At 39.3% G+C, this 288,358-nt stretch overlaps 13 protein-coding genes and 4 long non-coding RNA genes across 34 annotated transcripts in view, besides 9 other annotated features; 8 read left to right on the top strand and 9 right to left on the bottom strand.

Annotated features, from left to right (window-relative positions):
* The first annotated feature begins 11,137 nt into the window (after positions 1–11,137).
* Positions 11,138–15,505: a mobile genetic element.
* A 2,547-nt stretch (positions 15,506–18,052) lies between these two features.
* On the top strand, positions 18,053–112,349 carry fz (frizzled). Of its 2 annotated transcripts, none has more exons than NM_080073.3 (5): positions 18,053–19,436; positions 48,607–48,726; positions 55,571–55,765; positions 60,822–61,047; positions 110,458–112,349. In NM_080073.3, exons 1-5 carry the CDS (start codon positions 18,765–18,767, stop codon positions 110,988–110,990), a joined length of 1,746 nt encoding a protein of 581 aa, NP_524812.1. In that variant the 5' UTR covers positions 18,053–18,764; the 3' UTR covers positions 110,991–112,349. Both variants share the same exon structure in this region, with proteins under 2 accessions (NP_524812.1, NP_001261836.1).
* Positions 39,748–40,175: a mobile genetic element.
* Positions 55,808–60,536: a mobile genetic element.
* On the bottom strand, positions 66,262–69,961 carry lncRNA:CR45025 (long non-coding RNA:CR45025). The gene is made up of 2 exons (NR_124938.1): positions 69,786–69,961; positions 66,262–66,632 (listed from the first exon to the last, which is right to left on the bottom strand). It is a non-coding gene; the product is annotated as a long non-coding RNA:CR45025 (long non-coding RNA).
* Positions 73,056–73,595, top strand: CG13482 (uncharacterized protein). The gene has a single exon (NM_140443.2). The coding sequence runs from the start codon at positions 73,147–73,149 to the stop codon at positions 73,453–73,455; it is 309 nt and encodes a 102-aa protein (NP_648700.1). The 5' UTR covers positions 73,056–73,146; the 3' UTR covers positions 73,456–73,595.
* A 285-nt stretch (positions 112,350–112,634) lies between the features above and the next one.
* CG13481 (uncharacterized protein) lies at positions 112,635–113,417 on the bottom strand. 2 transcript variants are annotated; one of them, NM_001274908.1, is made up of 1 exon: positions 112,635–113,417. In NM_001274908.1, exon 1 carries the CDS (start codon positions 113,351–113,353, stop codon positions 112,823–112,825), a length of 531 nt encoding a protein of 176 aa, NP_001261837.1. In that variant the 5' UTR covers positions 113,354–113,417; the 3' UTR covers positions 112,635–112,822. The 2 variants fall into 2 exon arrangements, with proteins under 2 accessions (NP_001261837.1, NP_001097605.1); NM_001104135.2 differs by having other exon boundaries at positions 112,704–113,417.
* Positions 113,418–125,622: 12,205 nt separating this feature from the next.
* CG43120 (uncharacterized protein) lies at positions 125,623–127,009 on the top strand. The gene is made up of 3 exons (NM_001259825.2): positions 125,623–125,691; positions 125,760–126,177; positions 126,227–127,009. The coding sequence occupies exons 1-3, from the start codon at positions 125,675–125,677 to the stop codon at positions 126,650–126,652; spliced, it is 861 nt and encodes a 286-aa protein (NP_001246754.1). The 5' UTR covers positions 125,623–125,674; the 3' UTR covers positions 126,653–127,009.
* A 17,469-nt stretch (positions 127,010–144,478) lies between these two features.
* Positions 144,479–146,435, bottom strand: CG3868 (uncharacterized protein). The gene is made up of 3 exons (NM_140445.3): positions 146,279–146,435; positions 144,971–145,798; positions 144,479–144,674 (listed from the first exon to the last, which is right to left on the bottom strand). Exons 1-3 carry the CDS (start codon positions 146,406–146,408, stop codon positions 144,583–144,585), a joined length of 1,050 nt encoding a protein of 349 aa, NP_648702.1. The 5' UTR covers positions 146,409–146,435; the 3' UTR covers positions 144,479–144,582.
* Positions 145,869–145,932: a mobile genetic element.
* Positions 146,436–146,639: 204 nt separating the features above from the next.
* On the bottom strand, positions 146,640–153,649 carry stwl (stonewall). Of its 3 annotated transcripts, none has more exons than NM_001274910.1 (2): positions 153,325–153,649; positions 146,640–150,547 (listed from the first exon to the last, which is right to left on the bottom strand). In NM_001274910.1, the coding sequence occupies exons 1-2, from the start codon at positions 153,470–153,472 to the stop codon at positions 147,582–147,584; spliced, it is 3,114 nt and encodes a 1,037-aa protein (NP_001261839.1). In that variant the 5' UTR covers positions 153,473–153,649; the 3' UTR covers positions 146,640–147,581. The 3 variants fall into 3 exon arrangements, with proteins under 3 accessions (NP_001261839.1, NP_524068.2, NP_001261838.1); NM_079344.3 differs by having other exon boundaries at positions 147,220–150,547; NM_001274909.1 differs by lacking the exon at positions 153,325–153,649 and adding an exon at positions 152,456–152,556 and having other exon boundaries at positions 147,220–150,547.
* Positions 147,127–147,174: a mobile genetic element.
* Positions 151,908–151,965: a mobile genetic element.
* A 177-nt stretch (positions 153,650–153,826) lies between the features above and the next one.
* On the bottom strand, positions 153,827–154,408 carry lncRNA:CR45233 (long non-coding RNA:CR45233). The gene has a single exon (NR_124939.1). It is a non-coding gene; the product is annotated as a long non-coding RNA:CR45233 (long non-coding RNA).
* CG3919 (uncharacterized protein) lies at positions 154,336–156,442 on the top strand. Of its 2 annotated transcripts, none has more exons than NM_001274911.1 (5): positions 154,336–154,611; positions 154,791–154,982; positions 155,210–155,520; positions 155,745–155,894; positions 155,966–156,442. In NM_001274911.1, exons 2-5 carry the CDS (start codon positions 154,805–154,807, stop codon positions 156,281–156,283), a joined length of 957 nt encoding a protein of 318 aa, NP_001261840.1. In that variant the 5' UTR covers positions 154,336–154,611; positions 154,791–154,804; the 3' UTR covers positions 156,284–156,442. The 2 variants fall into 2 exon arrangements, with proteins under 2 accessions (NP_001261840.1, NP_648703.4); NM_140446.3 differs by having other exon boundaries at positions 155,745–155,846.
* Positions 156,443–156,537: 95 nt separating this feature from the next.
* bbg (big bang) lies at positions 156,538–279,986 on the bottom strand. 8 transcript variants are annotated; one of them, NM_140448.3, is made up of 9 exons: positions 279,765–279,986; positions 277,271–277,432; positions 254,614–256,980; positions 251,324–253,629; positions 158,477–160,905; positions 158,280–158,408; positions 157,790–158,204; positions 157,285–157,425; positions 156,701–157,220 (listed from the first exon to the last, which is right to left on the bottom strand). In NM_140448.3, the coding sequence occupies exons 3-9, from the start codon at positions 256,956–256,958 to the stop codon at positions 157,072–157,074; spliced, it is 7,914 nt and encodes a 2,637-aa protein (NP_648705.2). In that variant the 5' UTR covers positions 256,959–256,980; positions 277,271–277,432; positions 279,765–279,986; the 3' UTR covers positions 156,701–157,071. The 8 variants fall into 8 exon arrangements, with proteins under 8 accessions (NP_648704.2, NP_001137950.1, NP_001137951.1 ...); NM_001259826.1 differs by having other exon boundaries at positions 279,749–279,986; NM_140447.4 differs by lacking the exons at positions 251,324–253,629; positions 254,614–256,980; positions 277,271–277,432; positions 279,765–279,986 and adding exons at positions 182,136–182,178; positions 191,965–192,283 and having other exon boundaries at positions 156,538–157,220.
* lncRNA:CR46032 (long non-coding RNA:CR46032) lies at positions 164,312–165,004 on the bottom strand. Its single transcript, NR_133238.1, has one exon. It is a non-coding gene; the product is annotated as a long non-coding RNA:CR46032 (long non-coding RNA).
* On the top strand, positions 168,211–169,636 carry lncRNA:CR46031 (long non-coding RNA:CR46031). The gene is made up of 2 exons (NR_133239.1): positions 168,211–168,474; positions 168,596–169,636. It is a non-coding gene; the product is annotated as a long non-coding RNA:CR46031 (long non-coding RNA).
* Positions 212,210–217,357: a mobile genetic element.
* Positions 247,886–248,187: a mobile genetic element.
* On the top strand, positions 261,535–262,185 carry CG9592 (uncharacterized protein). Its single transcript, NM_140449.4, has one exon. It carries the CDS (start codon positions 261,702–261,704, stop codon positions 262,158–262,160), a length of 459 nt encoding a protein of 152 aa, NP_648706.2. The 5' UTR covers positions 261,535–261,701; the 3' UTR covers positions 262,161–262,185.
* Positions 263,470–265,400, bottom strand: CG4613 (uncharacterized protein). 2 transcript variants are annotated; one of them, NM_001274912.1, is made up of 3 exons: positions 264,996–265,400; positions 263,808–264,376; positions 263,470–263,736 (listed from the first exon to the last, which is right to left on the bottom strand). In NM_001274912.1, the coding sequence occupies exons 1-3, from the start codon at positions 265,375–265,377 to the stop codon at positions 263,563–263,565; spliced, it is 1,125 nt and encodes a 374-aa protein (NP_001261841.1). In that variant the 5' UTR covers positions 265,378–265,400; the 3' UTR covers positions 263,470–263,562. The 2 variants fall into 2 exon arrangements, with proteins under 2 accessions (NP_001261841.1, NP_648707.2); NM_140450.2 differs by having other exon boundaries at positions 263,511–263,736.
* Positions 268,090–272,786: a mobile genetic element.
* Positions 279,987–280,343: 357 nt separating the features above from the next.
* CG43246 (uncharacterized protein) lies at positions 280,344–280,982 on the top strand (the record flags this gene model as incomplete). Its single annotated transcript, NM_001259827.1, has 2 exons — positions 280,344–280,602; positions 280,654–280,982. 2 exons carry the CDS (start codon positions 280,344–280,346, stop codon positions 280,899–280,901), a joined length of 507 nt encoding a protein of 168 aa, NP_001246756.1. The 3' UTR covers positions 280,902–280,982.
* A 378-nt stretch (positions 280,983–281,360) lies between these two features.
* On the top strand, positions 281,361–284,151 carry Mpcp2 (Mitochondrial phosphate carrier protein 2). 3 transcript variants are annotated; one of them, NM_079345.4, is made up of 4 exons: positions 281,361–281,412; positions 281,714–282,131; positions 282,439–282,779; positions 283,263–284,151. In NM_079345.4, the coding sequence occupies exons 2-4, from the start codon at positions 281,742–281,744 to the stop codon at positions 283,600–283,602; spliced, it is 1,071 nt and encodes a 356-aa protein (NP_524069.2). In that variant the 5' UTR covers positions 281,361–281,412; positions 281,714–281,741; the 3' UTR covers positions 283,603–284,151. The 3 variants fall into 3 exon arrangements, with proteins under 3 accessions (NP_524069.2, NP_001246757.1, NP_729978.1); NM_001259828.1 differs by lacking the exon at positions 281,361–281,412 and adding an exon at positions 281,436–281,558; NM_168588.2 differs by lacking the exon at positions 281,361–281,412 and adding an exon at positions 281,436–281,544.
* A 495-nt stretch (positions 284,152–284,646) lies between these two features.
* The window catches only part of Gbs-70E (Glycogen binding subunit 70E), a 10,039-nt gene continuing 6,327 nt past the window's right edge, over positions 284,647–288,358 (bottom strand). Inside the window, exons 4-6 of one of the 3 annotated variants that reach the window (NM_001274913.1) lie at positions 286,443–286,649; positions 286,065–286,377; positions 284,647–286,005 (exon numbers count right to left, since the gene is read on the bottom strand). In NM_001274913.1, the coding sequence (NP_001261842.1) occupies positions 285,829–286,005; positions 286,065–286,377; positions 286,443–286,649 (697 nt within the window). In that variant the 3' untranslated portion in view covers positions 284,647–285,828. The remainder of the gene's footprint in view (positions 286,006–286,064; positions 286,378–286,442; positions 286,650–288,358) is intronic. The other 2 variants (NM_140451.3, NM_168589.2) reach the window with 2 other exon arrangements.

The following is a 288,358-nucleotide window of genomic DNA, read 5'->3' on the forward strand; positions in this document are numbered from 1 at the left end:
AATCAGTAAAAAGAAGAAATATAATACAAATGATATGCTAAGTTAGATAGGAAACGATTGAATACTCTTTAAATGTCTTTTTTTTTTAATTCACAACAAATCATTTAAGCCAGTACCTCTGTAATTGCTATTTAATATTTTAAAGCTGAATGTTTTAAGGTGTTCAAAAAAAGGCAGTTACGAAGTGGATTTAGTTAAGTGCGCTTATTAATTTCAAGGAATTGTAGGATAGTTAGAATAGTAGGAATTATAGTTTTCTTTTTAAAAATTCCTTTTCTCCCTTCTTTATTTATGCCATCAAAAAAGTAAAGGCATAAAAGCACTACTCTCACATTTTCAACTGCTAGTCTACAAATATACACAAAGAATTTTAAATTAGTTTCACTACCCTGTTTTTTGGGCAGCACGAGCAATTACCTTTTCGCAGCAATCCCATGATCAGCATGCACATGCAGGACTTAAAGGACCCCCTACGTTGGCATAACAAACCGATCCGTAATACCCTAAGCCAGAGGACTCTGGGCAAAAAAAAAAAGGAAAAGCGCAGCTCGGGACTTCATAGTACCGCAGAGCGGCAAATAAGTGTGTGCGATTTTGGGTTGATTTATATGGTCTGCCCCGAATGCCCCACGAAAACCCAAAGGATATATGCACATATAGTATATCTCTGTGCATCTGTAGCTTGCACTCGCTTGGTGCCCAGATTTCGGTCCCTGTCCTGCGGTGGCTTTCCACATTTTCCTCCCTCGCGGAAAACTTTTATTATTACAACGCGCTGCGAAAGTGCGTCCAGCGTTTTCGTGATCTCCCTCTTCGCTTCCCTTCGGAGCTTCTGCTTCTGTTTTTTCCTTTTTTTAATAAAACATGCAGCAATAAAATTCCAGCTGTGTTTACGTGATTGGAAAACGATTTTCCATAGCGGCGAGCATGAAAAATTGTTCCCGAAAAAAAAACCTACAAGAAAATTGTCGAAATTTGTTTTTTAAGTTCTGCACAAAATGGTGTGAAAATTGCAGCGGAAAATATATATATATATAAATATTTTCATTTTTTCATACACTTTTATTGCTCAGATTAAGAAGATATTGCGGGGGTAGGGTAGAGGCTATATAAAAACCAACCCAACCTCCCCCAGCCATACATTCTTAATGACCTTGTAAGTTTTATGAGCACGCTGAGAGCGAGCAGTCAATAAATTTTCATTACCTTAATTCATGTTTTATGCACGCAGAAGTTGAAGTAGCAGTCGAAGTTGCTTTGAGCTGCCCTCAATCTGCAGTTTTTCATATTTTTTATATATACGAATTTATATGCGAATATGTATATATATATATATGTACGTTTGCTGGTCGGTGGTCAACTCTCTAGTTTGCCGCCTCACATGTTAAATCCCAAAATTTATGATGCTGTGGTCAATTTGGAACATATGGCTGCCACTGTTCCTTGTGCATCGGACTCCTTTTCTTCTAGCTTGTTGGCAGCTTTTAGCCATAAATTGGTGTGCTTGGGGTCCGAAAAAAAGACGTAGAAAAAGGGTTAAAAGTGGCTCCTGTTCGGGTCCTAGATTTTGGTGTTGTATTTGAGGCATTTTATGGATAAAGTTCTCGTTGATTGGGTTTGCCAAAGAGAGAACAACAGCTGCCGAGCAAATTATGGAAATCAAATCCAATTTGCAGGACTAATAAGATTTTCCAAAGTCAGCTAAACTCAAAGCCACAGAAAAGCGATGAACTTAAAGAAAAATACAATCCGTTTTTGTATTTACAAAAAAATATATATAAATTTAATGTAAATAACTAAGATGTATAAAAGTTAATTAGCCGAAAGGAGCAGTTTTTTAATAGCACTCAAGGATGACCACTTATCTTTTAGGGTACTTATACCAAATTCTGAAGTACCCAAAAGCCAGGTAGATTCTGTCCAAAACTCTTAGATATTATATGTATCATATGTCAGACACCGAACAAAATTTATGATGCCCAAGGACACTGAACGAAGTGGAGTTTGGGTGGACAAAAGAGGGAGGAGGTTGGATCCCGTACCTGTGTGGATGTCATTTATCATGTTTAATGCTTTTGAGTGATTATGGCAGAAGCTACCTGAATGTGTCCGACTAATATTTTAGCATCGGTCTCAAGCTGTGCCTATAACTCAGGCTAGATGAATTATTCACGCTCAGCCGGGAATTTTCCTGGGCCTGTGGAAAAGCCAATGAAAGGATGGAAATGAATTGCCAACTAAAAATGTTTACCGAAAAAAACACACAAGAACTCGGAAAAATCCAAATGTGCCGTAAGCTGTCTGACATATGTAACTATAGTATCCTTCACATCGCTTTTCCCAAATTTCGCAAGAAATTTTGGGGCTTATTCAATTATCCGATTTGCGCATCAAACTGTCTGTCTAATGCGAAAATAGATTGAAAGCAAAAAAGTACCAATTGCAACTTGCAGTACAAATGCAAATGCAATCAAATGATTTAACTAGGAACTCACCTGACATAGACAAAAGTTTATGGGCCAACTTTGGCAGTGCCTCTCAAATCAATCGATAAATGAAATGTAATCCCCATGCGGATGCAACTGCAGATGCATTCGTGTTTTGTATGAATTTTAATGCACCTCCCCTCCTCCGAAAAAAAAAAAACACATTCTCCGTGCAGCAAATGCATGCCCCATTGCTGAAAACTTTTAGCCATCCATTCAGTGGGTAGAAATTGTGCTACACGCCAAAACTTTTCCTTACATGGATATAAAAACACGAGAGATATAGGGCAATTTAGCTTTTTCGGCGGATGGAAAAGGAAAATTCTTTAATTTAAGCACAGCATCATTTCTACAACATTTCAAATATGTTTAATGCAATTAATTACTAATAAATATTGTATCAATTTACAAAAGATTTAATAAAGTTTACAAGAATATATTCTTGGTCAGAATTACTCGACAAGTCGATCTAAATATGCCCATTTTTTTGACATTATATACTATATTTAGGCTAAATCCGTTGGATCGGCAGCAAAGTCACGATGCCATTCCCTATACCACTGCCATATATAAGAAAACAGCAGGAGCGGAACGGAAAATACAAATCGAGTCGTGCAAAAATTGTTAGGTAGCAAATGCGGCACGTGACAACTGCAACTGCGAAAGTTTTTACCGCCCTCTGCCGCCGCCACTTCACCCGCATCGCGTATACGACGTGTGGCACAGTGGGAAATCCCTCGACGCTCAGCCATGCCTTCCGATCTCCTCCGTCTCGAAAGTCACTTTTGGCCTTCGGCTGGCTGTTGTCTATTGAGCAATATGTTTTATTTTTATCGCAAATTGGTTGAGTTGCAGGCTGAAAGGGAATTTCGGGTGAAAGCCGGCGAGAAAGTCCTGGTTTTTTATGTGCATTTAGTGTGTATTTTGGTAAGCGGGTGGGTTCGGTGACAAAGTAGTCAGGCCTAAAAAGCGTCAAATGCTTAACTTGAGGCAACGTCTTTTATTTAGCCAGAGGCCATTGGCACGCACGGTGTAAAAAGAATTTGTCACTTGGGGGTTGATAATTGGGGGGTTGTCTTTTACACTTAAAGTAGATTACCAAGGGAGTGTGTTGTATATCTAGGTAGAATTTGTTGGCTCTCAGTTAGTTCCTGCTAGTCGAGTTACTTTGCGTTTCAGCCATGTGTAAGATGATAGGGAAAATTCAAGGGGTGGAGAGGTGTCGAACTCTTCGAACTCGATAAATGTACAAAACAAAACTTAAACGATTTTCCAAATACATAATGATATTGTGAGCTCAGCTAGGTTGACTAGCATCTACATTATCCAATACGCATCACCTTGGTCTGGTTTTTATTATGCTCATCAACAATTGTGCCCTAGGCATTCCCATCTAACCTGACTAGCACGCACAGAGTTTTATTCGCCAATATAGACGGAGATAAGGCCTCAATATCCTCGATTCAAACTGCCAGGCATTTGGCTATCCATTTTCAATATGCTCAGTCCTACAATATTAGATCGTTGCGAGGGGAAGAGATGACAGTGCTAGTTATAGCCAAGAATCGCAGTCGCAATCGAAGTTGTCGTATTCTCAGCCTGTTTATATATATATATATATATTACATACATATGTGGGGGAATTTTTCCAATTTTGCTGATGGCATTTTAGGCGACACGGAGGGAAGGGATCCTCGGAGCATTGTAAGGAGCAGCCATCTCCTGGGCTGTCTCTTTTTTTTTTTTACAGCCAGTCCGGGGTCCATGATGTGATAGGCATCAGACAGTGGGCAAGGGAAGTCGGCTGAGAGGGTAAAAATTGATGGCACATTAAATTGGGCCACCAGAACATGACAACGTTGGAGTCTATCAATGCAACATGGCAACTGACACACGGCCATGCCAATGGCTCAATATGGAATGGGCTTTTTATTGTCCCTCAAGCAGACGAAAGGGGGCGAGTGTCAAGTAGTTATTTTGTATCAAGGGAAAAACTCAATTTTCTGGCTCATAAATATTTGTTTAAACTCGAGCTTTGATTCACTTTTTTGCCCTCCGTCAAAATTTGTTTACAATTTTTATCGCAGGCACTCCTTTTTGCTTATTGGCGAATATCCTGCACAATTTTATGGAGCCCGCCATTGAGTTTTTATGCTACCGTTTATTGATTTATAATGTTTGCAAAATATAAAAATACCTTCCACATAAAAATACTTTACATATTTTTTCGCTCACAGATATTTGCACTCTTTTCGTTTCCCTTTGAGTTGGAATTGGATTGGTTTGATTGATGGCCTGCGTATTAACATATGTATTTCGTTATTTTATTTGTCATGTTTGCTTCTTTTTGCAGCTATGTTTATTATTTAATATTGTTTATTCACGGTATTTGCAAATGCCTCTTCCTGATATTGTTTTTATTTCGACAAGTCAATTGGGGGCCAATGGGGAATATTTATGTATGCAATTAAATGCAATTCATTTTCAATGACTGAATTATGGTTAGTTAATAGTTGAGCTCACCTACTTATTACGGTGGAGAAATATCAATCGTGAAATGGCAATCAATTCAGATTATGGATTTGGATAATGACGAAACATGTTGGTGATGCAAGAAGAAATTAATTTAAATTAACTACATGGAATGAAAGTTGTTATTAAATATTTAAAGATATATTTTATTCGATCTTAGGGCCTGCCTTTTGTAGTAGGCAATAAACACTTTACGTCTAAAACGCTTTGGGACTTAGGCCTTCATTTAAGAAAAGTGTAAAAAACCTTTAAAGTTTATTACAAATTTCGGATCTTTTATCATCTCAATAATAAACTTTGTTATCCGTTTTTTTTTCGCCTGCTTCTGCAAAGTTTATCGTGGCCAATTAGTGTTCACTTTTGGCCAAATTCGCCAATAATTTTGTAGCTATTTCCTTACGCTTTCTCCCTCCAGCAAATAACTAATTTGGTTGAGGGAAAATTGCATTGTTTACGTTGAATGTGGTTTTGCAAGTGGGCGGATAGACTGGGAATACATTTCCCCAGCCGGCTTAACATTTCCTTAGAATTTTGTATTTTTCAGCTTTATTTTGGTTTTGTTTCTCGTTGACTGTTTGCTGTTGGCGAAAACTGAAAATCCCCAAACAAGCCAAAATCATTAGCAACAAAATGGCAGACCCCTTGTCTCCATCCCTCCTGACTTAACATTTTAATTTAATTTCGCACAACAAAAAATTGTACAATTTTTTTCATCTGAGTCTCTGTTGACATTTGTTTGTTGTTTTTCCACCAGAGATTGGTGGGCGGTTTTCGTTGGGTCCGTATTGTGGGATGGGGTATCTCTCGTTTGCATATTCCTTTGTTTTCACTCCTCTCGTTGGCATTTCTCCGGCTTTTTTGGATTGCATGTCTCGTCCTGTGGCAAATCCTTTTTTGCCCCGTTGTCACAATCAGGAAAAGGTACAACAAATACAATGGGTGAAAAAGAAAGAAAAAAGGTGGGAAAATCGGCGACGTGGGGAAAATTCCTTTTCCCGCGCTGCTCTTAATGCGCATTTGACATGCAAATTTATTTAATTTTCTGCTCCAAATGTTATGGCTACCTATCCTGTATATATATATATATACATATGTATGTATGTGTATATGTACATCACCCGCGGCTGACGCCACAATCTCCCTGTTGCGCTTTTAATTACGCAACAAATTCCTAGATAGCCTGGCCACGACCCCGCCTCTCGCAACCGCCCCCTTTCTGGGTTTCCGATGTAAAGCTTACGCAACGAAAACTTAAACAGAAATCAATATTTTTTTAAGACATTAAATGCTGTTTTGAGTCTTTTTTATGAAAACTTTAAAGTTATGTATTACAGTTTTAAGAATTCGTGAGTATATTTAAGTCAAGGATCGGACTTATATTAAAATTCTAAAAATGAAAGGTATTAGTTTAATTTCTAAAGATAACCAAGAACTTAATGGAAAGTCAGGAAAAAATATCTAGGCCCATGCTTAAATTCAAGTAATTTTGAAAGTCCAAGCTATAATTTCCTCTGTAGGTGGAAAATGCCGGAACATCACATCCTCCCCTGTCTCATTTACACTTTCCTCCTCCTCTCGCACGGTATTTCACCCCTCGATTATGTTTAGGTATTTCGCCGCATACACATAAGGAAACTTTCCGGCGGAAGCGGAAGTGTGTTTATGCTTGTGTGCGTGTGTCTGCGGCTGCTTTGCATCGCCTCCTTAACTCACCTCAATACTTTTTGCACCCCTAACCCGGCTGCAGCCCCTTTGACGAAAGTTGCCAGACGCCAAAGCCAGACGGGAAAAGCGAAACGAACCCAAAGCGCGTCTCGTGTTGCAGGGCAACCCCAAAAGTATTTGAGCTTGTTATGATTATGCCCTAACCAGTGCTGGGACCTTCAGAGTCCTTCGGGAATATCCAAAGGACTTGTCCTGCCTAGACGAAAAAAAGGTAAACTTCTTTAGCATAGGAATTTTTTCCATGATTTAGGGGTGACTTTGGTATGCCTACAATTTATGGTTATTATTTTATAATTAATGGGGGCTGCAGAACGGAAATACGAACATATACGAAAATATTTTGATTTATTAATTTCAATAAGGTTTTAATATTTGTATTGCTAATTTTGGCAGATGAAATTGGTGAGTTTAATGGGTGAAAGATAATAAATTTAGAACTGAACTCAATAAAAACAATTTAATAAGCCTAAATTTATTTTTTTAGTTTTTCCTAAAAACATAATTAATTATTAATTATTAAACTATCAATATTTAGTTGGAGTTTTTAGCATTTTCAATGAAGAGTATTGATATGTCTGAAATTTCATTTAACCTCAACTGTTTTCGCTCTTCATGAGGATGACTGCTTCCGCTTAGGAGCAGCCTGTGCCTCGAATTTTCGGAAAGTGCCCCACCGCATATCTCGAGTAGCTGTTTTGATGTTTTCCTGGGCCACGTGGCGTATGCGCAACGCAACCCTTGGCCAAGGTCCGACCCCTTTGTTTGACTCTTTCCACACGTTTCGGCCATCAGGTGGCGTTAATTTCGCAGTCAGCACACGTTCTGACCCTTTGGCAAAAGTTCCTGGCTTTTTTGCCTGCCTCTGTTGCTAGTTTGTGTTTTGGTCTGCCATTTTTCCAGACGATATGTTGCCGCCGCCATATTTAATTTGTTGCAACTTGCTGGAGGCTCAAGTGGGGCTACACTTTCATATGAAGGGTAGGAGCATGGCTTCCGTTTTACAATGTTACCTTTTATTTTTCATCTTTTTTTTTTTTTTGCTGCCATCAGATGTGGCTTTTCCCCTTTTTTCGAGGTGGCAAATGCATCACAACAACGAAATCTCTTTCGGCCATAAATTAGTCGTGTGGCAAATTCTCAACAGAGGGCCATAAAAAATCTGAAGGGAAAACTAAGGGCAGTCTCTGTTTACGAGGCAAATGAATTTAATCTAATTGAAGTGGCTCAGCTCAGGTTCAAGTTAGGCATTTGGGTTTTTCGGGTCCGGTTAAAGAATCAACTTGGGTCAGTTGTGTTAATTGGTCAAGGGAATGCTAATCAAATTTGCTCAGAGTGTATCTAAATAGGGAAAGTATTTTACTGTCCCTGAGGAGCGCTAACACTTTGCTAGATAAGGAAATGGATTTTTTTTAAAGAATATTTGTGGATGAACAGATTTTTTGTCAGTTTGAGAACATGTTTTAAAAGAACTTTTGAATTTACTAAGTTATGCAATGTAAGAAACATTAGTTAACCAATTTTTAAAGCAGAATAACGACTTACATACCATTCGAAGCCTTTTGAAGCGCGGAAGCCATTGTAAATCTAAGCAGACCGAACCTCAGAGCCCAACCAGCCAAAAAGTCTGTAACGCCCAATTAACCAGCTTGTCGACAACTTTGCCCAGCTTCCAACTCCGCCTGAACTCCACTCCATTTTGCCTGTCATATAGCCCCTTTGGTACCTCTGTTTCCATGCAGTTGCCACCCTCTCCAAATCATCGAGGATGGGCTTGAATTGCATGTAAATCAAATGCAGTTCAAAGTTGAAAATGCGCCGACGAACAACAAGCGAAAAATCTTTGACTCCCACAGCAAAAGTTGATCAAATCTTGGCCGCAACTAGCCCGTTCGCCTCTCTACGTTCTTCCCCACGAAATGTCGGCAAAAGTCGTAAGCCAAATCGCATAAATAACGCCCTAGGCCAGAACCAAGCCCCCTCTTTCCACAACTCTCCACACCGCCCCTGTCTGTCGGTTCTTCGGAGTTGGTGGAGAAGAGCACGCGTAGGTGGCGACGGCACACACATTTCCGCAGCTCTTTCGCTCTACACTTAAATAAATACTATTATTAGTTATTTAGTTACCGAAGAGGTTGTATTAACTAATGAAAAGTAAATAAAAATGTAAATAAATACTATTACTATACTATTATTAAGTTACCGAAGAGGTAGTATTAACTAATGAAAAGCAAACTAAGCGGACCCAAATCTCTTAGGCGCTTAAATTCTTCAGATAATATATGAAAATATTCACATATATAACAGGACATATGCCTTAAGCCCCAAATTCAAATTACTCTGCAAACACTTCATGGTGTACTATTACCGAGAATCAGTACCTTGAATCCTTTGAGTGCATCAATCGCTCCGCCTACACCGGGGCACATTTATCACGCATACGCAGCGTATGCTGGTTTGCCAGATTTTCCCCCTGGGGGGAGAACGGGAAAACGGGCGATATTGCATTGCCTGCGCCCAGCGAATAGCAAATTTCCGCAGCCCAAAACCTCAAACCCCGACCCCAAGCCAACGAGGCAGTCAAGGGGCAGCCTTAACCAAATAGAACCACAGCCAACTCCGGTATTCGTGACCTTTAGCCCCGGGGGGCGACGGCGGTAAGTGGGCGTCGGTCGGTGGGCGGGGTGTGCAATTAATTATGCGCGCGGTCGGAGAGGTCATAAAGTTGGTTGAGCTATGAAATCTACTTCTGGGCCATCTGAGGCTTGAAGGTGGGCAACTGTCCATAAGAATTGCGCTATAATTCATGCCAGGCAAATCAAATGTGGCAGGAAGTGTTTATTGGTAGTTTGGGGTGGCATTTAAAGTGATTTTCTTGGGAATTTCTCAGGAGATATTTAATTTCATGCATTTCCTGGGAATTTCACGCAATATTAAAGGAAGGTGTGCGAATATATTCCATTAAGGGTATTTCTGGCTGGGCTTTCCAATTTTTAAAATAATTTAATATGATTCTTTAACTCTTTGCCAGACCTGCAGAGCGCCCAGAAATCCAGCCATGTCATTCAACAGTTGGTGGGGCATTGAACGCGACCGGCGAACTTAATGAGATTCCGTTTCTCATTTTGATTGATTGCTGCAAACGATGCTTGACCAACGTCCAGTTGGAAAATGGCACCGCCACCATGGCCCTTTTTCCAGGACTGGATACGGACTGGCAATTTTTCAAAAAATTTAATTGAGCTTTCCGCCGTCGGCTGTTTTTAAGTAAATAAATGTTTTATTTATGAGAACAGCCGGGATGGTAATTTTTCAAAAAATTTAATTGAGCTTTCCGCCGTCGGCTGTTTTTAAGTAAATAAATGTTTTATTTATGAGAACAGCCGGGATGGTCATTGGAAAAAAAGTGGAGAAATCGGGGAGTTGCCGAATTTCACTGCAGGCGTTGTGATTGCCCAAATGGCAACAAATGATCTGTGAAAATCCGAGTCCAAAAACCAAACCAAATACTTGTAAACTTTTAATCAAGAGATACCCTTGAGGGGCTTTTTCACATCTAATTAGAGGGGAAGTGAGCTCCCAAAAGGGATGAAAAAGTAGGTGGTTGAGGTTGTTGGAGGTCAGTGATGGGTACTATCTAACGAAAGCAGTACAAGGTACACACAGAACTTGCAAACCAAGATATTAAAGTGGAGGAAAAATATTTCTAACTAATCTTAAGCAAACCGGATATATTTATCATTTTTATTGAAAGGACAATTGCTTGATTATGACTTGCATACTTATGGGCGCATCTAAAATGCCTGCTATGGCTTTTGTAATAGGTACTATTGCTAATGGAAAATTGTACCTAGATACTTTCCAGCACAATTTGGGGGTTCTATGCTAGAAGTTGAAATTTTCCTTGGGTTTCTGTGTGTGACTCTTGGCCAAAGTTTTTGACTGCCACGTGACCTTTGCGGGGTTTCCACTAATGTGACTCGAGACGCCCACTCGACTCGAAGGGGCTGCGGTTCTAAGAGGGTCAAACGAAAAGTAAATACTTGTATTTTTCTATGTAAGTAACTGAAAACCCTTTTTATGGCTTACGGCCAAGTCCCTTTTGCATTAGCCCACATGTGCGCCCGTGGGGTTGTTTATTTTTTGGCTTTCCATGCGAAACATGACTGAACTTGTGCAGATTGATTTGTTTATCCCTTGTATTTTGTTGGCTACAAATGAGTTGGGTTACCCTTTTTCTTTTTGGCTCTGAGGTCTCCATAATCACAGGCTTGAGAGGTTACGCAAGAAGGGGTAACAAGAGCCACTCTAATCAGTCTAATTGGAGAGGGAAATCAGCGAGGAAAACGCTATCGTAATGCCAAATTAGCCACAACAAAACGTTAAATATCTGCACTCCTTCTCTACCAACAAATCAAGAAAGAGCGCGCTCCTGCTCTCCCGCTCTATTGGCTCCGACAGAAGCCCCGCTACCTCCAACAACAACAGCTGGAGAGGGACCGGCAGCCCGCTCTGCCTCGTCATCGGCTGCACCCGCTCACGGTCTGACTAAGTCAGCGAAAGCAAAACCGCTAGCAATAAACGGTACTGCTGCACTGCCAGCAAAACAAAACGAAAACGTAAACAAAAAAGCTGGGTCGACCTGGCAGACTGGAATGGACCGCTACATTACAATAAAGCGAAAGCTCAGCCCGGAAAATTCAGATTTGGGAAACAAGCCGAAAAATACACGCGATAACTCTACCTTGATCAAAAATGTAGCCCCTGCAAATACCAACAGATTTGCCTTGCTGGTAGATACCGCTGAGGACGTGCCGCTGGGATCCGTTGATATCGAACCGAAGAAAACAAAGCCTCCGCCAATATACATCCGCGAGAAGAGCACAAGCCGTCTTGTAAATACTTTGATTGGCCTTATTGGGAAAGATAGCTTTCATATAACTCCCCTCGTAAGAGGTACTATCAACGAAATCAAACTTCAGACGAAAACGGAGGACGACTACAGAAAAGTCACAAACTATTTTACCGCACAAAAAATAGGCTTCTACACCTACCAGCTTAAAAGCAGCAAGGGCCTGCAAGTAGTCCTGAAGGGCATTGAGTCTGATGTTACGCCCGAAGAGATAACTGAGGCGCTAAAGGAAAAGGGATTTTACGCCAAAAACGTGTTCAATATCAAAAACAGAAACAGGCAGCCCCAACCACTCTTCAAGATTGAGCTTGAACCAGAAAACAAGCCTCCTAGAAAAAACGAGGTTCACCCAATTTACAAACTCCAGCTCCTTTTGCACCGTAGGATCACGGTAGAAGAGCCGCACAAACGCAACGCTCCTGTACAATGTACAAACTGCCAAGAGTATGGCCACACGAGGTCATATTGTACACTTCGCCCGGTGTGCGTAGTCTGTGGAGATCTCCACGACTCCAAACAGTGTCAAATTAACAAAGAAAATGCATGCGAGAAAAAATGTAATAACTGCGGGGGCAATCACACAGCAAACTACAGAGGCTGTCCAATCTACAAAGAGCTGAAAATCCGTCTTCACAAAAGAATGAACACGGCGCGGGCACACCAAGGATCAGCTACCCTGATACCATCAGAGACAAATCCTGAAGTAATTTTCTCGAAAGCAGCTAGTTTCGCTCCCTGGCCTACATTCAACACTAACAAGACAACATTTGCTAACGTTTTAAAATCAGGTATGACGCCTCCAACCCAAAACTCCCGAACTCCACATGAAGTGCACACAAAATTAGACACACAACAAAACTATCACCCAGCTGCGCAGCAGGAAACAAAAACTGAAGCTATGATGCAAGCCTTACAACAGAGCATGATGGAATTTATGACATTTATGAAGACCACCATTCAAGACATGATGCGTAATCAAAACCTTTTGATACAAATGCTTGTAGCCCAACAATCAAATAAATAATGGCTACCTTACGCATAGCTACGTGGAACGCCAATGGCGTCTCACAGCGCAAACTTGAGCTAGCTCAATTCCTACATGAGAAGCATATCGACGTAATGCTTCTTTCGGAAACTCATCTCACAAGCAAATACAATTTTCAAATAAGAGACTACCATTTCTACGGTACAAATCATCCCGACGGAAAAGCACACGGTGGCACCGCCATACTCATAAGGAACCGTATGAAGCACCACTTTTACAAAGAATTTGCGGAAAATCATCTTCAGGCCACATCTATCAACATTCAGCTGGATGACAACACTCTCCTTACACTAGCGGCCGTATACTGCCCCCCCCGTTTCACAGTATTAGAAGCTCAATTCCTGGATTTCTTCCAAGCACTAGGGCCACACTTCATTGCAGCAGGCGACTACAACGCTAAACATACTCACTGGGGATCGCGACTTGTGAACCCAAAAGGAAAACAGCTTTATAAGACGATAATAAAAGCCACTAATAAACTTGACCATGTTTCCCCCGGGAGTCCTACATACTGGCCATCAGACCTCAATAAGCTGCCAGACCTGATCGACTTCGCAGTTACGAAAAATATTTCCCGCAGTTTGGTTAAAGCTGAATGTCTGCCGGATCTCTCATCTGATCACTCGCCTGTACTAATTCACCTCCGCCGATACGCAGAAAACGTGAAACCACCAACCAGATTGACCTCTAGCAAAACAAACTGGCTCAGGTATAAAAAATATATAAGTTCACATATTGAGCTAAGCCCAAAACTCAATACTGAATCTGATATAGAGAGCTGCACGTGTGCATTGCAATCCATCCTTACTGCAGCAGCTCTTACTGCAACACCCAAAATAACAAATAATACAATTAATTCAAAAAAGACCAACGTACAAATCGAGCAACTCGTCCACGTAAAACGTCGCTTACGCAGAGAATGGCAATCTTCCAGATCCCCAACTGCAAAACAAAAGCTAAAAGTAGCCACACGGAAACTGGCCAACGCTCTGAAACAAGAAGAGGACGACGATCAGCGCCGATACATAGAGCAACTCACACCAACAGGCACAAAACAAAAGTCACTGTGGCGAGCCCACTCAACTCTTCGCCCACCGACTGAAACCGTTTTGCCGATAAGGAATTCATCAGGTGGCTGGGCCCGTAGTGATGAAGACAGAGCCAACACATTTGCCGCTCACCTACAAAATGTGTTCACGCCAAACCAGGCTACTAGCACATTCGCGCTACCGTCCTATCCCGTAAACCGCCATCAGCAACACACCCCAATTGTGTTTCGTCCTAAAGAAATAACTAAAATAATCAAAGACAATCTCAGCCCGAAAAAATCCCCCGGCTGCGACCTTATAACACCGGAAATGATCATCCAGCTGCCACATTCTGCAGTTCGCTACATAACCAAGCTCTTTAATGCCATCACCAAACTTGGTTACTTTCCACAACGATGGAAGATGATGAAGATCATAATGATTCCAAAGCCTGGTAAGAACCACACAGTCGCTTCATCTTACAGACCAATAAGTCTACTCTCATGCATTTCGAAACTATTCGAAAAATGCCTGCTGATCCGACTTAATCAACATCTGATATACCACAATATAATCCCAGCCCACCAATTTGGATTTCGCGAAAGCCACTGGAACCATTGAACAGGTGAATCGTATTACAACGGAAATAAGAACTGCATTTGAATATCGCGAATACTGTACAGCAGTATTTTTAGACGTATCCCAAGCATTCGACAAAGTCTGGCTCGACGGCCTAATGTTTAAAATTAAAATATCCCTACCCGAAAGCACACACAAACTTCTAAAGTCTTACCTCTATGACAGAAAGTTTGCAGTGCGGTGCAACACTGCCACTTCCACTGTTCATACAATTGAGGCTGGAGTCCCCCAAGGCAGCGTTCTTGGGCCAACCTTATACCTCATCTATACAGCCGACATCCCTACAAATAGTCGCTTAACGGTATCCACATTTGCCGACGATACAGCTATCCTTAGCCGTTCAAGGTCCCCTATCCAAGCTACAGCACAGTTGGCACTGTACCTCATCGACATTGAGAAGTGGCTCTCTGACTGGCGAATAAAAGTAAACGAGCAAAAATGCAAGCACGTGACGTTTACGCTAAACAGACAAGACTGTCCTCCGCTCTTGTTGAACAGCATACCACTCCCGAAAGCAGACGAGGTAACGTACCTAGGAGTACACCTAGACAGAAGACTCACATGGCGCAGGCACATTGAAGCCAAAAAAACCCAACTTAAACTCAAAGCCAACAACTTACACTGGCTCATCAACTCTGGTTCTCCGCTCAGCCTAGATCACAAGGTCTTGCTCTACAATTCTATATTGAAACCAATCTGGACCTATGGCTCACAGTTATGGGGCAATGCCAGCAACAGCAATATTGACATCATTCAGCGAGCACAATCAAAGATTCTGAGAACCATCACTGGGGCACCGTGGTACGTTCGGAGTGAAAACATCCAAAGAGACTTAAATATCCCATCAGTTACCAACGCAATCACGGAACTTAAGGAAAAATACCATAGCAAGCTTCACACGCACCCCAACCACCTAGCGCGAGGTCTAATCCAGCTCAGCAGCCGTTCCCGTCTCCGGCGAAAGGACCTACCAACCCAGCGAATAAATTATTAGGGCCGTTTAAACATAGAACAGTTGGAAAAATAATACAACTGTTCAAAAAATACTTGTTATAGTTAAGATTTTTAAACTTATTGTTAGTTCTTATACAAGAAGATTCAATAAATAAAAGCAAAGTTAAAAAAAAAAAAAAAAAAAAAAAAAAAAAAATATCTGCACTCAGAAAAAAGTTTTTTAAACGTTTCATTTTTGTTAATAACTTATTTGCATTTTAATCGTTTGGATTTAAAGCATAAGATTTACATATATAAGAATTTTTGTTAAAACGATTTTGCACTACCAAGTTTATAGTAGTAGTAATAAAAAGGAAATAAAGAATTTATTAAAGGCTTGTTCTAAGTTCTAATTTCCATAAATAGCATGCTTCCTAAAACCCTTATTAACTGCCATTAAAACCAATTATTCCCTAAACAGCATGAATGAAAATAGGTGAGAAAGAAGTCGCTGCTAATTCAATTTTCCTTTCGCTTATCTAATGAAGTTCATCTGCATTCGGGGTGTTATTTTTACCCTTTATACCATTTTAATTACATTAAATTACATATTCCAAAAACAGACACGGCAGAATGACAACAACAACGGAATCACTTTCCAACAAAGGAGTGGGAGCGGAAGAGGAGCACAGACAGACAGAGAAAGAGAGGCACAGAGCAAAACGTCAAAGTTCGTTCACTTGTAAACATAAAATGAGCGGCAACTGCAAAACAGCAGCAATACCAACAACAAGCGGCAAACGGAAACCGACTGAACAACAACAATGGAGACCCAGAAGCCAAGACATACATGCACTGGAAAAAAATTTATATCAATATTTAATTTAAATTTGTGATATGTAACCACACATCGTAGTAAAAATCTACTCATAAATATTATCATATATGTAAATAATGAATTGATGGGAAATTTTATCTTAAAGCGAAGAAATTCGAAAGATATGTGCTTAGACAGCTTAAAATCGTTAGTAGTAGTAGCCTTTAACATATTCCAAGCTCCTCTACGGAAATTATAAATTATATGTTTGTTTATTATTATAGTATATAAGTGATTTTAAAAGTGCACTGCTTATTTATCTGAAAATTGTACTTTAATTTTTTGTTAAGTGTATCTAGCGATTGCAAGGGGGAGACCGAGAAAAAGAGCCTTTTTATGCGGCGCAACTTTGGCGCTTTTTATTAAACAAGCCGACGAAGTGTAGAAGCGAAGAATAGGATGAGGAGGTGGCGGTGGGGGAGAACTGGGGTTGATGGAGCCAAGAAGAGAGCGGATAAAAAGAGCAAAGCATAAAATGAACTTTGCCGGCTAAACCGGTAACACTTGTTTAACGCAAAAGAGAGTGCGGGAGAGCCAGTTATGTGCTGAAAGAGATATGTTAAGTAGAGAGCGACAGAGACAGAGAAAGCCTGATCGGAGAAAAGGGTTCTACAGGTGACAAAGACAAAAGACTGCCAAGACTCCTTTAATGTCATCATTATTGTCAATATAACAAGTTTATTGACTGGCAGCAGATGCCTAACCCCCCACACCTCCCTTGGCGATCCACCACGGGGTCATTAGACAAATTCCCGCGATAAGTTCTCTTCACTCATGCTAAAGCTCAGATTAAACGCAAGTTAATGACTTAATTAACTGCCGGAAAAAAGCGAGCAAGTAAACAAACAACAGCAAAAACTAAAGATAAAGATAAATGGTAAATGCAAGTGCGCAGAGAAATGGTCGACGATAAAAATTGTCGCAGAAATCAAGGAAATTAACGCGTGCAAATATGTATTTCTATAGAGGAAGAAAGCTGGAGAAAAGCAATTATTATAGGTATATTCCAGTAGAGGGCAAATGTCTTCTAACGGCACTTGCAACAGCTGAAGATTACCAAAGAACAGTGGGAAGTGTAACGGGCATCGATGGATTGATATAAAAAGATAAGAAGGTGCGGTGACCTAAGCAATATGACATTTTAGAAACTGAAAAATATTTAGCTGACATGCACTGTAACTTTTTGACATTCGGACATAAATGTTGTATACTCATTTCGTTTTCGGATATGTATCCCATTTCAGCAAGGATTTTTTGCTGGCAAAATGATTCTAGTCTTTTTATATTGGAGCCATTTTAAATGCAGCACTTATTTCTTTTATTCATTTTATAAGCATAAGATTGGTTATAATTTATTATATCGAAAAAATGGTTAATTAATTAATATTTAAATTGGAATCTATAAATATTTAAGTATTTACAAAGTGAATATCGATGTTCAAATTTCCATTGAGCGGGCCCAACACCTAGATTTGGGCACAGCTTCCGCCCCTAATTTCCTATTAGCCCTGTCGATTGCATAATCATCTTGAATTCTAATTAATTAAATGGTCTCTTATTTAGTTGTTTGTTGATGCTTTCTTTTTCCTGTCTGCTAATCAACAGGAGGCCAAGAAGTTGAGAGGAGACAGAGTGCGAGCGAGACAGCATCCAAACAAAAGGCATAACAGCCCTGTCTTTCACTTCGCTCTCTTTGGCTCTCTGGCTCTCCCGCCGAGAGTGTCAAATTCAAGGTCGCCCCCAGTGCTATACTACAAAGCGTATAGCTGAATAAAACCTCCTCTCACACCATTCGAGCGAAAGAGCGCATATTCAGCGTGTGAGCAGGAGAACGATACGGTGAGAGAGCGGCTTGGAAAGAGCCCCATGTTTTCAGTTCCTCAGTTTGTCAGCGTATGCCCTACCATGCGGATGTGCTCGCGGATTGATTTCGACTCGAACTCCGGCTCCGTTTTCGTCTTTTAACGTAAGTCCCGTGCGAAAAAGTTGAATTCGACTCCGTGTTTGTTCAGTTATTTTTTTGCGCGGTTTTCGAAAAAGTGAAAGAAATAAGGAAATTCAAAAAGCGGGGGAGGCATAAATGATATACAGCTAACGGTACTTATGTATGTGCATACAGCAAGATAAAAATGTGGCTGCTAGAAAAGTAAAGCCCGGTACTGTGCCAGATAAAAGCCAACGCTACTAAGTCCTAAAGACCCCCAAAAATTAAATTTTGACACAATAATATTTTGCCAACAACAAATAGCAAAGTCGAATTCAAACGGTTAAACCAAATTGAAGTCGGAAAATAACAAAAAAAGTCTAAACAAAATAAAGAGCAAAAGCAAACGCAAATAAGAGAATAGAGAGAAATATTTATTATTTGCTTATAAGGCCAAACTAAATATTTGCCGCCGGCAAATATTTAAAAGGTGTTAAGTGTTTCGTGGGAGTGAAGTTTTTAAACAGGGAAAATAAATCAAATAAGTATTCAATGGTGTATAAGTGAGTGCAAGTAGATGAGCAACATGTGTGTGTTTTAAAGTGTTTAAAGAGATCGAGAAAAAGCCCCAAAAGTTATTTGACAGCGATATCGAAAAATTCCAAAATGTGGCGTCAAATCCTGTTTATTTTACCCACCCTGATACAGGGGGTCCAGCGCTACGATCAGAGCCCCCTCGATGCGAGTCCGTATTATCGCAGCGGCGGGGGATTAATGGCCAGTTCTGGGACCGAACTAGATGGACTGCCACATCACAATCGCTGTGAACCCATCACCATATCGATCTGCAAGAATATACCATATAACATGACCATTATGCCAAATCTTATTGGCCATACCAAGCAGGAGGAGGCGGGTCTGGAGGTCCATCAGTTTGCTCCGCTCGTGAAGATCGGCTGCAGTGATGACCTCCAGTTGTTCCTCTGTTCCCTGTACGTTCCGGTCTGCACAATTTTGGAGCGACCCATTCCGCCTTGTCGATCTCTGTGCGAATCGGCGCGGGTATGTGAAAAGTTAATGAAAACCTACAACTTTAACTGGCCGGAAAATCTGGAGTGCTCCAAATTTCCCGTCCATGGAGGCGAGGATTTGTGCGTGGCGGAGAATACCACATCATCGGCCTCCACGGCGGCCACGCCCACAAGGAGTGTGGCTAAGGTCACTACCCGTAAACACCAGACGGGCGTAGAAAGTCCGCACCGAAACATTGGATTCGTGTGCCCCGTGCAACTGAAAACGCCTCTGGGAATGGGCTACGAACTAAAAGTTGGCGGAAAGGTAAGTTCTTTAATGAAAATAAATTCACTAAAAAGCGCCGAAAAATAAGCATCATATAAAAATAGGGGGTTATAGGCGCATACTGTATACCTTTTAAAACATTAGTTTTCTATTATTTATGCATTTAATTTTATGATTAAACATGTTATGATTATGACAAAAGTTAAAAACAAGTTCTATAATCATCCGTCGGGTGAGCACAAACTTTTAACCATGTCCAAACTAAAAACGAAGTTGCACAAATAAATTTTGGGTACTAACATCTGTTTAGCGAATGTATTTAGCGCTTTCTTGACTAAATGTATGCTTTAAGTACCCCAAGCCTTTTAGTGAGTATTTCGTTTATTTCTGGAACTTAATATGCCACATTTGGGTTGGTCCCATGTAGGTCAATGATTTTTTTATGTCTTCATTTGAACTCCAGACTCAATTTGTAGAGCAGCGTAGAAGTAGGGAAAAATGCAAATCCTGTTGCGCCGAGAAAACAATTTCCAACCACCAGGGAAAACAGCAGGAGGTCCTTGGCAGGCCAGGAATAACGAGAAGAAGGAGAGAAGGGCGACGAGCCCGCATTCTACCTGCCCGCAGCTCACAAAAGATGGTTAACAGCGGCAGGTAGATCGTTTTTTCTTTGGCTTCGGTTGAGGAAAGGTAAACCAGTTCTTTTTGGAGTTGTGTAATTTGTAATGCCTGCTTAAAAGTATTCCCAAAAAAAGTAAAAAAAAAATGTAACATGAACCATAGAATGTTTAATAACTTGAACTGAGGGTCAGCCTGTTGCATTTTCACGTTCTTTAATTAATTTTCCACCCTTTTCCTTTAGCAGCTTTTTTTCGGGTTCTTAAGCCCCTCAGCAGACTGATTTTTCCACGATTTATTTTCTGTTGGTTTTGGATGAGTGATGATCATCGTCTATGTGTTTCCAATGTGTTTATCTTTTGCTATTTTTAGCCGTCACTCTGTTGTTGCCGGCTGCCATAAGTAAAGCGCATTAAATACTTTGAGGCAGGATAATTCACACTTCCCTCAGTGTCTGGATATCTGGCGGATACATGTGTATCTCTTAGCTACTTTACCATTGCGATTTCTCGGTGTTTTTTCTTCTTTCGTCTCACTCGCTTTTTCTTGATTGGTCTCGTTTTTCCTTGGCTGTGTGTCATCAGTTCCTCTTGGCCTTGCTGCCTTCTTTCCATCCCCATATCATCATGGCTGTCAGCATCTTTGGTTTAGCCGGAGTCCCCAGACCCCGTGCTTAAATGCCTTTTGAGAGCTGCGTGCGAAATTTAGCAGCTTGTTTGCCTGGATTGCATTTGGCCCACATCACGATTCTGTCTGTAAGAGTATCTGCAAATGAATCCGTATCTGTATCTCTGTGTGTTTTGGCCCTGTTTGCCGTGCTTTATGAGCTAGATAGGTCTCTTTGTCTGCTAATGATAATGGCGCAGTGTGAGAGCGTGAATTAATGCTTATTGGATAGATAATGATCCGACAATATAAACATATAATTGCCATGTTAGAAACTAGTGGTATTAACAAGCGTTTTATAAGGGCTCCACAGGTACAGATAAGAAATTGGTCGAAATCAAAATTATAAACTTTATGATTAATAGACAAAGAACTATATTTTAACCCAGAGAAATATTGATTGATATTAGAAAAGACTATTACTAAAAGTTATTCTATTCAAACCGAGCTGTGAAAACACAATTGTCGATTGGCTATTTCATCTCGAATTCCTAAAATAACATTATTGCCCGACACCTTTGAACGATTTAACCCAAAGCCAACTTTTAACATGTTTCCTAAATTCAGCAGAGTATATTAAATATTAATTCCATTCATCTGGGCTAATTTTTCAATTTTCCTCTTTGAAATTTTCCGATTTGCTTGTCAGTCAGACCTTTTTGACTAAATTAACCAGTCACTCTCGTTGAAATTCGTGCCAACAAAAATCTGGCATACAAAATATGTAATTTCGCAAATCAATTACCCAAACCAAAGGGCAAAACACGGCCGGATGAATTAGAGTGCGAAATGCCGAATGGAATTAGTTGAAAATTCCCTCAGTCTGTGCTGAAATAATCATAGGCGAAAACCCGTAGGGCATGACACAACTCAACCCTTTTGCCGCATTTCACAGTCCTTTTTCTTGGCCTTTTCTTGCCCCGAATCCATTATGCAAAGGCTGCGGTGCGGGGTAGGAAAATCTGTTTTCCATCTGAAAGGAAACTGAGTGGAAAGCCAGCAGTCATAAGAGGGCACAATCAATTACGGATTCGTTCACAATTAAAAGTCCTGGTTGGGGGCGAGTCTCCGCTCCGGATGAATCAATTTAGGGCCTACAAATAATCCCCAAATCGGACTGATTCTCTTTCACTTCACCCCCTCTAAATGCGTCGAAAGCGTTCTAAATGAGGCTTTTAATGGATTTACGATTTCCTAAACAACCAAACTGAAATCCTTCCCGCCTTTCCGCAAACTAAACTGTTGTCCTTTCGCGCTCTTTGATTAATTTATTTTCGGCCGCCATGGGTTAGGCGGTGTTTGCAATCGGGGCACGGGCATTCTGGATAAAAGTGGGCGGTGGGCGGTGGGTGGCGTTCGTCTGGTTGCCCAGTTGTCTACACATGTAGCCATCAATCGGACATTGCCCCGCAGTAATCTGTTTGCTCTGAAAAGGTTTTGACGTCATCTAATGGTATACGTTTCGGTGGAATTCGACACGGAAAAGGGATAATGATGGCCGGAAGTAAATGGGAAGCTCAGTAGGATATTGAAGACATAAACACAAATACCAACGATTTTTCGTTGGGAAAATATAGACACTCAAACAGTTGAGCTGAACAGTAATTTCAAAACAATTGGCAGAATGAACAAAAATCTAAAGGATCACTACAGACTTCATCTCATATATGTATGTCACATAAGAATATTTGTTATAATACAATTCTATAGAATACGATTTCTGAAGGGATCAATCGATAACTTTTTTGTTGATCATAGTATATTTGCTTGCAGTCTTATCTCAGTTTTACATAAAAATAAATACAAAACAAACGTGTATAAAAAACAGCATTTACGGAATATACCAATAATCCCTAAACTACTCGACTTGTTTTTATTGCCCAGCCACTTTTATACTCCCGGCAGTTATCGACATCATTACCAGCAGCTCATCAGCAACATTTCACCGTTAAGCCGTGGGATAATCTCTCATTGGGTTTTCCACCCAACCTTCTTGTATTTCCTTCTGCTATCTGTGTAATTTATCCCTTAATTTGGGCCTTAATATATGTACCAACTATGGAAGAGGCTTTTGTTGTTTTTGCCATGTCGTGTTTTCTCCATTAAAACTATAATCCACTTTATATTTCACGCTTGAGCTGTTCAATTTATAACCAATAAATGTTAAGCCGATGACGATTATTTATTTATTTTAACACGTATCTCGTTTCCCCCCAAACGATGCGTGGAGAAATTGCAACAAAAGCGTTTTCAACTCAATTAATTTGACGGGGAAAGGGAAAATCTACTTCCGGCTACTAAGCACAGACAAACAATGATACAGGAAGTGGGCTGCAGGAAAGCTATCGTGTCCCTGTAAATCCATAAAAATGACCAGAGAATCGGCAAGCAATTTATACCCACACGCTCTTCTGCCCGCCACATCTTTTGTTAGCTGGCCTGGTCCAAAGCGATAAGGACAACAAAATCGTTTTGTCTAACGCAAGCCAATGTCCTGCAGGACATTGTAACTGTATGCGATGACAAGGCGAAAGCCAGTTAGCCCTGTGACAACCAAGAACGAAAGTAAAAGCTCAAAAATAAAATATTTACCAAGAAACTACAAATATTTTCATTCATTCGTACTCTCGAGACTGCAGACCCACACAGAAAACGCTTTCGAGCTGAAGTTACAAATCGTAGATTGACAACAGTCCCCGTGCTCTGATTTTTATGACACAAGCTTTAAGCCGCCCACAGAAGTTGATTTTGTTTTGATATATGTATTTTCAAGCTCCATCCATTGAATTTGAGTTGGAACTGCTAACAATATGCTAATGCTTCGCTTTGACTTTCGGTTGACAGCGGACCAGTAAATATGTTTAAATATTTAATTACTGCTAGCCGTTTAATGACAGTCCATTTGGCGGCCGGTACAATCCATTTACGATTTGCCTTAATAACTCTGGCTAACCGCACCCCAAAAATGTAATTCACAATTCAGTTGTCACCTCTAACGGCTCCCAAAATGCACTTTTTTGTTTCTATTTTGCGCTTACTAAATCTAAACGTTGTGCAGTTGGCTATTTTGTGTTCGCTGCAATTTAAATGCGGCACAAAAAGTATCTTGGATATCTGGCAACGAAATGTTCAATGTTTTTTATTTCTGGCTTATTTTAAAGAGAAGCAAGAAACGAAAATAATATGAGTTAGTTAAAATTCCTTTGGTTTATTCGTTGTAATATCTCTTCATAACGTCATTCCAAAGAAAATCCTAGTTAGATGCACTATCTATATGTAAATGTGTATACAATGTTTCATACGAAAAAAACTTGTATTTGCTTTTTAATTTTCGCAAAACTTTTCTGTCTCCCTTAGAGCGTTTTTCGCTTTTGTCGGATGAACTAGAGCATGAAACTGAAACACATATTCGCCCATATTGTTTGTCCCTTTTAATCAGAGAACTAACGCCCCGTGTGCTGAACTAAGCCCCCACAAAAGCCCCTCAATGCGAACCTACATCGGTGCCATTCACATCTTTTTGTTAGGCTCTTGCCACAGGATTCTTTCAATGAAGTGGCTTTCATTTGCACCTATGTGCACCGCAGTGCTCCACTTTGCGAAAAGTCCACCCTCTTCAGGCCATACAAAATTTGACACAATTAAAAACAAAAGGAGAACGAACACAAATGTCAACCTCAGACGGAGTTTTTTTTTTTCGTCTTCTGTTGTTTGCTGTCTGTTTTGCTGTTTTGCATTGTTCTGTGAAGCGCTGCGCCATTTTGCGATGGCAAAAGGCATCTTACAGATACTTCAGATACCCCCAGATTTAGATCCAGATACATTATGCAGGACTGGGGCCCGCCGTATGTAAGCCAGTCTGTCTGATGAATTTATAATGCCCATTGTCTGTTTGGGCCCAGACAATGGACAAACAAAAGTAAAACCGAAGGAGCCGAGCCATAACTTCTTTGCAAATAAACTGAAATATTTGGGTCCCGCCAAAGATGGCTGACTGACATACTAAGTGGACCCTATTCCAGAGGCCAATAAACCTCAATATTTTTAGATTGAAAATGGAACTCCTTGGAGCTACAAATTGGCTTCGTCTGTTGGAAGTCAGTTAACACCTCGCATACCCGACACAAGACTTAATTAAAAACTCAACTGAAATGGGCAAAAAAAAAAAAGGAAGCCACGCAGGCTCTCAAAGTCCACAGATGGAAAGGCTGAAAACGAGTTTGTTGGGGACAAAAAATAAAACGGGCAAACTGAAAAGGCAAATCATAAATTTTATGCTCCAACTGAGTGAGGAAAGGAGGAGCCCGTCCTGTTTGCATGTAGGTTGAATCGTACCTACATATATGTAAGGCATATATAGTATATAGTATATATGGCAATGAGAAAAAAACAAAGTTGTTAAACATTTACGGTCCATCGGATGATCAAAGAGGGATTCATTAGAAAGGATTGCCGTGCTCCAAGATATAAAGATAATGTTCTTGTAATTTTTTGAGCAATGGCCAAAACACACTCATAAAAGGAGCCAATAAAATGGGAATGGCTTTGGAACAGGAAGTATAAATTAAAAAACCGCAGTAAACAATTAAGATCTGTGTTAGTTGGATCGTCTAACGAAATCAAGTGCATTAAAGCAGATTAATTGATTTAATCAGGTTTCGGACTTAAGTTTCGATGGTAGTCTTTTACTTTTATTGTATATAATTTCTTTTATAAACATATAATGGATATGATTTGAAATGATGTAAGAACAGCGTCTATAGATCAATATCAATTAGGAAATAAATATCCCAGTCTACGTGGCTTACTTATCAAAACCCCCACTTCAACACGCGATTAACGATAATCATCTGAAATTGTCCACTTTTTCTAAGTTGGGTAACACTCCTCTGTGAAAAACTTGCCACATCCAAATAGAGAAAGTTCTGTGCAACATACTGCAGGCATGTACGAAGAAAAAAGTAAAACGATTCTGGAATTTCAAGCGAGCAAAAATCATTCAATTAACGTTAAACCCGCTCCCGCCCCCAAAAACTCACATGGCAGTATGTTGGAAAACTACGCAAACAGCCATTAGTTAGATATAATTTAGCTCTGTAGTTATGGCCATAATGCAGCTACTTAAATGCAACTCAAATCTGTGGGCCAGTGCGGGGGCTCTTGGCGGATGCTTTACTCAAAAATGCTGACAGTGGCTATTAATTAAAGTGCAGACACACCACGGAACTGTGTGTGGAGATCCAGATGAGCAGCTGAAGACCGGGGACAACTACAAATGGATAACGATCGGGGGTTTCTGCGGGGGAAAAGGGGTCTTCAGCAGCCATAACAAGGCATTTGTAATCATCTTCAATCATAACACAGACATTCAGGCACGCACACAGCCATTTGAAGTTATGTATCTGTGTGTGCCACTAATGAACCAACTTAAAATTGTCATAACTGTAAATCATCTCGGACTTGTGGAGCGTGCATATGTGGAGCAATCAGTTAAGACCCACGAGAAGACAATGCCATGTGGTCGGTAGTAGGCGTGGGTTGGTATATAATCAAAACTAAGACAAAAATGCGGTATTTTATGTAATCTAGGTTTTATTGTAGCAACTGTAAAGAAAGATCATCTTCGTGATGATGGGCACCATCACGCTGCTAAAGATAGTTAAAAAAGAAAAGATAAAAGATTAAAAGATAAAACTGCGTGATGTCCAACTGAAAGCCACGAGTCAAGTTGGCCCAACGAAAACGGCCAAATGGTGGCCAGCTTTGCTTTGGGCCATTGGACATCTGATGTCTGACTGATGTTCGGATCAATCATGCGACATTTGGCGACTCAAATTGGATTGTCGCGTTAATTACAATGAGGGAATCGGAATGGGAACAGGCGAAGGATGATGAGAATTCATCCTGATTTCCCCTTATGACGAATCGCATGGCCAGCAATGATTTGTAATACGCATGGATATACGTTTACGGCAGAGCCAAATTGCGTTTGGTAGATAATTTGCAGCTTTCCTTACACACTCTCCCTCGGCTTCCTGACATTACGTCAAATGAAATTTTGCTTTTTTTGACAAGTGGAAATTGTTTTCTTTTTTTGACTCCATTTTCATGGGTATGTGCGTTGCTATCGAGATTTGCGTGACGCGTCACAAAACTTCGATTGTTCCGAATGGCATGGGAAGGTCTCTTTTGATTTATGTCGGAGCCATAAAAACTAGTTCCCATTTTGCCGGAGAACGAAGGTTTCGGGATACGGAGCTGTGGAGCTGGGGCGTTGTTCACATTACAGTGAGAAATTCGGTGTAATTTGGCGCATGTTTTTAGCTAAACGCTTCTTATCAGGCAAATTGGTTGATTGGCTGTGTGGCAGGAGAAAATAGAGCTTTGCATGTTGATGAATTTTTGGCGTGTGCGTCGTCTAAATCGTGACCAAATTGTGTTGGGTTTACGAGCCCGGTCTACGGATCCACATTTGTGCATGTTTTTGTCGGATAAAATGCCCCAAGACACGAAAGTTTCGCTTTTTTTTTTTGGAGTGGGTGAATAAGTCAAATGTTTTGTGAGCCCCATGAAATGTGGAAAAGGTTATTTATGTGCCGAAATGAAAGTTGAGAATAAATGGTTATATGGGTCAGGACTAAGGGGAAAATTAGGTGGATAAGACAGGGAATATGCGGAAGTTCTTGGTGTGGATTTTGAATGACTCTATTATGAAAATGAAGGGGACATATTTTATGGGAAATATACAAATCGTTGTTTTAACTTCATTTTAAGGTGTTTGATACGAAACAGATTTTTCTCACTGTTTGTTTGCCTTGGCAAGGCAAACCAATTGATAAATTCACATCCACACGGACCTCAAAAACTCAATCTCTGGCAATCAATTAGATGCCTCTTCCTCTGGCAAAGAACGAGAATAGCAAAAAAAAAAAAAAAATCATTTTTCATGCAATTAAAAGCGAAGCAGAGTCCCAGCTTTAATTGAATAACACAAGCAAGTACAGAATAGCAGCAGCACACAAAAAAAATTGTCGTAAAAATCGTACGGCCCAGCCCATCGAGAGATGTCGATAGCACGAGATGCCGGCCAGTCCGTCTGACACGTGTCTCAAAGTAAAGTTTAATTTAATTAAAATCTCTGTATTCACTTCGAGGGAGATTGGCACAGGGACCGAGTTCCCCTGCAGATCATCTGCAGCACGCATACCGGACAAGCAAACACAATCAGAGCACCTGCAGATACTGGTTGAAGTTGCAGCCTCAGCATCCATCTGACTCTGTATCTGGATCTGGGAAATCGGGCTGAGTGTCCCATCTCGGTCTTAAAAATACTTAAAGTGCGGTGTGATAAAAAAAAAAGAAACTAGCCCGCATGACAGCTTTTAAGGGTCTTTTGACTGGTTCTTCAGGTTGTGAGGTGGGAATGTTCGATTTGATTGAAGGCAGTTACATATCACATAGGACAGATGTCTTGTGAGATATGCACACCACTAAAAAGAAATCTAGTTTTTAAATAACGAAATAAAATTGTGTTCAAGTGGATTTAGGGATTTTTGCAAGTACAAAATTATTCATATTTATACATTTTTTTTTGTATAAATAATATATATATATTATATATTTCATTTAATTTTACCCATACATTTGGGTAATTTAATTATTTTTTGACATATATTAGGGTATTTAAAACTGGCCATCTGTTTGCAATAAAAGCCTTTCTTATTCAAAACCCTCGATATTCTAGAACCCTAGCTCAGTCAATCTAGCACACATTTACTCACTTCCCTTTCGCTTGCATAGCAGGTGAGCAAACAATCAAGCAGAATGCTGATTTTTTTTCCAACATCCGTTGCAGACTGGACATATTTTTGTGGTCAGCTTTGGCAATATGTGTGTGTGTGTGTGTTGTGTACCCCACCTGCTCTCACCTGGATACCCCCACCTGGCTAAATGCAACGGCAGCTCCTTGGGCTTATGCATAACCAGCGTTGCATGTTGGCCACCTGTCAATGCATCGAGTGAAAATTGCTGGCCATGTCAGGGAGCCGAGGACCTTATTTGGCTGGCCGGCATAACGCCTATGGCCATCGAACTATTACCAGAGCATTATTATAATGCCGGGCCAAAAGCAAGCCAAACCGAATCGAGCCATTAATAGCTGTGGTCTATATGGTGTGCCACTTTTTGTGCGAAAAGATTTACAATTAAAGTTGGCGATTAAATTGTTGCGATAGCCTTGCCTCGATTACCAATATGCCTTGCTTCGATTATATTATTTGCAGAGTGAAAGCCCCCGACTCGAATTCAAACTCAATCGATGGCTATCTGAGCCGATAGATCGATCTGAGCACATTTATCTTGGGCATTGGCTCGTAAGTGTAACTTTTAGTGCGTAATTTATGGCCATTGCTCTGTCTGTGAGTTTATCTTGAAAGGAAATTTGCTCGGCGATAAAACGATAAACGATAAACGCGCTTACTGCCGCCTTTGGTGTGTCCGAAGTGGGCGGTTAGGGGGCGGCATGGCCACCAAATCAATTTGCCACGGCTAATATGGGTTAAATGCCATGATTTCTATTTTTTTGCGATATCGAATTACAACACTAGCAGTTATTTAGCACATTTATGTGCCGTTATAATGGCATGGCTCAAAATATGGGTATCCGCTTTGAAGGTGAAATGAATGCAAATTGCCGCTTTAATAGCTCCTGATGGTTGAAAATCGCTTTTTAGGTTCGGCTGGCACTTAAATTTAGGTGTTTAGGCGCTTTTATTTTGGTCCCGTACTATTTTATTGTTAAGAAATAATGGCTTATGGTTGTAATCAGGCCATTTCAGAAGTTGGTTACCTTTTATTGATTTGTCGATTCGGGTACCGCTGAGAGTTGAATTAAGAAACTGTTTTGAAACGTTTTTTGTTTTTATTTTTAATTACCATTTTTAAAAAATAATGCGATTTTCTGCAACAACTGTAGTTAAAGTTATTTTAATAAATTATATGCTAGCAGCAGAATGTTTCTGGTTTATACTTCCGCGGTACAGTTCTCCTTTCCTTGACATCCAGATTAGGTACACTTAAGTACTCACTTGAAGGCTTGGCTAGCAGTCACTAGTCCACTTTTCAGATAGCCACTTCCTATGAGCCGTTGGCCCCACGTAAAGCCAGCTCCATCATTTATAACTGTCAACAGTTTTTGTGGCCCAAACGGGCCAAGTAAATGCAGAAAAAAAGCAAACTGCACATATCTAATATTTAAGCCATCAGCGTAGTCGGCAATTGCCACTCGACTTCAGCGAAGACCACCACTTCACCTCATCCTGGCCACGTTAGCTAGACAAACAAATTATGGCTACTGTCAATAGACGAGAGTTTCTAAGCCCAGACGGTGGAAAAACAACAACCAAACGAGTCCAACAGGAAAGGGGCAGAATGGAGGTGAGAGATGCACCCACAGTTGCTGCAGTTGGACATTTGACTGATGTCTGGAGAGGAAAAGAGGCGATTTTGGCTGCAGTTTTTCTTCTTTTTTACCATTCTCCACAGCCCCTTGACAAACTGTGAAAATTGCCAACGGGCAGTTTGGGGCGGCAGCCAAAAAAGCAACAGGCAACTGGCAACTTGCAACAGCAAATCAGCGACTGTGCAACATGTTGAACTTCTCGCCAAATTGCAAATTCTAAGCCAACTCAATAATTGCCATACCAAAACAAGAGAGAGAAAAAAAAAAAACAAATCGACTGCGTTTTTCTTTTCCATTTACCCGAAATGTTTTTTATTTTATCAATTTTTTTTATTGTTCAGTTTATTGCCTCAGGACAATTTACAAAGAGATATTCAGGCCAAGCCAACAAGTTTGTCTGGATTTTATTTTTAGTTTTCATATCCTGCAGCATTTTTTCTATTCTCGCTAAATTATTTTACTGTATTTTTTTGTCTATCTATTTTTCCTGTTTGTTGCTAAATATTTGTCTATTCTTTATTGTTTTGCAGACAAAGCTTATGGCCAGCAAAATGGCAGTGTTTTATGTTAAAGTGGCTTAAAATTTTAGATAGATTGGACAGGCTTTTCAGAAATGTTATATTTCATAGAAATATGAAAAAGCTTTAGGTATTCTTTACTTAGCTAAAGGCTATAAGGAGCTTAATAGATTGTTTGCTAAATAAAAACTTAATTCAAATGTTCTTTAAAGTGTTTAAAACGCATGGAAAGTACGTACTATGACGAACGAGTGATAACTTACTTTAAAAACATTTTCGTATTTCTCATCTTATCTGAATTTTTTAAAACTAATTGAATATATATTTTCAATGCATTGAATGCATTGGTTTTAGCTTTAGTAGGCTAAATTTTAACTCTTATGAATTATTTCGGAACCATTTACCAGATCTAGTATTCCTTGGTGTCCAAATTTACATACAATTTCTGTTGTTTTCCTGTAGACAAAACTACAATTTGCATTTGACGAATGGCCAGACAATGAAAAAGCTGACTGGAGTTAAGTGGAAATCGCAGTCTGCCGCTTGAAGTGTATCACCGAAAATTAAGGGCGACGGCCCTCAGGCCACGCCCACAGCTCCACTCGCCCTCCGTTGACTCCTCGAATAGTGCGCTGTATTCCATTCGCTGGCATAATTAAAAACGTGCTAAGCGTTTTAACGATTCTCGGACACTGATGGCCGATCCACTGTCCCTTTTCCTTCACCTATTTTTGTCCCCTTCCTTTCAACTTTCCCGTCTCTTTCTGTAGCTCCGACTTTTGTCTATAGCCAACGATGATATGCTGGTTTCAAGTGCTTCATACACACGATGAGAGCCAGCAGGGCATAGAATAAATGTTCAATTCAGTGCTGCCCTCTTTGTCTGTTTTGTTGTTCCATCTCTTTCGCGCTGTTCCATCTTTCTTACATTTTTGTTTATTTATTATCCATTCTATTTATTTCTTTTTCGTTTTTTAATGGTTTTAAAACTGAATTTCCAGCTTCAGATTTGTAAAATTTTTACACTGAAAGAAGCGAGTGAAAATCTAGTAAAATAAATGTTGGGCACAGTTTTCTTTACATATTTTTAATCATAAGAGACATTATTTTCCGCATCTATTTAAGAAACGAATTTAGTGTTACGGTTTCAAGTTTTAAGTATTTTCGCGATATACAGAATTTTGTTGGTCTCTAGTGTTTATGCCACCGTTAAATGGGCGGAAAGGGCCATGATGAGGCAGCCTGCAGCCACTACGGGAAGTGCTCTAATGAGATGAGACTCGGACTCTGGCGCTGCGAATGCCCCCAAGGCAGCTGTATTGCATGGCTTTTATTTTTTTTAATTACGAAAATTGGATTTTTATGTTGACGGTAGGATGGGGGAATACGAAATACATGAGGGGCTGCGGTTAAAAACACTTGACATGCTTGGTGACGATGAGTGGCCACCAGGTTCACAACCACATGCAGCATTCAATTCTCCGCTCCCATTTCACATTTCTCATTCAACTGCAAATGAGAGTGTTGAGGTCTGCAGCCAGCATAGTGGACCATTTGATTTTTTATCTCCGGCTTAATTGAGTTGGTGGTGACTGGGGAGCCAGCACCATCCCCTCCGGCAACCCTCTAATGAAATTAGGTTAAAGCGGTTGTAAATAGGTGAGCATAAGAAAAACAGATGCCGGGGAAACGAACTCACGTTTTATTTTTTCCCCACCGCCTGAATAAGTGATTTGGTTCAGCGATATCAGCATGTGTACAAAATTACAGTCAACTCCGTTGGAGTGTCCACATCATGCCCCCTAGCACCAGCAGTGGGTTAAGACCTGGGTGAAAGCATCGAGAATGCTTCACCACAATTGCCGGTCATCTGGATTGGGGGGCGGTCTGGCTGAACGAGCTGGTTAAAATGCTAATGATAGGATAGGTTTCTCGATCCGCAAAGGAAAGTCGGTTGGTTAACAGATCGTAACTTTGAGAGCTCGAGATTTCGTGCTGAAATTTTGTACGCCTTTGGTTAGCTTAAACATAAAATTGCCATATAAAAACGGTGTACATTCTTTTGTGAATATTTAAATGTTCTCCTGATGAAACCAACAAATTTGAAGTATTCAGGAAGTGCATATTTTTATATATTAACAAATTATAAAAAAAGTTTAAAAATATACAGCGGTCTTTATTGGCATTATTGCTAACCCCATTTTATCACCCTTTTCGTCACCTTTTCAGAGTACACACAAACACAAATCGAACCGCTTAATTATGTGGAAACTTAAAACTTGTCGTGCTGGGCTGCTTCCTGTTTCGAAATCAAAAGGGATTACCGGCCAATTGTTGCTACTTCAAGCTCGCACTTTCCCACTCCTTAACCTACAAAAAACAAAATTAAAACAAGAACAATGTGAGCTTGGTGTCTGGCTGTTTATTTACCACATATCATATCATGTTTCGCAACCGGCAAGCGCGACCACAATGTGTGTGCCATGATGATACGCGGCTCTCCACTTCTCAGATTCTCTCCCTTCGGTTAGTTGTCACCCTGGCAATGACAACCACATACAGCTCCTGGTGGTGCAGCTCATCATCTTAGCCCTGTTAGTGAATGGCGCCCAACGTGGGACCCGTTTCATTTCAGCAGCAGATTCGCCACCACTACTTCTACTTTGCAGATCCATCTTCATAATGAAACGTGTCAATTTACATGAAAATGATTTTTCTCATCTCCATAGCAAAGTGGCAACGTGTTCTTAAGCAACCCATTAGGTGCTTTCCTACCGCTGCACTTCCCTACCGCCCCTGATTCAGCTCCTTTAAGTGTTTTTTACGGCAAGCTCAAACTTTTTATGGCTGCCTGCATCCTGTGATGAGTCTCACGGACGGCGAGGAGAATTCTTCTCTTGTTTATTATTTAAAGCAAATTATCAAAATGCTTTTGCATATCGTAAAAAAGGATTTTTATGTTGTACATCATTAAGCATAATAATCTTGCCACTGATGTATGTAGGACCTTCCGCCGAGCGAGGAGTGAGTTCTTTTTATGGCTACTAATTTTTAAGCTGATTAAAAGCTATCAAACTGAAATCAGGTATCTTTTTGAGTGATTGTATCCCTTTCTCAAGGTGCACGGAATTCTGATGAGTCAAGAGCTTCGCTTGATTGTGTAATCGTAAAATGTTTAAGGCTTTTTCAAGGGGAGATCAATGGCGTCGGATAGTGCATTTGGTATTCCACCAACTGTGTAAAAAACTTGAAGTGCAACCCTAAGGAATTATTTGTTTGTTTATTAGTTTCAAAGTGTTTTTCGGCAATGAAATGGATTTAATTTAATTTATGGGTGTCTTAATCAACTAAGATGTGAAAATATTGATTATTTTTAAAGTATATATAATTTAAGCCTTTGTGAATAACTTACTAAATTACAATTTTACTCTGTTTCTTTTAGGTAAGTCTACAATTCCTGAATTTCGGATTTTAAACCCAAATTGCAAGCTCGGATGCCTTAGCTTTCATCAAGTGTGAGTAACGAAATTATTTTCAAATCCATGTGAGGCACACTAACTCAACCCTAATTCTGAGCACCAAATCCTGGGCATCAGAGCTGCCAAAAACTTTCGCCCAAAGCCAATTGCCGAAAAGTTTTCTCCAGAGGGTTTGGACCTAAGTTGAGTGGAGATCGGAGCCCGAAAAAGGGTCAGCCATAAATACGCAAATAATTCGACGAGCCAAGTGTCGCACTCAGTTAGTTGGAATCCTAATAAAAAGTTTTATGGAGTCTTACCTGTAAGACCCTTAACTTAACCCCTGTCAGGTGATTTTGAGAGTGAACCCTGTGGCAAAAGTTTTTGGTTTCCATTATCTGCAATGAGCCAGACGCACAATTGGTATTTTTATTTTTTGGCTAGCAATTACTAAAAACCAAAATTCTCTTCGAGTTGTCCAAAGTTTCGTTTCCCCTATATATGCATGTTGTCAGATAGCAAAGGTTTTTCATCTGTTCGGGATTGTCTTCGGTTGAACAAATTTGAAACAAACATTTTCTTGATTCTTTGCCAGAACTTCCGCAGCCCTATTTTATATCTTTTTTTTGTATTTCGACTATCCATTGTGGCAGGTGATGCGCGGTTCTAGTTTCGGGAATTTTGGTGGAATTGCAAAAATAACCATTTTTGTCTCTTCTAATTTTCCTATTTTTTTTTTTTTTTTTTTTTTTTTTTTGTTGGAATGGCTTAATTTACTTTTCATGGAACGGAATATCCACAAAACAAACAAAACACAGTCTCCTTTTTTTTATTTTCCTGTGCTTTGTTATGCGAACCATTGACTTTTATATCCAGAGATGTGGAGAACCCGAACCTCATCGAAAAAGAGCCGAATTGAAGTTTTTCTACTGCCATTTTGTGTTTCGTACTTTTGGCTGGCACTGTTCACGCTCAAGTGAAGCGATGTTGTTTTTAGCTATTGCCTATAAATTTTCCTGTGGTCGTCGGTCTACGGGGAATGAATGGGATTTCGGGTTGAGTTAGTGTTTGCAGGGGATGGCGTGTTTGGGGTTTCGGTATCGGTATTTTTGGTGCCATTTTTGGAGCAGCCATCCGTTCATCCATTCTTCTCCTGCTTTTTTCCACCCCTGCTTTCTCAGTTCACTCTTTCATGTATAGGTGCGTTGGGCAACGCATTTTTGCATGCTCCATCCGCCACGCCCCAAAAACACCTACCACGCCCCCATCCATCCCACGATCCTATGTGTTGACAAATGGCTTAAAGTTTTCGGTCATGGGTCGCGTCGAGGGTGAGCTGCCTTTAATTTGAGGCAATTTGGGGGTCCAGAAAAGATAGCATAGAAAAGAGAACCGAGGAAAGCTAATGTCTTCAGTAGCAAAGTGAAAAACAAGTGCGTCTGAGTTTTCATGTTTTTTTGTATGTACTGAATGCGTGTCTTAACTAGAGTAACTTTCTTATACAGTGAAAAATTTGGATAAACAAATTACAGTCGTTTAATAGAATATAAATAATAAATTAATAATTTTGAAGAACTATTTTAAAACCTACCTACGTATAAGGATTCTACCCTCATCTCCCATTATAAATAAATAATTTATGTGATAGAGAGATGAGGCAATTAATCAAACCTCAAAGACGATAGCTTCAGATTTATTTAAACACTCGCCTGTCCAAGTGGAAGTCCTTTAGCCAGTCCCAACATTATTTTCAGGCCAATTTATTCATCGTCTATCAGTACTCTATCTTATTGAAAAGCAGAACCTTTAAGCCCCGCCAGCGATGACTGATAAATGTGGCCTGCGAGCGGCATTCACAATGGATTCAATGCCAAATGCTGAATCACTTCCCCAGGAACTCCATTCCGAGTCCCGTTCCCCGTGGCCCAACAGCATTTCCCGGATCAGGAGCAGGGCTTGAAAAGCGTTTCCTGTCCGAGCGGCAGGTTGGGCCTTCATTAGCAGATAGTTTTCCACGGACGCAAAGCATTTTCCAGCAATTGAATATCCAGAGAGCCACACAAAGCATTTGAATGTTGGTCGGCATATCGACGTTTTTTATTTTCCCTCTTTATTCGCTGCTGTTGCTGTTCAAGCGAAAATTAATGAGACTGACAGGCTTTTGACGCAATTTGACGCAGTTTCTGTATTTTATTTTGTGTTCCCTTTTTATATTGAATAATATTGAAATCATTTATCAGCCGGGACAAAAGAAATTGAGGAATGAGGCATGGTTCACTGAGGAATACGCGAAATCAATGGGAGATTTTGTTGTGTTTTGTTTTACTCAATTTTGTCTGTTTTTCTACCAGCTCCATGTTATCACAGTGCAAAAAACATACTCTTATAATAAATTAAAATAAATGCTGCATAAAAAGTCGGCGGCTTTATATTAGTTTGGTGCTCCCGCCACGGGAGCCGCAGTCATTGTCCAGCACAGCGGCAAAAAAAATAAAATGGAGAACTTTTGTACAAACAACTTTTCCATGGTAGTCGTATTACCAATGCGATTATATGAAGTCCGAAAATTAATCAAAGCATTTCGGTTTAACTCCGGATTGCATTCACTAAATTGAATCGGCTTAAACTGTTCAAGGTACTCAAAGAGAAGCTGAACGGATATGTCTGAAAAACAGTTGGTAGTTAAATGGCAAAATTGTGTATAGAGCGCAAATATCCTCCGACGAAATTAAAGGTGTCGGGAAAAAATCTAAAGATAAAAAAATTATGTCAATAGATTTAATGATTAAGCGGAACAGAGCATTAAATTGGCTAAAAGATTTATGAATATTTAAGTTATTATGTTAGTCGCGTTTTGAATAGCTTGTATTGTATTGCAAGTTTATAAAGTTTAAAAGATTTTGTAATTGATTCATATTGCTGAATATTAATTAATAATTATATCTCATTTCACATAATTGCAATTGGGAATTTGTCTGCATAAAAACTAATGTTATATAAGCTTAACCAAATTAGTAAGCAACAGCAATTGATCTGATTGTCCAGAAACACAAGGAGAGTCCAATGAAAGCCTAATGAAATTCAGTTTCAGAAATTCGACTAGTGAGCCCTAACATATCGTACATCAATGCTTTGCCCTTAAGCTCATCAATTACGGACTTTTGTACCATGGATACTCATGTTCAAATGGTGGAACCGAGCAAGCCCGCATAGATAATTAGGCTAACCTCACCAGAAATTTGCAAAAGTGAGCCGTGGGTAGGGGGAAAATTGGCAGGGAGTTAGAGCGGCATAGCCTCTTGATCCAGAGAATTCTGCTGGGCTGTCATCGATCCGAACACGGTTGAAATAAATACGAAATCATTTGTATATTTCCCGGAGTTTCGTAGTTTGTGTTTGCCATGCTGAAACATTTATCGCTGTCGCTGGGTTAGACAGTCTGGGGAAAAGGGCCAGGGACCTGGACAATGCGGATGCGGACATGGCAAATGGTCCGGCAGGAGAGATGAGTCCGATGATTCCGATGAGCCTGCCGCTGAGCAGCTAAAAACTTCCCCACGGGCCAGTCGGTTTTGTTTAGACTGCAAACTGTGAGATAAATTGTGGCGTATATCTGTATCTGTATCCAAGCGAGGCATCTGCAGTAAAATGCAGAACCGTGCACTGAAAAAAACCGTCTTTATTCCGTTATTTTTTTTTTTACAAAATTATTCATTTCATAAAAACAAACTAGTTTATTTTCATAGTTTGCGTTAAATAAAATGTAATGTAATGTAAGTAAAAAATTCCATTAAATTGAGACAGAAAAAATGCTACAACGTTTTAAATGATGGGCTATTCACTTAAAAGAATCCAACATTTTTTTGGTTGCAGCCATCGTAGTATTTCGAATAATTTTTTAGTGTGCAAAGTCAAAACCCCTCACTCCATGGCTGATTACAAAGCGTTGGGCAGCGTACTGAGAAATGGAAATGCACTGTTGCATCCACGAATCCACTATATAGCCCATCGGTATAACCCATCTAGCCCATCCTCATTCCTCAATCCCCTTTCCCATCTAAACGTCATCGTTTAAAGTGTTAAAATAAAAGCAAAAAAAGCACTGGACCCTGTTCATCTGGCTGGGGTTTTGTGTGAAAAATTATGGCAGCTGACTGTGAAAAATTGTTGCAAATAGTTTTCCGTAAATGTTTTTTATTTCGCTCCTCCTCTGTCGATAGTGGCGGCTTTTAGTTAATGCGCACTCGGCTTAGAGCATCCAACGTCAAGTGGTTTTGGTTTATCGGGTCTGGAATGAGGAATATGGGGATTTAAGTTGGAAAGCAGAGATTATGCAGCTAGCATCGATGGGATCGATGTCAGTCGATGAGAAGTGCACAAGTGCCTGGCATTCGCGTTTCGAGTGCGAAGGTTTTGTATCTGACAGTTTGCAGTGTGCGTTGGGAAGCATTCAGTATTCTCAATTTGTACGTGATATGATAACTGAAAGTTATCTATATTGTAAAACGGTGGCTGCAGGGAGCCACCTAGCCATGTTGATTGATTGTTTTAACCAATCACAGAACACGAAGTTCGAGTTAAGCTTATTGAAATTGAATAAAGTCGAAACGAAATTGACAAAGGAAAGGAACGCTGTATTGCAGACTTTGCCAAACGAGAAAGGGTGAATATGATAAACAAAAACATAAGAGGGGAAGTTCTATACGTATAGCTACGTTGGTTGAAACAAACAGCTTACGTACGAAATGCACAGAGTAACGTCTCCGTTTAAACAAATAACTTCAATTAAATTAAAAATATACAAGTCTACTCTCTAGTTTTTAAAGTTAGTCTGCTTAAATTAAGACCAAAAGTGCCGCTTTGCCTCCACTCCATTACCAGCCTCTAGCACTCCATTTGAACATCGCTTCAGCAATAAAAGCTTTCATAAAACTCTTAATAATTAAGGAACTAATTCATGCACTAAATATATGGCTGAGAAAATACCCCACTTTAATTCGCTTTAAGCAATGACATCTGTTCTCTCCCTTTTCGCGGAAATCGCACACAATGGGATGTGATTTGGCCAACCCACCTGAAGAAACACCAATCACAGTTTGATCTTTCATTTCCTAGACGTTTTGTCTCGGCACGAGTATTTCGTTGATGTAATTTGATGCGTTATTATTAAAATGATATATAATTTCCAGCATTAAATCCCCGGCTGACAGGCCGGGTCGGTCTTTGTTCACATTTCGCTGGTTTGGTTTTGGTTTGGATCCCTGGCACCTGCCATAACTTGTTGTTCTTGTAATTATAATGGTACAGCCCGGTGTCCAGGAGCGAGGAAACCGGCTCTGCAAACGCCTTCGTGTAACTGTACAACTGTACGTGTAGCCTGGCATCCCGACCCGATCCGATCCCATCCTATACCCACTATATACAACACCCCACCATCCTCTGCCCCATGCCATCTCCATTCCATCTTTGATGTACGTGCATGTACTTCAAGAGCGTCCAGCGCACACTTTTCGCCGTTAGCCGCGTGGCTTGTGGCGTATCTGTATCTTGAATGTTGCATGCCACAGACGCCATCGCCATCCCATCACTGTTGGAATCGCCGTCGTCTCGAAATCGTAACAGTAACAGGCTGTAAAATCCCAAATGAGAAGACTTTACTCTTTGAGTTTTTGTAAGAAACTAATTTTATTTGGAAATATCTTCGGTTTAAATAGGTGACATGAGAATCGCATCTTAAAGTAAATGGCCTACGCAGAGGCCTAAGTAAATAGTCCCCGCCTTATCGAGGTCCCACGCTCGGGCACATCTGCCTATCTTGAGCGGCGAGGACCTTATCTGTGGTCTCCCACTAAGGGACTATTTTAGGAGGCGGGGAACGATCTCAAGTGACTGACTCATGTAGTGTGTACTTAAATTACATGTTTTTGAGCAATGCACCCATGTCGCCTTAGATAACAAAATCCTAAATATAATTTATCGCTCTCGATTCATTTACATAAGATATGAACGGAGCCCAAAATTGTAAGTCTTTAAATATATTCGTGTTCATGTGTGAACACAGGCTTTATGCAAATTGTTGTAATATTTTGTGTGTTCTATGTTGATTTCTCCTACACTGCGCCAAACAATAAATGGAAATATGATAGCGTACAAATATAAGTCATAATCTTATACGACCCATACATATAAAGCAAATAGTTTTATTTACTGGATGTATTGGTTATATTCCTGAAGACTTCATGTCCATAATCATAATCATATATTAGCTTATGCTTTTTACTACGCAATTAGACAATATTTTCTGTCCGTGTACACTTAATACCCATGATTTTGTTCCTATTGCGTGTAACCAAAGATATAAGCGGGGGGGTAGGTGTGGTGCGTGGTGTGGCGTGGGGACGAGACTTCAAATGGACCGTTGGATGTTATGGGCTTATAGGCGACACTCCATGAAACCAAATTACCGTTTTGGTAGTTTGAATCTGACAAAGCTCATTGGGCATCTCACTTTATTGCTGCGACTTTCTGCGCTGTGCGGAGGACTATTTAAAGTCTACTTTGATATATGGTTAATGATCGGAGTTAAGCTTGGGATTAGTCACAGATGGAAATCTATATGTGATAGAAGCTCTTACAAATATAAAAAATACGTCCTATGATCGTCTAGAAAGGCGCAGCTTATTAGTAACGTGCATCAATAGTATATTAAACCTGAATCAGTGTTCATAAAAATTAAGTTCCTTTCTTCCAAGCTAATTTATAAATTTTGGACTTTAGATCAAAGTCGAAAAGTTTGAATAAATTATATGAAAAATGTGATAAATGTTTTACAATTTCACGGACAAATTCTTTGATATATTCCAAAGTCTTGTCGTAAGTAACATCATGATATTGCACCCAACTCTCCCCTCCATCGGCACCAGTCACGCCCACTTTAACAGAGGGTCCCCGCTATATGCCACCCCTCAGAATCGCCCTGGGATATCACAGGCATATAAATTTCAAGAGCATGGCCACCACAAATTTGTGGCCAGCAAACACGTTCCTCTCTATTAAATTTCATAAATTTATTAAATTATGCCCCAACCGTCGGGGCTCAACGCCAGGAAAACGAAGACAAAACAGAATACCCGATGAAGTCGCTTAAATATAGAATAATGTTTACACTTACAAAAAGTAATATAACTTACGTTATGCCAGTTTTGTATGGTAGAACAAATTTCTTAGCATTTCTCTCATTTCTTTCTAATATGCTCAAGTTAATTCCCGCTACTGGAAAACAAAATTTTATATATATTCCATGACTTAAAATTCAAACTTACAAACTATTTTGTTGTGTGTATATTAAAACACAGCGAAAAATGCCACCAACTGAGACGGTGCAATCGGTTAGAGAACAAAAAGTCAACTCAACAGGGGGGAAATTTTAAAATAGGAGGTTACAGTAATGCTACGAAAAGTGGGAGTTGGGAAAAGTCGATGGGTTTTCTTTTCAGCCTGGTCTGCTCATTAGTTGTTGTCATTCAGAGGCTTGACAACCAACTAAAAATTAATATGTCAAATTATGCAGCAGTCGGGAATGGAAATTGGCGGTGGAACATGGGCTGGGAAACCGAACTGAAGCGTGTCGAGACAGCATGCAAAGATGGGCCTAACCTCTCTCTTTCTCTTCGGTGTTTTTCCTGAGCTTTCCCGCACTTTTGCCCCTTGTGCAATTAGAAAGAAGCGGCTGAAACGGCTGCCAAAATGTCAAACCAAAAATTTGCTGCGTTTGCTGCTGTCTGCATGTCAATGTCAAGAAAGAGATAGCGCTTGGAGAAGAGATAGAGACGGGCATACTTGGCCAGGTACAGGTTTCGGTAGAAAGTGGGAATGTTCTCCCTCTCGCCCTCTCTTTCTTCTCACTTATGTCTATCTCTCTCATGCTGCACCTGCTAGTCCCACTTGAATTTAAGCAGCAAGAGCTCCTAACAAAAACAGTTAGCCACCAATTTGCCCAATATTTATTGAGAAGTTTTTTTTAGCAATTAGAAATTTTTAACATCTGTGCCTATTTGTGTCAATTGAGAAATTAAATAAATCTATATTTTTAAATAAAAGATTTATATATATTTTATTTATTAAAAATATATTGTGTCACTGTTCTTCCCAAGTTGATTGTATGAAATTCATTCTTGTCTGCAAGCTTTTCCGCATTTTCCGAGCTGGGCTAACATTTCAGGCAGCAACTGCTTTCACAACAAATGCTTCAATTTGCATTTGACTTAATGCCCCGTGATGCTGAATGATGTGTCTGCGGATCAGCCACGCCCCATCCGCCCACATTCCCCACATTATACGTGTACGAGTATATATCGGTTAGCATGGTTAACGTGTATTCGAGGCCGTCAGCTGGTCAATGAGTGTCAGTGTCACGTTGTCATCCCCTCTCCATTTTCCGCCAGCAATCCGCTTTCCCATACTCTACACTCCACTCGGAACTACGTGATGTGCATGGCCGATAAATATTTGTTATATACTCAAATCGGGGGTGTTGAATATCTGTGTATATGCGTAAAAGTTTTGTGTGGGAAAAGCTTTAACTTGGGCTTAAGTTGGTTTTAAGTTGTAAGCATTTAGTTGACATTAACTGGGATTTGTATTCTCGAGGGGGAGAGAAACTTGACTGGGATTGTATATCGCAGATAATAAGGGGGGGCTAAAATATGTCTTTGCCTGCAGCGAAATGGGATTAATATGATAGATGGAATGTTTGTTAAATTGCTTAGGTACGTAAACCAATAATACAACCAAATATAGATAGATGTACATACATATGTATATATTTTACCAAATTTAGTTTGATCGAAGATAAGATTAAATTGCGTTGGCTTAGAGTTACAGTGCGAAATAAAGTTGTGAATATTATTAAAGAAGCTAAGAACATACATATATAGAAATGATAATGATAATATACTACACTTTTGCGAGCAATGACAACCTTTAATACATTTAATTTAATGATGAATATTTTAAGTAATTAGTAAAAATACATGGCGGACAGCCACTCACCTCAACAGCCCTAATTCATATGCAGAACCCTTTTTCTTTTTTTTGAAAAGCTAATTACGTAGGTTCTAAAGTAAGGTGAGGCGAATTGCGGAAGGGCTTCCCACCTGTGGTCCTTTATAAATATTATATTCATATGAGCGACGCAACGTAAAAAATTCCCCCAGCTTAAAACCTTGCATGTTTTGTCGTTTTTTTTCCCGCACGTACCTTAACCCAACTCCGGTTCCTAAAAATGACCCGACAACAATTCACATATCCCCGGGCCTTGGACCTTGTGCTGTGTCACCTTTTCAGGCGGTGAAAATGGAAGAGGAACGAAAATAAGTAAAAATTCAAAACAGATGCTCATTATAAATATCCATTAAAATTACATGGGCTGTAATCAAGGGGTGGACGCAGTCAGCCACAGGCTTTAAGGAGATGCCGATGCCATTTAACCCACCTCGTTCGTCCTTCAGCCCAACGACCACACCCCCTTCTACTGGGGTTTCTCTTTTGTGCTTTCGCTTTGGGCATAATTTGCATTTAGTCAAGTGTAGACCTTAACAGCAATTTCTGTTTGTCTCCTTGTGCCCTTATTTTGGCCCTGAAAGGGTTCAATGCAGCACCGACAACAACGAGAGGAAGGCGTTAACCCAAATGGGTAAAAAGGAGGAAATCGCGCCAAAAGTTGTTGGGCCTCCGGTTCCTAAAACGCCCGGTTCTTCCTCGTTCCATAAACGCAACCAACATATGGACGGGTCGACATTTTATAGCCTCCGGATCGGTTTCATTTTTTTGGCAGACCGCAAGCCCGAAAAAATGGTGAGCTGAAAATCCTCCAATATCGAATCAAAGTCCTTAAACCCTTTTTTTCTTCTGCCTTTTAATAAAGTGTCGACATGTGTAATTTGTGAGGGGGTATGCGGGACTTTCATGGGGGGCAACTTGGCTGACCCCCAACCAATAATATTAATAAATTATGAGCAGGCATTTTTTCGGCGGCTTCTTTTGTGTTGCGGTCAGCAAAGTAAAATGTGTGACTCGCTTTTTATTTTTTTTTTTTGTGATGTTTCGTATCAGACTCTTTGACTCCTTTTTAATATAATTCTGGGTATTTCTGACCATTTGAACTCTTGACCCGAGTGGAAATTTGCTTGGCTTCTTCTTTTTGCCGTCTCCTTATTGAATTCAAATTGTTGTTCCTGTTCGTCTGTATGGGTTTTTCAGCCTGTTTGGCTTGCAAGGACAAAAACAACAAGGCGAAGGACCAAGAGTTCTGCCTATATCTTCCTGTTCGAATCCACCCCCAGGACATCGAAACCCTCTGTCTCATTTTGTTGTCTGTTTGCTCTCTTTCCTGCTGTCTGTTGCTCTGTCTATTTTGACTTTAACAACGTCAGCAACACCCCCAAAATGTGCACACAGGCTAACATATCCCGTCTATATGGCCAGAGTCATCATTAACGCTGTCCGAGGGTTGACCGAAAAGTCCTAGAGGGGGAATTGATGTTTGGAGAAGAAAGGAGCTAGGGGCAGTCTGGAAACAAAACTCTGATCTGAAGTACCTTTTAAAAAAAGTTTTCCAACTCTAGCCGCACAGTGGAGTTGGAATAGATTTTAAGTGGACATCGGTGGTAAACAATGAGAGGGTATGAGGGTGAAAAGTTTGGAAAAGTAGTAAATAACTTTAAGGACATTAAAGCAGTTCTATATTCATTAAATAATATATAATTCGTATAGACAATATGGATTAACATTTTAGTTCCTTTAGACAATATGGAATCAAATTTGTTTTGTACTTTATTTGATAATTGATATTGCAAGAATGCCCGAACATTTTTTACCCACTGTTCCCTGTACGATGACTTTGCCTGTCCGTCTGTTGCCTCATCTCTTGGAATCGTAATAATTTGCAGCTTCCACCATCATCATCAACACGCCCCCAACTAAAACACGAAGTTAGGGCCAGCTGGAAGATTCCCTTGGCTCTGCCCAAAACTCGTTCCCTCCGACCCTTTGGCACCACATAACTCGCGACGGCATAAAATTTATCTATAATAAATTAAAAACTCCTTAAATGTTGGCAAAACTTGGTTTATGGTTCTGGCCCTCCTGCACTCGGAAACCCTTGCCCATTCTTAATTCCTTACCCACCTCTTATTTCTTGTGTTTTATTTGTTGCCTTTGGCGCAAAAAAAAGAAAAAAAAACAACTACAACGAAATTTGCTATATTGTTTCGGTCTCGATGTTGCCACTTTTAGACTACACAATGAACATAGTATCTTAAGCTGCTAAGCACGATATAGGTTAGGAGAAAACTAGAAGGTACGGAAAAGATAAAGATATTAAAAAATTTTATCAGAAATCTAACATGTATCTAGATATTGTAAGATGATTTTCCAAATCTTAATCAGCGTCTAAAACTTTAAATCTTTTATACCCCATTAAGTGAATCAAATGTATAAGAGTATTTTATGGTAATTTACCTACTTTTTACGTCATTTGTTTTCCGTGTACATGGCAAAATGTGGAATTCAAGGAGGAGGTAGGCGGATAAGTCGGACTATAGCCACTATAGTGACTCTTGCAGGGCAGTTTAGTCGCTGTCCGGTTCGTGTTTTACTGTTTCCACAGCTTTTAGCCGCTGCTGACGGTCGGATGCTCACGCGGCCGGCATGAAAACTTATGTCGGCGGCCTTTGGGCGCAATTATTTATACATGCCTCATAAAAATCGCAAGACAATGGGACCCCGGCCTGGGACCCTGACCAAATATATATATAAATATATATATATATATATATATACATATACATAGAAGGGACTAACAATGCAAGTCTCTCGACTCCTTTTGTTGTGGTCAATGTTGCAACCAGTTGTTGTTGCTGGTTGCTCAAGGGGCACTTTATTCGTTAAGGTACAAGAAAAGTGGAGAGGGCTGCAATTACCCGTAGAAGAGGCAGTCTGTTTGATTTTGGTTCGGTAATAAAGATAGATCGATGGATCGGCGAATAGATCTATCGACCAGAGAGACAGGGAGCGATTGCCGATCGAGCCTTGATATAAAATGTTAAGTGGAACGAGCCTTATGATATAGAGAAATTCCAAGATTCGATTAACAATTTAATTATATTTTTGTGATGAGAATAATTTGCCTATTACGAAAATTAGGTTTGAAGTACATATATAAATTAATATTTTTTGTATTACAAAAATAGAAAGTATTTTTCATTGAATCACATAAAAAGTATACATATTTTTTTATAAAAACGCTTTTAAACATATTTTACTTCCGGAAGGTCGCTTAAATTTTTAATCTAGCTCCGTTTGCCATTTCCGCTTTTTTCCGCCCTCAAAATAAGTCTTATTTTCTTCAGCTGGCCAATTCGAATCCCTCAAAATTAGTTCATTAAAATTTAAATTTTCATCGCTTTCGTGGCTTAAAGTGGCTTAAAAGCTCGAGGAATAATTTCAGATAAATATGGCTGGACAGCCAAACTGAGGGCAATTTAGAGGAGTCCCTCCATTTCCCTGGAGAAGCCACGGACCTGGTGCTTTATGTTATTGTTGCGGATCCGTATCCTTATGCGCCCCAAATATGCGTAAATATTGCCCCAGTCAACAGTTCTCTGCTTTCCATCTCTCTCTGTCTGCACTTGCTTATCGCCATCATCGATTCCCCCCAAAAATCTCTCCCATTTTGATGCTCCCCAAAAGCAGCAGAAAAACGCAATTTGCGCCGCTAACCTAACGATGATTGCCAAAAACGTTGAAAAGCCAGGGGCTGCTGCGTTCGGGGGAGGATTTTAAATTTTTAATGGGAATTTGAAATAAAGCACAGACAGAGGCAGAGACACTCAACACTTTCGGGGGAATTTGCTCTTTGACAGAGAAGCTGACGACTGCAGCAAAGCCTTAGATCCGCATCTCGCTGTTTTTCTAGTTTCAAAAGGTTTTTGCACTGAAAAAATATTTGTTTCAATATAGCGTTGCGATAATTTTGGTAACCACTGTGCGTGGGATATGCTCTTAGAAACTTAAAAACTTTACCTGCTTTTGAACTGAACTGTACAACCAAAATTTTGTATATCTCCTTATCTATATCTAATTATCTTAAAGTTTACTCATTTATAAGTATATATTGAGTACAATTTTCTTAGTTCAGACATATGTATTAAATAATATCGGACCCGATGTGAAACACCTTTTTCCAGTGTGATGTACATATGTTTTATGGTGCGAGAATGGGGGACAAAAAGTCTCGCTGCAGTCCCCGAAGCTCTCCTTCATCTCCAAGCCGATTTTTGAGCTCACTTTGAGAGACTCTTTGCGGCGAAGCCATGCAACAATATTTTTTCGTGCCACTCCAGCCCCTCCTTTACTTTCTGCCGCCCTCGGGGTTTTTGTTTTGAGTGTGTTATGTGCGTCCGTGTTATGCTATCTAAAATTCAAATCTCTTGTGGTTTACAATGCGCCAGAACTCCGAACTTCATTCCAGCTGTCCCGCGCTGGGGAATTGCCTTGGACTGTCTGATGTCGGGTACAGTGAATAATGCCTATCACAAACGGAAACCAAATGATATCTTAAGTTATTTGTGAACATTATTTTCGGTTTCATTGAAACATTGAAATTGATACAAATAATGTGCATTGCAAATGCTGACTGCGTAAAATTCATCCTAAAGAGGTTCTACTGTTCATGCCCTTAAGTGTTCTTGTGTGTGCGAGTGCGTTTGCATTGTTGCCACACTTCGTAATGCAATTGTTTCAGTGGGGGTTGATTTCGCCTCTGCCTTTTGGAGTTCAAGGTTGAGTTGGGGTACAGATTGAGTTCGGATCTCTGTACCGGGAAATCTCATTAAACTGCAGTTATTGTTTGAGTCCGGAGTTTGGACGTGGATGTGCAAAGTTGTCAACCCGATGAGATTTTTGAAAATGGGGTTGTTCGTTGTAAAGGACTACCATGTCATTTGTGTGATTCGGTCACCCTGAAGGCACAATTTTGACATTGTGTTCTCAAACCTATGCTAATCTGACCTCTTCCAGATATTATAAAATTTCAAGTTGCAGTTTGTAATTAAAAAAGTAAATGTAAGTAAGAGAAAATATCTTAAATTATGACAAAATTATACAAATTGTATATTTGTGTATATGAAATTGTTGATTATTAATTAGCCACTTATAATAAGATTAAGGTATTTTATTCATCAACCCTTCTGTTACTTAAGCTTACAATGCATGTCTGCTTACATGAATTTGTGTGCTTTCTCTATAAGCCTCCTCCGGTAATCCACTTTAATTACAACTCTCAATCCAATTTGAGCAACATTTAATTTAAGCCATATTAATTAATCTCTGCCTGCAAATGAATTTCCTCCTTTGACGGCTTGCCCCCACTCTTTCCTGCATCACTTCACAAATTTACTCACTGGCCTCTGTTCGTTGTTCCTTTGCAGGATCTGCATGACTGTGGAGCCCCATGTCATGCCATGTTCTTCCCGGAGAGAGAAAGGACTGTGCTTCGATACTGGGTTGGATCCTGGGCAGCGGTCTGTGTAGCCAGCTGCTTGTTTACGGTAAGTGTTTATTACATTAATTGTACTCAGAATTATAAGTGGAAAAGATTAACAACTTTAAATAGTTGTCTTAAACCCAAAAAAAAAAAATGGGTTTAAATTTAATAAATACGAAAAAAATAGTTTCGTTTAATGTTCTCTCCAAGTGTGCTCAAGTATATTGTTCGTTATTGGTTCCCGCTACCATTTTTGCTTACCCTTGAGTGTCTGAGTGCTGCCATATTTTCTTTAGAGCTGAAAGTAAACATCTTTTATGGAGACCAAACGAGTGAACTCCGCTCCTTCAGCAGATCTATTATTCTGTGGGAAGGGGGTAACTACATACAAGGCAGGATGCCAGGACGAAGGCGTTGGCACTTTAGCAAATCCCACGCATTGACATATTACCTGTCAGCGCATATTTTTCAATAAACTTGGCAAAACATATGCAGAAGCCATCCCATCAAGGACGCTCTCCAACCCACACCTACCCGCCAAAAGCCCCAAGGCCTTCTTGGCAAGCAGGATACCATTGATGGGGTAGGGATATTGTTGGCATGTTGGATATACCCATATAGGGGAATAAAGGGACAAGAAAGCTCCACTGCGCGCCTTGGCATGTGGCATGTGTGAATGCGGCTGTGGGAGGACAAATGGCAGAACAAAAGTAAATTTCAAATATTATTAGAATTGCCCTTTGATATTTCGGAATGTCCTGGGCATACCATGTCCTCTGCTCCTTTTGATTCGACTATATTCGAATGCCTTCGGGATGGATCAGCTCTGAACTAATATTGGAAATAGTTTTCGCATTGTACACCTTGCCATTCTGGGTGCAAGGAGGTGGAGCTTGAGAATGAATTTAAAGAGTTAAAGGTCAACGTGGGGGGGTGGTTTCAAAATAAATATGACAGAAATGTGGGAGGGAAAATTGCCTTCACATTAGTTATGCCGTTTGCAGAAAAGGTTAGAGAGAATAAAGCATGACTAATCAAATCAGTTGGATGATGAAATGGATAAGGATTATTGCTATAATAATTTCAAGTCTGGCATGTGTCAAGATTAATTTATAAACATAATAGTTCACATAAATTCTTTTAAAGTGTATAAGGTTTGTCGTACTTTTCCATTTTATTTCCATTTATCCCGCTTCTCTTGAATATGTCCAATGACAATAAATCAATCAATTTACTTGTCTAATTATCTCATCTCCCTGGAACTATTCATCATGTGAAAGGACTTGTAAGGGATGCTCTCTGCCAATTTCTCACTCCGCTTCCTCCGTCACTTTCACATATGGAAATCAACTTGTTAGTCAGGCATTTTTCTTCCATCGGAAAATGTGTTCGCTTTTTATACGCTCTGTTTGCTCTTGCTCATATCCATCAAGTGAAAAAACTGACAAAATTTGAATAAAAAATCAATTTAGATGCTTTGGACCGAGCACATGACAGGCACTAATCAACAGGAAAAACAAAAAATGAATATGATAACCGTGCTTATAATTCCCAAGCAATCAAGCGGGGAAAACAAAAAGAAGGTACATACATACATATATATGAAGGATAGGCGACCCGAAAAAGCACATCTATCAAAACTGGAGAGGTTCTGACTGACTGGCACACACATGCCCATCATAAAGTTGCGCTACATCCATCAGGCCCAGAGAAAAAAGGACCTTCATTTGGGTGGATGGCGGTCCTGTTGTCTGGGGGGTGGAATTCACCCCTTGAGAACATTGTCACTCATATGGGGACATGTTTTGCATGGCGTCTCCTCCGATTCTGTTCCCTCCGTGTGTTTGATAAATTTTTGCCATTGCATATAATTTGTCGCCCATTGTCAGTGCCAGATATTGCCTCCCATAGTGGGCGTGGCATATCAGTGCAGCTCATAATAGCAAAGCAACAACAAATTATATGCAAATTCCGAAATTGTTTTTCCAGGGCCAACGAAGAAGACTTTCATTTGGGAGCTCATTCTACTTACTTTTTACGATTATTATTATGTTCTCTGAGTGTTTTCCATCTCATTTTCATTTTCATTCGTTGGATTTTTGCATTTTCCACGCATTCATCAGGTTCAGTTCATGCAAATTTCGCCCCTATGTTTTGTTATTTAGTCAAGTGCAACATTTTCCCGATGATGATGATGGGAATGGGAACATTCCATTACATCAGTTTATTTTATGGAATTTTCTGATTGATTTCAATGCACGAAGATCATTTAATTGGAATTGATTGGATTTTCTGCTTACGTATTTGTAGTGCACTAAAAGGTGGGAAAATTTATATTTTTGCTCTAATACTATACTGCTCGTATGCAATTTATGAATGAACTTTATTAATGCTTTACAAGCTTCGAAAGAAAAGCAGTCTTTTTTGTGTACTTTGGGACATCAATACACTTGGCTTTCATATTTAAGCTGTTGGGTGTGAGTAGTGTTTTCCCCACTTTCGGTTGGCTTTAAAAAGTTAACCCAAATAAGCCTTCATAAACCCTGGAAAATGTTCTTCCTCTAGCGAACACACATTAAATATTTGAATGGCTTTTTATTTGGCTTCCTCTTCCGTTTGCTATTTTCCCCTGTTTATGTGTGGATGCGAATAGTGCTCAATACATCTCAATAAATTCCCCATTAAATGTGGGTTATGTTTGTTTGTTTTTTTTTTGTTGCTTTTAATAAACTTTCTCTTTCCCTCCACATATGTGTGTGTAGGGGGATAAAAAATTGCATATAGAAATATGTCAATGAAAATGGAAACAGCAAAAAAATATATACGAGAGTATTAGAAAATTGCAGTTTATCCTTTGGTCTAGATGAGCATGGAAAAAAAACATATCAACAAATATTTGTGTATGTTTGGCTTTGAGCTTGAAATGCTTCTAATTTTTATGGATTTTGCTGTGACATTTAGGCGAGTCTCGGTATTAAATAAATAAAGTGCCGAGTTACTTGATTGAAATGAAAACATATGTGTCAAGGAAAATATTGAAATAGTGGTTGATAGAAAAAGTAATGAAAATACTTAAATATTTAAAGAGCAATGTTTGTAGAATGACGTAAATGTAACCTGAATTATATACACAAGTAATCAAATGGTCCGCAAGACATTTTTCAGATAAGGTAAAATTATTTCAATATCTGGAAGCATAAGAACGTAAACTTCAAGCCAAGTTAAAGTTACTGAAGGAAAGTAATCTTAACTTTTTCCCCAACCAATTTCCTACGACAGTCCAACTTTTACTAACCTGGGAAAACCTTTGGGGCTTTTCATTTCAAGTATCAAGCGAAATTATAAACAAGCACATTTTATTTCAATTTTCGCGAACTAAAGCAAATATTTTTGCACCCACAAAAAGTTTTCCTTGTGCGACAGGTGAAATTGTTAGAGGAATTTTCACAGAAGTAAACTTATGTGCGGAAAATGAGAAATGTGAAATGGGGGATTCTCTGTGTCACGTCAACTGTCAACAATCAACACCTTTTTCATTAAGCGCATTAGATGAGATGAGACAATGAGTGAGCTTTTCCCCTGCCTCAGTCTCCATTGCTTGACATGTGTTTTCCAATGAAAAGCGAAAAGAGGAAATGACATTGTGTGTTTGCCGAAAGAGCAAATAATCGTCTAGTCGTTGACTTTGATGACATTTTCTTAATTACAAGACCTGATGCGAAAAACCCAAAAAGGGGGAAATCGAAAACCAGAAACTGAAAGTTCAGTGAGGCGCATATTTCGATAGTTGCGACTGAAGAAGATACGAGCAAATATGACAGCTCATGGTGACTGCATTCAAAAAACCACCGAAAATGAACTTTTTACTGCATTTTCTCTTTCTGACTAACTTTTTTGCCTTGACGTTTTTTGACAGCTGAGTTTTTTTTCGGATATGGGATATCTACATTGTTATTAATAGTTGTTAAATATGCACCAAATATTTAATCATTGATATGCATAAAAAACACATGTCATAAACATCAAATGTCAAAAACAGCAAGTATAAAACTTCGCCGCAAACATTTGCCGCCAAATTTATGCCGCAATCTCTGTCCAACCTGACTAAAATGTTTATGTTAATAGTTAGTTATTCTAATGGACGATCCAGCCTCAAAAAAAAACCATTGTTGTTGCTTCCCTATGCAAATTTATACCATTTTTGAACGAGTTTTTTTTTAGTTTGTTAGTTGTGAGTTAAATCTAATTTATGCAAAATTCAAAACTGCCAACCGCTGGCGGAGCTCTCAAAGCTTTTCTGCGGCTTTTAGTTTTCAACACTTCAGCGAAGAAGAGGGGGCGGTGCGGTTTCCGGGAGGTTAGGTGGGTGTAACCACTTTAGTTTTTGGGCTGATTTTAATGACCCGACTCCACGAAATTTATGAGCGCTAAAAATTGAAATTACTTTTTTAACTGACCATGAAAGGCGCGGCGGCTCGAGTTAAATAATTTATTTGGTTTTTGTTGACGGAATGTTTGCAAGAAGTTTAATTGAAGAAATGGCCATTTTGAAAAATGGAACATCCATTGGTAATGAAGTCTTTGGATTGTAACAAGCAGCAAGCATTAAGAATCAATTTATAGTTGGCAATCTATTGATTAAAACAGGGAACTGTTTACAAATTTTTAAGAAAACTTCAAATGAACTAGAATTAGCCTGTCACAGTTTTCATTTGTACTCCTCTTAACACATAATTAAGACTTTCTTAAAGAATTTGCTCATAAATATCTAAACAATTTTCCTGCTATATTTCCATTTACTAGTGCCACTCAAACTAAGCTCTTCTCCGAACCGAATTTCCTCACAATTTCGTGTGGGCGTTGCCCAAAAAACGCTGCATGTTATTTGCCAAGTTGGAAAACTTCCGCCCCCGATGACGCATAATTTGTGGGCGTGTCAACTTCGGCGAATGTGGCAGGGAGGGACAGAAGATTTTGGAGGAGTCTGTGCTGTGTGCCAAATGTTTCAACATTTGCAGCTTATTTCGTTTCATTTGTACCTAGTCACACCTACTCGAATCCCCCCCCTTTTTGCGCCCATCATGCGTGGCATAACAAATTGCTACGGGAAGTTGAGGGAGATGGGGTGGAAACACCCTTTTTCTTGTTGTTTTTGGCATAAATAAACAATTCTATTCAATTTCTCAGCTTGTTTCTTCTGCAGTGGAGCGTAGTCAACAAAAGGAGTTACAAACTGACTCACTTCCTATCCTCTTCTCCTCCCTGCCCCGATTGCACGAATATATTTTGCATTTAAATGAGGATGGAAGGCTAAGTTGGAGCAGAAAGACAATGCGTAGGTGGAAATTAGATGAAAGCTTGGCTAAGAGAACTATGATTTCAAGGAAAACGGGTCGAACGAAAATCTATTTGTAACTTGATCATAAATTTGATTAAATCGTATAGAAATCGATATAAAATGGGATAACATATTTAAATATTTAATTTCAGAAATAATTCAAAATATCAGTAAGATAATTAAGGAGAAGCGGGACGAATGAAAATTGTTTGTCAAATAAAAATAATAAATAATCAAGTCTAAAAGGGAATGTTAGATTTCATTGCTGAATTAAAATTAATAAAATATCAAGTAAGCACCCAAAAAGGAATTTTTTTCCAGTGCAGTCGTGTGGTTTTCTGAGGGGGACTGATGTTAGCCACGACTCAGAGCCAAGAAGTGCGTTCTGCATCTATGAATAATTCAGAGGTTTCGTCGTGGCAACAATAATACTCGGCACATTAATGCAATGCGAACAACTCAAACACAAACACAGCCCACACACAGATACTCTCATGGACACACACATGCGAGCACACCACCCACACAAACCTAACTGCCAGCTAACTGTTTCTCTCTGATAGTTTTGTAATGATCAAATTAAATGACTTTGCTTGGGTTTGGGTTTGGTCGGGTTTTCTGGTTCGGGGTTTCTGGCTTAGACAAAAGACTCCTTGGCCTGGCTTAGTGGGAATGATAATGAATTTATTTAAATGGCGCGTAATCAGACAGGCAACAGAGAAATTTAGAGTAGTATGGTGAAGTTTAATGTGTGAGTTTGCGGCTGGGGATAAGCAGGGAATACAGTATCTGTGTGTGGATTGTAATTGCTTTTAGAGCTTTGAGGAATTGTCAACCATTAAGCTGGCCTTATCTAGGGTTTTATATTTGCCCATATATATGTAGACATCCTATTGTGCCCTCTGGCAAACCGGAAGTTGTGTCCGTCTAAGGAGAGCCCTTTATTGTTGGTTAGCCACAGTGGCAATTGCTGGTTAAATGAGTTAATATACACGGCGTCTCAATTAAGTCACGATAGATATCTTTCGATTTCTATCAATTTCTGCAAACGGCAACACTGCGTATGGGTAATAAACTTAAAGCGAAAAGTATATTAAAGTAATATTAAGTTTGACCTACAATAATAATATTTATAAGTTAGCATGAGGAAAATAGTTTTTTTTTTAATTTAGGAAATAAGTACATATTAAAGTGATTAAGGTTTCGCCGCCTTTTCTTGCATTTGTCTTAGCTCTCTTACTATAAGCCATTCCAGTTAAGGACATTTCAGCCATATTCATTAAGGCCAACTGGCCGAGGGAAAAGAAGAAACCTTGCGAATTAAATGAGCCTCGGCCTTTGGAGTAAATGGCACAACAATCACAATCAGCTAATGTGTAGAGCCTAATGACCAAAAGGCTCAGAGATGGGGGATCTCCTAATAGGTTCTCCTTTAATGTCCCCGCACTGATATAAACACTAATGCATTTTTAAGGGAACATCAAAGCATATTTGGGGTTAATTAAGGCGAACGTAATTAAATTCAAATTTATATTTAATATCCATTCTCCCCTCTTGTGACTCGTTGCAGGTGCTCACCTTCTTGATTGACTCGTCGCGTTTTCGCTACCCGGAGAGGGCCATTGTCTTCTTGGCCGTTTGCTACTTGGTAGTTGGATGTGCCTACGTGGCGGGACTGGGAGCGGGCGACTCTGTGTCGTGCCGCGAACCATTTCCGCCGCCCGTCAAACTCGGCCGCCTGCAGATGATGTCCACCATCACCCAGGTGAGATGAGCCAAGAGAAGCATCTCTTTTTTTTTTTTTTTTTTTTTTTTTATTAATTTATTTATTAAGGCATACGGGGAAGTCTTGAATCCCCTTTGTGTCCTTCTTATCTATTAATTCAGCCCATTTGGGCTCGCCGGCTAACTATAGTTAGCTTTTTCAAATTTACAGTAATTTAACTACAATTACATAACAATCACATATAACAAATAGGATTTAAGATAAGCGTCAGCTTCTGCGGACCCTTGTCAAAGGAGATCGGGTAATGAGATCCCTCGGTTGCCTTCTATTGAGCCTCCTTGGTGGGCGAGATCTGTTTAAAGCGCTGGCCAGCCGATTTCTGTGGCGCTCCAGCCTGTCATGGTATCTGCTCGAGTGCTTGTTTATTTCGTCAAATACCGTTGCGAGTTTCAGGTCTCTGTGCAGGGTGGTGTTTCGAACAAACCACTCGCAGCCGGTGATGAGTCTTGCTACCTTATTTTGAATAGCCTGGATCCTTTTGATGTGGCTGTCGCAGGCTAAGCCCCAGATTTGGCACCCATACTTCCAGTTTGGTGCTAGGATCTGTTTGTAAATTGTCAGCTTGTTGGATAGCGACAATTTACTGCGCGAAGAAAGTAGCCAGTAGTGCTTCGCCACCTTAGCACGTAGGCGCGTTCTGATGTCGGTCACATGCTTGGAAAATGTGAGTCTGCGATCCAGAAGCACTCCAAGGTACTTTGCTGCGTTCGGCTGTGGTACGGGGACTTCCTCGATGTAGACGGGCGGTGGCGTTCTCCGCTTTAAAGTGAAGCAGACGTTGTTGGATTTACTGCTATTGATGCCAATATTCCATCGTCTTGCCCATTCCGAGAACCGGTATGCAAAGTCCTGGATACCATCGGCTGCGTCGTGCTCGCATCGGGACCTGTAGGTGACGCACACGTCATCGGCAAATGTGGCCAACATAGATTTCCCGTAAAGGCTTACATCTGGCTGCGGCATGTCGTGGCTATACAGGCAGTAGAGCAGGGGGCCGAGGACACTACCTTGTGGAACACCAGCTGCCACGTTGTGCTCGGTGGAAATTGCTGAATGAAAGCGCACAGCGAACCTCCTTCCTTCCAGGTACGATTTCAGCAACCCAAAATATGGAGCAGGCAGCGTCTGCTTGATTTTCAGTTGGAGTCCAATGTGCCACACTCGATCAAACGCTTCTCGAATGTCCAAGAAGAGGCTGTTACAATATTCCTTACTGTCGTAGGCAGTCAGAATTTGCTCGACGACTCGATGGAGCTGCTCGACAGTACAGTGGCCAGCACGGAAACCGAACTGGTGCTCAGGGGTAATCCCCTGGGCTTCCATAATCCTTACAATCCGGACAGCAATCAGTCTCTCAAACACCTTCGAAATTGAAGGGAGGAGACTGATCGGCCGGTAGGAGGCGGGCTCCCTTTCCGGCTTGCCAGGTTTGTGGATCATGGAGATTATCCCGAGCTTCCACTGATAAGGGAAGTATTGCAACCTCACAATAGCGTTGAAAACCAACGTTATGTAGAGGATCGCTTGTCTGGGCAGGGCCTTCAATGTGGCGTTGCAGATAACGTCATGTCCAGGTGCTTTGTTGTTACTCTGGCGCACAATGACTTCGGCTACCTCGCAGGGTTCAAACGGCGTGATTGGCATATCCATTTGAAGCGCTTGGTTCAGCTGGTCCTGAGTTTCTTCAACCTGTTGCAGGCTGGCAAGCTTGAATGGTTGAAATCGCTCGGCGAGGTGCGCAGCGAATACCTCCGCTTGTCCCAAGTCGGTCCGACACCATGTCCCGTTGCTATCGACTAGAGGCGCCTTCCTCGTGCAACGCCTTTTGATTGCGCGCGTGGCCTTCCACAGCGAATGCGTCGCTTCGCTTTCGACTCCGGTATTGGCAAGCCTTTCGTCGAACCATGCGGCTTTGTGCAGCACCAACGCGCATCGGAGCCTACTCAGAGCTCGGTTCCATTCCGTTTTGTCCGACGGGTGCCGAGACCTCATCCACCTAGTGCGTAAGCGCCTCTTCTCAGCTATAAGCAGCAGGATCTCCCTGGGTATTGGGATTCGATCTGCCGCGGGCTGCCGAGATATGCTGCGAGTTGCCAATCTAGCTGCTGACTTGATATTGTTGGTGAGCAGTTCGATAGCATCATCAACGTCCTGTCCAGAGTTTATGGCAGTGTTGAGGGGCAGTGTGGACTCCAGTTGCGATTGGAATACCTCCAGGTTAGTACGCCTAGTGATAAGCCGCTCCATCTTAGGGTAGGATATTGCCCCCGCATCCAGCGTAATTACCAGAGGCAGGTGGTCGGAGCTAAGCTCAACAACCGCACTTATGTTAGCGTGGATGCCCAGCACACCCTTTGTCAGTGCAAAATCGATGTACCCTGGTGAGCCTCTACAGCCGTACGGGTATCTTGTTGGTCCTCCTGTTGCTAGCGAGTCCACCTCCGAATTTAGGACGAGATTCGCTAATGCAATGCCTCTTTGGTTGCTCCTTCCCGCACCCCAGAGCCAGTGGGACGCGTTCCAATCGCCTGCAACAATGAACTTCGTCTGGAACTCTTCCAAAATGTCCTTAAACTCGTCCGTAGTCCATGCAAATCTCGGTGGGCAGTAGACCGCTCCAAAGCTTATAGGACCAAGTGCCGTTTCAATAACCGCCGGCGCAAGTTGCACCTTGGCAGTGGCTATTGGTGTTAGCGGAAAGTGGGCAAGGCTATTTTTGATTAAGATAGCTGCTCCGCCTTTGGCGTTGCCACCACTCGGATCATTGGCAGTGTAGGCTACAAATCCGAATAGCTTAGGCGTCTCTGCCCCCTTGCAGTGTGTCTCGCTGAGCAGTAATACATCGATTTCGTGACGTCGCACGAAGCACTCTACTTCAGGCAACTTCGTGGATACGCCGTCGGCGTTCCACACTAGGATGCGCAGCGGCATCATTATGGCGCTTGACGCGCTTGGAGAGCAGTGAGCAGATTGATAATCTGCCCCTGCTGATGTGACTGTTGTTGCTGTTGCTTCATCATCATCATCATTAATTCCATTTGCTTCTCTTGAATCGAGCGCAAAGAATTAATGTTCTCATTAAGCGTCTGCAGGATGGCTTCAATGCTGCTGCTAGCATCCGTCGAGCGCTGGAGTGTACCCCTAGACGCCCTTGTCCGGCTGCGGCTCCTTTGACGACTGGGGCTTCCATCATAGGGCTGTTGCTGTTGCTTCTGTTGCTGGTGCGTCAGGCTCATTGGTTGCTTGTGGTGAATGGACCCTCTAGCCACATCTGCATAAGATATTCCGCCTCGAGAAGAGGGGATCTCCTTACCTCCAGCTAAGCCCCGTGGAGTTGGTCGCTCGCTTACTTCTGTTCTTCCAGCCACTCCACTTCTGGGTCTGGATCGCTGCAGGAACGCTTGTAGCTTGCTGCAACCTTTATAGTTTGCAGGATGCTGGCCGCCACAGTTGTAGCAAGTGCACAGCTCGATGCGTGGCCTGGTACAGTCCTTGGCTGGGTGTTCGCCGGCACATTTCACACAAATGTGGGCCTTACGGCAGTATTTGGCTGTGTGGCCAAACTGCTGACAACGATGGCACTGGACAATAGCGTTACGCTTGCGGAGAGGCTCAATAACTACTCTCATATGGCATAGTGCCTTTACCGCCAGGATCTCCTTATTGTTTGCCGCAGCAGCAATATTTAGGAAGAACATATTGACTGGCGACGCTTTTGAGGTACCCGGTTCGTTTCGCCTAAGCGGTGTGTGAATATCGAGAACCTTGTGCCCGATCTTTTCCAGCTCATCCTTGATTTGGTGATGTAGCGTACTGTGGTGCAGGCCTTTCACGCATACCCTGTAAGGCCTGTCCTCTTTAAGCTGGTAGCAGTGGAACTCATACTCTTCGATCTCGAGCCAGTTCACTATGGTGCGAAATGTATTAGCGTCAGCCGCGTAAAGCCTTAGGACACCGCTCATTGACGCCCTAGCCTCAATCTTTTCTAGGTCCACTATATTTTCGATGCTCTGCATCATCAGGTATACGTCGTCCACTCCCTCCATTACTATAGGAGGTGGTTTGGACTGCGCCTTTTTGGCTGAGCTAGTGGTACCAGCGGAGGCTGCATCCCGCTTAGCGGCAGCAATTGCAGCTTGATGACTGGTACTGGGCTGGTCATACAGATCGCTAATTTCATTGCCTACTTGTTTGTCAGCTGTGAGATGCGCAAGTAAACCAAATCGGTTTGAATTGCCGCCATATCTAGGTTCTGTAGCCGAAGGGTTTTCCCCTTGTTTGCCGATGGTTGATTTGGGTTTTTTCCTTTCAGTCTCCGGAGAAGCACGAGACTTTCGCTTTATTTTTTGAAAGCGCTGCGGGGCAGCACATTGGGGGCTCGAGAGAAACGCAGTATCCAACGATTCATCAGCCGCAGCGGTTTCATTTAAAGTGTTCATATTGAAGTGTGCACCAAATCACCAGGGTTCTAGCCAAAACTTGAACCCTGGGATAGAAAGCTTTAAGCTCGCAAACAGCTGTTTGTGCGATCGCGTGGCAGCTGGGCAGCGGAGCCCCAGTTCGAGAAACTTAACTTTGTATTTTTGAATGAAAATGTTTTCGTTTCACTATTATTTCACTGTTAGTGACTTGGGGGGTCACTATTTGCTATGTGTGCCAGTATTCTGGTCTTGTCCATAAGTTTATTACCGCGAAAACTAATTTCACTTAATCCACTTTGTCAGGTGCGTATTGTTAGACACGAACCTTTTTGTATGAAGCATCTCTGTAGCGACTGGGAAACCGGTCGTCAATTATTTTTAATGCCACCGAAAGTGCAAATTTTATTTGCTGAAGTTAAACCGAAATTCAGAACTACAGATATAGAGAATAATAAAAATAAAAATATAAAAATGTTAATAAAAATATTTATCCTCTTAGGATTATATAAATTTAATATATATTCTCAGCATGAGTACCTTAAAACTGTGGCAGGTCAAAGCTTTAACTTAATTGTTATTTTATTGACCGAGTTTCTTTTTCTTTTCTCCTACAGGGCCACCGACAAACCACGTCCTGCACGGTTTTATTCATGGCACTCTACTTCTGCTGCATGGCGGCCTTCGCGTGGTGGTCGTGTCTGGCATTCGCCTGGTTTTTGGCCGCTGGCCTCAAATGGGGCCACGAGGCGATTGAGAACAAGTCGCACTTATTCCACCTGGTTGCCTGGGCGGTGCCCGCCCTTCAGACCATCTCCGTTCTGGCCCTGGCTAAAGTTGAAGGTAAGTTCTGTGGAAATCCCGGCTGGATTATTATCGATTATCAACCACCAATGCGACCTTGATCCGGTGGCTCATTAATCTCCTCGAATCCACATCAATTTCTATCACGCACTCCGCCCAAAACTTTACTCAGCCATCGTTGCGGTTTGGGCAATTTCAACGCGTTAGACGAAACCGTCATTAGACATCATTTGCGGCATTAACTGTATCTATTTCTCGTGGCTGTGGCCCGGTTGCTACCAGCCAGAAAGAGTTACAAAAAACTTGGGAAAACCAACAAAAAATTAAAAAAGGAATAAGAAAGACAGTGGGGCTGAAGTCTGGTAGAAACATGAGTATATGGCCATAATTAAGGATAAATCAAAAAATAAAATCCCTATATTTACTGTTTTTACAAAATGTCTACTATTTCCCTTTCTTAATATAAACGTACAAATATTTTCCCTAATTATTTAATTAGTATTTACTGGTATCAGCGATACAGAACTTTTTTAGCCACTTTTAACTAGTCTTCACCACTGTACATATTCTTGTGCCACCCGTTTGTCAGTCATTTTGTGGTTCATTTGAGAATGGGATCTTGGGCTGGGCTGGGGCATTTGGGTCTGGATACTGAGATACTTTTGGACGCTTCTAATTCGGTTGTCCGCGATTTCTAAACAATTTAATGACCTACGTGGTCGCGGACAGACACGAAATAAATCTTGACGACCAACCAAAAATGTAAAATGCGGAGGGGAAAAAGAATGTAGCCTAAAAACGGTCACGTTAAAGTGCCGTAAAAATTTGTGGACTTCAGATGAGTTGCCTGCTTTTTTTTTGGGGTTCCAAGTCAAAGAACAAGACCAAAACTAATTCGCTTAACGCGCAGCCACTAAGCCAACTTAGAGGCCTTCTCGTTGTTGCCCATTCCTGGGCTCATTTCACATTTTTGGGCTTAATTAGATTGCGGCTTAATGACTCAATTGTGTTTGCCGGCCAGGCTCCTGTATGCCGTCTCTCTCGTCCAATATCTATGCCTCTCTTTCTAGAGCCCGAACAATTTCCAATACGACCAGACGCTAGTAATTAAATACAGCAGCACATGATTATGGCTTGTTAGGCAAATCGAATGAAAGTCATAGACAATTTGGAGGGGTTACCGAGTGGGAGGTGGAGCATACCCGTTGATGGGCACTTATAGACCCGGCATTAACTGGCTCTACTTGATGCCCCGGTTACGTAATTTCAGGGAGTGAGCGAGGTTAGGTGCCAGCTTAACACTGGATTACTGCTGCATTGTGGTAAACGGGGCTGGAAATTAGACGACTTGCCAGAATATCCTGGCAAGTGTCAGGACATGAGTTTTAGGATTTGGTAATCAAAGCAATACTAGAGGCTTTATTCCATCAGCTTTATGATACATTGAGATAGCATTTGCTATACTTTCTCAGGTTGAGATTGTACAAATATGTTTAAAATATTTAAATGCAAATTCTTTAGTACTGAATTGGCATTTTTATCACAAATATACAATTCGATGTCATACTTCCATTTCCAGCAATCAACAAATTTTCAATTGCTTAATAAATATAATCAACATTTTTTCACTCTAGCCTAAGCAAACACAAACGTTTGAGAGTCACTCGCTAATGCATGCAAAATGCCAAAAGCCATAAAAAACATATTTTCCCCTCATCGTGTCTTATATAAATACATTAAAATCTCAGGCTAGGGAAAAACGATTTATGGGAAAAGTCTCCGAAAAGAAATTAAAATAAAATGATGACTTAATGCACTGCAAGCGACTGGCAAAAATCGCTGTTGTTGTAAGGGGCACTCCTTGAGATGCTTCGCCAAGAAAATAACAGTAAATGGAAAGGAACAGGCGCAGCCGGTTTAAGCACTGCGATAAAATCAAGTTAGGAATAGCAGTAAAAACCTAATAAAAATGTAAGGCTATTAACAGGGACTTACTATACAAAACAATTTTCGGGGAAAATCCATTCTCAACTAGAAATTTGATGATAAAACCTTTCAATTTCTCGCTGTGCTGCAGCCCATTAAGAAACCATTCAGTGGCAATTAATGTTAAATTTAAAAATACATTATTTTAATGTGTCGTCAGTTTGAGTGCGCCGGCGAAAGAGGGATAGGACAGTTGTTGCTTGGGCGTTGATGATGACGGTAGACTTCTACAACAACTACGCGCCGAGCCAACAACAATATACCAACAACATCGACTGCTTTTGGGTAAACAAAGTCTGAATCGCTCGAGGCGGGAAGCTTGGAAGCTTTGGCCGCCGGCTACGTGCATTGAATCCGTAATTTGCGCACGTTCGTTGCAAACATTGAATAATGCTCACAGATATACCCGCAGAAAATCCATCCCCCCTTCGACCAACCAACCACTGACACTCCCCTTTAAACACTTCTGGCCAAGTAAATGGCAGGGAGGATCCACTGTAGAGAGAGCCAAAAGGGGAAGCGAACAATTTGTATTGACTCCACAACGCGTTGGCAGCTCATTTGATGGATTTCCCCTTATTCCGCAGACAGGAATTCAGAGTGGAATATGGGAGAAGGCGACCTATGAATCACCTGAACCTGTCCACCTGCTAAAGTCCAGTTCCGAGGGATTCCATTTGCTTTGTGCTCCGAATATTAAACGGGCCAAGTGGGTCTGCATTTTGATTTTTGGTCCAGACAAACATGAACTGCTAGTCTCTTAAAAATTGAAAAAAAATTTAAAGTATTAGAAGCAGCAGGTGAATTTAATAGACGTCTTTTTAATTTACTTATTACAATATTAGATTAAAAGGGAAAATTATGTGTTACTATCTTTGAAAGTCTTTTAATAGTACAGTAGACCATGCTTTTTAGATTATAATGCTCATTTTTGTTCAACTCACGAAAATCTTAAGTATACCCCTAAATAGAAGACCAACCCAAAGGCAACAATTTGCTTTACTTGTCTAGAATTTATTACCATTTTGTAGACACGCTCAACAATTATTTTTCATTTATAAGAACGTAGAAAAAAAAGAACGAACCAACGAAGAAAATATGCAAATTAACATAAACCGAAAGAGACGCAGAGCAAAGGAAAATTAACAATTTGTTGCGCTTTTGCGAAATTATATGCCTGGCAGTCGTAAGTCCGTTGAAGAGACTTCTCTGCCCGCCTTTTTTCTTTTCTTCATTTGTCAAGTTATTAAAGAGCAAAGTGGAGTGGAGCAGGCGGGCTGGAACTAAATTAACATAATTTATCCAAGGCGGACTTATTTTTGCTTACAAGAGATAGAGCTTCAAATGGTGAAAAATCTTTGTACAGTGGCTATTGGGGAAAAGAATTGATGTGTTTAAAAATGGAAAATGTATATGGGATATTTTAAGAAATCTGGAATTTTTAACGCCGATTCAGAAGCCTTAGGTTTTTCGATGCTAGAACCATCATTTCAGGATCACAAACTAATCCTTAAAAGGCTGTTTGCTGTCTGGAACCACTGTACTCCATTTGAAGGGATGTTTTTAAAGAAAAGTAAGCAATCGGGAGCCACTTATCGAATGGCATAAAAATACTGGCGTATGAATGATTTATGAAACAGAGTGGTTTTGAAGGAAAAGCGGAAAACGTGGGGCTTTCAGTGGGTGAAATGCACTTTGAAATGCATTTGTCAGTCAGGTGGAAGTCAGCTGGAAATGTTATGCAAGTGCAGGCGGACTTTCTCTCAAGGATCCTACTAAAAGAGTTGGCTAGCTCTTTGACCTAACGTACCGTCTCTTTCCTTTGCTTTCCACCCATCTCTTTGAGAGAGTGGCCCCGCATAATCAAATAATGCGCTTTGGCATTTGCAGTTTCCATGGCAATCGTGCCAAACATAACCCACACAGAAAGCAAATGAAATGAACGGCGCAGAATTAGAGTGAGTAGCAGCAAATGAAATGCTAAAGTCGATTCACGGAATGGAGACCTTTTCTCGCATGCAAGTCACATATTCAGACGAAGACAATCGACGGACGTAGCCTCTGAGAAATAGAAAGAGACGAAGCATGCGCTAGTGACAGAGATGGAAGGAATGCAGCTCTGGGGACAAAAACGCAGTCTTTAAAGAATTCACAAACAGTGGGAATCGATAAATTCAATACATGTCTGGAACAAAGCGATACTCTATAAATAAGTAGTGATCTTGGCTTGGCATAAATATTGTTAGTACTTAACTGAAATGGTATCACTATCAAATTACATATTTCATTTTTTATGCGTAAAAAATCAATTGAATCTGTTGCAACCATTTCGAGTTTTTATGACATATTTTTAAAGATATTAGCTGCCATAATCCCACGGTCCATAAAATCCTTATTTAATAATGGGAAAATAACTCTTAAATTTGATTCGTGTTAGCTGTCTTAAGCCAATAGCTCCCAAGTTTATATACCCCTTGAAATGATTGAAAGTCAATCCATATGAAGAAGCTCCATAGCTGTTGACCGCAGCAGCAGCAAAAGCAGCAACAGCCGCAACAACTGCAGCAACAGCAACATGCAGCATAGCAACACGAACAATGTGCGTTGAATGGCATGTGGCAAAAGTTATGGAGACTTTGGCGCGTAAAACCGGTAGCTAAAATGGCCGAAACAACGCAAGGGGAATGGGGTTTTGGGGGGCCAACGGCAAGAAATGGTCTTCACAGACGCGATGAAGACAACAGCAAAAAGCGTGAAACGTGTGCGTGAGTCGCAGCAGCAACAACAACAACAGCAGTAGTAACAGCAGCAGCAACAGCAACAGCAACATTGGCGACAGCAGCAGCAACTGATACGCAGTTTGAGATACCGCGGCGTTGTTGCTACATTGGCAACACGACTACAAGTTGCTATTACCCTGGGCATATCCAAACGGCATCGGGCCTCAACTTCACTTGGTATTGCTGTTCGTTGTCATGGCTACTGAAATGGCATCGCAATAGCTCTCAGAAATAAGAGGAAAGGTGGGACAGGTGGGGTGAGAGCCTTTTTCTGTCATCCGTTTGATTACATTTACAATCTGAGCAGTCTGCGATACCCTAACAAAGATTATAAAAAAGATAGGTATTGACCTCATGGGTTCTATTGCTGGCATTTGAGTTTAAAGGGTAAAACGTCATTATAACAATACATCATGCAAATAGGTATTACTTATTTTTTTCATCAGATATTTTCCAGAGATATTTATCAGATATTTTGGCCTGCTCTAAATACAATTAATGAAACGATTACAGGGTATGATAGGTGCGACATTTATTCGAAACAATAGAGCTTGCCAAGGTTTCACTTTTTTCGCTTCGCGCATCATTTGTGCGGCTTCTGTTTCTTTTACCCTGACTCGGAGATTATTTGTTTGATTTCATTTTTATATTTTGTTTATATGAAAGCTTTTGGCATCATTTATCTTAGCGGAATCCAGTACGTGCTCCATTTGGCTAATGTCATTTTTATGAGTTTTTATTCCGTTTTGTGCCATAATTTGATTGTCATGTCTGGCCCTTCGTTTTGTGGATTTTCCTATTAGATGATTGGGGGCATCAAAGTGTTTGCCAAAACTCAAATTTAGCTGGCGACCATAGCTGGAAATGAATTATCGTATAATTATATAGAACTCGTAACGGCTCAGATCATTATAAAGTCATAAAGCTTTTGTCGGCTCCGGTGGTCCAGCATGCCCACTAATTTGCGGCAATTAAAATCATTAATTCAAATTAATATGATTCGAAAAGCATTAAAGCCGAGTTAGGCATCTTGTTGCCTGAGGGCGGAAAAAAACGAGCGAACTGTTAAAAGGAGAAGAAGCGGCACAAGGGCCAATGACCAGAAGGGAACAATGGAAACCGTACAAAATGACTGGGCTAAGTGTGAAGACAGCCAAGTTAATGAATCTCCAACAGCCGAAAAGAGACTAATGAATGAAGAGAGGGTAGAGGTTGACTTATCATCTGTATGCCAAAATTAAAGCTAGTCAAAAATATTCATTGAATTAAAGGAGAAAAACCCGCTTTGATTTACAATAATACAATAAGTATACTGAAAAACATTTGTTTTTAAAGGTATTTAAATAGGGTAACTCTCTTGTACGTTTGGCTTAAATGGTTAAATACAAATGAAAGTCCGATATCTTTGGGGGCTCTTTGACATCTTTCCCCTGATTTTCAATTTTATAAAATAAAATTAAAGATAATGTCTCCCATAAGCACCCCAAAATGTTGATGACTTTCCATCGATCCATTTTGCAGCTAAGAATTTCTGAAACTGTTTCACCTCCGGCGAATCGATTCGATGCCTACATACATAAATACCAGCCACATACCCTGTATAAACTCACTAAAGTACCGCCCTTACGGGTGGCATCCTGCTGTTCTGTTTATTTCTAATATCCTGTCAGTTGCTTTTTTTTTTGGGTGGGTAAATGCGAGGGAAAAGCGACAATAAACACGCCCACACGAAATTTTCGGACGAAATTGTCTTTTGCGGCTGCCATAAAGCGCAGCCGATGTCATTAAAATCTCTTTTCGGCACGAAAATTCGCACGCCGCCATATCGATGGGATATCCCTCAGCCAGGGGGCAATTCAAATGCTTCCTGCGGTGCTTGCCAACACCTTTGACCTGCTGGGTTAACACCACGCTTTTCGCCCAAATTTCTCCCCTTTGTCTAATTTGATAAGCGAAAGGAAGAAATCTTTCGGCGTGTAAATTGCTTTTGCTCTGAGTTTTTTCGTTGGGATAATCGTTTTTTTTTATTTTTTTTGCTTGGATGGTGTGGGTTAAAGTGCTTAAATCGCTGGTGGGCAAAAGATTTCCATAGCCAGCCCCTTTGATTTTACTCGATTTCAATTGCGCGGGGCAGCAAAAGTTTTCTTAATTACGTTCAGTCATAATTTTTTTTGGGTATTTTCGAAACTTTCTTTTTGTTTTCTTGTCAAGTGCAGAGAAGTGTCGCTTAACCCCACAGTGGTACCGCACAATTTATTGGCACAACTTCAAAAAAGTTTTCCACATTTTTGGGTTTTCTTTCCGTTTTCCACTTAGTATTTCTGCTTTGCCTTTGTTCTGGGCCAACACCTTTAGCATGTTTTTGGCAGCGCCAGAAAATAATAAAAAAAACCCAAAACTTTCTCACTCTATCATTGCCACTCTCCCTCTCTCGCTCTCTAGCCATCTCTCTTGCTCCCAACTTCCATGACGTGTTGAATAGTTTTCGCAGTTTTTTGTTTGTTCATGCGCCAGGTGCTCGGTAATGGGTTAATTAGCCCTCAGTTTGGACCACCAAGGGTTAATTAAGTGGCATGAAATTTGGAAGAAAAAATCCCTGACCAAATTGATTAAAACAAGAAATATTTAGTGTCATCCACATTTTAGGGTTTGTATATTTATATATCGTGTTTTGCTTTTAGCAAATATATGTTTGGTTAAATAAAAATAGTTTATTAATGTTTATCAAATGATTATTTTATCATTTATATAAATTAGAAGGGTACATGATAGGGTACAAATAGTGAGCTTAAGAATCACTTTTCTTCTTTATTTTCTCAATATAACATTTATCTGGGGGTGACTTTCGATCGGTCAATTTATACATCAAATAGATTTCCTCCCCTTAAGTTTCAATTACTTAAAGTACAATAACTCAATCCAAGATGCAGAAACCCAGAAGATGACTCAATATCCCACACTTGTTAAGATTCGAATGAAATTTCGAAGAAGCCTATAAAACCATCCCTTACAAATCTGAAGCTCCCTTTCAAATATTTACTTTATGAAGCTGACAAGTTCGTGAAAAAAATTTTGGGGGAGCCGCAGAATGCATTAGAATTGGTTGAAAGGAAGGAAAAATATAAAACCGAAACACAAAGGAACTAACAAGCGATTCCACCTACTCCGCCCCATCAGCAAACTCTTCTAAGTGATTTCAACCCGGAAATGCCCATAAATCGATTGGATCTTGGGCCGTATAAGGGGTAAGACGAGTTTTCAGTGTGCTCCTACACCGTGCGAAAAATGATAGTAAATATACTAATGCTATTTAGTAAGCATTAAATATTTTATTTTTGTAAAGATATATTTCAATTTTAAATTAAATAATAGTTCATTTGGTAAAAATTCTTTCCAATGTTACAAAAGGAGTCTGGCTGTTTCGAGAACACTTTACTTTTCCAGAGCAAGAAATCTGTTTCTAATTTGTTGGGTGTATTAAGATATAAGAAGAGGCAAATGCATTTCTCGCTGTGTATGGGTTCCTTTGGCTGCGGATGCATCTGGCTTTATGGGCTAAATGAATGAATTGAAATGGGTGCGGACGAGTGTGTGTGGTTTGTATCGACTTGTGGCCCACTTGTCTGGATTTTCCACCCCCATCCCTTCCACTCCCCTTTTGGGTAACACCCCCTCATGTGGGGTACAATGCAAATAAAAGTTCATTACAAGCTCAGGCCAAGGCGCTTAAAAAAACTGTTGTAACCGAGGCTTTTGTTATATTCTCCGGTCTGTCCCACTTTGTGTTGTGTATTCTGCCTCTTTTATGGTCAACGGCCCCTTTCTGGCGCTTTAGATCGTGGGTGGGAAACGGAGGAAGTTGCCTTGCCGGAAACGCCACATCCGTGTACGAGTCCATAAAGTCAATAAGGGAAAATGGTAGAAAAAGCGGCGAAAGCGAAGGAAATTTTGAAAAGCCAAAGGGAAATGAATTAAGAATAAGCAATGATTTACCAACTTTGCCTTACTCACATTTATGATATTGGTGTCCGGTTGGGCATCCCTCAGCTTATCCTATTCGATCGTAAAATCTCTTTAAATTATAAGACTTTTATGAGCGATAACTACTGACGGAATAAAATACGACATTCGTTTACGACATGGCACGCATTATTAAATCTAAAACCAGCATTAGCCATTAAATATATGAGATTTTTATCTATGACAACTGTTGAAAGACCTCCTCTTCGAATTAATTGAAAATGTCAAAGATCCGAGGCAATTATCGTAAATTATGAACACGCGCCCGAATCCAAATATTATTATTATTTTTATTACGTGCGTAGGCAAAACAAAAATCAAGAATTTCGAGCCACCATCTAAAATGTAATGTCGTCTTCAGGGTGAGTTCTTCATAATGAAATGTCAACAAATACAAATACATGTGTGTGTATGTACCAAAAAGGGGGAAGTTGGCAAAAGTATAAAATAGGGCCAGAACATGTTCTTTGTTTCAGCGGTGGTTGCTCGACTTCTCTCGAGTCTTTGAAGTTGACTTGCGGAAATTGAAAACTTAATTGGCAGAGCTGTCTTACCCTGCTGTTCTGCGTTGAAGGGAAAAATAGCAAAAATATGGGGATTTCTAGAAGATATTTTGATAATTGTGAATTTAAAATACAACGTAAAATAATTTGTATACATGCAATTTTTCTAAAATGAATTTAAGTAAAATAATTTGTATACATACCATTTTTCTAAAAGGATTTATTTACATGCATATAGGAAAAATAATGCTTGTTTACTTTATAAATTGATAATACTTTTGCTGGACCACGTCCTGAAAATCTGTATCTCGTGCAAAAATCTCCATCGGTGACTCACGAGCAGACATAACAAATAAATTCACCAGAAAATCAGAGCCAGCCAAATCCCGTAAATCGCAAATTTTCTATGCATTTTACCCGTTTGCAAAATCAGATGTGGAAAAAGGAACCAAAGCAACCCCAGACAGTAGAATATATATATATATATATATATATATATATATAGAACGAAACCATAAAAAATGCAACAGACCATAATAATTTCAACGTTTATTTTTTTGAACATTTTCTGCTTTTGTCGCAATCTTCCACAGGATCCCTCCACACCAGACCCCCCTTTGGTCCATCGAATTCAGGGTCTGACTATGCAAAAATGCAGCAGCCAAAAAGCACATAAAATTATTATGTGACGAGGAACGTGGGATGCGAATATATGGTGGTAGTGGGGGGAAAAGCGGAGGACAATGCTTAAAGGCATTTCGGACTCGGCCAAAAATCAGACTCAGCATGTGCGCATAAAGCTCAAATAAACTCAAGTTGTTGACAAAGGGGTTAAAGGCCATAATTGTGGCCGTCGGCAGAAGGGGTTAATATGAATGGGGTGGCCTAACGCTTCCCCATGGGGAACCTTCCAAACGTGCCAGACTGAAAGTGGAATTTTCATTGGATGTGTAAACAAAACCAGCGGGGGAAAATGAGCCAGATGATCAAGTCTGAAAAGCTTTCGGTACGGTAGCACTAAAGTGAGTTTTTAAGGGGATATTCTCTGCTTTATGGCCGTGCTAATGTATTTTTTTTTTACAGAATAAAATTAGATTTTATGAATTTGTATGAAGGACATGTTATTTTATTATGATTTGCTTATGATTTATTGCAAATCTCTGAGACTTCCTGAGGTTTCTTGTAAATTACTATTTATTATGAGTTTATAATAAGTTGCCAATAAATTCAATTTATTGTTCCAATTTCATTAATAAACTTCGAAGTTTTTTTCTAAAACTTTCTCAAATATCCTTTTCTTCTTATTTTCCTCCAAGGTTGCCTTATCTACCACCAAAAGATTTCTTTACAAAGCTAATAAAATGTATTACCAAACTTTTGCAGAAGTTCTTTGAAAAGCAACTCCATAAAATCAAATTTATGTATTACCTGCATTGCCCCCTTCTATTTGCTTTCCCCCTACTTTCCAGCTTCTTTTTTACTCATTTCCTATATCGTTTTAGCTCCCTGAACTGCAGGAGGACAAAACCTCTGGTCGCACTTTAAATAAGCATTAAATTGATACAGCATAAAGTTGTTTCCTTCTCTTAGCCCGCTCTGTCTACCCCACTCTTTTGCTCCCAAGACGCACTCCAGACACACTCTAATCGCTTTATAACTTCTAACGCAGTTTATCAGAGTCGTCCGCAGCCCGTGGCCCCTCATCCCTTAATTCCAACACCCCCAAAAGTCATCCTTCCCATGCCATTAAGGCGGCTCAAAGGCAAAAGTTATTGTCACGCACTGAAGTCGCCTTCATGTGGAGTTGTGTGGTGCACTGAGAAAATCATTGGTTTTTAATAACTCGGCTCAAAATTATATTACATCAGTACGCAGGCTCTAGTCTTACAGTAAATATCAAATATTCTATTAATAAGATCAGTTAAAAAAGCTACTTTATTTTAGCAACATTATGAAAAGTTAACATTAGTTTACAGGGAATCCCTAAAATCATGTACCTATTTTGAGAGATATCCTCTTCATGGTAAATAACTCATACTCAATACACTGATAAGATTGTCAAGCTAAAGACGAAAATATTATGCAAGTGTTGATAAGAAGAAATTATATCAAGAGATTGTTTCTTTCTGTGCAATTTTTTTTATTGAAATGGTCGAAAGGGGGTATATAAACACCTCCACCCATGCCAATCTTCATGCAAAAGCTTTCTGGTTATTGCCTTCCTGCTCGCACTTTCTCTGTGCTTGTGTTGGGTGTCTTTAGTGCCTTTTTGGTTTTCCTCGCTTTTCTTCTTTCGTACTGTATTTTCTTATTTTTTGTTTAGGACTACGTCTGGCAAACAAGGCGGAAATTATTGTTGGCGGGGTCTTAAAGTTTTATTTTACCTTTTACATATCTATTTGTCAGCATCCTTTTTTTTGCAATATCAAATTGATGTTTTGTCTGCGAAATACTTTTTGTTTTTTCTTACATCTGCTATTACTATTACTGTCATTACATTCGTTAAGAATGAAAAGAATAAAAGCGCTTAAATGTTATGAATTAGTCCGGTGAGTAATTCCCGATCCATGATTGCACAAAAACATTGCTATCTTTATAGCCCACTTTGAGTATTAGCAATAGAATCGAAGTGAATCCCCAGTGAGTCAGTCGAATACACACCCCCTTCGATAAGATAAAGCAGCACAACAATAATACTATCTGAATTGTCAAGCTGTTCAAGTGGGATGTGTATATAAACTGGTCATATCAGCGGATGGAAAGGCAGTTAGCATTCAACAAGCAACGAGAGCAGTTTTCGAAAGGAATATATCAGTTTGATAAGGATTAAAAAAAGTAAAACATTCAAAATGTCGCCGCCACATCACGAAAATCGCCTGTTTGGAATCCACCTTGGCCTGAATTTGGGTGGAGGTGGACATCATCACCACCACCATCATCCACCGCCTCCGGTGCACCACTATCACCCACCGCCTCCGGTGCACCACCATCACCACCACGGACCTCCAATGCACCACCACGGACCCCCGCCGCACCACCACCACCACTACGGACCTCCGCCACCGCCGCCCCACTACGATCATCATCATCATCACCACGGCAGCCACTTTGACCATCATCATGGTCCTCACCATGGACATCATCATCATCACTGCTAGTACAATGGAATGGAAGGAAGGTCTTAAAAACCACAGCCATCAGGTGGCGAAATAATGAAAGTGTTTATAAGCGAATTTAATTTATTACATAAAGTGTACAAAAAACAAAACCAAAAAAATCATTAAAACCACTTAGACTTATACAAAGACATTTTTGAATGCTAGTTTCCTTGGGGAAAGTAAAAATAAATAAATTAAGAAGTACGATGATAATTCATGTAGAATTTTTTATATATGTATGTACTCGTAATGGATTTCTGCATTCCAAAAATACGTGTACTGCGCACTTAGTTAACAAATGTCCATACGATAAAGTATAAAATAACAACTAATCTTATCTTGATTGACATGACGCAAAGATTTCACCAAAACGTAATTGAACGATTCTCTATACATATAAAGCTGATTTTAAAGCCAAAGGAATCAAGAATAATTTTAAAACTTAATAATTCAAGAAATTCTAATCCAATAAGAAGATTATTGGCAACCACAAACACAAAACAAGACCACCCACGAAAACAAGTTTGTAAGCCGATAAATACAAATGAAATTAAATATAATTTTAGTACGGCTTAGATTCGCTTCGGGTGGGTCAAACAAAATGTTTGCCAATTACAAACCCATTTCGAAACGCTTTTATTTTTCTGCGGTTGTCACAAAACGCTAATTAGACAGCAGCTACCATATAGAGTGGGTCTCTCAATACCCGTATATATTTGTCTGTGGGTTATGTGGCCTGTCATAAAATATAAAATGCTGCCCCCGGCGTAGGTCGTATGGGTATCGACACCTGGAAAATATTGGTAATTAAAATTTGCCAGTTGTCGACCAGAAATCCGAAAAAACCGCTTCCATTTTGGCCTGTCTAATAATGTTGTAAAACATGTTGCCATTAAGTCAAGCGACAGACGCCGAAACGCCCCAAAGGTAAAAACTAAAAAAACAGGAAAAATAAGGAAAATGATTTGGTGGTAGGAAAATACCCTACACATAATTTAGAAGCTGAAGAATAAACTTATAAAAATTAAGATTTAAGTGATCTAATGATTAAAATGATAGTGTGATTTAAATAACTTAGTTAAAACTGAAGAGCTGGAAAAATAAGGAAAATGATTAAGTGGTAGGAAAATACCATAGCTGAAGAATAAACTTAAAAAAATTAAGATTTAAGTTATTTAGTAATTTTAAAATGTTTCAAAAGCTTTTTTCTCAACAACTTTAAACAAATTCCTTCAATGTTAAATATTAAATAGAATATGGAGTGTTTAGCTAATGTACATACCCCAAATTGTTTTTAGGATACCTTGTCGTATACTATAGCTCTCTCATTGACATGTCGCGCTAATGGAATTGGTAGCAGTAAGTGACACTCGAGCACTCTCTTCAGGTTTTTGGTCCAAGACTGTCAATTAAATATGAACATTTTTCGGGGTCTGGCTATCAACGATTTTTTGACAATTTCATGGGACAGCTCGAAAATTGACAGGCATGAGGGTAAAGTGCCCCTCCTCCTTAAATTGACTAGATGACAATTAACGTCTCAATTCATAATTTTTGCGTTTGAAAAAAACCATTCCTCAATGCGCGTGGCTTGCTTTTAATTAAAAAACTTAAATTATGCCACAGGCCTAGCCTGATCCATACTTTAGCCCCAAATGGAGCCGCCTGCCAACTTCGTATATCTTAATTGTTATTTGTATTTAATTATATGGCAAGTCGACTCTAGTTTGCCGCGAAAGTTGAAAATGTTGGAAAAACAACAGCAAGTGGGTGAGGAAAAGAAGTCAAGTCAAAGTTGCTTCGCTTTTTTCGTAATTAAAATGTTTACTTTACATAGTTGGCCAAGTGTTGGCTCTACCGGGGAAAAAGTGAGTTGAAAGATGAGAGAAAACAATAGAAATACGAGTTGCTTGAGCATCCGTCAGATACTTTCAGTGATTATGCAAGAGGAAAAACCTTGCACACCACGAGAAAAATGAAAAATGAGTGAAAGATTGAGTCATAATGACAGTTACTTGTTTTTTATTGAAAAATATTGTAGGATTTGTTATTGTCGATGAGTGGAAGTATTCTTATTTTAAGGGATTATAATTGATTCTTAATTTAATCTCAGTTCAAAACTCTCAAACCATTGCTCACGTCGTGTCTTACACAAAATAAACCGCCAATTATTAATGCACACACACCAACAGACAGCGTACTAATTTCCCAATTTCCTCTTCTTTCAGGTATGTACTTATGGCAGTTCCACACCATAAACTAGAATTATGCAGAGTGTAAGTAATGAAATGTTCATACACTGATCACCAATTCGACCTGATGGTCCATTAATGAGTTTACCCAACTAAAGTACAAGCCAATAACATGTAGCCACAAAGAACGCCTGGCATAGAGCGCAATCAAATCGGGAGAATAAACCCATTACCGTACTCACAGCCCATCGTGTACCAACCAGCGAGGACTAATCATAAGCCCATTCACATAACAATCAAAGGAAATTTCTGGAATTCAGTTCGCAGGATTACTTCTAATAATTTAATAAACCCATGAAAAGTCAAAAATACGATAAGAACGGTGGGACAACGGGGTTATGGCTCACCCCCACACGGTGCTATAAAAATTCCCAACCCAAAACTTCTCATTAAATAAACATACCCGAACCGAAGACAAAGGCCATTCCATATCGAGTACGCATTCCGAAAAACTAGTCCCAAACTAAGGCCGCGTAATGTCGCTTGTTAGTACTAATGATGGGCTGGATCCCAGTTCCTCTGCCATATCCTCTTGAATACCCAGCCCCTGGGAAAGCGCAAAAATAAATTTGTACATCTGCGATAGAAGCCGCGATATGGAAGCCGTGGCCAAGACCTCGGAAGGCCAAGAATGAAAGAGCGTTGCCCATTTCGCCTGCTTGTCATAAATTGCCATGGAGCGCCAACAACAAGTTTCCTTCGACTTGAAGCCTTTTAGGCCTCTTTCAATTTCTAGGGATGGTAGCGTGATCTTTAGTATAATAAAATTTCTTAAATGCTTATCAAAAAGTGATACGGATAAGTATTCTCTATCTGTATCAGTTATTTTTAATTATTTCAGAAATTGTCCTACTTCTGAAAATATTTAAGTAGTATATAAAAATAATCTATATACTTTGCAATTTTTTTTATTTAAAAACTCTAAATAATTTACTTTGCCGTACCCCAACCCTTTTACAAGCCATCTCTAACATTTTGTCAAGACGACCCCCAGGTCCGACCGAAACAAAACCGACTCGGCCACAGTCCATTGGATGCCGACCGTCGCGTCCAGGCTGTAAAAATTAATAGCCAACATAATAAGCGGCATTTTATGACAAGCGTGCACCTCAGCACACTTACACACAGACACGCTCTCACGGACATGCGACCACGCCCCCTAGACAGCGCATCTACTGATTTTTTTTCGGCACTTGGGCTTTTGGGCAAACATTTCTCATAGGCTCACACGGCAAAAGTCATTAGGTGAGGGATCAGTTGGCCACGCTTCTTCGTCGCAGTCACTTTGAAAATTACGCAAATTGAAAGTTACATCGTTATGTGGCCGGCAAATGGGGAAAATCAGGAGGAAAACGCCGCAACTCCCCCTCAACTAGACTCCAAGCTAACCGACAAGTTATGGGCATCGTATTGGCGCTGCAAGATTCCGCTTTATGATAATTACACGCAGCGTTGAGATTTGTTTTTATACGATTTTGTCCAGGAAAATTGAAAAACTTTTCGAAGGCTTCGGTGTTTGTGTGCCAGGAAAATAGATGGTCGATTATGTAAGAGGTGATATGGAAAGTTTATTTATATAAACAAGCTAATGGATTTTGTGGCTTTTAATTGGATGAGAGCTATTCGCGGGATGATGAAGTGCCCCATAATGCTGGTTAAGCTAAAGTACTTAACGGGAAAACATATATCTAATGGGTCTCTTATTTAATAGTAATAGTAATAGATTCACATTTTCTTTGATCAATGCCTCTCTAAATACCTTGTGTCGTAAACAGAACCTGTCATATAAAATGGTTAGTTTGAAGCTAAAAAAAAAAAAAACGTACCTACTCTACTCAAAGACTAATGCATAAAACTATAAAGATCTCTGCGGGCAATCATTAAGAGTCAAAGCCCGACTATTAATGGTCCACTTTTGACCAAACGAAACCAAGCAAATGCAGATACGAACACATAAAAACTAAGCACAAAGTAACCAAGTTGAATTTTAAATCGAATTTAGACTTAACTTTTTATTGTCTTTATACGGTTTGAGTCACAATAAAATTGATTGAGTGATAACTTCAAATGGTAATGACAAGAAACCAAATTTATGATGCTAATTAGCTTTGAATAAAGACGAGACTAAAGAAAAAAATATTTTACCCCACGTCAGCCGTTTTGCTAATAAATCTTTCAACAAAACCAATCCGAAGACGAATTACATAAAATGAGATTTGTCAAAATCTTTCGAAAGCCCAACGAACTCTTCTGGCATATAAAATGCAAATTAGCTTCAAAATGGGTTATCTCTTAGCCTCCAAAACCCTCCATCCATTATTCAGTTTTTCCCCCATCCAGCGCATTATATTTTCTTATCTCCCTCGAAATGCATTTTCTTGCTTGTTTTTTTTTTTTATTATTATTTATTTTTCCATATTTTTTCGGCTTGTGGCTTGCATTTTTATTACTTGTCAAAATACAATAAAATTTATGGCAAGTTGGCAATATTTTTAACGCCAAATGCACAGCATTGGGTGCCGAGGGGATCAAAGGGTAGGGAAACTGCAGACAGAGGGCGAAAAAAATTCAAAGAAATCCCCCCATAAATCATGCAAGTGAAGTCTGGCCAAAAACAAAAGAAAATCTGCAAGGAAAAGAGGGAAATCAGTAAAACCCAAGAGCGGAGCGCATTAAAGTCATAAAAATAAAATTAGCCAAAGTGGGAGAAACTCTGGCAACAGGACGAGGCAAGTCCCGCAAAAATAAGAAAAAACCCAAATGTCGATATTAATGGGCATAAAAATTGCATTCATACATTATGAAGAAGCAGCAAGTAAAATGACAGTCAACGCATTTTTGTATGAGAATTAACATAGTTTTATGAAATATTTTATACCTTAGAAGTATTATTTATTTAGGAATTTGTTTGGAAAATAATTCATTGGCATACAATAACCAGATTCATTAATTCGCATCGGTTGCATTTCCCTGAGAGCTCCAAGTCCAAGTGTAATTAATGCCCAAACACTTTTCTTTGCCCTTACCTGCGGCTCATGATTTTCGCATATTTCTCAAGAGGTTGGAATACCCGCACGATTTTCCCTTCTCAACGCCCTGCTAATAATGTGAAAAATACGAAAATGAAAGGTATTTTTGTCTAATGAATTTCCACGTGCCATCACCATTTCTCCTTACTTGTTCAGCCGAAAAGCCTGCCTTCATTTTTGTATGCGGTACGTGCCTGTGTGAAAAGCGTATTTAAATGCGGTTGTGGCAAATTAGTTAATAAATCACATGTGGAAAATTGATGAGTTGCCATTTTCCTCCATTGGCTGGGAGTTGGTGGGATGAGCATTTCATTTGATTGTTTGCCATTTGTTTGGAAAATTATTTTCCCTTTTCGTTTCGGTTAGGAGGAAGAGGAACTCCCCATAGACTCTGTCTCTAATTAAGGAGACTTGAGTTACTCAATTGAATACCAAATACTGATTATGATTTTGAGCACGAATCCAAAAGGGCAATAAACCAGCAGACAATTGCTGAACATTAGCGATTGATGGAAGCCAAGAAGACCAAGAACAAAGCTTACTGAAAAGTTCATGAATTCAAGACTTACCTTAAAATTTAGACAAAAGCAAAAAAGCCCAAATGAACTCATTGCCATTGTGCGAGCAGTGTTCCCAATATCTCATTGTCATGTAGCTCAAATCGCTCCAACAGTCAACAAACTACAACAACCGGCAATCAGCAAGTACAACAACCAACAACGACAACTTGAACCAATAGGAAACAGCACAAACAACACTTTGCATGTGTAGCCGAGGTTCCCCAAACCTAGAACACTGCCACACAAACAACCAGAGTAGCAACAAACAAACAAACAACCCAAAAAAAAAAAAAAAAAATATAGGGAGGCGAGGAAGACAAGAGCAGTCAAAACAAGTAGAACTTGTCTAGGCCTAAGTCCAGAGGCGGAGATTCTAAAAGGGGATTCTACACCTTTGCACATCTAATAATATTATGATGAAAAATATTACTTATTTTACAGTTTCCAAATCCAACCAATTAACTTAAGTAGCATTTTGTATTTATATACTTATGCTTTAAAGGACTTTTTCCCAAAGTTGTAACCCTGTTTTAACCCTGTTTTCACCTCCACCTCTGATCATTTCTTGCACGACCAACAAATGTTTCTCTGGGGATTTCATTGTATTGGTTTCTAGAAATAAGGAGACTCCAGCTTTGGCTTTATCCCTCCAGGCCATTTAAATGACTTTTCTTTGGCTTTATTTGCCGGTTCAGTTTCGCTTAGCCTTATTTTATTTTTTTAATTTTGTTTTTCTTATGCACTGTGCTCTTTACTGGCCCAACTCTGATGTCTAAAGTCAAGATCACAAACGTGATTTGTTGTTGCCGTGGCTTAAGCTTTTTGGTCATTTTGGCAAATGTTCGAGCGACTGTGGAAGATCGTGATCTTTAAACTAAGCAACTCCGTGGCTCTAAGGCTTTGTCTTTGCATTGTTTTCTCTGCTATTTTTTTTTTTTTTCTATTTTTTAGTGCTGTTGCTGACTCGATCAGTCGTCACTTTGGTACAGAAAGAAATAGTAGAGGAGATTTCCTTTAAACAAAACTTTGAAGTTTCTTGTGGTTTCTTGTGGTGTTACCCGATTTATGTTTGTCCATTTATTTTGACAAAGCCTTTGGCTCTTTTTCGACCCAAACAACATTGTGTGGGTGTTCCAATGGCTGTCTCCTTTTAACCAGCCTATATCCGTCTCTTTTTAACTGTTTGTGCGGCGCCGCCTTAGAAAAAAAGATTTGTGTATTTATGTAGAAGGAAAACCCCTATCCCCCCTTTTTAAACAGTTCCAGTACACACTGATTGATGTGGGCCACATTAATCAAGCCATTGAAGCGGCCGTCTGTTTGATGTTGGTCCGATTTTTGATCAAGCGATCTTGTGCCACTCATAACATTCCCCCCTTCCCATTCTCCATCTCTTTATATACGTATATAGTATGACCAAGTCTGTAATCGAAGCGATCGCCAAGTGATTTTGGTTTCGTTTACCGATCGCACGCTCGTTTCTCACTTGACTATCGTTTTACCTTTCGTTTGTTTTTTGGCCAAGTTAATGGGCAATTTGTTTTCAATTAATTGGCTTGTTGTGTTAACTGCCTACTGATTACTCAAGTGCTCGGGGCTTCCGTTGAATAGGAATTTTCGATCTCACCACCGATCTCCTCGGCTCGTTTTCGTTTTCACTTGCACTTTTCCTGATCATAAATTTCGTTTGAATGAGATGCAAACGTTGCTGTCCATTAAGTAAGATCAAAGCAATCGTGATGGACAGTGGGATCTATAAAGGAAATGAAAGAATGAACTTTACGATCTAAATACAAGAAAAGGCACTTTTTAGGAACTGAGACGGAATGTCAGTGTGGGAAGAATTGAAAAAGAGCTTTTTGTATTAATTTTTGTTTAAGGGTTTATCCATCTTTTGTTAATTTTCGAACAGATAGTGGATACTTATATTAGTAAAAAAAATCTTTTATATAATTGCATTAAACTTTTCAATTAAAAATAATTATTGAACTTAAAAAAGTCATTATTATAAGTTGTTATAAGTTGTGTTATGTACATTTGTACATCTTTCCTTATTAAAGAGTTCACACTGAAAACATGTTAAACTAATGATTTTGGCTAAGGACGCCCACTGTTTTCTAATGAATCCCAGACAAGCGATGACACAACCGCCGTTCATTCATCTTTCTATCCATCTATCCAACTATTTGCTATCCCCAGCAGACCATGCAAAAAACATTTTATGCCACATTAACAAATGAGAGCAAAAATTTGGTGTGGTGGGGTGATGAGGGGAGCCAGGTTAGTCTGGTCCGCCCTTTTGATATGCCGCCATCGTCTCGGCTTTTCTTAGAAATTGTTTAGGGGCAAATGAGGAAATACTGAACGTAGAGCTCATGCATGGAACTCAGAACATTCGAAATGTAAATGATCGCGGACAGCTCTGGAAACTAAGAGATGAAGATGAATGGCAGATGGTCTGTGATGTGTCTTTGAAGTTGAAGTGCTTTTTGTTCATTAGCTCATTGCCACTAATTTGGTTGCGGGCCACAATTTGCATACACATACTGTAACAGCTCTGAGAAGTCTTAATTGTTCGTTTGAAGTTTCGTGATGTAGATTGGAAAAGATCAGTTCTGGCTAGTCAAGAAAATTGTTTGGATATGGTTGATGAACTCGGCTGATGTCTTAAACATTTAATTTAGTCTCAAATTATTACGAAGACAATACCAAAATAGATACTTTCTCGGAAGAAAACATAAAAGTAAAATTTATATAGAAAAAACGTGTCTATCGCTTAGTAGTTCAGTTTTAAAGAATTTGTTATACTTTTAAATAAATACGAAACTTTAGATTTGGTTCTCGTTCAGTTTCCATCCTATTAGCCCACTTTTCCAATCGCAGCTTAACCTTATGACCACATTTTCCGAGTCTCGGGACTGACCCAAAGATAATATCATATTTCCAAGTCGAAGCCCCAAAACTCACACACACACCTTTGTTGTATGTTGGCATCTTAGAAATTTAGTTACACCCAAGTATAACCAACCTAAAAAAGTGTCTAAGTAACTCATACAGTTAACCACTTAAAGGTGTTCGCTTCCACCTTTTTGTTGTTTTTGCGTTGTGTTGGCTTTTTCGTTCTTTTGCTCTTTTCCAACATACCCCTCACACCTTTTCCCACCACCCCTGTAAAATGCCTTGGGGCCGGGAAAGTGTGAAAAGACATAAGAAATGCCGCGCGCTTAAGCAAAATCTATACATAAAAGCCAACTTTCTGCACTATAAAAAAACCTCTTTTACATGACATGACACAATTTGTTGGTAGTGTCGCCTTGTTATTGTTGTTGCTTAGGTTGCTGTTGTTGTCGGTCGGCCACTTCGACATGTTTGTCTGAGGTTCACTTCAGGTAAACCAAGATCCGCTGCTTTAACTGCACTGAAAGAAAACTACCAATTTAAAACTTGAGTTCTTAATGCTATCACACCATCCAATCCACACGTATACCACACCATTCCTAAATACCTAACGCACAAAAAATATCGAAATGAACTGAATCAATTATTGTTGCAAGTCGCCATCTTGCGTATTTTTTCCCAGTGTACTGCCCTGCCTGATACTCTCCTTATTTTCTGCTGCTGCTCTAGTGATATTTTGCCCGGTTTACCTCAGCTCTGTTTGCTCTGCTACCCCGGCGTCCTCTTCACCGTCAACGCTTTGTTTATCGCGTGTGAAAATATTTTTTGCACTTTTAGTTTTACCGAAAAGTTTTCGGCACACATAAAAATGTTTAAGTTTTTGGCAACAAGAAGAAGAGGATTTGCTGAGAAAACTGCATACGAAATTGTTCATACGAAGCGTGGCCTTTTCTTGTGTGATATATACATACCTAAGATGCTTTGCAAGATGGGGAATAAAATAGTTTATTTTATCTGTCGGGTGAAATGTTTTAATTAAAAGTGAGGAAAGAAGTGGCTGCATTTTGGCGTGTTTTTAGCTGCAATTGAATGAAAACCTGAAAAAATCAAGACGAGGAAACTATTCACTCAAGATTCTGTGACATTTTTAAATTATTAATTATAAATGTGCCTTTTTGTTGATTCAAGGCTTAAATATATTTTTTAAATACGTAATAAATGATTGCTTTGACTTTGGAATTAAATAAATATGATTTCGTTCTACAAAAATATTTGATTAAGTAAACTCACAGAGCAAAAAATTAAATCGTAATCAAAATTATACAGAAAAATGCAATCCGTGCAAATATGTGAATAATGTCGAAGAGTGTATTGTGATTTAATCAAAGTTTATTAATAAATCATGAACGAAAATTGAGCAAAAGCAGTTGAATGCATTCGATTGCTTGTTAATTAACATATCGGCAAAGTTCAATTAATTGGCAATCAATCATTTTTAATGAAACAACAACGGCAACAAGTCGGAGACTTGTTAGCGAAGAAACCACGAAGAATCGGGCGACATTATCGGCCCACAGCGATCTTGAACTCTGTGCGGAAAAGGCTTGGAAAACAGAGAGAAGAAAAATGATAAAAAATAGAAAACGTGCCTGGACAGGGGAGATGCAGAAATAATGCTGCAATTCTATCGAGCACCCAGCCAGCAACGGCGAAACGTGCCACACGATTGACAAGCGGTTTTGGCCTGGCCCGGGGACTTTAGGCCCCTCTTCGACACCCCACCCCTGTTTTAGCCAACTCTTTCAGCCTTTGGCAGAGTGGCCTGCAGCTGCAGCAACTACGACTCCAATGGCAAAAGCTGCCAGCCAACCTGGCCAACAAGCGGCTCAGTTGCGGGTGCCACTGCATTTGGCATTAACACCCCCACGCCCCTGGCCAAAAGCATCCCATCATGGCCAAGATCCAGGGATCCAGCGATGCCTCGGGTAACTGCGACTTTTCCAAAGCAAAGTGTTTTCCCGGGCTAGGGGGATGGTGGAATTTGTGGGAATAGTTTAAAAAGTCAGCGGAAAAACGTTGTGGGAAAGGCAGTTAGTTAGTTGCAGGACTACCGAAAGGTGGCAGGGAAAAGGTACAGGTATGGGGTAAACTTTAATCAAAGTTTATCACAACTAATTATTTTATGGCACACAAATATTTTTCTGTCAGCGGGGTAAAATTTTATATATGTAAATAATTAAGGGCTATGAGTAAATAGCCTTAACAACGTACCTACAAGTATATTACATTTACTTCAAATATTTTGATTAAGTTAAATACGAAGTTAACTCTGTACGCTACTTTAAATATTAAAATTTATCACCATATAAATAAAAATCCTTAAATGTCCGAAATATGCTCGCTTATAGTGCTTCCGTCCCTCGATTTCTCGATAACTGTAATCTTAGCAACTTACTGAACACCGAGAACAAGCTGCAAGCTATTAAACTGCTCATTTGGCTAAGAGAACAGCTCACGGGCGTCTCGCTTGAAACTCCTCTAACATATTTCAAACAAATTTATTTGCGCCTGCAATTTACGAGGCTCTTCTATCTTGAAAGAAAGAGACGGTAAGGAGGCGGCAGAAAGAGGTAGAACAACTCGAGACGGAGTGCAACAGAATCTACAGCAACAACTAACGGCCGGGCATAATTAAAATGTTACAACAGCATCAGGCAAATGAGGAAGCCAACTGGGAAATCTAGGGGTCTTGAGGCAGGGAGATGGGGCATGTAAGGCCCTCCCTTTCGCGGCGTATCATGCGACTACAACACTCAACATTCAGATTTTGCAGACAAGTTGCGCATGCGCCCAATGCAAATTAATTTCCAGCATTTTCCTATGCGCCTCAACTTCTTACATGCAGCAAAAAAAGAAAAAAAAATAGAACCATATGACAACAAACATAATTAAAAATAGTTGCTTAAATTTTAAAAATTATTACTATTACTTATATAGTAATTAAACAGTACTTTTATTGAACCCTATAAAAGTTTAGTAGTTGGATGGCAAAATGAGTGTGCAACTGAATGAAACAATTGATCTAAACTGAATTTTTTCTCTGCAACAGCCAAAGGCCCCTTTCAAGCTAATTTCCTGCCATATTTTTTTCCCGCTCCCGTTGACTTTTGACGAATTGTAAATTTGTTGGCCATGCTGGGTGCATTTGGAGTAGGCCACAAAGTTGCTAAGCAATATCCTCCGCCTCTGAATTTGCCAATCAACTTGTTAAACTTTTGCTCTCTCGAAATTGCTCATGTGTGAAATGAAATGCACGAACATGAGAACAGCGTAGAGGGAAAGGCCACGCACGCGCTTTTTCACTTAGTTTTCATGGAAGTGTGTGGGAAATTTGTTGATTAAACTTGTGCAGAACTTTTTAATTGCCTGGATGTAGTTGCAGACGACGGTGAATATTTGAGTTGGCCCGAGGTGAACGAAATATGCAAAAAAAAAAAAAAAAGAGACAGCGACGTCGGTGAAGAAAGAGAGGGTCGATTTATGAATAGTGGGAGGGGACAGTTTGCTGACAAGCTTACACGATTTTTGTGGGTCCTATGATGTTAATATACATATATGAATATGAGTGCGCAGGCATAATTCCGCTCTGTTGGGGCGTGCATATTAGAAAAGTTTATTGAGCCTGGTTAAAGTGGGTTTTCAAAGGAGTCCCCTAATGATAATTAAACAGTTACATTTTGCCTAAACCTAATTCCAAATGGATTTTAATACATTTCATTGGCTTAAATACCCAAAATGGCAATAATTATCTGCCAAAAAAAAATGTTGTTGTTCCCACAAATGTCAAGCATCTAAAACCCTGCCATTCCTAAAGTTTTCATCTTATTAAAACACGTGTCAGTTTTAAATTGCCTTTGAAAGTCAAGCATGAAACCACTTCTGGCCAATCGTTGTCATATTTGACCTTTTGTCAAAGGACGGTTCAAATAAAGTTTAATATTTAATAATCCGCTTCAGTGCACAGACGGAATTATCCAGCCCAGTTCCCCCCGCACCATGGGGCTTACCAAGGTCCAGGCCTTCCTTCTATACGATTTGGTTTCAGTCGTGTAATGATCTATGGCGCCTTAAGTCAGGATTTATCCCCTCAGCCTCAACGATTGGTAGGTATACTCTATACGTACATGGAAAGAGCCAGCGGATTTGGGAGGGGTATACAAAAATAAAGAAGCAGCAACAACCGAGAAGCCATAAAGCCAAAGAGGCGAAAAGTTTTATGCAGAAGTCGAGCGCCTTTTTATACAATAAAATAAATAAAACAGACAGAACGCGAGAGTGGAGGAGGCATAAAATTGTATAAATTTATGAGGAGACCCAGTTTGGTAGTCCTAACTGCCATCGATGTTTGCTTCTTGTTTTTGGCTCTTTTTTTAGAATTTAATTGGACATTATATCGCATACTCTTATATAGGCAAAATCAATGCCTTACCATATATCAAAAAGCGAAAAGCACCAGGGAAGTGGGAAAAAAACAAGAGACATCCAACGGTAATGGCCAAAAAAGCTTTGCCATTGTCTGGGTTAGTTTCAGCTGCTGCTTCAGCTTCGATTGTTGCTCTTGGCATTATTTATGGTGGTTACTTAGCCGACTGCCGAGTACAACCAGAAAGCCCCTCCCATTTCGCCTCCGAACTCGGCGATGTGTGAACAAAAAGTTATATCTTCCACCCTGGGAACGGGACCATCTGGGAATGGAAAATCACACCAAAGCGCGGCCAACTTCCTTCTCTGCCTAATCACTTGACTTTTCCATCCAACGGACTTACAAAAGAAAAACAGATTTCACATTGATGTGAAAACATTCATTCAAATGTAATAATCGGATAAAATTACTTCAACATATTTTGGCCCGTTTTTGGATAAAGCACTTAAAGGAAAACATATTCATTTCGTAAAACTCATCCTATCATTTAAACATGTTAATTACACTACAAGTACTTTTGCAGAAGGCTACCACCGCTTCAAAGTGAAGTAAATATTTTAAAATTAATTTTAAAGATTAATAAATCAATACATTTAATATGTATAAATATAACGTTGAATTCAACGTGAATTTAATTAGTATTTTTTCTCTATGTGTAGACATATGTATTCATCTGTCCAGTTGGGTAAAAAGCTGTCGCATCTAAAGCGCCTTATCTTTTTTTCCCTATTGTGTTTGTGAGCCGTGATGCAAGCCAATGCCACGCCCACTCTGTGTCGTCTGAAAGCCCACGGTCGACTTAACTGGCGCCACTTTTTAAATCGGCTTAAATTATGAATGGCTATGGAAGAATGGGATGGAAACTGATGTGGAATGAGCAGAAATTGTCTTTTCATTATTATTATTAAGCTGTTTACTTTTGGGACTAAAGAAGAACTGGGCTTTAATTTGGCTAAGGCAAAGTGTGTACTTAACATATAACTCGCAAGGCTAAATAATCAAGTCAATTAAAAACGCAAAAGTGAATTTAACGTTAAGTTTAATATTGTTCCTATACTATTTCCGAAAGGCTTAACCTTCTGCAGAGTTACCATAAGCAATAAACGGCAAGAAATTTAAAAAAGGCATACTTAACAGATAATTAGCTAAAAAAAATGCTTGTCAAAACAAATCCCTCGACTTAGTTGGTTGGTATAGCAAAACCCTTTGTCTCCTCCCATTTACAAAAAAAATATTGTGAACGCTAAATATTTTAATTGCGCTGTCCCCAAAACCGACCTGGTTTGGGAGTCATATGTTTATCTGGACCCTGGACAATATTGCCCGGCATTAGATGCGAATAATACCGGACCCTAATTAATGTTGACATGGGATATGTATCTGCACTCCTCCATTATTATTCCATAAGCTTTTATGTCCACTGCCACCAGCTGAAAGTATGACAGCAAAGGCGAAAAGAGAAATAAAATAAAAATCTGCTAGATTAGTGCGTTAACAAGGGGTCATCAGTTGGAGCGGTCAGAACGTGGGCCAAAGAAATGTCTACCCTCGTCTTTATTTGCAGATTATCAGTCGGTTTAATGGAGAAATTTAATTTCGTACCATTTTCCTTATTGCCCGGAAAATTTGCCAAACTTTAACCTCAGAAACAGGTTTTTTTTTTGCCTCGTTTTTTCGGTTATAATTAATTTCGAATGTCAAATTACAGCACGACGCCTCTGACAGGATGACAAGTGGAACTTTATACACATAATTAAATAATTTTCTTTTCACGTTCTTTTTTCTGTCACTTTTTTGCCACTTCTGGGTGGAAATAAAAGTTAAGCTGCAAAGTCTGAGGGCTTCACCTGGATGGCAACTTTACTTGCATAATTTACAATTCTTTGCTGTCGCTGTTGCTCTTTTGGCTCTCATAAATTAAGATGAATCATGAAATAATAAAAAGTGAAAATGCGTCAACTAATTAAAATGCCTTGGCCATGTTAAAAAAAAAATAGATGTGAAATAAAAGGTGAGAGTTAAAGGCCAGAGGCAAGATGACATCGAATTGAAAGTGTTTAATGTGAGGAAAAATTGATAATGAGCGTCATCATGATTTTTATAAAATACTTCTTATAGAGAAAATTTATGCAACATTTAAAATGTTTAAGCATTTGTTGAAATGATTAAAGAAGGGCTTATTGTTACAAGAATCTAGGACGATATCGAAGCTCATTAATTTCCCATTCCCACCAGTCTGCAGAATTCTGACAAAAGGCCCATTAATGATATTTCTTTGTAAGCGCATTTTCCACGAATTAATTGAAATATTGCCTGGGCGATGGTGAGCCGATTGAAAGGGAAAATTTGTTGCGGCTACGCGAGAGCATTGTAATCGCCAGAACAAAGGACACATAAATCTGCTGCCCGCCAAGGAATGCGCCGTATTCTTTTCAGTTTTGGTTCTGGTTTTGGTCATTTAAATTGCCCCCTGGCTTTGGGGACTTGGCGACTTTGGCCACCGGCTTTAACTATGCCGCCTTCTTGTTGCGCCTTGTTAACTCGACCAAGAAGAGCCACAGAAAATGCCAACAGACCAACGATGCCAAAAAAAAAAAGAAAAAAATGTACAACAATTCAACCGAACACTGTTTGGTTGAAAAGATGGGGAAAAACGGAGTCCAGAGCACTTTGCATACAAATCTCGTTTGGCTGCTGTTTCACGTTCCTTCTGCACTCCACTTAAAAAATCGTTAAGCATAAAAACAATAAAAATAAATACCTATAAACACTTAAAATGGCACAGCTCCTCACCGGTGAGTCGAATGAGTACATCAGGCAGTAAATACCCAATGCGAGTTGGGCAACTTGGCCAGTTGTAAATGTCAAGCAAATTTGGCTCGCTGCATTTTTCGTTGTTCTCCCCAACTTTAACCCCCACTGTCCAACTTACACGTCTTAACCCCTCACCGGGATGAGGGGTTTTCAGTGACCATGAAGAATCGGCATTTAGAAAAAAGATTGTGGTAAATTAGTTGAATAGCGAATGAACATTTAATGAACACACTCGTAATCAAACATTAATGTTTACCCAATAATATTTAAAAACTTAAAAGCCATTTGTTTGTGCAATCTCTAACTCCATGTTCTCTAAATTCTTTTCATTTCAGGTATGTAAATTTTATGAGTTATCCGTTGATTGACCCCTATGTCCCCAAACGAGTGAGTAGAGCTTCTCCTCCCAGGAGACCCGCATTGATTTATGGCACTACTCTGGCTAATTTGCCATAATTAGACACGATAAACACACAAACTCTGGCAGCAGAGGGCACTAAATATTTATATATATTTACTGGCTAGATTACCAACATCGATTTGCACTCGAGTTCCTCTCAGCCGGCACTCACTTGACATCGCACATGGCACATGGGACCACAAATGGTGGCAATTAGGCCTGCTCTTGAGGTCTCGACTCCGGTCGGATTTATGAATTAGTTTAAAGTGCAATTGGGGACGCAGAAGCTCACTTTGTTTCCCCTACAATTATGCCATAAAGTTAATTTTACTTTGATTTTGCTGGACAGCCGCAGGCCCTGCTACTATAACTATATAAATTTAATCATAGCTATTTAGGAGCCCGAGAGGATCTTCTTGTAAAGAAGACACACCGGTTAGGTGTGTACTTCACTGTAAGAAATACAATACAATGTGTTTAGCACTTGGGATTGAAAAACAGGAACAATTTTAAAAGTTTGGTAGTTATTTGATAGCATTGGGCTGAGAAGGCTAAGGGTTCTTAACTCCAATAAGAAGGAAGCAATCATAAAACATATATTTATATACAAGAATACATTGGGACGCCTAATCATTTATTTGATATTCCTCTCTCTTTTTTACCATTATTTTTGTTTGAGTGTTTGTATCATCCTCGGTTTCTGGGCAATATCAATCTCGGTCTCGGTTTGAGTCTCAGTTCCATTTGCGGACTGACGGCATCTGAAGTACGGCGCTTGCCAATGGGAATATCTCCCGATGGCTTAGCACAAGACCAGAGCTCCTCCTGATCCCTGGTCATATCCCTCCTGCGGCATTCCCCCCGATTCTCGCCACTCCTCCACTGCCCACTTGAGCTGGTATTCTAACGCACTCGAGACTGGTTTCTCAAAAAGCCACTCGAGCTGCCCGTCAAGTGTCTCTGTGTGGCTGGGCTGTCAATAGACATCTTGCCATGACTTGTGTAAAATATATATCCACAAAAAATATATGCAACACTATATTGACGCGTATATACGGTCTGCATGTTTAGTTGCTTGTGCACACTTGAAGAAATCATAATTATTGCCAGTCAACTTTTTTGAGTGGCCCCAGACTGGTTCATAAATTTACATAAAAGATAAGCACTGGCACCACTGAAATGATTGTGTATATGAAATAAAAGGCCACTCTGTGTGTGAGCTGAATTTAGTGATCCGAAGAGATCTAAAATGATCTTGGCTACATTAGTCATTTTGAATTGGCTTCGGACACACATAAATTGCCTGATGGGATCGCTTACTGGTTCAGAACTTTATTTATGTTGCCCTGTCAAGTGGATAGTATTTGCTTGTGTTAAATTTTTATATTTATGTAGAATAGAATGTAGACCATATTTTAAGCCATTTATTAGAAGGAATGGCATTTTTAGAATCAATCATTGTAATTTATCATATGTGATTGAACGCAATAAATGTCGAATTGAACTATAAAAAATCATGATTAGGAAGTGGAACAGAAAAACATTAACATTAGATGGCGTTGTTCAGCCAAATTATGGAAAATAATTCACACAACTTTATCAATAGGCCATTTATTGCCGATACAAAGCCGTCCATTAAGACGCCTATTCAAATAAATCATAAATATTTTGTTGCATTTGTTTTTGTGGTTTCGAAAGTGCGTTTCGCATTACCGGGCCAAAACTGAAATCGAAACTCCACAGCATACATGGCGCAACATGTGGCTAGGTGGCGACCAATTAAGCGACTACCCACCTAGACTGTGGACTCTAGACTCTAGACTCCGTAGACCCAGGACTAACCCAACCCATTACGAATCTGAATCCAATCCCAACTTCAACCCAACCCAAACTGCAGCTGTAAATCAACTTTGCAGCTCTCGAGAGCTCAAAAGACATGCGTGGCAAGAAAGCCAAGTGAAACATACATAAATTAACATCAATAAAGCAGCAGCACAAACTAAACTCGGCTTATGAATACGGGATATATATGCATACGATTCATTTTTTGCGCTGCCGCATATAAATCATTTTTAATGGCCAGATGCATGCGAGTTGAGGGCCCTTGATTGTCTCCCTTTCACACTGATACTGTGCATGTTAAACATGTGTAGGGTTATGATATGGCAGGACCATCCTAAGGATCTCGTTTTAAGATCCGGTTCAGTGTACAGCCGGGAAGTCATCTGTCGGATTTTTTGAAACACTGTTGATTTGCAAATTTAGATAAGTTTTCGACTGCAGTTAAAAATATGTGCATGACATCGTTTTGCCTTTTTGGCAAAGTGTTTTTCTGCACCAATATGTTTTGGCAGCACTTGCAAAAACTGCTAAAACAACTTGTACTCGGTGCGTGGCTGCGTCTGAGTATGTCTGAGTACCGTTAACTGCAACGCTTAGATACAAATGCCGAGATAACAAATCGTTGTACAACGCTGCGCGTACAAAGTTTCGCCGCTTTCCTTATTTTCCCGATTTCGTGTTTTCTTCATTTTTTTTTTTTTTTTTGGTGTGTGAAAAATTGCCCAATCCCAGGCTTGGCTTACTCCATTTGTTTGCTGCGTTCCGATCTACTAAACCATTTTTCCCTAGCAAACTGCACTGAAATCAAAGATACCCATCCGGGGATAAGTCAGAAAGTGAACACCATTTTTGTACAGTAATCAAAATCAAATTTCGAATATAATCCGTCTTTATTACGCCATTTTATGAATGTAATATGGACCAGATCAGTATGTATACCCAGATTTCCCTCAGTGATAGAACATAGTATCTTTATCTGCAGGGCTGCCATCTTTCCATCTGCATCTGCAGTTGTCTATCACTTGTCCTTCTCACTCGTTCGCCGGGATGCAGTTATCCCGCTATAGCCATCTCCCTCCTGTTTTTGTGAGCGACATTTTGACGCGGCCATTTCAAGTGCAATTCGGCGCTGGCTTTTGAGTTTGGCTTTTGACGTGGCCAAGATGGCGAAGTGGTCAGGGAGCCGTAACTGTTATACGCTCACTTTGACCCACCTGTCAACCTGTCAAAAGGTAAACCGGCCCACCTGACAACGGGAAAAGCTTGCTGATTAACTGCATTTTGCAATTGTCACTTAAATGGAGGTTGTTAAAGTGTTATATAAAGATAAACGAGGTTTTTATTTTCATTGAAATACGCTTTTAACTTTGAAAAGTAGTGGGTGTTTATTCTTTTACAAATATTTTAAAACGATCTCAGAAATACAATACAGAAGTATTCTTTGTTGTAAGTTAACTTGATGTTAAAATTTTATAAATTTTCCGCAATGTTTGCTTGACATTCTTCTAAATACTCTGAATATTCTTGGCCGTAAGAAGCAGCAATCTTTTAATCAAATTTTAAAGTTATGCATAATTAAGCCAACCTTTCTTGTCCACAACATTAGGGTCCAAATAATTTTCAATTATCCCCACCCTCCCAGAGGACCTTTGTTGATTTACCAAAGGACTCCGAGGAATAGCTCTGGAAAATCTTCCCCTGGATGGCATCAATCGCCCCTCGCTTATCTTGCTCAACTTGCTACCAACTTTCGCAGCGCTTCATTAATTTTGCAAGCACATTAACAGTTTCATTATTGCTTTTGTCTGAATTTAAAGGAGAGCCAAGTCCCCTAACCATTGCCTTAACAATTTTCCCAACGGAGGAAGTTCTGGCCAAAACTAATCATTTTTAATAACCAATAATTTATTTTTAATCAAATTTTAATGAAAACTCTCCCGCCCCAAAAGAAGGCGGTCTGCAAAGAGCAACGCATGAAAAATTCAACAAAACCTGGAGAGCAGGATGACCAAGGATATGGAGGGGCTGAGGTGGGCCCAACATTTTGGTCAAAAGTCTTTTGTGGGCCTTGTCATGCATAAAAATTAGAGTAAAACAGAAGCCACTTCATGGCATGGCCCTCAATTCCAAAGTATAAGGCGTGGACCAAGATTGAGCTGAAGATTTATTAGGCCCGAGATTGAAAGAGTCTGAGATGTGAGGCTCGCGATAGCCGATAGCACGAAGGTCGTGCAGAAATCAAACAACCCACCCGACAACGCCATCAACTTGGACTTCCAGTTTTGAGTACAGGCGAAAAAAAGAGCATTTTTACAAAAATATAAGAAACTAGATAGTACTGATAAAAAAAACTGATTGAATATTGATACCAAAAAAAGATACATTTTAGATCTCTAACACGTTTAAATGTTTACAAAGATATACTTTAGGATTTGAGAAATTTAAATTAAATCACGTTTAACAATGTGACCTTATTTTTTTTTCGGTGTCAGCATGGACAACGTTGAGTGCGACGCCTCAATCGCTCGGCCCCTTGCCTTAATTAATTTTCCTTTTGCCGCCTCTTAGCTGGACCAAAAGGGTTACACTGCTCATTATTTTTGCCCGGTCCACCTCCCCGAAATCCATCTTGAGCTGATTCAGCTTCTCCCGTTGTCATCTCATCGCTTCAGTTGCTTTATTCTGCTTCTCTGCCAGCGACACTTGCAATTGGGATCTGAATCGGTTGAGTTGGGGCTCTGCAATTGCTTTGATTGCCCACAACACACCGCCGAGGGACTGGACAACTAGAAAACTGTGGGCGCAGTCCAGTGGGGAGCTAAGACAAGGGCGTAGTTAAAGCATTACTGCTGCAAAAGGGAATCCAAATCCAGTAATGAATCAAGTTATCGTAACTAAGCTCACTGATAGTCAAGGGTTCACCTATCAAGGTATTAGGCCTTAGGTATTTAACAATCTCCTATGCAACACTGATATACAAATAGTATTACAAACTGTTACTGAAGCTGTTCTACAACTATTGTCAATCGCATTCCACTTAACGCGAACACAGAGCCCCCGAATCCCGATGCCTCCGCCTCTGGCCGGCACTTTTACCCATGTTTGGTCATTCTTTTTGCGCCTCTCCTGGTTTTACTTAGCCCACTGCAAGTCCCAGCGATTTGCCATTTAGTTGCTTGTTCTTGGAGGCTTTTGCCTTCGTTGCGGCATCTCAAAAATGTCGCTGGTTAACTTGCTTTCAGTTTACTTTGCTTTTCTTTCCTGCGGTTCTGTCATGGACTTTGATTGTCGTCTTGCAGTTGGATCTGTAACGTGGACTGGGTATGTGGAAGAGAGCCGCCCACTTGCCACTGACCAGAAGATGAAGATGATGATGATGACAATTATTGCCACTGCAGAGGCTTCCTGGCCAGCGCAGTCTCCTGCCATTGTTATGGGATATCTCAGCCTTCGTCTTCCCTTTTTTTTCACTTCCCCTTTTCCAAGAGAAGTGTCGTCTGGCTGGGGCACTTTTTATGGGTTTTCATTCGAGACTCTGTCGCTGGAGAAAAAATCGGTGGAAAGGAGGGCGGTGGAACCGCAGACTAACCGCCACTTATAACTATTATTTTAAGCAACGTGCAGCGATGAGGCAACAATTAATTTTCAACCGCCTTTCGCTGACGCAGACATAAAAAAAAGCGTTAAAAAATCACTCTTAAGTTCTTTTACTTTAGTGATGACCAATAAAAGTTGTAAATAACTTAGGAATTATAATGACCAGGCATCTTCTGGTGCTTAAATTTCACATTTTCTTTATTTACTGGTGAAACCACACAAAAGTACCGAACACGGAGGATCCTTTTTTTCCTTAAGCAACGGAAATTTAATTTCCTTTTAAAATAAACTATAGTTTATTATCAATTTTTTCCCCTGTAGTTTCTTTTTCCACTTAATTTCGCGCTCTATTTACCATTTAGTTGGACTATCGTGGCAAACAATTAATTAAAAAATTAAAGACCGCCGAGGTTAGCTAAGCAATCTATCGGTTAATTTCCGTTCCATCAGGCGAACAAACCGACGTGGATGTCATTCGCAGACCGCAAATATCTTCCTTTCTCCGCTTTTGTGTGGTCAAGTTGATAATTTGCCAATGAGGCACATGGGAAATGACCAAAACATGGCCAAGTCGAGTATGTTTGGGCACTTATTAGGTTGGCCATTAGGCCATAGCCATATAGAGCACCAATCAGCCAGAAAGAGTGAGAGAGATGGGGGCTAGAAAGAGAGGTACTCGGTGACAGCTGTTTGAAGATGACGAACGACATTCGCAGTGGACAGTGTTTTGCGATGTCGTCGTTGTCGTCTGTAACTAATTTTGTGGAAAGATAAAACAAACAAGCCAGCTGCTGTTGCTATTTTTGCTCATACTTGATGTACTTCATGGTAGTGGAAAGAGATGGCACTAGAGTCATGGAAAAAGAAGGAAACTACTTGCTGAGTAGTAGCTTATTACAGACAACTAAGTGAGCCAGGCATATGCTAAATTGTTTCATGATGAGTTGCCATCAGAGGGAGGGGCAAAGGAAGAGGTAAAACGTGGAGGAAGATTTTTGGGGGTGAGAAAGAGAGATGTCCACATAAGCTTCAAACAAGAGCCAACAAAATTTCCAATGAAACGAGACAAAACTGGCAAAAAGCAAACATATGGTGGGCTAAAGGGGACTAGGAAGGCGGTTGGGGGAACCCAGGGCTAGTAGCAAACAGCCATAATGGATGCAAGCAACAACAGCAAACAACTTCTGCAGCAACAATCGTACGAACGTTGACAACATGGCTCAAATGTCAGGCAATGGTCAACGGCTGTTCACTGAGTTATACCCCGTTAAGCCCCCCGAAATCGTCCGATATATGTAGCTCCTCCACGCGTTCCCTCCTGCCTCTCAGCCAGCTCTTGTATCTATTGTCTGTGCTTTTTTCCCCATACCGTTTTGGCCATATGTGTCTGACTCTGCCTGCGACTCTGGGTCTGATGTGAATGTTTACTCAGGGCTGGCCATTTTACATGTGTGCACTCCGTTCCTGTTTGTCCCCATCTGTGAACACCACCTCCTGGACCCCCCGTAAGACCAGCAAAACTGTCAGCTTCCGCCTGCCAAAACGTAACATTTTTCGGAGAGTTCGGGGCATTGATGAGGGGGCGTCTCACGAATGCAAAGATGTTCCTCAACAAACAGGCTAACAGCAGCGGCCAAAAAAATATAAGCTCACAAGAAAGTCCAATGATATTTAAAAAAAAATATATTGTAACCTTGCGACATGAAATTTAATATTATTAGAGTAACATATAAAACAGGCGATTATAATTAATTATGTGGGTCTAAAAAAAATATGTGAAACATATGTAAAAATTGTAAACTGTAAAAAGATATGGATAATGCTAGTGTCTTGACCAGAGGTATGCAGTCATAAATGTATGTTTGCCAGTAGTCAGGTAGGGGTCATAACTTCTCCATAGAAGGGCATTAAGGCTTGATTGGGGAAGAGGGCTTGAAGGCAGGGTCGTGGAAACAGCAGCAGTCCGAGAAATTTGCATGCAAGGACAACGTCATCAACTAGTAAGATGGGAGGAGAGATCTGAGACTCGGAGGTGGGAAACTCAAGTAGCATCTGCACTGGACGCTGATGGGAGATGTATAACAGTGTGTATAACAGCAGGCAATGAGAAAATTTGTTGGCTTTGGGCATAGTTGGGTGGTTTCCTGATCTGGACGAACACCGACTTTCTACAGGTGAAAAGCTGTCTATGACAGTTAAATGCAACATTATGGAACATCGGTGTGAATAATAATGGGAAGAAAATGTTGGCAGTTTCTATCCTTGGAAATATTCAAAAATATGTGGCTTATGCCAATAATAGCTTAGTTTTTCTAAATAAAAATCAGAAGCCATTAATAAAACCTAATTAAATATGTACAAATATATATTTCGTAATAGCATTTGCTTTTGCAGCTTATTGAGATAGTTGTGCATGTTTTTTAATAAGTCTGTAAAATGCTTTAAATTCGAAAGCATAAAATCACAAGCTATCGTTTGGCACAAACGCCAACACAAAATAACACCCCCGAGTTCCCCATATCAAAACTCTGTTCCGACAGACATTAAGTCCTCATATTTATGCGCTTAATGCTCAGTTCCCTTGTCACCCTCGGTCTTAACCTGGTTACATGTTAGTTGGCTTTATGTCTTGGAATTTTTATGTCTAATGCATGCAGAGGGCTGACTTTTTCCCCTCCATTTTTTTATCCCCTCATACAGGGGCCTGTTTATTAGCAGTTGCCCACCCACTGCAAGCCCAAAGACACGTAAAAAAATAATCACATTTTTAAGTTGCTATTATGCAATTGCCAGATCACCAAAGCGAAATATAAAAAGAAATTTCTTTCTTACCCCTGTATAAGTGATATGTACTTTAGTTTCTACACTCCCATTTCAGTATTATATATCTTGAAAAAACCGATTGAAGAGAAAATGTTGCTGTGCACTCAGAAATATAAATACGAGGCCTTTCAACTGTGGCTTGCTATTTTTCTTAGGCATTTTTATTATTTTTTCCTTCCTTCGCTTCGCTTTGGAATTGTCATAATTTTTGTTTATTTTCTTTGCCACCCGCCGTCACTCGTCGTTTGTTTGTTGAGAAAACAAAGCTAATAGAGGGGGTTTTTGGGGACGGAGCTTATGTGGGATATATCTCCAGACCCTGCACAGCTGTTATACTCTTCCTTATGTCGAATGCCTTTGTGCGATTTGCTCATCTCGCCAAACTAACAATGCCCGACAATTCCCATTGTTTGCTGGGTAAACTTTTCAAAACTGTTTGTTTGGTCAACATTTTATATAAATTTTCTATGTATTTATCCTGCTTTTCAGCCGCTCTGTCTGCCACTTAAGTTAATTTTGTACCCGCATGAAGATTTCAGCTGGAAAAGTCGAAACACACAAATTGATTAAACTGTCAACTGACTTTCTAACTGACAGACAAACGGAGGGACAGCGTTGGCATTTCGATTATTAATCATTTGCCAATCGGGAAACCAACATAAGAGGATGTGAGGGGCGTAGAAGGCGTGGCAGGTCGGTGACATAGCGACTATCTCTCTCATCAATGCGGGCTAAAGTCGTCTTTTGACAGCGAGACAAATTGCATAATCAACTTAGGCTCACTGGGAGAAAGCCTAAAAATAATTTATAATGTAATTACAACATTAATATAATGTGAATAGAATATTATTCCTTTTTTTTTTTGTATTTTTAGTTCAACTCAAAAATACTTAATATAAAATGAATTAATTGTTATTTCTAAAATGTAAGCATGAGGCCACTTCGTATAATTAAGTGTATAGCTCACGAGAGACTTTCAGTTCCGACTTTTCCCTTTTCTTCCTTTTAATAACTTTTACGCAAATGAGCCAAAAACTTTTGTGTCAAACTATCGACAAAACGGAAGAGGAACAGCACCTGTTGGTAATAGTTAAATAGAAAAGTAGGGTGAAAGTTGAAAATGTGTCAGGGAATGGGCACTAAGTCCCTCAGTTAGTTTTACAGCTTTGAACTTTTGAGTCTGCCAATTGTGTTAAGTGCATTTTGATAGTCCGCAGAATAGGTTGAAAAAGACTAAATGCAGTTGGCCCGAGAAGGGCGTGCAATGTGAGGGGAATTATAAATGTTGGAGAGAGTCAAACAAATATTTAAATTTTGATTTTATTCTTGAAATGTGGACTGAGCATTTGAATAAACCATAGTTTAAAGGAAAACAGAACTTCATGTAAAATTATTAAATTTAGTCAATGCAAGTTTAAATTGTTGATTGGGCCTCAGCCTTAAAACTTTAATTTCAAAACTAATGCTTCTAAGCTAAAGTGGCGAACTGCAAACATGGAGCCACTCGAAAGCCTGTCAAAGGAAAAGCGTCTCCCCCGGTACTTAAAACTCCTTCAAATGGCAACAATTTCCTCTTTGTGCCTTCCCCTTTCCGCCAGCCCAGTTTTCACCATTCAGACAAAGGAGAACAACAAACACTTCAGATGTTAATTACACGTTACAGGAACAACTCACAAAAGCGTGAAGGCGAAAAGGAAATCCTCAAAACATTTGAGGAGCTCCGGGTGCGACAGAGACGGAAGCACAGTGCGAGAGAGAGGGAGCTAGCTCCGCTTGAGCCCGGCTTCACTTGAACTTAATGAGCTCAGCTGCCCGACTAGAGCGATTTCCCCCACAATTTTCCTTTCTTTTTCCGGGATTTTCCGCTTTTGTGCTGTCCAGTTTGGGAATGCTACCCTATAATGATGCCGCAATGGAAAACAAGAAACGGAAAACCCAAAAATACTATAAAATCACATAAAAAGAAAAGAGCACAACCTAAACTAGCACGGAGATTTTTGGAAGGCTGTGGGCGGTCAAGAAGAGAAACTTTTTGCCCTGCGGAGCGGTTTATAGTTACGACAAAAGCTGCTTAGAATTTGGGAGGATTCCCTGCCATCCATTGTAGGAACTTTGTTTACCTTTGTCTTAGTCTTGTGTGTGTGTGTGTACCAGCTACCGCGTTAGTTGCACATTTTGCATTTTCTTGCCTTTTTTGGCCCGACTTTTGGATTCCTTTCACCCGTTTTTGCCCCACAACCGCCTTGGCATTGTCTTGGCGCCCCCTGGCGGGCGTTTCACCCATCAATATTGCTTATTTGCAACATGGGTTTTTTCTCGGTTATTGTTGTTTGGCAGTTATTGTACTTGCTGATGCTGCCGCCTTTAACTATTACACTGAAAGGCATAGGGAAACGACAATTCGTTGTTTTTTTTTTTTGTTTCTCTGCAATATGAAAGTATTCCATTTCTTAAATGGTTTCAAATAACTTATAAAATAATATATGCTGAATTTAAAAAACAAACTATGCTGCTTAATTTTTTTTGTGCGGTGTAGTGCCTCCTTTTCCTCCCTTTGCCATCCATTCAGGGAAAGTTCCGCAGTACAAATTGCATTCACTTGTTGCGGTGCTTCTTCTTTCTCTTATCCTGCACTGCTTGGCCGCACTGCTTCGCCCTCAGTGCATCTTCTTCATGTGTCGCTTGTGTTGCTTCCCCACTTTTTGTTATTGTTCCTTTGTGCGTTGATTTATGGTCTATACGGCATGCATTGCATGTGTGTGGGTGGTGACTGAGTACAGTTGGTGGTTCATGAGCTGCAGTTCTTGGAGCACATCCTCTCTCCACACACCCCCTGCGCAACCCATTTACCACTTTGCCCTTGCAGAGCATACAAATTGGTTTTAGTTATTAATGGTGTGTATAATTAAGCGAGCTGCCTTTTGTTGCCAACTTTGCCTGCAGTTTGCTAGAATGTTTCTTAATAATTTGTGCTGCGCATCCCTCCAGACTCAAGAGTAAGAAGGCTCTAACAACAAGAAAAAGAGCAGCAAATTGCAGTGGGGACGAGTTTAAAATGGGCAATAATGCAAGCTACAAATTTTCCGAATAATTGAAAACGGGAAATAAAACTTTTTACGACTATCATAATCGCAATATATTGCTTGAAGAGATATTTAATTGTTTAATTTAATAGCCAAGTTAATAAGGATGTTTGTATAGAAAAGAGTTATAGTTTATATATAATGTATTTGTGCTATGGGATATAAATTTTAAGTTAATTCTTAAGTTAATTCTTAATTCCAAGATCCAAAAAATAGGATTGGAAACCACGGCAAAAGAAGAATAGGTCTAATCCCCCCAAATTTCTTTGCTATCAATCAGAGTTGTGGCCTTCCGGCCAAAACAAATTTACTGCATTGATACCCAAAACCTTTTTTTAACCAGTGAAAAAGTCTCATTACAAATGCAGGAGCCATACAATGTTTTTGTTCAGTCAGGAAGCAGAAAACAAATTGGTGGTTTGGGCTTTGACCTTTCAACGTTATTTGTTTTCATTTGAATTTATTTCTATTTATGTTTACGCATCTGACGCCTTCATAAAGTTTGATTTCCCCTTCGTGTTTTTTTTTTCTTTTTTTTTTGGACACTAAATGGTAAACAAATGTTGCCCAAGCAACTTTTAATTGAATGTATACAAGAGCCCTTGTTCTTCGGAGCCCTGATAAAATATTAATAAATTTCCTATAGAGATTTTCTGTGTGGATGGGCAAAAGTTTTGTCTGCGCTTTTGTGAGAGGCGAGAGCAAACTGGAACTTTTCTAATTTATTTTCCATATGCGTCTCTTGCCCGTGTTAATACATATTATATAATACTTGATATTTTTCTTTGGACCTGCCCTGCGTTGCGCTTTTCTTTCCGCACTTCGGGAATTTCGGCGCCTTTTGTTCTAAGACCTGCTCAGGATGTGGCGGCAAATGTAAGCAAAACTCTTGGGGAAAACTCCCGGAAAGTTTCCCAACTGTTTTCCAAGCGGAGTGTGCTGTGAAGAACGGAAGACCCCGCTTACCTCGATGGGTTGGTTGGTTGGTTCCTCGTGGGTCTCAACACCGCTGGTGTTGACTGCTGTGGCTAAAAGAAAGCTTTTCTCCGGAGATATATATGGTGCCTGCCTTAGGTCCTCTTTTTGTGACCCGCCTACTTTGTGGCCGCTTGGTATAGAGTTTAAGGAGAAAATCCGATTAAGGCAAAAAGTTTTTATTTCTAATAATATGTGGCTTATACACAAGAGCTTAATAAATGATATTAATCAATTAAAATGTATTAAATCAGTAAAAAATCAGCACATACATATCCAAGTTAACCCACCAATCTGCATACGTTTCCTACTGTCTCAGCTGTACGATTTTCTCGACCTAACAATAATCGTTGCAATCTCCTCTCTACAGCATCACGTTAAAAATCACATTTAACATTTTTAGCACTCAAGTTGAACGAGGGAGCCAAGTGTTTGTACCTCCAACAGAGTAAACTCGAGCCCAAAACAATTTCGCTAAATGGAATTTCCCCTAATGAACATTTTTCTGCTGCTCTTTTCGCTGCCTGATTTTTTATGCGTGGTCGTGTCGCTGGATAATTGAGCTGAAGCTCACAGCCAGCACGCGACAGTCGGCACGAATGGGTTAAGTTTGGCTTAGGGGCCAGCGGGTTAAGGATGCGGAAAAGGGTTTTATGGGTCAGCCGCAGGAACCGCACGCGAACGTGGGCCAGTAATAAGAAAACGAGCGAGGAGATTTATTTTGCCCTGTTTTCTTGTCCGGAAAATGGAAAGCTAAGAATTAAAATGACAAGTAGAGTCAGGAAAATAAATCTGCAAAAGGTGGAGAAAATAAAAGGATATTTAGGAGTTATTTCAGGGACAACAATCTGCAAATAAAGGATTTTGGTATCAGTTTCCGGTCTCAGGAGCATTCCAATTAAAAGCAGAGATTTTGGTTTTCTCTTTACTTCCGCTGTGCACTTGCTTATCAAATATCTATCTAGCATACCTCAAACAATATTTTTAAGTAAAAAATCATGAAGAGCATTTCTGTTACCTTGCATGACTAGAACTTGATAAAAAAAACTCACCATATATCACGATTTATGTCATATGACCCCCACTTCTTTAAGCCATACCCTTATTTATGGATCACACATTCTTGAGCTTAACCCAAAGTTAACCCACAAGCACGTTCCAATTCTATTTCCCCTCTCGACCAACCGCAAATGCCAAAAACCGAAGCAATTCCATAAATTTTAATCCTTTTTTATTGCCCAGGTAGCACGGAGTAGAAGAAGACGCGGAAAATGGAAAGTGAAATACACAAAACTCATTTCCGCAGCACGTGCGCCAGGAAAATGTTAAGGGGGCTTTAAAGGGGACACTTTTCTGCTGAAAAGGGAATGAAAAGCTGTGCTTAACCCCTCAAAGAAGGGTACACAGAGCAAACATTATTACCACTTTATAAAAACTTTGATATTATTTGGTATATAATATTAAAAGTCAAATTTTATAATTTAAGAATCCACTTTTATAGCTTGTATAATATTGTAAAAACTTAAACCTAGAAAGCACTGCACGCAGGTCCCAAGAGTGTTTTAATTTTTAACAGTGTACGATTGACATTTTAGAATTTTCAAATTCTCAAAATATTGAATGCATGTACGATTTTGTTTAATGTGTACAGCAAGTGCATGACCACGTTCACATTTACTGGAGAAGACTTTAGAAAGGGGGGCTAAGCTAGAAGGGATGGGAAAGTAGAGCTCTTTCGGCTGCTCACTAATTACTTTGCCACCTTCAGCGCATTATGAGAATGCGAGTGCTCGCCGACAGGGGGCGCCGCACTTAATGTCAAGCATATGCCCCAAGCTCACTGCCTGCGGTTACCTCTATCTGTCTCTGTCTCTATCTAAGCCTAGTCTCCCCTTTCTATCGCTCCAGCAGCTCTTCTTCTTTTCCTAACCTGCTCGCTTTCACTTGAATATGACGCAAAAAAGAAAAACGAAATAAAGGAATGCTGAAACACACAAAACGAATGGGATGATATGACGCGAGATTGGGTGTCAGTTTGCTTATGGCGCTGAAAAGCGCTGTCAGTGCGAATGAGCGAGGTATAGGTGCAGAGTCGACACTGAACTAAAATAAGTATACGCCATGTCTACCGAAAACGGTCAGTGAATACAATTTACGAGAATATTATACTTCATAAACTTTAAGCATAAATACATAACTAATTTGCTTTTTAATTTCACTTTTAACTCATTTGTACACACTTTTGTCAAACAACCGATTCGTATTTCATTTCTTTTGTGCATTAAGACGGAGGACAAGATCTATTTTAAAAAGTAGGGTGTCCCTACAAAAGGCAAATCTTTTTTTTTGCTCCGAAGTGCAATTTGAAGAATGAAAAACCGAGGACAACGAATGGAGAAGTACTTTCTTTACTAACAGCTGAAAAGATAAAGATCCGTATGATGGCAGGTTGAAGGGATGCTGGTGCATTTCTGTATGCAATTATAAGTCTCTACCCCACTTCAACCACTACAATTTCCTCTCTTAACACGACTAACAAAACATGTTCATTCAACAATCAGCAACATTCCATATGTTGCATGCCGCACAACCTAGGGCAAAACTTGGTCCACTTCAGAACACTTCAAACCCACAGTGTAACCACAATAACGCAGCCATTATAATAGTCAATTAATAACTAAATCCGCTTACACTCAACTAAATAAGTGTGACTTTATTCAAATTGTTGAAATTTAATTATTATTCTTAATATTATTATCATTTAATTATTGATTATTAAACTTTCACTAATACATATTTAGATTTTTTTCCTTTGATTTTGATCCCACAAAGCTATTCTTTCGACTCTGGGAGGTTCCACGGCACTCTCCGCCACCACTTCGAGCATACTTGCTTACAACTTTGAACTTTCGACATCCAATTGTGCTGGTGTGTGTGAGTTAGTACTTGTGTTTGGGACTTCCTCTACATGCAAATTGAAATTGTTTGCCTTGTCTCAGTGTGTGAACCGAATTGAACCTTGGCCAACGTTGTTGCCGCCAGCTGTTGTTGTTCCTAATTGTCGCTGTTGTTGCTGGTTTAGTTGTTGATGGTGTCGCCGGTGTCGACACGTTATATAAATTCCCAACGAATTTTGGGATAAACATTTACAGTACCCCTCCCTAGACACACAATGTTTCAAATATTTGCAGCAACTATAAATGAGAGACGCCAAACAGAAAACAACACCACTTAATGTAACTCAAGGAAGATGTTCCGTGTACACATAAGAAATAATATATTACTAAAATTCGAAATGAATTAAATTGAAAATATATTTTGTTTTTATTTTTTTTTTTATAAATGTTAGCTCATAGTTTCAACGTGTCGATAGTAGTTTAATACCTATTTATTAACATATAATAGTACCCATGTCAACAGAAAATTTTAAATTTATATATTATTCGCTTTTTTACTGGGCACTCCGGTTGCCTCATGAACTTTTACTAAATAAAATGTATGACCAAATTATATAAAATTGTAAAAAAAATAATAGTTTGTGCATTTTTTAGGGGCAGTGGGTTGCTAATGACACTTGTCGCGTGTGCGGATTTTATGTTCTCGCTGTTTTTACTCTGCATTTTCCATTTTGTATGTTTCGCTTCTCCGTTGCACATTTCCATATTTAATTGCGCATCTTGATAAGAGTGACTCCCCCTTCCGCTCTGCCACGTTTTTCCAACTACAACGTTTTGCTGTTGACATTTTCAATGCGAAATTATGCGACACGGCAACTCTTTTTCCACCTTGTCCCGCTTGCTGCTTTTTTTCCACCCGCCAGTTAGCGTTTTCTTTGTTATTCATTAGCTGTCGTTGCTGTTGACCTCAATTTTTATTGCCTGCCACGTTTTTAATGTCGCGTGTCGCAGGTTTTAGTTGTTTTTTTTTTTTTTCGTTTTTCTGCGTCTTGGTTACGAATTATACCTTTAATTTAGCAGTTGTGCAACAGGTTGTTGAACTTATATTTTTGGCAAGGGTTTGTTCTTGTACTTCGCCGAAATATTTAAGTGAGTTTAAGATGCAATCAAAATGTCCATTATGTGAAAGATTTTTTAAGAAATGATTCATGTATATATCCACTATTTAAAAACCTCCATATAAGTTCTCAAATTAAACGCGACTGTAAGAGTACAAATTGCATAATAGACAGCTTTTTCCTTAACCCCACAAAGTGGGGTCATTATTACCCATGGCAATTTTATGACTTTGTTGTCAAAATGTTTATCTAACACTTGAGAAGCATTGTCCATAAAATGATGAAAGAAAACGCATTAAGAGAGCAAATAAACTTTTATTGAGATAGAATTCTCGTTACTAAACCAGATGTGCCCCAGCTTTCGCCCTCCCCCCCTTCAACACCCCCGGAGCCCCACAAACCCATCGACGGATGGGTCAACGCCAACAAAAAGCAAATAGCCAACGAACGATCATGAGTTCGAGAGGTTGAAAAGGGGCAGTATAGACATATATAGAGTGAGTAGGGGGGGACCAACATAACAGCTTGACAATTGTTTTATAATTATTTTATCATGAACAAAGAAGAAAGAAGTGAGTGAAATAAAGACATAAGAAACACAAAATTGAGTAAAAAATACCCTGCAGTAAATTATAAAATATGCTGAATACAATATATGTATTAAATATTATCAATTTATAAGCTAGTTGATTGGCTGTCTAAAACTGCATAGCTACCAATGACTATCATTGTCATATAATATAAAATGTAAAATAAATATTTTAATGCAGCCAATTGCATTTGATATTACTCGGCAAGAAGATGATTTTTAAAAACATCTTAAGCTTTCATTAACGAATAATCAAGCAAAGATTTTTGCTATTTGAGTTAACCAGCATGCCCGAACAGTTGGCAACCGAGTAGCGGGTAGCATAAAAGGAAAATTGCTTAATTTATGTGTCATTTATCTAAATGGAGCAGCCGAGCAAAAGCAATGAAAGCAAAGAGCCAATGACGCCTGTTCCGTCTCCTCATATTATTTTTATAAAGCTCCGCGATAAGCAACTGTCAGTCGGTGCAATGGGGGCCAAAGGGGCCAAAGGGAGCAAAAGGGGTTGTGGTGCCATAGTAATTAAAAATCTTCAACTCTCGTTGTTTCTGCTGTCTTTTGCTGGCGACAATAATCGCCGTCTGTGTGTGGAAAAGAGACACACAAACGAGCACAGGGGGACGGACGGACAGAACATGCGATTAAAATTTTAAATGACAGTTGACAGTTTCATCATCAGCATGTGTACAAGAGTTTTACATAGATATGAGGCAGATAGTGCCTTTCATGGAGTTCCGGGGGCTGACGGCGACAGGAACTGGTGAGCAGGTGAAATGTCATATGAGATCGACTTTGCTGCGGAAACTGAAAACCAGAAAAAGGGGCACCTGATGAGAAGAAGCGCAAAATATGCAAATGCTTCTCAGTTATCTGTATCGTGAATTGTATGTGTCGGGTGGAATTAATATTAGTTGACATTTCGGGAAAAATGTTTTAAATTCATATTCTAATACCAATTGATTTCGTCTAATTGAAAAGTGTATCTGGTAACATCAAGTATTCTTAAAATCAATAGTTTCCCATGAGCTGAACCTTGCTAGCTGCGCAATGTGTTGAAATTCAAAGTAAGTCCATCAAGACAAGTACTTCATTTGTGTGGAATTGTCACCCAGACCAGAAAATAAAGCGACAAAAAGTCACTCTCTAACTGAAGGCAGTCTTCTACTGAAGAAGTAGTGCCTAATATCTTACTTGAACAAAGGTAAAGCATTGTTGGTGTCTGAATTTCTGTTTTGGGCCCACATATTAACACCTTTTGTGATTATTGTCTTGCCAAAGCTAAATAGTATTATCAACCAGAACAATGGCCACAAATGTGGCTTCTTCTCATAATGAAATGCAATGAGACATTGGCTAAAAATGGAATTCTGCTGCATGCACTTCATCAAGAGAAGGAAAAGGAGATGAGGGAGAAGAACCCCTGACTGACTGGCTGACAGCTGAAAAAGTCACCTCACTCCCGTCTTTTCCCCGGAGGAACCCGTTTCTCTCAGTGCAACATGCATTCCTCATGCCATACAAAACAATTGACATGCATTGTTGCTGCTGCTACTGGCATGTTGCTCTTGCTGCTGGGATGTTGCTGCATCTCTCAGTTCCTGGCAGCCTCTCAACTGCAGAACCCCAGAAATTGTCACAGCAACTTGTGCCGCGCACAATTTTCCAAAATGAAGCTGAATTAAGTGAAAAAGTACAAAACTGGTTTCAAAAGGTGCAGACAAAAAAAAAACGACAAAGACATTAGCTCTTGATAAAGATTTAGGACCAAAATCATAACACAAAAACCAAGACATACATTTAATTTTTTCAAATATCAATGAAATATATGATTTTCTTCCCTAGACGCAGATAATTAATTGTCGGGAACTCTGAAATTTCTCTCAGTGATACTTTTAGCAATAAGGACACAAATAGAACTGGTTCTGTGTATAGGCCCTGCTCTTCATTTATCAATACTTGATCGGAGACCGAAAGTCCGGTTTCCCTGGCTGGTGCATTTCATTTGATTTTATTTCATTCGGATTGCAAACCATTCTCAGGCTCAGATATAAATTAAGATCCATATCGGAAGGGAAACTGGAACTGCGATTGAGTTGGTGGAAATCGAAAGAAGCCAACGGCAGGTGGCATTTCGTATCGGAGAGCTCGGGATATGATCCCGATTCAGATTCAGACCCAGAATTGTGATTTATATTCAATAGTTGTATACGTGGGATTAGCTCGTTTATTTCATTTGGTTAAATTTTCACTTGCGAAGAATTCTTCTCCGTAAATTCTTTTCCACAGAGGATATTGCCGACTGCCTGCTGTTATTTATTGTATTCGTTTATCGGCGTTTTCCCGGTTTCCAACTCGCTTAATTTGCCCGGTCCAGTCTCAAGTATCCCTCTCTTGTTCTATTTAGCTATTTTTTTCTCTTTCTAGCAAAGGCAGGCTCTTGGTTTGTCAGCATGACATGACTTTTATGGTATAAAGTTATATTTCAGGCTTCCACTCGTAGATAACTTCAAAGGCTGGCGATTTGTAAAGGCGCCATCTGGCGTTGAGAATGCGAATTCAATGGCTATAAATGTCAGAGCATCGATGGGTTAACGATTTATGCTATAGGCGGTACCATTAAATCGGGATTATAATGTTTGGGGCTTGGGAAGCGATTCCTTGGCACGGAATCCCCTTAGAAAAGTTAAACAAAAAATTTAAAAACCACAAATGTAAAAATTGGTTGCAACTGGTTGAAGGGTTTTTAATTAGTTAAAAATTGTCTATATGAAACATATCAAAAAAAAATGTTGATTACTAATACATAAAAAACAAGAGTGCGAGACGCATTAATTGAAAGCATTTCCAACTCAACGAAGCGTGGCAAATTTCCCAGCGGCCGCAGCGTGGAAAGGCGCGACCAGTTTTCACAGGGAAACCGAAATTAACATGTCACCTATAAGGAGAAAAAGAGCGAAAAGGCAGAAGCTTCGACGAGGGGCTAATCGATAATTTATGAGCGGAAATATGGCACGCCTAACGAATGATGGATTAATTTGTGGTACGGGAATCGGGGGGGCAGGTGTGAGTTGGGTATATTGTAACATGTTTATAAATAACGCTAATGAGCGGGGGAGATCGGTTGGTGGCAAGAGGTGGTGCAACCTAACCGCTCGTAAAATGTTTAAACAAGCGGCGCATTGACTTTGAACTAAAAAAAAGGGGTGGAGTGGCCCCACAGACGCTGCTGTTTGGGGTAATCGTTGAGTAAATATTTACCCCGAAAGAGGTACATGAAATGGTAAAATTAAACATTGTTTATCTCCCGCTTTTCCCCCTTTGGCAATAAACGGGTATTTTCAACTCATATCCCTCGCAATTGTTGACATTAATTAATGTTTAGCTTAAAAGGTCAATGGGTTTCGTTGGAAGTGTCCCAATAAGTGAGTTTACATGTTGTCTTAATAAATAATGAATTATCACTTTGTCTTACAACATTTGAAAATATGCAAAGGTAAAAAAGGATTTGAAAGCTATATAAGTGACTAATTCATATTGACTTATAACTTTCAATAATTTTTAATACAATACCTTAAAATACGATACTTTTATTTAGATACATCAAATGCTATAGTAAATTTTTTCGTTTTATTCAACTTTCAGGTGACATCCTTTCTGGCGTTTGTTTCGTGGGCCAGCTGGACACGCACTCCCTGGGCGCGTTCCTGATCCTTCCACTCTGCATTTATCTCTCGATCGGAGCACTATTCCTGCTGGCCGGATTTATTTCGCTTTTCCGGATCCGGACAGTTATGAAAACGGACGGAAAGAGGACAGACAAACTGGAGCGCCTGATGTTGCGAATAGGTTTCTTCTCTGGACTTTTCATTCTGCCCGCCGTGGGATTACTGGGCTGCTTGTTCTACGAGTACTACAACTTTGACGAGTGGATGATCCAATGGCACAGGGATATCTGCAAGCCCTTCTCAATTCCGTGCCCGGCAGCCAGGGCGCCGGGATCTCCAGAAGCCCGCCCCATCTTTCAGATCTTTATGGTCAAGTACCTTTGCTCCATGCTGGTGGGGGTCACTTCCAGCGTTTGGCTGTATTCCAGCAAGACGATGGTCAGCTGGCGGAACTTCGTGGAGAGGTTGCAGGGCAAGGAGCCCCGGACCCGGGCGCAGGCGTACGTCTAGTATGAGACGGGTCCGGCGGGCGGGGCCAAGTCCACGCCCCTTACTCCCGATCCGGAGGCGGCTAACGAAAGTTACTTAGAGTTTAGCACATAGACGTTCCCTATGCCCAGAAAAAAAAAAAAAAAATAACACGCAGTCGTAGTTCTTAGTGGCTTTGTATAAAGTTCATCATCTACATATGTCCCCGAAAATCCATGAAAAGAGAAAATCAAAAGTTGACCCTAGGCTATTGTTTGAATTAAAAGTACATTAGTTGATACGAAAGCAAGCTTGTTGAACCAAAACTATGCGTATAAGTTGAGACTCTAGCTCTAAGTCGAGTTGTATTTTGTAGGATTTCATTGCTATCGCGGTATACGAACCTGTAGCACCTATGATATTTCATTTTTGACGCAAGTTTTAAGTTAGGTTCCGATTTTTTGAAAGCTTTAAATGTGCCCTACAATTAATGAGAATGTAGCTATAAATAGAGTATTACGATAACGATATGAACGTCAGGCATTCAAAGGATGTGAGCCCCGGCTGCTCTGCAGTAGATTTTATAAGCCAAGGCTTAAAATTTCATTCATTAGTCACAGAAGAAATTATTTTCAACCCAGACATAATAATGCATATGCATATAGAGCACACAATCCGTACATATACCCAAGCAGGTTGGTGCTCACATCTATGCTTCATCTATGTATGTATAAACAAAAAAGGAAACCATAAACTATATAAATGTATTATGTAGCAATAAATGTCCTCCATGTGCTAAACTTACTGCAAATACGATTATTATAATTTTAACTATAACTCTAACTGTATTTGTAATTTTAACTGTAATTGTATATTTGTTGAACTAATTAATTCTAAACGCGTAATGGAATAATTTTTAATTCAATTTTTAAATGACGTTGTAGTCATAGCACTTAAGCGAACAAACAAACAAAACACGCAAAATTTTGTTGCCACTTTATGGAAATTTTTCCCTTCACCCCAACTAAATAAGAGTTGAAACTGCCATTTAAATATTTGTAGACACATGAGAAATCACCGAAAGGAAGAAAGGATGCGATGTTTGCCAACTGTTGAGCATTTGTTTTCTGCGCATTTAATTGAGTCCTCAATTTAAATTGGCACTAGTAATACGTGAAATTATGTCCAAGCCAGATTTGTGTAGCATTTAAGCTGATGGAAATGCATATTAATTATAGCAATTATCGATAGTCGGTGTAACATAGCGAATGCCCAGCGGCAAGCGAACAATTATAAGTGTATAAAACAAATAAAAACATGCAGAACATCATTGAAGCATTCAATGGCAAACACACAAACGGAAAATGCAAAAATAAAACTTTATTTTATTGTTAAAGACTGAAATATGAAGTGTTTTTAATTGGATTCCCAGTCCATGCTTATGCAATTGCTGGTGTTGACCAACGCAACCTTTTAGCGGTTTTTCAATTACTTAAGTTATTTGAGAATTAAGGACCTTCAAGATTTAATTTAATTTTTTCATTTGTAAGCTTTCATCGTAAGCGACATTGCATTCTTTCATATATAAATAATTTGTAGAGCTTTTCCTTTACTAGATATTAAAAAAATTTAGACAAAGTTAATGTTTTGTAATTTAGTTTCTAATTATAATTTTTTTTTTTTTTTGTGGATATAAATACTATAATTTCATTCAAGCTATAAGATGAACAAGTCTTAGAAAGGCGTTTTCTTTTTATGGATCATTTCGAGTATCGCTTTTGCTGTTTAATTTTTAATCGCAGCTATTTGTTCAATAAGTAATTGAAACGTTTTGAATATATAAACATTGAACTAGAACGCAGTGGTTTCCAGTGTTAATGACTTATTCGTCGACTGAATATCCTGCGCACATCAGCGTGTAGAGCCCTACGCCTGCATATCGGGCACCGATGTGATCTGCGGATGGCAGTTCTGATGCAGCTATTCCCGAATAGGTGTCCACATCGGAGAGAGACCACTCGATGTCTGCCATTGGAAGACCAGGGTGAGAGGCAAATCGAACAGGTAATGTCCTCTTGCATACTTTCCATCCTACGGCTGAGTCCGTCTAGTCCCTCGCGCAGCTCATACAGATTCTCACTCATATTCATCGCATTATGATGCTCCACCGAAATCTGACCGAATATATTCAGCTGCAACTGCTCTAGGATGCGTGTACGCTCGGAATTGAACCACTTCATGTTGTTGTTAAGGACCTCCATTCTGCGCACACGTTCTTCTATGCTGACATCAGAATCCAGCAACTGCTGCGCCCTTAGGAAAAGATGTTCGGTGACTTGCATGAAGATCATCTTCCCCACAAGAGACTTCATCTTGTTTAGGGACTCCGAGCTGTTCGACGACATTGTGTATTGTGATGACAAAAATCTTTCTTGCAAGTCGGATTGCTAGGTTGTTACTTTTAGTTGTCAAGCAGTTGAATTCATAGAATGTGTGATAAAAAAGTTGTTTTTAAATTTGAAGTGAATTTCCAAACATATAATTTTGGAGAACTTTTCAAGCAACCCTTACAAGTTTCTGATGATGTATATTTACGACAATTTTTAGCCAAGTCTTCAGGTTTCAACAGCCAACAGCCATTTTTCGAAATAAAGTTACCTTCTATTCACCCATTCACCTCTAAGAGCTCTCGAAAAATCCCGATTCTTCTCACCTCCATTTTGTGGGGATACAACTTTTCCCATTAGAAGCAACTACACATGTAAGCGGGCAGACAAACCATGGCCACAAAAGCAGCTAGAATTCAATCATAACTTGCCAACACCCGCTGGCCAAGTTGCACGACTTTTTGTACACCACCCACCCGCCAAACACTTGAAACACATGGCCGTAAGCCTTGAAATTTACGAGTCGCAACGAGAAATCCACGCCCATATAATTTTGATTACACTTGTTTTCTAAATACTCTCCCATAGAAACCGCAAAAAGGCATGAAAAACATTGAAAAAGGAAAACTCACAGACAAAAACAAAAGCATTTGAAACACATGTGTACGGTGAAAAGGCCAAAATAAAATCTAAACTAAGCACTGTACTTTCTGGGGGGATAGTGATGTAACACAGCAAAAAAATATTACAAGCTTGAAATAAGAAAATACATTGTACGTTTTATAATTTTATATGATAAAAGTAATTACCCCACATTATTTTCCTTTGACTATGTTACAGACCCAATCAATCAATAGATTTATAATTACAATTCTGGATTAAACAAACACCATAACATTATTCCCGTATAAATCACGAATACTATATTTTTAAACAACAATATTTCCATTTGATTTTGAACTACATTATCCCGTATTATTTTTATTAAATATTTTATTCTAGTTCCAGGTAAGCAAAATGTGATCTACTTCAATTTTTTCCTGTAAATTAGAATTGGACAACATTTTTTTTTACATTTTTTCCGGCGTGAACTATAGAATATATAAACGCTAAGCTCCTTGGCAACAAATTGCAGTTAAAATTTGGGAAAGTAGTTGGGGGAAATCACTCTGGCCGCCCACGCAGAGGGACATGTATTAAAGGATATGAAGGATATGGCAATGTTGTACAAAACACGTGTGCGATTTAACAACTACAACAGCCACACAGAAAACTTTTTTAGCAACACGGCGAAAAAGAACACAAAACTGCACACGAAAATGGAATCCAATGTTCGGCGGTGAGTTTTGTTGCGTTTTTATGCGACCACCATAAAAAAGTTATTAATGTGTGGGTTTCGCGAATGTGAGTAAGTGTGTTAGCGTGAGCTGCTTGGGGGCGGGAAAAGCCGAATAGAGGAAATAGGAAAAGCTGGCTGCACACGGCCACAAAATGGCGCGGGCGTGTGCAGGCGTTAATGTGGCAAAAAATGTTTCTGAACCAGGACGAATCATTTGCTCGCCGACTCAAATACACTCGAATCTGTAATAAAATATTAAATTTCAATGAACTTATGTTTTAATGGTAAACATGTGTATACTTTGTTCTCAGAATAGAAAACGAATGATGATGGTTTGCTATATTACTTCAACTCTCTTTTTGGGCAAAAAGATCAATAATTGATTTAAATAAACCTTAAAATATCGATGAAAAACTTTGTCGTATATAATAAAAAAGAACAGCTACATTTTTTAGGCATATTTTTTTTAAGATTAAAGTATTTATTATTTTCGCAATGAGTAGTGTATCTGCTCTCCGTTATTGGTTTCAAGTTCCAGTTCATCCGAGTTTTATTATTTGCAGTGCAGTTGTTACCGCAAAATGCGGGCGTGAAAATCATAAAGCAAAACATATGAGTAGATGTGAAGTTAGTAAAAAAGAACCATAAAAAAAAGAACTTGAGGCCGTGAAAATGGTTTAAGAAAATAATCGTCACTGCTGGGGCGAAATTCCGAAATGCGATATACAACACTTATGCGGTCGCTTAGAACATTTGGTTGCAACCTAGGATAATTCGAGATTCTCATCTTACATAGAAGTTGAATAAATCAAATCGACTGTAATTTCAAAACACAGCATTTTGAATTCGATTCTAGCAGTTTCACAGTCATCATGCAACCGAATTTAGCCGAATTCGACGTAAAAATCTGGCTTTAGGTGTCCCTAATAGCAATTCTTCCTAATAAAGAATGCTATATTTATGCTCAATTAATGGTGGCAAAGTTAGTTGCACCAAATCGACATCGCTTTTAAAAAGACCAAACAGAAGTTACACTTAATTAATTGCCAAATTCGTTGCGACACAACTGATAACGAAAAAAAAAATTGGCCCGAACGGAAGCCGCTTTGTGAACGCCTGGGGGAGTTTGCAATTTAATTGCAATTTTCAATTAGGCAACTGCACAAATGGACCAACAAAGAATACGCTGGAGGGCGGAGTATAGTTTACTTAATTAATGTTTTGCTAGCGAGAGCTTAAGGGGATTCCCCAACGTTGGGCGACACAAAAACGAGTCCCAAAAAGTATGCAATGGAATTGGTTCGACAGGAAATTGATTCAATGGGATTAACATAATTAACTAATACAAGAACAGGCTTCCACAGGCGTTCAAACATGTTCGGATATAATTTCCTTTCAAGAAACGGAAATTAATGAATACCAAAATTTAATACTACGTTGTTTAAGACTTTTTTATGAACACATTTCAAACTACAAACTATTTACTTTTTTCACAAATGACTGAAATGTTACAAATTAAAATAAAAATTTGTATTATTTGCGAACTCCTAAATAGATGGAAGGAAGGATAGTTTTACTTTGAATTTCAAAAAGAAAAAATAATGGTTTCCAGTTTGCTGCGACACACACCAATCTATTTTCAAACCGTGCCGTACAAAAATTTCGACAGCTGCGCTCAACTAGCAATGAAATTTTATTGCCATTGGGGGGACTTAGCCCCCAGGAACCCCCATTGCCCACCAACCGACGCCATTTTCGACTAGCTGAAATCACACAAAAGGCTGCAAGTCCACCGCAAACAAAAGAAAGTTAATTGCCAGGCCAAATAACAAGTCGGCACCCCTCTATGCCACACAAATCTTTATGAAAAAAGGGTGGATACGGGGGGTGTTGGTTCAATATTTGCCTTAGTGGCCATGAAGTAGCTGCTAATTTTTCGCCGGGAAAAGTCAATTAAATTTCCAGAGGGATGGCGGTGAAGGTTGAAAAACTTTTCGGCGCCGAAAATGAATAAATGATAGAGCATGAATGTCAATCAATGTTAAGCACTGCAAAATGAAGACAAACAATCGAAAGGAATCGAAGCTGGGAGAAACGTGGATGGAAGCCGGAATTAAACCAAAATCGAGATGAGTCATTGGGGCGGGAAAACCAGCTTTCATTAGTTCCAGGGGGTGGCATACATTATGCCGCAGCCACACCCACAAATTGATAAAGTTTCCCCGCTTCGTACAACCCGCCCACCGCTCAACCGGCTAATCCAACAATGCCTAATGACAGTTGTCGAAAAGTTTTGGCCGAAAATCGATTCTAATGGCATCGCAAATAATCGAATCGAGTTGTTTATCAGAATGAATAGTTTTGCTCATTGGTGGGGGTTGTGCCAAAAAGTTGTCAAATTTTATAGTTATTTGGGGCTGGCTGCGCAGTCGAAAACATTTCTGTCAGATAAAACCCTTTTTGGCCAACTTTTGTGTGGCTTATTGATAAAGTTCCACCTATTCTTTTTTGTCTCCTCTTCTCTTTTGGCCATAAATCAGTTTGGGCCAAGAACTCCTGCTGAGTTGCTGCTGGGAGGTGAGCCTGCAATGGGACATAAACTATGCAGCAGGTTGCACTCATAGGGCTTTTCCTTTGAGTAATTAAAGCAATTGCGACAAAAGAGCCACAAATGCCGAAACAGCGTGTGGCCAAAAAGATGAAGTGGGGGTTCTAATCAGATTTACACTGCGGAAGCCGAAGGAGCTTGCCTTAATTGTTATAATTTCTTTTTCGCGCTTTCCAAATGTGTCAAAAATACATGGTACATGGAAGTGATAAGGAGTTTTTCCAATTAGGAGCTTTTAAATCTATAAGCCTGTCACACAGAAATCGCTGTAGGCGCTGAGATTATGGTGAATTTTAAAAAACAAGTAAATAAAAGAAAAAAAAATTGTACACTTTTTATTAATGCATTTAAGGTATGGATTTTTTCACACAGCTTTATAAGCCGTTAATAGCCTTAACTATAAGAAATGAGCTATAAAAATCCGTACAAGTTGTAACATTAAATACTGTTCAAGGGGTCAATTAGCCAAAGCATTAGCGTTTATGGCATGACCTGCAGCATTCATTATTTTTAAAGGCTCACGAAAGCACCACAAGGCGGCCAAATAATTAAATGCCTTTCGCTCCACGTACTCCATAGAGATCCGTTGTCGGTCTCCGCCCAATCTGACCAAAAAACCTAATGAAAACCCATTGAGCTGTGAGTGATCTCATGTCGAAGCCAGCTGTCAGAGGTCGCCACCAATCGAGTTGATCGCCCAAACAATGGAGACTCATTAACGATCTTAAGAATAAAGAAATACTTCTCTTGACCGACAAAATTATGCGCGGCCAGCGCAAATAAATAATAAAAGGGGGTGGAGGAGAAAAATATGAAAATAATTTCCATAGGGGCAGGAGGGTAAGGGGAGGCGAAGACGCCATCGCGAACGAACAGTAAGGGTCGTGAGCATAAATTTCAAAATTGTTTCTTGGCCTCGGCGCGCGGCATTGATGAAGTACATGGCGATGGGCGGGGAGCAGAACTGGGGAGCCTCATATGCCACAGGGCAACTTATGGCCAAGAAAGGTGCAGATTGGAGTGCCACAGTGAAATAGAGTCGGAAAGAGTCTGCACTTGAAGAAATACGGTGCAGACCACAGAATCGAATAACTGGGTCTAGAATTGGTCTTATGAATATTTAGAGTTGGAACTGATTTTAATGCAAGTTGATCCCTTCGATAAGAAATGATAACTTCCTTTCATACTTATAATATGAAGAAACTATAACTTTTTTTGAGTGCAAAAGGAAGCGACGCCAAAGACGCAGACCAGGAAACCATTGTGCTCGACTGTTCCCTTGGCCATTCTTGATGGTCGATGCTGTGCGGGTGATAAGTAACATGAATCACGTTTTATTTTGCCTTTGGACTTTAACGATGCAGTGGAGCGTCGGGCTGGGCAAGTCAACTCCAGACTGGCTCAATGGCTGACTGACTTCGTCTTCGAGTTGGCTGAAAGGTCAGAGCCGAGACTCAAGAGTCGAGGTTTCCTGCAATTTTTATTTACCTTTTGTGTATGAGAACAACTTGGTTCTATTCTTCTGGCGATTTTACCCTCTACCCCTCCACCCATCAGCTTATGGTTTATTTTGTAGAATATGCTTGCAGGGATTTTCGTTTCTCGCTGCTTTTTCCATTTGCCTTGGAACGTGAGAATTTAATATTTCTTTTCATTAGCCACGCTCGACTCCAGTTCGAGCTTAGGGTTCTGTAAGTGCAAAGTGGAGCTGGGACTTTGAAGGAGGCAGGCAGGCAGTTCTGGCGACACTTACAAATTTCATGGTTTCATTTTGAGGAGGTCAGCAGCAACAGAAATAAATTATGTCGAACAGGGCCGACTGCTAAATTCATTGTAGGAAGAAGGCAGGGGAAAATGTCGACGGTTGGAAAGGAAAATAGTGGAGCAAGAAGAAAGAAAATGTGAAAAAGGGGAATCCTGTCAATAGGGCATTAACCAAAAGCAAGACGCAGTTAATTGGATTTTTGCTGAAAATAAATATTCTTTGATAAGATTAAACGTTACAACTTAAACCGTCAAGATTAAAACGATACATAATTCAGTTCGATTCAATGAAATCGATTTACAAGCAATATTTTGTAGGTGACTGTGCATTTTAATTGACTTTAATTATTTTTAAATAATGTTTAGGGAATTATTGTTACGAGAAACCCTTGCTTCGCCAACGCCTTTACTTAAATGTCCCCAAATTTTATGCACATTTATGTCAGCCGATTTTCATGGTTCCACCTTCACTGTGTGTCCAATGCAGCCACAAAAGTTTTTCCACCTCAATTCCAATGCTGTACCCCTACAGCACTCCGCCCCTTTTGGACCACTAACATTGCTAAGACCCTTGTCAAAACTTTCGTTGCTGGAAAACAGAAGTTAAACCGAAACTATTTGCCAGTCACGTTCGTCTTGATAACTTGTCGCCAGCTGGAAATCTGCGGAGCATACGAGAGACATTGTCGCCAAATCCGCGACCAAGTGTTGCGACTGGCAACACGAGGCAACAATGTTGCATCCACTCAGCCATCGGAGCCTCTGGATCCTCTAAGCCACTCGGTTCTGCCATTTTGGTGGCATCCAGAAGTCGTCGGCGACCAAGTTGGCAAATATCAGCCACCAACAGCCATCAAACGCAGCTTAGGCGCGAAATCCGTCCGCTAAACCCCTTCACGGCCACGCCCTCTTCCGCCCGTTTGGGCCACCCGGCCTATTTTGCATGTGTCGCACTATTTGTGGCTGCCACTCGGCTTCACGACTTTCCATCTCTCGCTGAATGCTACAAAAAGCAGCATGCCTGATATTTCGATGTTCCAGAGAAACAGTTTGTGCACTCAGAATAAAAATCCCACTATAACGATAGTACCCCAAAAAAGAAAATATACTTGGCAAATTCGGTAGGTTTATCGAGTTTCTAATTTGACTGACTTTAAATAAGCAGACAATTCATTTCTTAAAAAACTAGTAATATTTTATTTTAAAAATGAATCCTGTTGCTAATCCGCATTTTGCTTATTTTTCTACTTTTGTCAGTTCACTCTTTTAATATATAAGAATAAGTTTTAAATAACTTACAACTTTAAGCGCTTCTTGTGTTGTATGACAGCTTGGTTTAAAGAACCTGAGGGCCCTCTTACCCCACGAAAGTTGGCCCCCGACCCCGTTTGGCCATCACCTTTTTACTAGCATGATATTCGTGTCCCGCAAGCATTTAGCATAGCATCATCAAGTCGGTACCCCTAAACCGCCCTCCCGTTTTCTGCTTTTGGCGTAACTAATTTTTCTCCTGTGTTTTCTTGGCTTTTTCTACGGCACTTTTCGGCTGCTTTGCCTTTGCATTATGCATCTTTCTGGCAGAAATGAGCGGGGGCGGGGATTTTACCATTGTTCCCCAGTGCCGAGCAATGTTTACGCTTGCCACATTTACTTTGCATGGCAATCCGCTTCATCCCGCCCCGCAAACCCTTGCCCAGTGAGTGGGTAATGCCAATTTGGTGCACTCCACTTGCTCTTCTCGAATGGCTCGCAGGCGTTGGCTTCTGCGGATGCCTCTGCCTTGCTTTTCGCCTCGGTTAGGTTTTGCTTGGCTTGATAACACTACCAGAACTAAAAAAAAAAAGAGTTTCCTGTCCTTATTTAATGAAATTATAAAATATCGTAATGATTATTAAAATGCAACAATCTTATTAATGACACATATTTGATTAAAGACAAAAAGTATTATTTCGTAAATTTCGTGATTTTTATAATGGAAAATATACTGCTTCTTTAAAAAAATACTTTTTATTATAATTTTTTTAAAATATTATATCCCAATAAATTTGGAAGTATCAACCGTTTTGTAAGTGCCTTCCCTCCTTAAAAACACAACTTACACTGCGTGGAACTTTCGACAAGCTGAGTTAACTTCATAGTTTTGTACCCCCAAGCAAATTGAGTGATTATCAGTTTGGCTTACCTTAAGATTTTCTTGACGAGAAGACCGGTCTCTTCGGGGGGATTTTTCCCTGCAAGTGCGTGTGGGTAAATTTTCATGGCTACGCTTTAATTATTGAATCGTTGGTCTGAGCTGGAATGAACTGAAGTTCACTTTGCTGGCTGTCTAGCTTTTATTTTTTGACAAACTCACTTTGCATATTAATTGAATTCGTTTTAGTTATGGCTACAAGACTTTCTTCTGGGAATCAGAGATGGCAACACAAGATAAATGATTTTGCGGCGAGGGTCAAATCTCAAAGAAAAGAGCTAGTTAAACAAAATTTATGCGAACGATAAAGCATTTGTCAAATTTTTTTTATATTTTGGTATATAAAAAACATAAAAGAATCAAGAGTACAAATTGTTAACCAATCACTCTATTAAAAGCAAACATTCTAAATTCATTCACTCAACACTCAACCCTTCTTTAGCTGTTTTGATATTATATTTATTTCATATTCATACAAACAGACCACAGCATAAACAAAACAAATTTATTATTTTATCAACAGCAAGAAATGAACCTCAAGGAAGCGGCAAACACTCGATGAGTTGTTCAGGCTAACCTCAAAATGAAATACAAGTTCCGAACAAGAAATGCCTGGCAAATAACTGAAGACTTTCAAGCGATGCACGAGTACAAATTAAAACCATAAAATATTTGCAATCACAACGAAAGGACAACAGCCAGCGAAAGGGCAAATAACTAAATGGAAAACCAAGGCAAATAAATTCCCAATGGAGCAGAGTAAATGGCAAAAAGCTGGAGTGCACCGCAAAATCAAGCAAAGTACGGCTGCATTAAAGAAATTAAAGTGCCTGGCCAGGAAGTTTATTTTTCGGATCGGGGCTGAGTCCGGTCCTTGGCCCTTCGGGTTCGTCCTGAACAGGCTCCTTTTTGTCGATCCTTTGGCCACTTTCAATGCCGCTCCCAACAACTTAACAACTTCTGCCCCAAAGGAAAGACGAGGAGAAAGAATTTTATGAACGGAGTTATATTTATGTTTTCATGGCTCAAGGGCGGACTCTGAGTTTCAGGTTAGCGGTGAATGAGTTCGCCAGCTTCTTTATATTACCCTGGAATTATTGTACCCGTAATGCAGCAAGGTGTACTTAACTCACTCGATATTATCTTTTCTCAAACGAAATAAGAAAACTCTAGACTTTCTATCTTTGTAATTAATTAAACTTTAAAAGTAATTCCTTGTTTTTGTCACCCAGCAGAAAAACATATACTCGGTTTGTTATTATCCAAACTTCCAATACGTTTTTGCCATTCATAGCTCAACAAAAAACCTCAAGAACTCACAAAAGAGAAACCAATAATTCTATAGCGGGTATCTGCAAGTCGCAAACCGCGGCAAAACCCGCTCACATGTTTTTACCCCGTTTCCATGCTTTTTGTCAATTTCACATGCAAGACGTTTTCATTGCCAACTGCAGACTGGAATTACTCCTGCGGGGCGAATATAGGCGGGAATGTAGCTAGGAACGTGCACAAGGATCCGGGATCCGCCGGGATGGACGGATTCCAAATGCATCCTGCACGCGGCAGTGGGGACCAGATAAAAGGAGCGATACACGAGCAAACACGCAGACCAAACAAAAACAAACAAGCCGCAGAAGAGATATTCAATGGAGCGGAGAAAGGGAAAAGGATGTGCGGTGGCGAAATAGAGACGTGACTCGCGGGTTGGGGAAAAGGACTTCCAACGAAACCATTACAAAAACAGCTAATAAGGCCAGAAACATATACATATATGCATTATATATCTTCTTATTCTCCAATTCTGTGTACATTTTTATGCATCAAAGACTATAATAATTATCAATTTCCAATTAAAAAACATAATCAATCTAATATAAACAATTATGTTCGATTTTTTTTAGGTGTATGATCCCCAGGCTCTTACTTCACGGTTTCATCTCGAACTGCTGTTATCCGGCATGCGCCTCACATGAAAACTCGAGCAAGTCATCAGAATTCATAGGTTGTCTTTTTTTTTTTTGTATATCTTGCAGAAAACCCCCTATTTTTCAGTGCCGCACGGTTGCAATTGCAAGTTGCTGCTGCGTCAAATGCAAAATGTGATTTAATGCCCTTTGGTGTCGCATGCTAATGAGGCAAGGAAAAGTTACTTCTTTCTGCCTGCGTTGGCAACTTTTCCCTGGCACGTGCCTGGATCCAAGTCCGATTTTAGGTCCAACTTGGCTTCCAAATGCGGGTCACCCTGCTGGCTCAGAACTAGGCACTGTGACGGGAATATATTTAAAATATGTAGTAACATGCTAAATAGTTTCGCCTTCGACTTGAGTTATGAACCCTCCTCCATTTGCTAATTGTGTGGCCTGAAAACTGCAAAGTGGAGCCAAGTAGGGTCTGTGAAGTTTTGGGGGGAATAGAGAAAGGGGAAAAAGTCACTGGACGTGACTGGAAATGCATATGGAAAAGTTGTCCATATGGGTTAGCACTAAAGAATTAAATTTTGTGGCATATATTTAAGGTTTTCATAATGAAATTCCCACATATTTTATCGCTGTCATTACATTTCATTTGATAGAATTTAACTCAAAATCGACTATAACAATGTTGGCCCTGACCGCCGAATTCTTCATGCTTGCCATAAAAAGCTCTCTTCTAAACACTTAATCCACCCAGTTTACTACTTCCGCAGAAGTTGTCTTCCTCTTAGCCCCTTTTCCAATTGAAACGAACTTTTCTTTTAATTGCTCCAACAGACTGGGAAAACTGTGCGGGAAAAACTGCCGCTTATCGTTTGATTTTCATTGCAAGTACTCGGAACTTGGCCGTTGGAGTTTTTGGTTTAGTTGCAAACAATACGAGCGGTGCCTCAGATCTCCGCAAACTTGTCTGTGGGATGCACTGAAAATAAAATATACAAAATGTAAAAATTTCGATCCACGCCTCTTGAGATAAATTGAAAAAAACATTCATAAAATAAAATAGGCAATGATTAAATTAATTTATATTCTGTGATTTAAGTATACTTTGCAAAATAACAGCAATCCCCTTTTTAGAGTGAACCACAATTAAGCGTAGTCCAATAGGAGCTCATTACAGGCGAAAGAGGAAAAAAGTGCCACTTGAAGGATTCTTTCAAACTTAGCCGCCCACTCCCATCCACTCCGATCTCGATCCCAGCTGGATTATGGGCCAGTGAGAAGTGGGTTATAGTGGGTTACAGAAGGGGGCGTGGCTGCTGTCTGTCTGCATTTGTTGACGCCATGTCAAAGTTGCCTGCCCGGCTGACAAACATTGTCAACGCCCTTGGCCAACGTCATCATCAATGTCAGTGGCAACACCAATGCCTCCCACAATTTTCCATTTCCCACCCCCTTGGGGCTTCCAAGCTTCGCTGCCCACTCGGGACATCACTCAAGTTGAGCTGAAAATTTCCCATTTTTTGTTTGTGTGGCTGACAGTCGGGAGACCCGCGATTATTTTGCTCTCCCTCGGAAAAGAAGATGGCCATCAATTTCCATAAGTTGTCATAAAAGCGGAATGTTGCCACATCTTTTAGTATATCTACATGGGGTTTGATGGCCCATTAGGACAACCAGGCGACAGTTTTAATGGGGTTTGATTTAAATTTTATGCGCATTTGTCATTAAATATTATTATTTTGACAGCCAGCTGGTGGAAAATGTCGTAAATAAAAATAACAAGTTGGGAAGTTTTTCAAATAATAATTCCACAACAAGGATTCTTGCAGTTTAACAGAAGCTAAAAGTTTTCATATTCCTAAATATATTTTAATGGATACAACGGAACAAAACGTACAGTATAGTTAAGATCTACGTAAATTAAAATTTAAAATATTAAGGCCTTAATAGTGTGAAAAAAATGTTTGTAATTTAGTTAGAGAGAGGAAAATTCTTATAAACCCATACCTGCACGTGCTGAATTGATTTTATTTGTTCGAGTATCGCACGTTTGTTATCGCTTTTAATACCAATGTTTGTTTCTGTGACTTGTCCAGGAAAGCGCCAAATAAACAGATACCTGCAAAAAAAATAGTGAACCTGTATTAAATAGTAAAACTACAGTAAAACTATAGTAAAAACTTTGTATAAAAAAGTAATCAGACAATCGCGCCGGAAATTGCAAATTGTGGTGTTTCTTTAATATATAAAACATTATTTTTCAAATAAGACGATTTTTTTAATCGTATAAAATACAACTGTAAAGTAATTATGCACTCAACTAAGTACTAAGTAAGCACATACTACGTAAACATATAATTTATTTATCCCTTTTTATGGCGTTAGTATTGAACTGACTGCAGCTGTAAATTTTACAGCGACGAGCTTTGTTCGACTTCTCAATAAAGGTTTAGATAGGTTCCGCTCGGCAGTTGTTATTCATCGATTCAATAGAAGGCATTGGCACCATTTAACAGAGAAAATGAGCACCTCACTAAGGTATGTTAGATCAATTTTTTTTTTTTTTAAGCCAAACTGATGTTTGCTACAAACAATCCTATTTTCAGATCCAGCCGAGGAATCAAGCTTATGAAGTCGGGCCATTTCTCAGATGTATGCATTCGCATAGATTGTATTAGCTTCCGGTGCCACAAAATCATCTTAGCCTGTGCTTCTGAGTTTTTTGAGAGATTATTTCAAGAAGATTCGGAGGAATTTTTGTTAGATGGAACAACCCCAGAAGTTTTTCAGATATTTCTTGATTTTATATACGCTCCTAACGATGACCAATTCGGCAATCTTGAACCGGATGTATTGATGTGTCTTCTGAAGTGCGCAAATATGTGGCTCGCTGTGGAAATAGAAGAAAGATGCATCGACATTCTATTAGATCTATCCCCTGACATGGATCCGGATGCCCTTATTGCACTTTTTGCAGTGTCGCATTGTGTGGATCACAAAGTATTAATGGAACAGTCTATTGGAGTATGTATTTACTAAAAACTATATACTATTCTTAAAACATTATATGCAGGTCCTGCAACATATATGGAGAAACGAAATGGACTGTCCATCAACTGTCAGAATGGAAGTCGACTGCTTCGGAGAATATTTTAAAAACACCTCGGGAATGCTTTCTCCGCGTAGGCGCTTTGTCATGGTGGAAAACTGGATAAAAGGCAATGATTTGAATAATAGACCGTGCTCTCAAAAAGATAAAATTAACCAAATTATTAAGAGCATTAACTTTTTGGAAATGTCATTGGAGGACTTTTACAATGGTCCAGGAAAGTCTAACGTTTTGCCCGATTCAGACAAGTTCGAAATAATGTATAAACTTGCCCGTTCAAATAATGAATGGACTGTTATATTGGACGAAAGGGATCGAGATAGGTACTACATAATTGTTTTTGTGAAGAAGAAGTCGACTAAATTTGTGTTTTATTTAAAGTTGATATAATTAACATTTTTTTATTTGTACCTAGTTTTCTAATTAATCCGTCAATTTTTTTTTTAATTTTTAGAAAGCCAAAAATTCTATTATGGGAATTCCATTGGTAATACCTTTTTTTCCTTATCTTAATTTATATTTTTCTACATATTTATGTCTTTACAACTGCGCTTTATCAGCCCATTCTTTACTTAATGATTTGTGTTTCTACGATTGGCTTATCTACTTCCTCTTGATTGACAGTCAATACAATAGAAATAACTTATTTTTAGATTTAATGGGATACTTTAAGTCATTTCCTGCAGTTAAAATTGTACTGAAATCAGACACGTTTTGGAAATATACCACGTTTAATATATCCCCTTCAATTATTGTGAAATATTTATTTCCACTCCCGAGTATCGGAAATTAAGCCCATTTTAATTAGTCTTCTCTCTTTCGCGCCATCTCCCCTTTTATGCCTCTCAAAAAATATGCATTTAATATGTTCGCATTGCAAATTATAATATGCAAATTGATGTTGCCTATATTTAGGTTTTGCCGTTCCCTCCGCTCGAAAGGCCCCTCATTTCCTTGGCCAATTCATATGGAAAGCACGTAATCGAAATGAGCACTGAAAAGGCTACTCCAATACGTTGCCAGCTTAATTACGTTAATGTGAGGGGGGGGCATTGAATAGATTTAATGCCAATTTTAACTAATTACCCCGTATAATTGCATATCACGCGGACGAACGTAATAATACATAATAATTGTGGGGTAATTCGAGCAATAATGCCAGGCGGAAACAAATCAAAAGAGCATAAGAATATGGTTGACGGAAATTACCGCCAAATTCGGAGAGAGTGCATTAACTTATTCCAAGTATATTTTCCGCATCTATATCTGTCAAAGTTTAAAATTGAATATGTCACCGAACCAAAACCACACAAGCACACATTTAGGAAAACTCACACCCTCCTATTTGTATTCTTCTGCCGCCACCAACTTGGCAATTTTCAAGTGACAATTTCCAACACACGCCAACAAACCAAAGCTTCTTTTCTGCACTGTAAAATATTACAACACAATTATAAAAATACATTCCTATGGAAATTGCAGGGAACTATTACTTTTTGGAATTACCTAAGGCAGACTTTGTTTTGATATTATATTTTTTGAACATTATATTAATTCAAAGTCTGAATTAAATGTAATTTAAACATATTTTATTGTGCAGCCCAACGACCCACCAGACTAAAATGCTATGCAATTTCGTCCTTTGATGCGGGTGGCAGCCACACAAAGAACTGTGTTGAGAAGGGTTTAGGAAGGGGTGAACGGAGGATAAGGAGCCAAGTGGGAATGAGGATGGGGAATCGAAAGGAATGTCAGCAGTCGCATATATTTTTTACTTCGATATGTTCAAAATATCTTTAGAAAAGTCCCAACGGTACTTAAATGAATGTCTTCGCAAGTAGTCGCTTGTCACGGGATTTGCGGGAAGCGATGAGCAGCATAAACTGTGACTGAAAATCGAGATTTGATATATTTATTATATTAAGCGTAGGACACTGATTTAGTTATAAAACTCTATAGTATATAAAATTATGGCTTTTATGACGAAAGGACTTGGGCTTATATAATTCTTGATATGGAATATTGATTAAAATCACATCTTCCCACAGAAGTGATTAGTTATCAGTTCCTGGGTGAAATTCGTTGCATTTTATTGTGAGTAACTCAATTTCTCAGTTAGTCCATCACTTTCCCGGACACTTTCATCTTTTCAATGTCGCTGGTAATGATGATGACTGACACTGTCGATGATGATGATTGTGAAATGACGATGATGAATCGATGGCGTGACAAGCCCCTAGCGTCCTTCCCATTCCTCGTAGCAATTTCAATTTTGCCTGATATATAAATAACTTTGAATTTTAAAAAGAAATATTCACCGAATTTGTTTGATATGGGGAACAACACTGGGTAAACATGTCTGTTGTGTTATGTGCATTACATTTGGCTACTGTGGGAGTTGATCGGAAAGAATTTCCTCAAAAAAGTGGAAGCTGATGGCAAAATGAATGGATAAGTTGGTTGAGTTTATTTGGATTGATTTCAGTTTGCCATTTGGGTTTGTATGGATCCATTTGGTATTTGCCTGTTCAAAGGGCACTTATAGATAAACCATTATACGGTTAAGGAGTAAATCAGACGAACTTCGATTTTAAGGGGTTAATGAGTAGCTTACTTGGTGTATATTCGGAAAAGTCACTCATATTTGCTTAATCTTATTAAGTCTTGTCTTAGTCTTCATTTAATTTCATTACTGATTTGTAAACTTATCCTTTAAGTCATTGCTTAAGTATACTCATACCCCAAACGAAACTGAATATGTAAAGCGTTTATCAAAATTGCAGTAAGGAAATCTCTGGCTTTCGGAACTCCATCCCCCATCAACCATCCATCTCTATCGCCTGTCATTAAATTATGCATTTGCGCAATCACTTCCTAAAATATGCAAAGGATGTTCCAGGCGGTGGGCGGGGCAGCAGGACATTCAGCACGTTCCGAGCCTCATTGCGATGTGGCAAGTTTCCGCGAATTTTCTCCCCACCACTTTTCCCCCGGGTAGGAAGTTTTCCAAGGAGCTGGCTGCGCTTGATTTGCGTTCATAGTTTTCATCCCAACCACCCACTTTAAGCCTGGCAGACACACCACCCACTGAAACACCTGCTATAGTGTCCTCGTTGTCATCGCTCACATGCCGGAAGTTGATAAAGTGCCTGGCAAGGCAAAGGAATTCCGCGGCATGTCGTCCCCTCTGCTCGACGCCCTTCGTTTTCCACCTGCCGTGTCTTCATTAAAATATTACTCACATGCAGGCAAAGACGGAAATGCATTAAGGTACCTACTCCTTCCTCGCTATTATCCTTTGTGCGTATGCAACAGTTAAATCCGGCAACCGGTTCAGTAGCAGCATGAACAATCAAAATCCAAGAGCCGGGGGCATATTTGGTTGTATATAACGCCAAATGCTTTTTAGGATTACAAATACGATTCGAATTTTCAGGGTGGAAAAATATATTCCTCACAACAGTTTCATTTAGCTAAGCCAACAAAAAATACAATATCAGATTATTATATATACATTATTATACTACTAATTAATGACTAATAAATAAACCATTGATATCATTGCATCCAGTTTGTGCATCTGGCTGATACAGGTTAATCCCATGTTCTATCTGCAACTGATCCGCTGCTCATAAATCACACATACGCCGCGTTGCACCCAGGCGGTGTTGACAGTTCATTAAATTCAAATGAAAGACAGATCGCGCATTCGATGCGTGCTAAATCTATATTTTTATGTGCTTTTCATTCAGATTTCCTAAATTAATGCGAGGTCTGCGAGCACAGCGATAACGTTAATTATGCCACATAAATCAGGGATTCGGAATGGTGTTACCCCCAGTTTTCAGCTAGATGAATGGATGAAGCCGGCAAAGCGAAAGGAATTTAAAGCCGAACAAATGAAACTTAGCTGAAGTGTGAAAGTATTTAATCGGATGGAAAATAAAACAGAAATGATGTGCATGTGGGTATAAATTACTAGCTAACATCCACATGAATTTAATTATTATTATTATTCTTATCATCGACCGAGCTGGTAGCAGCTGACAATTGAAAACTGCTGGCTCAGACAAGCTTACAATTTTACATTTCCTAACTAATACCGAGCACCATCGCGTATACTCAACCTAATTGATTTCTCAACACAAGTTTCCATCGTTAAGCTTCTTTGGCAACAGGCAAAATTATAATGGGTTGTGGATAGGGGTAGGAAAATGTATGCTCTGATTGCACCCAAATATGTTCAATATAATTGTGGAATAATTTCAATTAAAGTAATGAAACATGCATGCAGGATGGTCCTCCAACAGAGATTCCAAATTCCAGCCTCTTTGTCACTCTGCACCCCGCAAAACTCAATTATGTATGCAATTTGCATTTGCTTCGGTACCAAAAGCACACATAGAAAAAGAAGGAGTAGGTTTGGAAAATGTATCTGTAAATCTGGTGTTAAAGATCATACTTTTATTTTTGTTAAAAAGCTAATGGAGTACTAAAATAACATATTACATAACATTATAGAAATAAAATATATTGTTTTGATAAATCAATATTTTTCACAGGCGACAATTTCGACACTGACATATTATTATTAAAATTTCGAATTAGTTATATTAAAGATGTTTCATTTGCCTCATACATTTTTGTAGGAATTTACAGCTCAGTGGTATGCTCACTGAACGAAAGTGAGAAGAGCTATAAAAAAGTCATAGCCCAAGGCAACGGAGTAGTCTATAAATTTGTTGCAAAACACACACATCTGCAAGTAAACAGATTCACAGACAATGGCAATTGTTATTATTGTTTCTACTGGTGCAGCTACATATTTTAATGCTTTTGTTGCTGCTGCCGAATTTGTTGTCATTTGTCTGCAAGCGTGTTGTTCCGTAAGCGAGCCACTTTTGTTTACTATACATTCTGCATTAATATATGAAATAAAATTACATAAACATTTTGTAAACACTGGGTTTCGTAAATGCAGCACGTTCATATGCCATGTGTTGTTAGGAAATCAAACTAAAGTTACATACAAAATTGTAATGTTAAAACTCGAAGAATACAAATGAAGAAAAACTAGTAGTAGAACTAGTAGAACGAAAATTACAAATTCAAAACATTTTTACGCTGTTAGCACAATCATATGAAATGCCTGGCAATCAAGCCCGATATTTAAGACCAAGGCAATTTGGGACAAAGATTTTATAACTTATCAATAGCCTATTAGCCATACAGAAAGTGGATAAAAATCGCTTTTTCCATAGAGATAAGTCGTTTTAGGCTCCCTTCTCCAGAAGTCCACTTTAAAAGTTCTCGAATGCCAGCTAATTGCCATCAAGTCGAAACATTTCATTGACTGAGAATAAAAAAAGACTGGTGATGCGCTTATCATGTCAATAATTCTAGAAGGACACTTGGCGCAAGCTCTAATTACCAATAGCCCGGGGGGGCGGAAATCATTAAATTGCACTCATATAGTCATCGAATGTTTCCAATGAGCTCGCTTGAGGATTCTCGATTTTAGCATTGTCCGGGACTCTAGCTTTTGTTCATGTTTATGAGTGTATGTGTAGGGATTTCGGAGCCCTGCTCCACTAATTGGCAAGCGAAATTGGTTTACACATCACCCATTCCATCGAAGTGCTCGGCACTTCAAGCTGCTTTGCATTTGGAGTCTGAGAAGGAGATTTATGTGTTCTGGTGTGGAGTTTGGGGGTCAGCCGACGGTCTTTGAGTTCCCTACTGATGTTTGCCACCCTGTTTACAAGGCCCCTTTGAAGGCGGATAGCGGGAATCTGGTCACAGGGCAAACAGTTTGGGGCTAAACTTAAGCAGCTTGTGAGGGCACATACAAGGGTTAATGGGTTCGGTTGGAAAATGTCCCGGTATGAGTGAGAGTGGAACTTGGGTCACTTTTATATAGACATTTAACCTGATAGATAGGATTCCCAAGGCTTCCATCAAAATCTAAATCTATCAAATTGTGATTATATTTTATATTACTATTATCTATATATTATTTTTAAAGAAAAATGGTTTGTGAATAAACATCTTAAATCGATACATACATACATATATAAACAATACAGATTCCTGTATGTGCATAAGAGCTCCTTTCTAAATATGAATTAAAGTGCAACAAAACGGACTAAGGTAATGGTCACCATCTATCAAAAGCATAAAGGAACCATCGCAATCTAACGCAATCCGTGCGATTTCCTGGCGGTTGAACTAGCGGAATTTATCAATTTAAACGGGTTCCTTCATCCGACCGCATTACAAAGCCATTTTGAAGGCTTTGGCGCGGCGCTTAATCAACGAGGTCCTGGCAAAAAGGACATCCCAGCTAGCTGTCTCTCCGGCGGACTGCAATCCGTAACCCAATCCCAGAGGCGCAGTTTAGCCAGCGAGTTTCCGTTTTGAGCGCCGTAATAAATTTCTAGCCAGCGACTTGACTTCAAAGGGGGCTGCAGCTAAAAGGGGGGCTGATTCCCGGCGCGGCACCCACTTTCTCCACCTTCCGTGATTCCTTTCTCTGGCAGCTCAGCCGGGTTCTTCTTCCTGGTTGCCGTCGCTTTGTTCCGCTTGATTTACGCTAACAAGACATGAACGAATGGACACGGAGACAGATGTACAGTGGCGGTGGTCAGGGTCTAAAAAGGGGGGTAGATGGGAAAAAACAGAGGCGTAATGGTAAGCAGGGGGAGCAGATGAAGGAGACACCCGGAGACATTTTAAATGTGGCGCAAAAGAACGATTACAGGTTGCCATCGTCCGATGGATGCACTCAACCCACACAAAAAACCGCAAAACCGCAAGAGTGAGAGGCACCACACGAGCGTAACACTGAAAGAAATATTTCAATTAATTAAATCACTTTTTTACGAATTTGAATAACAGTGTTTAAATTTGGATACAAATTTTGTCTTTAAGAAAAAAGCAACACGGGCAACGGACAGCACATAATAAAAATATTCATACATACAGTATATTTCCCTTACGTGTAAAAGACTCCTGGCAAAAGTGCAGCCAATAGGGGAAAGTGGAAGTTGGGTGGAGTAAGCGTTGCCAATTCAGGCGAAAAGTTGGCGCACTTTTCTATTTCCGACCAAAAAAGAGGAAAAGACGTGCCCACGAAGATAGAAAAGATAGATAAGCTGGAAAGGGGACAGGGGAAATCTGTAGAAAGAAATGGTGGAAAGGGGTGCCAAGGGCAATATCAGCAAAGAAAGAATTTTCAGGAAATTACAGGAAAATGAAATAAATGAAGATGGATACGCAATTTGAATAGCATTGAAATTGGTCCTCTGTGGTTGACAGGCAGTCCTCGTTTGCAAAGAGACTAGAATTATAAGCAAAAAAAAAGGGACAAGCTATCGGTAACCAGTGAATAGCATATTTAATGATACAGACAAAAACTTTTATCAAGTTTTCTACTCTAATTGAGTCGAAATTGAAGTGCCAGCTGGTACCAAAGTGTGAGAGAAGGTGGTGTGAACTGATAAAAATATTGTGGTGCAAAGACAGATGAGAACTCTGGTGGCCATTGTGACAAAATTAAAATTCCTTTCTGGGGCCTATCAAACATTTTTAAAAGGGATTTTTAGCAGCTGAAATAAAATATATAACTCTTACAATAGTTTTTTTTTTTGGCTTTGATTAACACTCTGAAGGCTTTTTAACTGTTCCCATTACAACTTTCGCGCACTTTTCTGCTGAAAATGTTAAACATGACAATGAAATGTTGTACTCGACACAAACCGAATTCTGTGCAAATTGCAATGAATTTTGTCAAATTTTAATAAACTACTTTAGGTCTTTACCGCCACGAAAAATCCCACTGCCCGCTGACCGGCAATATGACTAATTGGGTAAACAGGAGCTACCAATATTTTGCGAATAATTAGCAAACATTTTGGCTCCATACCAACGGGTGGAAACTATTGTGCAACTTCTATTTTTGCCCCTCTCAACCTTTTATGGCAACCACAATTTTCCTGGCAACGTCAATAAAGCTATCCTTTCCCCACCCCCTGTTTTGCCTGATAGATGAAGCTCCATATCTGTCTGACTGTAATATAATTTTAATATTTTTTAATTGCATTTATTTCCGCAGAAACTGAGAGAGGGATAAATTCTACATTTTCGGACTGCAGCGTTAATTTAATTAAGTGCTTATTAGCCGGGCAAAGCCCACAGCCCCCATCGAAACCACTTTTTGTTTGCTTGATGGAGGGGAGATTTTTGAAAGGGATTCAGGGAATTAGAATGTTTACAGGCCAGATGGTTTATATATTATCTAGCTCTATGCATAATTGGTAATCCAACATATGTATGTATGCCACTTCAATCACTCGAGTGAAGTCTGCTGTGATAATTTAATTAGCGCACTTGTTAATTTATTGAATTTGGATTAAATAATTTTACAAATATTTAACAACAACGTTTATCCGTAAGTTTAAACTTAAAACTAAAGAAAAGAATATATTTACAATGTTAAGTTTAAGAAGAAAATATTAAGATATTTTTATTCTTTGCATAATTCTACATATTTAACAGATTTTATATATTTCGTAATGTTGTAACACTAGAAATATAATCGTTTTAAATTACTACCAAAAATTGTACATCAATATTTCCAGAACCAGAAAGCTATTTTAAACAAATGTTCAATAAAAGTTCTAACGTAAATTTGCTGATCTTTTTAGAAATCGTAAAAATTGGCTAGGATTGTTGAGAATAAAGCCTCAGATACACAAAGTCTGTTTAAACGATAACGCATTTAGCTAGTTCAAAATAGAAATGGTTGCTCTGTGCCCACATTTATTTAAACTTGGTTGTCCGTAAATACGTTAAGACTTCCCCCTGAAAATGAATCTGCAACAATTTACACAGCCATTTTGGGTCTCCTTTGGCAATTATTTAACAGCAAGTACAAAGGAGGAGCAAGCGACCGAACACTTGTTTATTTATCATTTAACTGTCCTCTGTTTTGCAACCTTTTCAGAAAGTTTTGGTACTACTCCCCCTGGAACTTTTCCTCGTTTTCAGTTTTGGATAAATGTTGCTAATCGCTTTGCAAGTGCACGCAGACAAAAAGTCAACTGCTGGGAAACTCATTTGCATTTATTTGCTGTCCATCTCTGGGCTTTTCCCTGTTTTACCCGCACTTCTGCCTCCATGACCTCTCCTGCAACTAATTGCCCCTTGCCTGTTGCTAATTGTTTTTGTTTTTAGTTTGCCGAGCTTAGCAACACTTCGTGCCATTACTTTTCAGGCACTCGTTTTTATAATTATTTTGCTCAACTTTTTTTTAGGCACAGATATAGAGATGGATGCCTGCAACTAATTTCCGCTTTTAGCCACTCGTTATTCACACACTTGGTGGCGAATGGAAATGGAATAAACAAATAAAATAATAATAATAAACAACAGCAGCTACAGCAGCCTCGATGACAGCAACAGAACATATTTTTTTGTCGGGGCAAGCAAACAAATCCAAAAAAAAAAACCAAAGTCGCTCAGAATGACAAAAGAAATGCGTACAAATTACCCCAAAACGCAATGGACAGAAACAGCAGCAGGAACAAATACGGTGAAGCTTCTGTAACAATTGCACTGACTACTATGTTAGTCATTTTTTCGATACCATTTTATAATTTATATAAAAAAAAATCTGTAAATATAAGATTGACCATAACTATGAAGTTGAAGTTTATTGCGGCTGGCATACCGGTCGTATACGTAATTTTTATGTCTATTGAATTTGTTGTATTTTAAGTTTACTCCGAATTATGACAATCGTGTCATAATTCGGTGTTGCGTATCCTGTTATATATGATTTAAACTATTATTATTAAAATAAAAGTTATTAGCCCGGAAATATTTATTTTCCATTAAGTAAAAAATCTTATTGGTTAAAATTGTGACAATTGTTTGAGTTAAGCAAATGGGACTGTAGCAACTGGTGGAAAAGTTCCTGCTGCTGACAATGACAAAAACAACAAGTGCGCAACTGAAAACGAAACAAGAGCAACAAGAAGAGGAAGACAAAAAATATGGACACTGACACTTTACGAAGATTTATGCGTTTTAGTTGAGTTCTTTTCCCCCCAGCCACCCATTCACTCTTCCCGTTCCGGCTACCAGTTCCGAGTTGCGAATTCTTTTCCGAAACAAATGTGAGTAACATTTTTACATCTGCCCCGCCCCCTTTTTTGGCCAGTGGATTGCCGGGTTAAAGTTGAGAGGCTTAAACAAATTGCCATTTAAATTTGCATTAGCACAGAGACGGTGGCACAGTGAGTGCCAAGAGTCTGACAACCGTGAAGGGATCGCAGCTCACTTAAAATATATTCGCATTTTATATTTTAGTTTATCACGGATAGACAGTTGAGTATGTTGAGCAGATGAGCAGTGAAAAACGGAAACTCTAGCAATGGATGATAAATTATGAATACATTTTAAAATACTATGCATAGAACGCTGTAGCAATAAACTAAAAAACTTTAATAAAAAAAGTAAAAAGAAAATTTGTTAAACAAATTAAACATATTAAGTTTTAAAATTACATAATTTTGAAAACGTAAATTATAAATATTATGAAATTATTTTTAAATATTCAATAAATTTTCAGACTCGCCCTATTGAAAATGTTCTGCCCAAACGATTGTAGCCCACTGTATTCAGCAGGACGCCTTTCAATTCGCACGAATATTCATAAACAAATTGCAAAACAAATGTGTAGCAAATTGCACAAAATATTTACAAACTTGCGGCAGCGACAAAAAAAATAGGCAATCGAAAATAAACCAAAAAATCGTGCTCCTATATGCAAAATTATATTTTGAATATTTTATATGGAATTTATAGACAACACAGTGGCTGAAAAAAGAGAAACTACTATTTATATTCAATAAATTTATCAGCAGTTTTTTGGAAAATTATTTTTGCGGTACAAAACAATATATTGTTTATTTATTACAGAAAAACGAGAAAATTTAAATGTTCACCTGACACCCCGCCGCCGAAATTGGGCACGTGTCAGAAACTTGTGAACCAACACCACGAACCACCTTCTTTTCGTGCGTTTTGGAGTTGGGAACTCCATATTTGACGCCAGTTGAGCATGAAAATGCCATTTAACAATGGCGCAAATAAATAAAAAAGCAAGCTGGAAACGAAAGCGCGCCGAACAAAAAACAAACGAACGATAAAATGTGTTGGAAAATGCTTTAAAAAAACAATGCAGGGCCACCGTTACAACAATAAGCGATGGGAACCGCCGATATGGCACAGCAAGAAAGAGAAGCGAACAAAAAAAAACCGCCAGAAAACCATAACAATAAAAATGTCAAAAAAGCAGCGAAGCTTAAATCAAATTAATGTGAGCGGTCCAATAGGCTCGCGTTAAGGTTGCTTTTTTTGTATTATTTAAAAATGCGTTTTCCAGTTCCGACATCGAAGCTCACCAGGCGAGTCCTGCTTAAAAACGAATAATTACTGGACTTTTTGTTGAACACGTATTACATTTATCTAAATGTAATTTATCTAAACATAAAAAATTTTTCATCTATTATCTGCCTTAAATTGTTTTTATTCAATTTTAAATTGTCTAAACTAAACGTTGTTATGCCAGATTAATAGTCAAGACTATTTATAAGTATATCTCTGTTCTTGTCCACTTTGAGAATGTCACAGTACCTCATCTTAGCCATCGACTTTTCCTCTTATTTATTAATACATTTTCTGCACATAAATTACATACAATTGAACAAGATTTTAAAATGCACAAAAAATCCGTAATGTTGGCGCATAAATCGCGTTGTGAAACGCTGTCGTTGTCAAAATTGATAGTCTGCCGCTTGAACATTTCCCATGAACATTTTCGAATTGCGTCGTTTGTTAACAACAATCCGCGATTGAAATTAATGGCTGAAGCCAGAATATTTATAATACAATAATTCGTTTCGGGTGGTGGACTTAATGAGCATCGAGCATTTGGTTAATTGATTTCCCTGCCATTTGGCTCTTGCAAATTTATGAGGAAGCTGCATACTCATTTTTATTCCCATCACATCAAATGAAAAAACAACACGATCATTTTTGATATGAATTGTGTATTTTCAACATTCATTGTTAAGATTTAAATTTAATTTAAAATTGCTGGCATTTTAAGACAATCTTATTAGCTCTTGAATTCTGTGTGACTTATAACTATTTTTCCAAAGATTGTAAGTTTCAGCTTACAAAAAATATCTTTTAGTGCATGTAGATGCCTGCCGATTTTCAATTCGAAACATAAACTAACTGGAAAGTACAATAAATCGCCTGACCCACAAGGATCCAGGGCGAAACAAATGGCTTTAATTATGCCAGAGCATTTGTTGCAGGCCATCAGTGGACATCCCGGTGTCCTTCCCCCTTCCCCCTTCCAACACCAACGACATCCAGGTGCATTGACCAGGCGACAATGATAATAAATTCCTTGTTCCGGATGCCGCCTCTTTTTAACTCCGCCCGATCCCCATTGGGTCATCGAGGAGCTTGAAAACACTGAAAAATATTATTAAACTAGTATTGCTACATTTTCTTGCGTACAGCTTCTGATCTAAGATTCATAATAATGAAAATGATAGCTTGCGTAACCCTTCGTCCAAATGATTATTTTTTTTCTCTGTGCGACCTAATGCAAGTACACAAATATTTTCATCCAGACAGGACAACAAGTCCTTTTCTCCGATGCCCTGTAAACTATTTACAAGGAAGGAATTTTCATTTTGGCAAAAGGAATTTGCAAAAACAAAGGCGAGTGGCAACGAATATAAGTATGTGTAGGTGTTGGCGCTTGACAAAGTGTGATCAAGTGTCATAAATAACTGGGTTAAACAGCTGCAGTTACAGTCCACGGCAAAAGTATGTGTCATTAAGTGCAAAACTTACAAGCTGCAAACACGCAGCTCAATTTGAGCAAAGAAAACTGTGGGAAAATTGGAAACGGCGCTGGCAAGTGATGAACGTTACCCCCTAAAGTTACCTCAATTAGTAGTTCCTTGGGAAATTTATGGGAAACCAATAAGAACTTTTTTCTTTGGCATGCAAAAAGAAAACTGTATCGAAAACTGTCCGTACAAATGAGCTCGTATTTTACTATTCAAATAATTGAGTGGCATAATAAGAGAATCCTGCAATTCGCTGATCCTTTGCTTCCAATTCCTCATAAAAGTTTCAACAATAACGGGTAGCGACATACAAAAATTACGCCGCAATAAATATAAATAAGGAGTGAAAACAAATTGGGGCTTTAAAATTCACCCCCAAAGCCACCCTATATTTATTTTGACCATAAACAGGATGCCAAAAAAGAGCTGCCAACTCCCGTTTTTTATGGCCAAAAATGCAAATCCCCGCCAACGACTTGGCCAGGAAAAAGGCCACTCATGCAGGCCCTAAACTCACCTGGTGGTGGTGTAAATTTGGCACACCTTTCACACCGCGTCTAATAAAATATTTATTACCAGCAGGGCTAAAAAAAACAACTGAATAACCAAAAACCGAAAATGCCAACCGAAAAAGAAACGATGCAATAAAATACCAAGGCCAAAAAAAGAGGATGTGATAGAAAAAGGGGGTACACAACATCACGTACTGCGGCAATTGCTTGCTAATGCGGCAAAATGTCAAAGTTGCAACTGCAGCAGCCTTCAAATGCGTCTCTTTCCCATCTACCCACAGCTCTATGAAATCGGTGGCTAATTAAATTTATTTTTACCAAAAATAAGTCTTGAAATGCACCAACTGGAAGATGAATCGCTGGTCACGAGCATGAAATTGGAGATGTAATAAAAATTCAAGAAAATAAGTTATGTAACAGTAAAAACGGAACGTTTGCATGGCAAAATAAGTTTTGTTTAACGGTCGAAATCTGTCGGATTTCTTGTTTTTTTTCACATCTTATTTGATTTATTTAAAGATGAAATATAAGCAAAAATAAAAAAATTATTTCCTCGCGTATTATTCAAATTAAACTGATCCCTCGACAGCTGTCGATTTGGTTTGGAAATGTTAAGACAGGGCTTTGGTGTCAGTGGCATGTTGCAGCATTATTACAGTGGTTATTGCAACAGATTAGTTGTGGATGCTGTTGGCTCTGTGAACATGCCACAGTTAACGAGGTGAAAGTGCTTAACGTTAATCACTAAATTGGCCTTTTAGGCAAATTTCATGAAACGTGTGGGAATATTTTGGAAATGGAAAAGGATTTGTACGTTTTATTTCATCATTTGAAGAGAACAACTTAAATAATAATTTGCTAAAATATATTCACAATATTACATTTTTTAAATTAGCAAACAAAAAAAAAAGAACTATGTTAAGAAGTAGATTAAAAAATACAATTAACATTTCTTTTCAATGTTGTTAATATTTTATTTTGACCGATTGTCTTGATTTATAAGAACAGAAACATACTAGACAACTAAGAAATAAAATCAAGTAATTTTCTTGTGTTACTTAAAAATCAAATGCTAAATTGATTATAACAATATTATTTAAAAACTAATTTTTCCCATCGGCATTGGCACATTAATTTTTGTTTTCCTTTTACGTAAATTTTATTTACCTTGCCCACAGCCTACAAACAATTAAGCTGGCGCCATCTGTTGGCTTTTGGCTGAAGCGTCCGTCGTGTTTAGCGCGTTCTCGCTTTATCATAAAAGTTTCACCAAGATGTGTTCGTATACCTTTGCATAAAGTATTACGATTTTGAAAATGCATTAAATTTTAGAATTTTTTTTAATTTGCAGGTAATACTCGGTTTCTAATAATTAACACTTTTTTAATATACATAGCTAAATAAGTAATTCCCGGATATTAATTAATAATTTTATAATTGACTCCTTTTTTAATTTACATCCAATATTGTGCACTCTTAATTTTAGTCCATAATCCAAAAATACTTATATAACAAGGGCATAGAAAATTCAGTTTGCCTTTCTGGTTTTCCTGGTTCGATGTGTCTGTGTTGTCATCGCGTCTTCGCTAAACATTCTTGAAGTGTTTGCCGTTGTTGCGAGCTGCTAGTTGCTGATGTTGCAGCTTGCCAGTTGTGTTTGCTGTTGCTGTTGCTCTTTGGGCTTATCTTATTGAGGAGGCCACTGCGACGACAAGGAAGTCATTAGCAAAAGGTTAACCAACGAACTAACCTCTTTCATGCTCCATTTCAATGGAAAATCTTATTTGAAAGTAAAGTACCGATATTGCTAAGTAATTTCAGGTGGGAAAAAAGTTTTTATATTAAAAACTCTTTTTTTCATTCAAGGGCACAACAATTTTGTGAAAACTGATTAAAACAAATCGAAAGTTTCATATTTTCGCTGAAGTTTAACTTTAACTTAATTTTGTCTATATTCAATGTGATCTCACAGACTTATATATTAGAAATATATATTTTAGCTCATGTCCGTCTAAAAGCAAAAGTTTTGTTCAACAAAAAGGGGAAGAAAATGGAAATGCAAGATGCAGTACAAAAATCAAAAGGGAAAAGTCAGCGAAAACTTTTTGGAAAAAAATAACAAGGGCCAGTCGCACTTAAATCAAAGAATTTACTGTGGACATAATTATAGATTTGTAGATAGGCTGTATCTGTATTCGGGTTCGAACTTTTTTTAATTTTAATATTATTAAACACATTTTTAATTTTGTTTAAGCTTCTAAAAATTCCTGGTCCAGCCAGACAAAAACAAATATTTGATACATTTTTCTTGGTTACCACCACATTCAAGATAATATACTTTAGACTTCATAAAGCATCAAAATTCCTTTGGTAGAAACGAAAGTGGGCATACATAATCTATTGCCATTTGTTTTTCTTTCAGTGAACGGGTAGATGAAACGGCGGAAGGAAGCGAAATGAAATTTCTTGGAGAGTGAAGTGATATGCTTAAGCAGCACCAACAAAGCCAAAAGTGAATGAAAGGCGGCGAAATAAATGAAAATGCAAAACGGAAAGAAGTTAAAAGTTTTGTAATAAGTGCAGCCAAGAAAACCCAAGGGGCTGGTGGGCGTGGCAGGGTCACATCAAGTGCGACAGCTGCAAAGCCGCAACGCAATGAAGAAAACTTTGGTCCTGACAGCAACAGCGCCGCAAAGTAAATGAAAAGACGTTAGTATAGTGTTGTATAGTTGGGATTGTGGTTGCTTGCATTCTGATCCAGAACTGAACTTCTTAATTCGTCTCGTTGGCTAAGGCATTTTGCGGCGCTAAGGGAACAAAATATACTTACCATGTAGTACAATGCATGTAATTCTGGTTTTTATGCATACAATGTCGTGCGAGGTGCTATAAGTCAAAAGTTTTTTTAGGTTTAGGTGACAGGTAAAAAAATAAGCTATTTGGAATCAATATTGAAAACTGGTTTATTTTGCAAGGGCATTTTTATTCATAGGCAAAGGTAGCTCAAATTCCCTACACAATCTGGCACCTTAATCAAGCGCCAATTGTTGCAGATCCCCCATTAAATTCGGCTCCCTTTTTTGCCACCCATGCAATGTAATTCCATCTGCAGGCCTACCCACAATAGTTAACAGCATTGTTACACTTTTAAACGGTATACTTACACCCATTCCTATTGATTCGAATGGGTATATTGCCATTTTTCAGAATTATACTCAATCAGAGCTCAGAATATCTTTCGTAAACTCTTCAAGCCAATCCTTTTCTTAAGCAACGAAATGGGAAAATGCCTTTCTTATGAATTCATGACAAACTGTTTCGCGGGGTATTCCGCAGTTCGTACCTTTAATCTAAATGGGCCTATTGCAATGTGCGGCAAAAGGTAAAAGCGAACTTGCAAAAACCCGAAAACAAAAACCAAATGTGAGCCCCGACGATGTGGGACTGCAGCACTACTGATATATGTACAAGTACCAGAACCACCAGCACCACCAATGGACGCCTCCTGGTCGGGACCACTGCGGTTCATTAGCGGCTCCAAATGCGATTTGTTCGCAATGCAACGGAGCTGTGGAGTGGGTGGTTTGGATGGATAGAGGGAGGTCAAGGGGGAGTTGATTCAAACTAGAACACATGAGCACGTAATTTAGTAGCCGCTTTAGCGCTTTTGTATGAAAATCACAACGGCAGCAGCAACAAAATCGCTGAAAGTCCAGCAACATACAGCAGAGATGACATCCATTTATTTCACCAAGCTCTTTAAAAGAAGAATATTTTTGGTGGGTAGTAAAAAATATAAAAAATTGATTCTGAAAGCAAAAAACACATAAAAAAAACAAGATATTCATAATTAACCAACACTGCAATGATATTTATTACACTGTTATGTAGAAAGGATGAAGTTGAAATTTTGAAACCACAGTTTCACAAGCATGTAAATAATGTTATCAAAACTCTCTTAAGAAAAATGGACCATATGAAATGAAGTATAATTGCTAATTTAACAAGTCGTATTACTATAATATTTGGTTATTTATTTTCCTAATTTTCCGATAAATAGAAGTGAATACTTTAAAACAAATCTGCCAAGTTGGCATCTCTGTCATGGAGTCCTCACTCCGAACGAACTCTTCATCCGCACCCCTGCGTTGTTTATGGCCATGTGCCACATTGGGATCACATTCGGGGCACTTTTGTGTGTGGGTCCGGTTTTTGCCGTTAATTCCTTTTTATAAATAGCAAGCGATACAATACACCTCCGCCTCCCAGCTATCCCGACCGAGAAAAAAAACTAATTTTATTTGTTAGTTGGGAGGTTAGACCAGGGCCAAAACTAATCAGCCTTTTCTTGGCCAACATGCAAAGCCTGAACTTGGATTATGTCCGGCCCATTTGTGTCTTCCCTTCCAAGCTTAGGCATCTGTATACAAATAAAATTTCTTCAGTAAAATAAATAGGAGAAATCTGTTCAGATGGCACAAATGGAGTTAGTAGGGAGTATTCAGTTTAATCAAAATGGTAAAAATGGACCATCCATAAATAAATCTTAAAGCCAGAATAACCACTTATTCTGGTAAAATACCCATTTCTAAAAATGTTATAGTGAGCATCACCAATTTCAAAATTCCTAATCGCTGACGTCCAACTTGGTTTCAATCTGAACAAGACAACGAGCGATAGGAAATTTATACTAAATCAACCCAGTCAGATAACTCCAATCAATTGCTGATAGTAAATGAAAACCAAAATAAAACCAGCTGCTTATTGCTTTTTTAAAAATTAATTAAAAATCGTATAAAGACTTAAGAATACAATAGCACACAACCAGTTAGATTTGAATAATTTTGCGTTTTAATCGGGGCAGAGTTATTTAGTGGATCGTGGCCAAAAGGGCAGCAAGAGTCATCTTGGGATCAAACTTGGCATCGCCAGCCACAGAGATATCGGGCAGCTGATTGGCAGCTATAAGAAAGAATTTTGAAATTGAATTTAAATTTAAATACCAAAGTTAATCTTATGAATACTTAAGCAATATTATGTACGATATATATATCGTACAATATCTTGCTCTCAAAAATATTTATCCTTATCAATGTTATGAGCAGAAATTTAATATTACCAGAAGTCATGACAAAAAATTGCACATAATATATTTTTAAGGAGTAACTTTCTAGGTTATTTCTTTTTTAAATAAATTTTTTCGCCAAATTGAAGTTTATTTAAAATGGGTAATACTTTTTTAAAACAATATTACTTACCCTTATCCTCAGCATCGGAAGCCACGGACACATCGGGAACCAGATCAGCATTAGCTTGGGAAATCGGCTCTACGGGATTGGCTCCGGAAACCTTGGTCAACTGGGGCAGGGCCTTGAGACCGGCAACAGTCTGCTTGGGGGTCACGTCGGCGTCTGAAGCAACGGACATGTCGGGAATAAGACCGTCATCGGCATGGGTCATGATCTCCACTGGCTTGCCTCCAGAGACCTTGGTCATTTTGGGCAGGGTCTTGAGGCTAGCTGCAACCTTCCTTGGGGTATCATCAGCATCGGAGGCAACGGACATGTCGGGAATTTGATCGGCGTCGGCATGGGTCTTAATCTCCACTGGCTCGCCACCAGAGACCTTGGTCATTTTTGGGAGAGCTTTGTCACCGGAAACAGCCTGCTTGGGGGTGTCAGCACCATCGGTGGCCACGGACATATCGGGAATCAGATCGGCATCCATCTTAGCAATGGCACCGGCAATTCTGTCTAGCAGGGGCTTCTTTAGACCAAAGGAAGCGCGCTTGGGAGTTTCATCAGCATCGGAAGCCACGGAAATGTCGGGGATTAAGCCGGCGTCAGCCTGGACAGACATATCGGGGATCTTAGCGATCATGGGAGCGGCGATCTTGGCGATCGGAGCGACCTTTAACTCTGCGGAGCGCCTCCTGGGGGTCTCATCGGCGTCAGTGGCCACCGACATATCCGGCAGCACACCCGCATCCGACTGAACGGACATGTCGGGTACGGCGACAGCGTCGGCCAACACGGACATATCCGGAATCATGTTCTGGAATAGGATCTGCATCTTCTGGACGATGGCTAAGCGGATACAACAAAAAATAATTTTTGTAATTGGATTACTTACTGTTCATTTTGCAACTAGATAGAACGACTATCAGATACCCTTTACTCAAACAGGAAGAATTCAAAACACTTTGTGGCATTTCGATAGAATGGGCAAGACCGAGTAGAGTTGGCAGGGAAATTTTAGTAAATAAACTCAGTCCGAGATTCATAAGTCAGACACACGGACGGACGGTCAGACGGACATGTTCATACTTCTATACTTTTTAGCGATTATAATGATTTACGAGTAGCTTTCGAATTTAGTTGATTACCTTGTCTAGACAGCTGGTGATTAGTCTTGATATGTTAAAAATTTCAAATTTCCAAAGACACCTTGTTTTTGTTTTTAATAAGAAATGCGTATGTATTTCTGTGCAAGTCGTTCTATCCAAATGCTAAGCGTAATCCATCCAGCGAATTGTACCATCTGGTATAACTAATACTGTCTCTTACCTTCCATCTGGGGGAGATTATGGGTAGAATGGATCTCGTAGGCCACAAAGTGCCTAGTAGGTGTGCGTGGCACGATTCCACCGCTTACCAGCGGAAGGATGAGGAGGGCACAAATGGCAAAGAGTTTCATGGTGATGTCTCGAATTCGACTGAACCTCGCGGCCACTTGAAGAGAGGTTATATAGCTGCCTTATCTGGGCACTGACTCCCTTATTTACGGCCCATTCGCGGTAGACCTCTCCAGATTAGATTCCCAGCCAAATGTGCAAAAAGAACAGCATATTGAATGGTACTGGTACCTTGTAAATCTTTACCGGTGGTTCACCCAAAACGGGAAGTATTTCAATAACGTTGGAATTACGTTTGATCAAATTTGCAAATTTATTTTTTTATTCTATTTATAAATACAAGAAGGTTTTATGTTATTACTGAATTGTTATGTTTAGGCTTTTCTTAGCTGCGTCAGCGTTTTCATATCTAATCTTCTGTTATCGATGATGTGTTACTTCGTAGTTAGGTCCACGTATATATCCTGATAGTGGTAATTGCATCAGTTTGTGTGCTTTGGAACTGTTAATTCCACCGACTCACTGATGTATTGATAAAAACAATTTAATATTATTGATCAGTATCTAAATACTCTGAAGCTTTGGAAATACTCCAGAATCGGTACCCGAACCAAAGATATTGTCATAATTATTAGAATTAATTAATTTTCATAATTTTACTTATGTCTCTGCTAGAACAACGTCTGGAGCACCCACCCTCCAGTTTGGTTCACCAACCAAACTAATTTTCAAATTTTCGTGATGGTTGTTTCGCATAAATGTACTGCAATATATTTCACTACCTAACCAAAGACATTAGAATAATATTCTAGTGACTTTGACCTAACTATGTATAGAAATATATTTCCATAAAAACATATTTAAATATTTTTTCAGTTGTCCTTTTTGTTTAACTTATAAGGGCAATTTTTATTCGATATATATAACTAGAAAATGTGAAATAAAGTTAAGATTCGATTTCTCATTAATCATTTTTCTTGTGCAAATTTTGAACAAAACTGTCGGTTTTCTATCGTCTAAAAAATTATGAACAAAATAGAAAAAGTTAAAAACTTTTTCCAAAAAAAAAAAATTCGAAATTCTTAAAATTATAGGGAACTATAAAAAATGTTTAACGCAACATTATAAGTGCATTAGATAGCTTAACAATTTTTCAACGTGTTATTTACGATTTAATGAATCTGTCTTAATTCTTTACTCTTTAATCAATACTCGGAAATTTCTTTGGCCTGGTCTTAAACACCGAGTATGTCATTGTGATCCTCCGCGGGATCCACTGGCTCTCGCTTAAGGTTGTCCAGCGAAAAATCATCCGCAGCAATAGTGGCTGCTGTCTCCGAGGATTCAATTTTATTTCTCTGCACCGTCTGACTGGCCTGCTGAAGAAGGTCCTGAAAGGAGGTTTTGGTATTAGCCACCACCAAGCTGCGCTTCAGCGCCGAGGTAGGCGAACTTTCTTCGCCGTTTACAGAGGCCGTTGCAGCGGGCTTGGGCTGGGCAAAGTCATTGAAGGCAGATCCTTGCACACTGGCAATCTGCGGAGTTTTCTGAAGCAGGGAGGCACCGCCAGTGGGTGAGATTTGCTTTTGGTAAGCAGGAACGCAGCCCACAGACTTCCTCACTAGTAAACTGCTGCCTTGCGATGCAGTGGTCATTTGACTAGCACCTACGGCAGAATACCGAGGGCGTTGGGTAGGTGGCACCATTCCATGCCCAGCTGCTATCAATCGCCGCTTAAGCATAGACGCTTCCATAGCGCTAGCATTGGAGTTTATGGTGCTGCCATTGGCGGAACCTTGGCTAGCGTTTTGGGCATTGGGTGGATTGCTGCTACCGCACACGGAATACCTCCTGGACATGGCGCGGATATTCTCGGAGGCAGCTCCCTTGGCCGTCGTCGGTCCATTGCCTTGTCCAAAGAAACTGTTGATCAATGAACCCTGCGGCCTTATAGCAGCCACTACAGCAGCTCCTTTGGGACTGCCTGTTGGGGCGTGGTTGGCCACCTTGACCACACTATGGTTACTGTCAACACTATCCTTGCGCAAAATTTCCTGAGTGGCACTCAAGTTGCCATTCGGTTTACCACCCATAGCCGCTAACCTGAACAACCTCTTATCTAGTCCACCCGCCGGGCTGGTGGGGGCGATCTCTTGTCCAGTGCCTGGCTTGTATACCCTCTGAATGACTTGGCGTGTCATATTTGTTCGGGGTCCTCGCTGTACCTCAGGAGCAATTCCACTGCGGGAAGCTGTAGCTATAGCTGTAGCTTCTCCTGGCGGTCTAATTAGGGTAACCTTAGCCGCGCTCACCATGCTGACTAGCTCCCTGACCAATCGAAGTTCCGGATCTGTAATGTGCTCAAATCCTGAAGGAGTGTTTATATTAAAATGCTGCAGTTCTTTAGACGTTGGGAAATCGGTAGCATCATCAAAGGTTTCCATCAGCGCTTGGAATACTTTCTTCTTAAAGTGCATCTTCTGACGGGGGTTCATTTCCTGCATCTGGGGCTTGATCATTTCGAGAAAGTAATTATCGGAGAAAGGATTCTGGACTCCGGTTTGAGTGCCTCGCTCAGTCATTTTCAATTGGGTTATACTCTTTCCGACCGGAACGGATGTTCCAGCTGTGGTGGTTGTGGGTATATTAGTTATCACCGCACCAGAGGCACCAGTGGTGGCCTTGCTGCTGCTGCTGGTGCTAGATGAATTCGGACTGTAGCTTATTACATTAACGTTTTCAGTAGTTTTGATGCTGTTGTTACTGGTACCTTTGGTAATGGTATTAGTAGTAGCGGTGCTGCTGCTTATGCTAGTAACGACGTTGCTTTTGATAGCAATATTATTTATGTTACCACTCGCGACGGAGCTGGTGGGCTTGCCAATGGTCAGGACTTTGGTGTTTATGGGCGACTGTGGCTTGGTCTGCGTTTCCGGCGCAACTATTCGCTGCACCATAGGTAGCTTCTTGGGCGGCCTACCCACGGACCTCCTTTGTGGTGGACCAGATCCCTGCGGGTTAGCGATCGCTTCATCGGTCGTCGGAAAGATCAGCGTCTTCTGCTGTTGTTGAGTCTTGAGTTGGTTTTGATTTATATTCACAACTCCAGATGGCACCGCAGGTCTCGGGAAGATGTCATCCCGATGACTGATTTTCGTGATCTGGACTGGCCCGGATGGCGGCTTGTTGATCGGCTGAGACCTGGGGACTGGAGTCATTTTCACAGGCGATGTGGAGCTCCTTACACTGTGTACAGCCGCTAAACTCATAGATTTCCTGCGCTGCAATCGCGTCATTCGTTGTGCTTGGCCTGGTTTCTGGATCGGTAAATCCCTTATGCCAGCGAAACTTATTGATGCACGGGCTGCGCGACGTGGACGTCGGGTTGGAGAAGTAGTGTCGCTGCCTGTGACGCGTTTTTCACCATCCCTACCATATTCATCGCCACTATCTTCCATAGCCGTTTCCAGAGGATCCCCGGAAATAGATTTTGAAGCCTTGGATTCAGCAAACGAAGACGTCGAATTCTTTCTGCCAATAATTAGCAAACGAGGATCTCTGGTTTGCTTGACAAAGAACTCCGGCTGGCTAACAGTTGAGTCGGTGTTATTCTTCTCTAGAGACTTCTCCGGCGTTAACTCCTTTTCCTGATTCGATTGTTCCAAGTCAAAATCGAAACCTTCCAGATCTTCTAGGTGCTCCTCGTCCATGCACTCGTCGTCTTCATTATCAGACTGCAGAAAACTATCGAGTTCAGGAACCTTCTCTGGTTCGTCCGATTCCTCCAAATCATTCAGCTTCTCTTCAGCACTTTTCTTCCTAGATCGCTGTTTATCTCCAGGATTTTCCCAATTTTCTCTCTTGTCTTGGGACGATTTTTCCTTACGAACTTGACTTGCCAGCTTGACCTCCTTAACTAACTTGCTTGTCGATGATGCGCGTTCTTTTAATGACGCCTGAGCATGATGATCCACGCCCTCGCTGTCTCTATTGTTATCCCTGTCCTTGTCCGATGATACGCTGCGGTCATCGTCGGCAGCCATGTCGTCAGCTATGTTTAGATGGCGGTCCAAAAAGCGCAGCTCATCGGCCAGCGGATAAGCCAAACGACGCTGGCCATTTCGTCGCCGGTTGGCGTCGGCGTTGCACCAGCGGGTATAGTCATTTCGCAGCTGACGCCAGCGTCGCTTGCATTTTTCCACTGCAAGAGGGAACAAGAGGGAAATGATAAGGCTAGGTAAGAAGATATGATACGTAATATATATCAGGCAACAGGTAGCGGCCCAACCTTTACTTCTCAATAGCATAACACCCCCTGATTGCCCGGAAAATTCCACTTTAATCTTAGCTCATAAAACTTTGTGTGCATTTTACATGAACAGGTAATAAGAGCTCAGGAATGCTTATTAATAATGGGAAGAGACACTAGTTAAATTATTTTTAATTTCAAAAAACCAACATTGTACATGGTTCCGTAAATGCAAGTTTCGCTTGAAAGTATGCTATGTATGAATATCTAAATGAGTATAAATGAGTATTCGGTGGCGAGTACATGCACTGCAGTTTATATATAATTTTTTAGCTGCCTGAAGGTAGCAGTATTTAATAATTAAGCTATACATGTATGTAAATTTTTAAAAATAAAAATAAAAGCACTGCAGTGTGTAACTGCTAGTCACAAAATCGGGGCATCCAGTACGCACCGCGAACCCTGAATCACGGGTCCTACAACCCGGATGGCACATTACTTGTTTTTAATAAGAATACACTAGATCTTGGAAATATATATAAATTTTGGATTACATTTATTAAAATCGAAAAACTATATTTTCAATACCAACAGTCGGAAAATGATTAGCTAATTAATGGTCTTAATGGTCTAAATATGGTCTTCGGTATTAGATATTTCCATATTATTTTTTAATTGATCAAATTCGTATGGCTCTTTCCATTGGAGGAAGTGGCAAAATTGATTTGGAGTAATAGACAAGAAATTCTTAGCTTCTACGTGCCAAAACTGCTTCTTAGTTATCTGCCTTTATACTCGCCGATTAATATGGTTTGTAACAGTATGTAACTAACTACGCTGCGGAAGGTTATTTTCAATTACCGCGGCCAAAATCTGACAAAACTGACACATGAAATTTTGTGTTCGGTGCCATTTCAATTCTTGTCCTTGCATAAGGATAGTTCAAATAAAAATCGGGTCATAAAAAATAAGCTTTTTTCTAGCCAAACATAACAATTTTTTAAAGTGATAAAATAATATCAGCTATAACATATACAAGAAAAATTGTAGGAAATTACTTTATATTTTTAAGACAAAGCATTTTTGCAAAAAATTAATTTACAGTGCAATAAATCACCACAAAAACAAATAATAAGAGAATGAATAATGGAAGTGGGAAGCTTTATAATGCATATAGATATGGCATATAGATAGATATTGGGGAGTCAAATGAGAAAATTTTAAAAAAACTGTTCAAAAAGTCAATATAAATTTACAAAACTAATTAAAAATTATGAAAAAACAAACTTTCGCTGCGTCTAAGTCCCTTTAATCTATATGTTTAATTTGAACCTTTTTGTTTCTATAGTTCCTGAGATCGACCTTCATACCAGTTGCATACATACTTTGCAACGAATCCCTTCCAACGTATACCCTTTAAATCTACGAGTAAGGGGTATACAAATTAGAAGCGTCCATTTATCTGCATGACCATACATGACCATATATATTTATATAAATATATATATATGCAGATTTCCGACATACATACATGGGAACGTACATGGATGTACATATCATACATATTTATAAGGCGTGCAGGTTTCCGACGCCCAAACTTCTAAGATACGTTTTAATTTGTTAGTTAACAAAACCTGTAGACATTGCTGAAACACCCTTTATCTGATATCCAAACACATTACTTAAAAAATAGTTGTGTTAAGGAATCGTGTAAAGTTTAGTAAAAGGTGTCAGAAACCACGTGGAAATAATCGCAATCAAATTGAGAATCATACTTAAATATGTACATGCACGTGTGTATGTACATATGTACACTAAAAAGGATTTTTCTTTCTTTTGCGATATATAAATAAAACTTACAGCAAGAATTCTCGAATAAGAAGTCCCCCATCATTGGCAATATTTTTTCAGTTCTCAAATGAAAAAGAGCCAACTTATATTGTACTGCTCGAAAAGTTTGGCCAAAAGATCTTTCCAGGGAAATATATATGGGTCAATCGATATACACCGACAACAAAATCAGAGATGCATGGATAAATGGAACTACCCACTCATAATATACCAATATAATACAATATACCAATTTTCTAAGGTTAAATTTTACTCAGCTAATGGGCGATTAGTGTTACCAGTGTTACCAAAACGTGCAGAAGGATTCAAATCATTTAAAAAAAATTTATAAAGCTAATAAGAATTAAATGAAATGGATTTGGCTACTGAATAGACTAGATATTATTATTTGTCATATTTTGGTTTTTCTGTATTTAATTTATTTATTTTTAAATCCTTCTAAAATAATGTAATATTCAAATAAGACATTTTTTTAATATGAAATAACAAGCTTGTTGGAGAATTATAAATTATAAAATGTTAAATTAAAAAAATAATAATAACAACAAACGAAATAACTTTGTTTAGTTTTTACCATGCAATTATTGCAGTTGCCAAATAACTAATATAAATTACTTTCCAGCTATTTACAAAAATTATGTCACAGCAAGAAGCAATTTCATCCCAAACGACTACGCATTCAACAGGAGACTCGTTATATTCGAATTAATCGATGCCAGCTGCTTTGTGATGGCATACATGGCGCTGCCAACTCGCACACAACTATCGACGGCCGATAATTCGGGGACGACTGACTGTTGTGCGCGCGTTGACGCTGTGCAGCACTGGCAGAAAACTACGCAACGTCGATTGCTATCCCGCTCGCACTCACGACTCACCCGACTCTCCAACTTCGGAGGCAACCATGTCCCAGGCGTTCTCACTCGGCAGGCGCTTCCTATAGTTTTCGTCGGTACGATCATAAAGCGCAGTCTGCTTCTCCACTGACCGCAGCAACATCAGGTTCACCTCAGAGGCGGCGCTCATCGCTAGTTCACTTTGCAAGAATCCAATCGAGAGAGCTCGCTTCGCCAGGAATTTATCGGTTTTGTGTTATGCTACAAACGCAAACGCAATTCACACAATCACAACACACGCGCGCAGCAGCTGAGACTAAAAACGGCGACCGACTGCAGCGAAAACTAAAAGCGAGTATTGAGCACACACACACAGCCAAGTGAGAGTGTGAGCAGAGAGCGGCGCCTTGCGTTGCAGGGAAAAGCGAGTTGGCAGGCCGAACGGTCGTTGACGAGGGTTGACCAAGGTGGCCCCGGATAAATTTATTTTTTACCTGTCGGGCTAGACTATAATATTTTTTTACGTTTATAAATAATGTTTTTTACGCGTTGTTCATAATTCTCAAAACCGCTCAACCTTGTTTTCCAGTTTCTCTAAGATTTGTTAGCATTTATCTTAAAATAAAATAACTTCATTTGACAGCCAATACAAATATGAAATATTTTATTTTGTACATTAATTTAACCAAAATCGTAATATTCTTGAATAATTTTTATAATTTACAACATTTAGGGGTGGTCATTAATTAATTGGTAAATGCGTTGGCAGCACCTCCAGCGATCAAATGGCACTGCCAACACCAACTGCTATACTATTGCATTAAGTCTGGCAGTGCTGTCTACTTTGAGTGAGTGTGCCTTTCATTGTATGTGTGAGATCCAGTGGCATGTCAATTCTCTCTCAGAGAGGGTTGTATGCTGCTCGAATGGTAACCCCCGCTGATTTGCGAAGAGAATGACTACGCCTCTGGCTTTCCGTTTGTTGTGGCTCCTTTCTTTATTTATTTTGCCGGTGTTTTATATTCTCCGCCCGTTAAAGATTCAAATGTCCAATTCGAATCAGTCTAGTGCTCATGTGCTTTAAAATCAAGAACAATTGCTATTTGAAATTGCAACATTCATTTACAACTGCATCACTTGTTGGCAGCAGCACGAAATCGCAGTGTTCAAAGTTGCTAAACACTTGTAATAGCAGCAACTCCGGCGTCCACGCCAACAACTGCCGCGTGCACGGAAGCAACGAGCGGCTTGAGCCCGAACTTAATAAGCCAAAACTCGTGATAAAAGCACTGACATCGATTAATTGGAGCATTTTTAAACCTAATTCACGTAAGTTTAAACGAAAGATCTGGTTTCAGAGAAAATAACTGTTGTTGAAAGCGGAGCAGAGAAGCAAAGTAGCGGCAAACAGCTGTTGCACGGTCAGGCGACACATGTTTCAGATTCGATTTCGGGTCTTCTACTTTAACTCTATTAATTATATTAATTAATTAAATTTGCATATTTAGTTTTTATATATGAAATGAATACACGCCGTCGGTCCATAGCTCCACCACCGAACGTTTACGCCATCAATGCCAAAATATGTCATTTGGTGAAACTACATCCTTGTCTTTACGATCGTCACGATGACAACTACTTGCGGAAATCGACTGTGAAAAATGCGTGGAAGGAAATATCCAATGAGATGCGAAATTCGGGTGGGTTTTTATCTATATTTCGACATATTGCATATTAACTAAATTTACTTTAATTATTAAATTTACATTTCATTAGGAGATGTTTATATTTTTATAAGCACGATTTTACTATGTCGATACATAATATAAAATAAAATATAATCTCTTATAAAATCTTACAATTTATATTATATAAATATTATATAATATTATCTTACAATCTTATTGACTGCTATTGATCATTTCAGTTAAAAGCTGCAAGGAACGTTGGCGCAACATTCGCTCCAGCTATGCCCGCTCAATAAAGTTGCATCACGGTGCGAATACGTACTATCTTAACAGCGAGCTGAAGTTCCTGCAAAAGCACATCACTCCCGGAGTGCCCGTTCCGCTCAGAGGTCGTAGGTCAAGACCCAAGGGACAGGAGGAGCACGACGAAGGGGATCCCGAAACTCCCGTAGAGGCAATCCTCGAGATGGTGCACTCCCCGAGCTTTCTGAATTCGGAGCATGCGCAGAGCCGTCACAGCACCGACCCTGCATCGGCGACGGACGTTGAGGTGGGAGCAATACTCAGATGCATTTTGCTGAGGCCTTAAATTATTACAACCTTGTTTAGCGTTATGAACTATACTTTAAAGTAAAAAAATGATGTATGCTATATTTTTGGTCAAAAGTTAAAGCTGTGCAAATTAGCTTAGTTTTATACTGTGTGCCCGTTTTTATTTCAAAGCTGAAATTTGCATTTATAATTTTAATGATGCAGTTTCCTTTAATTCTTCAGGCAACACAATTTAATAATGAACCATCATCAATCATGGATTTCGAGGACACGGTCCCGGCAGAAATGCGCACAGAGAGCGACAGCAGTGAGAAGGAGGCCAAGGTGGGAGAAATTACTTTATATAGAGTGCCATTGCTTGAATTCCCCAAAGTAACAATCTATTAAGTGCAAAATTTAATTTGTACAGCGTTTATTTATGATTTGTTATTTTCTTATTTCAGACATCAACCCGCTGTATTGAAGCATTGCCAATCATGGATTTCGATGACGCATTCCTGCAGGGACTGCGTCCCGAAATCAAGCACATGAACTTCCACCAGAAGCTGTACTTCAAGCGACGTGTGTACGACCTGCTTGGCGAGATATTCCATTCCGAGCAGTCAGCCTCATCAACCCACCCAGCGCAGCCGCATCCCAGGGAGAATGTCAATGGAACGCTATCCACTACCTCGAGTCTCTCCTCGGCGAATCCACTACAGCACATGGGACTTATGCTGCAGCTGCCAAAGCTGGTGTCCAAGGCATCCAAAGATTTGTAGCTTGCGAACTGCTCATTGAACAGCTTTAATACACTGATATCAAATTTATGTACAGTACATAGGACAAATAACATTTTAAGTTGTTTTTAGAAATGTTCCCATAATGTATAAACAGAAAAATGTGAAGTTGAAACTAAATAAATAAATTTTTCTAAATTTAAAACTAGACTTTTTTGTGAAAACTAAAATTTTTTTGTGAAGGAAATTAAAACAATCCAGACAATTTAAAAAAATTACATTCAGGTTAATTTCATATATGTTGTATGTTTATTTTTAGCAAATACTTTTGTATACGTAAACATTGTTTTTGTTGTTCTTTAAATAAAATAATAATTATTAAAATAATATACATGTATAACGTTCCCGTATAATTTATGGCATAAAATATAATTGTTTTTTTTTTCGTTATGTTTTTTTGAATAATAAGTTGTGTATAAGGAAATAGGGCTGCCCGATAGCTGGCTTCAATTTGATTAAAGGTTTAAATACGTAAATTAGTCTCGATTAGTAATATGTACAATCATCGATCAGTTATAGGTAGGTAAGCAGGGCATGAAAACGTTGTAAGGGTTTAAACAATTGCACTTTAAATTAAATATCTATCAAATTAGGCATACAATTAAAGGTTCGTTTAAATGCAAAACAAATCGCTCGCAGCATTGATCCATCGAATTGGCAAGACCCCCAAGGTTAGACCGGTTAAGGGGTAACCAAGCTAATTGGCTTAAATCTATGAAAATTGTGGCGCATTCTTCCCCATCGTTGGTATTTCATTTAGACCATTTCATCTAGGCGAAACAAATCTTGACCGGTCCCAGCGGCAGTTGCTTCATATAGTTCCAGGCATCCACACGTGTCATCCGCGACGTGGAGGCACCATTGATGCTAAGGATTTCGTCGCCATTGCGCACCTGGTTGGTCTTCTGGGCGGCACCACCTGGTTAAGAAACACAACCTTCATTAATAATCGCTTTAAAGGAAGGATGACAAATTAACCTTACCCATGAACACCTTTTTGACAATAAGGGGACGATTTCCCAGCGGCGAATCAAAGCCTCCTTCGATGGAGAAACCCAGTCCACAGCTGTCCTTAACAATCTCCACACAACGAGCTCCACCTCCACTGGCCGCCGCATCCTCCGCTATAATGACACCGGACTCATTAAAATAATTTATGAACAATGGACTTTTTGATATATACGATAGGCACAGGAGTTTAACAAATTTAATAAAAAATATTGGATAAATATTTCCATTTTTGTACTATACAATAAATTGCACAATTATCCGAGTATTTTCAACAAATAATATATATATTTTGATTAATGGAATTTAAATTGACTTACTGTTAATGAATTTACTGGATGTGTAAATAATGCTTATGCAAATTGATTTCATACAGATTTTTTAGATATAACGAAAATGCAATGCAGATAGTTCTTTTACGATTTATGTATATAATTTTTAACATTGTTAAATTATTTTTCATCTAAAAGGCTTACTCACCTTGTGCACGAATCTCAGCTGCGATGGCATTTCTGGCCTCTGCCGCCCGTTCCAGGAGCTCGCTCGTGCTAAGCTTGGCGGCATCTCCGCGGGACAACTGCCTCCTGGCCCGGATACCTGCGATGGTGGCCTCCGCATCCTCGTCGTGCAAGCTCGCCGGCTGCGGTGGACTTACGGATCCCGTGCTGGGAGTAGTAGCCACTGGCGATTCACCAGCCTCATTGGACACCAGATCAAGATCCAAGTCCAGAGATCGGGAGGCCTTGTGGTAGTTCCTCTTGCGTTCATAGTCCAGCTCCGTGGGTTTCTCATTGAGCGAGCTAAGTGATCCCAGGGAGGATCGTTTCTTGGTCAGCGCCTTCACCACCAGCGACTCGGAGCGGGTCACCACTAGCACGACCTCAGGTCGGGGGGTCTGTTCAGAAAAAATGTTTTAGTTAAGGTTGAAGATGAAGATTACTTTCCCTAGATTACAAAACATTTAAAATACCTTAAGCACACTGATGGATTCGCGGTGCGTCAGTCCGCGCATGCTCATTCCATTGACGGCAAGGATTCGATCACCCTTCTTTAGACGTCCATCCTTGGCAGCTGGCGTGTTGCTCAGGATCTTATGGATCTGGTGGGTATTGAAAGAAGTTACATTAAGATCACGTTTAAAAGTGAGAATGACAAGCGTTAACTCACCGTAATTTCCTTAGCCTCATAATCAGAACCGCCGGCCAAAGTGATACCGATGCTGCTCTCGGGATTTTCCCTCTGCAGGACGATGATGAACGCTTCTGGGGTCTTTAGTGGAGGATCAGCCTCCTCGACTATCTGCTGGACATCCTGGGCGGTGATCAAACTCTGGTTGCTACCCAGCGAGGAAAAGCTGCCGAATTCGGTGGCCGTTTCCTGGGTGGTGCTCACGTTTTGGGTGGTGGAACTAACGCCGGAGGAACTGGACGCCAGGGAGTCCAGCGAGGAGAATCGCTCATGATGCGGCTTCTGGGTGACCTTATGGATTACGGGCGAGTGGTTTTGGGTTTGAGCTTGGGCTGCAGCACTCCTTTCGAACTTTTCGCGCAGTTCGGCGGTGGTCTGTTGCTTCAGCGGTTCCCTTTTCGCAGATGGTAGCAGCATTGGGAGGACCATAGGTTTGACCTGCTCCACTTTGACCTTAGCCTGCTGGTTAGGATCTCCTTTGAAGCTGGCCTTGCGCTCCTCGTCTATGAACATGGCACTGATCTTGGCAGGCGTATCAGATCTACGGCTGCTGTCGTCCGTATCCGAGGTTAGTTCCACATAAGCGGCCACATTGATCAGCTTATCCACTACCAGTTGTTTGCCCAGTTGGATCTGTTGCTGCTGGAGCTTATAGCTGGAAATCGGCTTCATTCTACGATTGGCCAGGGAACAGGCTTCACCATCGGTGCTGTCGTTATCCTCCTCTTGACCTCGACTCTTGGCACTGCGACATTTGGCCGAGGCCAGAATACTTTTGCGACTGGAGAGCGCAACGGCTTCGCCATTGATCACCTGGCTCTTGAGAACCCGCCTGGTTAGATCCACCGCTGGTGTGCTGCCCAGCGAACTGCAACTGGCTTGAGATCCGGCAGAAGATCCTGATGTTAGAGTAGAGGTGTTTGAACTAGCTATCGAAGTGTTTGTTTCGGAGCTGAGGGTTCTGGTTAGTGCAAACTTCTCCGGCGGAGTGGCAACCCTAGCAGTGTGCGAAAACACCGAATCCGTATCACTTTCCTGATCTAAAGGAGGTGGTGGTGGTGGTATCATCATGCTTCTCGGCTGAAGTGGTGTCAACGATGTCCTGGGTGGTTTGGCTGGTGGTTGAGAGAGCTGTTGCTCCAGGGGTCTTCTTTGATTGGTATTTAAAATGCTGCGATAGTTATTTGCGGCACCTCCTGCACCCAATTGGCAATTCCTATTCACCGTACTGCGGTGGCTTTCGCCTAATCCGCTATCCGTACTATCCTCTCCGCTGGCTGCTTTTACCTGGCTTTTGATCTCCGGCAGATCCAGGATGGGTTCCAGCAGTTGGGGTCTCTCTGGTATGACCAATCCTCGCAGTTTCGACAAACTTCTTCTTCTTTGCTCTAGGATATTTGTAATGGCTGCCTTTCGGTTGGCCGCATCTCCGCCTTCTCCCGAGAAACTGATCCTTCTCTCCACTCCAGAAGAATAAGATCCCCCGTGGCTTCTTCTCGGCAAAGAGGCGTAGCTCGGTGTGGGCGTGGCTGTGTTCAGGGAATACATAGAGTCGGCCACGTGCAACTGGGGCAGCTGTTTGGCCAACTGATATTGCCGCTGAACATCATTCAAATTTTCCACGCTCATCGCGCGAGTTTTCAGCGAAGGAGCCGAGGATGATGAGCAACTGTCCAGAAGATTTTCACTGCTCCTATTCAAGGGCTTCCGGGTGAAGGAGCTTGAAATGGGGGCTGTTGCCGGAGCTGGCGGTATGGCATCCAGTTCGTTGTTTGACGAGAACATGGCAATCTTGTCGCGCACTGATTTCTCCGACTTTTCATCCTTGCGCCAATCGCTAGGCTTCCGGGGAGTACCACCACTCAGAGATCTCTGATAGTCCCTGGTTAAACTGGGTGCTGGCTCTACGTTGATGACCAAATCCTGGCGATATACTTTCCTGGGAACTGTGGCTGGTGGCCCCGTTTTGGGAAGCGGTGGTGCAGAGGACTCATCCTTTCCGCCTTTCTGTATCTCGTAACTCAACTCGGTGGTGACCTTTAGTGGGTGGCTGTGCATGATCAGTGGTTCGCTGAAATTGGGTGGAAATTCATGACCATCGGGCGGCAGGCGGGAATATGTGGGTGGTGAGGCGTAGCTGAGGTAATCCTGCACCAACAGCTGTTTAGTGGTGGTTGCCTGATGCAGGTGGTGCGTTGCTGTCGTCGTTGTCGTTGTTGTTCCTGTGTTGCTGCTCAGCAGCTCCATTTTGCCGGGGATCTGGGGTGCAGCAGGTTTTGTGGTTGCCGCCTCAGTGGATGTCTTCTTAATGCTGCTGCTGATTAAAGTTGCTGCCGGGATGTTGCTACTGGCGTTAATGCCGCTAATGCTGCTTATATTGCTGTGGTGGTTACTGAGGGTACCAAGATCTGCAAGAGGATTGTAAAAGAGAGTGGGAAAGGTTCTGGTTAGTCAAACATAAAACACGGGGAAGAAAACAATTGGACGGAAAATAAGGTACCTTACGAATGTATACAACAATTTCCAATATCAATTTAATAAACATAGGAAGTAACCTTATAATATTTTTAAAGTTAATTTTGTATAAAATCGTCATAGGGTTTGCTAAGTTAAACAGTAGGTCATGTAGTATTTAGTTTAAAGTTTTTGAGTTAGTTCTTTAGAGATAAAAGTTAGCAACATATTGGGTATACGCAAATATCCTTAATTTTGACCAACTATAGGTAATAGGAATTCGAGTAGTGCGCTGTTGGATAATCGAAAAAAGAAAAAGGTAAATGTGTTTAAATACTATTTAAAAGGTCATTTCCAGCAAAGACAAAAATCATTTAAATAATAGTCAATTAATTGTCGGGGGAGAGCTCTGTTACAAAACTTTAATAATTATCCATCCATCCATCCTAGCCAGCGAAACTTTCGCTTATAGCAAGCCCCCAAATAGTTGTCATTATGCGCTAACCGGAGACGAAAAACAAAAGCGAATCTTACGGATGCGATCCCAGCAATTAAAAACCGCAACAATAACAAGAAAAATCTCGCAAAAAGCGAGAAGAAAGAGAAGGTTCAAAGAGGCGGAGACAAAGATTTAGGCAAACAAATTATATGCGAAGAAAACAAAACTTTGAAAACAAAAACAAAAGGGTTTTCCAAAAAGCGAAAGTCGCCAAAAGAATGGTAGCGATTCCCTCAAGCGAAGAGTTGACAAAAACCTTTATGCACAAAATTAGCCAAACTGTGCTGCCTCATTTTTCGCATGTTTTTCTGGGTCACTCGGGGGTGTTTCGATGCCAATTTCTATTTAAATAATTTATTGCTTACTTAGAAAGAGTTTCTAATGACAGCATTTAGTTTTGATTTGTTTTATGGCTCTAAATCTAAACGGAATTCGTCATAAATGGGAATACGGGCAGGCTGCTGAGGAATGCTTCTTTGGACTTGTAACAATTTGCATAATTAATTGAGCAAAAAATGTAAAAACAAAACGAGGCTAAATTTCATTAAAATGGAAAACGCTGCGTGGATTTTTTTCCATTTTATCTTTTACTCTTTCTGCCTTTTGGCCACACACACAAAATGTTAATGAACTTTAGCAAATGTAAAGTTCGCCAAAAATAAAGAGAGAAGAGTAGCAAAAAATTAAAAAAAAAAAAAAAAACATAAGAATTGTTTAATGAAAAGAAAGGCAGCAAAAAATCATGTTTGCATGTGCCGAAACCAAAAAAATGGTTATGGCTGAAAAAATACAAGCTGAAGAAGTGCGTGAAAAATTGCAAAATGTAAAGTCAAGGGCCTATGAAAGAACTTTGACCTTGGTCATAAGAGGAAGAATCAGATTATCTGTGAATTTGGACGAATTCGTCATGATTACTATTTTTTAATATAATGTATGGAATCGTTCGTTTTTGAGGTGCTGGCGTGTCCACAATAGCTTTAAATTTGCATACCAATTTTTATAGATTTTTCCTCTTTAACTTTCAGACACTTGTGTAATTACTCTAAGGTACAATCACTTTTCCTGTTGCCCAGTTTTCACAAGACTGTCGGTTACCAAAAAATATTAAATATTAACTCATCGAACTGTTTGCTCAATGAGCCATATCGACGCCATATCCCCCAACTGAGTCAGGCAACTAACCTACGTCATTCGATGACGGAACCTTAACCCATCCAAAGCACCTGCATTATATCACCCAATTACATATATTTCCCATTGAATTCAGCTACCAACAATAAACCGATAACCTATTCAAGCCCCCGAAAAATAATTGTAATTATTTATCGATCCAATCTTTCCTTAAATACAAAAAATAGCTGCTACTACAGGCTTAATTAATCAAATTAGGTAAGAAAATATCCGAGTATCGCATTTTTGTAGCGGAGTATGCTGTCAAGCGATTAATCTTCGCCTAGCAAGTGTAACATGAGTGGAGTGTTTGGTATTTATAGGTGTTTGAATATTCAAAAACTCGTTGCTTATCGAGTGCTAATCGAATCAGCTTGGTGTCGGTGTTAAAGTTCAATCTTGGCATATTTTCGTGTATTTATTTGCCAAACGGTTCGGCTATTAAGAAAAACGATTCTAAATAAGATTTCATAATTTACTGTTATTTATTTCCTCTCTTTCCCAGATCTTTAATTTTATTTCACATTAGCACCCGCTGCGAAATGATCTGTTCGTCTCTGGGAGTTGGTTTTAATTGTAATTTTCAGGGGGTCTCCAAAATCCACAGGGATTCTGAACCAGCAAGTTTGTGTGAAAGGTTGCTGTTACGGTATTCTTATAATGAGTGTTGCCAATTTTAGATTGAGAGTTAAAATAAGTGAAAGAGGAGATCGTGTGGAAAGGTAATTTCATAATGAATTCTTTTTGGGGTGTTACTCCAATGCGAGGTTGCTGGCGTCGTCATTTTATGTGCTCATATTGAATTGATTGAATCATTTTTTAACCTACTGATTTGTGATTCAACTTTATTTTTAAGAGTCACTCTCAAGCTGGACCTGTTCTTACACAATCAAGTGTGCCTAATTAAATTCATTTAATGACTTCCTTCCCATCTATTGATCGATCTGGTAGTTTCAATGTTCAATTACATTCTTTGGTCTTTCGTAAATACTCAACTGCATTGGCGTGCTAAAATATCATTTAGATCTCGGTACTTGACAATTTCAGTTCGACTTCTGCGGCAACTTTGGTTCTTGCCCCTTTTAATTCACCTGGTCTTTCATCAAAGCTGTCTCGAGCATTTCCGTGCTACAAAACATGCCAAAGTGTCGTCTTTAATTAGAAGTGAAACCGAAGAAAATAGATGAGTGGAAAATGGAAGACAAAGCAGCTAAAGAAGAAGCCGCCATCCAATGTCAAGTTCTTTGGAAAATCGCGCAGTGGCATAACTGCAGTTTTCCTACAATAACTTCCGCTATGCGAGAGGCTCCCAGAGCGCCACCTACAGTTGATAATTATAAATGGCCTTTTTGCCGGTCTAAAGATTTTCCCACAGAACCCATGAAAATCCTGTAACAAATTGCTCGCATTTAGCGAACAAAATGCTGCCTTCTTTGGGATCCCCCTTCTTGCTTTTTCACATTTTTCTCTGCCCCTTTTTTTTTTTGTTGCGGTGGGAAAAATCTGAGCTTTGCGATATGGCGGCGGGTAGCTAAATAATTGAAATTAATATTTTCTGTTGAATTTTTATGCTTTTCAACAAAGTTCTTTAAAATGGAAACAGTTTATCGCGTTTTGCCTTTTTGTTTCGCACCGCCGTCGGTCTTCTTTTGACGTTCCAAATTGACGGGAGCCAAGAGGGGTTAAAAAATGCGTAGATTGGTAGCCCGCAGAATTTTATGCCATCGGTCTCCAGTCTGCGGTCGCTTTAGCTGGTTCCTCTCCTTCTTTTGATCCCCATCGCAATTTTCTGAATTGGCGAAAAGAAAAAATTGGATTTCCCAACTAGCGAGCTCCGCATATTTCATTTTAATTATTTTATTAAAGTCTCTCGGACGAAATGTGCAATTATTTAAAGTGTGTTCGATGCTGAAATGACGGATTGACGGCTGGCCTAAGGTGGTTATTATGATCTAATGCCATTTAATGATCACTATCCACTGCAATCCGTTTGCATAATCATAATCTCCACCAGCTGACTGACGACTCTGCTCGACTGCTGTGTGTGTGTGTGCCAAAAATAAACTTCAAGTTTGCCTTGGATTCTTATGCGTATCTTTGCCATCTTTACGTATATTATACCTGTGCCCTCCATCTCGTCTCGTCAAATCTGGTTTTCGAAATTGTTTTGTCATAAGAGCAGCACCAACTACAAACAAGGGTTAAGAGGAATGCAGAGTGGCAACAGCTGCTCGGGCTGTAACCAGTTAGAACGGCGGTGGTATACGGTTTATTATGCGTAAAATGGATAAGGGCGATGCAAGGACGAAGGATATGGTCGACTGAATGTGTTCCCAATTTTCAAGTCTTCATTAGGCAGGAAAAATGTTGACTGCCTTCCAAATGCAATGACTCACTCATAATAAGAGAATCAAGAAAACTACGGAAATTAGCACTCTTTTAATAATAAAAAGTTTTCGAAATTAAGAACTTGATTCTACCGATTCTTAAAAGCCCATTTTTATATTTTAAAACATCGAAATATTTTATGTCATATTAGTCAATGGTAACCCTTTATAACGATTATTTCTCTCCATTTTATTGTCACAGACGACAAATTCAAACTAAAAATAATATATCATTGAAAAATACAAATATTTATAATTATTTAAAATTTCAAGCATTCTTTGTAGTCCTTACTACCCGTATACCCCTCAAATGCCAACGTCATCTGGTTGTAGGGCACGTTAAGAAATGCGCAAGCCATTTCTTTATTAAATAAAGACCAACAGCATGTGCAAGATGGCCAAGAAGAAGCAGCAGTCAGAAACCGCTGCTCAAGACCCGGTCCAAGCTCCTCATTCTCCTCTCCTCCTTCCCCTTAACCCCTTGTCACCCCTCCGCCGCCCTTTTCACACCTTGCTGCCGTTTTGCATTTAATGTGTCATGGTACGATGCAGTTGCTGCTGCTGTTGCATATGTTGCTGCTGTTGCATATGTTGCAGTTGCAACTTGCAACTTATGCTGCTGTTGTCGTTATGTGGCAAGCGCCAAGTGTTGCAAACAATGAGAGAGAGTGGGAGAGAGCGAGCTGGAAAAACTACTCCGATGCAGCGGAGGAAAATGTGTGTTGCCAAGAAAAATGTGCGCTTAAATTGCAGCTGAGGATGGGAAGGGGGACAGGTGGCAGAGGGAAATGAAGTGTGTGCCGTTGCATAAATATCGAGCTAAAGTGCCACAAACGAGGGCGCGGTGCCGGGGGCAGTCACCGACTGAGGTCGAATCGCAGCTGCCACACACGAAGAACACTTTACAGTATAACATCGCTATAATTTATTACAAACCGTGCTCTAAGCAAACAAAGTATAAGTCACTAGTCAGTATTGCTTAAGACAATTTTAAAATTAGTGGAAAACTAAAATGTCAAACCAAAAATAGACTTCAGTTTTTAAAACAAAAAAACGAACCCTTCAATTGAAGTCGTAAAATAATAATATGTGTTGTTAACTTTTAAAGTAGGTTGCGTTAGAGGAGCTCTACTGTGCCTCACACACATAGCACACATTAAAAGCCGGCGGCGACTCTTTTCGAGAAGCTCGCGGCAAACTTGACTTAAACGCATTTTTTGTTGTTGTTATTGCTGTTGCTTGCATTGTGGTTGTTGTTGTTACCCATTTCGCAGCAAAGGCCTCCAGGTGCGTAGAAAAAGGAAAGCAATGGGAAAAGGGGGGCACGGAATTTGCGGCAAGAACGTTATGAATTATTTGATAGTTGGGTATATATCAGATTTTTACACAGACATATGCTTGCTCACGAGCAGATGTGGAAAACAACTTATGCACAACAGGCTTAGAGAAAATAATGGAAAAGGTAATGTCGTGGAAAGCTCTATTTATGATTACGTTAAATACAACACATAAAACATACGACTTACGCTTTTCGATTAAAATAAAAATATACTTTGTAGAAATGTTTATAGTTTGGCGAGCTTTGCAATCCAATCAGTTCCCATGGTCCCTATGGTAGTTCCAAGAAACTAACTTTGCTTTTCCACAAAGCTCGATTCATATCCGAAAAGATAATTTCCCAGGAATTTTACGATCAGCAGTCTAACGAAAAAATGCATCTCCCCATAAATTAGTTGTACTCTTAACTCGGCTTTATTGCGCCTTTTTTTTTGCTGTTGATCTTTATGAGTATAACCCAATAAATCTTTTTGCAGTTAAAAAGTAATTTAAATAAGTCCAAGATCCAAAAGTAAAATTCAGCCTGAAAGAAGATAATTAAAATAATACCAAGAAGTTACGGAAGCAACTAATTGGCTTCAGTGGAGACTGCTGGGCTTCGTTTTTATTATATTTTCTGCTTTAATTTTCAAGTGTGACATTTGTGGAGCTGTGCGGTGCTTGTGGTGCTTATATAACCCGGAAAGTCTGGCGGTTTTTATGAGATCGCCTAGCCGGCTTAGATGATGATGATGAGTTGGTACTTTTAATAACCCCGACTTGGAAATGCTTTGAATATGTCAAGAACCGTAGCGGCGGCCAGTACTTTTGATCTTCGCGTCGAGTGGAGTTAATTTGAGTGTGTTTTGTGTTTTGGCATTTCAGATATGTACGTATGCTGGAAATGCAATCGGCACAATTAAATGTTTTGCACAGTCCCGAAGAAGAATGGCAACATGGGTTAATTACTTGTACCCCAGAGAAAGGCACGCTCCGCTGCACATTTTAAGTGGAAGCCCAAGCACAAAAGGTTCAAAACTATTAAAAGTGTTTCTGTTCTCTGGTTCTGTTGCTGTTTCTGTTTCGGTTTCTGTCCCTGTTTCAGTATCTTTTTCTTTATCCGTATCTGTGTCTTTCTCTGCGTTTCCTCTGCGAGGAGGAGTGCACTCGATTGTGGCATGAACCGAACAACCTACCACCTGCCGGAGTTCTGGGCCCCCGACTTTTTGTCTGGGGTGCGATCTTTATCGGGGCAGGGCCCGTCACCTGAAGCTCGACTCTGAGGATTTCCAAGCGAGTGAGCAGAAGATTTCGAAAAGTAACGAACTAGAAGTTGGAGACTCTGCATTGTTTTCTTATCAATTAAAGCGTGACCTTTGTTGTGGTTTTATCTGAATCACTTGGGGAATTAGTTCGGCCAGAGAGTCGAGAGTTGGACGCCTTTATGGTCGAATTAGTTGGAGAAATCTTGTGGGTTCTCAAAGCCGATGACAGACCTTTTCGGGTGTTCAATGATCACTGCCAATAAATTGCGCCTTATCGCTGAAAAGGTTGTGATAATAATTATGACACCATAACAATATCAATTAGGTAATCAAGCGGAAAATATCTATGAGCTTCGGCACGGGATTGAAGAAGCAACAACCTCTAATTGAGTCAGAAATCATTTTTAGATCCCGCAGTAAATAATATTGTGGACAACAATTGAATTTACAACAGTTGGATTCCTCTTTTATTGGCATCCCGCACAAAGATACTGTGTCGACAGGTGTCCGAAATATTTGTATACCATTCGATTTATTCAAGTGTCTTTGAATTCGTTTCTTGTCTGGCAATAAAAGCAAAGTTGTCATTAACAAGAGGGGGAAGTGAGCAGCGCAATCGCAATGGAAATACCGAGCTTGTAAAAGTATCTGACGGATACCAAAAGTGTCAGTCAGGCCAGACAAGTGTTACATGCGAAGGCGAAACGTCCACGAAAAGAATGATAACAAGTGGAAAAGTACACAAACAGATCGGATGGAAATACAATATGGTTAAAAGGGAAACCAAGCTAAAAATCGAGTGTTTCAATTCAAGTGAAAAAGTGAATGAATAAAATCTACCAGCGTATGACAGATTTCGTTTCAATACCTCTTCTTTCCTCTAAGGTCAAGTGAAGTCAAATAATATCATTAATTTATTTAATTTAATAGTATAATAAAACACAAGACATGTCCATGTATATGTATAAAATGAACAGATGAATATTATTCTTTTTCATTCCCACAGAATCATCAGTTTAATGGATCCCACCAGAGTTATATTTATTATATTCCACGCTCCACATGCTCCACATATCTCAACATCACATCGAAATATATATCGGAGGGCATATCGTGTCCAGACCTTTGATGTGATACCGATTCCGTTACGGATCCGTTTTCTGGACTCTTTAAAAATGCCAGGCACAAAATGCCCCAGAAAAGAAATGCAAAAGTTGTATAAGAAGCGACCAAAAGACAAAAAATATCTTCAAGTAAACCTTATAAAACGATCTCAATTGGTTCGCTTTTTGGAGCTTTGGTATTCCCCCCCTTTTGCCAAATTCTCTTTAATGCGAAATTCGCAATTTTCGTTGACATTTGCAAATTCTTGTCACAAAAAGCGAAAAATTTGTTTCAGGCGAATTTCAACTATTCAGCTGCGGCCTCTTTTTCGCATTAAATGTTGGATTTTATGGCCGGATTGCTGGAGTTGCATTTAAAAGGAGGCATGCCCCTCCGCACTCACAAGTCGCTGCTTTTCATGCAAAAAAATTGAATGAAAGCTGGCCAACGATGACAGACAGCCAAGTAGGTGAGTTTGAGTTGAGTGTTTATGGTGCATTTGACACAGCAAATTTGCCGGCAAATCGCATCAAATATTTATGTTAATGCCCCCTCACAATCCCCTTTCCACCGATTTAAATGAAAGTAGTTCAATTCACTGGCAAAAATGTTTGTCCATGGCATACAAATTGTCTCCGAGCTCTTTGTTAAAGAACTTTTACTGGTCGGTGAAGGAAATGTGTCACAAATGAGCAGGAAAAGAAAAGGCGAGATGGTGCAAATGGGGAACGGAGAAGGCCAAGAGATCACCGGAGAATGACAGGGCGAATTTTTCAGCCTGACTTAAAGGGACACTGAAAAATTAACCCTAGCTTTGACAATAATACATTTTAAACCAATTATTGAATCTAATTGCTCATTACATATCCGAAAGTAATCTTTGTAACAAAGGATTAATGATTAAATGCTACATAAATGAAATAAATATATGAATTGAGTTCTTAAAACAGTTAACGGACGAATTATACGTTTTTTCGTCTTTTTAAAAATAATTTGTTGATATTTTTCTCCGTGCATTTGGCACGGCTGGCTAAGTGTGAAAGGTTGTGTTTGTCATCATCACGCTCGCTAACAAAGTAAATTGGAGTAGAAACCAAGTTAGTGGGTTGCCCACTGCTGATGGGGAAAAGGGGAAGTAGATTTTCGCATCAAGGGAAATCGTTTTCGCTAACAATGAAATAAGCCCACTGATCCATAGAAGAGTTCAATTGAAGCGTAATTATTGAGAGAAAATGCAATTTGGACAAAGTCAGATACGATTTGAATGTAAAAGCGTAAATGTTTAAAGGAAAACGAAATTTAAATCGTCTTATAAAATTATACAAAATATAAAATTCTTGAAGCTTCACTAATAATAAAAACCATAAATCTCTTATGTAAGAATATTTGGATATATAGAGCTTAAGCGTTTCCTTGCGTTTGATATTTTTTTGAAGCAATCATACTAAGAAAATGAGTGTGTAAAAAATGAATTTGGCACGTCTGTTGTTTTCTTTTTTCAAAAAACTCCTCCGGCTTTAAAATACTTTTACTCTTCGTTCTTTCAACGCTCGTTTCACTTTGCATTTTTTCACTGAACACCGTTCATTCACCAGAGATCAAATGATAAAGAACTTCCTGATTATTTCCACTTGAACATCGATCTTTCACTGATGGAATTTCCCAGTAAGATTCCAACTCTGTTTCTTGACTCCCCATCGCTTACCTGCCTTTCTCTCTAACCGCTGATCCGCTTTGAGCACTTTCGTTTTTGCATGGATTCCACAGACATATTTAAGAATTTTCGTTAAAATATTTAAACAGTTTGCTTTCTGTTTGCACTCGAAGGTTGTTTTTATATCTTTTTATATATGGGCCATATTTTGTCTGAAAATTGGCTTACGTCTCGTTTTGTCTTGTCATTTAACAGTTATCAGCTTTTGGCAAAACTGAAATAATTTGTTATGTTAATTCGTTGTATTATTATGTGCGTTTGAGGGAAATTGCACCTTGCGGCGCTTGTTGCCAAACTGGCAATCATAAACAATCACGGACAATTTGCATTGCCTGCAATTAATTGTTGCGCTCGAATGCGCGCTCAAAAGTGAAACGGAAATGCCCGAAAATGGAAATGAGAAATCAAATATACGAAATGTAAACAGTTTGCGAATTGCAATTAAATTAACGTTCGATTTCGACTCGAGCGTTACGTTACATTAATTATGGCGCAACGTGAATGAACTTGGCCAAAAAAACAAACTGCACATCAGTTACATATAATTCGCGCGAACAGAACGAAACTCACTCACTTCACGGTCAGCTAACGAAACTTGACGAAGGCGTGGAATTGGATCGCGTTAAGTGTATCTATATCTTACAGACGCCCTCTGGAAAACGTAGTGCTCGCGACGATCGCTGGAAGCGAACTGATCGCGCACTCGAGCTTGAGACCTCTGCGCAGCTACAGCTCTGTGTTGGTTGCCGTTCGGCGTCGACTTCGGTGGCTTGGGTCCGCGAAGAAAGCCGAAGAGAGTCGCCAAACGACCAGCTGATCGGTCGGTTAACTGCAGCTCAGTCTTCGTCGCTCTCTTCTTGCAATTCTTCTGGCTGTGTGGCGGGGGGTTTTTAATTGTCTGGGCGTCGAGCGATCGTATCGGTGGTTTAACTTCATTATGATCAGCATGTGGCTGAGCCTTCCTCTGCTGTTTACAAGCCGATGACAAATTTGTGATAAGAATTTTGGAAAAGAATCTGATTTAATTAATTTGAATGAGAAAAGCCAAGTGTAATATGATACCCAGAAAATTAATATCATCTCTTTATAGCTTTATCACTGCCTAAAATTTGATATAATCATCCGTATCTATGTACTTATTGTACGAAAGTTTTTAATATAAACCACCATGCTATAAAATTATTATTTTTTTGTATTGAGTGCAATTTTTTTTTTTTTCCTTTGCATAGGAGAATTAATTCCGTATGCCTCGTTTCGTTTTAAATTGTCGACCGACAGGCGGTGCTTCAAAGCGTTATTTATGGGTGGAAAAATTGCTGAAAGAATCAGAGAAAATATTTGCTCCTCTATGCAATACTTAAATTAATTTACGACTTTAATATATTTGTGTATTTCTTTGTTTAAGAAACGATTGAACCAATTGTTTTGTTTTCTATCTTAGAAGTTCCCAAGAAACGGAAATGGGTGGGTCAAGAACAGAGAATTTGAGAATTTGGCCTATTTGCGGGATTTATGGAGCAACAACCCCATGCACCTGGGTAGATAATATTCTGATAAGTAAAAAAATAGACATGCTCTTATTATTATTTGATGTACACATCACATGAAAACCGTGGGAATTATTAGCACTGAATCATTTTATTGACCTTGAGAAGTATGAAATCCAAAAATCTTCTATTGCAAATATATTCCCTAACAAGCTCACGTAAATCGGTCGAAAATAAAATGATTAACTGGCGAAAACTTTTCCACGCTTTTTAAAGCCCCTTGCTGTATTGTATTTTTCGCTTTCAGTTGGCTAGTCCCACAAATTCTGGCAATTATCAATCCTTATTGCTAGGTATAACACACGTTTTTTTTTACCCACCCTATGCTCCCCACATTTTATTGCCCAAATCGAGTCAGACAATTGCCAAAAAACATTTAAATCCAATCGAAGTTCGTGTGGTTTTTATTTTTTTTTCACCCTACTCCGACCACGAAATTCTAGATATTGTTTAAATTGGCTGACCCGCCGTACTTTAAGTGCCAAAAAGAATAGCAGAATGGAAATAAAAAAAAACAGCTCCAATTGCCTTTTGGAGGTGTTTCATGTTGTTTCGGACACGCTCCACGCTCTCTTTGGCAGTGGTAATTTTTAATTTGATGATTAATCGATAACCGTCGGCGACTTCGGGCCATTGTACTGGGCCGAAGAAACTGGTGAGCAACAATCAAAGCGATCCAACCAGCCCAAAACTTGTGGTGATTGCATGTGATTAGAATTTTTAATAAGCCATCTCCAAAGCATCGAGCTCAGGCTCAACATTTTCTTCGAGAGTCCCGCTGCCCACACGAAATTCTCGGATAAAGATCTCTTTGAGCATTTGGGATCACTCAATGTGGTTGATGATCATGAAGATGACGCACGGTTGGGGTTCGAATATTTTCACCCGCTATAGGAAATGGGAAAAACTGAAAGTGCGTTGAAAACTTTCACTTGGGTTCCTACAGAATATTGCATAATAACACCGCGACCTTTGGCTAATCATCGAACGCAGTGAAAAACTTTCTTTCCCACCATGAGAAAATATGAAGAGTTTCTCGCCTAGAGAATTCTAGCATTCCCAATTGTCATTTATCATTTCAAACATTTTTTCCTTATTTTTGAGCTATGTTTTTCATTTGATTTCGTGATTGACGCCTAAAATGGAAACCAAATGTGGCCCCCTTCCGAAATTGTTACTTTTCTATTCGTGTTTTATTACATCGACTAATGAATCAAGTGTGTGAAAATGCAAAACAGCTGCAAAAAAATCGTTTTCTATCCCGCAAGACCCGGCGCACAATTTTTTGCGACCCTTCAATCAACGAACAAAATCTGGCGCCAGGGCATCGCCGGCAAAACAAATCAATCAAATATGGCAAACATTGTAAAATATGTCGCATGGCCTTCTCCTGCATCACCCCATCAATTTTTTCCTCTCAGAAGCTGCGGCGCCAATATATAGCGAATAAAATGCAAATTGCGTCAAAAAGCTTTGGCGGCACAACTTGAAAAGGCAAAAATCATTGTGACATGCGACATCAAGGGAGGAGCTGTCCTTCCTCATAAATTTGCATTCGCTGGGGGTTGGCCAAATATCTTGTGAAACTTGTCAAAGTTTATTATCTAAATTTGAATGCAAGAGTGCCGATTACAACACACTTATAGGATTTGTTGATTTTTAAGTCTAATAAAAAAAGGGTGTGCGTTTGCAACACTTGGGATTGGTAAAGCAACAGTTAAATAATGTGTAAATAGTAAGTGTAATTTGTGCTTTAATTTAAATCACATATTCAACTCAAGTAATCTGGTTAGATTATCGAACTTATTTTCATTTTTTTTTTCAAAGTTTTTACTAGGTAAAAGGTCACAAGTTGCAACTGCATATTGTTAAAATATGTAGTAGTTACGTATTTTTCCTGTATAGAGTATCAACCAATGAACGAGATGATTTCTTATTACAATTGTTTGGAAATTGATAAAAGATTGTTTTCAATGTGATATTATTTGCACTCCGATTTTATTCTCAGATCTTAAGCTGCAAAAACTAAGTGGAACAAGAGAGCGTAGCTGGAAAAATAAATAGTTTCACAATGAGCACATTAACCCCATAAGGCCTCCGACTAACAATGCTGCACTTGACAGTTGCATTTGAATTTATGGTTTTGATATTTAAGTAAAACAAACCCAAATACGGAATTCTCAACACAGACAATCTCTTGACCGCGGCGAAAACTTTATATATTCGAGCTCATTAAGAGTGCGGACTTTTTTGGGGGGAGTTATGCGTCGGGTAAGCCATCTAATGGCGAAAACTTAATGGATTAGATTCAAGGCATTCGATTTCCATGATAATCTTCTATTTTTCATTCAATAAACATAAACAACCCGCAATCGATCCATAAACATCAATTGAAAACCACTAAAAATCGTTGTATGTACCATAAAAATCCGCAAGGTTTACGAGGAACCCAGCACGCAAAAAGAGACATTAAAGTCATAGATATAATAATAAATTTTTGCAGACAAAGGCTGGCATAAATTTCAATCAGTTGGTGCAACTGTTAAAGGAACTAAAGCCACCATTACAAATAATTAAATTCAATTTTTTTTTTCCGACAGCTGAAATGGCCCAAAGGAATAAACACAATAAAAACAATATCGACAACATAATAAACAATAAACATAAATTAGTGCGGCAATAATTGTACTCTAAAAAAAGGGTGCTTAAAGTTTGTGGTATTTTTAGTAAATTGGGTACTATCAAGTCTATGTTATTGCAATGCGATGTACTTAAGAGAAAAATAATAATTTCCTGCAGATGATGGTTATATTTGTTTTCACAGAATTTAAGACAATGCTTTGAATTTGGAGGCAACACTGGTTTTCATATTTTTCCAAGTAACTTTTGCCATTGTCATGCTTTTTTAGTTTTGAATTTACCCAATCGACTAATATAAAGAGCTAATAAGTTTTTCATACATTTTTCGAGTGGTTCCCCTATTGGAGTTGACCTTTATTAAACCGACAGCCAGTTGACCAAGTTCACATGGCTGTGATTCTGGCCTGACTATCATGTATTAGAAAGTAAACACAACTGGATTTGGAATGGGATTTTGGATGAAAAAGAGGGCGTGGCGATTGCTAGGACACACCTTAAAAACATCTGTAGATTAAAGTTGCTGTGGGCCCTCAATATTGGGCTGGGTAGTATTTCGGCAAAAGGGGACCTTTTTGGCCAACAAGTGGCATTTGTTTTGCTCACTTTTGATTGTATTTTTGTTTTTAATTAATTTGACTTGTCGGCGTGGTTTTTTATGCTTCCTCTTGGCTAGTTGTTTATTTTCTTTAATTAGTCTGATCGTGTTTTTTAGATTTGATTTGATGCATTTGACATTTTGCCAGCGCAGAGATTGGGTTCGAATTCAAACGGAATTGGCGCAGTTCGCAAATTTACGAATATCGTGTAAAAAAATCACTATGTTAAATCACTAAACATTTTAAACAATTTTCAAAGCAGAAAAAAAAAAACTCTTTTTTTTGTATCACAATTATGTTATATCAAATATTAATCAATCAAAGGAAAAAAACAAATACTTTATTAATAAAATTCCACCACTATTAACCGCACAAATTGAACCAATATGATTCCTTAAATTATTAATAAAGAAATAAAAATTGCGCTGGACATATTTTGCGTATGGACGAATTTGTGCATAATTTAAAAAGCCAAACGTGCATAAATACATGCATAATTGTAATAAAACAATAGCGAACAATGGAACACTGTTTTGTGTTTGGTATCTGAGGCCGATTAAACAATTGCCAACCGATTTCAAATTAATTATTAAGTTCTGATATATCTTGGGTTGGGTTTGCCAACGAATGATTCGCATCGTTACTGAGAATTTCTTTTTGTCTACCTCTCTTTTCAATTATCTAAATTAAAAAATTCCTTCGCCATGTTTCGCTCACTTCATTTATTTTATATTATTGTGCAGTTTTTTATAGTTGTTTGCCAATTTGTAACACTCCAGACACACATTTCATGGCAGCTGATTGCTTTTGCCGTTTCACTTTGGCAAGGTCGATGCAAAGATACAGATACTTCGCGCACTCACCAGATACATATACAGATACTCATGCTCTGGGAACTTTGCTGACAAATGAGCTTGTAAGTCGCAAGTTGTACCGATAGCTCAGGCATTTTATCAATGGATCGTTATCGTTCATAGGTTCAGTTGGCCGTTTTGTGACCTTGAGGGGAGATCTGTCATCAGCTATTGTGTTGAAGTTTAATTGACATTCAGTCAGGGTTAATGTCAAAATTGAAATCTATAGATGGGTGTGATTGCCTTTTTTTATGATTCGTTGAGATTTATGGCAATTATCGAAGTAAAGGGAGTTTAAGAAGTAAAGCTTGCGGCGAAGTATTGCGTTTAATTGGACAATATTGCAAATGATAGAGAATACTGTTTACAGGAAATTTATGATCAAAAAAATTAAGTCATCGATAATTGAAAAATAAAATATGTCAAGGGGTTTTCTTATGTCTCATTTTACCTTGGTAAACTTAAATTTCCCAAATGAAAAAGCAATACATATATACTATTTCCTCATCACATTGAGTTTCCCCCATCCATCTATCCAAAAATGCAAATGCGAAAAGATAAATTTTATATTTACTTGTCACTCAACGGGGATCGTGATTAAAGGTGCGAAAAGGTGACGTTTCCCCCACTGATACTCGAAGTAATAAAATCCGAAATTTGCATTTAAATCAAAACCGAAGTGAAGCCACACACAGCGCCAAACCAAGAGGGTCTCAACCTTTGGGCATCGACAATTTGGAGGCTCATAAATTATAGTTTTGCCTAATTTCTAAGCGCCAACACTGCACTCACTCACTTACACATACAATCGCATAAATCAAATTTACCATAAAAACTACATAATTCACTAAAATGTCAAGTTTCGAGTGCCGCGTATCCTGCTTAGGTGGTAAAAACGGTAAGGAAATAAAAAAATTGGTAGCCCTCTTGGAGGTTTCTTCACGTCACTCAATTGAAAAGAAGCTGACAGGAAAAAAATAGTCTAGATAACAAAACAAATTTCTTAAATGCTATTAAAAAGTATATTATTTATTATTATTACTTGGGTGACTTAAACAAGTTTAAATCATGAAAATAATGCCTTACAAAGACAATTCAGTATAAGGACGCCGCATTAGCTTTTGCTTTAGTAAATATTATTTTTTTTTCAAGTGCATGAGCAGTTGGAGGTGGTTGAAGGTATTGCAGAAACATTTTCTCTGAAACTTTGGCGGGTCACGATTTATCATCATTTGACAAAAAGGGAACAGAGCGAGAGAGCCTTAGATAGAGCGGTAAACGATATTTTTGTCTTGCCAGTTTTCCCTGTTTTCCAGTATTTTTCCATTTTCCTATTGTTAGCTGCTACTCGCGGCGGTCTTTCAAACGTAGTGCAAAGGGAATTCAAAGCCAGGGAAACTTCTCTTGTAGCTGCTGACACTTAACGTGTCATTCGAACATTTTATTAGACTTGACAATGAACTTTTGAACTAAAAGGGGCGCGGGTCAAACTCAAACATTTACATGGCGGGTGGCTGGCTAAGCCAAAAAACACGGCTAATGGAAAAAACGCAACAAGACACAAAGTCAAGTCTCAACTTTCACATTAACAATTTGACTGAAGAACAGAAGCTGCCGACATTGTGGGAAAACCGAAGGAGCGAAGTTTGTTGGAATGAAATATCCGTGCAATAACTATATTCACTATTTAAAACATCGTTTGGGAAACTTCATTAGGTTCTAATTATGAAAATATATTGAGGTGTTTTAGCAACTTAGCTTACTCAGTTATGCGCTCACTCGCATATAATTAAAACCACTTTGCAACCTAAATAACCATTATTTAAATCCACTTCATAGACCCCCCTTTACGATTCCATCCTCTCACCCACATAGCTCACATACCCCAGTAGCTCTGCAATCCAATCAGTAGCCAATAGATACACCCACCGAGGGGCAATAACAAAACAAACACAAAATAAAGATCACCCACACTCCCAGACTCGAGTGCGCTCAGTGAGAACCCGAAACAAGGCCCGTTTAGGCCATTTATCAGGCAAACGTTTACATTTCTATTTCAACGGTTTTTAAATGTTAGCCACAAAGTGGTTAACACACAAAAAAAAAAAATGTTTCACAGCCTCACTAGATTGGAATGTATTTATATTAACTGTACTATTTTAGCTAGCTACACACTGGGAAACTTAATAACCTAGGTAAAAAATCCTTTATCTCACCTTACATATCAAATCCAACTCAAAAATACAATTTTAAAACAATAATATACTAGTTCAAGTTTGTTTTTGTCACTGTTTTTGGATTCGTCCTACAATTTATTGAGGGCAGCAAACATTTCTCAATGTTCGATGTTCGCTGGGTTTCTTGGCCTTTTCCTCGACTCTCCACTCGGATCGAAATAAATCTTATCAAATTAAGTCGAGACAACAAGCGGAGAACTGTAAAATCGTAGGCGTGAGTTAGTCGCACCAAATCGAACTAGGTAGTGAGAGAGAGAGGGAAGGTGAGTGGGCGTTTATCTGAGGGCTTGTCGAGGTTTGTTTGGGTTGTTTTCCTGTTAACTGGGCTTGGGTCTCATTTTGGGATTGGGCAATTGAGTTGACCAACTTAAGTGTGTTCCCCTGGCAAAAAGAAAAAAAAAAAAAAACAACCGAAATAAATGAAAACACAACAAAATTGGTCAAATTAATTAAGCCATTTCAACAATTTTGCTTTGCACATGAAATTGCCAGCAAATTAAATTGTTTAAATTTAATTTTGTTGCAAGCCGAAAACTCTGTTTTCAGGAAGAAGGTTGCCAAATACCTTACGCTATTTATCTAACAATTCGATTCACGTTTTGTCGTTATGGAAAATAAGTACGTATATATACGTTTTCGATCAGGAAGCAAAGTAAAGGGCTCCAGACATCGTCGCATCTCCAATTACAGTGGGCCACATACCGAGTGGCTTAAAAAATGCGATGAAAAAATGTGGAGAAATAATAACCGGCAAGAAAACGAGGCAGACAGTGGAAAAAAATGAAATGAAAAGAAAAGAAAAAGTTTTGCCTTGCGGCTGGCAAAAATATTTGACAACAACAACCGAGGCGCCTGATCGATCAAATTTCGTCTGCGGGGCAATCAATGGAAGATCATACGGAACGAAAAGTTTAAGTTAATGGGTTAAGAGTTATTTTGGTCAAATTTGTGACACACTTCGTTGACACGAATTTTTTGTGCCTCTACGGATTTCACTGACTTTTTGTCGCTTTTGTTTTGTCGCAGAAGAATTTATTTGTATTGCGGTCATTTCAACCAGAAGAAAATCTTGCGACTAGTCTATGAGATATTAGTAAACGGAGCTTGCCTAAAACAAATAATCATTTAACATTTCACGAAATTATTAGTTGGTTTTGCATTTTTTTGTGAAATTTCGCATAAAGCTTAAAATCGGAATAGCTTAAGTTTGGATTGTTAATATTACTAATATTAATATTTTGGTACTCAGTCCAAAATATATTATGATAAATTCATTGATCCGGCTACCAAATTATTAGTTTATGCAACAAACCAATAATATTGGCCGAATAAGTGCTTCTGTTGTGTGCCTGCCGACCAGACAACAATTATTATTAAACAATTTTGAGTATCTCCAAGCTCCATAACCACCTAATCTGCATTCACAGATAAACATATCTTGCACCAGTTGTGTGCAACAAAGCCATCGATAACTTTCTCGACTCAAAGCCAGACAAAACAATTGCAGCCAATTAATTTGTCATAACCGAAAAATCGCCCCCAAATCGTTTCTTTCTTCACAATTACGTTGTTATAGCTACCAAAGAGAAAAAGATATCGGGCGAGTGATAACTATGCAAACCACCATTGTCGGTCCCTCCCCCTTTTTTTTATTTCGAGAAAAGTAAGCACCCACAACGCTCAGATGTCCAACAATTATAAATAACAACAGAAATTATAATGCACAGAGTCTTCAAATCGAATCGAAATGAAAACGCAAACGAAGGAAATGCAACAATTGCAGGGGCCTCCGATTTCGAATTCAACTTTGAATTTGGACTCGGATTTGAATCGCGGCTTCGAAGAGCAAATTGCATAATTATTGCTACAAATGAAGCTGAGAAAGTGGTACCGTTTGAATCGTGATAAAGCGATAATTTTCCCCCTCACCGCCCAACGCAAAGAGCCAATGAAAATGCATTTCACTTTTCAGGTTAACAAACAAAACAATGCCGACTGTGTTATTATGAAATCTCGACAGTCACAATAAAAAAAAAGGGAAAACAACCGAAATCGCCCACGCGAAAATAGCTATAAATTCAAAGATGCAAAAAGATGCAATTTTTTGTTGCCAATATTCAAGTCCGAGTTCAAAGTTTGCGATTCATTTTAAATCATTTTATTTTCACTGTCGACTTGTCTTCTTCGTTTCTTCATCATTGCTTTTTATTGCATTTTCATGCAGCGGAAAGTAGGAAACAAATGAGGAAAGTGATACCAACACGAGCTTTGTGGCTACTCATCCTTATAAATGGTCTTCTCAGTTTCGGTTTCATCTCAAATATGGCTAATCATTGTGGGAGTTTCTGGAGAAAAGGGGAGGCAATCAAAGTTTTAGCTGTCGGAAACTTGTTTGCACTTTTGACAAGCTTTGGGGCAATGAAAGGTAACATGCACATCACCTTAGGGCTAATTAAAACGTATGCCACGCCCCCCAAAAATCCCGGCAAGTAAGCTCCAGCCCCCTTTGACGTGGATAATGTTAGCTTAACAACTTACTCAGCATTATGCAATTTTTTGGTGGTCAAAAGCAGACCAATTACAGTGTGTGCTAATAGTTTTAGAAGCAACCACTTTTTTTTGGGGAATTTTATTCTTTATATCGTTGCTTGTTGGCGTGGTCATTGCATTATAAGGGCATTTTTTCGATATTTAATATTTTTTCCGTTTTAAATAACAAAAGACTGTAAGTTCGTTAAGCATTACTATGACTGCAATTGTGCGCAGCCTTGCGGGGATTGGCAACTGGAAAAGCTCAAAAGAAAAACGGCTTAATGTGCAGCTTAAGTAGTGGCAATTTGTCCTGCTGATGCGCAGGTAATTATTTTTTTCCGTGTGGAGGCATTCTCACTGTAGCTGCATACTTATGAAGCGAGAATCGCCATGGCAATTGTGTATTTTCTGCTGTTTACCTTCTTTTCGGCTACTGTTTTAAATGCCCCCAAGTAAAATCGGCGAAAAAAGCGTGTTAATCCCGCCCAGCGGTTATTGAGGCAACCCAGTTAAAGCTCTCCCACTCTCGTTTTTTCGCCGCCCGTGGCTGGGATTAAGTTTCATTATTTTCAGCTTAATTATTTTACAAGCAAAAATTAAAAAGCGTTAAAACAAGCTTATAAATTTGCTGTTTTTTTATGTGTGGTATGCTGATAGCTCCAGTTTTTGTTCTTTATTCACTCCATGCTGCAAAAAAGCTAGGAAAACAGTTTGAAATCACCCATAGAATTTGAGTTCATATATTCGGCAAAAAAAATATTTCCTCAGAGGGATCTACAAACTGAAAAGGGGGAAGTTCTTGAATATTAAATCATATGCATTATCTGCATTCGAATATTTCGAAGTTTTCAGTTTGCGATCACATTGAAATTTACCCTTTACTAAATCCTTTTGTTCAGTGTAAGGGTCTGACCGAGAGATGATGGTGCGGAGATCGCGGGACTGGGAATCAGAGAAGCCTATAAATAGACGACGGTTGCTATTCACGAGTGTGTGTGTACATGCAGGTTCCTTGGAAAAATGCTGTCCAGGACAAGTTGCTAAAATCCCTGAATAGTGTGTGGGTGGGAGAGGAGAAGAATCTAGCAGAGGATCGACGTTTTCGAGCGGGGAATTCGATCCCATGCATCATAGACAGATGCTGTTAAATTGATAGCGTGCCTTCTTTTTTTGCTGTTGCGTGTCTAGGATTTTTTTTTTTTTTAACAGCGAAGTGATGAAAAAACTTAGGTGGCTGAATGTTTAAGGTGTGGTTTTCTAAGAGATTGTAACCTGGCTTGGGGACTCCATCGAAAATTTGTGTATACATTTTGTTAACTCACCCCTGTAGCGATTAATTCTGAGCATTTTGAAATGTTAAATTACCTGAAAAGAAATAAAAGAAAAGTAACAATTAATAAATTGATCAATGCTTTACATATAAAATTAAAATCTATATATGCCTTGCTATCGAATTTAATTTGCAGACTTGTCCTAGGTCTAGGTCGAAGAATCTGTAGGCGCCCACTGAAACCAAGAGGCAGAGATCTGGAGAGGAAGGGGCCAGAGATCGGGGACTGTGGTTCTATAGCGATAAGAGGAAATTCCCTTTATTGAGTTCCCTTTTCCACAGGCATTTTCCATTGTGTTTGCTGATTACCCAGGCGATTATGCTTGAAATTCAATGGGTGCGGCAATGATTGCAATTGCAAAAATTCCAATAAATTTATTTTTAATTTCTCTTATCCTACAAAAGTTTCTCGGGCCCACACGTTGCATAACGCCAGCCATGAAACCCCATCGAAATCAATCAAAATGAAGCTGTACCTCAAAAAACTCATAGCGGCGCGACTCGTCTTCGGATCAGCTCATCAATTTGATCACCACTGCTTTAATTATTGACAATTTATCAATCTAACGGCGAGTGTTATACAATTGAAAACCCTTCAGTCACTTTCTTTTTTCCCCTCTTTATCTTCTTCTCACCCTTTTCCATTGCCAAAAATTTGTCTGCCGCTTTGTTTTCGTGAATTGAGTGCAATTTATTTTAATATTTTTTAAATAAATAAATAATGCGGGCCGCGGTTGTTCGGCAGTGAAAATGAATTGGAAATTTATTTTAACATTTGCTTATAATTAATTACTTAACATTAGCAACGGCGCTGGACGAGATTGGTGGCAATTCGTATTCGGTTTTTGTTCGTGATCTTTTTAATTTTTTAGCTTTGCGGTGATTATTTTGGCTTTGCGGAATTCATTTCATTTAAAATACGACAAACCTTTAAGCTGTACCTCTGTGGGGGGAAAATTGTGGCGAAAATGTGAGAATAAATGCGAAATTCGGAGAAAGGAATGTGGAACTACTTTTTATATGAAGCTGTCACGCCATAACATTATAATAGATGTAGAGTAGGCAAAATGTGGCCTTTTCTGCCGAAAATTTAAAATATAATATCGCTGTATCGGAAATTGTATTTTAATTAAGGAGAATATGGTTTGTTTGTTTCCTCCGACAATTCATATACATGTTTTATAATATGGTATCTTAAAATCGTTTTTGCCATCGTATGTTTAGTAATGTTTATAGTTTCTGACCAATTACATCATCCTCTATTATCTACATGTTCTTAATCTTTAATCAATTTCAAAAACGTCTTTCTTATCCTAGGATGAACTTCTAATTATCGATACTTAAGCCGAGCTTCAATTTCCCACAGACACTCATCATCGCCTTGCTGGCTTCGCTCACTTCTACAATATCGATGGCTGAATATTATCGCTATTTATAAGACACTCTCCCAGGTGATCCCCCTTTGTCTTTGTGTATCCCACAAATGGCGGCTTTTTGCTGATCCCCTATCAAGGCTAATTCAGTTCAAAATGCCGCTCAGCAATATTTGGTCATAATATTTAATGATATCGAATCCCCTGCCGCGTTACGAGAGTTCCTGCCCCCCCACCCCCCTTTTGGTCTTCTCCACCGAAGATACTCCTCTTGCTTGGCGATTCGCTGTGCATGTGAAAATTATATGCATTATTAGATATTATTTCAGGCGATCGAGAAAGCAAAGACTAAAAACCTGCCACATGCAACGAGATTTCTTTGGCTTCTTCTCCTTGTTGCATATATCTAACTAACGGTAAGTTGCAACAAAAGCCAGAGGAAGACAAAACAAACATGTGTAAGCCGCTGCTAAGCAGCCTGACGATCTGTTCGAAACTCCCCATAGTCCCCCGATTTTACAGCCCCCCCCCCCCTTCACCAACCGCCGATCGCCTTTAAAGTTGCCCAGCAAGATCTTGAACCTGTCGTCATGACTTGGCCAAAGTCAAGCTAGAAGATACAACAAAAACAGTACGGGCACCGCAACAAACACGTGATTTAGTTCCTGTCGCTGCTGCGGGAAACTTGTTGTCCCCACAAGCACACACACTTGCAAAAAATATATAGAAACACACTCAGCAGGAGTTACTCCTCCCGAGCCCACAGCCCGTCCTAGCCGATCCATCCATTGCTATACTGGATTGTGTTTTATGCATATATGCAATAGGCACTTTTTAGCATTGGTCAAAGTTGCACTGAGGGATATTATGGAACTTTTGAAAATATCAGTACTTTTAATTTTAAAAATGATATCAAATAATTAAATCAGACTTTATCATATTAAGGTTATAGAAATTAGTAAGAAAATAATTGAATTCTTAAATTCAGTGCACAGTGACTAAAGTGAAGTAACTAAAATGAACGGTTTTCCGTTTTTAACTTATACTCTCATTAGATTTTTTCGTGTGCATTTGGATTTGCCTTTATATCTTTTGGCCATGGCTTAGCGTGCCTTATCTTTGGCTTAAATAAATTTAACGCTCGTGTATTTCTTTTCAACGCTTCACCCATGGCACACCACCCCCTCCAAACCTCCCCGAACCCCTTAAAATCTCCACCATTTGCCTGGAAAACGGCGACGACACACTGCCCAACTCCAAATGTCCTCAGTTGCCACACATTGCGGCCATATTGCAAATGCAACTCCCCCTTTTGGAAACCCAGTTTGGGATTTGTTTGCATCTTGTTTCGGGCTTGCTTCTTCTCAATTTATGGCCACATTAATATAATTTACAGCTAATAAAATATGCAACGAAGTCCGCTCACCCACAACTTTGAAAAAGAGTATTATAAGCATGAGTGCTTGGAAAGTTTATTAAACTTTGCCTCACTTTTACCAATTGATGCTTTATTGATTTTGGTTCGACTTCCGTTTTGTTTGAGTTTGTTTATTTCGTTGGCTTTCATACGCCTCAATATTTTTATTATTTATCAAGTATTTGACTTGGCACTTGAGAAATTTCAAAGATTTTATTGGAGATCTCGTTTTTCTGTGAAAACGTGAAACGTGTAGAAAAAGTTGCCAAGAAAGTTTATTAAAATAAAAGGATTTGAACATTAAATGGAATGGATAAAAATGGTTTGGAACCAGATTAAGTGCAACCTTTATATTTGTGAACGCAAATCAATTTCAACATTTTACCATCATCTTTTCGCCATTACCGTTATTTGTCCATGAACTTTCCGCTGCAACCCTATGGAACCTTGCCGAGTACATTTTTCAGCCCATCCATTACAAATCTTTTAACATCAGCATCCCACAAAAATGAACTTAACAAAAAACTCGAAAAACTCAACTTGAGCAGCGAACAAACAAAAAACGTTCATCATTGAATGATCCACACCTCACCCTACACATTTTTTTTTTGTTAGGCAACTTTCTATAATTTTTTTTTGTGGAGCTTCTTCTACTCCTTTCGGATGCTTGAATAAAAATTGCGCAATATTATTTAACAGCAACTGCGCTGCTGCAGCAACAATGCAATTGATTTTCCCTTTAAAAAGAGAAGCTTTAGCAAGCAATTACAGCGGTACTTGAAGAATCAGAAAAAGATGCGCCATTGCGAGGGAGGGAGATGGCGAAAATAAAAAAATCCCCCAAGCAAAAGCAAACAAAATGCCTAACAAAGGTCACAACATTGACATTGAAGAAGAAAGATGGAGAAGGGAGTTGTGTGGAAGGGGGCAGAATGTGTGGAGAATTGCCAGCCTGGAAGAATTCAACAAGAGAAGATTGCGGAAGAGAGACAGCTTTACTTTTGGTTAACTGCTGTTTAATATGCAATTACGGGCTAAAGAAATTTTCTTGTTTGACAATCGTTATCCCCACCTATTTTTTCCCTCTTAAAAAAAATGTTTTACCGTTGCTTTGGCCATTAAAAAGAGAGATGGGAGATGTTAGGAGATGTAATGCTTAAATAGGGGGAGGTTGTAACGTTTAAAATTAAATTATACGATGACAAACGAAAAGAATTTTCTTCGATGTGTCAAAAGTTCAGAGGAACGCCTTTGAGGTAGCTTTCCTTTTTTCGCCCCACAAATCAATCAATTTCTGTCAGAATTCTTCTTTACGTCACACATAATTATGCTGTAATTGATATTTTTCTTGGGCTCAGCACCTTCCGCCCTCTTGCGCTTAACCTTTGGTTCCATCTCCCTCTGGTTTCCTTTCTTCAAATTCTTTCTCTTTCTGGGCAGGCGTCGCAGGTTTTCAAAAGAAATCAAAATTTGTAACGCCTTTTGATGGGTGCGTTTTTGGTGTTGCCGCCGGAGAGTGGTTTGGGGGGTATGTGAGGGTAAAGGATGGGGCTTGTGGTTTTGGGGGCACTTAGTTTGCATAGAGAACACTTCTCTTCTTTCCACATAAATACCGTTAAGTGATTGTTCGAGGGAGTTTGGAAGTCAATCTTGGAAATGCTTTTCGTCAGCTCATGTCAAATATTAGATGGAAGAATCGATTCTTGGGATGGAGGGCTGAAAAATGAAAACCGTTATGACATTCGAGAGGGGAAAATGAGAAACACTATTCGATTCAATCGTAATATTCTGTGGAAAGCTTTTTAGCTTAAGCTTTTCCTAGAACTGAGAAAAACTTTATAGATGCATTAGGAAAGCAAATAAGTTTCTTTAACATAAAAAAGTAATACTAGTAAAAAAAATGGCGAACAATATTATATATAAATTTATAATATATACAATATAATTATAAATTATATTCATGAAATATATAAACACCAAGAACTTAGAAATTAAGTACCATATTTAACTGAATTTCCAGCCCATTTCCCATTCCGTGAATTTCGCCTTATCATTTCCATCCGGCTCAGTCGACTGGAAAACATTCTAAATGATCTTACACAACGTAACCCCCAAGCTATAATAAGATTACCAACCAAGTTTGTCACATCCCACAAAAAACATAAATCATTTCCTGCTCACAATTCTACCAGCTACCAAATGAAGGGGTTGGGTTAACCAACATTTTGGGAACTTTACACAAAGTTCGATGCAGTTTATTTTCCCTTTTTCTGGGTATCCGCCTAAACACTCTTTCCGTCATTCACACGACCTTTCAACTTATGACTTTCCCAGTTGGCTGCTGCGGCGACCATTCCCAAAACCGAAGGTCGTGACTGACTCCCACAAAATGAGCAACGGAAAACAGGGGGAAAAGCTCATTTTAATGATCTATCATTCCCAAATGATGTCCATTTCGGAGGTGTTAAAGATGCCCCAAAGACAGCTATTCGGGAGATTCTTGGGGGGAAACTTTCACTTTTGGATAAACGATATTTCGTGGCAGGGTGTTGCGCCTGTGATTAAACTGCACTTTTGAATTATATGAGATATTGCTATGGTTGTAAATCGATGTATGTATATACATATTGTATATATAGATTTTGGTGTATGGATCGTGTTAAAATATTTGTATAATTTAGCTGTATGTGGGCATTAATAAGTACAACAATATACATATGTACTCTAAAATGAATCGGACTTCATTAGTTATCTGACCGACTTTGCTTATGAGGAAACAATATTCATGTCATATTTATCTATCCAATTTATTTTTGATTTATTTTTCAAGTAGCGCAATCCGAGTCAATATCAAAGCTCTCGAACGCACTTCTCAACTATAAATAGTTTTGACATTTTGCCACCAGAAATACGATACAACAAATGACAAAAATAAAACGAAAAATAACTTTTCAAATAACTTCAAGGCTGATCAAGCGACTTGAGACAAGAGATACAAGCAAGCCAAGTAAAATTTTGAAAATATTTATCTGTAAGAAAAATTAACTTAAACTTTGGAGCTGTCATGTGTGGCGGGGTGTCATTAACCCTCGGCTGCCGGGGCTGCCCAAATGTCACCCTGACAGTTGCAAATTGTCAACTGTTCCTTTCCAGCTAATTACAAAGCTAACATTTTGACATTTGTCTTTGACAGTTCGTGTGGATCGCGGGGGACTGGACTCAGGAACTGGTGGGAATTGAGGATTGAATAAATACTAGATATAGGCTGGGTCCCTTTTATGGGATAACTGTTGAGAGATCTGGTTATCGAGTGCTTCTCGCTGCCTGTTTGTTTTCCTTGCTACTGGTTCCAGTTTCGACCGCTTTTCCAGCCCAACTCCCCTCAAGTGTTGACAGTTTTTCTTGTTTTGTAATTTTCCATAATGAATGCATTATGCATTATTTTTTTCTTTTTTCTGTTGCTTTTGTTTGTCATGCTGTTAGAACCGAATCGAGTTGGGTTCGAATTATTGTTTTATTTGCTTGGTCATGTTTAAGGCGTAGCCTGGGTAACAAATTGCGTCTAATGATGGATAACAAACCGAACTGACCACTGACATGGAATGGCAGACTATACATATGACTCTCTTTAAGAAGTTACAAACCACAGAAATCGATGCAACAGAACTCCCCTGCACTTGAAGTGTTGGAAACAATTTCAAAGATACTTTCTTTGACCTTTGCTGTTCTTCTGGTCATTGACTCGATAAGAGGAGCTTTACGTGAAAATGTCAACAAATTGATTAGGACAAATTGTGACACGCTGGATCCATTGTCTTCTTGTTTCAAAATATATTCTTGTCTTTTTTATGTCGTTTCCATTTTATAGGGAGAAAATTGGTAGTGTAATTCCTATATGTACCCTGTCTTTGTTTGGGCCTTTTAATGCCTTTGTATACCTTTATTTAAAATTATGATACAACAGTACCTTCCAAATATATCTGCAAACTCCTTTTATTCCTTTAAACACATAGTTCTGTTAATGCCTCTTACAAATCTCTGTTTATGCTGAGCCCCATACTCCGACACTAATCAACAACAATTAAAATCAATTAAAACGAATGCAAACAACCAAGCATGCAGTCAATCTCTGTTGTTCTCTCTTTCGTCTTCCGTGTCCATATAGTGTCCTCTTCTATTTCGATTCCCCTATGGAGCTGTCAAATCAGCGGCGCGCCTCGTTTGACATTTCTATTATGTCAGTCAGTAAGTCAACTGTGCAAAGTGCAACTCTGTGCGCCGATGGAAGCGATGTTTTCGCAATTAAAAATTCTAAACAGGCCTCCCCCTTATTTTTTCCAATCCACTTTATCTGTTTACGTATAAATCCCCTGCCTCAAAACAAGTGAATGACCAGCCGAAGAAGCGTCAGACCACATAGGGAATCGAGGCGTCACCGTGGCAAATTCAGGCGTAGTTTTATCTTTGAGATACAGTAGCCGTAGCTGCAAATGGAATATGGGCGAAAAGATACTGCATACCCGCTACACACTCCTTTCCTTCTTTAGCCACACACTGAGGCTTTAATGTGCGGTAATTATGAAACGTAAACTTGAAAACCGAGGGGCACAAGTGTTGAAGAGAAAAGCATGAAATAATCACTAGTCTTCAAATTAACTACGGTTTGAAACTCGACTGAAGGTCGTCGGCTTTGAGACGTAGCCTAGATGCAAACCTTACACCAGACATGTGGACTTCGAGTCCTAAGTTTATAATAAAGTGAAATTTTTATCATACACCTATCTGTATTTAAGATTTTCTAAAAACTTTGTTTTGTGAAATATATCTTTTTCAACATGTTAACTTGTTATTCCGTGACATTCCTTTACTTGGTATTTTTTGTTTAATATTTCTCCTTCTTTTGGCTGCCACACATAAATAATTCCGAACGTCAGTTCTTTGTGAGCAGCAAATAGTGAGAAAGAGTCTGAGGGAAACAGAAAATTCTGGTGTGACTTTTCTGACAGCTGCCCACAAGTGGGTGAGCAGGGGTAAAGGGGGTTGGGCTTGGGTGCACTGTGTGCTTTTTGCATAAATGCATAAAAATGGTTTGCCATTGTTTGCCATGCAGTTTTCTTTCCTCTTTTTATTTTGGGTCTGAGTTCGGGTTCCGTTGGAGCTGTCAAAATATTGAGCTGTCTCGCTTTTTCGCGGGATATTTCTATAGAATTGCAACGGTCAGTACTTATTTTATGCGGTCGATTTCTGGTATGGAAGTGTTTTATGGCGCAGACAGGATATATCTTTGGAATTGAAAAATGAAAACAGGCCAGACATGTGAAATGGGACCGTTTGCAAGTGAAAAAATTGTGGCACAAGAATAATATATAGCAGTTCGGTATATTATATGATGAGAAATTATTTACAAGATGTTGTAGGGGCCCATTGAATCCTTTTGGGTGTTTCTGCTTCGTAAAATAAAATTTAATATATAGACTAGTACATAAATTAAAAATTCTGCTTACATAAGACATTTAGTTTTTTTTTTCAGGCGACTAAATAGGAACTGTTCAAATGTACTAAGGCAAAATAACACCCTGAATCCAATGCCAAGCAGCATTCAATCATCCCATCATCCTTTGACACAATCTTCAGCACAATCTCGAATCGAACATGGACTCAATTGTGCACACGAATTCCAAACATCCATCTATCTGTTTATCCAGCTATCGCTATTTGTACTTCTCACAACGTATCTCAAATCACAACACACACGAGAAGAATGGTGCAAGCTGAACGGGGAGGGGGGTTGGGAAAACTCTTGGAAAACCGAGGGAAACGGTTGGATAACCGCATCAGCAATCGGTAAATGCAATCTCGGGCACTGAAAACAAAGTGCGAGCGGGAGGGCAAAGGGCAAGTGAAACGGAACATCAAGTGACGAGCAAACAACTCAACTTCATGCAAATATTTACTCCAACAGTTTGACCAAAGTCAAACCAGGAAGAAAAAGAAATATTGTCAGTGGAAAATTTGATCAGCTCGCGCTATTTTACCTTTATCTTACTTTTTTTTTCAGTTTACTTAGTACCTTTGACCGTTCAAACGAAGCCGACTTTTATTTTTTGCCCCAACTTTTTCAAGTTCCCCATAGTAAGACCTAATTTCCCGACAATTGCAGCTACCCACCCACTGCCGAAAAAAGTTTTTATGATTTAAAGGCCCTGGTGGTAATCTTTATGCCGAATCTGTATCTGTATCTATGCCTTCATATCCGTTTTTATAACCCATTTCCCTCTCGGCCACTTCAATGACATTTTAATTGCTTTATTGCCGCGTCTTTCTCTTTTTCTCCCTTTCTTCGCTGTGTCGTGTGCCATTGCCTTACACTTACATTTATGTCCGCTGCGTTACGTCACTTGCGTAATTGCAGTTATTTCTTGTGGTGTCTTTCCCTTTAAAAACGAGGTCAACGTTGTTTTGGACCTTTATTTCTCCGGGTCGGGGAATTTTTCCATAGTCGTTGTTAATTTCAAATTATCGGTCAACTTTTGTATGCCGCCTGTCCGACATAAATCAGATAACAACACAAATACCAACGCCCACGCGAAAAGTTAACAAAATAAATGGATCGGAATTAAATGAAACACATAAACTCAGGCGAAAATATTCATAAATTCCCATGGCAAAGTGTGGTTTTTATGTTAATGGAACTTCCATTTCATTGCGGCGTAAAATCCATATATCTAGATCCAATCTAATCGATCGAGAGATAATATTCGGATTTACATTTGATTAATAAAAAACGCAGGCAATGATTAATCAACTGTTGTTTAGGGCGTATATTTAGTTTATGCCGTAAAATTTGCATTTGATTTTGGAGATAAGATTTATATTGATCATTAGGTAAATGCGAAATAACATCTGCTGATATTTACGAAAAACATAAAATATTAAGGCACTTGCTTACAAATGGAAAATCTTAAATGTCATGACTGTTTTTAATTCGAATAAAATAAATATAAATGTTGTTGTTTATTTTTATTACTTACGCCAAAGGTGTTTTAGGTAATTAAGCTTTACTTATTATCAAGCATAAAATGTTATTTTTTAAATGTTCGATTAGACGAGCAAAAATATTTTTAACATTTTTGATTAAAAACTATCGCACATTAAAGGCTTTTATATTTAACTAATTAACATTTTATTGTATTTGCGATGATCTAGCATTCTCGTTCTAGTTTCAATTGTTTAAACATATGTTTTCTAGGCTGTATATTTTCCTATTGTGCACTTGTAAATTCCGTAAACACTTAAGGATACAGTAGAAAAGCGGAAAACGCACGCGGAAAAGCGACAGTTCGACGTCTGTTAACGCGGAGCTGCAGCGACGGAATGAAATGTCAGCGAGAAATTTTCGGAGCGAAGATCGCAACGGAGATCTGCAAACTGCAGGTAAACACAGAGCGGGAGAGAAAAGCCGGTTAGCCGGCTTAATATTAATAGTGGTAGAGCATCGAGAAAAAAGAGAGCACGAGCCAACTCTCGAACAGCAAGTCGAGAGAACAGGTTGAGCTCGCACACAAAAAAAAGTTTTTTAGAAATTAATTTTACAAATATACAAGTAGATTTAAGTCTTATGTTTACTTACTACCCTCGATCGAAATAGTCAAACCGTACAAAAATGAATACCCAATGGAGATATATATTTTAATCCTAATCATTGTGAGATATTTTTTTCTGTGCAGCGACATGATGCTAGATGGAGTTCGTGTTGCTAAGCAAATGTTGCTGAATATGTTGCAGGCAGTAATTTTAAATAATATATAAAAAATACGATTTACATATGTATGTATATATATTCATTTAATAGAATAAAATAGAAATGATACAAAGTGATAGTATGCCCTTTGTACTTTAAGTACTCCCTCCCTCCTCCCTCAGAACAACAGATTTTTATTTTAAAAAAATACAGTTTAAGAGAACTCCAGTAGCCTTCTTCGACGAAACACTGCATTGCAACCGCTAATTACGGCCAGAAAACTGTGATAATTAAGAGAATGAACCGTTGTACAACCAATGCCTGCTAATCATAAATTAGAGGGCTATAGTTTTCCTATTTCCAGCACTTGAGCTGACAAACTTCCGGGTATAGTAGGCCATAGAAAGCCCCAAAAGTGCCCCAGAAGAATTCAAATCATTTCCAGAGTCTTTTGCACACTTCATTTTTCGCTTCATGTGCATCTCCCACAATTCCCACACTCAGAAGCGAACTAATAATCGCAAAAATATGAACTATCTTAATAAAGTCTCGCGACTGGCGGCTAATGAGAGCAGAAGACTGGAAACAGCTCTCCTCTGTCAGAGAAGACTCTTCAGAAGCCTGAGAAGATTTTGAATTGTTTCATAAAATGCAGAGAGGTTGCAGTAATTGTGTCAGGCAAAAATGACAGACACAGCAGATCGAGAAAATTAAACGGTGGAATGGAAAAAGGGGAATTGGGGGAGGGATCGCGATGAAGACATTTGCTTGTGGAACTGGCAGATCCAAATCGAATCTCCCCGTTCAGGTTATATGCTAATACATGGCGGAAAGGATCTTGGTAATGTAATTTATGCTTGGCTTATTGGCAGCTTCTTCGCCTTGTCCGCTGATTTGCATAAATTTCATATGCAACATGTGGCCATCGAGTGGGCGCAGCTTCGCTGCAAAAGGAAATACTCAAAAATAGACATCACAAACGGAGAAAAATAAAAAATATTGAAGAAGTCCGCCAAAGGTGGTTCGATTGCGGGGTAAGAGTGGGCAACTGGAAACAAACATATGCCAGAGAAATTTCGACCCAGTTCAAGGAACAACTAAATGTTGCACCGAAAAAAATGTATGTTTCAAAGTCGCATTTGGTCTTGAGCACATGTCATTAAAAATTAAATGAGATGAAGCGTTAAATAAATCCTACAAAAAGATTATTCGTCAAAAGGCCATGATTTTGTTAGGACTGTTGGTTATTTTTTAATTCAGTGGTAAGTGGCATTCTAAATAAAGACCAAAAAGTTTTGCCAGTGCCTTTAAATTGGTATACATAAATATGTTTTTTTTTTTTTTTTTTTTTTGGCAACATCATCGATTATGATCAAAAGGCAGGCATCGATCGTTCGATCGATCAAAGCAGGTCACAATTGAAAGTAAAAAGCCAGCGACATGCGATCCACACACGATCCACAGACAAAAAGTCGAAACAGGATGAAAGGAGAAAAAAGATCAGACGGCATTCTGACCCAATTTCGCCTGTTTTAATGGGGTGCCAAAGGCCGATTCTCCCCGTACAGCCCCGAATTCTTCAGTCTGCAGTCTACAGTCTCCGGTCTTTCTCTTTCTTTTGGGGAAGCGATCGGATTGCGATTGAAAGCGATCCATCTTTATTATGATTACTCTCTGGCGATTTTCACGCTCAATTAATGTTTATGACAAGTGATTGTGTCGCGGCGATAACTCACTGAAAATCGCAAGACAGACGGGGAGAATCGGGCGAAGAAGGACGGCGATTGAGAGAAACCTTTGGACTCTCGGACAGAACAAGATCTCGATCGATCGAACGGCCGATCGCATGGGGATCGCTAAATCACGCTCGAAATCATTTGAATGAGAATGTTGCCGCTAGAAAGTTGGCAACTGTGTTTTCCTCCTTTTTTTTGCGATTTGAATTTATGTTCATCGCCGATATTTGACATGTGAAAATCAAAGCCTGATTGATGCCACAACCGATTTTCACTTGCTCCCCTCTTTTCACCACTCGGCAGGATATTGAAAACGCAAATCGAATTTCACATACCGCATTTAAGGGGGGCTTATTTTTTTGTATATTTTGTGTTTGGGTCTTAAGGCGAAAATCAGCTTAACGCGTGCGGGAAATTAAACTAGATTTCATCACGTTGCAGTCGGAAAAGCAATAGTTGGTTGGAAAAATTGTAGCAATTGAAGATGGATTGAATTCATAAATTGGCGAGGCCATTGAACAGTAGGTTAGAATATATTTTCATAAGATATCTGACCATTTTATTATGGTTAGATAAGAAAATTCTATAATCCTTTCCGCTATTATGGAATTCATATGTTTAACAATTTACGTTGCTTAGATTAAGCAACTTTTGTTTGAAAAAGCAATTGATGCTGATCTGCCACAGGAATCGCACGATGAATGAAAACCAATTAAACTTTTGTGTTGGCTTTTAGCACTTCGCCCCCGAAAAATAAAAGTGGCTAAAAACCAGCGACCGCTTACCGTTGCTGCCACCTCCCACTTTTGCACTTTTCCTCTTTCCCACACTCTCCGCCCACTCTACTTTGTCTTCCCACTTAACCGAAGCCGCAGAAGCGAGGACGGCAGACGAACGACGCCAGTTGGAATTTGAATTGAGAGATTAAAACGCAATGCCGGTGTGCACACCTTTGGCCACAAACGTATGTGCCAGCACTGAGAAAAAAATGGGTGGGCTACACAATCAATAAAATTGATTATTTGTTTATCTTATTGAACAACAGTTCAGATCACTTGTAAAAAATTAAATATTATCCTTAGTGTAACATAATGGATTATGAGATAGGTTTTTCTAGTTTTTTTTAAGTGTACATCTACAGATTTGCATATATTTTCGCGCTCTTCACTTTGCCCACCCACACGGAATCTAAAACCGCATTTGAAGTAGAAGTGTTTTTCGCCTGTCCGGGTCGCCAGACCGCTGTCCGTCAGTCCGTCAGACCGTCCGTTGGTTCGGTCGTCCGTCCGTGGGTCCGGTGTCCGTTAGCCTGGATGGCTGAATGTGCAACAGTTGGCAGCAGTTGCCGGTTGGTCATGACATGGCAATGGCCAAGTGAAAGCAGGTTAAATGCAAATAAATTGTATAGCCTGCTGGAGCGAGGAATCGGAAGGGGGGAGAACTTGAGTTTACTTCAAAACGTACTTTAAACAAAAATTTCGACCTATCTCTGCACCCTTACCAAAGTTTCATTGGACTTTAATTTGATTACACTTGATTACAATAATTACGGCATGAACTTTGTTAAAGAGGTTAAAATAATCACATGCAGGTAAAATTGTGAATTAAATAAGAAAGGTATGCACTCGAGTCCTTAGTGGATTTTTATAGTTTCTTTGCATGAGTGAAATATAAACTTTATGATACAACTTTTTATATTTGTTAAATTGAATAATATGTTCGAATCTCGTTAGTCTTTGCAATGTAATTATTACACATGCAATTATTTTGTACTTATAGAAACAACACTTTATCCCAGATTTATTTCAAATTCATTTCACACATATCTGGCCAAAATCAGACAAATGTGGAAACTGTTTTATTTACGACCCCGAGCCATAAAACCCAGTGTTCAAGTGTGACAAATTGCGGATGATATCGGCATGAATGAATAGCAGGTTAGTGCCACGACCTTGCCACATTCAGTTCTACCTGTTCTTGTTCCTGTTCCCATTTTCACTGCACTTTCCCGGCAATTTATGTGAAAAGAGGAAAAACACTTTAAATGCGTCGCGACTTGCTAATGAGTTTGTCGCAGGAAAAGGACAACTCAGTGCGTAAATGAGCAGGACTGAATGGAGGTGAAAGTGTTTGAAGATTTATGATATGAGGCAACACCCCGGCAACCGGCCACCAAACAACCTGCTGCTCTGAACAGCCCAGCAGCAGCTTGCAACAACCCATCAGCAGTTGCAATTAGCTCTTGGGTAAAAAGTGAAATGTTCTCGTCCAAGTGCCGACAAGTAGGTAGAGGAAAGATAAATGATGGGACAAAAGGGAAAAATACCGGCGGAGGGGTACTGGAAAAATGTGCCCGATGAAAATAAAACACTTTAGCGCTTTTGCTTCATAAATCACATGATGAGGACCCCAAAACGACAACATGGGGACATGATGTTCACTCAACTGAAGCACACAGTTCGAAAGGCACAGGCTGTGCGCCGAGAAAGAGACGGCGGGTGGTACGAAGAAAGAGACGGGACAAGCACTTGACTGTCACAACAAAAGTGGCCAGAATATGAGTAACTGCTATATAATAATGTTTGCCAAAAACGAAACTCAGCCTCTTCATTTATCAAGAGCAAAATGAAAGGGAAGACAAGACTACACTAAAACAAAATAAACATAAATTTCGATTTTTAATACTGTTGCTATCCAACATAATGTAAAAACCTGAGAAGTAGGAACATTTAACTTAATTTAAATTGTGTAAATTAATGACATATTTTTTTTGTCCCGTGTACAAAGAGAGTCGAAAAGAGGATGGGGGGCTGGGTAAAAGGTTCTCCTTGCAGCTGCAGGAAATGGGGTCAGGAAGTCCGTCAAGTGTCGAGGAGAGATTCTTCGGGGCTGCTCTTGTTTGCGCTGCCCAGATGGCTCAATGAACTGTAATTTGAGTGCCGGTGTCCCGAAATTTGCAAAATGAGTTCCCCGATTTCCCGTCTTCGCCCAAGGATTCATTTCTGCCCGAGGTGTTCGATCGCATGCACGTAGAGGAAACTCCACAACGCGCACGACACTACTGTAGGATCAGGATGTTATCGAAAAATCGAATTCGCTTGATCCATTAAATATTTATTAATGGAAGTCTACTCATTTAGATTTTAGTCTAATTAAATCAAGTTAATTTTTAAACTTATTGAATATTATCATTTAAATATTTATTTTAGGTTTGACGTGTCTACACTACTTTCATAACATGTTTCTTGCATTGCATTTAAAGCAAAAGTTATTTAATTCAACAAGCGCCAATCAGGAAAGCGGCTAAAAGAAGACAGCGACAGAAAGTTCTGGTGTTCATGTGGGTGCATGTGTAACTTAAGACTTTCTCGCTTTAGAAGGTGTGTGCCTCACATGTCGTGTTATTTGTTGGGTCGCAACACTGTCAAAAAGGGGGTTGAAGGGGTAGAGGGGTCGGGGATCGGGAGGCGTGGCAACTGCCACCAGCTGGTATGACGTGGGTTCTTGGCCAAAAGTCGCCAGTGAGCTCTTGCAGCTGGAGTCTCGTCTTACCAAAATTGTTGTAGGTGGTCGCACCTCCAGCAACAAATTGGGGTTTCAGTTAGGTCAAGAATGAGCAGGTTGTTTGTGTCTGAGAAATGGCAGTGTTTTGGACGAAACGGAAGTGGAACTGTAATTCTCTGACAACTGAGAAAAATTTCCAGAATTACCAGATTATTAAAAATACGAGCTTGCCAATTTTTGGAATAATAACTGAGATAGCGTTGAAACATTTAGTATTTGAGAAAAACCATAAATAATTTGGATCCTCTTTAAAAAATAAAATAAGTCGTGGTTAAGATAATAGTTTCTCAGAACTTAAACTATAAATTTAAGGGCTCAGTTCCAAACTAAATGTGTCGGTATTTCTTAAAAAAATTTTGAATCGCCACATAGAGCGATTGCTTTAATTGAAACCATCAACGATTCAATAACTCAGTTAAACAACTATCGGTCTTTTGCTGCACTCAATTTCACATTTTTCGGCAGGGTACCGAAATGGCAGGAAAAAAAACTCGTTGAAAATGGAAAATACAAAGTAAGCAAAAAACGTGTGTATTTGTGTGGGAAAACCGTTTGGGAAAATCCGCTGCATGTCCAAGCCACAGCACTGTGGAAATGGAAAACACAATTAGATGACCTAATAAATATGCACACACGTGACGCGGACCACTGACAGATGAAAAGAGACGGGGAGCCAAAAAGAGGTAAAACACTATTTTCGAGTAATGCTGAAATTTGGCTGGGAATTACCTTGACTGTGGGTGTCGTGACTCCGGAATGGCTATGGACTCGTATGGAATGGTTGCCGTGGAATTCCGCAGTGTGGGTCGACATAGGGACTTGCAAAATAGCCCTGACACTAGTCTCCTAGGGATCTCTGGTCCTCGCTATTGTTTCCACTTATAGTTTCCGTTGCCTTTTATTGGTTCATTGCTTGAAAAACGAGCGTGACTTCAGCCGAGGAGGCCAGCAAATGGATTTGGTCATGGGAAAGTGGTGCTCAAAGGAAATATCAAGGAAATCAAGGCTAAGAATTGTTTTTGAAAGGATCAGTACATTAAGGATAAACTCTAGTTTTTAAGTCCTTTAAATATAGCAATATTAATTTATTTTAGATGGGCTTATAATGTAAAAGCCTTTTTTATTTACTTCTTTTCAGAAAGTGAACATTTTGATGGCTTTTTCCCTTTATTTTCTTTACAAAAACTCTACATTCCTTTCGAATTCCCACAAATTTTGGACTCCAGTAGAGGGTTAAATTATCCACGATCCAGAGATCGGTCCATTAGCACCCTGGTAACTGTCGACCACCCAAGCCCAGGCCCACACAAAATGCCCCATCTGCACAATTTTGGAACCCCCACCAACTGGCTGGCGTCGTGTGATTCTCACTCTCTCTAATTGGCCCACTTAGTGGGGACAGAAAGAGAAACACTGGCATTTGTCGAAAGTCGGCGGGATATATGTTTTACGAGGTCCGTGCAAAGTAAAAGTTCCATTTCAATAATTCTGCTTGTAGAATAATTACCCCGGACAGCGGAAGACAAGACACCCACATGTGTTTGCTTAGTGCGGCCGCAGTTTAATTAGAAAACAAGACGCAACGATTAATGGGCAGCGAATGCATTTCGAAAGGAAGAGTTGCAGTCGCCTCTTAGCCAGCAACAAGATGTACAAAAAGCATAAGCCAGCCAGGAGAAATGCCAAAACCACATGCGGTTCGGCAATAACAGTAAAAAAGTGTAACATATATTTATCAACCGAAAAGCGACAGCAGAGCAACCAAAAAAGTTGAAAAAATCGAAAAAAAAAAAACACTGAATGCTCACAAGGAAGTCCAAATTGTAGTGGTCATTGAGGGGGCGGGCCGGGGGGAATGTGGGTCAGCAGTCTGGCCTGTCCAAACAAAAAAAAAAAAAGACAAAAAATAATACAAAAAAAAGAGCGCGCTCGAAACGAAACCGAACTCAACACGCTTCAACATTTTCGATGATGATAAATGAGGCAGATGAACGCCAACGATAAAAAGACACCGCGGAAACCGCCGAAGAACCCAGCGTAAAAAGCAAAAAAAAAAAAAAAGGGGAAAACATAAACTGCAGCAATAGCTGCATAAAAAGGAGTTAAATCTGCTGCCCAGGACAGTTGGGAGATTGTACAATGAGTCTAAATGCGAGTTTAAATGGCAGTTGATAAGCATTGAATGGGCTGATCGACCAAACGGCATCAACTTTCAATTGCCGAGGGGAGATTGGTAAGTTTTCTCCTTTATTATGCACTTTATTACCAAAATGAAAACGAAGCCGTAAGCGTGATAATTAAACATGAGAATTGGCAGCAGCCGCTTGAAAATATTATGTTTTACAAAACCTTATAATACGTTAATGAAAATTCTTTTTAATTTCATCATGTACAATATATATTTATAATAAATGTTAACAAAATATTTTGTTAAATTATCAAAAATGATTTTAAAAATAATATAATTTTGTCATTCTAAAAATACATTTATGCATAATTTATCTTTAATATATTAATAATATGTTTCATTTAAGCTATATAGATTTTAGCCCAGCATTAAATTTTGAGATGTCTATGAAATGCATGCTCGCGTTAAGAAGCATTTTATCATCAGCTAATAAAAAGCCTTAGCCATAAATTGCTCGAGCGCAAGCTTTAACAAAAGGAAGCGCCAAAAAATAAAGCGGCAACAAAGTGCAAGAAAAAAGAATTTGGAGCAGATGGCTTATCAGAAATGTCTAAAAAATTCGAAAAAAAAAACTCCGCACAGACAGCGGGCAAAGCCTAGTTTTAGAAGCATTGGCCCCAAGTTGGCCCCGCTGATTGTGTCAGCGAGATAACGAGCGGAACTGCGGTCTGTTCCCGCACTGCCTCGCTATATGTATGGCCCCCATATTACCCCCACTTTGCCAGCCCCTCTCCCTTCGGCGTGTGAAAGCGCAAATTCTGATTATAAGCCCAGTGAAATAGAGGGGGAAGATCTGACTAGCGACTGTAATTTATAGACTAAAACGGCCAGACAAATGTCCCTCGGAATCTCTTTAACAGTGCTGCCAAAAGAAGCTGGCATTCAGGCCAAGAATAGTCGAAGCAGGAACTTATTCAGAAAATTCACATGATTATATATTTCAAATATTTCCAAACTTTCTAAAAATGTTATTTTACATTTAATAGCTTAATTATTTCTAGTCTTAAAAATTTTAATTTTGTGCTATTCATGCATTTTTGGTAATGTTTTTCAAATAAAAAAATTGCCTAATGATCAAAGAGTATATTTTGTTAATTGTTAAAAACTGAAAGTTACTAAGAACGAAGCGTTGACAGGACCATAAGATTCAGCCACCATTTCCCACAGAAATGTTGTGGAAAACTAAACAATTTTCACGCTTTTCTTTTTTTTGCTGGCATCTCTGTTCACACTATCTGTTCTCCCCTCAGCACTTTGCGCGATTTTCATTTTCACTTCTCAACATTTTATTTGTTGCTGGTTTCGCTCTGCCTTTTTTCTCATGATAAATTTGCGTGGTTTATCCTGCGGCTAACGGCAAATTATGGTTCTTAAATTCAGTGTGCCAAATGTTTCGGCTCCATTCCGACTGAATCTGCGGCTGCGGCACTATGGTAATGTTTCGCAAACACGAAAATGAAAATGGTCATAAAAGCGTTTTCGTAGGCATTTTCCGTTTGCCATTTTAACTTACAGGACTTAACGGAAACAAATTGCCGCGCTTAGGCAGTTGAAGGCAATTTATTAAAATTGCAACGATTTCTCACATTATTCCGGTTAGGTATTAGTAAGTATTAGTGTTCGTCACTTAAGGCGTAGAAATGTTTAGTTACAAATTAATGTTGTATACTTTTAATTACATTTTAACATTTTATCGCAGAGTAACAGATGGATTTTATATCATTATAAATTTACTATAATGCACTGGCTTTCACAAACAAAGGAGGCATCGCGTTTCCCACAGTGTGCTAAGTGACAATATCTGAACATGTGCTTGGACTCTGCCCTTTCGAAAATCCTTTCGCCTAATTGTTTTTTTTCAGTTTTGATGGGCTCACGCTATAATCGAAGCCCAGATCTGAGCGGCGAAATGATGCTTCACAAATTGAACTGTGAAAAGCGGGGCCACACCCCTCGGTGGCCGCCCACTTGACACAAGAAAAACCTGGCAACTCCATTCGAAATGGGCCATTAAAACGAAGCGAGCGGGCTATAAAAACAACAGCCAAATGTTGCGCCCACTAACAGAGCTTACAGAATATCCAGCATGGTCTAATATTTATTTATCACACATTTTCCACGAATCGAGCATAGTCCTGGCATTGGGAAATGGGGAAACCTTTCACTTGGCTCTTCCGACTGTCCGAGAAAACCGAAGACAAAACCAACACATATTCGTTCGATATTTATTTGTGTTTGTATTAATAGCAGCGTGTTTATAACTTAATAATGGCTCAATAAAATACAAAATCCAAAGAGTTTTCATTTCCTGCTGCAGGCGGAGGCTGTGCTTTTCGTTTTGTTAAGAGCTATTTTCCCAGTGTTGGCTTCTTGGCTATTTTTGTTACCATATTTTTCAAACATTACAACAATATTATAGAGGCTTTGTTGAATGTGGAAAGCCTCTTTATGTGGGTATAAAATGTATGAATAAATCTAGTTGATTCGAGGGATTAATTAAGCAAATATGATCATAGTAAAGATATATTTTGCTTAAAGTACCAAAAATTATTTCGCCCAGAATTTCGCATATACTGATGATTTAGAATGTCTTTAATTAAAAAAATTTATAAAAAATGTAGTTGTGCTTATTTTAATCCTTATATGTATTTTTTTCGTTAAGCTATTTAAAAGGAGTAATACAAATGTTGATGTATTTATATTTTGCGGCTATGGCTGAATTTTATGACTTTGTAAATAGTCTAGCTCCTTTTGGCCATCAATATCTGGCTCTTTTACCACACAGTAGTCAACCGGTGGTGTTCAATTGAAGTCGCTCTCTTTTTTTTTTGGACATCTTAAACGTGAGCGTTTTTTCTTTTAATGGTGGAGTTTCCAGGGGATTGGGATGTGGGCTGGCCACGGTTTAGAAAGGCTAATGGGGAGTTTAGCTTGTTGCTTTTCGGTTTGTTTCGCTTTTTTCATTGCAAGTTAATCAAATGAATTATTATTACAATAAATAAGCATATTTTGACAGTCGGTTGTTAGCTAAATGGCATATCAACTGCTGCAGCGGGCAGGCAATTGAGATAGCTGTCAGTGTTGGTGGAAATTGAAATGTTGCTTTAAATTAAAGTCGAAATCCCGAGGCTAATCAATTGTATCTTGGTTGAACAAGTTTCTTTGAGTTTAGTTTGGTTTTAGGGGAGAGCTTATCTAATATTGGTGGGAATTGTATGCGACAAAATATGAAAGGCAAAAGTTCTAAACATGATTTATGGACTTAAAGATATTAAATGCAATTATACATAAACGTTTTTAGATTGTGGCGACCAGCTGAATGTATTTAACAATCAATTTTACAAAAATGTTTAATTCTCACCTGAGGGTTTGAGAACTTTGAACACTTACATATTAATATTAATATAATTCGATACATGTAGCTAGCAAAATCAAAATCAATTTCGGTTTGAACATCGGCGGCTCAGCCTACACAATTTGTTTATCATATAGGAAAAAGTATCCACTCATTTCTCATCTCATCATTTAATGTATTTTCCAAATGTGGCATCAGGATCATTCCTCTCCACACCCAGCCACTTTCCACATGCATTAAGCTTTAATCTCTGACTTTCTAATGCAGTTAGTCTTGCACATCATTACGTCTCGGCGGGGGCGTGGCTGTGGGCGTTCAGTGAAGTGGGAGTGGCAGTAGCAGCAGTGGGCGTTACAGGACCCCACCAAAAATAAAAAAGAGGCTTCCTGCTTCCCAACCCACAGATGAATTTATTGTTATTTGTTCACGACGACCAACTACTGTCCATAATTTCTCAACAAATCGTCGCTCAGCTGTCACACTTATCTTTGTAAACCCCCCGCAGAATTTGCATATTTGCATATGGGGGTCGGTGTTATGGATTTGTGTTTGGATTTGGGTTTGGGTTGGGTTCGGTTTCTTTGTGGTCAGTGAAGCGCAGACAAATGGTACAAAAAATAGGAAATCGAAATCAAAACACACCTAAGAAGCGATTGTGGGAAATTCGCTGTATAACGACGGAAAATCTAACACATGTCGATGGTAGCTTTTACAGCGGGGGGCATAAATATCAAACGTTAGTGATTTAAATTTTGGTTAGCTTTTCAATGATAGACTGGAAGGTATGGGAATATTTGTAAACAAAAAACAGAATTAATTTTCTCGAAACACTCATTTCTCGCTGTTGATTGTTATATAATAATAACTAACAATTTTTTCATTAGAGTATCTGATATAGAGTCATGAAACGCACCTTCCATCTGATTTGTGCTGTGCAATTGCTTATTAACAAGTTGCCAAATGGTTTTACCACATTTGGCTAATGCCACTTATTGGCTTTAGGTTTGGTCTTTTCGTTTTTCATTTTGCTATTTGTATTTTATCTCTTTTTCCATATTTCCAATTGGATGTCAGTGTGGGCTGTCGTCACGCCCACAATCTCGGTAGCAGCCGCCGCAGTTTGACAGCAAGCCCATTGGAAAACTGGAACCGAGTTGGACTTGCAACCAAATTGGGAGCCCACCTCTACTGCCACTCTTAACTTGACTTGACTTGAGTCATTTCTGGTTCCTACGACGGGCACTGAAATGGCAGCTTTTATGTCGATTCTAATTGTTTTATGGAGGTTACTAGGTGAGGTCTTGGCCGAGCACCGAACACGAAACCAATTAATCCCACTAATTACCGCAACCGCATCCAAAAACACATCCGATGATCGCCGGAATCCCTGTCCACCCCCATGGATCTTGGCTAAGTCGGCTGACAGTTAAATTTTCGCTCTAAAGTTCATGAGTTGAAGATACACATAAATCTTTTGGGGCGCCATCTATGGGTGGGAATTGCAGACTCGGAAAATATGATCGATTGCTAGTTATTAATGATGTGATTTTTACGATACTGAACTTTTTGCGACTGTGAACTTTTTATGGTTCTTATTGAAAACGATGTTAGTTAACTTTTATGGAAAATGTCTGCCTGGAGGGATTATTTTAAAGGGCGTTTTAAGAATTTTATTAGCTTCATAAGTCACAGTTATGAAACAAGTTTAAAAAAAAATTAAGGATAAACCTGTAGATGTTTTTGCTAAGCTAAATATGATCTTCTGAATATGTTTCCCACATATTTTTAAAATTATTACCAAGCAAAAGTAGTGACTCACTATCTAACTGCAAGGGCCATAGCATCTAAAAATATCCAAGCAATGAAACAGAAAAGACAGAAAAGAGTGAATAAATATGTCATTAAAAATATCTCTTAAGCACTGTAAATTGAAAATAAAACTGAGAGCTGCTCATGAGACTTTGATAGTGGGATAATTGCAAGATAAATAAATAAATAAATGTGCGAAAAAGGAAGCAGCGATCAACACATGCAAATGAGTGAAGTAATCAAAGGCACAAAAAATTGGTAAAAAAAAAGAGGCAAATGGAATGTGCGAGCGATGACGTTGTTTACATTTCAATTGTATAAAGCTGATGGGCTCGAGGGTCTGAACAATCTGAACAAATTGCGCATGCGCAAAGGCCGAAAAAATGCGGGTCAATAAATGGGCAACAACAAAAGAGTCAGCGAAAATGATGCAACCGTCTTAACTTTTTTACTCGGCCTCCGCAATCTGTTTACCAGAATGAAGAGGGAGCCAAGGAGGATCGGCCAAGCTGTTCATTAATTTCATAAACGCAAAAAGAAATGCAACAATGAAACCGAAACCTATACTTAAAAATAGTTGCCTTCGATCCGGTCCCCTCGTCTCCAGAGGTCTTATCCCTCCTCCTCATAGACAAAAGGCATTTGGCACTCCTCGAGCAGAGGATCGGTGCTTGGGGATTGGGGTTTTGGGTTTTAGGTTTCTGGCCTTGGCCAAGGCGTGTGTGATGATGATTATGGCCTAATGGTGGATAGCCTGTTGGCATGCCAGCAACGAAACAACAGCAACTTCAGATAATAGCAACCGAAACAACAACAGCTACACTATAACGAAAACTAATAAAATTAGATAATATTATATTTAGTATTTTGAAAACTATATTTTAACTGTTAAATAAAGAATTAATGTTAGTTCTTCAAAATATCCTCTTGCTTGTGATTGATGGGATGACTAATTGCAAAAGCTGTTTTTATTGTGCTCAGTGTACGAGTGCTGTAAGTTCAATGTTTGTTGGTGGCTGCGGTTTCTGCCGCGTTTGAAGCAGCGCGTAAAAAATGGCAATAATTTTTGCTCTGTGGCTGATTAGTTGAATGCCTAGTCCAAGTCGATGGTATGATGATGATGATGATGGGGCGGGAAAAGATACGTAAAAGAAGCGATGTTACAGTGCACTCTTCAATAAATTTCAAGAATATCATATTGGTTATCAATATTTCTAAAATATGTTATGGTCAAAATTGAATATTGAAGTCAATAAAATCTCTACATATATTCAGATAGTACTTTTAGCAAATGAATGTTAAATGGAGATTCCTATAAATAAAATATCCCTTTGCTGAAATAGTTTTTTAACTCTATTGTGCTTATAAGCAATATAGTTTTCTGTGAAATATTATGAAAATTCTGCTATCTCGATCACAATCATTTATGAAAACTAAAAGCATTCCAAAAATAGCTTTGTGCTCATAACTCAGTTGGCATATCTCTGCCAAGATCGATTACTTCAGCTCAAAGATCTGCAGCCAGACAAATACAAACGTTTTCACATTCATTTCGATTCTTGCAGGTTTTGTTCTTTTCTCCGATTCTTTTCTTTTCATTTTCCTGACCATTTCGGTGTTGTGCTTTTTGCGGTGGGCGTTCTCTTTTGTCCATTGCAGATCACCCCGCCCCCGCATCTAGTGACGCTGACAAATTGTTGGGCATATCAGTTTATACATGTATATTTCTCAGCTCTGTTCTATTCTTTTGTTCATGTGTAACAAATGAGTTTGCTGCTAAGGTAAGGTCCAAGAAAATCGAGAAAAAATCACGCCCAAAGTCCACACACACCAGGTTATATCTGTGTGTGTGCGGGGCTGCACTCAAGGTCGTTTCATTACTCAGCGGCGTCCTTGGATAATTACACACACGCCAAGAGACCCCAAGACCACAACAATAATAACCCAAAAGGGGAGAGGAGGGAGGACTCTTGAGCTTTTACCGCAGCTTCGTTTTTCAATTTTAGTCATCATAAAAAATCGCCAGGCGTACGTAGCAGAAAGAGACGGACTACGCACGTAAGAAAGAGACAGGGACAGTCCTGTTCTTCCACGCAGGCGCAGCGGCAATCTGATCTGCTCCCTCTCTCTCTTTCAGTCTCGCCCCATCTCGTTCCCGCTCGCGTTCGCTGGTTTTTGCATTTTCTGCAACATTACTTCCTTTTAGGCTTCTAATCGCTGCCTGACTCAACCCCAAGTACAGTATTCCCTTGTTAAGAAGGACTGTCTTATAGTTTATATACTTCAATTTAGAATATATTTTTGTAATGCATAGATATCTGAAAAAAATATCTTTTTAAATTGCAATTTGATGTTTTTAAAATACACGTATACATTATAACGCATGAAAATCTTTTATTAACTTTGTTAAGGAATTTTCGTGCGTGTACTACAAATTTCCAATATTGAGTATAGTAAAAGTAAATTGAGTTGTTAAATTTTGTAATATTAAATTCTTGGGACATAGTCTGCGTTGCCTTATTGTGACTGACCACTGTGGCTGTAACAACAGCTGGAACACACGTTGGCCTGTGCATTCGTGCGAAAGTCCGTCCGATGTCTATAGCTTTGGTCCCCCGATATCCCCGGATACCACCAATACCCCGAGCACTCCGCCATATGGCCGTGTGTATATATTGCGATCGCCGGCAGAGGAACGTTTCTAGTTTTGCGTGCAGTGGAATGGAATTGTGGACCAGGCCCAGACCGCGGGGTTCAATGCACCGACTGATTCTGAATCCGATTCTGCAGCATTCTGCGGAGCAGAGCAGTTGCGGCCTGCATTTTGCTTGCCTTTGGCATTTTATGCAATTTTTTTCGCCATAGCCGTTGCCTGGACTTTTTCCTCTTTGTCTATAGCTTTTTTATTTGCTTATACCTTGAAGTGAGTGAGTTGTATGCGCTATCCTAGGGTTGGGCATCTGGATTCTGGAGATGGGTTTATCAGCGACTAGAAAGAGTCTATGTAAAGTTGCTAAATTGTCTAGCAAAGTATTAAACAAGCTCAACCGATTGGCTTTTGATCCAACAAATAAATAAATAAATTGAAATAAATTGTTGAAAAATCTTTACATCGCCTTGTGATTTGTGTTGGAAATACAATAGGCAAAAAGAAAATGGAGATTCTGAAAATAGCCAAAAAAAAAACCCAATTGTGGTAATTTAAGTAAATACAAATAGCTAACGATTTTGATCCCTAGACCCCACAAGCCATATGTCCCACTGGGAATCCCCCTTTGTGCAATTTCAGGTCTCCATTACCGCGTCTTTGAGGCTTAAGCCTTAAAAAAGATTCAGACAGCAGCTGTGCTACACTTCTACGACTCTTGCCCTTGCCTCTTTTATTTCTGTTGGTCTTGGCCATTGTTAGCGATAACAATAAAATGTGGGTGGGTTGAACTTGGACCTCTGCCTCCTCCTCCTCTTCCGTTCAGCACTTTTTTTCCCCCTTGTCCAAAATCCATAATTACGGGCACATGGCTATCGTACAGACGAATTACTTTCAAAACAAAACTCGAAATCGCACAACTCGTAGATGACCAAAGCCCCGAGAAGAAGAAGCAGGGAAGAAACCACGGGTAGACAACTAAGAAGAAGAAGAGGAAGCTATCTTCCAGGGTATGAAGCTGAAAAAGCTATAGAAGTCCAAGCCAAAGTTGGATTATTCAAGCGGAGCAAACGCCAATGGGCAGCTGCTCTGAGACTCGCTTCCTCCCACTCTTCTCACTGCCCCACTCTCTTTCTATTCGCGAATTACAGCTAAAGAAGTGGGTGAAGAAGGGGGAGGGACAAGACAGAACAAACGGCAGTTTGATGTCGCCGGAAGCCAGGCTAAAAACAATTCTTCGAGTTGCAAAACAAAAAAGAAATAAATAAAAGTAGGAGAATCGCAGCAGAGAACGCAGAAACCAAGAGAAAATACAGGCTACAGGAAAACCCCAAGTTAAATGCATTTATTTATAGCACATTTGACCACTCGATAACTTCCTTATGTGTGTGTAAACAAAGAAATCATTTCTTTTTATTTATTTATTCACAAATATGTTAGTACACCGCAACTAGAATCGAAGATTTACTAAAATGGGGGAAAATGTTGTGAAAAGAAGGTGGTAGGCAGAAACACCTGCCGGTGTGCCAGGCGATTGATAGTTTTGTATTAAAGATTGCTACTGGTCAGAAATAAAGCAACTGAGAAAGCTTAAAAGGAAAAGAATATCAAGTTTTCAAAATAATTACTCACAAATTATTAGCTATACTCTCAACAATCTAAGTTAATTTATGAACAATATATGTTTATGTGAGTACAAAATATGATTTCTCACATTATCTTTACAATAATTTACTGAAACTCCCCCCCTGCCGAGCTCCCCTCTCTAGGAGTAATTTCCCACTAATATTGAGCCACGTAAATCTGATTTCATTACCAGTACGAGCAATTTCCCAAAGGAGCACCTGCTGGAACCCACTCCTTCATTCAATTCTCCCTAAATCACTGGTCCGATCCCCTCTTTCCGCCAACAGTCTACGCTGGATGTGCGTTGGCCTTTCCCTTTGGCATCATTATGCCCATTTAATTATACCTTTTTGCGAGAACAACAATTTCCGAATAAATCACTCAATCAAAATAGAGAAAAGCGAATGCCAGGCGGACTCAACACATGACAGGACAGTTTCCCACAAAACGCTCACAGCGAGCAGGAAAGCGAAGAAGACGTCTCGGCCAGACCACATAAATACATCAAATGTCAAAAAAGCAAACTTGGCCCGCAGCCTGGCAGCAAAATACCAGAAGGAAGGCGTCCGAAGGACGGAGTGCAGCGGGGTCTTTCGGGGGCTGGGCACATTAAATAGCAAATAATAAATTAATATGCCGTAAGTTAATAATTACAAGTCGAGATTCTCCCCGGCTACTGGAAAGCCTCCTTCTCGGCTTTATCGCCAGCATCTGTTTGTCCATCTTTGTAATGCTAGGGACCAGTTCAGTCTGGCGCCCCCAAGGAATCTCATTAAATGGGACTCGAGCCTTGCTTGAATGTGTTTGCTTTGTTTTTTTGTAATGGGGAAGTTCGGTTCGGTTGCGATTGCAAATTGTCGAGATTGCCTTCTATTAAATAGTGGTCAGCAGAAGTGAGCGGACTTGACTATTTTCACAGGCTGTACGCCACCATCCAAATGAATCTTTAAACAATAAATTTTTATGTATTTTTTCAAATGTATTTAAAAACAAAAAAAAAACCGGCTTTGTGCAGTGTTCTACATCTGGTTGGCGTTTGCCACTTCAATCTAAGAAAAATCGCATACAGCGGGAAATATGCTCCGGAAACATTCTGAAGTTATATTTTCATAGCATTTTTATCTTTCCGCAACTCCCGTTCACTTTTTAATGGCCTACACCTTTCACAGCGTTAATTAATTTGGCAGAAGTTCAGGTAAAGTTTACATAACAGCTACGGAAACCGTTATTGCAACAGCAGCGACTTGTTAGACAACACACTCATCATTTTCCGAGAAAAACCCCATAGGCCGATAGTTCTTTTCCAGCACTTACAATCATCTGCAACAAGCTGACAAACATTCCAAACAAACAAAAATGTTTCTTTATTTGCCAAGTGCATTGAACATTTCCAATGTCTCGACTGCAAAGTCGCGAAAAGCAAAAAATACTGAAGCTCTGGTTGGGTCATTTGTTAACATTTGCATGGGCTATCAAATATCTACTGGGCAGTCATCGTAGCAGTAACCATGCCAAATGTTATAAAATAAAAGCCGATAATATAGAAAAACATGGCTCTTAAGTAAGTAAAAAAATATTAATAATTTCTAGAGATATGTACATACATACTTAATGAATGTATTTAAAAACCAACAAATGTAATTATGATAAAAATGGATATCATGACGTATAATTAAACTTATATATTAAGACAATAAAAATAAAGGTATTTATTTCTAAGCTACGGAAATAATGGTAAAGCAGTCCTTGGCGATTAGAAATACGACCATAACCGGTAATGAGACACATTTTATATCTTCTTCCACTATAAAACTCAATTAAAGTGCAATTGCATTGTTAAGCTCCTAAAAAGAATGGAAGCGATAAAGCTATCAACAAATCAAGTACGTGAAATGACTTAATAACATCAGGAATCACACAGAGTGAGCCGAATAAATGAGACTAGAGTTGTGAGGAGAGATCTTCAAGATACTCAAATGACTTAATGCGAGAAGAACTGTAAAGTCCCCACACATGCAACATGTGAACCCACATAAATGGGGAAACAGGCAACTCAGATCTTGATCTAGATCAGGAAGGAAATCAAGAGTCGTTATAATTGATTAACTGCAACAGAGTGCAGCGATGGAGAAGGAGTAAAAAAGAGGCAATGCTAAAAAGAGCCATAAAATGCAGATGAAGAGTAGGCCGAAACAGGAAGACTTTTTTACTAAAGATATCCATGAAGAAGAAGCACCACCAGAGTCACGCATGCGCATTGTCCGTCTCCCTCGGCTGCAATAGCCCCATCTCTTTCTTAATATATTTTTCTATTTTCGGATGCTAGCCAGAAAGGGAAAACAACCGTTGAGCTGCGCTTCGTTAGAGAACAGCTCCAAAGAATTACGGTAAACGCCGTTGCTGTCCTGCTCTAGCCTTGCTAACACTGCGAATTCTAAAGTTAGTTCTAAAGGCAGTGTTGAATTATATATCCTAATCGAAAATCAAATTTATTTCAATAAATAATTCTTTGCTGAGTCACTAAACAAATTAGGATTTAAAAAGTATTTTCTTTTTAAGCACATTCAGCACAAGCAGTTGATAAGAGGATATCTAAAAGCTATTTTTCAGTGTTGGAATATACTATTCAACCTACAAAAATAACGTTAAACAACACTACTTTATATTTGATATGAATGGCCACACCTTTTATGCCATAAAACATATTGTAAGAGAATACCACTCTTTTTATTCCTTCTTTCCTTCTTGTACGTTTTTTGCTGTGAGTAGGTCGTGGTGCTGGTGTTGCAGTTGAAATAACTTAAAATATAAATCATAAAACTCAAACATAAACTTGACTATTTATTTATTTATTAAGAAAGGAAATATAAATTATAAATTACAACAGGTTATGGGCCCAGTCCATGCCTAATAAACAATTAAATTGTGAATTAAAGATTGTGAAAATAAATTGTGAAATAGCATTTTTTCACATTCTTGTGAAATAGTTTTTTTTTTCACATTCTTGTGAAATTATTTCCTTCTCAGAATTTGAGTGAAAAATGGACAAGGCTAAACGTAATATTAAGCCGTTTGATGGCGAGAAGTACGCGATTTGGAAATTTAGAATTAGGGCTCTTTTAGCCGAGCAAGATGTGCTTAAAGTAGTTGATGGTTTAATGCCTAACGAGGTAGATGACTCCTGGAAAAAGGCAGAGCGTTGTGCAAAAAGTACAATAATAGAGTACCTAAGCGACTCGTTTTTAAATTTCGCAACAAGCGACATTACGGCGCGTCAGATTCTTGAGAATTTGGACGCCGTTTATGAACGAAAAAGTTTGGCGTCGCAACTGGCGCTGCGAAAACGTTTGCTTTCTCTGAAGCTATCGAGTGAGATGTCACTATTAAGCCATTTTCATATTTTTGACGAACTTATAAGTGAATTGTTGGCAGCTGGTGCAAAAATAGAAGAGATGGATAAAATTTCTCATTTACTGATCACATTGCCTTCGTGTTACGATGGAATTATTACAGCGATAGAGACATTATCTGAAGAAAATTTGACATTGGCGTTTGTGAAAAATAGATTGCTGGATCAAGAAATTAAAATTAAAAATGACCACAACGATACAAGCAAGAAAGTTATGAACGCGATCGTGCACAACAATAATAACACTTATAAAAATAATTTGTTTAAAAATCGGGTAACTAAACCAAAGAAAATATTCAAGGGAAATTCAAAGTATAAAGTCAAGTGTCACCACTGTGGCAGAGAAGGCCACATTAAAAAAGATTGTTTCCATTATAAAAGAATATTAAATAATAAAAATAAAGAAAATGAAAAACAAGTTCAAACTGCAACATCACACGGCATTGCGTTTATGGTAAAAGAAGTGAATAATACTTCAGTGATGGACAACTGCGGGTTTGTCCTTGATTCTGGTGCTAGTGACCATCTTATAAATGATGAGTCGCTGTATACCGACAGTGTGGAGGTTGTGCCTCCACTTAAGATTGCAGTGGCCAAGCAAGGCGAATTTATTTATGCCACTAAGCGTGGTATTGTCCGACTACGGAATGACCATGAGATTACACTGGAGGATGTACTCTTTTGTAAGGAAGCTGCTGGTAATTTGATGTCCGTAAAGCGTCTCCAAGAGGCAGGAATGTCGATCGAATTTGACAAAAGCGGTGTAACCATTTCGAAAAATGGGTTAATGGTTGTCAAAAATTCAGGTATGTTAAACAATGTACCTGTGATCAATTTTCAAGCATATTCTATAAATGCTAAGCATAAAAATAATTTTCGTTTATGGCATGAGAGGTTTGGCCATATAAGCGATGGCAAATTATTAGAAATAAAACGAAAGAATATGTTTAGTGATCAAAGTCTTCTAAACAACTTAGAGTTATCATGTGAAATTTGTGAACCCTGTTTAAATGGTAAACAGGCAAGACTTCCTTTTAAACAATTGAAAGATAAGACCCATATTAAAAGACCACTTTTTGTAGTACACTCAGATGTCTGTGGGCCTATTACTCCAGTTACTTTAGATGATAAAAATTATTTTGTGATCTTTGTTGATCAGTTTACACATTATTGTGTAACTTATTTAATTAAATATAAATCTGATGTGTTTAGCATGTTTCAAGATTTTGTAGCCAAGAGTGAAGCTCATTTTAATTTAAAGGTTGTGTACTTATACATTGACAATGGTAGAGAATACTTGTCAAATGAGATGAGACAATTTTGTGTTAAGAAAGGAATTTCTTATCACTTAACAGTGCCACATACACCTCAGTTAAATGGTGTTTCTGAGAGAATGATAAGAACCATTACGGAAAAAGCTCGAACCATGGTTAGTGGTGCAAAGCTAGATAAAAGCTTTTGGGGCGAAGCAGTATTAACTGCTACTTATTTAATCAACAGAATTCCTAGTAGAGCACTTGTTGATAGTTCAAAGACCCCATATGAGATGTGGCACAATAAGAAGCCATACTTAAAACATTTGAGAGTGTTTGGTGCAACTGTTTATGTGCATATTAAAAACAAACAAGGAAAGTTTGATGATAAATCATTTAAAAGTATTTTTGTGGGCTATGAACCCAATGGTTTTAAGTTGTGGGATGCTGTAAATGAAAAATTTATTGTCGCAAGAGATGTTGTTGTCGATGAAACCAATATGGTTAATTCTAGAGCTGTTAAATTTGAAACAGTGTTCCTGAAAGATAGTAAGGAAAGTGAAAATAAAAATTTTCCGAATGACAGTAGGAAAATAATACAAACAGAGTTCCCGAATGAGAGTAAGGAATGCGACAACATACAATTCCTGAAAGATAGTAAGGAAAGTGAAAATAAAAATTTTCCGAATGACAGTAGGAAAATAATACAAACAGAATTCCCGAATGAGAGTAAGGAATGCGACAACATACAATTCCTGAAAGATAGTAAGGAAAGTAATAAATATTTTCTGAATGAGAGTAAGAAAAGAAAGCGAGATGATCACCTGAATGAAAGTAAGGGATCAGGCAACCCGAATGAGAGTAGGGAAAGTGAAACAGCAGAGCACTTAAAAGAAATTGGAATTGATAATCCAACTAAAAATGATGGCATAGAAATTATTAATAGAAGAAGTGAGAGATTAAAGACTAAGCCTCAGATATCCTATAATGAAGAGGATAATAGTCTAAATAAAGTTGTTCTAAATGCTCACACTATATTTAACGATGTCCCAAATTCATTTGATGAAATTCAATATAGGGATGATAAATCTTCTTGGGAAGAAGCCATCAATACAGAGTTAAATGCTCATAAAATTAATAATACTTGGACAATTACAAAAAGGCCTGAAAACAAAAATATTGTAGATAGCAGATGGGTATTTTCTGTTAAATATAATGAACTTGGAAATCCAATTAGATACAAAGCTAGATTGGTTGCACGAGGATTCACTCAAAAATACCAAATAGACTATGAAGAGACATTTGCTCCTGTAGCTAGAATTTCAAGTTTCCGATTTATATTGTCATTAGTAATACAGTATAACTTGAAAGTCCATCAAATGGATGTAAAAACAGCTTTCTTAAATGGCACGTTAAAAGAGGAAATTTATATGAGACTTCCTCAAGGTATATCGTGTAATAGTGACAATGTGTGTAAATTGAATAAGGCAATTTACGGACTCAAGCAAGCGGCTAGATGCTGGTTTGAAGTATTTGAGCAAGCATTGAAAGAGTGTGAGTTTGTAAACTCTTCAGTTGATCGCTGTATATATATTTTAGACAAAGGTAACATCAATGAAAACATATATGTATTATTATATGTAGATGATGTGGTTATAGCTACAGGAGATATGACAAGAATGAATAACTTCAAAAGGTATTTAATGGAAAAGTTTAGGATGACTGACCTAAATGAAATAAAACATTTTATTGGAATTAGGATAGAGATGCAGGAAGATAAAATCTATTTAAGCCAATCTGCATATGTTAAAAAAATTTTAAGTAAATTTAACATGGAAAATTGTAATGCAGTTAGTACTCCTTTACCTAGTAAAATAAATTATGAATTACTTAATTCAGATGAAGACTGCAATACCCCATGCCGTAGCCTCATAGGATGTTTAATGTACATAATGCTTTGTACACGCCCAGATTTAACTACTGCAGTAAATATCTTGAGCAGATATAGTAGCAAAAATAACTCCGAATTATGGCAGAACTTAAAAAGAGTTCTTAGATATTTGAAGGGCACTATCGATATGAAATTGATTTTTAAAAAGAACTTGGCATTTGAAAATAAAATTATTGGTTATGTGGATTCTGATTGGGCTGGTAGTGAAATTGATAGAAAAAGTACAACAGGGTATTTATTCAAAATGTTTGATTTTAATCTCATTTGTTGGAATACAAAGAGACAGAACTCAGTAGCAGCCTCATCAACTGAAGCTGAGTATATGGCCCTATTTGAAGCCGTGAGAGAAGCTCTATGGCTTAAATTTTTATTAACTAGTATTAACATTAAACTAGAAAACCCCATTAAAATTTACGAAGACAATCAAGGCTGTATTAGCATAGCAAACAATCCCTCATGTCATAAACGAGCTAAACATATTGATATTAAATATCATTTTGCCAGAGAGCAAGTTCAGAATAATGTGATTTGTCTTGAGTATATTCCTACAGAGAATCAACTGGCTGACATATTTACAAAACCGTTGCCTGCTGCGAGATTTGTGGAGTTACGAGACAAATTGGGTTTGCTGCAAGACGACCAATCGAATGCTGAATGAAATTTTTTTTATATATATTTTTCAAATTTAAATTCCTGTAAACATATTTTGTTACAATGATCTGATCGGGTTTTTCTGGGTTTTCCCCGTATCCTCGCAGCAAATGCTGGATCAGTTAACACTTCCCAGAATGCACACCACCCACATTTGATAGTTACTAATGAATATTATTGTTATGTTTTTAATTATAGACGTTATTTTTGAGGGGGCGTGTTGGAATATACTATTCAACCTACAAAAATAACGTTAAACAACACTACTTTATATTTGATATGAATGGCCACACCTTTTATGCCATAAAACATATTGTAAGAGAATACCACTCTTTTTATTCCTTCTTTCCTTCTTGTACGTTTTTTGCTGTGAGTAGGTCGTGGTGCTGGTGTTGCAGTTGAAATAACTTAAAATATAAATCATAAAACTCAAACATAAACTTGACTATTTATTTATTTATTAAGAAAGGAAATATAAATTATAAATTACAACATTCAGGATTAAAATATTCAATATTCCCAAAAGATTAAAAGTACCATATCACATTCAAAATAACGTGTTTTTCTCAGTGTAGTTGCTTCGTAGATAACTTGGCCGCTGGCAGAGGTCATAAAAACCGGAGGCGGGCGGGAGATTTTCGCTAGACTGACAGATGCGTGCAAGTTGGCCATAAAAGAGCCCCAACGAGCTGAGGAATCGAATCGAGCCGTGGAAATAATTTAGCTGACACAAGTCCGGTGCGCGTTGTCCAGTGTTCACTGTCCGCAGAGTCCAGTCAAGTGTCCACTGTCCGGAGTCCGATGTCCAGTGCTGGTCGTCGTCGACGTTGTCGTCTTAAGGAAATGCATTAAATGAGAATCAGCCAGACTCTTGGCTCAAAGGAAAAGGGGTCGGTAGGGTGTTGGGGAGGAGCACAAGTTTGTAATTTTACAGTTAGAATCGTCAGTAGCCAACGGGCAGAGGGAATTTGGCTAGGGAAAAAAATAGACAGACAGCGACTACTGGACAATAAAATCAATCGAAGCAAGAGGAAATGTCTTCTATCAGTTCTTGAATGCATAACCGATGGTCATGGACTCGGAAAGCTGAGATAAAAGTATTGGGATTGGCTTGCAATTTTCATTTCTGGAACCTATTACTTATATTAAATTTATCTGACGCAATCTGACTTACACTGTGGGAATTTTGTATAGTCCGTTATTCGTTATATTAAATAGTAATTGGTTTCTGCCTTGATTATGAATTATTTTTAATTAGCGATTTGTGATCATAAATGAAGTGTTCCAAAAATAAATCTAAATTGTTCTTTTTTTTATAAGTACCATTTTTGCTAAATTAAATCTTGAATGGTTTCCTCGTTCTAGAATCTTCACTGTGCGCGCCCAAATTATAGAAATATTTCCGCATTGCTGTGTAGTCTGGATGTAAACAAAGGAACACAGAGGAAGTTAAGACAAAGCATTATCGATACCAAAACAATTTATCGAATGCCCGACTGAATGCAATCCTAATTAGGACAGATTTAGAAAGGTAGATAAATATTATAAAGCTATCAGAGCCGTGGTCCCCTTCCATGAGGGAATGTATGCCAATCTATGGCCATATTTTTTATAGATTTCCATAATAAATCTTTGCAGTCAATTGGCCAATACCAGACGGCAGTGGACCCGAAGCGAGAAGATTTGCAGGGAGCCTAAAGATCTGTCCATGACCTTCTTTGGATGGAGATGTAGAGTGAAGTGCGGAAAGTTCTCGGTAACGAGAGGGGCCAGGGTTTTTTGGGCACGACTTTGAACTTGGTTCGGATTTGGTTTGGTTTTGGTTTCGGTTTTGGTTTTGGATTTTTGGATCTGCATGAGGACAAATTGTGCCCAGCATTTGGCATGCAAAATGCGATCTTGTCTAACGCGACTCTCTAAATCTTCAAATTATATGCTGGCCGAATCGTGCTGAGGAAAACCTCAGACATTTTCTTTCACTTTGTCGTCCAGGGGGTTCCTGTCCCTTTCCGTGGCTTCTCATGTCCAACCGAATGAAATAGAAAGAAGATGATCTTCTGCGGCTGGGCTAAGGCCTTTCTAGGTCGACTTCAGGCAGCGATTAGTGGCTAGAAATAATTTCATCCTCTTTCTCCGGCACTTTTTCATTTTATTTCGTTTATAATCAAAAGTAAAATGATTGCGATTTCGTGTTTTGGGTTTTATTTTTTCCTTTTTCCTCAGGAATTGACTGTTTTCCAAGAAGATGACCCAGTTGCTTGCTTTTTCATTTCGCATTTTGTGGTGATGAAAGTTAGGAAATCAATTAGAGTAAGTCCCCTCAAGAAATTCTCAAAGGGCAAAGCAATATGTATTTTAATATCTATTATCACCATTTAAAAAACTGCACAAGGTCGTTTTCTTTATAAAAAATGTTCCCAAATAAAAATATTTATATTTACCGAAATAATATTTCCATAAATTTAATATAAGTAATATCAATGTCTGGCTATAAAAGTATAAATAAATTTTTAACTAATATGAACTATAATAACATTTTAGTAATTTCGGTCACAATAACCCCCAACTTTAAGCTTTAATCGCCATATCTGACTTACATCATCAAAGGACTCCCTTCCTAAACACCTATCTCGACCACACAAAGCCCAAACACATTTCTACAAACCGCAAAAGCCTAAGATTTATATTCGAGTAACCGCAACTGTTTAAATAAGCCTGACCACCCCTTCCCCAATCAACGGTGCGTATGAGTAATGTTTAAAACAATAAATTTTTCTGTTCCGCCAATGAGTCAATGGCGATGACAAATTATTGAGTTAAAGGTGCTTAGAAATCTTTTATTGTCACATAAAATATTCTATGACACCGAAATCTGAAAAACTGTAGTACTGTTTTATTTGCGAGTCGATTTATTTCATTTGATAATTTAATTTCATTATTTAGAAATAATCTAGCAGAGATGAATTAGTAAGCTTCGTAGGAATTACACAAAACATTAAAAAAATTGTAATGGAAACATATACATATGTTGTATAAATAAAAGTAAATAAAATAAAGTATGTAATTTCAAAACTGTGGAAGCAATTTTTGTATTGCGACAAACTTGATGATATATGTACATATGTATGTATGCTTCTAGGATGCACTAATAAATGATACCCTTTAAATACTTATACCGAGCCAAGCGAACCAATGATAGTTAAAGTGCAAATATTTTTACCTTGTTTGGTTATCAAAGCAGTTCGTCTCTGTAGGCGATACATGTTGACTGGACTTTATTGGGTATTAATTTAAAAACTTCACTTTGTAGACTTTGCAAACTTCACAAAAAGGAACAGTTCATTGTGATGGACTTGTTTTGATTTATTATTTTTGCAGTTATTTTCGTAACTATTTTTTTCCACTTTCAGCTACACCCGCGCCACACAAAAGAGTCGTTGAAGAAAACAGAGTTTCAGTGGTCTGTTTCTGGTTTGGCAAAAGTCCGAAGTCTTAACTTGAAATCGAGTTACGAACGCCGCTTGGACCGCTTGAGATGACGTGCAAAATTGAACTGAACTGAAAATTGAACTTCCTGCTGCTTGCAAAAAAGTAAAAAACAAAAAAAAAAAGACTAGCAGCCGAGGGAGAAGAAGAAGAATGGAAAAAATGTTATATCTGGGGATCGAAAGAGGCGAGACCTCGTGTAGGAGTCTGTTGGTCCCGAGAATCATATCGAGAATCGAGCAACTGCAACTTGTTTGGCTCTCTGTCTCTGGCTCCACCAGCCTCCCCTCTCCCTTTTCATCATGCCCTGCTGGTCCCCTCTCTTTCTCTAGTTCTGTCTCACATCAAGAGCAAAATCAAGTTGAGAGAACTTTTTGCGGGGAACGCGTCGCGAAAAAAAGCACAACAAAAAATAGCCAAGATCAACGAGGCATAAGGTAAACAAAACAGGCTGAAAGCAACAAAAACAAATGCAAGATCGGGGGGCCGCAAAGAAGAACTTGTTTCCATTGTCCATAGTTGGGGTTGCACTGCCGAACCTACGACTTAAGAGCTCCCGCAAAAGAGAGTCTTCTGGGTAAGAGAGGTTCGAAGCGAACCCGTTTGGATCAAACAAGTTCGACTTGCAACGGATTGGCAGTGAACTTGGATCGAGGTTGTCTTGATCTTGAGTTTTCTGCATTGAGAGATTGCAATTATAAAGATGCGTTTGCTGGCCAGATATTTTCCATAAACTGCACTTTAAACAATATATTTTTAATTAAAATTGTATATTCACCTACATATTAGTAACCTGTTAAGCATTTTTACTTGTAGAAGTTTAATGTCTTTGCGCTTTTTCGCAACAGTTAATAATCATCTTCAAATGTCGAATTTTAGCTTTGACATTTAACACAACTTCATTTGTTAGATACTTTTTAAACCTGACCTTGTTAAGTCGGTGATCTTTATATGATTGATTTTTATGCTACTGCCATTTGGAGTCAGCAAACGAAACCACTAATATGTTAATGATTATAAAACAGCCCGCATCTTTATAAGTAATATTTTAATCTGTTGATGATTGTACTTATAAGCTATAAGCTTGTAGATACCCTCCTAAATAGTCCATATCAAATCATTAGTTCCATACTACTTAATTTCTTTGATAAGTACGATCCATAAACAAAATGCTTAAACATCTGCTGTTAATAACCAATAGCTACCGTGTAAAGTACCCTTGAGATCGGCCACGTTATAACGACTTTTTCCCTTCAACCTGAGATGACTTTTTTATCCAATTATGCAAAGAGGACGAGAAGGACTGTAAAAGTTGACACATAAAACGAGATAAGGGCGATTTTCCACGACATTCGAAATCAATAATCAGATCGTTGATGTTGCGTGTAAACGAGCCATCAAAGACCATAAAAATTAGCCCATGGCCCTGCCCCCCAAAACGGTCGTAAAAGTGGAGAAACCAAAGCGATCCTCGTAGTAAATGTGCCATAAGCCATAAGCCGAGATTTGATAGTTGCATTAACCAATAAAAATCGATACCATACCATACTCGAGAACGTTTTACATTTTTAATGCCCTCAAAATGAGGCAACAAAGTTGTGGGGCAGAATCGAGCTTTAACAAGACATCTCAACCGATACAAAAATACGAGACAGAATGCCAAAAAAAAAAAAACATCAGAACACAATAAAGCGTGAGAACATATTCATAGGTAAATTGAGATCTTTATCTATTGAGTTGTAAATCTTCTTCGGCACGGAGGCCAAAACACAGGTTTGGCATGTAAATTTGATCGTTTCGGTTTCTTCAACCTCTCGTTCGGCTACCAGAACAAAATATTTTGTCAGTAGGAGCAAAATAAATTGCCTCGGCTGCAAACTTTGACCCAATTTGATGCTTGACCAGGGATATACATATGCGTAGCGATATCTGCCAAGTCAGTAACGAGTTTTATTTGTTTTCAAGTGTTGGCAAGGGGAGGAATCAATCTGGAAGTTTGTTGAACTTGATTAGGTTTTTCGGTAGGGGGCGTTCCTTTAAGTCTGCTTGCTAATCTTGTATCTTTTTATGATTCAACACGGGAATTTTATAGGCAATGTGTCAGGTTTCCCGCCTATGTGATTAATGCAACTATTACAAAAATATATTAACTCAATCATATCTCCTTATTGCTAATTATTAAAAGCTTTTTAAGAGTTTTATGTACAAAACCATCAAAGAACTTTACTTGAAGTGTGGCGACGACATAATACTTCAAAGCGATAATCAAATTGTAATCTACCTATAATCCCTAACTCTTGAGACCATTCTTAATTACATAATACTTCCATATTTCAACAGTTGGCTTTTTGCCTCATGCCAATTGCCACTCGACTTAAAGTGGATGGACCCCAGCAAAAAAAAAAAAAAAACAGCCTCTCGCGAACTGTATCTTTACTTTAATGGTCATAGGAAAACATTTCACGAATTTTTTGTATCAGTTTTGAAATCGAAAAAAGGCTGGCAAAAAGAAAACAAAACCCACAGAAAACCAAACAAAAGAAAGCTTCGCACGGGCCGCAGACAACACTTTTGTGTGCGAACGAGTGCGATCCATCTACAGAGTACGAAATCTACTTATTTTCGCATACAAAAATCATTAAATGCGATCATTGAACTGCGATTTCAGTAACGAAATATACCACCGAAAATATGAAGAGCGAGATGGGGAGACGACAAGTCACGCAGAAAACACTATTCAGCATCATCGCTTAAAAATAAAAATTATGGAATCTTGCGGCGGCTGGCAGATTAGCCAGCAAATCAATAAGGGAAAATTAATCAAAAAAGTTCGCTCGAATTTGTCACACAATTTAAATAAATTTTTTAAGATTCCCAATCATTAATTTCAATTTGTAAGCCTCAAAAAAAAAAAAAAGCAGCAGCGCAGAGTTTCAATTGGCATTTAATTGCGTTGAGAGGTTCAAGAATTCATTGGCGACAGCCGCCAACCAATCGATACAATTTCGTTTCCCACTTCCAATTTCAATTTCGGTTTCGTTTTGGAATGCCTAAAGCATTCTGACCTTCAGCACTCATTGAGATTTCGTTCACTCTACTTGATTCACTTTATTTACTCAATTATATCGATATTTATTGTGATTGTTATTGAATTTTCATTTGGGTATTTGTTCTTTTTGCTTTCGGCTTGCGGAATTTCAAGCCTCTAACAGTTTAGTGGCTTAATCGAAGTAAATAAATGATAGAAAGATTTGGCAGTTATTAATGAAAATCGAGGTATTATCTGTGGCTATTAAAAATGGGTCAAATCTTTGACTCAAGTCTAAATCAACTTGAAATGTTTTACTATATTTTCTAGTTCGTAATAATACATAAATAATTTCTCCTATTTATATTTTAGACTTCCATTTTTGACTACTGTCTTTCATCATCGCAGCCTCCAGCAGTTCGGTTGTCAATTCCGCTGGTTTCCTGACTCTTATCAGCTTATATTTTGTAGAACCGTCAACTTCTGGTTCTCTGTCATTACTGAGATCGTTCCTGCTTCTTAATTTCCAGATATTCCCCATATTATTATGGCCAATGATCGTGTCTAAATGAAATCTATTTTTTCGTAGTCAGCTTTTTCTTCTTGCCATCGACTCATTCATGGCTAATTTGGCATTGGAAAGAAGACGGCAATAAAGCCCCACTAATGCGATTACATTACAGGTCTTATGTACCTGCTCCCCTGGCCAATAAACTCGCACAAAGAGCCGCTTAATACGAGGTCCAACTAATAATAAAAGTGAAAAAATTCATACATGAGAGAGACGAGTCGGTGACCACAAGTAAATATGTGCCCGAAAGTTTATGTACATGATGCTGCCCAAGAAATTTCTAAAGTCAATGAACGTTGCGTAATTTCAATTGGGCTTTTGGTCAGCATAGGAACATAGTTTATTTCATCTCGGAAATGATGAGAATGAAATTGCATTTAATATTTTCTGAGTCTCAAATGTAATTAGGAAGTGGGAAGAGAGTGAAACAAAGTAATAGCCCTGGAGGTCATCAGACTTACCCATTTTCGGATATAAATATCATTTAGGGTGAATTTAACACATATGTATGTGCCAATAAAACCGATTCTTAGCTCACCTGCAACGAAAGAGAATCCAAATTAATATTAAATTACATATATGGTTCAAGTTTATTAAGAAATGATTAGAAATTTGTATATTGAGCAGAAACCATAAAACATTCAATTTGTATCCCTTCTGCCAGCTAAATTCACTTTCACTTTCAAAGGAGCTTTAAACTTAAATTCAAAATTTTTGTCCGCCATGCGTTGCAAATCACAATCGATTAGGTCAAAATCAACTTGAACATAATTGACTGATTTTTAGTTTCCAATTTTGCCATGAAAAATGTACAACTACGTTTTGTATGTTTTCTTTGTGTTTAACCATGATAATTCGCTGTGACAGCAATGGGCATAACTCTTTTTTGGCTTAATCTCCGACCACTCGAGAAAAATAAACCAGCCAAATGAGATAAGCAAAAAAAAAAAAAAACAGAATAATTTATAGTTGAAGTTGTAGTTGTCGGCTTATATAAATGGGAAATTAATTGCTTAATTTAGTGGAATGGATTGCGAGAGTTTACACAAAAGGCAACGAATGGAAATCTTCGGGTCTCGGCTCAGTTGGTCGTCTGACCGTTTTATCACATTATTAATAAGAAATAGAGCCATAGCTCGTGGCCGATACCAGGAATAGGTCTTTATTCGCAAGATTTTCTGCCGTTCAGCTTGGCGTTCTTTTGGTTCCCTGGATTCTGAGAGCGCATCTGTCAAGTTTTCCACGCCCTCGTCTGGGTCCAAACTGTCAACGTGGCCATAATTCATAATAAAGCGGCAACGGCGCCGTCGATTCTTGTCCCTCTTGTTGTTTCTGTTGCCGTTTTTTTATTTTTGTTTTTTAGCCCACGCTAAAAGTCCACAACAACGCGCTAAATACACAAAAAAAAAAAAATAATAATAAGAAAAAACAGTACACAGAACATTTGCGGGCGGAGGAACCTCAGTCAAGTCAACAAAAGGCATTTTGCAAACAGTTTGCAAAAAATGGAAAGGAAACCTGTCGATGAAAAGGAAACCGAAACTGTATTGCTCTGGGAAAATTCAAAAAATATTACGCGACCTTCGAAATGATAGACAACTCAAAACATTAAGTACTCAGATTTTAAATGTTAAAATTGAATTAGTTGCACTTCGTAATATTTAAAACAAATTATCAATGTTATTTATTTAAAATATTAATGAAATATGTTATTCATATTTAAAACCGTGTAATGTTAAACACCTCAATGAAACTTAAGGGTATTCCACAATATTTGTAGGGTTGGGTGATATTGTATTTATTGGACACATATCCATGAGTCTAGGTGTAGCTGGCTTATATTTGCAGCCTTTTGTTATCGCCCGGTGTCCGCAGTTCGAGGAACGCCAACAAATTGTTGAATCGTTGACTCAGCCCCGCGCCAATTGCGCCAAGAGTCTGTGCAACGAAAAGCTCGTAAAATGAATATGCGATTTATGTTCGGAATGGGTTAAGATTAAAAAAGTCAATATATATTCATATAAATTTCATATTTTTCAATAACAATAGATGAAATATCCAAAGGATTTCAATATTTTAAATTTTTTTTTATGATTTTAGTCATACATTTAAGTAGAATATTAGCTTTATTATAAACTTAATGATTTTCATAGAACTCAATGAGATGAGCCTTCTAAATCAGAAACTTAAAGACGTACATCAACGGCTTGCCAACTCTTCCACTTACCCATAACAATTTCCATTTAGTACTGAACATTTCCACCAAGTTATTCCCGTTTCCCTTTCCCGCCACGGATCTTATTAAAAATATCTTCTGTTGCTTTTCCCCCATTAGTGATTCGAGCTGGTCAATAATAAATTCAGAATGCTGCAAAACATTTCGCAGCGCCATATCTATGGCCAACTGCTCAGCCGGAGATGCAACGCGGGAAGAAATGCAATTACAAATAATATGCAACTTGGTCGTTTATCTTTATCTTATTTATGAAAACGACAACAAACCGACAAATGCAATTTATGTGTTTGTTGCCGGTCAATGCAAAAAGGGCATCGCAGAGGATAGTTGCCAAGGCAGCTGCAGTGCAGCATCATCAAATAATGCTGCATAATGGACAATGAACGGAGGAGTAGCCTTGTCCAAGGGGGTAAGGTCGGTATCTTATAGCTGAGCTGGGGCCCTGACTCTCCCCAAAAAAAGAAATGAAAAGCGTTGCCCAACTACGAGGAAGAAGTGGCAACAATGCCCCGGCATTAGAGATACAGATAGAAGGCAAAACGAAAACAAAACATAAATAAATAAAAACAGAAGAATGCGAGGCGATTTGTTGAAAGTGTGCAAGTGCCTGCACGGTGGGTAGGTACAAACTTAAAAAAATCATTAAAACTAAATGGCTATGGCTCATACAATATTGGTTTCTAACATTTTTTTCGCCTGCAACTTGAAGAATAGCTTTCAACATTTTTCAGCAACCAGTGACTTTAAGTGTTCAATCTAGCTTGCGTCCTTTTTGCCTCACTGTCCTGCAACCGAAATCAGTGGCAGTGGATCGCACCAAAGTGCATCAACGAGTGGCACAGAGATTGGGGAATTGGGGATTGTGCGGAGCACTCCATTCTTTGGCCCCCTAAAAAAGTGTGACTATCCCCGGGTGTTCCAGCTGAGGGCTGGGCCCCGAAAAATCTGGAAGTAGGAAGTGAACGCTAAACAACAAAAAATGAGTTCGGGAAAAAATGAGTAAAGTCCCTTTTCGGTTGAAAACCCTGGAGGTTACTTCCTCCATTTATCACGCAGAGAAAAAATGTAATGGGTTACATTAATAACATATAAACCATACATAAACCATTACAATTAAAGATGAATAGATAAATATATTCGGGGGTTATGGACTGTAAACATAATTTAATATTGATTTTTTTACGGTTTTCTATTCGAACCTAATTGTAAGGGCCCACCTTTTGTGGGCATTTCTTTAGGTGTAGGCGAATGCCAAAAAGGAGTAAAGCACGCAAAAAATCAACAAAATAAATCGCACTTTATGGTCGCAATGGTGCAGCGCAGGCATGGCAGCAACTTGCAACTAGCAACAAATATTGCGTTTAATAAGCGCACAACGCGTAGGGCCAGAAACAAAAGGCCATGGGCCCAACCTGTTGCCAATCGGAAAGAGGGATTGGACTTGGCTTTGGCCCTGGCTCTTAGCCTGAATCTCCGAGGTTCTGAGGCAGCAGCATCTTCTATTGATAGTCAATGACATTTGGTGTTTGGCTTGTGGTAGCAGCAGCAGCAGCAGCAGCAGCATCCGAAGCAGCAGCAGCAACTGAAGTTGAGAGTTGGCCATAAAAAACAGGCATCGCCGGGGCGAAAAGCTTCTTTGTTGCTGCTGCTGCCGTGACTGCCATTGAAATCCTATAAAAATGTTATCTTAATGGTTTTTATGTTAGCGAAAGCCATTAAAACAACAAAAGCCCTGGACGGGGACTCTCCTGAATCGTCTGTGGCACATGCAACAGGCAACAGGCAACGTGCAACTAGCAACTTGCAACTGGCAACCGGCAACAGGCGATGTTGCCGCTGCCTTCCTGCAAATAAAGTAGGATTTTACTCAATTGTACGATTGATCAGCAGCTGGAAAAAAATAGCAAAGGAAAAAGAAAATGTTGCGATTCGTTGGGCCTCAAATGGGCTGGGCTGCAGTTTAGGGCCCGATGCAGATTAAGAGTTGCGAGCTTTAACTATTTGCTTGATCAATTTGGCGGATATGGATTGCAAGGAAGGTAGTCCTGAAGAAAAATCATCTAAGCAGAAGGGGTAGGAAATGATTGTGGCCACGAATAAGGAAATTTGGATTTCTTGGATTGGAGTACATAACAAAAACCACAAGTCGGAGGATTTCAGAAAATTAATGACTTGTATTGGTGATTTATCAATAGGAAAACAGAATTATGTTATTATTGGTTAAAATAAATCCACTTATTGCTATATTAGCTGTTAAAATAAATGGATAAGTACATTAGCTTAATGTATTTAAAAACTATGAAAGATTAAACTAGTTAAATATCTTTTTCAATCATTTAGTAATAGTGTTGGTGAATTGCTAATTAATTATCATGAGTTATCTTATGCTTTCGAAAACATTAAACAATTATTAACAATTAATTTGGCTGTTATTGATAACAAAATTGAAGCAAACGATATAGTCTCGCAATAAATAAATTCATTAAATTCTGATTGAATGAATGGACCGAACCAAGCACGAGTTCTCACACTTTCATAATCTGACTAGTAACTTTACTTAAGTATCATCTGTGTTCAAAGACCCTCTCTACGATTCGTCCGTCTAACCAAAAACCAAAGTGCTTCTGTTCTAACCACAAAACCGCAGTGGAACAACAAGAATTCATTCACACGATCCCCTACCAGAATTCCACCTCATCATCTACAGGCTTAAAATCCACTTGAGCACGACAGATGGCCAAAAAAAACATTCCAAAAAAGACAACACCGCATATAAGTTCATATATCTGAAAAGCCAAACAACCTACCGCAGTGTCAGGCGGAGCTCAGCCAACAATTCATCACAGCGACAACACCACGATGCAAAAAAAGAACAACTTTAAGCACAGTTTAAGAACCAGAGTACTTTAAGTAATCTACTTAAAATCATTAAGCATCTTTATCAAATAAATTTTAGAAATGAATTATTTTTTTACATATGATAGCTAAGGATTTTAATTTAATGCCAAAAATTTTGAACAAGGTTTGAATTCGATTGATTCTTAAGTTCTGTATTCCATTAATGTTTAGTAGACAATTTCTACCAGTGTATTACCTCAAAGCTTCCACAACAGCTATCAGCTTACGTTTTTATCGGAATATATTTTTTTTGTCTTTTGCGTGATTAAATAAAACCAACTGTAAATATTTGCAAAAAGGCTATACGGAAGCTTTTTTTTAAAGCGTTTAATATGCATGGGTTTACCGAAGAATATATGTTTTAAAAGGAGGAGAAGGTTTTCATATTGCAAAGTGAAGTGAAGTGCGACAGCTGCCGGTTTCGAGTGGCCACCAGAACATCAACAACCCCAGTTCATGTTTTTATTATTTGTACTTTTTTATGTGAGCCATCAACAGTCGTCACTCGGTCTGAAGTCTGAGGCCAGAAAAGCAACCTGTCAAGGAAGCTTCGTCGAAAAATTAACTCTAAAATATTTGGCAAACAGAATTTAACAATAAGAACAAAGGCAAACAAGCAAATGTGAAGTGATCCGAAGTGATCAGATGAGATAAGTTGTGATGGATGCCCAAGGCGAGGTGGCGATTCTAGTCTACGAGTCTACTATGCACCAAAATATTGATCAATTTTGTGGATATGCATCTTAATTTGTATAAATTTTAAATTATGATATATTAGGTAATACCAATACGAAAAATAATGTTACACTATTTTTCCTGTTGTACGCTTTGCAATCATTCACGCTTTTCAATCGACTATAAAATTACAACTATAATTTACTGTTAGCGTACTAATCTTTGTTAAACACTTCACATGTACTAATAGGTTTTTGCAATTGCTAAGCAAACATTCCCCCTGACAAAGTGGCGCCCCTCTACGCCTTTTCACTTTGTGTCCACAATTACTTGGAAACCTCTCGTCTATAGCCAAAGCTAATTGCATTTCCTACTAAATGCGAAAGCCCAACAATGAAAGGCAGCTCCAAAGAGCCTGAAAGAGTTTCAATGGGAAGGAGATTTGTTCGCGGAGGAACAGCTTCATTCAGCAGTAGCATCAAAAGCTATTTAAAGTCTTTGACACTTCATTTACAACGAAAATGCGAGCCCAGATCTAGGGGCTCTGTCCCAACAAATGCCATTAAATGCAGTTCGTGCTTAGCCCAACAAAGGCATCACACTCCGAGGCAGACAAAAAGCCATAAAGAACAAAAATAACAAAAAAAAAAAAAAATTCGAAAAACGAAAAATAAAGTATTGCAAACCATAATAAAAACCTGAAACTGAAACCTGAGTAGTGTATGCTGGTTGAAACAAAACATCAAAAAAAAAAAAAGAAAAATGCTGAACTAAAAAAAAGGAAAACTAAAAAGGAGAACTAAGTCGGGGGTGTCGGGACCAAGTGTCGCTTGGTCCCTGGCTCAAAATTCCGGGAACTGCCCTCGCATTAGCACAACTTTTTTGACTGATTTGAAAAAAAAGGCAAAAACCAGAACTCACATACATATATAAATGACCATTAACTGAGAGCTCAAACTCAAAAAGCGTAAAGCGAACGACATAAAAATGCAAAATTGCGTAGCCTGGGAAACAGATCGCAGCACAACTGCACTTGAAACCGAGCACTGAGAGAAAAGGGCAGTAATAAAATCGATTAAATATATTATTTATATTAACGCATTCCAAATTTATTTTTCTGTTATCGGAAGTGCGCATACACTACACTAATTTATTTAAATTGTTAAGTATTTAGTTTTTTTAAGTGCATCAACGTAGAGCTGCGCATTAGTCATCCGACTCCTTCCGCTGGCGTCTGCGTTTTATTGAAACTTGCTGGTCCTCCCGCTCTGCCTCTCCCTTTCTAACTTCACCCACACCTTACAGGAGAAAAAATGAAAGCATCAGCGGTACAAAAAGGTGTGAAATTCACGCACTGCAAAAAGTAAAGGGGGAACTCTCAAAATAAAGGGACAGAAACACGGCGCCAAGCGTTTTAATTTATGAGTGAGTGGCGAAGTAGCGCAACTGGCTGGCTGTTGAACAAACTGACAGGGTTGCCAACACACCGAATGAATGACTGACTAACTGTGCCGGAAGAGGAATCCTCACAACGTGTGTGGGCTTTTTGTGAAGTTTTTTTGGCCATCCTAACAGTGAGGACCAACTGTGCTTTCAGCCAACTACAGTAAAAACTGAGCAGTTATACCAAATACATGTCATTGACTATAATACATAACTAAACAAAATGTAATATAAGTCTTGAGCTACATTTTATAAAAGTAAACAAAATCATGAACTCGTTTTCAATAATGTCCTCATATTTAGTTTTCATCACCTGCAGCTCACTGTACTATCTTCAGCACAAGCAATATTAGCCTTCCCATTTGGCAAAAAGTCCCAGGAAACGCGGCAAAACAACAACATAAAACTTATATCCAAACCAAAAGTTCTTTTTCGCACATAGACAGTGAGAGACAGGGATAGAGACCGAACCACATTTGGCAGCGGTTCAAGTTAAAAACTTGCTTCGGTTTTGGGGGACCACCCAAGGAATATTTGAGCAATTTTTGTTGAATGAAAATTGAATTTCAGGCAAATAAATTATGGGTTAGCCTTCGCGAAGGCGAGGATTTTACGATTTTATGAGGAAAAAGAGAACCATCTTCATCATCATAATGATCATCGTCGTCCTGGTCGTGGGTATCATCATTAGATAAAAGGGAAAGATGACTCCGATAATGTTCTTCTCAAGAATGACCTCCGACAACTCAAAGATTGCGTGCACTTGGCTTGGAACGTGGCAAGCTCGTCCGAAAGAGACGGCAAATCGTGGGCCGATAGAGAGGGCAAATGTTGAGATGGGGAGCTCGAGATTGGCGACTGCAGCTCATCAGGCATTCGTCGCTCGTGTGATCCATCATCGCTCCAGACTAGACCATAAATATTAATAATGTCTGAACAAGCGCCAACTTCCTTTGAAACGGAATTTGGAATTCTAATTAAAGCAGCAGCAACTTTATCTCCACACCAGATGAGAATGCGAATTAGAAGGGTTCTCCATCCGTTCGTGACTAGCACGTGCCTCATAAGGGATCTCGCAAGCAATTCCCCTTTTGCAACATTGTTCTAAACCAGTAGATTATTAGGTATTTCTCAATCCTTTAAAAATCGTAGTAAATGCATTCTTTCAAATAGTAACTGCATTCAACTATTAACTTTTTTAGCTTATAACTTTAATACGAATAAAAAGAAATAGTAAAATATAAGTTTACCGAAGTGTAATAATTCCCGATCAGAAACTCAACTATTCCAATTGGATGCATCAGTCCCGTTAACATTGGCCGTAATTCAGCCCCACGCTGTTAATGTTGCTCCCCCGTGCTGTTAACATTTTTAACAGCAGGTGCAACATTTCCGCACCCAGAAACATGGCTTAAAATGTATGGATAAAAAGTAAACCCAATAAGGAGCCAAGCAAATAATGCTCCCTAGCTTTTTGTTTGATTGCTCCAAGAGCAATAACAAGAACAAAGGTAAATAGAAGAACACTAGATAAAGAGGGAGCAAGCGATACCAACAGAGGTTGCAGAGCGGGACAGAGAAAGATAGAGCTGTTCTTGTTCCTGTTGTTCGCGACGTTGTTGTATTTGTATTTTATTTAAACAATTTACAAGAAAGCAACATTCCAGCTGCCTTAAAATGGATAAAAGTTGGCACAAGAACGAGACGGTGGAAGTTAGATGAGGGGGTAGGGGTGGGGGGCAGACAGAGACGGAGACAATGGCAAAATGTTGGCGCGACAGCAACATTTTTCTTGGCACCAACACAGACAATGTACACAAGGGAGATGGCCAACAAGTAGAGAAAGGAGAGGGGCAGTTTGTCTTAAGCGGTTAAGACAATAAACGCGTTTATTGACTTTGTCGGTGGCAACTTGCAACTAGCAATTGCAATTGCAACTGCAGTAGCAACCAAACCATCTGCGACTTTAACATTCGTGGAGCGTTTAACAGTTAGGAGTTTAGCAGCCGCGGAAAATGTTAATTGGGTGTAATGTTAATTACAACGTGGTAATCATCGTGGGTGCGAAAGAGACCCAAGATATCACCTTATTCAGTAGGAACATTCTAACTAAGTGAGAATAAATAATGAAAATAAAAGTTTAACATTTAAAAACAATTCATTCTAATTAAATGTAATATACAAACAGTAGAGGGCGTATCATTTAACTTAAATATAATTTTCAACGAAATGTTTCCATTCCACTCTTCTCAACTTTGTTTGATTCCTTTGATTGCTCCTTGATTGTTTGCCTTTCATGCTCCAAAAAAGCCCGGAAAATAATATATTATGAAGCACGCTTAGCGCCCTCTGCCCAATACCACCAACAGCAAATAAATATTATTATCGCGATTTTTTGGCTCCCTAAAAAAGCCTTCCTTATTTCTTCGTCCAGTTCAAGACTAATCCAGACAACAGAAGACACGCAATGAAGACAACATCTTGAAAAGGGTCAAAACATCAAGCAGCTCATGATGACGATGCCGAGATGCTGGGGAAGTGGAGGGTCTCAACTTAAGGGATTCGGACTTCGAAATGCAAAAGGTTTTCTTTCTTCTTTTGATCTGCGCCAGTTGATAGCAAAAAACAACTACACAAAGGAACTAGGAGCGATGGGAAGGACGAAGGGTCGCATGGTTATCGGCCGCTGTCTTTATAGCTTTATATACAAAACGAAATCAAATGAAATGAGAGATTTGCAGCACGCGAGATTTATGAGCTGAGACTTTGAGTGGCTGTGGCCGAGGGAGAAGCGAACCCAAGAAAGCGCACAAAACCAAAAGTTCATAAAAATGTTGATTGCCAAAAATGATTTGGGCCACTCGATTTCTGGGTCTATAGAAAAATGATTCCAACGAACAGAAAGCAATAAAAATGTGGGAGTTGAGGAAACATAAATTATACTAAATATGAGAAAGTTTCTAATTTTTTGTGCCAACATATAGCTGTGTAATTCCGAAAATAATTGTAAAAAAACAATTTTTTTAATTAAATCTTTCATTAGCACTATTGCATACCCTAATATCAGCACATCTTCTTAAAGCCGGCGCTCCATTACGACCCTCACAGTTTTACAGCCTTTGTCTTACAATAAATAACCGTAAACTTCACGCAGTAGCTTTGAAAACAAAATGCCATGTGATTAACACCAAAATAACTGATTTCCACTGCAGAATAGCGAAGCGCGTAACGGGGGGAGGCGTGTCACGTCGAATGCTTAACGTAATTAGCAAATTTCAGACAAACGGGCCAAAGGAGTGCGTCCAACTGGAGCCCTCTCTATCTCCCTCTCTCTGCAAATTATTTGCGTCGAATTAAGGCAGCAAACAAGTCTTCGACGACGAAGGCAGCTAAAGATGGAGCACAGTGGGAGAGTGACTTTTAAGAGCTAATAGATTTTTGCTAATAATCTTCTATTGCGCTCTTAAGTCCCATAAGAATATAACACGTATTAAATTAATCATAAAAATTCGGTTTCTAATCCTGCTAATACTCATTTATTTTGTTCAATTTAAACTATTTTAATTGTAGTCCCCGATATTATCCATATAAGTATGCTATAAGTTTAATTTGAAATATTCATAAAGGTACATAAATATGTGCCTTGAGTTACTTTAGAAATGTAAGTCCTCGATTTATGAAATTGTCGTTCCCTCCGAATGTTTGTAAGGGTAATATAAAAATCAAGTAGATTATGACCAAATTTCGTATGTGACGCCTTGAGTTTGCTCCACTGTGCGTCGAGAACTGAACAGTTAGAGAAACCTGTGATTGGTGCCCATTTGTTGTGCAGGGGGCGAGGTCGGGGCATGGGCAATGTATTGGCTCCTGCAACAATATGGCGCCACTAATTAGAAATTCTCAGCTCACAAAAAAGTCCAGTAGAAGCAGCAGGAGCAACAGACCAAACGAGGCGAAAATATTGTCGCGATGAAGCGACAAGAAACGGCAGATCTTTCGACATTTAAGGAAGTGCCAAAGTGACATTAAATAGTTCTGTTCTGGCTCCGATCGGCATTTGATGTGACAATTGCACGACGCGGCTGCCAAACTGTTTTATAGGTTTTAGAAGTATTGTGTTTACGGTATGACATGAGGACTTCAGGTTAGGCACTATAAAAGTATTCCCTAACTCATAGATTTTAAATTATTAAGTATTATATTTATCATTTCATTATTAAAGTCATTTATCCTTTTACTGTTTTGAAAAGCTACGAATTGCTGTGTTGTCTGTTTAGTGTTTAAAGTGACCAAGTAAAATTTCAAAGCATAATCCATTCTCCGTTTTGGGCAAACTCCCTTAAGTGATCCCACAGAGACAATGACTCTGTTTGGCCCGAAGGCCAAAAAGGTTTCCTTTTGGGTTCTGGTCACATGCTTATGAGCATTTAATTAAATGCAAGAACAAGAAGGAACCCATCCGAAGACCAAAAACTGCATACTTAATGCAGTTAGAAGCAGGGGTCTTTTGAGCAGGAAAGAGGCAGCTGCATCGCTTTGGGACGCTGGCGAGTCCCAAAAGTTGCTAATTAAAAAGGCAAACAGCAGCGGTGGCAGCGAAATCCAGCAGCAAATGCAACAGGAAGCCACATCAAGATGCGGCACGAACGAAAATGTTGTTAACCTTTGCAGCAAGCGCTGCCACTGCAGCACTGCTGCAACTGCTGCCGGTTGTCTTTTGACAAGCCAAGGAGCAAAATGCTATCACAAGGGACCTAAAAAGCAACAACCACATTGGCCAGCAGATGCAGCCGCCTAACGATCAATAGAACAAAAAAACAGAAGCGGCAGGAGAATGGGCCCAAAGCAGCAGGCAGCACCACCAGTAGCAGCAGCAACAACGACTATGTTGCAGCTACATTTTCGTGCAGTTGACATTCGTGCCAAGGTGGCCAACAGCAACAACAACAGGAAAGTCTCACTAGATTTTATAATCCAAAATAAGAATACCCTTTTGAAAGGAGCTAACCTTAAAAAAATAAATGTATCGAGTACAGATACAGATTACTTACTGTTGTACAAACAAGAAACTCAAGAACTTCAAAATTAATTATCCAAATTTATATAGAAGTCTGGATCTCAATATCTATTATTTGCTTGGGTAAACAAAAATTGTTCAAAAGGAAAAATAAGCTTTTTTTTAGTTTGAAAACATTCCAAATCGATGATACCTTCTAGAAAGGTAGTACCGAATGGCAACGTCACAACTCCTGCAGCTCCTGCAGAAGTCGGCAAACTGTTGCAAAGTTCTTAGAACGCGCCACATGCTGCGCAGACACGTCCGTCGCCGTCATCTTGTCCCTTCAGCGACTATTGAACTTGAATTTTAAGTGCCGCTCCCCGTATTTTAAACCCATCGCTGGATCCGAACTTAAGTTGGCCAAGATGGCAGATATTGGGAAGTGGGAAATATTATTTGAGGATGTCTTTCTAAATGAGTCATTTTTCGAGAACTCAGAAAAAAAAAATGAAAAAGTTCTGGTTTTCTTTATACTAATTATATATTACTTAAGCACTGTCTTAATTAACACCAGTAATTTTACTTTCATCTTACTATCTATAAAACAGCAGCAGCAAATCTTATCTATTAAAATCTCCAGAGCAAAATAAAAAACGTAAATCAACAAATTTCTGGCATCAATATATTTTTAACATGCAAACACAGAAAACTGAACTGGTAATGTGAGGAAAGGAAATTGGGTTTTCCAATAAACGATAAAATGAAATTTGCGTATAAAAGTTTATGCTGCGCTCCGAAAAAAAAGACATACTACAATGGTAGTAGGAAATAAAAGACACAGAAAAGGGCAGAACTCGACTCAGACAATTGCAGCGGAAAATTGCATATGCTGATGCCACCGCCTAACGAAATGACAGAAGTTTACTTGGTTAAGGGGGCTATTTCTATGCTAAATGCAAAGAAACTAGTCCAAGGGATCTAGGGGTCCACAGTTGGAAGGCTAGAAAAATGGCCAGCAAGGAGCAGGAAAAGCAGCAGTCAAACAAATAAAAAACTAAGCAGGAAGGTTGAAAAAAGAAATGGGAAAATTACCTCAACTCAAATGTGCCAAAGGACATTGCAATTCAGAGCAAGATGTGGGTAGACTCAAAGAAGAGTCCTTACCAAAAGGGATTTTAATTTTATTTATGCTACTGACAAGTGAAGGGTGGGTCCGCTCTTATTGAATTAATTTAATATAAAGGCAAAATGTATTTAAAACATCATATAATAAATGTTATACTCTATGTGCAAAAGCAAGTTATCTTTGCATATTGGTTTTTAAATTAGTTAATGCTGCTAAAATAAACACGAAATCTGGGAGAGTCAAAAGGGGTTTCAAGTTAAATCTGTTCTTACTTGGATTATTATTACAATTGGCTGCTGATCCCGTAGTCATTTGCTCTCGTCTACAAAAGCCACTTTACATTTCCCTCTTTTTAGCAGAGCAAATATTTAGCCATAAAAAAAAAACGGAAGGAAATTTCATTTCAATTGCCGAAGCCGAAGAAGGAGCAATAATGGTCCACTCAAAGTAGTTCAACATGAAGTTCCACATTTTCCCCAGTTTTTCTATCTTTTACGCTCCTTTTTTTTACATTTTTTTCCACTGGATCCGCCCACCCAAGTAGTAACTACTATTTTTCGCCGTCCCAGCCTTTGCCAATGCCCTTTTGGTATCCTTTTTTCTGTATTTAAAGCAAATTAAACAAAATTGCGCGCAATAAAACTTAATGGCTAATTAAATGGGATGGGCTGGGTCCGAAGAACATCCTCCAAAGGGCTGGATAAAAAGCGGAAAGTGGGGGAAAATTGCAACAGTGGCCGGAGCAGCTGCTTGCAATTTCAATGAAGACCTTTTTGCATAATTTACAAGTGGCAAAAGTAGAGATAGAAACTTTTTTCTTGCTCCTGATTGTGTTTTACAATAAGTGCCATTTGCTTTAATGAAATTATCCAGATATGTATTCATGTGGGCAAAAATAAGAGAGCAAACATTTCCGAATCTCGTATATTGTCTTTGGCTTTAATTCAAATAAATTCAATCCAATGATTCTATGTCGCTCTTGAACTGAGTCAGCTTAAATGTTTGTGGTTTCTCTTTGCAATATGTGAACAAATTCAAATTCAATGAAATACCTAAAGAATTCCCAATAAATGCCATGAATATGGAAATAAAAGTGTAATAATATTTACCTTAGAGTGAAATTGAATATTTGCCAAAGAAGAATTCAATTAAATAGTTAAATAGTTTTGGTTTCTTACCTGAAATTAAAAAAGAAATAAACGGTTTATTTTAGATACTTCAAATGTCAATCCGATTTTATATATTTAAAGTCGATGATCAAATTACATATTAACCTTATTAATTTGCTCAGCATTCTTTCAGGGGGATATTTTTGTAATTCCGCGGACTTGAGTCTATCTGCCTTCTTAGCTATTTTCCCTCACTCATTATGTCCGAATCCCATTTTGTCTACTTAACATTCTTAGACAAAACCCTAGCATAGTTCTTGATCCATTCAGAGAGCCTTTTCATTTTCATTTTTCTTTTTCTTATAATTTTAATTAGCCCGATGTTGGTTATCTACCGAGCTGCCTGCCTTACGCTCGATTTCTCCGACGAGCCCCTTTACTGCCCCTTTTCCTATCTTGCCAGGATGTCTTGGCAGTCGGGCTCAGATAAGCGCGTTAAATTTCCAAATGGACAGCCAAGTGTCGGCCCCGAGAGCTCTGTAATCTGCATAAGAAAAATATAAAAAAAAAAGACTGCACCGAAAAACAAGAAAATAAAAGTACTAGTGAAAAAGGAAGAGAAACTGAAGAAACCTCATGGGTAATTAGTGCATTTTAAACGTCTTTCGGTATTTGGCCCCGGCCACAGGCAGCCGCAGAATTGTGGTGCAAATTTTCCAGGCTATTTTAAGAGTTATGGGCATAGATAAATGGATTAGTCCGAGCCAAGAGATCGGTCTTAGGAGGGAGTCAACCAGCGCAACAATCTTGCAGACAGGAAGGGAAAACGTAGGGACCCGGAGCAGTTGTAAAGCGCAAAACGTGGTTCAAGTCGGACAGATCTGACTGGTAAACGCAGTCAAACGTGCGATAAATTCAGAGACCAAAGACCAGAAATAAAAGGAACAAATGTTAATTGGTTTGTGTCAATCTTGGGCTCGCTCCGTTGCCTTCTCTTCGAGAAGCTCCACTTTGGTTCGGTTCGGCTCGGTTCTGTTCTGTTCTTCCGCCCTGGAGAAATTCATTTTGAATTCCCGGACAGATGAAGTTGTTTAGCTGCTGCCTTGGCTGACGTTTTTCCTCCGGCAGCTAAGATTTTTGCAATTTTCATTTCAATTTCTGTGGTGTGGCTGCGGCGAGCCGCTGAAAGCGAAATGATGTTCGGACCATGGTCTATTAGAGACCGAATCCCCAGCCCACATTTCCATCTCGGACTTCCAACTCTGCAGCCATCCCACCTGCTCTGCTCTTCTTTGCAGTGTACCATCCCCCGGATTCGCGACTCCCGATCCCCAGATACATTTGCATTACTATATCGTGGGTTCTGATTAGTTTGTTCGCCATGTTCATGGGCTGACGGAAGTGCGCGTGGCGTTTTGAGTGGCAATTTCCTGGCTGGAAAAGTGTCCGGCGTGGGTCACTTAGAGCCCATCTCTGTCTCGCTTTGACATCGCTTTTGAGGTTATGAAAAACACGGAAAATGTGGCGAATAGCGTACGATTCGATTGGCCGAAGCAGGAAATTAGTTCAATACGCACAATCATATCGATATTGATATCAATATTCAATACACCCAAACAGAATTGCTACGAACTGAATTTCAGGAACATTGACATGATTTTATACAGCAAGTTAATTATTTTATTATTGCTACTTTAAAGAACTGAGAATTCATAACGTTTTACTCACTACTTTCCAGCTTTTATATTATATTAGACTAGCATCAACAAAAATTCTACGAAGCGAAGTCAAGTTTGCAAAACCGCTGCTGGCAAACATCTTACACCATAAATTAACCGAAAAAAGAACGTAACAAATAATTTGTCATGCAGCCAAGAAGCACTTCCCGCTGCCGCCATCCGAAAGACACCAAGACACGAACTGTCTCCCAACTCTACCTGCATTTGAAAAATGATCAAAAAGCGAAAATGCCGAAAACGAAACTGAGCCCCATCCCAAAGCCCCCAGCCAAGTCAAATAGGCAATGGAGCTGGGAAGAGGGAGAAGAAAGGGGCTTTGGCATTGCCATTTTCGGGTCGCAAATCCCTTCAACTTTTGTTTGATGTCCCTTAACTGTGTCCCCAGTCCAATCCCATCGGATCACGGAGGATGCGGGCCTTCAAATGGCAGAGCGGCGGCAAGCGGTGGAGCGGTCTCCTTGAACCGCTCTCCTCAACTTGTTCCAAATGTCCGAAACTGTCCAAAATGTCTGTTCAAACTGTCCGTGGCGCAACTTTTATGGCCAGGCGATGGCAGCGGCAGAGTTGATTGCACTTCCTTGCTAAAAACCAAAGTGAGCGCATACAAGAAGGGACAGTTTGGTAGAGCAACTCTGCGCTTTGTGATACCTGGGCATCAGCCTGTTTTGAAAATTATTATAATTTCCAAGTTATGTAAACGAAAATCTAACGAATTTGAAAAACTTGTATGTTTTAAGCTAGAAGGTTCCTCATGGATAAGTCATTGAGATTCATTGGGAACTTCCTTTTTATGAACGATGTATTCTGCATCATTACCAAAAATTTGGATATACCCTTCTGGATCCTTAGCAAGGACAGGGTATAAAAAAATTCACCGAGATCCCTGACTCGAGTTGACACAAAGTTCTGCTGATGCAGATGATGATGCCGATGGGCATGGCGAAGGTTTTGAGGCAGGGACATGAGTAATTAACACCCACGTGATAGTAGAGAGTGGAGTCGGTATTCAGGAGCCGGGGCCCCTTGCAACCACTTGACACTAAGCCAAGTCGGTGGCACAAGTGGATGTGGGAGGTGTGAAAAGGTCTTTGCGAGTGCCTCTGCCTCGCAGTCATCTACATGCTACTTTGTTGCCCCAAGGGGAACTGTTTAATCAGCCCTAGGGATGATAGCCTAAAAGGCTGTAAGACTAAAAGTGATCTCTTAAAATGTTTACTTAGCATTTTGTCACTGAAACACTAAATTATTTTATTTTTATTTTAAAAACATATTAATGTTTTCACGATAGTTTTGAAAATTTTCAGTGGCACGTTCCCATCGCCAACTTGGCCGTCAAGTGCCGCAGGATCCAACCGAATTGTAGAGCTCCTCACTGACAGTCAAGTGTGTGGTCTTGGGTCTTTGGCTTTGGTCTTCGGTCCCGGTCCCGGTCCCTGTTCCTGTCTCTCGGATCTGGAGTCTGGAATCTTGGATCTGGGATGCACTGCAGTGCGACAGTCGCTGATACGCACACTTCACATCGAATTTCCATTTGCTGCCGGCCGACTGGCCAAAGTGGCCGGGCTATGGCTACTTGGAACTGGATGCACAGAAAGACCATGGCTGCGTTGATTTCCATCGATTTTCTAGACACTTTGATTGTTTTATTGTTGCATTAAGTGCTCGAAGGCCCTGTTCATGGCGTCCATGGGCGACCAACCACAAAAATGCAATTGACACTTTGGTGTGAAGTGCTTAGCCCGGCTCGTTGCTTGCTGCCCGTTTTCTGTTTCTGTATCTGTTTCTGGTGGCTGCGGGCCCTCTGCCTGATTTCTGTTTAATAGATACATTTGCATCCCAGAGATGCGTCTTTGCTCTGGGCCATTATGATGCGGCTCTGGCGTTTCGTGTCGTTCTGTTCGGGCATTTTTCCAGCTGGCTGCCTGCCTCCGCCTGAGTGGAAAATTGTTTTTGGTTAATTCCTTAGTTCCACAAAAGGGGACTCCAAACGGGGGGCTACGAGATGTCTGGCGTGTCTGCGGTGGGGCAGCCTGTTGGTATGCTGTGGGTAATGATACTTGGTCTGGGATGCTGTTCACAAAAGGCCTCAATCGATTAGCGAATGGCAGGGATTGCATATTTCTGTAGGTTATGTGGGGGCTGTAATGGCTACTTAACTGATGGGAAAGGGGAGCATAGGTAATGAAGGGTTCAGAGAATGGTTCACAGAATTTAAATAAAACTATTTCAGAAACAGGTGTACAATGTTTTACATGTAACATCGTAGGGCATAGATAGAATACCTAGTATATTATAAGTTTAAAGGGAACATCCTTTAAAGACCCTGCCAGGGGAGTCCTCCTCTTAACGTGCTTAACCCACTCAACCCAACCGACCGCGATTCGAAGAGCGGCCCAATTCACTGTTCGCAGATGGGCCAGGGCACTCATGCACAATTCTGGCTATGACAACAGCAGCGTTGACAATTCTGGGCTGGAAGGGGGTTAAATTGGAGGAAGGCAGCAGTGGTAACCACTTTGCACCAAAACCAGCCAACTCGCGCCAACGTCTGACTTCTGTTCCACATATCTGCGCTGTTGTATAAATACACTCCCGGCTATAACTGTCAATGTCAATAGGTTGGCTCTGCTCTGTCTCTGCCCCTGACCCCGGCCACTCCCCGTGCCCATTTTCCTGGTGTCCTGGGAATTGCCAACGCAGGATGTGACAACAGCAACAACAACAGCATAAACAATTACACCAACAACAGCAGCGGGCAAATATCGTTTGCAATCGAAACCAACGGAGCCAAATGCCTTTCGGCATTCACACTTAAACAAACTTAAATACCGCAGAATGCAGAATGATATTTATTAGCTTGACACACCCAAAAAACCAATTGAAAATGTAGTAAAGCCAGTGCGCATTATAAACTCAGTTAATATAAATAGTTATAGAGAAAGTTGGCTCGATTTTAGAGTCAGTTATCATATTCTTACTAAAGTGAGCAGTCTTTTACCTCACAAATAAATACAGCATTTGTTTCAGTGCAATCTCAGTTATGACAGTTCGCAGTTCGAAACTCCAGATTCGTTGCATATGCCTCACTGTCCTTTTCAACGCTGCGGTTTAACCCGATTTTGCGATTTTCAGTTTGCACAACACTCCCCAAAAAGTCCCTGAAAGTGAAAGACCGGGTTCTGATTCTACAGGCCTATGGCATACGCGTTGGATAATTGCCGCAAGAATTGCCCCGCCAACTCATGAATAATTCGCCGCAAATTATATTCAATATTAACGCCCAGTCTGTGGCTACAGGAATCGGTTGCAGGACTCAGGACAATCGACCGCAGAGCGAATTCGAGTTTTTACCCCAGTGTTTGCGGTGAAGATCTGCAAGAAACCGCAGGTAATTGGTGAGAAGACGAAGGCATTGATTTTATATTGTCTTGCGGCCGATGCACAAGTTGCGTACCGTCGATATGCCAAAAAGTATTCAAAAACCAGACGGGAATTACTATATCGCAATTGCGTTTCCAAAAATTTAGTTCCTATGTAAGAACTCAAAGTATTTCTTATGTTTCCTATTAGAATTACAACTTTTTACAACAGTTTTAAGCACATTAACACCTGGGATTTTCATTGGCCCTTTAGCCTTCTCTGTCTCGCCAAATTCTCACAAGTTAAATTAACGAAATTTAACGCATCGCAAATTTTTAGCGGCTGCTCCACGGCCTACTCCTTTTTTTTTTGTAACTTTTTTCGCTCGTCATTGGGACTAAAGGAAATGGCGAGCCAAATAGTAGGAGTTGCACAAAAATGGCAAGGGAAAAAAATCGCAAGCCAAGCTGAAAATTGCTTAATCCTGCTGACAAGACGGACTAGCACTAAAAAAGAGAATTAAATGCCCAGAGGAAAGGGCTGCAAGGCGTGGAGGATTCCCCCAGGTCTTAAAGCTCCAGACATTTTTTATGAATGTTTGAGAAAAGCCGCCGGATCAGGACGGATTGCACTCAAAAAAAATTTTAAAATTACAAAATATACTTTATAATACTTAATAAAATAGCCGTGGATCTTTTTAATAAAAAAAACTCAACATAGGTAGCCACCTTTAATAGTTGAAAACATCGTGTAAGTGTGAGAACGGCAGGATAGACATACCTGTGGTGAAAAACATTAAGCGTCATTTTAAAGTATGCTGTGCATAGCCCCACATTTAATCGGTCGGCTAAGACTAAACACAAACTGTTCAAACGAATACGGTCTTCAGTACTGACATGTTATTGCAAATGGCTTAAAGCCGTGCTCTTGCTAAGAAATATAGGAAGAAAATTCGACTCCTTGTTCAATTTGCAGAACCTTGGATACTCCTTATTACGTTACTTCGACTAGAGAGGTTATACAATATATTCCTTAAATAGTTAAGAAATAAACAAAAAAAATTTGTAATAAACAGACAAGCGTGTTTAGTCTTTTTGTCGTTTCTTTTTGTTGACTTATGATTGTCCTTGTGTTTCTTTTTTAAATATTTTTTTTTGTATTTTACAAGCCGCCATGAGGAAGATTTTTGCTGACAGACATTGCTGCGCATAATTATGCAAGCGGAGAATGGGTGAAAAGAAGAAGGCCTCATTTTCGGGGTAATAAAACAATGAATCACTGGCTCGCAGACAACTGGACCTACCACTGCCCTCCGTTTAGCCCACGAAAATATACTTCTTGGAGCAGTGTCCATCCTGGAACTTTGGTTTCGAGTGGAGAAAATGTTGACGCATCGTAACATCGGTTATTTGTGGCCTTGAGCAACAAATGCGGTAATTGAGTTTCGTGTTTTATGATTATAGTTTGCTAGCTTTATTAGCCGAACGCAAAAGGGGTTTGCTTTCAATAGAAATATTTTCGTCTCGGAAAGAGTGCTTTAATGTTCGCACTGATCGTATAATTAGAATGATGAGGCGATGGCCCTAAAAATCCTTTGGCTTTCCACTGTGTAATTGAATAGGTTTTGGACCTGCGAATGCTGACCGTAAATCACTCGGTTCTAAGATACTTTTGCATAGGACTTTAAAAGCGTTTATTGTCTCTACTTTTACGGCTGGGTTACGGCCAAATGGTTTTAAAGTCCTTAAGCTATATTTCTTTTTATTGGACACTGAGCTTTAACTTTAGTGCTTTACCACAATAGGGAATTCATAATATGTTGAAATATCATTCCACTGTTATTTAAATGAAAAGGAAGCAACTAGAAAGGTCAATAAGACCCCTTATTCAAATGCCTGGAAAATGTATTGAATCTCTAAATGTTTTTAATTTTTCATGGCACATACTAAAGTTAAAAAACTAGGTACTCTTTACTCTAGGTACTCGCTGAACCTAAAGATTCAAGTAAGAGCAAAGGTAATTACATGCTTTTCGCACCATGACCAATTCTCCTGTTTGCGGAGACATCATGACTTCATTGCCATTGTTTTATCGGTCTGCGAAATCGGTTCGGTTGGAAAAATCACATGACCGCGACCACATCATAAATGTCAAGCTGGCGAGAATTATGACACACACACACGGGGGGGGGGATTGGGTTTTGGATGTGGATAGGAGAACCTCTGGTGGCCCGGAGTGCAGAACTTGAGTGGAGAGGGCTGAATTTGGTCTTCCATGCGCCTTATGAAGTCGTAGAGCAACTGGAGGGGTCGCCTCATATCTGAACTCGAGATTTCGTGGTCCGTGACCATTTGGAAATGTGATAATTGCAGGCAGCGCAGGCTGCACAGCAAACTGTCAGGCTTTCGAGATGCAGTTAGAGAAAATGTTGAATAGCGGAAATTTCTACTTTAAAAATTGAGCTTGAGCTAAGTAAAAGAAAAATCTATTTGCAATGCATTAATACTTTAAAATATTAATCGATGACTGACAAATTCAACTATTTACTAAGTATTAAGTATTTATTCAGTATTCAAAATGCCATATTAAGCGATTCTTAAAAATATTTAATTTTTATCAGTTCTTTCTCCTCAGTAAGACATTGTTCAGACTTCTTAAAACAATAGGCTTACTATTTTCTTTTAAATCGGCCCATTCGTTTTTTGAGTGTGCCAGAAAGGAGCTGTAATGAGGCTTGAGGTGGGTTGGGGCTCGTTGGGTTCTCTATATGCACTTAGCTGTATTCAGCTTTCTGACACAAAAGTGCAGCTGGGCTTGGCTCCTGCGAGTTCTGTTTTGTTTTTGCCATTTTTTTTTTTGGCCTACACCTCCAACGACTTCTTTCGCCCCTTATCTCCAGTAGCTACTGTTGCACATTTCGCATTTAATGTGACAATGTCACTTTGTTTGTGCCCCGGCTATCTGACTGTTAATTTCCAAGACTCCGGCAAGTTCACACTCTTAATTGGATTTGAAAGTGCAGCAGGCACAGTTGACACCTTCTTTCTCCCGGCACCTCCTTTCTCACCTGAACTGAACACCACCTGACAGCTGATTAGGTTCCTCCGAATGGGGTTAACCCCATAAGGCGGCCAAAAGTCCGACTCTTTTCGGTGGATCCGTTAATGAGCTTAGCCCCACACAAAATGATAATGCCTGGGAACTGAGATCGGGAGTTGCACTAACGGTGGCAAAGACAAAGTCGTTATGAGAGTGATAGAATCTATATTGCCACTATCAAAACAAACCAAATTAATGAAGGGCGGCATTTTAAATAAATAGCAATCCTCTACACATCTATATTTAATTTCAGCTTTATAAAAACAACTGCAAGACTCCAAAATATGTTATTCAATACCCTTCATTAAATTTAAATAGAAAAATCTGTGGTTTTTATCCAAAAAAGCCTAACAATTACCATTTGAAAATGTTTGTCAAAACCACAAAACGCTAAAAAGCTACAACCGCAAAATGCTGCTAAATATCGATGCAATGCGATGTGATTGCTGTTAAATGGCGTTTAATTTGACAGTTCCGTGAAAACCACTGGTGGGGTTAAAAGTGGCTGCCCCATAAATAAGGGCAAAATAATGATAAGCAGCTGAGAGTCACAGAGATCTGAGCATGATTGACCGAATGAATGGGTTGATTGAGTGAGCCCTGGACTGTAATTCCTCTTACTGCAATTTCCCTTACTCTGGAAATATGAACCCAGTTTTCATCCTTGACATTTTACTTTTCCATTTACATATCATCGCAGAGCTTCGAATACCCAAAGTCGCATGCATGCATACATATGTAAATATATATAAATATTTCTATAGGAGCGGCGAATGGAAAACGAAAAATCATACAAGTACTTGGTCAACATTGAGTTGCACTTTTAAGGCAATGCAAAGGAAAACAAACAGAGAAGACCCAATTGAAAATCGAAGCAAATATATATACTAGCAAAGCGAAAAGATAAATCCCCAGCAGGCGGGAAAACAAATCGAATGAATGAATGAACACAATACGGCAGACTAAACAGAAGTTTACATTGGATTCGATTTCGATTTGGATTTGGGTTTCCACAGCTGCATCCGAACACTTTTTGCATTGGCAACAAAACAATTGAATAAGCCACAAAACCGCACCACAATAAAATTAGCTACAAAATCTAATCAAAGGACCCCGAGGCGCCAATGACAACAACAGCAACAAATAGGACAGCGTGTAATTACATCAGGAAAACTGCACAGAGCCAACAAAAGGAACAACCAATTCAACCGAACTGCAATGAAAATCGAAATTGAAAATTAATTTCAAATTAATTATACCCGTTAGTCCAAGAGTAAAAGGGTATACCTGATTCGTTGAAATGTATGTAACCGGTAAAAGGAAGCGCTTTCGACCATGTAAAGTATATATACAGAGATTAAGCTTGCAGCTTCCAGAGTTAGAATGTATTGTAAATTTCAAATTTTCAAAAATTTTGAATTAATTTTATAATTTTTTCCTAATTAATTTGTCTAATTTTTCCTAATAGAAAATGTTGAAATTTCTGGTTCGTACTTTCACTAGCTGAATAATGGGTATCCGATAGTCGGGAAACTCAGCTATAGTATTCTATCTTGTTTTATATTCACAAAAGCGATAAATTTTGTGCAACATTCGTGACACACACCGCCAAAAGTCGAGAATTGCATGGGTCAAATTTGTTCGGTGGTTCGGGAGGGAAAAAGGTTTTCAACTTCCTGGGTGTTCGACCTGTAAATGTCGCAAATACTTGTATCCAAATGAACAGACCAGACAGCCATCAACAAACTGCTGGAAATCAGTAGACAACCTGACTCTTACATAACAGTTCTTACACTATAAAATGTAAAAAATAAAATCTTTAAAGCCATTATAATATAATGTGAAGGAAAAACTTTTTATAGAGATGCTTATCTTATGCTAAAATCGGTATAATATCTAATATTTATGCCATGTATGGATGGCCAAAAATGTTCCTTTTTTCTATAAATGCCATAAATTCAATAAATAAGCGTAAAATGCAAAGTAAATGAGATATTGAAACCTCCCATTGAGAACTTCCAAATATAGTATATGCACACGTAAGACAATGTCACCAGCACAGCTGCCGTAAGCCAATTCCATGAATGTTCATAAGCCAAAAGCTGTCAATTGGCCAAGTGGTTGAGGGCCCAAAAGCAATTTGGTCGAAGATATGCATGTCAGTCAGACTCAAGTTTAGACCCAGGCGCTGACTCAAATTCAATTCAATTCCCAACCGGCGAAAGCCAGTGTGAGATATTTGGCATATACAGAGATATAAATAGAGGAACCGCCGTTTTCTACCACAATGATTTTCATTTCGTGCACAGCAATATTTACAATCGTGATGAGAGCTTTAGCCATATGGTCATCATAAACGCGGGCAAACCGCTAACAGATAAGTACCGAGCCACATGGAATGTTCATTGGGTCTTATCAATGCAATTGCCTGAGTATTAACGATACACGGTCACAGCAAATTTTTTCGCTGCCAGCAATAATAATTATGAAACTCAACGCAATTCCCTTTTATGACGTCCATGAAATTCCAGAAAAATCATTCAAGGTACAAATAATAGTAATAGTGGAATCAAAAAATCTTGCATATTTTCGTGCAGATTTAATTGCAAATTTGCGCAGCCACATAAAATAATAGCAGCAGCCAGAGACGGAAAAAATAATATTTTTTACATAACACCGAAAATGGCCACAAAAAAAAGCTTATTTGTTAAGTTTTATCAGTAGAACCACACTAAAAGCAATGACGCTGAGGTGGAGAGAATCATATTGGGATATTTCAAAAACAAAAACCTGATTGCGATACCATGGGGTAATGCATTTAGAAATTAGGAAACGCCATAACTATATATCAGCAAAAGATTTTGATTTTTAATATATCTCTTGTAGTTTTGTTAACAACACATTAATATTAAACGTTCTTTAGAAATTAATAAGAATTTTTTCCAGAAATATACTAAAATACATGTTACCGTAAATATTTTATAAGTTTCATAAAAATGTCTCAGTATCCACTGTTCCTGGCATATGCAAATGTGATGCTGGTTGTCCAGGCAAAATTTCATTATTATTTCACACCCCGAATATTGAGATCTGAACCCACAATCCCCAATTCCAGCCACCCATTGCCACTCAGCAAACGCATTTTGGTATGTAAATATTTTGGCGCGTGCTTGAAACTCAGGAAACTATGAACTGAGAGCGGATTGGAGGGGGAATGACAGTGGTGCCAATATTTGCCTGTTTTTTGTTTAATTAAAACATTTCCCCAATATTTTTCACAGGCTGCAACTGGATGGCCAGTTTTTGTCTGCCTTTATGCGCTTGGATTTTGCCCATAAATGAAATGCAAATTTTCCTTTATAAACGCAAGGGATACAAATCCAATCCACATGAAATATTTAAGCCAAACAATTATGCAAGGCCAAAACGACCATAGGTGTATTAAAATATTCGTTTTATTAACTTTCAGAAATTTATTTCGGTTTTTTAGGTTTATGGAATTGCCAGAGGCCTATTTTTGTTGATCAATGAAATAAAAACGGTTTGCCTACGGTTTTGATCGTTTACTGTTTATTATTTTAAAATCCCCAACATAAATATACAATAAATCTGTTCTTGAAGTCAAGTAATTTTAATAAAGACCAATAAAAACGGTAAACAAAAATTTACGATAAAGTTAACTACTATTTTTGTAGCATAGCATAAGCACGCAAACTTCTATTATGCCCAAGATAGGAATCCAATTAGAAATATAAAAAAAGCCCCTTCACTTCCGACGTTCTCCATCACTGTTAACTTTAATCTAATTAAACGCCATCAAGTAACAAATTGAAAGATAAACTTAATTTACATGGCATAATCTCCTCAATAAAAACACTGGCCAAAAAACCAACATTATCACCACACTTGGAAGGGCGCCATTAAACGCCCCCGCGCAGAAAATAAAATTCGAAACCGACCAACAAAACTTGTCCATAAAGTCCATTAGTGGCCGTTTTGCATACGCAATGGCCCAAAAAGGGAGTTTTAGCTGAACAAAAGGGGCGTGGCCGGGGGCTAGAGGAAGCTAAAATTGTGGTCGATGTGACAAGTTACCAGAGGGTCCAGAGTTTCCAGGCTGACCACTAGTGCGATGGCTGTAAAACTCATTTGGTGGCTGATAATTGCGTGCGTCGACGAATTTTGGTTTCAACTCTTTGGGAAATTGTCAAAAAACCAACTAAGTAAACAACCATGAAGGCCCAAGGACAAAAAACAGTAAATCCAAAAAATATCTCTTCGAATTTTAACAGAAATTGCAAACCATAAAGAGTTTTGAAAAACTTTGTGGGAAAGTGCAAAATGCGATATTTTCACTGATTTAAATATCAGAACTTTAAGAAAAATAAACAAAATTGGTTATTATTCAAGCATAGCGTGCATAGCATATTTAAGATAATTAATGGATCAAAGAAAATAATTCGTAATAATTATTAAAGGAATCATTGAAATCATTGATTTTACCACACCTTTAGACGCTTTTTTTAAGGATTTGAAAGCTCAAGTGAATTTATAATTTAAACTAAATTAAATTATAATTTTTTTTTAATTTTCATTTAAAGTGTAATAGGTGTATAAGAAAATAATTTGTACCCCCAACAAGCAATGTGAAATTCACGTAAAATATCGAAATCCGTCTGGTCGTTACTCACCTGATTCGTGTTCCCTGTCGAGCGTCAACGTTGTCACCTCCTGGACGGGACGAACATCCTTCGTACCTTCGGCCTCCAAATGCATCCCATCGTCATACGCTGCAACTTCATCAATGTCGTCGTCGTCAGTTTGCTGATTGCTGATGATGGGCATGCCATTGACGACCTCGATGACACTTTGCACCGAGTCCATCGACGAGGTGGCAGATACCAAAATTGGCGTTGTTATGGGCGTGGTTACCGACGACGATGACGACCCGCTGAGCAGGTCATTTGACTCCTGGTGCAAGTCCTTTTCCTTTTCACCGTCATCCGGCAGTTGGTGACTCTCGAATTGGAGCTCATCCGGTGGCATTTCGACCACGGGAGTCGTTTCCACTGTCGCTTGCTTGCTGTTGGGCGCCACATTTGGCAGATCCACGCTGGCCAAGTTGATAATTGGCTGGGGCTTTTCTGGCTCATCCCGCTGCTCCACACCGACAATTATACGTTCTAGTGGTTTTGGAGGCTGGGCGGTCTCCAGGCTGCCGCGTCTTTGGGTGGGTGTGGGCTTGCCACCGGATCCGGATAGCTCACTCCTCTTACTGGGCACCGGTGGTGGTGCTGATTTCGGTTTGGTCAAATTGACCGGCATTTTGGGTTTGTTCGTGGGCACTGGAGGTTTGGGTTTCGGTTTTGGCAGTGGCGTAGGAGCCGTCTTGACCTTTTCCTGGGGAAAAATAATGTGCTTGTGGAGGACATAACCCAAGTCGTCTTCCAGGGGAGGTGAGATGATCTCTACTTTTGTGGTTGACACGGCAGGGAGTGCGCTATCATTTTTGTGATCTTCTTTCGAGATGATTACTTCTTTAGTTGCTTGCTTGTGACTCGTGGTCGTAGTGACTTTAGCACTTTCCTTAATAACTTTTACTTCTTTGTGCACCACTTTGACAGCCTCGATCTCCTGGATCTGTTCCCTAAGATCCTGATGTGTTACTTTGACCTCCTCCTTAACTATTTTGAGTTCATTACTCTCATCTTTTTCTTCACTCTTAAAGGTTTCTTTTGTTTCTTGGTGTGAGACCTTGACCTCTTTCTTAATTTCCTGTTGAGAGACTTGTACCGTCTCTTTAATTTCCTTATTCACATCTTCCACTTTGACTTCCCCTATGACTTGATTAGGTGTTTTAACCTCTTCTTCAATTTGAATATCGACCTTTACTGGCTGAGAATCCTTCACTTCTTTGATTTCCTCAGAAACTTCTGGCTTATCCTCTTCCTCCGCCTGCTCGAAGGCACTCAGATCAAAGCCCTGATCATCGTCGGCCAATTCCAGCTTGTACAGCTTCTCCGCTTCTTTCTTGACTTTCTGATAGCTTTCGATCAGCTTTTGGGCCTCCTGCTCAAGACGTCGCTCCTCATCGGTCTTCTTAAGGAGCTTGGCACCCTTTTTGCCAGCAATTTCCTTGTTCTGTTCCAATTTCTTGGTGACCTGCTTTTCGCCATCGTTGACGATCGTTAGTGTCTCGCTGACCTCTCGTTCGTAAGTTGGTTGGTCACTATTCTCATCCTGGCTAACGAAACCGCCTTTGCCGTTGAGGACTTGTTGGCCCTCTAGGTAGGACTCCTTTTCACTCGTCTCACATTCCGTGTAGGTGGTGAGGCCTTCTTTCTCGCTCAGCTGCTTTCCCCGCTCGGATAGGGTCAGAGTACCCCTGTCGATACTCTGGTTATCCTGAGGACACTCCAACCGCTCCCTCAGACTCGACTCCTGGGTGATCGTGGCGGTCAACGGCTGCTCCTGCATGTCCTGCTCGTCGCCAAGGTCGAGTAGGTTGTCGTTGCTGCTGATCTTCTTGAAGCGGGCACTGCTCGACTTCGAATTGGCACTAGTTACCAGCTGCTCTTCGCCGGTTAATGCATCGCGAGTCCTCGATTCACTGAGGGTCTTCTGCTCACTTAGCACACGTCGTTCTTCGTGGATGGTGGTAATGGGTTCCGAGAGTATATCGTCCCTTTCCTCATAGGGTTGCAGCTTGAAGGCAACATCTGGGATAACAGTGGATGAGCAACTGGAGGAACTGGAACTGGAACTAGTCTTGGTGGTGGTCACTCGAGTGGTTGTGGTGGTCTTTTGACTTTTAACAGAACTCGAACTGCTGGAGCTGATTTCCTGGGTTTGGTTTGTTGTGACTTCGTCGCGAGTATCCGCTCTGGTTGCACTTGCGTCATGGTCAGCAATCTTATCATCAGTCAGCTGGGCCAGTCCACCGGCGTTTACTTCCATTTTGGGTAACTTCTTCGACTCCTCCGATTTGACAAGGTTTCTGGATAAAAAAAAATACATGGTAAGAGAACCTCAGCAATGACAATTACGCTTCTTATCGGTGGAATAGATATGCTAATTGACTTGTTGCTATCACACCTGCTAAGCAAAACGTCAATAGAGACAGGTTCGATCAGTTCCGAACCTTCGCCCAACGTTACCAAAACCACACTGATACCTTTTTTCCTATTGCCATTTCACCTTATCGGCTGATTGAAGCCCCATTATCAGTGTGTTATTAAACACACCGGCATTTTGTCTTATCAGACTTTGTTTTTTATTTGCTTTGTTTTCTATTTCATTTTTGTGTGGGGGAGGGATAGGAGCCACCTCTTTGCCCGTTTACCCCTGCTGGCTGTTCTCCCTACACGTTTTGTAGTATATTATTTGCAAAAATCGTGTATTAGTCAAACTATAGAAAAGTAGCCCTAGCACTTATACAAGAACTTGCAGCTAGACCTAATCAATGGAGTTGGCCACTGCACGAAACAATGCCTTGGAAAGAGTCAATGTTTCCATTCGTAAACTATTCATATTCATACATATTACTTTAAAGAAATTAAGTTTATTCTAATGTACGCAGTACCTACTAGGCACTACGCAATGCGTAATCCTATATTTTTGGTTTACTGGCTAATAGTATTGGCAAATGTCTAAGTCATATAATAAAAATTCCTGATTAGAACGACTAGACACATTTCCTTCCTAACCTGACTGTAATGGACTACTTTTTATTAGGCATTTACTTTAATAAATATTTATTATTATTAATGCATTAATTAATTTATTGTTAATTGATTAATTGTTTTATTAAAGAATTTACTTTATCTAAATGCATTCAATTTCAATATTTCTACCATCGACCTGTTTGAATTTGATTTTACTATAGAAAACTGCACAGCTGAAGAGGTTCGAAAAATGGCTTATAGACACTCTTAAACCTAATCTAATCCCCCGACTGACACTTTCAAAACCAATTACTCACCCGTTTGTTAGGGATTGGGGTTCCAGGGAGGAGAACTCCTCTTCAACCTCGCCGATTGTGGGCAGCATGTTCGAGTGCCAGAACATGTTGAAGTAGGCCTCCGAGGGACCGGGGCCATTTATCAGCTCCGGAGGTCCCAACTTCTCGCCGTCCTCGCATATGTACTCCCGGTTGGAGGCATCCAGATCGTCTTCGTCCTCCTCCCCGCTGCTGGAACTGGTATAGCAGGTGGTGGTATTGGTGTCATCGACGATCTTCATGCATTTGCCAACGACCAACGGAGGTGGCGACTCCCGAGAGAGATCAGCGGCCTCGGCAGCGGCGGCTGCCAAAAGAGCAGTGATGCTATTGTGGGTCTTGAGCGAATCACTATCCCTATCTTTATCCTTATCATTCTCCTGACTGTGCACTAGGTCAAATAAGCTGGGTAGTTTATCTTCGTCCTGGGTTTTGCTTTCGTACGTCTGAATCTTGAAGCGTATCTCTCGATTACTTGTTGGAGATGGAGTTCCCACTGGAGTTGATCGGGGTGTGGGAGGGCTCTGCTTGAACGTCTGCATACTCAACTTGGGTATCTGTTGAGGTGGAGTAGTTGGGAGTGCCTGCAGTTTGGGTATTTGGGTTTTCTGAAGCGATTGAACTCGCTCTGGTGGCTTGGGCTTTGGTCCTTTTGGTGATCTTACACTATTTCCACTGCTACTACTTCCTATCGAACTGACGCTCTCCAAGGAGTTTGAGCTCTTGGAGTTCCCATTAAGAAGTACAGGGATAAAGGTCCTTTCTGGAGCCTCTGCCGAGTTCGCTCTTTGCAAGGGAGGTCTGGGACTCGACTCCTTAGATTTACTCCTATACAAGTTCAATTTCAGATCCGTTTCGGATTTCTGCTTCTGCAACAGCCGTGGTATATTTGAACTGAGTGGTGTACCATTCATTGTGGGTGATACTGGTTTGGGAACAGTTTTTTGTGCTGTAGGGGTACTGACTATGGGTATACGAGATTTACTTTGTGGTGATTGCTGTTTTGGGGCTGGCAAATGCAACTTGATCTCTCCTTCAGTTTTGGCCCTCGAGAACTTGGCCTTAGGTATTTTTGTAGCACTGATGGGAGACTCCTTGAGTTCGTTTGTTGGTGTTTTGGGAGAATCAACTTTGTTATTTGTGGGCGTTTTGGGTTCCTCCAATATGGGAACCCGGGGTGGGGTCACCTCAATGGGCAGCTTGGTTGGAGTAGGAATTTTTCGTGGCATGGGTATGATCGAACGCTTCTTTGGCTCCACGGTGGCCAATTGGACTCTGGGTTTTGGTGTCGGCGTCGTTTCCGGACTCCTGAGCTCCACATTTTCGTATACATTGACCTTCTCCGTTTTGAACTCCACATTTTCATAGTTATTGCCAGGAATAAGCAACTTGGGATGTCCTAGCGGCTGCTCCAAAGGCAGAAACTCCTGCTCGAGAAGGGTAAAAGGTTGCAAAACCTTGGCCAGCTCGTGGCCATTGAGACTACTGTCCGAGGAGTAATTGGAGCCCACGGAAAACTTGTCGATAACAGTGGAAATTGTGCTGGCGGTATCATCCGACTCTGAGCCCGCCTTAATGGATTCGGTTAAAAGATTCAGGTAGTACTCCGCATCCGGTGGTGGCGTCAATGGCTTCTCAATGAGCAACTGAGCCTGGTTCTCTTTGGAGTTTTGCCGTCTCACCAACTTTCTTGGCGGCACTGGTGGCGGAGGCGGTGGTTGGGCATTCAGTGTGATCGAAAGGTGTTCCTGCTGCTGTGGGTCCTCTTCGCTGGGAGGCTTCTGTCCGTGACCATTTCGCACCACCAGCTTAATGGCCACATTGTCTTTGAGGCCGCGAACGCAATCGATTCGAGTCAATTCCCGGACATCACGACCATCGATACTGACGATCTCATCACCCTCTCGTAGATTACCCCAGCTGGTGGACACTTTGGAGGCAGGACTGTCTGCAGCACAGGATTGTATGTACAGTTTTTGGACGAGCTCTGTGCTCCTCGTGCCTCCTTGAAACTTTAGGCCAAAACCGAGACGTTCTCCCGGTAATCTGAACACTGTGACATTCTCTATTTGCTCCTCCATCGTAGGGCTTGAGCCACTACCAACATCCTCCTCCTTTTTTCGCTGTTGAAGCAACTCCATCTCGTTAATCGTCAGCACTGTGATGAACGAGGAGTCCTCCGCCACAGAGCTTTGACGCTTGACTAGCTTCTTAAGGCGATCCTTCGGGTTCGACGTCGGATCATCCACTTCCACGACCGTTATGTAGTCATCATTTATGGTTGCCGTCTTCGCTGTCGTGCCATTCGCTTTTGGTGTGGAGGCCATTTTAGCAGTATTAAGTTAGAGCCTGTAGCAGAAGAAGAAGAAAATGTTTTAAACATATATAATTTTATGTTTAGTCAATAATCAAGAATGTTTATACAAATAACATTATTTGTAAAAATTTAACACAAATTGTGGGTTGTTGATCTTGCTTAGTGAGATACTTTGGTTTTGATCTTAGCTAAAGCTTTTCATAAAATTCGTTGTTGAATATGTTGGAGTAATCATGGCTTCAAACCAAACAAAATGATCGTAGATAATAATATGGATAATCACGACATCTACATGTAGACTAATACTTACAAAGTTGTAAATGTAAAATGCATGTAGAAGATTTGTGTATGTATATTACAAGCAACGTTTCGTAGGACGATTTTTAAATTAAACTATTTATTTATTTAATAATATAACGCATAATAATCTTTTCAATTACTTAAAACTAATAGCAAACCTTGTCGGTCTTAACTTAAATTTTAAGAAAGGGAACTTTAACAATCCAGAGAATAAACTTTAATCAACATTTTAAAGTGCCTTTATACCATTATTCTTCCTTTACTCACTCATCTAACTAATGGGTCTTGGGCCCCGGTTTCATACCATTTCTTTCGACGTTTTTCTTTCTCTGCCATGTTCCACTGTCAACAGAGTTGGAAAAATTTTTATTTATGCACTTTGTAGCGCCAAAATTCTCCGGCGGCACCTGTCAGTCAACACCCGGGATAGCACAAACAGTTAGGGAGCCCCCGGGGCCAGAAGAGCAAACAAAAGAGCAGAATCTGGGTGGGGATATGCCGGCTGGATGGACACTGGCGGCTGACTGACAGTCGCTGACCATAGACATGCACACAGAATAATACTGGAGCTATAAAATTTCCCTCGAGTAAACATTATTTCTTGGGATTAGGTTAACCAAGCAATATTATTATTTTAGTTACCGTCGCTTAGATCGACACATATTTTCAGGTAGATATTTTACTTAATATTTAATTTAATACCTTTTCTGAATTCTAACTATCTTTACAACAACTATCATTTAAACATTCGCTCTTCTAACATTCTACGATACTTTTTTCCTTAGTGGATGAGCAAACAAAATGACCAAATGGGGCTGAGCTAAGGAAAGTTGAGATGGGAGTGGAAAAATCAGGAACCGAGGAACTGCGATGGGACGCCAGACGAATGCCAGTCAAAGTCGCTGCTGACTGACACAGTTTGCCATTTTCGAGGAGGAAGCTGTTTGACCAGTACATGAAGGACCGAGGATGTCGGGTGACGGGAAAAACCGGGCAATTGGTAAGTGCTCGCTGTCTAATTGAAGTCAAGTGCGTTACTCTGAGCCACTTCTATCCAACGGATGCCCAATCAAATTCGTTTCGCACCAAAGCCAAACCAACTTTGACATTATGCAGCACAAATTGTGTGCAATTTTCAGTTGAAAGAGGAATGCGAAAGAAAAAGAGAAAAGAAAAATATATTTCACAGCTTAAAGCAAAAACTGGCTCAATGAGGGCTCCAAACCTCCGGCCCAAACTGTCTGCCACATCGTCTAAAGGTAACAATTTATATAATGAAACTGATTTCAAATTTGTGATGTTCGTTGACGCGGGGGAACTGACTTGACTCGTTTGCCATCGCGGTCCATTTCTCGTTCCTGCTCCCGACATTGGTAATTACCGGGCACCGGCCAAAACAACAGTTATAGCCACGAAAAAAAAGTAAAAAAAAAAACAAAACAGATAAGTAAGGATGGGCGCAGAAGTCCGAAATAAACAAAACCAACATAAGTGGAAAGCCTTAGGCTTCCGGGTGTAGAAAAAAGAATGCCCTGAAGGAAAATGACTAAGAAAATGCATTAAATTGGTTTCGTTTAACTCTTCAAAATTGGTATCAAGAACATTTAGCAAGCTTGCCTTAAGCACTTGGAGTATTTGATAAATCCCTTTTATTGATTTTTCTATAGTAATCTTTGTTGAAAAGTTATTTTCGGATATATATGGCAGAAAGAAGAACAGGAAATCATTAAGTTGAATGATTCGATAACTCCTAATCAAATTATGGCCACGCAATTTTGATTATATTTAAACCATGTAAAACAGCAAGAAAAAAGATCAGAAAACATTAAACATTTTAAAGTCAAGCCAATTCGGGCAATGAAACCTATTCTCCTTAAAAAGGGTATACAACTTTATGTTCATGAACGAGAACGGTAGCGGTAAAAATACAGTAAATTGAAACAAGTTTCAGAACTGAACCGACCAGTGTCGTGGTTATTGGTCACCTGTCCACCGGGCAAGAGCTCCATCGAATACTTTTCGATTACTCTCCCCCAAAAAATGTACACGTTGGCGGACGAGGGGCTTCTTTTTTTCAGGAATGGGGAGGAGCGAAGGAGTTGCTTCATGATTCGGCAACTTTCTTGCAACCTCTGCAACTAGTGGAGAGAAAAACCCGTCGCTAAATCATCTGTTCGGAGCCGCAAAAAAAAAAAAACTAAAATAAAACCCACCTGACTGCCTGACTTTGTGTGGGAGTCTGTGGTGCAAGATTTTTGCGGTGGCTTTGAAAATTGTTTGGAATTTTCCCCCCACCGTTTTGCAACACGTTGATTCCTTCTTTTTGTTTGATAAAAAGAAAGTTGACATAAATTGTTTTGTACGGTTTCTTACATTTTTTTTTGTTTTGCACATTTGAGGTAAGAAAAAAAGAGATTTGCGGTTGCCTTTTTTTGGTGGCGCACAGGAAGGAAACAAGCAAGCTTGAATCGAGTTTTTGGCAAGTTTGTTGTGGGATCTTTTGGTTTTTAGTTTTCTTTTCATTTATTTTGGTGTTGCATTTTGAAAGTTCGTGAAACAAGTTAATCGCCTCCGTCTTTGTCTTGATTTTATGGTTAGTTCAGATGCGGTTAGTTTCGAGTGACAAGGGAGTGATAAGTGGGTTGGCAGTTGATTAAGGTATTTGTCGGACTTATATAATGTTAAAGTAGTAGTTTGGTGACTAAATTTGATAATTTACTGCCCAGGCCTTGGTATAGTTGTCTTACCGTAAACATTAAATAAAATTTAATGTGAATGGAACGTTTATGCCATTTATTTGAACCATTGTAACAAAAACACTCGGACAACTTTTTTTATTACGAAATAAAGTTTAATTTTGTCCTATTATTAATCGATCTGCCCTCTTTTATAATAGGCTAATGCCCTTTAATTCTATATTTAATTGAGGTTTCTCACACAAGTATGTTTCCATTTAAATCCATTGAAATCATTTTTCTCATCATTCTCAAAAATGAATTATCGCATTAAAAATCTCATTTTAAATTTCTTATCGGCTTACCCCACGCAAGTCAATTGTTATGATATTGCTACTTTCCCTGCCAAGTAGTTCCCATATTAAGCATAATAACCTTTACTTAAAGGCACTTCCCATTTCCCCCTGATTCGATTTCATTAACAAATTTGCCCGGTGTGCTTGGAAAAATATGCTTTAAATGCATTTAATTAAAAACATTTATGCAAATTGCAAGCGGTGGCCATTATAAAAGCAACAAAAACTGAGTGCAACGTTGAACAATGAATGCAGTGCGGGCTTCCCCTCCTTCCCGGTTTTCAGCAGAGTTTCACACCATTTGCTATGCGACTGACCGCAGTTTTCCCGCCCCGTGGCTTTCCCCCCGCTTTTCCAACCCATCCCCTGGCTACTCTTTCTTGCTCATTATCTTCGCTGGGGCAAATTATGGGAAACTAGCGCAACAGTTTTTTTTTTCGCCCCACCTTCCCCTTTGGAAAAAAGTCAATGCTTATGCTAATTTCTTTTGCTACGGAACTTCCTTTGTCCCCCGATTTCCTACCCACCACCTCACCCCATTTCGAATGCATTTTAATTGCACTTTTTCCTGCCGCTCTGCAAGAAACTAATAACTGGCAATTTATTAAAATGTTTTGCGGTTTAGCAGCAAAGTGCCGCGTTGATGCAGCGAAAACTCGTGTCTTGTACAATTTTGGACATTTGTTTTAACTCCATAAAAAATTGTGAAAAAAAACTGAAAAAATATGGAAAGGAAGCGCTAACTAAATGGCAGGAGAACAAGCCATAAAATGGATTTTTGCTATGCCAAATGCGTTAAGCGAGGCGTGAAAATTTCTCTACCCAACTCGCTGGCGATTTATGTGAGAATTATGTTAAATTAGCCAGCGAAGCGTGCGGTGCGACGATTCCCCTTCTCGAAACCCTCTTCATTTCAAGGCAGACTAACAAATCTGATAAATTCATCAAAACCAACAAAAACTCTAAGAAATTTGAAGGCAAACAACATGGCTTCAAGTGGAGTAAGTAACTAGTTCATTTTCTGGGAAACTAATTTGAAAAGGTGGTTTTAAAGACAATGGCATTACCTTAACCAATTTTCGTTTTGTATTAGTTAACTGTAATCGCTTGGATTATATAATGTAACTATACATACATACCTAATTTGCAACAATATAATTAAGGATTATGAAAACAAAATAATAACAATCTCAACAGAAATATTGCTTGGTTTGCTTGATAGTTTAGTCACAATGTCGTTTCAAATCAAACTTATTTCAAAGCGATATTTTTCGAACTTTCAAAAATTGTTAAAGAGAAATATCCTGTTAAGAGATGAGCCAAAAGGTAGTGCCCTGCGATGAATCGGATCCGAAGCGAGCAAGCAGATCAATCACGAAGGACGAAGATGTCAGATGTACTTTAGATGGCCTCCTCTTGCAAATGATACAATTAATAGAAGACCTTGAGCTGCTGCACTCGCAAGTCAACAAGGAGTCGTGTAGAGCTCAATTAGTCCTGGCTAGAGTTAGACTGCATCAGGGTTTTGAACGAATTCCAGCAGAGGCCCAATTGCCAAGGGGACGACCCTACAAGGCTCTTACTCGCGTCGTAGAGAATGATAACTACTGGGGAAAGGTTTTCAAGATGATCCGACTTCCTGTTAACCCGATCCTAGGATATCTCCTACCCGTAAGGAATATATTCGGCTGTTTGGTGTCAGACAATTTGCGAATCGCGAATCGGCATTGGGATAACTGTCTGGATCTGGTAGTTGAGTGTGCCAATGTCCAAAGAAAACTTCAATCGACTATCAACTCTATAGAGAATCTGCGAAACCTTCTTAATCAAAGGCAATGTCCTCAGATGTCAAATGATAAATTAAAAGTAATACTAAAATAAACTAAACAAAACACTTGATTAAATTAACCAGCATATGTGGGTTCAATAATGTGCAGAACTGGCGTTTCCCCTTTTACTTTAGATACAAGAACATAACATTTCTGTATTGCTGACCAAAAAATAAGTTATATCTTACCACATCTTTAGTTTCACTCTATTCCCTACCACAAATAATTTTAACCTGAAATGGTAAGTCTCACATAAATGTTGATATATGTAAATCAGCTAAGCAGTGCCATTTTCATGAATATTACTACACAACTCTTTTCTGATGGCACGTTTTTAATTAAGATAAATTGCGCTGTTCCCTGAACTCCACACATATGTATGTACATATTTCCCCTTGCCTTGCCCGTCGAGTTTCTTCTCGATAACCCTTGCAATGCCTGGCATCAATTATAGTCTAGTTAAAAATAAAATCAAATGCCAGGGCAGCCAGCATTGACAAGATTGTCGATTCGGTGGCTAGCCTGCCACCGCCGCCCCTTCTGGGTGCCCCGCCCCCTTTTTGTTTTCAAGTCGTGGTGGCGGCAATTATGCGGCATTTTCTTTGGCCCCTAGCCACAAACGAGTTTCTTTCCGCGGAGAGATATCTTTGTTTTGCCGTATTTCTGCGACATGCAGCGGCAACTACAACAAAATACCAGAAATAACTTGAAAATCCATTAAACAACTGTCGGCCACAAGTCGGCCTGCCCGGCCAAAAGGGATAAAGATAAAGGTTTTGTCAACTCCGCGATTCGCAGGACGGTTGTGGAGCCTTGACAAGTGATAACAATGTGTCAGGCGATGTCGACGGAAAACGTCCTTGGCTTCGATTCGATTTTCGCTCAGCAAACTTCAACTTCAACTCCGAGTTCGCGTTCGAGTTTTATTGATTTCTGCAAGCAGTCGCGGGGCAAAAAGTGAAAGGCCACTGCTAGGGTTTCCATAACCTGTTTCCACAAAATATTTGTACAATTTTTATTTCTTTTGCATTAAGAAAGTAAAATCAGATGTCGATTGAGGGAGTTGCGTGGGACACACGCGGTCCAATTCCCCAAACGAAATAAATAAACCCTACCCCACGATCGAGAAAGAGAACTGGATTTTTATGTGACCGTGGGTTGCTGCTGAATAGCAAAAAGTTACTCCACTTCCGATGGGAAGATATATATATTTAATCAATCGAAATCAATTACTCCTTTATTCAATGTGTAAAGGAAAGTTATTGTGTAATTGCACAACAAATTAGTAAAGAACTATCTTTAAGTTCAAAGTCAGCCCTCCCAAATACTTCTACGAAAATATGCATTTCAATAAAGAAATTAAATATTAACTTTAATTAGGCTTCAATTAAAAATCATATTTAGGGTTAGTCAAATAAATAATGTTTACACGATTTATTATTATTTTAAACGGATTAGTTTATGCAGTAACAAGAGTCCCTCGTATTAACTGCTATCCATTCCAAATAGCGAGACACTCGAGTATAGACACCAGGAGCATCTGGCTTGGCACATCCGTAGCCAAAGGACACAACTCCAGCCAAACGGAAAATGCGATCCCTGACGATCAAGGGACCACCGCTATCGCCCTGGAAAGGTGGTTCATAGAGAGTGGTCAAATGTAACCTTTAAAGAATGTTCCAAGTAGCTTTAAACCCACCTGACAAGCATCCCGCCCTCCGGTTTTTACATAACCGGCACACATCATGGTGTCCACGATCATGGACCTGTACGAAGTGGCCCGGCACTGGGCATTGGTGATGATGGGCACCACCACCTCCTGCAGGACACTGGAGGTGGAGCCACCCTCCTGACTCAAGCCCCATCCCGCCACAATGGCCTTCTGGAAGTCGAAGTTCTGCAGCCAGTTGCTGGGCAAACAGGCTGGGCGCATGGTGTCCACCAGCGGAATGGGTTGATCCAATCGCAGGAGGGCTATATCATGGACCAGGCTCACCGGATCGTAGCCCACGTGGGCATGGGCGAAGGCCACCGACCGGGTGACTCCCAGGTGGGTGGAGCTCCTGTCCAGCTGCAATAGTCTAACGGACACGCCCCTCATGTCCATGCCGTGGACACAGTGGGCGGCAGTCAGGACATAGCGATCGTTGATCAAAGTTCCGCCGCAGAACAGGAAGGTACCGCGAATGATCTGTGCAATCCACGGATATTTATTCGTCCGCACTTGGGTGCCGCCCACAATGCGATTCACATTCGGAACGCCGCAGGCTGTAAGAGGATTGAAATTTGGATTCGATGTGGTCTTGGGTGGCAGACTCTCTTAGCCAGGGAGTGAAAACGTAGGATGACCGGAAGTTAAGCAACCTTAATAGTTGAACTCGAAAATGTTTGGTTTCTTTAGATAAGCGATAGTAACGAATTCACAAAAATATGAGATAGCATTAGAAAAGTTTTGTGCGCCAATTAATTTAAATTAATTTTTTAATTACATTTGATTACTTATTGTATTTATTTTTTAAATTAGCAATTTAACATTTTATGAAAAATTTGTCTGCAAATTTTTTTTTTTTTATTGGCTAAGCACTTAATTAATTGTAATTTAATGACAGTTTTGGCAGTTTAAAATGTTGTAAAGCGCCATTACTAATGAATGCTTAACCGTATGGCAACTGTTTCATTGATTTGGACTATATGATTACACAAAAGCGTAAAGAAATAAAGTCGTTCACTATGCTCACAGCACGTTTCACAAACACGTTTGGATGCATTGCGTTTTCCGATAGGCGTACAATAACCGATTCAAATTCCCAATTATTACCCGGAGATTAGCCGGGATCGTTTCATTCCCTGGCTGGTTTCGATTGGCACTACAATTTCCCCAACTCACTGCAGCTGGCACAGCGATTAACGCGAAACGCCTTGGCACCACCGCCTTCGAGGGGAAAGACCGGGGAGGCTGACGAGGATAAGGATGTCGATCCGAGTGAGGAGGCTGTATCCGAGGGAGTTTCACTGGCCACGCCCAAGACATTCGATAAGATTTGCTGCTTATGGCCCTCAATCAGATCATCAATGAAATCCGATTGAACTCCGGGCGGTGGGCCGGTACTGGAAGTCGTAGATCCATTGACTGGCAGAGGTGGCAAACGCTCTGGCTTCGGATAGAAATAACCGCGGGAAGGTGGCTTATAATTATAGACGGCCCAGCTTCGATCGCAGATCGAAATAAGAGCAAGAAGGAGTAGAAAAGCTGGCGGATTGAGTTTCATATTCCCGGCGAACCGACCGAATCGCTTAGCAAACACAAACTGATGGGCTGCCCTAGCCATTTAACGGTTCTTATAGCACAGCTCAACAGATCCATCTTAATATTCAAATACTTAAAAGTATATGCGAAAAACATTAACAACTTAATGAAGCTCTTAGGCTGTCCATCAAACTATTTTATCAGCAAAATTTCTTTGCATATTCCAAATCTTCAATCGAAAGCCCTTTATCATCACTCGACCTAGTTCCACAAAGTAGATCCGAACCCATTTGTCAATAAATCTGGCAAATATAATTTTAACATTTTACCACCGCAGAACTTTGATGTCTACGAAGCGATTCCATGTTTTGTCTTTATAAAAATTTTATGTTAATAGTCAGATCCGCTTTCTTTTTGTCCGAAATAGAAAAAATTCCCGCAGCTTTGGGTTATAAATCTAATTTCTGGATTGATATCGCATAAGAGATTTATAACTTTTGTTCTAGTTTCGCAAATAAAACATTTTTTGTTTCAGAGAAATTGCCAATCGGGCTTTACATTTGCACGACCCAGAAAGGAGTATAATTAAATTCGAATCCAACTAAAGGTCGATGAGAACATTAAAGGTTAAACCGCATGTGTGGTGAAAAAATCTTTTTCTGATCGCTTCGTAATTACAAGTCATCAAAGAGTGCTGACCACATTTGCTTGTGGGATTAATAAAGGTTAATTCTGTGTGCTGAAACGGTGTATACCATGTGAACAGAACTTAAAAGCTGTGTGTAAAGCCGATTAATTGGCTACTTTTACTCGTGCTGTAAGGTGAAATTTCCTATCCGAAACGATTAAACCTATTTTCTTTTCAACCAATATCACAACGGAAGTGTTCGGGAACGCCCATAAATCAAAAAATGTTCGACAAACCCGAAAAAGATTTCCTCAAATGAAAGTAAATCGACTTCCCCAAATCAAAAGCCTAACAAGAGGTCCATAAAATCGTTCGTCCCACAACGCGTTATATTCTTAAGCCGTTCGCGGGGAAAATAGAAAGTAAAAAGAACTCTCAAATAAATTGGGTCAAACTAATGAAGATGCCGATAAAGATGCGTATAATCGAAAACCGAGCCAGAGGACTGGAAATACTTGTAAATGGGTTGATGTTTATAATCTGTCCGCTTGTTGAACCAACAGCCAACCCAAACACCCGATCTCTGATCGCCAACAACAAAAATGACACAAGGTGTACAAAAAAGTCAGGCTCAGACTTCGACTTCGACTTGGGATCTGACCTCCGGAGAAAGAGCTTCCAAGTATTTGGGTCAGACGAAGAAGTGAGGCGTTAGCTTAGAGGCATTGAATAGATGATGACACCAAAGCCAAAGCCACAGACTCACGCACACTACGCCAGAAAGAAAGTCTCTTTAATTTATTTATTTATATGCAGGCCGCTAGAATCAATGAGAAGAAAGTTCTTCCACGCCACTCCAGCATCCCAAATGAAACGTGTTTCTCTCTCTCTCTCTATGGATCTGTCCAACTCTCTTCCATTCAGAACGAAGCCTGACTTTGAGCCGCATCTCCATAGCATTCATTCAATAATGCCTTGGGTAGGTGCCTCATTGAGTGATGTTTATTTGGTAAAAGTATAATTTTCGTCTAGTTATAGACCATAGTACATTGGATCGTAAACATTAATAGCACATTAGCCAATAAAACTGAGCAATTTATGGTGTTAACTTGGCCGTTAAAATGTTAAAGTTAATAGACAGGCAATCAAAATCGCGAAGTACGTCATATGATTTTATGCGAAATAACACTATTTTAAGGCTAGCTTAAAATTTTTTCCTCTTCACGTTGCAAATGCAAATCTAAGTGACTTTTAAATGCTTGTGTTATCATTTTTACTAGATCAAGGGTATAAAAGCTTCGGCCTTTTGCAAAACTTCACTGATCCTCTCTTTTATTATTCTGGTACGAGCCAACTAAAGATCTGCGGCTGGCTATTTATGGCCAAGAGCTGTTGCCGCGTTGCAGTTGTTGGTCAAACGTTCCACTTGCATTAAACTGGGTCATTTGCAGCAGTCGAGAAAATGCAACAAGCCAAGAGAGTAGAATTAGAGTCTATATAGGCAGAAGAACCTCATGTGTAGCTTTCTTAAAACGTTCTTTAAACCTGGCCAAAAATAAATTAAAACTCATTTAGTTAGTGCCAAGCCAGAAAGACGCTCTTCAAATGCGTTGTGGCTTTTGTGTGTTGCATGTCAGGCATGTGCTTGTCGTACAAATTTGTTAGCAATTATCGCATTTTTTTCAGTTGGTTTGTGGTTATTGTATTTTGTTAGTTAGCCAGCTATTTGTTGTTTTATTTTAATGATTGTCACCTGAGCCTTGAGCAACTTTCTCAGGCTTTATTAAGTTTCACCCGTGGACAGCTCTACGATTTTGCTTATGACTTTTCGGAATCGCTTTTGGAATTGTTTGCCATCTGCGGATTTTCTGAGCATCGTGCATTGAATATAATTGAATTGTAAGTGAAGTAATGATAAATGATTATAGCGAACAATTTTAATGCGTTTTTAATGTGCATTTTTTCTGGCCATTTTGGAATAAGTTTCACTAGATATTCCCTATATATTTAAATATCCCATAAATTACATTTTTTAGTAAAGACTTTCAGATATTTTGATTAATAATCAAAACACACAGTTTATTAATATTCTCACTATATCCGTTTTCAATTCGATCGCCGACGTGTGAAGACGTTTTTATCGTGCTCCGCACAAAATCGGTTGTTTTGAGTGAAGTGAACGCCAAATAAAATAAACTAAATAAAAAATCTGAAAGCGAAAGAGACGCTCTATGCGATGCAAGATCGCTTAAATACATAGTGAATTGTTATCTTAAATAATAAAACTATGAGTCAGAATGACACTCGCGCCCAGCGTCAGCGCGAGCATGACGAACGCCGACTCTCAATTCAGCGCAACAACGCGTACTTCTCCTACGTCTCACCGACAATCCCAAACGCAGACATCGAGCGGTCAATAACCCATAGCCCAGGAAACCTTCTTCTACCAACAAATCAAGAAAGAGCCCGCTCCTGCTCTCCCGCTCTATTGGCTCCGACAGAAGCCCCGCTACCTCCAACAACAACAGCTGGAGAGGGACCGGCAGCCCGCTCTGCCTCGTCATCGGCTGCACCCGCTCACGGTCTGACTAAGTCAGCGAAAGCAAAACCGCTAGCAATAAACGGTACTGCTGCACTGCCAGCAAAACAAAACGAAAACGTAAACAAAAAAGCTGGGTCGACCTGGCAGACTGGAATGGACCGCTACATTACAATAAAGCGAAAGCTCAGCCCGGAAAATTCAGATTTGGGAAACAAGCCGAAAAATACACGCGACAACTCTACCTTGATCAAAAATGTAGCCCCTGCAAATACCAACAGATTTGCCTTGCTGGTAGATACCGCTGAGGACGTGCCGCTGGGATCCGTTGATATCGAACCGAAGAAAACAAAGCCTCCGCCAATATACATCCGCGAGAAGAGCACAAGCCGTCTTGTAAATACTTTGATTGGCCTTATTGGGAAAGATAGCTTTCATATAATTCCCCTCGTAAGAGGTACTATCAACGAAATCAAACTTCAGACGAAAACGGAGGACGACTACAGAAAAGTCACAAACTATTTTACCGCACAAAAAATAGGCTTCTACACCTACCAGCTTAAAAGCAGCAAGGGCCTGCAAGTAGTCCTGAAGGGCATTGAGTCTGATGTTACGCCCGAAGAGATAACTGAGGCGCTAAAGGAAAAGGGATTTTACGCCAAAAACGTGTTCAATATCAAAAACAGAAACAGGCAGCCCCAACCACTCTTCAAGATTGAGCTTGAACCAGAAAACAAGCCTCCTAGAAAAAACGAGGTTCACCCAATTTACAAACTCCAGCTCCTTTTGCACCGTAGGATCACGGTAGAAGAGCCGCACAAACGCAACGCTCCTGTACAATGTACAAACTGCCAAGAGTATGGCCACACGAGGTCATATTGTACACTTCGCCCGGTGTGCGTAGTCTGTGGAGATCTCCACGACTCCAAACAGTGTCAAATTAACAAAGAAAATGCATGCGAGAAAAAATGCAATAACTGTGGGGGCAATCACACAGCAAACTACAGAGGCTGTCCAATCTACAAAGAGCTGAAAAACCGTCTTCACAAAAGAATGAACACGGCGCGGGCACACCAAGGATCAGCTACCCTGATACCATCAGAGACAAATCCTGAAGTAATTTTCTCGAAAGCAGCTAGTTTCGCTCCCTGGCCTACATTCAACACTAACAAGACAACATTTGCTAACGTTTTAAAATCAGGTATGACGCCTCCAACCCAAAACTCCCGAACTCCACATGAAGTGCACACAAAATTAGACACACAACAAAACTATCACCCAGCTGCGCAGCAGGAAACAAAAACTGAAGCTATGATGCAAGCCTTACAACAGAGCATGATGGAATTTATGACATTTATGAAGACCACCATTCAAGACATGATGCGTAATCAAAACCTTTTGATACAAATGCTTGTAGCCCAACAATCAAATAAATAATGGCTACCTTACGCATAGCTACGTGGAACGCCAATGGCGTTTCACAGCGCAAACTTGAGCTAGCTCAATTCCTACATGAGAAGCATATCGACGTAATGCTTCTTTCGGAAACTCATCTCACAAGCAAATACAATTTTCAAATAAGAGACTACCATTTCTACGGTACAAATCATCCCGACGGAAAAGCACACGGTGGCACCGCCATACTCATAAGGAACCGTATGAAGCACCACTTTTACAAAGAATTTGCGGAAAATCATCTTCAGGCCACATCTATCAACATTCAGCTGGATGACAACACTCTCCTTACACTAGCGGCCGTATACTGCCCCCCCCGTTTCACAGTATTAGAAGCTCAATTCCTGGATTTCTTCCAAGCACTAGGGCCACACTTCATTGCAGCAGGCGACTACAACGCTAAACATACTCACTGGGGATCGCGACTTGTGAACCCAAAAGGAAAACAGCTTTATAAGACGATAATAAAAGCCACTAATAAACTTGACCATGTTTCCCCCGGGAGTCCTACATACTGGCCATCAGACCTCAATAAGCTGCCAGACCTGATCGACTTCGCAGTTACGAAAAATATTTCCCGCAGTTTGGTTAAAGCTGAATGTCTGCCGGATCTCTCATCTGATCACTCGCCTGTACTAATTCACCTCCGCCGATACGCAGAAAACGTGAAACCACCAACCAGATTGACCTCTAGTAAAACAAACTGGCTCAGGTATAAAAAATATATTAGTTCACATATTGAGCTAAGCCCAAAACTCAATACTGAATCTGATATAGAGAGCTGCACGTGTGCATTGCAATCCATCCTTACTGCAGCAGCTCTTACTGCAACACCCAAAATAACAAATAATACAATTAATTCAAAAAAGACCAACGTACAAATCGAGCAACTCGTCCACGTAAAACGTCGCTTACGCAGAGAATGGCAATCTTCCAGATCCCCAACTGCAAAACAAAAGCTAAAAGTAGCCACACGGAAACTGGCCAACGCTCTGAAACAAGAAGAGGACGACGATCAGCGCCGATACATAGAGCAACTCACACCAACAGGCACAAAACAAAAGTCACTGTGGCGAGCCCACTCAACTCTTCGCCCACCGACTGAAACCGTTTTGCCGATAAGGAATTCATCAGGTGGCTGGGCCCGTAGTGATGAAGACAGAGCCAACACATTTGCCGCTCACCTACAAAATGTGTTCACGCCAAACCAGGCTACTAGCACATTCGCGCTACCGTCCTATCCCGTAAACCGCCATCAGCAACACACCCCAATTGTGTTTCGTCCTAAAGAAATAACGAAAATAATCAAAGACAATCTCAGCCCGAAAAAATCCCCCGGCTACGACCTTATAACACCGGAAATGATCATCCAGCTGCCACATTCTGCAGTTCGCTTCATAACCAAGCTCTTTAATGCCATCACCAAACTTGGTTACTTTCCACAACGATGGAAGATGATGAAGATCATAATGATTCCAAAGCCTGGTAAGAACCACACAGTCGCTTCATCTTACAGACCAATAAGTCTACTCTCATGCATTTCGAAACTATTCGAAAAATGCCTGCTGATCCGACTTAATCAACATCTGATATACCACAATATAATCCCAGCCCACCAATTTGGATTTCGCGAAAGCCACGGAACCATTGAACAGGTGAATCGTATTACAACGGAAATAAGAACTGCATTTGAACATCGCGAATACTGTACAGCAGTATTTTTAGACGTATCCCAAGCATTCGACAAAGTCTGGCTCGACGGCCTAATGTTTAAAATTAAAACATCCCTACCCGAAAGCACACACAAACTTCTAAAGTCTTACCTCTATGACAGAAAGTTTGCAGTGCGGTGCAACACTGCCACTTCCACTGTTCATACAATTGAGGCTGGAGTCCCGCAAGGCAGCGTTCTTGGGCCAACCTTATACCTCATCTATACAGCCGACATCCCTACAAATAGTCGCTTAACGGTATCCACATTTGCCGACGATACAGCTATCCTTAGCCGTTCAAGGTCCCCTATCCAAGCTACAGCACAGTTGGCACTGTACCTCACCGACATTGAGAAGTGGCTCTCTGACTGGCGAATAAAAGTAAACGAGCAAAAATGCAAGCACGTGACGTTTACGCTAAACAGACAAGACTGTCCTCCGCTCTTGTTGAACAGCATACCACTCCCGAAAGCAGACGAGGTAACGTACCTAGGAGTACACCTAGACAGAAGACTCACATGGCGCAGGCACATTGAAGCCAAAAAAACCCAACTTAAACTCAAAGCCAACAACTTACACTGGCTCATCAACTCTGGTTCTCCGCTCAGCCTAGATCACAAGGTCTTGCTCTATAATTCTATATTGAAACCAATCTGGACCTATGGCTCACAGTTATGGGGCAATGCCAGCAACAGCAATATTGACATCATTCAGCGAGCACAATCAAAGATTCTGAGAACCATCACTGGGGCACCGTGGTACGTTCGGAGTGAAAACATCCAAAGAGACTTAAATATCCCATCAGTTACCAACGCAATCACGGAACTTAAGGAAAAATACCATAGCAAGCTTCACACGCACCCCAACCACCTAGCGCGAGGTCTAATCCAGCTCAGCAGCCGTTCCCGTCTCCGGCGAAAGGACCTACCAACCCAGCGAATAAATTATTAGGGCCGTTTAAACATAGAACAGTTGGAAAAATAATACAACTGTTCAAAAAATACTTGTTATAGTTAAGATTTTTTAAACTTATTGTTAGTTCTTATACAAGAAGATTCAATAAATAAAAGCAAAGTAAAAATAAAAAAAAAAAAAAACTATATCCTTGAATCAAGTTTCTTGCATAAGTATTTTGTTTTTATTATTATTCCCATTTTTTTATATTCACTTAAAATTATGCAGCCTATTAGTTATAAAAACTTAACAAATTCCCAGAGCACCGTATTTATTTCTCATCGAAAGACTTGCAATTTTCCAAAAATACCATAAACAAGTTTTTTGCTCAAGTCTTTTGTTTTCTCAAGGCGCTGTGTTCGTTTTCAACGTGACTCAAAATAAATCATATAATATAAGAGTCGAATAGGAAAAAATCAAATATCATTGTGGGCCACCTTCAACTTCGTTTGACATTTGAAAGTAACCGACAGCAAACGGCATAGAAATATGCAAAAACGAGTTTGCAAAAATGAACGCAAGTCGACAAAGTCACTCTCAATTTTCACGAGCTCTTCATTTGTTTATGGAAAGCCACGCAGCCACTCAATGCTCAATTTAAATCAAATATAAAGTAAATAGCGAACAAGAAATCCAAAATTAAAATTCAAACTGGTTAAGGCTGTTGACTTCATCAGACCGGGGCTCCATTTACGGGTCACAAAAAGTCGTTACTCGTATTACCCGCCACCGTCCAACGCCTTTTGTGGGTTCTACAAAAGCGGTCAAAACCCCCCAGCCCCCAAAAGTCCCCATCCTTCTGGTGGGTGTTTTGTGTATGTGCCACGTAATTGTGCGGTGAGGTAATTAATAAGCCAACAACAAGCCAATTGAAACTGAACGTTGCGTCTTGTTGCACCTTTGCAGCCTTCCTTCTCATAGTGAGTGTCGAACTCGGGCCGGGCATACTAAGTAGCCGCCGAGATAGTTGGCTCACTTGGCTCGGTTTGCCACGGCTTGGCTTGGTTCAGTTCGGCTTTATTTCATTACTGACCATACCCAAGATGAGTTTCGGTTAACTGTCGTAGGGCTTCAGTGTTTCTGAGCTTTGCGCAAGTGCAGTGCCACCGAATCAAACACAAAAGTCAATGCAAACGAGGCAAAATGTGCAAATTGCAGGAATCGTGTTTCAGCAATGAAAGGGTTTTGTAGGTGTAGTAGTATAAGGGCCTCTAATAATTACACTCAACAAATATTTGGATTAAGTACTACATATATACATATATATTTTATCTACTTATTTTCCCAGTTGATTCATCACAATTCTCTAAAAATGTTCTTCCATTCCATTGAGATCATCCTAGTACCACCAAACATTCCATTTCCATTCCAATCCATTTAGTGCTCGGTGTGTGCCTGCAATCCGAACACACACTTCAAGGGGTTTGGAGTTTGCAGATTGGCGAGGCCATAGCTTAGAGACCAGACTCGATAGCAGACCCCATACCTATGCAATATTTCAGAAACGGCAACTGCAACTTCAGGTTGTCTAACAATTTTAACCCAGTTTTGTTTATATCTTTTTTTCGTTTCGTTTTCTTGCTTTCCACATTCTTGTAGGAGCCATAAACAAGTTTTTTTCTTGGCCCGAGCCGATGAAAAAAATGGCTGAAACATAGAAACAGAAACGAAACAGAGTTTGGTGCGCAAATTGCAAATAGCAACTAGCAGGCAGCAAATTGAAATTGAAGCTAATGAAAAGGCCAAGTGGCGTGGAAGAAGAAGAGGAAGCAATTGCCACATTGATCAAGTTACAAATCGGCCCTCTGCGAAAGAGGATGTATGTGGTCAAGCATTACGGTTGGGAAATGGGGGTCAATAGGGATTTACGGTTAGACATGCGAGGCGGCTAAGTAGGTGCGGAAATTGCCAGCCATTGGTAATGAGACCACTGGACGATTAACCATCGTCTTTTGATGACTCGCTATCGTATGGCCTGGCGCATTCTATTCTCGTGCGGATGATGCTCCATCGATGGCCAAGAGTGGGTCAGCAAGTGGATGGGTCTGCTACAAATGGGAACAAGCTTGACGGCCGAGGTTTGTCACGTTGGTTACAGTTATTGGAAGCGGTTCACTTTCCGGACATTCAAGCCGCTAGCTGCACAAAGTGTTATCAATTATACTGCAATTTGTTCGGGAATGCACAAGAATGTCGAACAGAGAATAGAAAAATGAATGGTGGAAAATGCAGATTCAAGTATAAAACATAAAAACTAAAAAATCAAGACAAAACGAAATTATATTTAAAAATACAGATTTTATGCGATCAGCTTTGAATTAAGTGCAAATCTATTGATTTAAACGTATATATTTAATGCATTAATAATGTTTGAAAAATTTACAAATAATATGAGACTTTATATTTTTAAAAAGTGAATGAAAAATAAATGTATTTTCATTAAGATATTTCGGCAAATATGATAAAATAATATTAGCATCCTGATAGATCATTCAAACTCGATTTAACACAAAACTGACTCATGATAACTGGTTCCAATTCCGCGCCCACATTCCATAAAACCAAGTGACATAATACAGAAATTCAGAAAGCAGGCGAAATAAAACCCAAAAATAACCCATATTAGCGAGTTTTATGATTTTCCAACCATTACTTTTTGGCAATTTCAGGTCAACGTTAAATAAAAGCCATTCACAAAAAACTGGTCAACTAAATAACGCTCTATCACGCCTTTGACTTTGGTAAGAAGTGCGTCGCAAGGGGGGCCAACTTTTGTTAATGCCTTAGTGTAAAATATATTTGAAGCGACCATCCAAAAGTTCAGTGACCTTCGTTCCAGCCACTTGGGCAGTTTTTTACCGCATCGCGTCTGATTGTTCTACACTTGTTGTTCAGTAGTTTCGGCTTAGTTTTTTCCTCGCCAGTGGCTTTTTTTACACGGTGTCAACTCACTCCAAAGTCACACATTTTACCAAGTCATGATCTGGAGGCACTAAGTGCACTGAGAGAAATAACAGATATTTTTGTTCCATGTAAAGTTTAGTCCAATAAATATGTACCTGAAAAGGTTTAGCCTGTTTACAATATCATGATATCATGATATTTTTAAATATCATTTATTTTTCTGAGTGTAATGCAAAGAGAACTCCAAAATAGAGTTGTAAAGAAATTGTATGCATGTGCTTTGCGGATGAGACGTATTTGACGTATTATATTAACTTGGCTGTGCACCTGCCAGCTGACTAACTGTTTCGTGGCTCGTGGTCTCGTTTATTTGATGCCCTTCTGCGTAATTTTCACACATAAAAGAAACGTTAAAATGTTTCATAAACATTAAAAAGTTAAATTTATGTTCTCCTTTTATTCGTTCTTTTCGCTATGCCTTGGTTTAGGTGAAATGCTTAACGGTTCCGCATCTTTGCTCTGGGGCAAAAATCTTAGAGAAAGAAACCCAAAAGAATAGCGAACGGTATTGATAGATTTTAGAATTCTTTGCTCTAGGCTGGAACTAAAGATCTGCCCTAATGGCATATTAATTGACCAACAATTTTGTGGACTTTATATGGCTAATAATGTGCCTGAGTCTGCCGGTTTCATCAGATGTTGATAGATGTGTTTATTGATGGCCGTTGACACAATTATCGATACTTAATCATAACCTTGAATATGGTGATGGCATTTAGTAGCATTTTTATTTTTGGCCATAATTAAGATTTCAGGTGTACCTCAGGCCAATTCAGCTTGATAGATTTTAATTAAAGAAAACTTTAATTATAACGTGCAAGTGATCTTCATATGTTTTTATGATTTTCTGAGGACTTCTCAGTTTAATTTAATATTAAAACATGTAAAACAATGTTCATTGCAATATACTTGTAGAAAGTTTTGCAAAGCGTCTTATTTTGTTTTTCCACCTGCTTTACGCTTATAACAGGCAAAACCTTATCAACAACCTCAGCTCACGTCCATCTTTCCATCTTCATCGCCAGCAATAAATCTGCCTACGTTTTGTAAATAGCCAGCTTAAGACTCAACTAATTGCCTGCCATACTTCATTTATTTTTGTAAAATATCTTGTCCGAAAAACGAAGCAATTACAAATTATACGATCAAGAGCGGTACGACGGGGCGTTCGTTCCACTTGAGAAGTGTTGAGCTCCAATTAGCGGCAGACAATTGGTAATAAGCCGGCTACTCGCAGATTTTATTTTTTATTTTAGCCAAAACATCAACAATCGCAACCTTGACATTGGGAACTAACTGGTGGGGGAAAAGATGCGCAGCGACTTGGAAAGTTAACAACAATGGCAAAGGCTCGCGGAATGTTGAATGAACTAAACCGAAACGGTTAACAGATTAAATTATTTAAACGTGCCCGTATTGCATGCCAAAATATGCAAAGCAAAAAGATATCACAACTGTAAATAAACAAATCGAAAAGCCGAGCTGTGAAAAATGAATCATCGAACAAGTTTCAGGTTGAGAATATCTTTTAGATCCGAGATGAGCTCACTACCCAGGGCGATGAATGCCGTTAATAGACATCGCAAACGAGTTAACAAATGGATATGCAAAAATAAATAAAAACTAAAACGGGCATAGATTATTAAAATCAATTTGATCTTACCTTTTTCGCTGTATGATGAGAGGATGCAGTTTGTTCGTTTGATTTTTGGACACTTGCACAGATGGCAGATAAAAACATTTGCAAGTTTTTTGCACAATCACCTATTTATATTTATCTTGAATTTGCTGGCATATTTCACTTTAGTTTAATTAGTTTATTGCACTAAAAATCAGGTGGAACTTTTGGTTAGAGTTTTGAAAGCTTTCCCCTTACCCAGTCCCACTGTGATCAATAAAATTATATTTTTCATCGGTTTCACTACGGGCTAGATGAAAAATCATTTACCCATCTTGAGGTCTTCTTTTTTACATTTGGCTTTTCCAACCAGTCATAAGTCAGGCCAAGACTTTCAATTAAGCGGCTTAAAGACAAACAACGGCAAACGAAAATCGTGTATGTCGGTGGGTAATAGAGAAAAGATGCTTATGAGCCGTATGTAAAGAGTATCTATGTATCTTTCCGTCTTCTTTCTCTTTGGTAAAAGTGTAAAAATTACGCTACGACTTGCGCTTTCACAAAACTAACAAAAAAGCGAAGCAGAGATTTTTTCTTCTTTCCGTCGTTGATTTATGCATTGCGTTTGCGATGAGGATGAAAAGATACGTAGATACATTGCTTGGAAAACATCCACACACGACTCGAACGGCAGGGCGACTGGCTGATTTCGGGTACTCCTATACCTTAAGTTCCGGGTTGAATGCGCAAAAAAAAACTCACTAGGTTTTGCATTTTTTATTTTTACTGATGCTTAAATTTAAATTGCCTTTCGATTTAAAATAAATTAAAGTACACGCACAGTTGCGCAGCAACAATGGAAAACCAATGTGTGTGAAAGTACAAGAAGCAACGTGGAAAACATCGCCCATTTGGAAACGGAAAATTGTCAACGCACATTGAACTTGACAGACGAAAGAGAGCGCCTATCTAGCGACATAGAGAAAGAGAAAGATGGGGAGAGTGTGCGGCACATGCCTCAATTTACAGTTAACCGCGGCAGACATCCACAAGATGCAAAACTCCAAAGATACTTTCGGCCAGCGGAATGCGAATCGCGAACGGCAAACTGCGAATTGCACTTGCCGCGGCAACTTTTTCACCCGAACACGAAAAAACCACGATCTGCACGCAGAAAAAGTAGTGATAAGATGTAAGAGCGAGAAAGGTACAATAAACAAATAAATAAAATAGGGGTTTTAAGATTGCATTATAAATAAAATTTAAACCATTTTTAAATTTTTAGAACAGTTTAAGTATTAAAAGTTTGTCGTCTTGTTGTAAATTGTAAATTTCAGCATACACAGGAAGTGTCTCTATCTCGAATTTTACATTGTGGAATGACTTTCTAGCAAACAATTTCTTGCAGTGCCACAACAAAAAGTGAAGGGGCCCCAAAGCAAACGTCAAAACGCCTCAAAACGCCTCAAAAGATCAGAGTGTGTTTGTGGCGTCTCGTTTGTTGATGCGGTGGCTAATGGCTGCATATATATTCGTAAGCAAAAAAATAAAGAAATATATGGACAAGGCCTGTCTAGTCATAGCGGTACTTTGAGTGGGCCCCCAAACTGGCGAAAAAAGGAGGAGGATTGGGGTAGCTAATGACTTGGCGCCCAACTGAAGGAAGTTGCCAATTTTTGTTGCTGGTTAACTAGTCGCAACTGGTGTTGATTAGTTTTTCTTTGAATTTCTTTAGGACTCACTTCGTTTTAAATGGGCAATAAAATTCCATGAATTGTTTAAAGGAGAACCACTAACAGTCAGAATTATTAAGAAATATTAGAAGACTCGGAACCTAATTTATTAAATATAGAATCTTCCTAATGTACACAGATTTACTAAGATAATATCAATTAAAATGACCAGTTCAGAGTTTACATGTTATTTGCCGCTTATAGAAATGAGATAATCTTATGAGATCACTTACAACATGCAGTGAGCTTTTCTTTATGTTGATCGAAGGTGTTTTTAATACCATTCAAAACATTTCAAAAAGCTACATTTGCAATGTTTTATTGATTTTATCCAATACAAAGTGTAATGTTATTGTAATTGATTACTTCAATCTAGACTTTAACAGGATATTTTGAAATATTTTTAAAAACTTAATTGTATTTTCTTTAGAAAGATATATTCATTCATTTGTATATGCATATTATGTATTATATTATTATTACTTAAACCATATTTCACTTAAGTTCATATCTCATTTGTTATCACTTTTCGATTCTCCTAAATCAAACTTTCTTTTCCGCTTGCAAAAACATGACCAATCTCTTGATTACTTTTCGACTTAAGCTTCCTCTTCTCAGACTAAACCCAAATCGATCAGTTTATCGCATCCACTCTCAAGCTTTCAAAACTTATCCACATTCAATTTACTAAAACACTTTGCCGTAATCTCTATTTCAGATCCAGCTCCAGTTAGCAGACCGTTACACAAAAGCACTAACACAAAACACTTGGCAGAGCAGCTCTCCTTACGTTTAACTTTAATTACTCAATTATTTGCCAGATTTTGTTGTTTTTCACTTCTTAAGTTGGAAATTAGCCGCGAAGTACGCAGACCTAAAACGTTGGCCAACTGATTAGAGCGAGCGAGAGGCGGCGAGGGGCACAACAACGATCATATCGGATCGGATCTCGGATCGAATGGGAATCAACTATATATCGGACTACTACAGCGCGCGTGTGCGAACGCGCTACGAACCAAACTCAAACTGACGACCGAACTTCACTCCACAGAAATCCACGAGCGAGCAAACACAGCAAATACAAAAGCACAAGCAAAAGCAAAGACGGCGGCAAACAAAAAGAAAGAAGCACAAAGACAATCGAAAGACAGACTCAAAGCTTAGCGAAAGAGTCCGTTGAAGTTCTTTTGGTAAGAACCACAAAAAAGGCGGAAAGGCTTAAATAATCCTTGAACTTAATAATAACCTACATAATATAAATATCCAAGTGTATATTATCAGTCACTTTTGTTCGTTTTGTAACAATAGTCGTACATAGTGGCCTTTGGAAATACATACATAAACTTTATCAACGCGGTCTCATTGAATTATTTTTCTTATTTTAAATGTCTTTTAATTGTATATATTTTCTTATTATACTCAGTGGGAGACTGTTGATCACCTGTGCCGAAAAAAACGTATCTATAATAGAAAATGGGAGATGCTTAGATTGTAGGAAGGAAAATACGGAAATGTGTCGGATTAAAGAGACAGGATTCAGTTGTTATGAAGGAAACTTTTATAGGCGATTGGGTCGTCTACAAGGTGAATTCCCAAAAACAACCAATAAAGAGGGTGTTTGCGTTCCACCCGGACTGCATATCGGTATAAGAAGCATTTGAATAGTAATAAAAGACTAATTTTTTAATTTTACAGATACTATGAATGCCAAAGTCTGCTGCGTTTGGTCACCAGAAATCGGTTGTCAAATCTTATTAACTGAAGATCACCAGGGTGAATTTTGCTTCACTTGCAGAGTGAAATATAAAATGGAATACAAAGGCCTAATTTCCTGTCCGTGCGTAAAAAGTGAAGGATTGGGCCAACCCCATGTGAAATCATGGCAGAACTTTATTTTCACATATTTACTCATAAAATTATCCAGTTTTACCATGGGGCTATAACTTATAAATTTAAAATGTACATATAATTGAAAATTGTTATATATTTTACAGAGAGTTCTAAATACAATAAAGCTTTAGATTAAAATTTGTTTTATTGTGTAAAAATAGAAAACAAATCACAAATACTATGCAAAAATATGAGGATTTTACAAATGAATTTATTATTTTTTCAAAATATTTACAACTAATGTTATCAATATGAAATTAATATTAATAATTAATATTTTATTCACAACGAAGGCAATGGCATTAAAATAATCTCACCTGATACCTCGTATGCAGATGGTTCGAGTCCACGCTCAGGCGCCACCAAAGTTTTGCACCAAGGTTGCAGTCCATAGCCGAAGATTTTGACATGAGTGTGGCCAACTATCCTCAATCCGCTAGTTACACCTCTCCACGGCAAAACCATTAAGGCGTTTTGGTATTCGTGAGAAATCGCTGCACCTCCGTGAGCCCCCCCTCATTCTTTGAATCCTCGCCAACGAGCCGCTAACGTTGCTGACGAATAGTAAGTGCGAAAATTCCGAGCGAAAATTGCATAAGTTTTGTAAAATCGAAATCAAAGTAGCCGAGCGGTGCTCTATCGCTCCCTTAACATACACTAAATTTACGTGGTTGCTTAAAATCCTTCGCTTTTCGGGTAAATTTGGTGTCGTAAGTCCGGGTGCTCGGAATTCGAGGCACGCCGTTATGTAACCTACAAAAGCGAAAAGCAGCTGATTACCCAGCTATATATATAATTAGATAAAGCACATGTCGCCTCCGAGGTACATATATACGTAACTAATGGATGGTCTCTCTACTTTCAGCCGACCCCAGAACAAGAACAGAATCAAGATGTTCTCCAGCTTCTTTGAAACTGCCCGGAACTCGCCATTCCGCACCCCCATGTCGATGGCAAGATGCGATGCCGCCGCCCCAGTGGTGGAACCCCAGCCGGTTGAGGGTCGCCAGATCGCCGCCGCCGCTACCCCGGTGGCCAACCAGCAGGATTCGTGCGAATTCGGCAGCACCAAGTACTTCGCTCTGTGCGGAATTGGTGGCATTCTCAGCTGCGGCACCACCCACACCTTCGTGGTCCCACTGGATCTGGTGAAGTGCCGTCTGCAGGTCGACCAGGCCAAGTACAAGAATCTGGTGCACGGATTCAAGGTCACCGTGGCGGAGGAGGGCGCCCGCGGACTGGCTAAGGGCTGGTTCCCCACTCTGCTCGGCTACTCGGCACAGGTGAGATTGGGCTTCACTTTATGGGTTGCATAATCGTCTGGAGGCGAATTATATGCTCGTGACCAGGTCGGCTGACCTTAATTACATCGGTTCCGGGCTTGAAGCAGATAAAAGTGATTCGAATCGAACATTAGGAAGTTTGATTCCTAGGCTGATATCTTAGTATACCTCAGAATAACAACACACCTTTGACAACTTTATGGTTACGGGAGAAACAGATACCGAAGATAAAATCTTGGATACTACTGCAAACTGAAAAATAACTTCTGAGAAACAGCAGGCTAATCCGCGTTTCTGTATCTTTCAGGGTCTGTGCAAGTTCGGTCTGTACGAGTTGTTCAAGGTGAAGTACGCCGAAATCATTGGCGAGGAGAACGCCTACCTGTACCGCACCTCCTTGTATCTGGCTGCTTCCGCTTCGGCCGAGTTCTTCGCCGATATCGCTCTGGCGCCGTTCGAGGCCGCCAAGGTGAAGATCCAGACTATTCCCGGATACGCCAACAACTTCCGCGAGGCAGTGCCCAAGATGCTAAAGGAGGAGGGCGTCAATGCCTTCTACAAGGGTCTGGTTCCCCTGTGGATGCGACAGATCCCATACACCATGATGAAGTTCGCTTGCTTCGAGCGCACCGTGGAGCTGCTCTACAAGTAAGTAACATTTCCTCTTTAGGTATCCTCTAGTTTCTACAGCGGAAAAACTTACCAGTGCTGTGCACAATATCTGTATTCGTATTAGCGTTTTGCTATTACAATAGTTTAAAGGTAGACTGTTAATCTGTGAAATTTCAAAAGTGATATGCTAATTGATCAAAACTGAAAGTATTCATAATAAAATAAACTTTTAGCGCGTCAGCAGATAAGAATGCCATTCGTATCTAATAAATGGCACGCCAGAATAAAAACCAACGACGAATGCTTATCTTGTTCAAATATAGGAAAATCATATTATTTCAGAACTAGTTTGTTACTATGGATAAAATAAAAAAAGCAAAGCATTCCTTTTGAAGTGCAAATTAGCAGGTAGCCACTGAAAGTTCAAATGTAAAAACTAGAGCAATACCGTTCACAGTTCGGGTTGTCAAGCCCCAACGAACCCCGTTAAATCAATACTAATGATGCAACTTTTCCCAGGTATGTGGTGCCCAAGCCTCGTGCCGACTGCACCAAGGGCGAGCAGCTGATCGTGACCTTCGCCGCTGGCTACATCGCCGGTGTGTTCTGTGCCGTGGTGTCGCATCCCGCTGATGTGGTGGTGTCCAAGCTGAACCAGGCCAAGGGAGCTAGCGCCATCAGCGTGGCCAAGTCGCTGGGCTTCAGTGGCATGTGGAACGGATTGACTCCTCGTATTATCATGATCGGTACCCTGACCGCTCTGCAGTGGTTCATCTACGATGGTGTGAAGGTCGCCCTGGGCATTCCCCGCCCACCACCACCAGAGATGCCAGCTAGCCTGAAGGCCAAGCAGCATTAAGTGGGCTAGTCCAATTGGTTACCTTAAGGACAGAGTTCACTAGTTGGAGCGATTGTGGGCAGACACAGGAGCAACATACTTTTACTTTCTAACGAATTTCGGTTTCAGTATAGCGAAAATGCTTTATACTTGTTTCTCAGCAAGAATACATTAATGTTGCGTGTGTGCCATTGCACATGTACATTCCAAAACAACACTTTACGCATTTCTCTAACACAGCACTTATACACACTTTTTTATAAACACATCTTTCTAACTTTAAAAGCCAAACATTCTATCGTACGAAACTAAGCTACACTCAAGTTCAAAGTATTCAATTCCATATATATTCTGTTATACTATGTGCTATATTTAATCCTATGTGTGTCTAGCTTTCGCTGGAAAGTATGTCCGTATGTTGTACCTTTGATGGCCAGCCCCTTGTTATCTCCTCTCCGCTGCCCCCACAGGCCACACATGCGAATATGATATTAATGCTGTTTCAATTGTCTGACCCGATACCCAAGAAAGCACTCTGAATAAATTAAATTATAAAATATAAAAAACTCTACCAAGCTGCGTTTTCTAATCTTGTCTATCTATTGGGAACTGGTTATTATAGATTGTGGCTGTGATCACATTAGAACGATCGTGGGGATAACCTTATGACCTTATGATTTCCCTGACATTGAAAATGGGGTTTTATGGCGCTATAACTAACTAGCATTGTGAGGTAACCAAACAAGAGATCACGAATGCTGATTGCTTTAAAGGAAAACGGCTAATTTCGGTTTTGTTTAATCGTAATCAGCTGCCAATTGTCTGCGAGAATTTTTATGTGTTGCACAAAATGTCGATTTAAGATGTTTGAGCTAATCTATTATAATTAATATTTTAACACAATGAGCGATTTTTACATATTTAATTTTTAATAACCCACTCGATACTGTTGTAATATTTGTTTGATGCTTCTATAGAATTCGAATGCAAATCTTCATCTCAATTAAATTTATTAAAAAAAGGTTTGGACGTCTTGGCTAAATAAGAAGAACTACAGTATTTTTTCCAAAAATATTTATTTTGTTTATGAGCATTGAGCTGAATAAGACATTACAGTGGCTCGTTGTGTCATAAGTCCAGTAAAAACTAAATAATTAAATAGTACGCTTTATATATGGGCACATATATAGTTGATTTATTCACGTTACGTCAGTTGGGCTCCTTACTAACTAAATAACCTCTAAGAACTAAAAACTAGTCATCGTGATATAACTAAATTCATATGTGTATATAAATGTATTTAACAGGCAATTTTCTGGTATATTGTTTTGCTTTTGCTTCTGTATGTACAAATCGCTTAAATCTAGCTAGGTGTATATATCATATATAGTCGGGGATCTGGATCACACAGAACGATGAGGACAAAGTACTTTGTTGTCTGTAATGTGGTGATGCGAAAATTGCTGGGTTCTTTTTATTATATAATGTATTGCAGGACGTGTTTTCTTCTCCATAACAAGCCATTTCAGTCTTAGCGTTTCAAGTAACCAAAAAGATAAAAGTGTATAATGAAATAAAAAGAATAGAAATAAAAAGTAATAAAACGAATAAACTTAGGGCTACAATTTTGTTGCTTTTCTTGTGTTCTTTCATAATGTGTGTTTTGTTGGTTTTTGTTTTCTTTATTTTGCAGTTGCAGTAAATTTCGAAACAATGGTTTGCTTGAATGCTTCACGCCTCAAAATTCATCTCCTTTCATTTTTATAAGGTTTTTTTTTTCGTTTTTAGTTAACATAAATCTAGTATCAGTTATATAGATGTAGACGATCACACAGGCATACAGGTAAACATATAAATCTATCTTTTCCAAAAATTCTTTACAGTCAAACATAAAACATTTTAAAAAGTTATACATAGATTTTGAAATTCCATCAAGTTGACTAAAGACAAGACATACAAATTCGGGCTTCGCTCAGTAGAAGTAGTTATAAGCCCTCCTATCTCATTTTATATTGAGTAAACCTCAAGTCAATGGCACATTAAAATTGGGATATTTGTACCGGGTATTAGCTTAGGTCAAAAAGTTTCGTTAGTGGTAAAATCTTTTGGACTCTCCCTCTGTCAATGAAACTGATTATAACACTTTAAATCTTTTCCAATTCTGTTTCTTTCTGTTCATGTGGCCTAAATGAGAAACTTTATTCAATCGCTTGGGTCAGGAAAATCCAATCCCGTTCCCAGGCGATTTCACCAATATGGCGTATGTGGCTCCTGGTGCCAGCCATTTTGGTCTTGCACCTTGGCCAAGGCATCGGTCAGGGTGGACCTTATTTGCTGGCTCGAGTTGCGATTCTGACCCTTATCATAGGGCGACAAGGCGTTGTAATAAAAGGGCGATCGCTTGCTAATGGTGTAGTTTTTACCCTGTAAGCAAATACAAATTATGTAAAATATTTTTTAAGTTATTTTGATGCCAAACTCACATCATTATTATCCCAATATTCTGTTTCGTTGGTGCGATAGCAGATGCAGAATTCCAGGCGCTTGGAGGATGGCGGCAAGGTGATTTTGAAGGAGAATGTATCGAAGACTACATGAGCACAAGTAGCCGGTCCATAGGCCCTGGCGTATGTACAGAAGATATCCTGCTGGCTCTTCCAATCATCCCAGGTCACACGGACAATGATCTCCTTCTGGAAGTCGATATTCTTCACCTTGATGGTGCCCACGACAATCGATTCCTCATCCTTGACGATCACATTCTCCAAGGAAACAAAGTCGCGTTCTATCTTTTGTCTGTGTAAATACAAATATTTAGAATACTCGTATATATTTTACAGTTGTGTAAATAGGGTACCAACCTAAATGATAGATAGTCTGAGGCTGGCTGCTTGAAGTCCACTGTCCACTGATCCGGAGGATGTGGGCTGACCAGGCCCTGTGTAATTTGCTCCAGAAACTTCATGCTCCAATATGGCGGCACATTCGAGGGTTCGGACATCACACGAACCTCGGTTAGCGATAGACCCTCATCATCAGCGAAGATCACATGCTTTTTGGGGCCACGGCTGCAAAAAGTAAAAAAAGAAATACCATCCATTGAGTACATCGCAATCTATTATAAGCAAATTATTAATTATTAAAATATACATTATCAAATATAGATTTGACCCTGGCTTTATCAGTTTGACTTGACCCCCCATTCAGAATTATTTATTTTATTTCTTTGTGGTCATTGACTCAGCATCTTTCTTTGCCCGGATTTCTATCCTTAACAGTTTCATTTTATTGGTTTGTTTTTACTTTAGTTAAGCAAACTGCGTCTTTGCCAAATGCAGTTTTTAAAACCATTTTTGAAAGCTCCTACTATATGTGCCAAAGTTGTCGATTGTCTGACAATTGGTAATATAAAATCCCGGTCGAGTGAAACTTTTCCTTTAGTGTTTTTTTTTTTCTATTCTGCTGATCATTTTTATTCCTTTGCGTTTCCCGAAAAATTCCCTGCGTCATAAAAAGAGTAATGTGTATTGTATATTTTTTTGTTGGTTTTATTTTTAGAAGTCACGTACGGCTTTGCCAAAGATTTGCCTTAATCTATATGTAAATCACGCCTACTTTTGCTTTTCCTTTCTTTTTGCACCCATGTTATTGGGCGACTCTTCCCACGGTTCTTTTGCTTAAATGTAAATAAAAACACACCCACTAAGATATATAAAATATAGAGGATAACTCGTGATTCAAAATATATAAGTTATTCAACGAAATTTAGTTGGAATCTGAAATTCATTGGACTTTTAAAATTTTACCTAATTTAAATGCAGATACGAATAATACAATATAATAATATATTGTGTTCAATACAAATGTTTGCTGCAGTTAATTACTTTCCAAACTCTTCGAACAAATGTTCCGCCCTTTTGACTTTCATATTACTGAAAAAAATACGCATACAAGTTCTATTTAGAAAGTTGGCCATAAATTCGATAAGATATAGCGACTAATTTTGGCTAATCAGCTTCGGTAGGGGCTCGATTTTTGTATGGTTCTTTGCTGTTGCCAAACCCAAAGCGAAAAGTTTCCGTCAGTTGGAGCAGACCTACGACTAATGGCCCCACACAGAGCAGACTCTATTTGGTCTGCAAATTGGAGGAGAGTCGGCGGGAACGCATCGAGTGCTAAATATATATGGGAAGTACAAATAGCCAACAATTGAAATGGCTATCGACAGACTGGCTCTCTGTTGATTGTACCCCAGCCGTATTGCCAGAGATCGGTGATGGTGATGGTGTATCTGAGATGGCAGATCGTACCACCCGACTCGGCCAGAATCGGATCGTAACGACTACCGACTACCGACATCGACGACATCACGCATCGAGGGCATGATCGGTGTGCGCCTGCTGTTGCTGCATTTTCTTCAACAGGTTTCTTAGCGATCGCTTATCTGGTGTGTGTGGGGTGGGTCTCAACGCCCAGCAGGCCGCCAACCAGAAACCGGAGACCGCGGACGGGTCTCATTTTTTACCGACCGCTTTCCTAAAACTTGTCAACTTGAAAGAGATCACCCGAAAAATCAAATTAAAAAAAAAAAATCATTTACATTTTCATTGATTTTCCCCGACTTGGCTTACATTTTCTCCAAGGGAAACGAGATACGACTATCAACTGTTTTTTCTTAAAACCCAAAGGCAGTCACAATTCCGTATGCGTTACGGAACGCATTTATTTTCGTGGGTCCGGTTTAAAGTCCATAAATTTGTAAACTCCTCAATATGCA

This window comes from Drosophila melanogaster, chromosome 3L, assembly GCF_000001215.4.
Source record: "Drosophila melanogaster chromosome 3L".
NCBI lineage: Eukaryota > Metazoa > Arthropoda > Insecta > Diptera > Drosophilidae > Drosophila > Drosophila melanogaster.

What these genes read in the sequence shown, in the direction of transcription:
- CG3868 (NM_140445.3), bottom strand. Translation starts at nt 146,408, where the DNA reads ATGAAACTCTTTGCCATTTGTGCCCTCCTCATCCTTCCGCTGGTAAGC. An exon ending in TAATCTCCCCCAGATGGAAG is followed by an intron (nt 145,799 to 146,278) that starts GTAAGAGACAGT and finishes GTATCCGCTTAG; the next exon opens with CCATCGTCCAGAAGATGCAG. An exon ending in TTCCGATGCTGAGGATAAGG is followed by an intron (nt 144,675 to 144,970) that starts GTAAGTAATATT and finishes TCTTTCTTATAG; the next exon opens with CTGCCAATCAGCTGCCCGAT.
- CG3919 (NM_001274911.1), top strand. Translation starts at nt 154,805, where the DNA reads ATGAATACACGCCGTCGGTCCATAGCTCCACCACCGAACGTTTACGCC. An exon ending in CATCGGCGACGGACGTTGAG is followed by an intron (nt 155,521 to 155,744) that starts GTGGGAGCAATA and finishes TTAATTCTTCAG; the next exon opens with GCAACACAATTTAATAATGA. An exon ending in CATTGCTTGAATTCCCCAAA is followed by an intron (nt 155,895 to 155,965) that starts GTAACAATCTAT and finishes TTCTTATTTCAG; the next exon opens with ACATCAACCCGCTGTATTGA.
- fz (NM_080073.3), top strand. Translation starts at nt 18,765, where the DNA reads ATGTGGCGTCAAATCCTGTTTATTTTACCCACCCTGATACAGGGGGTC. An exon ending in AACTAAAAGTTGGCGGAAAG is followed by an intron (nt 19,437 to 48,606) that starts GTAAGTTCTTTA and finishes GTTCCTTTGCAG; the next exon opens with GATCTGCATGACTGTGGAGC. An exon ending in TAGCCAGCTGCTTGTTTACG is followed by an intron (nt 48,727 to 55,570) that starts GTAAGTGTTTAT and finishes GACTCGTTGCAG; the next exon opens with GTGCTCACCTTCTTGATTGA.
- CG43120 (NM_001259825.2), top strand. An exon ending in TAATGGAACAGTCTATTGGA is followed by an intron (nt 126,178 to 126,226) that starts GTATGTATTTAC and finishes CATTATATGCAG; the next exon opens with GTCCTGCAACATATATGGAG.
- bbg (NM_140448.3), bottom strand. Translation starts at nt 256,958, where the DNA reads ATGGCCTCCACACCAAAAGCGAATGGCACGACAGCGAAGACGGCAACC. An exon ending in CGACAGGGAACACGAATCAG is followed by an intron (nt 160,906 to 251,323) that starts GTGAGTAACGAC and finishes ATCCTCTTGCAG; the next exon opens with ATCTTGGTACCCTCAGTAAC. An exon ending in TGTCAAAAAGGTGTTCATGG is followed by an intron (nt 157,221 to 157,284) that starts GTAAGGTTAATT and finishes TTTCTTAACCAG; the next exon opens with GTGGTGCCGCCCAGAAGACC.
- stwl (NM_001274910.1), bottom strand. Translation starts at nt 153,472, where the DNA reads ATGAGCGCCGCCTCTGAGGTGAACCTGATGTTGCTGCGGTCAGTGGAG. An exon ending in CTCCGAAGTTGGAGAGTCGG is followed by an intron (nt 150,548 to 153,324) that starts GTGAGTCGTGAG and finishes TCCCTCTTGCAG; the next exon opens with TGGAAAAATGCAAGCGACGC.
- CG4613 (NM_001274912.1), bottom strand. Translation starts at nt 265,377, where the DNA reads ATGAAACTCAATCCGCCAGCTTTTCTACTCCTTCTTGCTCTTATTTCG. An exon ending in TAATCGCTGTGCCAGCTGCA is followed by an intron (nt 264,377 to 264,995) that starts GTGAGTTGGGGA and finishes ATCCTCTTACAG; the next exon opens with CCTGCGGCGTTCCGAATGTG. An exon ending in GAGGGCGGGATGCTTGTCAG is followed by an intron (nt 263,737 to 263,807) that starts GTGGGTTTAAAG and finishes CCACCTTTCCAG; the next exon opens with GGCGATAGCGGTGGTCCCTT.
- CG9592 (NM_140449.4), top strand. Translation starts at nt 261,702, where the DNA reads ATGATACAATTAATAGAAGACCTTGAGCTGCTGCACTCGCAAGTCAAC.
- CG13481 (NM_001274908.1), bottom strand. Translation starts at nt 113,353, where the DNA reads ATGTCGTCGAACAGCTCGGAGTCCCTAAACAAGATGAAGTCTCTTGTG.
- CG13482 (NM_140443.2), top strand. Translation starts at nt 73,147, where the DNA reads ATGTCGCCGCCACATCACGAAAATCGCCTGTTTGGAATCCACCTTGGC.
- Mpcp2 (NM_079345.4), top strand. Translation starts at nt 281,742, where the DNA reads ATGTTCTCCAGCTTCTTTGAAACTGCCCGGAACTCGCCATTCCGCACC. An exon ending in TGCTCGGCTACTCGGCACAG is followed by an intron (nt 282,132 to 282,438) that starts GTGAGATTGGGC and finishes TGTATCTTTCAG; the next exon opens with GGTCTGTGCAAGTTCGGTCT. An exon ending in ACCGTGGAGCTGCTCTACAA is followed by an intron (nt 282,780 to 283,262) that starts GTAAGTAACATT and finishes AACTTTTCCCAG; the next exon opens with GTATGTGGTGCCCAAGCCTC.